The sequence below is a fragment of the Harpia harpyja genome, chromosome Z (genome assembly GCF_026419915.1).
Source record: "Harpia harpyja isolate bHarHar1 chromosome Z, bHarHar1 primary haplotype, whole genome shotgun sequence".
In the NCBI taxonomy this organism is placed as follows: Eukaryota; Metazoa; Chordata; class Aves; order Accipitriformes; family Accipitridae; genus Harpia; species Harpia harpyja.
This window is the reverse complement of record NC_068969.1, coordinates 103468596-103697319: the sequence shown is the minus strand read 5'-3', so window position 1 is coordinate 103697319 and position 228724 is coordinate 103468596. Positions and strand designations below refer to the sequence as shown.

Below are 228724 nucleotides of genomic sequence, written 5' to 3'. Positions count from 1 at the left end.
GTCCAAGTCTCATCCCCAGACTCTGACAATGACACATCCAGGTACGGAAGCTTCTTTTCAGTCTCCCTTTTTAATCTGCTTTAAAGAAGATGCAAAAAGATGACCAAAACAAGGTTGGACTGTCTTCTAAAGAAAACTTAATTTCTACCTGGAAAAAAGAAATGCGTCAAATTGCTCCAAAAGATCACTACCAAAAACACTTCAGAGAAGTATGAGTATCTAAAATACACCAGTGATAACGTATTGCAGAAACGATTTATTTCATGCCAACTTAACCCTTTGACTAGGTATTTTAACACGCATTTCAAAAATATATCCAGTACAACAGTAATTTAGAACACTACAGAGAAAAATTTATAACTCAGTGAATTCCAAACAAGGTATTATGCACACATACTTGTATCATAAGGCAAAAAAAGATAGTCTATCCATAAGCAGCACTCCTACAGCCTATCCTTGATATACACTGGAGAATGAAGATCTATTACTAAACCTATACTTACAAATGAATTCCCTTATCTTCCAGATACCTCTATAGAAATATAAGGTATTTCTATAGAAAATAATTAATTTCTACAGTGATAGCTGAGCTATCACTCTGAAACTATTATAATTCACAGGAATATATAAAATATAACAACATTATCCTCAAGAAGTAACTGAAGTTGCATATTATTGCCTGCCAATTACAACTAAACCACACATACACAAAAGCATGCTGAGGAATACATTCCAGTGCTTTTAATAGAAACAAAGAGTAAACCTGATTGGGCTCAGCATATGACTGAAACAGAAGATACCAAATGTAATGCAACATAATCAATAACAGCAATTAATGTATTAGAAAGGGATCTAGTTCAAGGTGCTTTTTTTGCTAGGAATGCTGGGTTTCTGTTAACATAATCCAATGATGTAGGAGTGTCTCAGCTTCAGATTAGACTACTTAATTAGAGGCACAGCTAGTGTTAGAGAACTGCCATGAAGCAGTACATATTCCTGCAGAGTCCATTAGGGAAAAGGAATGTAAAAGTTTCAGAAAGTTTACAAGATTCACAAATAAGTTGCTCTGAAAAAATTAACCATACTCAGTATTTTAAAGAAAAATTAAAAGCTAGGAGACAATATATACCCTAAGTAGTGTTTTTGTTAATAATTAAGATGCACATATTTGTCTGTAATGAATAGGTCAGATTTCTTTTAAAAGTCTCATTAAAAGTTTACCTGCATGAAGTGATCTCTAGTATTGTAAATGCCCCTCAGATTGCAAGTAATTACAGCAATAATGAAAACTGGAACAAAATATTGTGTTTTTCACATAACATTACAGTATTCCAAGATAAATTTAATAAAATATGAATTATGATAATTACAGAAAATCAGAGTAATCACTTTTTTAATACTTCATAAGTAAAAATCATCATGGTTATGTTTTAAAATAGCAAGAATAAATATTGAAAAGATAGCAGCTTTCCTCCATTCCCATTAATAACTGTTAATGACTACTTTACAAGTGCTTGTCTGCAAATAAAGGCAGATTATATACCATGGTTTTTCCAGTAGTGTAAGTTACAGTAGTATAAAGTTTGTTGTTTCTTAACATGTTATCATACCTAAATAATAAAATATATCATAGTTTGCCCAAAGTATCACTATTAGCACAGACTAGAAGTTGCATATCTTTTACCTTCCCTCATAAAAAGACTCCCTCACTTCACTTCACTGCTAGGAGCTGCACCTGTCTTAAGTGGAGTGCAGAAGACTCATTTCCCAATACAGGTATCAGAATATGCATATTTTTAAACACCTGAAAAAACAGAACTACAAATCTAGTAGCAGTATTAATTTTGATTAGAGCTTTTTACTATCCATACTTTCTAAGAAATCCAGCACTGACACAGTATTAAAGTAGCTACTGTTTTTACTCCCCCTTTTCAAAGTTCATTACAACTTGCATGGATTCTTTTCACTGGTTTAAACCTGACATATAGATATTCAAACATTTGTACTTGGGTGGTTTTTTGGTGTTTTGGGGTTTTTTTGGTGTTCACGGAACATGGCGGAAATGATGATGAAATGGAAGTATACCCTAACTGCTCAGTAATTCAGAAAGAGAAAAAATAAATACTTAACTCACATTCTTTAGCTGCAAATAAATACAACTATATACTGACAGAATAAATATGCTGACATTCAGTTCCCAAAAGCACAGTTTGCAAGGCAGTTATATTTTAAATCACCTAAACTGGAGCATCAAATGTAATGCAAGAACACCATTAGCCTACAGTACAGTCACTGCTTAAATACATCAAAGCTAGTTTAACTTTTTTTAGCTGTGGTACTGTTAGGACTAGAGCTATACTAGCAAAGAACTCAACGAGAATTGCTGCAATCTGGCTGGGAATCATCATAGAATGGGTTGGGTTGGAAGGGACCTTGAAAGGTCATCTAGTCCAGCCCCCCCCCTGCAATGAGCAGGGACATATTCAACTAGATCAGGTTGCTCAGAGCCCCATCTAACCTGACCTTCAATGTTTCCAGGGATGGGGCATCTACCACCCCTCTGGAGCATGGTAAATCCTTAGGCATGTAGCCCCCAGGCAAGTTCTGCATTATTTGTACTAGCAGTAACCAAACTAGTTTAAAACTAGCTCAAGCACACAGCAAATGCTGTGCAGGCATACCCCTTATTTCTCTAATGTTCTTTTACAGCTGTACTCTGTATTTCTTTGTTGAAAGTCTTCCAGATTTAGTCATATGAACTCATAATTACTTTTCAAAACAAACTTTAGATTAATTGGCCTACAAATCACACATAATTAGAGTAAGAGTAACTGTTGGTCAGCAATGAAAATTATGGATGAAACCTGACTTCATTTATCAACTCCTTAAACACCCAGCATCCAGGGAGCATGTGACACCATGGATCTCCAAGGGCAATTCAGAGTAGAACTCTTTAGAGATTTTGAGAGCTCTAATTCCCATGCTTTCAAAAAGCCGCCACTGGTTACTCCACCACTCCACTGCAACATCAAAAAAAAGGTCAGTGGATTCCCACCTCAATGAGCTCAGAATTTCTGTTACCAGCTGAAATCCCACTGCCATTAATTTATAGTCAACTCCTCAAATTATTGTGTCCCAATGAAAACTGCACAGAGGCCTTACGCCAGGGACTAGTTAGCTTTTTTATATAAAATCCTGACCAAGTTTCCATTGAAAATTCTGTTTGCAGCCATTCCACTGATTTCTGAGAGGGGAAAAACCAGGCCCCAAGAAGGCTAAATCCAACTCTCTGAACTCAGCAAGGGCTAGGTAAGGATAATTCACAAGCATTCAGAAAAACAAACGTTCCTACTATAGTAGGAACTACAGTTTATCCATTAGCACTGAATTAGATCCCTTTGTAGTGACATTTCAAGAGTTAAAACAAAGAACTTGAACCTTATTTCATCCAAAGATTTTTACAAATAAACTTTTGGGCAATTAAATGAGATACAAATTTTAAAAATAGAAATACCAAGTCTAAGAACATTCATGTGAATGGATGTCCAAGAACATATACAACCCCTTTCATATAAGGCTGAATTCAGGGTAACATTTCTAAGTAGATCCACAATAAATTAAACAGGTGCTAACATAAAGTTCCTACAGCACAATCTGAATAAAAGGAGTCTCATTTTCTCAACTTCCAGTCCCTGATACAGCCATAAGATTTTGATCAAGCTTTTAGAATACACAAAATACTCAAACTAAAAAAGTGCCCTCTTACAGGTAATCTGGAAATTGTATGAGTTTGAGTACATGTGGACATGCCTGTCGTTCAGTGTATTCACCTAAGAACAGAACTGACGATTATTTTATGTCTACCAATTTATTAATATAATTATTTCTATACAGAGTATTTTTTCTCCTTCATAGTAACAAGTCAGTGTTTTAAAACAGGCAGATTGATATATTACAAATACCACTACTGTTAGAACACATGATGTACTAAATCACAGGAGGTAGTTAGATTCCCATTAACAATTACTTCAGAAAACAAAGACTATTTTTAAAAATTAGTAGAACACCTCATTCATGAAAATTTACTTTTACGTTCCCCAGCTGCTTTAAGGGAAGTCCGTTTTTTAAGCATGATAAAGAATTTATGAGAGCAACATGTTCTCTTTCAGTTTTCAACAAACTCTGCAATAAGCACATAAGAAAACTCCCAAGTGGTAAAGACTTAAGACAAACTGCTATAAAGCCACATTTTAAATTCATCAAATTTCCAAAGATATCATGAATTTGACCACATCTTTTACCTTATGATTACATTTGAAAATTCATTCAACTAACTATGGTTTAAAAATATGTCTACACCAATGAAATTAATGTGAAGCTTTTTTTACATTGTTAATAATTGGCATTTTTGAATGGCATTCAAATGAATAAGCATTATTCTTTTTGCAACAACTTATTGCAAAATACAGGCACCTTAAAAACAGATACATAATGCAACCAGGGCATTTGGGACATTAAAAGTGTTTACTGTTATCTAGTCATGCTATTTATTTCCCTTCTTTTAAAGAAATACTCTACAATTTGAAGCCGTGCCTGAGATGTGTGCAAATTATAATGTTTCAGCATTTAACTCAATTTTCACATTGTATTTCTTTTACAGCTACAAAGACACTAGTGTGCCAAGATTTTCAACCGTTACACCTGTAAAAATCTTAAGCAGACATCGTATCTTCGATAATGTATTCTTGCTATTGCACATATGCTCATATGACAGTGAAACTGTGGTCCATATTCATTTTCAACTATTTACACATGCTAAAATCATTTATCTGCATATAATATTGAAAAAGAAAAAATACAGCCTTTCTTGATCAATAAACCTTGCTCAAAATTTATGCCACCAAATTTCATAGAATCACAGAATACCAGGTTGGAAGGGACCTCAAGGATCATCTGGTCCAATCTTTCTTGGCAAAACCATGGTCTAGACGAGATGGCCCAGCACCCTGTCCAGCTGAATCTTAAAAGTGTCCAATGTTGGGGAATCCACCAGTTCCCTGGGGAGATTATTCCAATGGCTGATTGTTCTCCTTGTGAAAAATTTTCCTCTTGTGTCCAACTGGAACCTCCCCAGGAGTAATTTGTATGCATTACCCCTTGTCTTCTCCATGTGACTCCTTGTAAAAAGGGAGTCTCCATCTTCTTTGTAGCCACTCTTTAAATACTGGAACATGTATTATATGATTTTATGAAGAACAGCCTGCCATTCAATCTTTCTGCTTATACAGGGTCTGATTCAAAGACCACTGAAGCCAAAAGAAGCCTTAATTTAATTCAGTAGATTTTGGACTAGGCATGAAGTTCAAATAGAAAATTATAGAAAGTGTTTACTATAGTAACTGATATAACTGCACTTTGGATGCATCAAGATGCTCTCACAGCATCTTTTAAAATACAAAAAAATTCCTTCCAAAAATCCTCTTCCTAAAACTTACAATGTTACAGTTCAAGTTGAGCCCTAGGTATATTTATGAAGTTTACCCTCTATTAACTTAATTAATAGTTTTCTCCTTTTGGTCATGACACACAAGCCCACACTGATGCACAACAATATCTACAATAGAAGAAGCATATTCTTGTCATAAGTAGCAAAGTTATCATACAGGTCCATTTCCAAAATAGTTGTTCCTTCATATTCTTTTTTTAAACAAAAATGGTCTTTTCTGGTTCAGTGATATAAATACAGTATTTTCCAAGCAATGAGTAGGAAATAGATTTCCACCAAATTTTCTTTAGCTTTGAGGAGTTTAGACATCATCAAATACTTTGCTTCGAGACATTGACAGGTATCTTCCACCAGGCTGGTACCTGCAGAATCAATTTTAAATATGAAAGAGTATCATAGGAAATATAAAGACCCATGAAATCATATAACTCTCACTGCACTCTTACTCCTTAACTCTCAATGAATTACAGATCTGAAGTTCTACTGAATTACTGCTTCCATGGGAATTTGATAGGCAGTCATTAAATTAAATCTCCTGTGACCAAGAAAAACAGTGCTATGAATACTGGGAGTCTTGAAGAACTTTGTTTCCTGATACAAAGGAAAGACGTGTAATGTTTTTGTTGAGCAGAACTTCCTTCTCTCTTTTTTTTTCAAAAACAAACAAACAAACAAACAACAGCATCCAAAAATAATTTGGGTGATTAACAGAACATCTCATTGGGTATTCCTAGAAGAAATACAGTATCAAAGATAATGAAAACAAATGGCTGCACACTTAGTAGGAAAAAAGAAGCTTCACAAATTGTTGGTCAATTATATTTTATACACATTTTCAAAGCACAAATAAATTCCAATGCAAGCACAATGTACTTCCTCTCTGCAGTACTTACCAAAACCTAAACAGGCACAAAGCCAGAACCTAGTGTCCCCCGTGCTCTTACTGTCATAGAATGCTTGTAACTATTGCAGGAGCTATAGTTTTAAAAATCAATGTTACACAAGCTATTTTTAAGTGCATTGAAATTTCATATGCAATTATTGTTGATTTATTACCTCTATGAAACTAAATGAACATTACTAGAGGAAAGCTCATCTAAGCTCTGTGGCTCCAGATTTTCATTTTAAAGAAAGAGTTCAGGATGTTCCACTCTGCAAAGTCCATACAGGTGCCAGAAGACTTCAAACACTGCAGTTGAAAAGTATTTGCTCCGAAAGAATTATATATGCATATTCCTATTTTTGTAGACTATTATGCCTTTCACACTGTATAGAAGTCAACAGCTGACAGAACTGCAAGGTTAGTTCCCCTTTAAACTCTTGTGCTTAAAAAGAACCAACTTTTGAAATGTGGTGACATTAGACTAGACAAGTTAGCTGTTGATACAAACTAACATTGCTGAATCAATCTGTAAAACTTGGCAGTGTCATTTAACAGCACTGTTTGCATGTTTTTCAGCTGGCATTTATTTGTTGACATTATAGATATAAATCAACTGAAAACATTTATGATTTTTTATTGGATTGGGTATGCTAGTTTTAGCTGAAAAATAATGTAAACCATAACTTTTTATAAGGGAATTTGAAATTATTTATCATTAAATGTTTCTACATCATAACTACCTAGATAAAAAAAGCACCCATGAAATGTATTACTTGTTTCTTAAATATGAGCAGAACTTAGCAGTTATGTAAGATACTCTATTTCAAAACTAAGGAAATTTGATATTGCAGTCACACCCACAGAATCACAGAATTCTCTACTATAGACAGAGCTACACTGTGCAGTCTGGGACTTTTTGTTCAGTAAGTTCAGATTTTAATTTAGTCCAGTAGTTCCAAGTTCTGATCCCCAGGTGTATTCCTGCAACTACCAGTCCTCTAGTACTCAGTTTTCTTTCTTGCAGCCCTTTATGATCGTTTTTATACAGGGAAATCAAGTGAGCTTTCTAAAGTCTTGCAGGAAATTAGAGAAAACCTTATATTGTATGTATGCAGGTCATTCTCCAGTTTTCTATTTTTATATGCAGTATTTTTCAGATTATGCCAATATACAAAATTGAATTAAAATCAAATCTTACTCAGACATTTCTAAAAAACTGAAAACCCTTCAGATTTCAATTGGTTTTAAAACAATTCCCATATCATGGGGGAGAAGGAAGAAATGAAAAGAGCTAAGTGAGATGATAAATACTTTTTACAAAACTATTATTACAAAACCATCTGATACAGCTGTCATAGGTCAGAAAACAGAAGACATTAGTATCTTTTAATTGTAAATAACACAGAAGATTCCTCACCTTCCTGAGTCCAATTCAAGAGGGTCATCATTAATTGAGTCTGCATTAAAATCCAAAGGTTCTGCATCCTGGAGGAGTTCTATTCTATCTCTTTCAGTCCTACCATTTGATCGGGTGTATTTTGATAGTGCTGAATAGGTAAAAGGAAGGAAAGACACTCATTTGCTTTATGAACACCACAGAGTGTGTGGAGACATCAAGCTTAAAAGACCCTGCTATCTCATCCAAAGTATAAGTGTGATGATTTAGAGTAGATTGAATATTAAAGCATATCTGGCTACATGCTCAAATTTGTAGTATTTCATTTTTGTATCTCCATAGCAATGTAACTACAACTTTTCCTTTGCCCCTCATGTAGGATGAGATCTATTTTGCAAAGAATCAAAGAAAATGGGAGGTTATATGTAAACTTTACTTTTCAATCAACCAACCACCCATTCACCTTCCCAACTTCCCACTTTAACTAAGCTAGCTGGAGGGTGTTTTTGGTTTGGTTTGGTTTGTTTTTAAAGAGGCAATCTCATGAATTAATGAGATATAGTTGTTTTGCAGTTCACTCTGCCACTTCACTACGCCAGTACCTACGGTTTGTTTTGGTGTTGGAATGCTACATATTCATATGGTTAACATTAAAATATGATTTCATATCATTTCAGTTAGTCTACCAAAGAAAATCTGGGTTTCCAGCTTTGTAAAGAGGAGGGGGAAATCTACCAGAGTTGTCCCAAAAGCGTGTTCAAACCTTCCCTCCTCCTGCCCCTTTTTCCTTCTTTTTTGCAGTTTCATTTCTTAGTTGTTGTTAGCTTACAAGAGCACTTAAAATACATAAAAAACATTAACACTGTGACAAATAAGCTTTTTGGAAGTTTAGAGCATCCACAAAAAAGTTTTTTTGCTAACAGACATTATTAAATGAACATGTATACACCCATGTGATATGTTATTGGCTTTACATTTGTTGGTCATCTATCTGATTATTCTGTTTTTCTACCCTGAGAGTTCATTTGCAACTAGAAGAGGTAAATTTTAAGAATTAAAACTCCCAACTTCAAGACATATCCTAAATGCAGTCTCTTTGTTGACAACTGCTACTCTAATTGCAATCATTATATGTCCTACAAGAAAACCAAGTAATTGAGACTAGCCAGAATCTCCTACCTCAACTAGTTCAAAGGTTGAAGATGGGAAGAAACACAGGACTCTTTTCAAGTGTCTTTAATGGGCAAGATGGCACTGTGCCACAGAAGGGAATATATCAGCACACCACCTATGACAAAAAGGAGCTACTCACACAGCCAGTGTTGTGCAGACAAGGTATTAAAAAAACCAAGCCAAAACAAAACAAACTCCCCCCAAAACCCACAAAGCTTACGTCTATTGGTATTTGTCTCTGAGAAGCTGGATTCTTTTTGGTCTGTGTGGGCAACTCTGTTCCTAGTGGAATCGTCTCTATTTCCGTACCGTTCCTTCCATTCCTGGAAAAAGACAGAAAAGGAAACATAAGCTGTGAGGAAAAAGCAACACAACAAAAGCATATGTAGGATCAAGAAATACTCCAGATCCACAATTTAGAGCTAATTGGTCAATCACATCAGACTATGAAAGTAATACTTTGAAAATGTTCCTGTTCAGTATCTTGATACAGGAAAAATTTTTGTTTTGTTTTAAACTCAAGATATGTTCCTTCACTAAACCGGTCACCATAACTGTTCTTCAGAAAAAAGACTTGCAGAAAACAAACTACATATTAAATCTGCACTCAAAGTTCACACAACTGCTCTATGTTATGGTGGGAACGTTGCTTTTTTTGATTTCTACTTCCATCTAGTGGCAGAACAGAAAAACAGCCAGATGCAGATAGCACAAAAAAACATTTGGACAGGCCATGTTTACTAAACTTGCTGTTCTGTTGTGTTTCCATTCCATCAAGTTTTAGTATGTAAACATTTTAGCATGAACTATAATGAAATATTAAAGAAGAAAACGTCTCATGCTTTTATTAGGAGAGAACTTTATGTCTCAATAGAAACTTTTCCAATTGCTCCAGTAACTTTAATATGTTTCAGACTCCCAGATTATGGACTGGTAGGAACTGGTATACTCAAAGTTACTGTGCTAATTTATGCCATACATTACAGTTCTAAGCTGCAGAAGGATCAAACATTTAATCATGATCCAGTAAAAGATACCACTCTCAAAGGCCCCAAAAGTTTCCAGAATGAATGTGCTACAGTATTTAATGGAAACTCAAAACCACGCAACATCAGAAATTGAGTTTGTTGAACTAAAATTGTTGCTTAATGTCAGATCATTTCGGTGTATACTAAATGCATCATGCATTTGCTACTATTTTGTTTCACAACAAGTTCAAGTTTGAAAATTATGAGATGAGGGGCAGAGGATCAGAAGAGAGGTCTATGCCATATTAGCTGTCATCCAGAATTAAAGTATCCCTGAGCTTGAAATGTCAAGAGGCTTTAGTCCCAGTATTATCTTGCCTTTCTGCAGATAATATTTTTCCCTTCCTTTAGTCAGTTCATTTTTTGCATGCATCCTTTTGATTTATCTCTTTGATTGTGACTTTCTATACTATATTCTAAGTGTTATAAATTAATGAAAAACTAAACCTATAGTTAACTGAAGCTCCTTAAAATGAAGCTGCCTGCATTATTTTTTATTCAGATTGACTGCCTTCACAAATCTTTCTATTCAGTATGCACTCAAAGTATAATGTGAATCAAACATTCTGTTTGTTACTCAGTGGTAACACTGTTAATTCTGTCTTAAATGTACTTCCCGCCTCTGAAAAAAGGAAAAAAAAAAAATTAAAAATCTGTGCCAAGTACTTTCCAATGAGCACATAAAGCAATGGGTAAGTTTGGGAAGAGCATACAGTCCCCATTCCAGCGAAAATTATGACCCTGCATCTTCAGTTATTTCAAGCAGAGCAGTATCAACATAAGAGACTGATAATAAACCATTTCAGATTATCCTGCATCCTAGAAATCAGGACCCTTTTTAATGTTTGTTACACCAATTGGCATACACCATTCTCACAGCACACTGAGTAAAAAAAGTGTCCAAGTAGTGTGACCACAATCACTCTCTTAGCCTTTAAAATTAAAATGTAAATTATTTTTTTACCCCCAGCCAAGACTATTCTGCAAGATTAAACTGATTCCATCAATTATTGGGGACTTACTTTTTTGTGAAATAGATCATGCTTAATTAAATAGCAATGGCAAAGCCTATCAGATATTGTTAGCTAAAATTGTCTCATACCCTTCTTCTGTTTTCACCTTCTTCCTGCCTTTGTCGTTTTCTTTTCTCTAGAAATAAAACCAAAATTGTCTGAGCTCCATACAAGAAAAATCAATACCAATATTTTTTTTTAAACAAGCAGTGAAAATCTGAAGTTAACTAGCAAAGATTCTTATTGAAATAGATGGTTCATACAATTAAAGAAAAACAAAAGGCAAAGCTGCTTGTCTATCATTATGGAATTTCCCATTAAAATGAATTAATCATGATTGTATCTTGGGTCAAGGCATAACATTTGGATACCAGCTGGCAAAGCGAAAAAAAGGTCTTAGAAATAGTTGGAAAAAGTATGACGTTAAGAAGAAACTTGAGCATTATTGAACCAAAATCTTGCTGAAGTTCTGTAAGGCCTGAAGCACGACGCAAATACTTTGTGCCCATATCTGCTATTAAGCTGGAAGTGTAACATCACAGTACCAAAGAAATAGTAACCTCTTGTTTAAGGGAATGAGAGACATTCCTCTTTGCCCCAAAAAAGAAATACTACTACTGTAAGTACACCTAGGTTTTGTTTTTCATAAACTATGAAAGGAGAGTAAAAGTATTCCATAATGCAACATTGTATCCAGAGACTTTAATTTCTAACCATTTACTCAAGAACCACAACAGCTTTTAACAACTTTCAAGAAATACTTTCAATAAAACTTAACATAAAAAAAAATTTAAAAGCGCTCCAAACCAGCAGATAATTACAGCTCTAAGTAACAACATGCCTTCTGTGATAGAACAGTTAGTTGAAACAGCAAAAAATCCTAAAGGACGTGACAGAGTTTGGGCAGCTCAATCAACACATATACACAAAGAAAGATTAAAATGAGTTAATATGATAAAGACAAGTTAAGTCCAAACTATCCTTTATGACAGATTATACAAGCACCTGCTCAGGTATTATTACATCAGTAATGACTTCAGAAGAGTACCACTTAAATGAACTGTAAAATATTTAGAAATATCTAAAATTCAGATACTAGATGAGTAAAACCGATACTTAAGATGTCAATGAAGTCCAGCATTGTTTATATAGCAACCACAATGCTGTAAGTCTATTGCATTTTGTGCAGCAGACTGCCTCAGTACAGTTCTCAAAATATTGACAAGCTATATGCTTTTTTTTTTTTGTGCAACATTTCAGACAAGTTTAATGCAACAACGTATTATATTTTGTAGTAAGACTAGGATAGAGGACGTAACTTACCTCTTCTGATTAGCTCTTTTCCTTCATCAATCAAATCAGAAGTCATTTCGCTATCCCCCATGAACTGCTGGAATCCCAAAAGATTCAAACAACGAGTTCCTAAACTGGTAAAAGCAGAAGGAGAAGCAATTTCCTTTGCTAATTTACAATGAATAGTTTAGATATATTACAATGCAAAGTGTAAACCAAATTATTCAGAAATTTATGGACAATTCAAGTAAAAAAGCAATATAGAAGAAAAGACAGATTTTTATACTACCTGAGAAAGCAGAAAATTCAGAACAGTGACAAGGTCCTAAATCCAATTGAAAGTGATGGGATAATCTTAGTCAAATAGAGAGATAAAACTGTTTATAGTCTGAGAGAAGTGCAAATGATTTAAGATAAGACAACTGCTTGAAATGTTCTCAGATATAACAGAATGTATACCTATGATATTTCATTGATTCTTCTTTGCCAGAAGACAATTACTATAAAAATTCTCCCTATTATGATTTCTGTGTTTTTGAAACAGTAGTAACATAGGAAAGCCGCCTTCATCTCAGGTTTCACTTAGGAAAAATGCGTGGCATGCTTTTAAGCTGTAGGGATGCTGGCTGCCATTTTGGATACCCATTTGGCAGCAGTCAGATAGTAAGCTTGCTCCATCTTTTTTAAACTAGTCCTGGAACTAGACAGCATGAAACCACTTTCACCTTTTCAACTTCACACCAGAGAACACAACTGCTGGTTTTTGTTATTGTTTTCCTCTCTCCAAACTGGAGCATCAATATCATGTTCAAAGTTTGCTTCATTGTATATTCATGCTGAGAAGTTTTTTTCCCATACTATCTGAACTTTAAGACTGCTGGATTAAACAAGGGAGACAGCTTTCCTTGATAGATTTTAATTAAACATTCTGTTTTGCATGTAGCTGAATTATTAGAGGGCATTAAAGTTCATGCAAAGCAACTTCCTCTCCTTTAGTTTCTTTTCTTCCTTTTCACTGTGGCATTCAAGACCCAGGATCATCATGGACAGGAAGTCACACAAACTATTTTTTTGTCATTGGCTTTCCTGTTTAGTTGGTTTTTTGCCTCCACCACCACTTTTGTGACCTGACCTACAGGTAAGCAGGGAAAACCTAAGACTAGATCCTTGCTGTCTTACTATCTATGGATGCACATAGGGTATTAGTGGACATTCAAGGCATTTAACTACAGTATACATGACTCTAAACATATACATTGCTTCCGACTGAATGGTAATGCAAAACTGAAGAAGTGAACATCAATGTAGCCAGCCAAGGTCAGACCAAAAGTATCTCATCTCTTACAGTGGTCAAAAGCAGACATTTTGAAATGTAAGGATACACCAAGCATGTAACAGTATTTTCTGCAATTACCTTTGCAGCCTCCAACAAATTGTGGCTTAGGGAAACAAGATTGAATGATTTAAACCACTATGCTTTCAAACTGAAGTCTGGTAATGGATCAGAAATTTGTTATGAGCCTGTTAGAAAGTTCATTATCTAAAGTTTCTGCTAATGCTTTTAGTTTATTAGAAAACCTTGCTAAAAACATAGCTTCCTCATGGTAATTTTAAACTCAAAAGCAGAATCTAAATGTTTGTGGGCTCCAAAGTTTGAACAGATCAGACCTCGAAACCTAGGAATGAAGTTTAATGGTGAAAAAAACCCACAACTCAGTTATGAGTTACTACAATTGACACTCTTAAAATGTACACATTTCACATAGATAAACAGCAATTTATTGTTTCAGTTTGGGCATTTTTATTAATATGTCACAACTCAACTCCTGGAAAAGGAGAAATGAATCTCTTCCTCATTGCTGAAACTAGTATTATTAGTGTAAAGAAACATGGAGGATCTGTCTCGCAAATCACTTACCTAAAGTATGTGGCAATACAGAGAATGACGACAAGCATTGGGTAATATATATAGAATCCATCTGCAATGAAGGACAGCACTCTCATGGATCCCATTATCTGCAAAAAAAATCCACAAGAACAAGCTCTATATATTCTACATATATCCTTGTAGATTGTGCCATCTCACTGTTTTCACACACACACACAACACACAAACGCACAATACATTACTGAATAATTACTGAAACATCGGTAAGTATTATCATCACAGATCTGATTCAGACAGTTGAACCACAATAACCAGATATAAAGGCCACCTCTAACAGCATATTCAGTTTTGAGGTTTCCAAGATGCCAGATCTTGTTGTCTCACCTAATCCAGAACCAGTTCAAATCTGGTGGATCTCTTCATCTTCTGTGAAAGGAGTGTCTGGACAACACTAACAATCTAGTTGCTAACAACAAAGACGTGACATGTAACTTGCTGTCCTACAGAAATTGGTTGTTCAGTAAAACCAAACTTACTGGTTTTCAGCGGCACGTTAGGTTTGCTCCCAATCTATAAAGATGTCCCATACACAGGACAAGCCAGTGGAGGCTAAACCTATTAGGAAGTGAAGAACAGCCTGAACTCTTCAACATAATACTTTACTTTCTTAGGATAAAGAGACCAAAAGAGAAAAACTGAGCTATTGATGACTCCTAGCAATCCTTACCAAACTCCTGGTCTGTAAGCAAGTATTTCTACCTGTTTAATACTAGTGAAAAGATTTCAATATCTTAATCTTACTAGAAGAAGTATTTTAAAATATTTTGCCTATTGTCCAAGCCATATAGAAGGCTCAAACCCACATTTTCTGTACTTACAGATGTATAAGCAGTTGGCTGAGTGTTTTTGTGAGAGATTGTTGCATCCATATGGGTCAAGCCCAAAAAGTTCAAGCATAATGGTGGAGTAAGACGGCAAAATAACCTGCACAAATGCAAGAGGCAACAGCATTTAAAACAATTTCTTGCACTAAAAATTTTAAGAAATCATAACAGGATATATCACAGACTAATGATGTACAGCTCGTTAGGATTTATACCCATATGATTATAAATGAAAGGATATAAATGAAAGGTTCATGGACATTTTCTATTATTTGACAGAAAATCTGCAAAATACAAAATATTTGCTACATACTCACATGCCACTGAAAAGAAGACTGTACGCATCTGTCTGATGATGTGAAGCTAAGTAGTAATAGTTAAATACACGGATCCTGAAGACAGTAGAGTAGACACAGATACTTAGGAAAAAGATGGTAAGAAAACACGCCATCTGGGGGGGGGGAAAGAAAGTTGTTTGAATGTAGAACTCTTACTAAAGGTTTTAATGCATTCAGCACATAGTCTGTGTATGCAAAAGGTTGGCTGCAGCCTTATTTTTCATTCTGAGATGGGACAATAACACCAGCTCTGAGAAGAGTTTCAGGAGGTTTTTTGACTAATTTAAATTGAGAATGATACTTGTAACATTCTGCACTTCATATAAGCTAACACAACTGACCCTAGGAACATTTATTCTACTTCTTGTTATGTAAATGAAATTGCTGTAATTGCCTCGATAATTGCTATGGCTGATTTGACATTTCTTCCCACAAAAAGTGATAAAAACAAGTGTTTTCAGTTTAATCTATTTTGTTAGTACACTGGAATTTTTCAGCTCAGTTCCTCTACTGATAAATTTGTGCATGCATATGCTAGCCACATCTGTGACTGGATTTCTGGTCAGCAGCAAATTCCTATTTAGGGAAGAGAGGTCACACACATGGCTGATCAGACACAGTCTAAACACCTAAGCTCCAAGCTAATGTTTCACAAATTACTCTACACATGATATTCAGCTCAACTGGGTCACACCTTCACTCCATATTGGACAGCTGTAAAAAGTGGCAAAAGGCAGACTCCATCCACAGAAACAAAGTTTGGTATTATGTATTTTAGACACCATCTGAAAGCTGACAGATTATTTAGAGACTTATTTTTAAATCAGTCTGGTCTACTATTGTTGTAATAACAATCTATCTGAAAAGATTTTTGTTGAGTGATTATGCCAAACTTACCTCTATGTATATGTAATTGTATGTCTTTTCTGCCAGCTGTATGAAAACTGCAAAGAGTGATAAAACTGGTTGTGTGCTGAAAAATGTGCACTCTGACCACACAACAATTACAGAGAAAGTGGCCAGAACAACTGCAAGCACCCTGTAAAACCATGGTCGTAGAAGACATTCCCAGTACCACTCTGGAAAAAACAAACACGCACACATTCGGAATGGGTTAATGAAAATTACACAATCAGAAATGCAACTCCCTCAGAAAAACTGTTATGAACTTCTTGCATGCATGCCCTTAAAATCAAGGCTGGAATCTGTGGGGTCACACACTTAATTTCAGGGCTTTTCCAATGCCAAGAGATCTGGCTCAGCCCTAAGGAATCATATGTTCAATTGGGGAGAAAAGGGTGGGACTTGGGATGCAAATTTTGCAAATGGAGTGGGGGGTGTGGAGGGTGTAGAATAGAACTCCTCACTTTTGGCCCAGATAATATGAGTGATGATGCACTTTTTGTTTGTTCATCTGTTACTCTCTGACAAACAAAGCTTAGGCTGTAAAATTATATTGTCCTACCCTGGAAATAACTCACTGCTAGTGCACAACAAATCAGAATTTAAAACATGATTAGGAGAAGACACTTTCTGAAAAGATGCACAAGCAGCCGCATGTTTGGTACATGACAGACAAAGAGTCCTTTCCTCTTTGCTTTACAGGAAGAGCAGTGCCAACTCAATAATATCCCACAAATGTAGAAGGTAGCCATGATCCAATAATTTAAAATTGCTATTTTGCTTTCTTCTTCTAAGGCTTCAAAGTTTGCTATTGCTATTACAACATGTAACTGCAATTACATTTGTAAAAAAATTTAAGCTCATGGTCAAGAGCATAAATCAATATCTGATGGCTATTCCATTACATAAACGTGTTAAGGTGCACATTTGCTTCCCTCTACTGTAACTGAACATTTTACATAAAACAATCAGTTCTTCTTACAAAATTGTACCAGTTAATCCTTTACATACTCAAAACCTGCATGACAGCACTTACCAACAGTTGGTGTGTAGAAATACTGAATAATTTTATTCTCTGGTTCCTGGGAATGAAAGGTATGAACAAACTGTCGAGTTGCACTGGTTTCATTTTTTGCCACATCTTCTAGGTAAAATGCTTGTTCTAAAAGAATTTGCCACTGGACCTGTGTACGACGATGTCTCTGCACTGAATAGATTACCTACAATAAATTCCAAGAAATTATGGTTACAACATACTTGGTTCAAGAAGTGAGAGAAAAGCCTTGCAAAATCCCTTAAAAATGTCTACATTACAGAATTGCAAAGATTAATTCTGTATACTTACAAAAGCAGGCAGTTAATTCTCTAAATATATAAATTGTAAGAGGACTACATATATGACTCCTGAGTTTTGCAGTTCTTTTGTCACAATTTATCTGTAGCAATAACAGCCTACTTTTTCCAACGTATCACTTTATTTTTGCATCTTAGTGAATACCAAGCTTTTACTAAAATTTCTTATTTAGAATGCACTGTCAATCAATCATTACAAGGCTTACTCACAGTTAAAACACTGTCAAGATATAACGCAGCAAGAACACTATTTACACATCCAGAAATTTGATCTGGACTTCACTTGGGATATTAAATGTCTATGTTTTCTTTCACTGAGAAAAGTTTCTGTTAAGTAGCAATCCCAAAACCCACTATACTCAGCAATTCAGGTAAAGTGCCTTGAAAATCTTTGTTTGATTAGCATTTATACTCATTACATTAGCATAAGATAGGCATTCTTTCACTCATTAATATACCTGTTTGTGAAGTTTGACCAAACTTTTTTCACTTGGATAACTGTTCTGTCTTTCATCAAAATCTTCATAATCATCCATGTTCCTACCCATTCTTTCCTGGTACTCAGTAGGACACTGGAGGGAAAAGGGAAAATTAACTGGCAGGTGAAGGAGTAGCAAGTGCTCTTTTGCTTTTTGTTAATTATTTGTAAATGTTTGGGGCATTTCCTGCAACTGAAAAGCTCACTCTAAGTGTAGATTTTTCTGTTTCTAAAATACTACATATTTCAAAATACAGCAGATAATTACATACATCATAAGAAAACATTCCACAAAGAATTTCAAGTCAAAGTCTGGTCAGAAACTCACAAGATGCCAATGAGAGATTTTATGTTAAGGGGAAAAGAAAGTAATGTACAAGTACTCAGTAGGTGCAGGAACCACTCCCTCCCAGTTGAACAATTATCGCTGAAGATGAGCAATGTGTTACCTTTTTCAGTATTGTATCAACACATTTTCTCAGAGGGTGGTTATACTTGATACTCTCACTTACTTTACGGACTTCCTGTTGAGGAAAAAAAATACAGAGTTATTTCATTATGTTAAAGAGATTAAAAAATCTTACAGGGTCAGATAAGAGTTCCAGCCCTCCCAATGGAAAAGATAACCATCAGAGCTTAAAAACAACAGAACTTCCTAAAAGCCACAGTTTACTAGACATCTAATGAAAGATAATTGAAGGAGTATTTATAAAGAATATATGTATTTTTTAAAATAACAATGTCAGTGTGCAAACATTACTCTGTGAATGTGTGGACTGGTTTCTATGCATGAATGTTGAAATGGAAAATACTTTCTTGTTTTAGTTGTAGGTAAAGAGGCTAAGTTTCTATCTTACCTGGTTTAGTTTCACATTTATTAATTTAAGCAGCTTGATGAATGTAATTTTACACTACTTCATTTTATATCTTCCTCACATTTATCTCCACATAGCTCACTTCCAAGACCATTTGGCATTTATCAGTAATGAAAAGATGGTACCTAACAGCTAGGTAAGTTGAGTCCAAACTGGCTCTAGCAGTTTATCAGGCTTAGTGAGAACCAGATTTTATTCTTCATCCTAGCGGCAATCCAGAGATAACCTTTTGATGTTTGCTGCTGTTGTTGCAAACAGCACTTCAAAAAAAACCAGAGGTAAGTTCTAGAGTCTGGAGGACAGAAATAATTGTAAAGGCTTAGAAACCTTGTCAAACAGGATGATTTAGCAGACAGAAGAATTGCCTTTGTTTAGTGTGACAAGGGAGGTTAAATGGATATAGACAGTCCTTCGACATTGTTCTAGCAGGTGACTGTCAATAATTCTGGATTCCCTCTGAATCTGCTGAGGGGATGATCACAAGAGATCTGATTAGTCTGTGGCAAGGAATTTTTCATTATGTAGTGGGATTATGAAAAACAAACTAACAAAATCCTGCAAGAAATTCTGTAAGGGTCAACCCTAACATATTCAGCCCTGTCAAGCCCAGCACTGGACTGGGAAAAAAAAAAAAAAAAAAATTGGAAGTATCCTCCAGTACTACAGTTTCTTGTGTTTTCAGAATCTCTGATAAAGGAAGAAAACAAAAGCCTAAACTGAACTGGGTGAGAGCTAAAATTTTGTGATTTATTCGACGCAACAGCAATTCATAATATTTACAGTCAAGTTCTCAGAGTCAGCACTGGCATTAAGAATTTTTAAATATTTTCACACACTTCAGTGGTCCTGTGAAGGCTGAAAATAAAATATTGGCCAAGATTTCTACGGTACGGTGCAATTGTTTCTAGACTGAAAGAAGAAAAAGTGGAAAAAAAAGTAAGTGACAAACCTTGAAGCAAGGTTTTATCATGCGTTAACAATGTATTTTATGCTGTGTATGGCATAACCTCAGAATCTGTCAGTCACCCTACCTGACTTAAAGGACAATCTAGTGCAAGACAGCAATCTAGTAGAAGGCCCTCTTTTCAGGGAAGTTTGCTGCCTCGCCGGGGCCCAAATTAGGGACATCACAAGACTGAAGGGCTTAGTACAACCTTGAGACTACTATCCATTCCTGCTCTTTCACATGGGTACTAATGATGTTGCAATAAAAAGTCTGAGGTCGATTAAAAGGTATTTCAGAGCCCTGGGAAGAATGCTAAAAAATTCAGGAGCACAGGCAGTGTTTTTCTCAACCTTCCCAGTGATTGGGGGAGACTTTGGAAGAAACAGGCGAGCCCACAGTATCAATACCTGGCTCCAGAACTGGTGCCTCCACCAAAACTTTGGGTTTTTAAACCATGGAAGAACATTCCTCGAGGCACAGGGTATGCTGTGTTTAAGGGAACAGCATAGAACAGAACAGAATAGAATATTTTCAGTTAGAAGGGACCTACAACAACCATCTAGTCCAACTGCCTGATCACTTCAGGGCTGATCAAAAGTTAAAGCATGTTATTAAGGGCATTGTCCAAATGCCTCTTAAACACTGACAGGCTTGGGGCATCGACCACCTCTCTAGGAAGTCTGTTACAATGTGTGACCACCTTCTTGGTAAAGAAACGCTTCCTAATGTCCACTCTAAACCTCTCCTGGCGTGGCTTTGAACCATTCCCTTGTATCCTGTCAGGGCATACCAGGGAGAAGAGATCAGCACCGCCTTCTCCAGGCATTTGGACAATGCTCTTAATAATTTGCTTTCACTTTTGGTCAGCCCTGAATTGGTCAGGCAGTTTGACTAGATGATCGTTGTAGATTCCTTCCAACTGAAATATTCTATTCCATTCTGTTCTATTCTAAGTGCTATCCTAGTAAACGAAGTTTTTGTTGCTCATTTTCTACTAAGTTTTGTAGTTACGTCCCACTTAGGTGTTTTTGGCAACTTGTTCAAAATGCTATTACTGAAGAATGAAGATTCTACTATTATTTTATGTTGACATATTACAGAAGAAGTTACCAACCTACCCTACAACTCTTCAGAAGTATTATTTTCAAGCCACGGTATCAGAGCAGTAGAGCAGGGAATAGCTATTCAGTGGGTTGCATTTCCATTCCATTCTTGAACTACATTAGAGCCTACTGCTCACTCACAAATAACAACAAATACAGTCTCAAAAGAAACTCTGAAAAAACCCAACAATCTATATATTCTCTTCTCAAAAGGCACACAGCATGGTCCCACAAATCCAACTTGGAAACTCTTCTCAAGATTCCAGAAATATATTGGGAGCAGAGCATAAAAGCAGACATACAGAATTCGCACGAACAATAGGGAAACATTTGTACACTGTATTTTCAAATTCATCTGGAATGTTATTCATTAGTGACCAATATTACTCCAAAAACGCCAATAAAAGAAAAAACCAACAAATAATGGCTATCAAGTTGCCCAGTTCTTGACATCAGGGACTATTTTGATTTTTACACAGGACTGAGTGTCATCAAGTGGCACACTGTGATGATTTTTTTAATTTACTGATATTTCACAATAAGTTCATGCTACTTATGTTTTCTTGCCACCGGTGCAAAACACTGGGAAATTCAGAGTTGTTTAACAGCAGTCTTCATTTACTTCATAGCAAAAGCTAGTTACTTACCTCCATAATATCCTCTAAATTCTCCTCTGCATCTGCTTTTTCAGTCATCAGTTTGGCAGCTTTGAAATAGGTCTTCATAAGTAGATAACCCCTCTTGGCCCCATTCCAGTGAGAACGGGGAATTTCCACCAAACCATAACCCAAAAGTAACACAAGAAGAAAGAGACCCCATGTGTTTGCAGCAGCTATCCCAATAGTCTGAAGTTGGTTCCTAAGGAAAAAACCAATAGCAAAACCAAAAAAGAGACAAACAAACGTACAACATCCTCCTACCCCACCTGCAAGAAAGCAACCTTGTAGTATCTATGCACCAATATGGCTTTCAAGTTTACAGGAACAGACTTGGTATCATCTGTAATTCTTGCCTAGGGCCAGCCTGCTACTTGGCTATATTTAAAGCTGCCACGATTCTTCTGTATCTCCCATGTTTCTGCCCTCTCTGGAGATAAGACAAAAATGTTTGTTCTCAAAGGAGCATGTTTCTTTAGGAAACAACATGAACTTAGCAAACTTATTGAAAATGAGGTCAAAACACCATAATGGCAGTCACTGTAAGAAACAGCCTCAGAACCCACGATTTCTATTCAGAAGTGGAAGTTGAAAGCAACTAGGCATTACATGACAATGCTTACTACTGTATCTAGTATGGAAGACAATTACCAATGCTATAAAGACCTATTATTTTAACTTACCTTCTCACCTCTAAATAGAATCTACAGTAGACAGAAGCACAACACAGGAAATACTGACACAGACCTTCTGGAAGATGTTATTCTGAGAATACTGAGGAAAGTTTCTGCACTAACTTTGCAAATGCATTTGTAGGGAGGAAAAAAACCCCACTGGAAATATAAGAGGATTCCTCTGCTGTACATATCAAAATCAGAAAACCAAAAGACAAATTTCTATAGTAAAAAAACTCCTTTCCATAAAAAAAGTTAACAAAACTTCCCAACTGCCTAGCAAAATTCAGATGAACTAAAATTGTTTTTTAAAAAAGACCCATTTCATTTACAGAAGAGATCACCCGTGAGAATTCCATAAGAATTCATGCAAGTGCTTACAACGTTATTCTTACCATTGTAAATTGAAGTTTGGGTTTACAGCCACATATATTAAAAATGCTCCAAAAATCAGCAAGTAAGTGCCATAATAGATTGCATTCTCAATCAATGCAGTTTTAATCTTTCCAGTAATGGAGAACCCTCCTGATCTAGCATATGACTGCATGAAAGGTAGCAGAATCCTAGGAGGAAAGCAAACAAAACCAAACCACATCAGCCAACCAAAAAAAAAAAAAAAGTACTTTAGCATTGGCAGGATACTAAGACGGGGTGTTTAAGCTAAGACTTGCTTCTAACAAATTAGCTAGTTATATGTTTTTATTCTAGATGTACTGGTCTGATTGCAAACTTTAAACAAGCTGCAGATAAAAAGAATAGTTAGCTTTACTGTGAAAAATCGAGAACTCACTACCAACCCTGATATTCTTGACTGAGCCACAAAAATAATTATTTGACGATAGCTTGATAAGAAACCACACATCGGTCTAACCCAAAAGGACAGACAATCTGTTTGCTGTAGCTGTAGTTATAGCTTTACATAGTATTTCCAATAAAACCAAATAATTTACAATATTACTCAAAAACTACCCAACTTATTCATGGAATTATTTCATTGTCCAGTTGCCTAAACCCCATTTTTTCAAACAATCTATCCATAAACATCTCTATGTGTAAATTGCTCAGTTTCAACTATAAAAGTGAACCAAGGGTAAATGGCTGCCACCTGAAAAGGAGAGGAAAAAAAAAAAGTATGCCCAATTTAGTACAAATATTATTAGAGAAATTTCACTGCTAGCGAATAATATATGATTAGATAGCCCTCTGGAATAGTGATATATATTGTTAAAGAGTATGCTATGACTCTTAAGATGTTGCACTTAGAAATTATACCTGTATCATAGTCTCTGTCATATTCTTTTGCCTTACTTACCATGTTAAAAACTGTGACGTCCAATATACAACACGCCAGAAAATCGGCATAATTCCATTAGGAATATAACTCCATGGTTTGAAACATTTTTGCTTGCTGTAACCATGTAAAGAGGCTTATTGTTAGTTGTAGGGCCAAGAGTATAAAAACATTTTCTATAAATTCCCCTATCTAGAAAGGTCTTTGAAAATAGCACAGAAGTAATACACTACTATTTGAGTATGCAGTCAACCACCAACCATCTCAGAAGAAAATAAACTGAAACACCACTTAAAAATATTTATCATTCTCCTCCCCACAAATAACTTATCTGGACAAGACAGCTTTCTTAGAGAAAGAAAGAGTAGCTTAAAGACTAAAGAGAAATAAGCAATTAAGCATTTTAAGGCTATAATTTTTTTTTGGGGCATGAAGTACTTTCTTCATGCAAAGAAAAAACATTTCTGTAGACAGAAGACCATTCAACTTTACTTAGTGCAACAGTTTTTTAAAAAATATCTAGGGTCCCCACCACCTAGAGCATTGAGTGGTAAAAAAAGTGTGTTAGTTTCTTCTGTCACCCAGCTGGATTTAGTCAGGCCTATAGAAACTGATTTGTTGAGCCAATACTTTTCTGACAGGTAGTGTTTGCTTTGGAAGACCAGAAAAGCCATGAAAGCCTTTTTAGTAAAAAAAGAGCAAAAGACAAAGTGCCCATCCACACTAAGACACTGTTTTTTTCCCCTCCACTATCTGGATAATGAAGCAACGGTGAGTCAAGGGGCAATACAGTCAATTTAATAGGATTATCTATTGAGAAATAATTGGTGTTTTCCAGGGTCAAACTAGTTAAGCCTGAGTTGTGAGCTTTTATGTACACAGCATAAATATTTTCAAAACTATGAAATGACCATAGCACGACAGGTAGTGTGACTAAAGATTTCAAACAAAGTTTTAAGATGTGAGTTGCACCAACACAGTATCTGCTCAGTTACTACTTAAGTTGATATTTCTACTTGATATACTCAAGTCATATGCTATAGTATAACATCCATCAGCATGTTCTGAAACTACAGGTAAATTGAAAGGCTATTGAATAGTGTGGGATACTTGGAAAGTAATGGGCACATAGTGAACAATCCAGACTCGATAGAATTGATCAATTTGTGAGCCAAGGATGTTTTGTAGGCAGCAGACTTCAAGGATGCTTTGCTTGTGGACACATATTTAGCTAACGGTAGTAAGAGCATTCCAGATGCCTTTAGAAGGCCTTGAACAGAATAAACAAGAAGACAAAAAAAGAAAGATGCCAATTAGAAGAACACAGGTGCGCATTCCACGATAAAGGGAACTTGGCAAAAACCTCAATTCCACAGCTTATCTTGACCAATTAGACTGAGACAAGTTTTGCATGTTTTAGTTAATACAACCAATTATGCCTTATGTTTATGCGCGTGTACAGTTTTGTTATAACCAATCACTAGGTGTAACTAGGCACGTGGACAGCTCATGCTAACCAATCTCTAATTTGCTTATGCGTGAACAGTAACTAGAATGAACATATAAACCGAGCTATCTTGGCAATAAAGTGGCATCTGCTTGATCATATTGATTGTGTGCAGTGTCCGTGACTTCCGCGTCAACAGAATAGTTTTCAAATTATGTATTTACCTAACTAGTTTAATTATCATACACCGGGTGGTCTTAAATAAAGATTATATTATATATATTATAATATATTATATTAAGCTGTGTCACTAAGTCTGGCATTTTACTGTTCTCCCATGGATATACAACATCCAGATAGCCTCCCCTTTGGGGCAACAGAACTGGCAATACTTTGCGTGGACTTATCAACTGACATTTAAATGCTCTAATAATCTTACAGATAACTACACTGCACACATCTACAAGATGTGGAAATAGCCAATGGAGGCTAAACAATGAGCATCCATGGAAGAGTTCACATTTGCCTACATTCACCATGTTTTAGGGATTACTTCCCTCCTGCCAGAAATCAGTGAGCAGGCTATCATTACTTTAGTAGAATACAGTACATTTCAGATAACTCCAATTACTGTATGTATGCAATTATAATAAGCAATTAGATGTGCTGCTTACATATAATACAAGCCTACTAATTTCATTCATAAGGTATAAAACTGTATTTTCAGGTCTAAATTCTTCAAGATTGTGAAGGAAAGATAAGCATTCACCAAGGCCTCTCCTCAGATACCCAAGATTGCTCAAAAAGCTTAGTTCTACCACTTCAACAACAAAATAGAAGAAATCTAGTGTGACATTTAAAAAAAAAAAAAAAAGAGGAATACTTAGGTAATCAGTTAGAACTACTGTGTAATTACTATATGGGTCTATGGGTCAGGATTAAAAGGACGGCAGAGTCAGGTGACATTATAGTGGGGGTCTACTACCAGCCAGCCACGGAGGAAGACTGAGAGGACGAGGCCCTCTACAGACAGATAGGAGCAGCCTTACGTTCAAAAGCCCTGGTCCTCATGGGGGACTTCAACCACCCTAACATCTGTTGGAGGGACAACATGGCAGGGCACAAGCAATCCAGGAGGTTCATGGACTGCACTGATGACAACTTCCTTCTCCAAGTGACAGGGGAGACAAGGACAGGTGCTAGGCTGGACCTTGATCTCACCAACAAGGAGGGGCTGGTGGGGAATGTGAAGCTCAAGGGTAGCAGCAACCATGCAATGGTGGAGTTCAAGATCCTCAGGGCAGCGGGGAGAATGCACAGCAAGCTCGCTACCCTGGACTTCAGGAGAGCAGACTTTGGCCTCTTCAGGGATCTGCTTGGTAGATACCATGGGATTCAGCCCTGGAGGGAAGAGGGGCCCAAGAAAGCTAGTTAATACTCAAGCGTCACCTCCTCCTCCAAGCTCAGGAGTGATGCATCCCAACAAAGAGGAAGTCAGGCAAAAATGTCAGGAGGCCTGCGTGGATGAACAAGGAGGTCCTGGACAAACTCAAACACAAAAAGGAGGCCTCCTACACAGGGTGGAAGCAAGGACAGGTAGCCTGGGAGGAATACAGAGAAATTGTCCGAGCAGCCAGGGATCAGGTTACGAAAGCTAAAGCCCTGACAGAATTAAATCTGGCCAAGGACCTCGAAGGCATTAAGAAAAACTTCTATAGGTATGTCGGTGATAAAAGGAAGACTAGGGAAATGTTGGCCCTCTCCAGAAGGAAACAGGAGACCTGGTTACCCAGGACATGGAAAAGGCCGAGGTACTCAGCAACTTTTTTGCCTCAGTCTTCACCAGCAAGTGCTCCAGCCACACTGCCCAAGTCAGAGAAGGCAAAGGCAGGGACTGGGAGAATGAAGAACTGCCCACTCTAAGAGGAGATCAGGTTTGAGGCCATCTAAGCAACCTGAAGGTGCACAAGTCCATGGGACCAGGTGAGATGCAGCCATGGGTCCTGAGGGAACTGGCGGATGAAGTGGCTAGGCCACTATATATCGTATATGAGAAGTTGTAGCAGTCCAGGGAAGTTCCCACTGACCGGAAAAGAGGAAACATAACCCTCATATTTAAAAAGGGAAAAAAGACCTGGGGAACTACAGCCCAGTCAGTCTCACGTCTCTGCCTCACAAGATCATGGAGGAGATCCTCCTGGAAGCTATGCCCAGGCACATGGAAAATAAGGAGGTGGCTGGTGACAGCCAACATGGCTTCACTAAGGGCAAATCGTGCCTGAAATAATTTGGTGGCCTTCTACGATGGGGTTACAGCATTGGTAGATAAGGGAGGAGGAACTGAAATCATCTACCTGGACTTGTGCAAAGCATTTGACACTGTCCCACATGACGTCCTTGTCTCTAAATTGGAGAGACATGGATTTGATGGATGGACCACTCAGTGGATAAGGAATTGGCTGGGTGGTCGCACTCAAAGAGTTGCAGTCAATGGCTCGATGTCCAAGTGGAAAGCAGTGACAAGCTGTGTTCCTCAGGGGTCGGTATTGGGGATGGTGCTGTTTAACATCTTTGTTGGCGACATGGACAGCGGGATTGAGTGCACCCTCAGCAAGTTTGCCAATGACACCAAGCTGTGTGGTGCAGCTGACACGCTGGAGGGAAGGGATGCCATCCAGGGGGACCTTGACAGGCTTGAGAAGTGGGCCTGTGTGAACCTCACAAAGTTCAACAAGGCCAACTGCAAGGTCTTGCATATGGGTCGGGGCAGTCCCAAGCACAAATACAGGCTGGGGGATGAGTGGATTGAGAGCAGTCCTGCAGAGAAGGACTTGGGGGTGTTGGTTGACAAGAAGCTCAACGTGACCTGGCAATGTGCACTCATGGCCCAGAAAGCCAATTGTATCCTGGGCTGCATCAAAAGAAGCGTGACCAGCAGGTCAAGGGAGGTGATTCTGCCCCTCTGCTCCACTCTGGTGAGACCCCACCTGCAGTACTTGCGTTCAGCTCTGGGGCCCCCAACATTAGAAGCACATGGACCTGTTGGAAAAGGTCCAGAGGGCAGCCACAAAGATCATCGGGGGCTGGAGCACCTCCCCTATGAGGACAGGCTGAGACAGTTGGGGTTTTTCAGCCTGGAGAAGAGAAGGCTCTGGGGAGATCTTATAGCAGCCTTCCAGTACTTAAAGGGAGCCTACAGAAAAGATGGGGAGGGACTCTTTTAACAGGGAATGTAGTGATAGGACGAGGGGTAACGGTTTTAAACTGGAAGAGGGTAGAAGGTAGATTTAGATTAGATATTAGGAAAAAAATTCTTTACTGTGAGGCTGGTGAGACACTGGAACAGGTTGCCCAGATGCCCTGGTTTCAGCTGGGATAAAGTTAATTTTCTTCTTAGTAGCTGGTACAGTGTGTTTTGGATTTAGTGTGAGAATAATGTTGATAACAAACTGATGTTTTAGCTTTTGCTAAGTAGCACTTATCCTAAGTTAAGGATTTTTCAGTTTCCCATGCTCTGCCAACTAAGCAGGTATACCAGAAGCTGGGAGGGAGCATAGCCAGGACAGCTGACCTGAACTAGCCAAAGGGATATTCCATACCATCAAATGTCATACTCAGTATATAAACTGGGAAGAGTTGGCCAGGAGTGACGGATTGCTGCTTGGTCAGGTGGTGAGCAACTGCATTGTGCATCACTTGGCTTTTTCTCGGGTTTTATTTATTTTTATTTTATTTTATTAATTTTCATTATAATTATTATTTAATTATTATTATTGTTGCTATTATTATTTATTATCATTGTTGTTAGTATCATATTTTATTTTACTTTAGTTATTAACTCATTCTTACCTCAACCCACGAGTTTACTTTTTTTTCCAGCTCTCCTCTGCATCCCACTGCAAGGTGGGGGAGTGCGCGAGCAGCTGCTTGGTGCCTAGTTGCTGGCTGGGTCTAAACCACGACACCAGCAAAGCTGTGGATGCCCCATCCCTGGAAGTGTTCAAGGCCAGGTTGGATGGGGCTTTGAGCAACCTGGTCTAGTGGAAGGTGTCCCTGCCCATGGCAGGGGAGTGGAACTAGATGATCTTTAAGGTCCCTTCCAACCCAAACCATTCTATGATTCTATACTACCAATAGATGCAGATGCACTTTTCCCCACCTCTTCCCTCACCTTCCTGTATGCTTACAATCTTCAAATGTTGTATTGCACAGACAACACTTGTTTATTAGAATTAAAAACACAGTACACTCCTATCATTTAAAAAAATCATAAAATACTTCTTTACATTAAACAGTCTAATAAAGAAAACATACAGCTCTTACCTTGGAGCAAGAGTAACATAAGAGCCATTACTTTCTGCAGGGCTGGAGTTAGCAGCAAGTTTGCACCGATTATAAATAGTCTAAAAGACAATTAATTTTATGTCAGTGACCAAAAAAGGTATAACATTTATTTAAAAATAGGAAGTCCCATTTTTAAAGACATTTCCTGTACTCCAGATTTACATTTGGGAGCAAATATATTAATAAACCCTCAAAACAATATGCAAACTGCAGGACAAGTAAGTAAAAAACTGGAAGTGTTTTTACATTGCCTAAACAGATTAAAAAAATTGTTATAAACAAGTGATGAAATTTTAAAACATTTTAAATAGATTTATCTGATGAGATAAATCAACAAAAAGCAAAATTAATTGTAAACACATTGTCATGCAAAGAGGTAACAAGTGCTTAGTTTAATAAGATATTATTTAGAAAATTTATTTGCTGTTTAAGATATTGTCTTTGAAATTATGATTTTAAAAAAAAACTATACACATATTATGCAACTAAGCTTTCTGCTTAGAGAAATCTCGCAGATTTCTTACCGTACTGACATCCAGAGGCAGTATAAATACAATAAGAAAGCAGAGATACCAAGCCAATAATGTTGCTATGATCACAAGCCTGTGCTGTTTCTTGAAGTCTCCATACCGATGAAGTAGGAATAAGGCCAGAAAAAAGACAAATACTATCTCAAGGCCCAACGCTGCACCACTCATTCTTGAATGTTCACTCCAGCCACACAGCACAGCTCACTTAAGAAAGCAGATCCGAACTGTAAGACAAAAAGGCATTTAGTTACATTAAAATCTGTGGAAGATATTTACGCAGAAAAGAGTTAACAGACATTTTTAAACATATTAATAGACTTTTCTTATTTCACAGGAGAAGAACTCTGATCAGATGAAGAACAAGATTTTCAGCATGGTGCTCTAAAGTCCTCTGTAGAAATCAAAATATCATGTCAACCCAATTTTGTCATGTCTAGCAACATATTAGGCCAACTCCTCTTCATCTTCTTGATATACAAGAGATCCAGAAGTCAAATCTTTGTCCTTGAGTAAGACTATAAGCCTAACTTTTAAGTCCAGTACAAATTTCAAAAGAAAATCTATTCTGCTCTTTTTTTTTCCTTTTAGAAGAAATCAACTGATTTGGACAAAGGGTTAAATGTTTAAATTAAATGTTTCTGGAAAGCTAATGAGCAACTTTTTTAATGGACTGTTCCTCAACTATGCACTTAAACTCTGTACTAAGAGTTAACAGAGCATAAAAATACAGCAAAGTATATGTTAGTCTACTTGCGATGTAGCTCTTAGCTTTGAAATTTCATGTATGAAGAGGCAACATGCTAGCTAATTCACTTTCCTACTCCTCTTCTGTTCTTCTTCAGAAAAACAAAGGTCTCGATTCATTCATTATTAGTCTTGCTACGATATATTTTTGCTTTGCTCATTCTTCTGGGTTTAGTTACTCTGTTATAGTCAGGACTGCTGCAGTGCCTAGAAGGTGCATACATCTTCACACAGGCATGCTATTATGCAAAGGGCAAGTGAGCTGCACAAATCTATTAGAGAAAATTTCACTGACTTGTTACATCGTTAGTTAAACCGCTTCTAACCTTTTTAATAAGCATCATTTTACCACAGGCACTTCACACATTTTAAAAAAAAAAAAAGTTTATTACACTGGTCAGGCTGACTTGCTTCTCCATTAAGATTACCATTTTAGCTGGTTTGATTTAACTGTAATAGTTTTTGCTATGGCTTCCCCACCGTTCTATTTTCAGTGCTTTCACTTTTTACTGGAACTTTAGAGAATGAAATGCTACTAAATGCTACTAAAAGAAGCTACTAAATAGAAGAAATGCTACTAAAATTTCCCTCGATTTACTTTTAAATCCCTTCAGAATTTGTTAAACTGAACCATTTCTTTTACTAATCCCTCAGTATACTGCTTAAGCAGATATGTTATGGATGAGGGCATGAAGCAGTGAAAACTGTCTTATTTCCACTAAAAAATTCCAAAGTTTGTGGTGCCAGTACTTCCTTGAGGACACACAGGACAATTATTCTGTGATTCTTCCCTGAAGATTTGTCTCCCCCCATTTTGCTACTTTCACATTTAGTAAGAGTAGTCTGTTTACTCCATATTGGCTGTTATACACAGAGCATCCCATATTCTAAAAACAGCTCAAGTTACTTTCCTGCTTCTTATCAAAGATGCACACACTTCCTTTTTATCTTCTGCTTTTCATCTACTGTGTTTATCAAATTATTAGCATTTCTGTTAGGTCAAAGCATCCCCTTACTATCTGTCTCTACTACATTTTGGCTAGATCATCTGTAAATCATGAATCCAGGATATCTAACCTATTCCTCAATCACTTACTCTAAGCAAGTCCTTGTCTATTCTATTGTACCGTTCTTGTTTTCTCAGAAAACAGTGTCTTTTGTATTTATAGTATAGTAGAATGGATATGATAGAAATGAATGGAAAAGAAATACTAGGTATCGACTTCATTAAAGCAGTGCTATCCGACATAAGTAGCTTTGCGTGTCCCTTATAGCCATACCTTCTGCTATGTAAACAAAAAAAATTGTACAGCATACCCTCCATTAGTCACACCTATAAAATTTTTTACTACAGTTACACCCAAAAAGCTGCTATCAAAACAGAAGGTGAAAAGTTTTTGTGCAAGATGCTGCACACTGTTACTACCATGAGGGAACTTCTAAAAAGATTACAAAAATGTACTGAATATGCTAAAATAGCGAAGGAATTGAGTCCTACCACAACTTAAGTCACTTTCAAAGGCAAAGACAAGTTTGCAGTCATCTAAGTAAACTACACGTTTCTGTTCTCCGCCTGGTTCCTATTTTAATCTCAAAATACGAAATAAAAGGCCTAATTTTTACCAGACTGCAACTGATGACAAGTAAGAGTTGTTTTGAAATAATGTATACACATTTTCAAAATTACAGCTCAAATTTTTTAGATAGAAACCACTTAAAACTAGCTCTCCACACAAATAGCTTAAATGGAAAAAAATCAACAAGGTGAGAAATGCAATGCTTGAAAGGAGCTCTCGCTGTGAACCAAATCCTGCCTAACAGGACAGCCATATTTGCAACCTATGCTACTAGAATCAGACCTTAAAAAACATTACTGCAGGCTATAAAGCCATGCGTTCCTGTGGCAAGCAGCATTTGCCTCTCAACCTGGCTGTTAGTTCAAAGAAAGGTAAGTTCCTTACCCATAATTCTGTTTTCTTCATTTTATTTAGACAGGCTTCTCACTATTAGCACATGGCTCCCTAGTATAAGCTAGCTGAAATTCCTAAACCCCTGAAGGATGTTCTCCTGAGATCAATTAACTACTTCAGAAGAGATCTCTCATACTGCACAACCTTAAACTGCTTAGAAGATGCTCCTATTAAGCATGGACAAAAAGTAACAAAATTCCTCACTCTGAAGGGAAGAGCATCTATTGGCATACTCTGTTTCTGGAGAGTAAGGCAGCTATGGATTATTAATACAAATAAGATCAAAAGCTGAAATACTGGCACTGGAAGTGCAATTTAACCAATAAAAGACAAGAACATGCTCTTGTGTAGGCTTAGGATTTTCTTGCTTTGTTTCAGACATAGATAAAATCAGTAAGTTTTTAATTTTGTGAATGGAAGAGTGTGGTTACCCCCATATAGGAGATACATTTCAAAATTCTGACATGAAACCCTCTAGAGTCAAAACCCAGCTAATAACTCTTTGCAAGCACCATGAAGGGTTCAGTTCACACTTAATTCCCTTGGAGACTTCCTACTATCGACAGTATTAAATTACGTTCCCAACCTCAAGACTAACCTCATGACCATCTACATTACAAATGAACTAACTACTCTGCCTGGTACAGAAATACTCAAGTTATGAAATGAAACAGCAGAGAATGAAAAAACCACACTTCCTTAGAGCTTTTATATAGCACCAAATTCAACAACAAAGACATTCCAATATTATATTCTTAAAAAAGGGCTAAAAAGAGTAAAGCATAACTGTGAAGAAAGGACATTGGTCTCACTAAAGTCAACTCCAATACCCCTTTAATTAGAAATCCCAGATCAGACTGTATCACAGTTCTATTCTTTTCAAACTTTGCAGGAAAGCATTTTACCAGCAGATTGTTCATTTTGCAGACTAATGTAATTGGTGCTTCAATCCTTCCCAGTCAGTCTAATATCACACTTTCTGCAGATTCTCACTGCTGCCCTTGACACTCTCCCCAGCTTACCCACTTCCTTCTACAATGAGCTGGAACCCATGCAGTATCCCAGCCAATGCCTGAGAAGGCCTGAACTGAGAGTAAACATTGCTTCACATGCCTTACTGAAATGTATAAATAGAAGTATAACCTGTATGTTGTCCCCTTCACATATTCAGCTTAATATGCACTCCAAATTCTTTCCTTCTAAGAAACACAACACTGTCCTCTATCCTGTATTTATGCAGTTGATTGCTCCTGCTTAAGCGCAGGCACAAAACTCTACTCATTTGTACCCTTTCCCATCCCACAGGTTTCTGAATCTTCAAAGCATTTTGATTTCCACTACCACACCCAAAAAGATCTGCAATCCCTCCTAGCTTTATGCCTTCTTAAGTTTTAATAATCACATTATTTCATTACGGAAACTCTGTGAAAATCACGAAGAGTAGTTGACAAGGGACTGGCCTCCTCAATCACAGCAGTAGCTGTTCCCAACTGTTCTTCCCCAGCAAAAACATCCTGAGAAACAGAAAACAGAAGTCCTATTAAAGACCAAATATAAGACATCAACTGATCCTCTCATATATAGTAGGCCTATCAGAGAAGTAAGTTAGATTACTTAAACAATTTGTCCTTGACAAACTGATGCTGTCTTTTACTCAGCTATTGTATTCTAGATGCTTACAAATATCTTTTGTTCCAAATTTTTTTTCATGAATTCAAAAGGAAGCAGACTAGTCTGCCAATCTGTAGTTCTCCCTGTCCTTCAAAAATTAGTAATAAAGACAGCCACCATGCTTCTGGGTTTTGTATCTTTGGTACCTCAGCCATTTCTAGAATACTACAGCCTTTTTTTTTTTTTTGTTGAAGTACGCTCAGGTAAAGATCATCAAACAGATTTGGAAAAGTTACACTTCTAGAAATCTTGGGTATTTCAGTTAAAACACTTGAATAACAAAGCATCTAGGTATTTCCTTGCCTTACTCTGTATTTTGAACACCATAATTACATCTGAAAAAAAATTGTCCCCAAGGAAGTTACCAAGCTATGAAAGAGATATCAAAGACAGTAACAGACAAAACTGAGCAAGAGCCATAGCATACCAAAAGGAACATCTGTGCGACAGCATCTCCCACCTCAAGCTGCATTCACAACTCAGTGGCAAGTTATAAACTGAAAGATGCCGTCTCCAGCAAAATATCAACTGCCAGTTCAGTAATGACCTTTTGCCTTTCTGTCAGAGAATAATCTGCTAGTTCCTCTCGAGTTTCTTCCACCACATTCCACTTGGCAGAAGAAAAACGGTATGCCACAACACCTGTGACAGGTTTCTGAAGCCTGCCCTACTCTGCAAAACTATGCTGTTAAGAATCCTAAAGTACGACTTCACTTTACAGACATGATTAAACCTTCCGAACTGACAGAACCGCCCCATATGATAAGCCCTTGACACTTCCACCTTCAAACAACAAAATGGGATAACTTCACATTTTAGAAATCTTAGAGAAGAACAAGAGGCCAAGCAACAATAAAAATAAACCCTTCAGCCATTTTCATATCCAGGTCTGTTTAACGTGTTGTTGGGGTTTCTTATTTGTTTGGTTTTGGGTTTGGGGGGTGCGTGGGTGGTTTTTTTACTTCCTTATCACACATTGACCCTTGCAGCTCAGGAAAATAGTAAGTATTTATAAGCAGACGAGAGACAGACGAAGAGCTGCTTTATCTCAGCACAGTGAGAAAACTATCTAAAGAAAGAAAATAGCTATGAACTGCCCGAGAAAACCGACCAGAAAAGTTATCCAATTGTACTATTTGGGAGAAATAACCTCTGAGATTAATCAAGAAAATGTAATTTGCGTAGCTTTGTTCTCCAAAGAAACACTAGTCAGTCTATGTACTGGTTAATATTTCATTAGTACCTGTAATTTCAACTATCTTGCAATGAAGAAAAGATTTTAAATTGACTAAATATTTAATTGATCGTGTATCAATATTTAGGGAAACAAGTTTTGTATCTGCTAATGACAAGAAAAAAATAATAAAATGCTGCACTGACTCCACCCAAAATAGCAGTATTCTTTGATTTGGTGGGAGACTACGTTCTCCACAGAAGCACTAAATAAAAGACAAATGCTTGACCAAGGAACATGGAGATTTTTGTGTTCAAAAGCAAGCAGGAACCATCAGTACGAAACCACGGGAAATTTATTTGCTTTACATGGCGCTGTCTTGTCCTCTAATAAAGGATATGAAGTACCACAGAGGTTGATGCTTTCATAAGGTTTAGGGGAGTGCTCTGGAAATAACATATTGAAGAAAACAACGTGCCTGGAGGAACTAAAATAGAATCCGATATGAAAGCTGCACACTTGCAACAAGAATCTAAAAAAAGAATAGAAATTGCTACCTGGGCTGCCGGACTAATGCACTCACACAAAACAGGTGTCAGTAAGGCAGTCAATCACATGATTACAACCCTAACATTGCATTAAGGCAAACTTAAGGCTATTTGGTAATTCAGAGCTTTTTAAAAAATAATTGGATTTTATCCCTTTCAGCAAATTCTTCTTTCAATTTCCCACACATTAATAGAGAAAAGTGAAAAGATTGACAAAGAAAAGAGGCTGCAGAACAGGTTAAATATAATCAGCTTATTTTTTTTAAACTAAAAACCCACCTCTCTCTCATTTGATTATCCACTTAAAGAACCTTTAAACAACTGCTCCATGACTTCAGTTAAAACTGGAAATGGTTAACACAAATTCTTTTTTAAGATTACATGAATGCTAGCTTGAGACACATCACTGTCTATATCTGACTTAGCAGCTGTGTACGATTTGCCACGTGTTCCATTACCATCTTCAATTTTATAGGCACGTCTCTCCATTGTTATGCAGTAAACAAAGGACAGTATTTACAAGCAAGTGGCTGACTAAGAGCGGAACTGTAGGTGTGTTCACAATTAGTTTTCCATCCCCACCAATTTCAAAACAAGTCGTTTGGAGAAAAAGCATGAAGAGCTGCATTGCTGAAAGAAAGCCTGGCATAACTCTCAAGCACGGAGTGAAAAGATTGCAGAGTTTAAACTAGCGCGGTTAGGGACAGAACCAGAATACATTGGCAGTCCCTCAATCTCAGGCCTTCGCAGTGAAGGCGTTTCCAAAACACAGGAAAACCTTTCACGGTAAAATGTCGCTGTCAGCGCCATTCTGGTCTTCCAAACCAGACACTGTCCCTGCACATTAAAGCCGTTAAAGCTGATGACTGTACGTCCGTCGGTCTGCAAGGCGCACGGAACCGATGCGCACAGTCGCTTAAACAAACATCAACATGCGTGCCTTAAAGGTACGTGCCCGGGGTCCCTGCAGGAAGGAAAAAATTAGGGGCCAACAGCAGATAAACGGAACACGCCGATTCCTCCCGCCCCCCTCGCCCCTCCCAGACACTGCCCCCCGCCCAGCCCTCCCCTCCACTTACCACTCAAAATGAGCCCGGGGCGCGCCGGGGGGGGTCTCCCCGCTTCCCATCCGGGTCACGGACCCCCCTCGGCGCGCCCCGGGGATGCGGGGGGGGGGGGGGGGGGGCGAGCGGGACACGGCTGCACCCGCCCCTCCCGACGGCGCCGCGCCCGGCCCGGCCCGGCCCGGCCCCGCGCAGGCCGCCGCCGCCCCCACCCCCCCGTGAGTCGGCGCCGCGGTACCCCCGGCGGGCGCGGCGCCCCGCCGACCTCCTCTCCCTCCTTCTCTCTCGCCCGCCCCGGGGCCCGCGCCGCCGCCTGCCGGTGCCCTGGGCCGTGCCCCTCCCTCACCACAGCCAGAGCCCCCCGCTCAGCAGCCGGTCCCTCGCGGGGCACCGCCGCCCTCCATCCTCGCTGCCGCCGGCCTCCACGCGAGGGTTCAGATCGCCAGCCAGAGAGCGGCGGCCGCGCCCGGCTCCTTCCGCGTCAGGGCGACGGGGGCCGCCGCCGCCGACATTTGCCCCTCGCCAACCGCCCTCCGTCCCCAGCGGCGGCGCCGACGTCGTCATCGCCCCCGCCCCGCAGGCGGGCGCAAGGTACTGTGGGTACGGCCCCTCCGCGCGCGGGCGGCGGCTGGCGGGGGAAATGAGGGCGGCGAACTACAATTCCCGACAGGCTTTGCAGCGGGCGCCCACCGGCTTCCGGCCGGCGCGGGGATGCCCGCGCGCGCGCGCGCGCAGCGGGACGGCGCAGTGGCGGAAAGCGGGGAGCGCGCGGCGGCCCGGCGGTGCGTGGGGCTCCCACCGATGCACCCGCCGCCATGCACAGGTACGGGGAGGGGGCGGGGGAAAGCGCTGGCCGCCTAAAACGCCGTCCCCGCGGGTGGGGTGGGGTGGGAGAGGGCGCGCTTGGTGCCCGGGCTGTGCGTGAGCCCTCGCGCGGGGGCGGCCGCGGCTGTCCCGCCTGTCGTCCCCCCACGCCCGGGGGTGGAGGGGTGTGCGTGGGAACGCCGGGGAGTCAGGAGCGTGCACGGGTCCCGGGGGAGCAGGCATGGGTTCTGGAGGTCCCCCGGCTGTTCCGGGTGGGGGGTGGGTGTGCGCGGGTGGGTCCACGAGGTGCCCGCGCAGGGCCGGCGGGCGGGGCGGTCCCACGCGCGGAAGCGCGCTGCTGCCTCCCTCCCGCCGCGCCGCCCCGCGCCCCTCCGGTGCGAGCGGCTCCCGCCGTGCCGCATCCCCCCCGCCCCCCCCCCCCCGCGGCCTTCCCGCCGTCCCGCCCGGTCCCTGCCGGCCGGGTGCCGGCCGCCGGCCCCTTCCGCGGCCGCGCTGGGATCCCCGGCGCTGGGGCAGGCCGCCCGCGGCACGCCTCCTCGACCGGCTTCGTTCGCCGGTGTCCCGGTCCCCTCCACCCGGGAACGGGGCGCGCTTAATCCCCGCAGGGTTGTGGGCGTGAGTCTGCCCGGCGGAGCGCGCGTGCTTCCAGCGCCCGCGGTTTTAATTCCAGTTACAGGCCCTGCGTGGGGATGCGGATTACGCGTGACTGCGAGGTGCTTCCATGCGAGGAGCCCCGCGTTGTGGTGGGTGCCAGTCTGGTGGTACCTTCAGAGCCTGTGGGTTTTGTCGGGTTCGCAGAAAACACCTCCGGGAGATCCCGTCCTCCAGCAGCAACGTTTCCACCAGCTTCACCTGGGACTGGGACTCCAGCAAGACCTCGGAGTTTCTCTCGAGCGTGGGAGTGTCAGTCCTTAAGAAGGACAAGCTGGGCAATGAAAACACGCCCCAGGACCTGCTGGTGTCGTCGCCTTGTCCTCCTCAGAAACGGCCGAAGGTGAAGGAGAAGGAAAAGGACTTTGTCATTGTGCGCCGGTCTCGGCTGCTTCAAGAGGCAGAGTCAGGTACCGTTACCCTGGTCCAGGTTTCGTTCACCCTTCAGTAGAGATGGAGAGTGGGCATCACAAGTCTTTAGTACTGTATTCTTTGCCTTTTTTGCTCTTTTCCAGCAGAGTATCACTTCTAGATCTAGTGGCTTTCAGGCTTGGGCTGGTAAGTCCTGTTTTATGTAAGCCTTTAAGCAGAGGTGGTGTGTCTGGCTCCAGAACTGTGGCCCACGTAAGCCACGGTTGGCTCCTGCCTAGCCCCGCCAGCCCCCATCTGTGTGCTGGGGGTTTGTGCTGCATGTCCCTGTGTCTGTCTGCTCTTGCTGCTTGGGACTCAGGTGGCACCTTGGCCCAGCTGGGCCCTGAGCTGCATCTGTTGCTCTGCCTGATGGACCCGTTCCAGGAGGTGTTTCACCACATACCAAGCGGGGCCAGGCTTCTCACAAAATACAGCTGTGGCTGCGAGATGAATATGGACTATTGGCGCTGCTGTCCCCAATATAATTTTGAAACCCAGGGGGGCTTGATTTTTTTTTTTTTTCTTGATTTTTTTTTTTTTTTTTTTTTTTCTCCCACTTAAGCATCTAAGCATCAAGATACTTGGTCCTCGAGACCAAAGGGATCTAGATCCACATCTCTCGCAGTGCTGGCTGAGGTATGCCGGAGGGGCAGCATCTCTGCTCTTGTTGGAGCTGAGCTGCCAGCAATGCAAGGGAGCTTGCCAGAGAGCTACAGGGAAGGTGCAGCAAAGGGCATCAGGCTCCTGGGCTAGAAAGGGACTGGCAGGGAAAGAGCAGGGCTGTAACCTGAAGACCTGGGGCACTTGAAGAAGGGGTTACAGGGTGCTGGGTTCCTTTGCCTGGTATCAATATGTATTTTCAGTGTGCAGCGACTACAGAATGCAAAATAAAGAACTGGCTCTCTCCGGTTACTAGGCTGTCATATGAAAGGTGGGAATGGCCTCAGACAACCCTGCTTTTAAATAAGACAGAGTACTGGGTTATAGGCAGCTGTTGAGCACCACCACCCCGAAATCTCCCATGTGAATGGCAACACCTTCTGGAGCCCTGTATCTGCTTGTGAGAAGTTGAGATCACACCACATCCTTTCAGACAGTTCTTGGGGGGTGGTAGTTAGCATGCATGTTTTAAGGAGCAGTTTGCAGTACCAGGTTTTCTCCATGCGCCATGCAAAAGCATAGCTCACCTTGGACTCCCTTCTGGGAGCCTAACATGCACAGGAAGGATGGATGTTTCAGCTGGGGGGTGGGAGGGAAAGGACCGTACAAGCTTCAGAATACAAAGGAAGTAACTGAGATGCTCTTGTTTCCAAAATGAGCATGTGAATAAAGATTATTGTAAATTTTTTCAGGGAAATTGTTTTTCCATAGCTTTAGCATGTATACTAAGTTCAAGTTTGTTGTGGTTTAACCCCAGCCAGCAACTAAGCACCACGCAGCTGCTCACTCACTCCCCCCACCCAGTGGGATGGGGGAGAGAATCAGAAAAAAAAGTAAAACTCGTGGGTTGAAATAAGAACAGTTTAATAGAACAGAAAAGAAGAAACTAACAATGATAATGATAACACTAATAAAATGATAATAATGATAATAAAAGGATTGGAATATACAAGTGATGCACAATGCAATTGCTTACCACTTGCTGACTGATGCCCAGTTAGTCCCCAAGTGGTGATTCCCCCCAGCCCCACTCCCCCCAGTTTATATACTGGACATGATGTTACATGGTATGGAATATCCCTTTGGCCAGTTTGGGTCAGGTGTCCTGGCTGTGCCCTGTCCCAACTTCTTGTGCCCCTCCAGCCTTCTCACTGGCTGGGCGTGAGAAGCTGAAAAATCCTTGACTTTAGTCTAAATATTACTTAGCAACGACTGAAAACATCAGTGTGTTACCATCATTCTTCTCACGCTGAAGTCAAAACATAGCACTATACCAGCTACTAGGAAGACAGTTAACTCTGTGCCAGCTGAAACCAGGACAATGTTACAGAAAGTTTTGGATTTGCCAGTCATACTTAGGTAAATATGGTAATAATGTCTTCCTACAAGGAAGAGCTGAAAGGGGGATGAGTAGTGGGCTGATGTCTGTATAGCCTAGAGCGAGACTGTAGAGGTGCTTTTAACAACCGAGCCAAACAAGGCATCTGATCAGCAGGCAAAAATGAACCAGCTTTAACTAGAACACGTTTGCTCTTTCCCTAAAGGTGTTTTTTGGGATACACTTCCAGATGAATTGCTTTTGGCAATCTTTGCATATTTGCCCCTAAATGACTTGCTAAAAGTTTCCCTGGTTTGCAAGAGATGGCATTGTCTTTCGTAAGTATTACTTCTCATCATTTAGTACTAAGAAAACCTTTGCTTCCATAGACTGTTAAATGATCTGGTTCTTATCTTGTTTATTCATGTATAATTCAATTTATGCTGTATGTGGGTTATATGTATGTATAACCAAAAGACGGTTCACATATTTTAACTTTAGTAAATTCTACTAAATAGCTTTGCCTCCTCTCAGTCTTTCATGACACTTAAAACTTTCTGTGGTTGTACTCATAGTTCTGACCCTTTCTAACTCACTAACAAGTAAAATTCTGTGCCTTAGGTTTGATGAATCTCTCTGGCAGAGTCTCGATCTGACTGGTAGAAGTCTGCTGCCAGGAGTGATTGGACAGTTGCTGCCTGCAGGTGTTACTGTATTCCGCTGCCCAAGATCTTGTATTGGGAATCCGTTGTTTAAAACAAGCAAGTAAGGTTTTTTCTGCATGTTCTGGATCCTGAAACAATGTCTCAAATATTCACAGTTTCTCTGTGTATTTTTTGTTTTAAGGTCTCCACTGGTAGTAGCATTTGTACTGTCTCTGGAGTGTGGAAGAGCTGATCAATGGTTAGGCATGTGTTGAAATAAGAGGATCTGCATTCACCTGTCAGTTACTTAAACTAAGTTAATAGGATTCTTGGAAGTATCAAGCACCATCATTGATTGCAATTTATATCTGTAGAACCAAGAATTGTCATCATCTCCAGCATTTTTAATATGGGAAGCTCAAAAAAATTATTTAACTCCAGCAGGATAGACTTTCAGGTGTTATGATGAATCCTGTAAATGCCTTGAAGATAAGAGTTCTGCAGTTTTGGCTGGTAGCTTAGCAGTAGGCCCAGTAAGCTTAGTAGAATGTCCAGTGTGCAGCTGAATACAACAGTATAATTATTTTCTGCAAGCTTTTCACGGTTTCAGTGTATGGGGTATATTTATGGTATGGGCATTTTGTGGAGCAGGTTTCAATGCAATTTTAGTAACCTGCCTTTCTCCTTTTTTAGACCTCTCAGAGTTCAACATATGGATTTATCAAACTGCACGGTGTCTGCTGCAGATCTCCAGAGTATTCTTTGTCGGTGTGAAAGGCTGCAGAACCTCAGCTTGGAGGGACTAGTGCTTTCTGATGACATCACCAAGTGAGTGACACATTTGGGAATATTCAGTAAATACCTCCTGTTTGGTGCTATCATTTTGCGTAGGCTAGCAAAAGGATGCAGCTGGGAGTTGTTCTTTGTGGGAGTCTTTTGAAATGACCAGTTTTAGGCACATAACAGAGCTAGCTGGCAGGCTAGATGAGCTGCCTGTTTCCTCTTTATCCTCTGGGAGTTGAGGTGAGGAGGAAACACCCCTCTGGAAGAGTGTTTGTTGGTGGCTTTTTTTTCATTCTCCAGAGTAGGGTGAGCCTGGAGAAACTGCTCATCTCTCTAGAGTTTGTGTCCATTGTCTGTTCCTGCAGCCAAGCCGTACAGCAAAGCTACTTTTATTTTCCCCTTTCTGTGCTCCCAAGATAACTTTGTGTTTGGCATACAGGTTCTTTTCTATTTTATGGGGTCTCAACAGCTCTCCTGCCAGATGCTCATTGTGCTTCTGCACTATTTCTCACTTCTTTGTTGAACTTCACTCGTAAGTGTCTGGAGAACTATGGATTCTGTCAAACAAGTGAACTGGTGTTTGGTTAAACTGGAAAGACACTAATGGGTGTGCATTCCATCTCCTCTTCAATCACATCAGGTGATGTGGAGGTGCCAGGGACTAATAACAGGTCAGATGGCAGAGACTCCAGGTGTCCTGCTTTCTACTTTTGAGCTTTCTGATGCCTTCCTCACACCTGAGGGAAGAAAAAAAAAAAAAAAACAGAGCATGAATAAACCAATATAGTTTAGCTTTTGATACGAGATAAAAAGTATCTGAAAATTGGGTACTAATTAGGCACCAGTGATGGAATTTTACTGCCTCGTGTACAAATGTAGATACTGGGTGTAAGGGTTGTTCCAGGTTTTGCGAACTGCATGTCTGCTCTAGTCTTGCAAACAGATGCATTCAGGGGGATGCTATTTGGACATGTGTTTTGTTCTGGAATAACTTCCATCTTGCAGAGGGGTGACTTCAGAAATGGGATGATTGCTTTGTCGTTTGTAGAGGTATAGTCATCTGTAATAAGCCATGGTGTGTGTTTAACGGCATACAACAGGAGAGGGTGAAAAGAAAATGTTTCCTTTTAAACTTAGCAGTTCATACATATGCAGACTTGTCAGGAAGGTCAGGTAAATAGGCAAGTAACCCTTTGGAAGTTGTGCCTTGATGCAGCAAGTACAGAATTGAGATCCTTAGTGACTCCTAGGTTGGTCAGTTTACTAAAGATGCAGTGCTGCATGTTTAATGAATAGTACAATCACACACCCTAGCAACACAAGCAATGTTCCAACATTTAAATTTTATCAGACTTTTCTTTTTTCTTCTCTACAGGAGCATTGCTAAGAATCCCAGTTTGATGCGACTAAATCTCTGTGGGTGCTCAGGGTTTTCTGCAGCAGCCTTGAAGCTGATGTTGAACAGCTGTTCTACGTAAGACAAAAATAGTTTTTGCTCTTCCTGCTTACTGCTATTCCTGAGAAAAAGGATCCTTTTTATTTTTTTCCGTAGGCATCCCAATTGTACTTGTGTCCTAATACCTTTTTTTATGAGCCTGTTTCTGTTCCTAAATGCCTAACGGTTGATTATTAGCTTAATAGTCAGTTTCTTTCCATCACTGTATTTTCTTCTTTGATAGCAAAGATGTACTTCAGTAGTTTTTCATGAATTTCCTTAATTATCCTTAAAGGAAGTCTTGTTGGTAGGTAAACCCCATTTATATTTCTTTGATTATCACGTAAATTTGATTTTCTTAATGAAAGCAGTGGAAGTGTGTGTTTTGAAACTGAAAAGTGGAGTCCCAGAGCTCCCTTTGCAATCAGAGTACAGCATGAATGTGCCTTTCCATCCATGATAGAATAATCCTTCAGTAACCACCTACTTTATGAAGCACTGTGTTCAGATTGACAGCTCCAGTGATTAAACCATCTGCTGGCAGGAAGTCACTCAACTGAGCCCCAGTCAATCTGGGATTTATATCCTGATCTTTCTGCTGACTTCCTGTGAGATGCTGGGCAATCTGCTTAATCTTTGCTTCTGCAAAAGCATGCTTTTAATCAAACTGCAAGTTCTGGACAGACAGCCTTAATCTTTCTCTGCCTCTCATGGGTAGATAATGCTTTCTATTGCTTGCTTTGATTACTTGGATCATGAGCTCTTTAGAGAATGGCAGTCTGCACAGTGAATAGCAGATGGCAAACCTGATCCTAGGAATGCTAGTGGCAATTTAACTGTTTTTTTCTTTTACATAGAGATTGCCAGCTAAATGCTGTCGTTGTGTTGTTCACTGTGTCTTTGTCCTCTGGTTACATCTACAACACCTGCACACAAAACTAAACGCTTTGTCCCAGCCCCGAATGGTGAGAGGCTATAGGTAATCAAGCATGTGAACAGAGTTAAGGTCACAGTGTGGCCAATGCTTACATAAAACTATGAAGTATTTTTTACTAATTGGGATTAATTCATCATCTGACCAATGCTAATAATGGATAGCCTTTTTTTCTCTCAATGTGAACATCTGTTCAGTAGTAACAGATTCAGGTCACAAACCCAGAAGCAAGATGAAAAGACAGTGTCTCCCTGCGGCAGTCCCCAGAGAGAACCATTTCACTTCCTAAGTTGATTCCAATTGAATCGTTCCAATTGGAAGTGGCCTTGGGAAGTCACTTCAACCCCTTGCCCAGAGCAGGGTCTAAAGTCAGCACTGGCCAGGTTGATGAGGACTTTCTCTGGTTGCATCTTGAAAACTTTCAAAGACAGATTCCACAGCCTTGCTGGACGATCTGCTCTGGTGCTTAATTATTGTCATAGCGAAATTTGTAGTCATGAATACAGGAAGTAGGTGTGTTACAAGTTTTTGTCTTAAAAGTATCAACTGTAATAGATAATATCAGAACTCAGACTGTTTCAGTCATTCTTCCAAACAACTCTTTGTTTATTTGTGTGTAGGCTGGAGGAGCTGAACTTGTCCTGGTGTGACTTCACCGCCACCCATGTCAAAGCAGCAGTCAATCATATTACTTCAAAAGTAACCCATTTAAATTTAAGTGGATACAGACAGAATCTACAAATACCAGGTAAATAGCAGCAATGCAAATCTTTATCCCGCTATGGGATAAAGCAACAGGCTTTATATTTTCTTCTGGTTGGCATCTGCTGCGTGTATAGAAAAATCATGCACTAACACTGATTTTGTGCTCTGTATAGCTTGATGTTCTTGCTGTCAGAGAATCTTACTCGTGTCTCTGGCTCAGTCATGAGGGCTGAGATGATTTGTCTTCTGATTTTAAAAACAGTCAGGTGAAAGCTTATTTCATCTCCAGTTGAAAGGTACAGCCCTTACTTCTGAAGTAAGTCCTGGAAGCAGGATACACTGGATCCCATAATTCCACCGTGAACTGTGAATTAGCCTTCCAGGTACTGTTCTTGGACCCTTCTTAAGCTTCTGTTATTGTTGCTGCTAAAGGCATCTTCCAAAAGAGAACAGTCATAGAGACTACTTGAGTTTCAGCCTGACTTGATGTCCTATAGATACCAGTTAATTTGGAAGGGAAATAATCTCAGTAATCAACATTAACTATTTACTTGCTAATAGTTCTAGGAGGAAAACTACAGTAAAGTTGCAGGCTAACAGAAAATGCAGAGAAATCTAGATTTGGAGAGAGGGCACAAAAAAATGGACAAGAGCATAGAGAAAGGGTGAAACAGCTTTGGTGGTAAAGAGAAATTAATTTTCTCAGTGAGCAAATGTGATGATGACAAGCCGGTAGGTGACACACAGGCTGTGACCTCTTTTTTTTTTCTGTTTAGATGTCACATAGACCTCAGCATGCATTCCCTTGTGGGGAAATATACTAGTCATCTTTTTATCTCAGCCCAAAACCCATAAACAAACATGCTACATAATCTCCTTCAAATCAGGAATTTGAACCTTCTGTTGATCTGACCATTAGAGACAATGTGCGGAGCTCTTCTGCTTGCAAAACACTTCCTATGAGTAATTTTTCTCTGTTTCCGTGCAATTTATAAGGCATAAGATTTGAGTAGTTCACTAATCATCATAATCTAGGAATTGTTTTCTTTAGTTTTTGCATGTGAATTCTGAAATAACAAAATCCTCTTGCATGTTGATTAGCACCTTGCTAATAATAGTGGCCTTTTAGGTGATATCTGAGCCACAGGTGATTCTATGCTATTTGCAGACAATGAAAAGAGCATCTCAAGAATTTACAGTCTAATTCAGGAGAATCATACCTTTGTCATGAGGAAGGAACTTTCTGTGGGTAAAAATGGAGAAGCCTAAAGAACTTGATGCTCTGAAAGGGTATTTGATGTGTGGAAAACTTTTTTTTTTTTTCACTACATGTCAGAATTTCAGGCATCTCACTATTACTGTGCCTCAGTAGATTCCTACAGCAATATCATTTGAATTATTCACTTGCGAAGTTGCTGGCACAATTGACTTTTAGGGACACTTCTTTGGGCTAAATGAATCTGTTTTGCTGAGGATTAAAAAAAGTCCCTGTAAGGTATCTTGATAGACAAACTATATGCTGTAAGTCTCAAGTGTGTATCTTTTTAACAAAAAGTTGTGTTTCAGTTGTGGGGTTCCAGTAGAGAAGATACAAATGAACATGTACGGAAGTGAGTAGGCTGTATAAAGCACGTTTGTTACTGAAAGATGGACTGACTCTGTGTGACCTCTTTTCAGACATTAAAACACTGGTGGAAAGATGTCCTTTTCTCGTCCATTTAGATCTGAGGTAAGAAGACCTGTGCAGCTAGCCCTTAAATCTTTATGGTTCAGGGGATTGCCAATTCTATTGCAGTGCAATAATTATACAGCAATAATGCATGATTGTGTAGGATTGCACAACCAGAAAATACTTTCTATGCTAAACCTACATAAGATTTGCTATCTAGCATGACCTAATCCGGAGCAGGTAACTAACTTGAAGATTTCTTTGTCACCTCAGCATAAATATTACAGATGTACAGGATTTGTTAACTAACAAGTGATCGTAGTCAATATGCGGAGTGGAAGGAGGCATTTAGATGCATACAGTTTATGAGCATAGCATCCTAGAGAGGGTTTAGTTCAGCTCTGATAAAAATTTGTTACTTGGCCATAGAACTGTAAAAAAAAAAAAAAAGTGTATTTTGGCTTTGACCTAGTCAATTAAAATATTTTGAAATCTCGATGTGTAAAGTAAATGCCTTTTCATGGCATGAGTTCTGCTGTGGAATATCTGCCTGCAGAGAAGCTTCTGCTTCACTTGTTCTTCAGTGAAAATCAAAATCCCTCCCTTACAACACAAACACACTAAAAATGGGTTACTTCCATACTGAGAAAAAAAATACTTCAGTGACAGAAAAAGTTGATACTCATTAAATTTCTCAGCCTGAATTTTGGAAATACTAAATTTACTGCTGCTTTATCCTTAAACCTCTATTTCATGTGCTGTCATGTACAGTGACAGTGTGATGTTAAAGCCTGAGTGCTTCCAGTATTTTCATCGACTCATCTTTCTGCAACATCTGTGTCTTAGCCGATGTTATCAGATATCACCTGCTGCCTTAGTGTAAGTAATCTCTAAATGGCTTTGGTTTGATATTTGTACAGAGAATAAGTTAATTTAACTTGCTTTATTTTAGGTTTAGTATTGCAAGTACTGTTTTGAAAATGTAGTGATATAAGGAATTAGGAATAAAGAACTGAGATAAAATAACCTGACTGCTAGAGCATGTACCTTTGAGAATCCAGACTGGAACCAAAGGTATCTGAGATAATCTTTCCAAGATGTCAGTCTGCACTCAGGGAACTTGCTGCACACTGCATGCATAGTGTTGTCCCTTAATGGCATTGTACTACTCATACTCATTACTGTGAGGTACAGCTGGAGGTTCCAGTCCTGCCAGTGACAAGTATTGGTGTCAATATTAGGCTTTCAGTTATGCAGCAAGGAAGGTATAGTCCTTTGGAAAAGTTAACAGTTGACAGTACTTGCTGACTAGCTAATCTGTTTATATTCCTTTGCTTTTGTGTGCATGTGTATCAGTTATTGGTTGCCACTGAAACACAGCTTAGAGTTACTTGTAAGTGGGGGTTTTCTGCCTTTTATTAGTATAGCAGCTATCCATCTTAATCCCCTCAGGAAGGATGTCAGTCCTAAGGAAACGATCAACAATAAGAAAAAGGTTGTGAGAGGAATAGGACTATCAAAATGGGAATCTGAAGAACCTTTTTTGTAGCAGTGTGTGCTGTCATGATGATAGCTTGTATGTCTCTGCCTTTGGATTTTGTCTAATACTTGCTTATGGATAGACAGTTCATATCATGACTGGGCAAAAGTGAAGCAATCAAGAAGCCAGGGCTGGCTACTCACCAAAATGTCATAACACATTGGAGACTGATAGTACCTAGGGGCTTGTGTCCTCTGAGCCACATCCTGAAACTTCATCTGGGGCAATTCCTTCCACTTGTTCTAAATACTTAAGTCCAGGGAAATGAAAGGGGAGGAACCAGTTTGTTTTCACTCTGTGTGTGAGAGAATAGCAAGAAGCAATTTATTCAGTTTCCTGAATTACCAGTACAGAGAACTCATTTTGATTAAATATGTGCTTTTAAAAAGTAGGAAGTGGAATTTAGCTTAAGTAGTCACTTCTAAAAAAATTAGTAGAAATGCAGTTATACTGACTGCAAAGAAAAGCTTTCAGGTTCATGATTAATTTCTTATTTTTCTCTTTCTAGAGAACTTGGCGAAATTCCAACATTAAAGACTCTTCAGGTATTTGGAATAGTGACTCATCGTTCCCTACAGCTCCTCAGGGAAACACTTCCTAACATGAAAATCAATTGTTCACACTTCACAAGTATCGCAAGGCCAACTGTTGGCAGTAAAAAGAACCATGAGATTTGGGGCATCAAATGCAGATTGACACTGAGCAATCCTAATGGCTTATGATCATTTACAATGCACTGGATGCGACGGACACACTGTGTGTAGTGAAGCTCCTTAAGCAGCAGAGTGCTGGAGCACCTTTAATCATAGTACTGTTATTGTAAAAAGCATTCTAACTTGGTCTTACGCCTTAATGTAGTTTCATAAATATTTTTACAGTTTTTCACTTAAAGCTTTTAGAAATCTCATGACCTGTGAGCAATTGTAGAATTTTTAAGTCTTTTTTTTTTTTTTTTTCCCCAGAGGAGGTTTTTGTTAAAAATACTGTCATTGTAATTAAACAGTATCAGCCTCTAGCACCTGTTGTAGGTTCTGATGGAGCTTTTGTTGCTCTAAGGTGTTATAAAAGTGCTTTTGGTTAGCTCTTCCAGCTCTACAACTCCTGAAACGGCTTGTAGAGGTGCTAGGTATCTTGATAAGGCTTGTTAAGGAATTGTCTTCGTCTGAGTTTGCAAATTAAACCTATTCAAATCCTTAATCAAACAAGATGTATAGTAAGATGAGAAGCTACCCATTGTTTGTGAGAGCGACAGAGAAACGAGTCTGAATTCACCAAACCTGAAAACAGTGGATAGGGGAAGAGATGTCTACACAAAAGCAGCTAAAGGACAGCTCAGTACTGTTTAAGAAGCAGTATAAAGCAGCTACAGTGAAGTTGCTCTTTAGTAGGCCACAAAGGTAGCATCTTGGTTTTAGCATTCTTCATTGTTAGCAAAATATAGTCTGAAAAGCCCATTCAGAATCTGTAAAAGTAGATGCTGGTTATCATTGCTTCATGTTGTGGTGTGAAATTTTCCAAGTATCACAGAACCTTAATGTAGCTTCTGTGAGCTTCATCTCAGATAAAACTTCTTTAAAATGTTCTCTTACTTCCTTTAAAGAAGAAGATATTTCAACTGCAACTGATAAATTGGCAGAAATCTTACAGGAGGAGGGTGCAAATGGTTCTAGATCTCAGACCAAAACCAAAACCTGGGACTGCAGCATAAAAGTGCCGATAGATGAGATGCTTTGGTGCAGTTAAAATACATCAGTTTCTCCTTTATAACAGCTTATGTTTGTAGCATCATTTCACTTCTTGTACCTGTAACACTAACCACTACTGTCTAGTGTTGGTTTTTTTAAAGATATATGAAAAGCTGAGTAACTGTCAAAAAAATCCAAAACCAAACTAAGGATAGGGACAAGTAGTGACTTTAAGTAAAACTTTGATCTAGCTTTATCATCAGGGTCCTCATGCATAAGCCTGGAAAGCTGCAGCAGGTATAAGTTAGTTGAGAAGTCCTAGGGGTAGAACTTGCACCCTGTGTAGGGCATGAATATGCTGCTGCTGTTCCCATGAATGCAGTAAGCAAGCAGGTGGTTACTCATGGATGTTTGAGGTTAGCCTACAGCATTGCTGTGGGGCTGTTGTATAGGTACCATGTTTTCCGTCTCAATCTGGAGAAGAGTTCAGGAATAAGTACCTGGTAGTACAGAACAGATTAAATACTGTGGAAAGATTGTAGGAGTACTACAATTTGATATTTAACTTGAGTTTCTATAGTATAATAAATACAGCATTGTCTTGTTAATCTGTTGTATGTTGTCTTTTATTACATTTAACCAAGCGTAAGTAACACTTGAGTCACTAATGGGCTTGTGCACCTTCAAAGAGTTAATGGGCAACATACCTTGTGAAAGTTGGAGTGGAGAAGTGATGGGAGGTTGGAAGATACTGGATATTCTACTGCTTTGCAGTTTGCAGCCTTACGTTTATGCCTTAAATTACTTGAAGAAAAAAAGTAAGTCTTTGCAGCACAGCACTATTGTAAATGCTTCTTCCTATGCACAATGTAACTCCATACAACTTCTCTTGCATTTAGTAAATATCTAAGGAATTGCTATATTGTACAAAATGACTGATGGATGGACAACACTTTCCCTAACCTGCCACCAGCTTTGTGTTATGGGTGAAAAAATGACATTTGTCCAAGCAATGTCTGAACAATGGTGGTTTAGTGGACAGGGTGTTATCACCAATACATTTAGCATTTAATAGACTGTGCTTTAAAACCCTGTACAGAATTGGGACAGTAGCATGTCTTTAGCTAGAAGTAATAGTCCTGAACTTGGTTTAAGTACCAGGTTCAGTGTTGGAAGAGGACAAATGTTTCTGTCTGTTGGTTATGATGGCAGCTGTACTGGACACACCACTGACCTTTTCCTAAGTAAAAAAAGTTACTTGGTAGCTCCAAGCAATCCATACCAAAACCAGCTACATAGGTAAGTCTCTGCATTTTGCCTAAAGCATGAAGGCTTAGAAACCATTATTTAAAATAAACTGCACAGTAAGTGAGAAGAAGCTGAGCATGTGAAACACTTGAAAGTTGAAATAAAGCACAGGACAGCTGAAGCTATCTGTTAAGTTTTTTTATTTTTATTACATAATGTATAAACACCACTTTGGAAAAAAAAGAAGAAAAAAAAAAAAACCAAAGAATGACAGGCGTAGTTTAGCAGAACACAGTGTGGACTGGCCTCAATGAAAAGACCATGGATTTGATTCAGCAGGTAGAAGAGGTGCAGAGTTCGCTGCCAGTCCAGGCAGATGAAATCAGTGTTAAACCAATACTCAGTCCTGTCACAAAATACTGTCTACCAGTTAAGTTGTCTGTATGGCAATCCTTTGTGATAAAGGATCCTTAAAAAGGATTCTACAATTCTTTGCTTACTGTTTATCTATTATAGATCTCTGATTCATCCTAGTTATTTAAATCAAGCATTCACCAGTAAATGCTTCAATAGAAGTGCAATTAAATATAGACAAAACCAGTAGAGGCCACTCATGAGTAGGTCAGGTTTCTAGTTTGCTAAGTAAGTTAGGAATTTGACTGTGAAATCTCTTACTAAGCCCTAAACCAGATCGTACTTTGGGTCTGTAGGGCCTGAAAACATTGCCTTTTAGTCTCAGCATTCATAATAAGGAATGACAGGCATCTTTACAAGGTATGCACCCTGATCAGACTAATCAGTCTCCATTAAAACACTGCAGCACACAAATGTCTCTAAGTAAGTCAGGGACAGGGTTTCTGCTGTAAATTTGTCTATGCAGGTATTCAAGGACCCTTTCAATACCTAAACCTCTCATCTAATACAGTAGCAAAGTCCTAGGAAGTCATAAATTAGTGTTAATGGTGTTGCTGGGTTGTTTGGGTTTTTTTGAATCTTAACAGCATATTGACTAGTGTACTAGACAGAGACACATAAACCATCCTTAGCTGGTTACAGATGGATTAGGAATAACTAAAACACCCTAGTCTCTGTGCAGCCAACTTTCTAAAGAAAGATTAGTCTTTTGCATCCTTACCTTTAGACCACTTTTGCAGATTATTTTAGACATTAAGAGCTTTATTCTGATAGTTCCTGAACTTACCAAGTTTTGAAAGAGTACTTGGCTACTTTCATTTTCCCCTTCTGGTCTATAATCATGATAACTCAAGCAGATAGTGTAAATAACTCAATCTGCAGCACACTTAAAAGGTGAAATGTACACAAACAGTGCTAGCTTATTCAAAAAGCTCCATCAGTATCACATTTTCCTAGAATTGAACAGTCTGGTCAAATAAATTTCCTCTAAATTCTGGTTTAGAGTGAATACAAACACTTAAGTAGTAGAAGGAAAAAATCCTTTATCCACTTCCTCCACCTATAAAGATCAGTTTACATTTTGTGGTTGGCAATAAATACACTGATTGGCCACACTGGAGAACATTTCCATTAGACCTGAGAACATCTGTTTCAGAAGTCTCTTCATTCAAAAGTAGTTTGAAGAAAACTCACTTTTGGAAATAGATCTGTAGTAGACAGGACAAAACCCATTTGTTTCAAGTCATGTAGCAGAAAAGTTCCTGCTGTAGCAATCTTCATTTTGCCAAATTCTGCCCTCCCATCTACGCAATTATCAGCAGAGACTTTCAAGGGCAGTCATAGTTCACAGTTTCTCTAAAACATTATCTAAAAAGTAACTTCCTCTTCTATAATCAGAGCTTTTTTCCTATTATTGACTTGCTTACCTAACACATGATCAGAGGCATGTAAAATTAAAATTAATTTGTTGCCAATTAAATATCAGTAGAATTCAGCATAGGACTTCATGATTGCTGGGGAAGTTAAAAACACATACTTGGAAAATTGCAAGAGACAGAGGTATTAACTTGTGCTCCAATTACTAGCACCCAGCACATCTCATTCTTCTTCAATTATAAAGAAATTCAGAACATAAAATTCCAAACCATTCAACTTAATAATGCCAAATACCTTTCTTAATGATAGCCACCTACGTGCACTGCTGTGACTGAACACCTGCTAGCCAGCTAATCCATCCAGTGAAGAAGTATATCATACTTAAGCATGTTTTCTATAGTTTGTATAGTCCTATTAAAGGGCTCAAGAAAACCCTTGGGTTTCAAGTCCCCCTCTAGCCAAAGAGAAAAGGTAGGAGCTACCTCATTCAAGATGTGATTAAACCAGACTTTTACTTCTGATGTAAATTTACAAAGTAGAAAAAATACTGGAAGAGCAAAAAAAAAAAAAAATTGTCACAAGTTGTATGAAACTACAAAGTTGTAAAATTTTTGAAAAGCATACAAAAGTTTTGTATTTCCATTTCTATTACGTCAACATCAGGATTTACGAAAATCTATATATCCTTTCATCAAATTGCTGGATTGACAGTCAACTTTTCTACAAAAGTATATGTATGAAGGTGTTTAGTTTCATCAGTCCCAGACTGTTACTAAAAAAACTGTACATCTGAATATTTAATGCTACTGACTTAATAATTGAACCCATCTACCTGTTCTTCCATGCTTGCCTTACAGGTTAAAATGTCAATTTTCACTGAAGTTAGAGGTAAGACTTCAGATACATTTCTTTTACAGCAGACGCAAAAAGAGCTTAAATATCAGGCTAAGGTTTCCCCAACCCAAAGGAATGAAAAGCATCTCAAGCTTCCTCCGAATGCTTTTGCATACAAAAAGGCCAACTTCCAACATAATGCAGCATTGTGATGTGCTGTCTATCTCCAGGAGTTCCCTCTCTGGATCCAGAATTGTGTCAGCAGAAGACGCTAGGGTCCTTCATTCTTCCAGCAGAACAGTGCACAGTGCATCCTCTGTATCGATCATTATTGAAGCTATCGCCCCATCATTGAACTCAAAAGATGTTCCTCCATCTACAACCATACATGCGTCCCAACAGCGGGAACGGACACAGACTCTGCAAAAACCCAAAAAATAAGTTTTCACAAAATAGCTTAAAAAAATTAAGTATTTCATTTATCTGAACAGTAAGACTGGTTCTTGGACATTCCTTTGTGTGAGTCAGTAAATGCTTAATCACACAGGAGCATACCTGGAGAAGAATTTAGTGTACTACTAAGCACTAGAATCCCCCAACCTATCAGTACTTTGTATAGACTTAGCAGTGAGTCCAGAGAAGACTTAAGGACTTGTTCAAATGGACACGATTGCTCCAAGAGTCTGAGAACAGCCTATAACATAACACTTGATACCAAAAGCTGCAGTTTAGGTGTATTTGTCAAAGAAAGCTACTGATGATCCCATTTAATAGTGATTTACTTAATCTTTCACAGAAAAGTTCTCGATTAACTTATGATTCTAATGTATGGTCTTCACGTTAAGTAGAACATGCGGTTTCAACTATTAATGCTTAAGATTCAAATAATTTAGATATTAATACAGTCTATTTTGTTACATGAGTCATTCACAGAGAGAAGGGAATGTAATTTCAAACAAAGTTGAAGGTCAGAATGCTTGTCAGGCAACATCATAAATGGATATTGCAGCATATTACTGTCAATATTAGGGTTTGACTACTATATCTTTAAGCTAATAAATATAAATTTAAGCTTATAAAATTTAAGGAAGGTCTTCTAGAGCTGGACAAGACAGAATAGAGCTACTAACCATATTCCTCTTCGCTTACCTTTAAAAGGAAAATTGACTCAACCATTTGAATTCGTCCTTTCACATATGTAGAAAGCAAGAACACTATTAAATAAAGAGTTCTTCAAACTTTTTTCATATTGCTAGATAGGAACCAATAGTTACACCAAAGCAGCTGCAAGACTGCAGTCTCATATGGATATGCTTGATTGCTTCTGACTTAGGCTTTGATCTAGACAATATTTCGATCTCCAAAATTTAATCAACAATTATCTAGTGACTTAAATTTTCAGGAAGACACATCTTTCACAAATATGAAAAGCTTGGAAGCACAGCCACAGTGTCAAAGCTTAATTGGCCTGTGCATGACTAAAACACAGCCAAGTCTGGACACTGCAGAAGAACATGGAGGCATGTTCTACTCCTCAATTTCATTCTGGGTAGCTACTATGTCAGATACAGAACAGCAATGGGGAGGTGTCTAGTATCAAGACCTAAAGATCAACTGTGACAGGCAGCAAATTCTACCTAAAAGAGGAAAAATGGGCAGATATCCCTCATAAGTATGCAGACGTTTGTAGTTCCAGTATAGTTTTTTATAGTATATCCCATGCTGAGGACTCCAAATAAGACAAGACTTGGTCCTGTAGAATCCATGGATGAAAATGCAGTTATTTGCTCCTATTTTAACCTCTCCTCATTACTATCTCTTAAGATTTACTCAAGAACTCCCAGATTCAAATGACTATGAAGCAGTAAACATTTAAAGACATGACACATCCACAGTGGGCATCAAACATGTAATATTTAGTCCCAGTAGCCAGAGATGTCCTTTATTACTAGGTCATAAAATGTTGTAACACTGATGTGGCTCAAAAGGAGCAGAACTTGGGTCTCCTTTGAGTCAGAGCTCCTTTAGACATTTGTTTTGATATAAAAGGTTGAATTAACATTTAATTAATACTGAGATACTGTATTGTTCTCAGCATAGCTATTCTGAACATATAACTAACAGTAGCATGTGTTTATATTTAATTGTGGCAAGCTCCAGAAAAATCACAAAATCACAGAATCATTGAGGTTGGAAAAGACCTTTAAGATCATCAAGTCCAACCGCTAACCTAACACTGCCAAGTCCACCACTAAACCACGCCGCTAAGCACCATGTCTACACATCTTTTAAATACCTCAAGGCATGGTGACTCAACCACTTCCCTGGGCAGCCTGTTCCAATGCCTGACAACCCTTTTGGTGAAGAAATTTTTCCTAATATCTAATCTAAACCTCCCCTGGAGCAAGTGCCCTAAGTTAAAATGACTGAATTACCAAATAATTTAGTTTGGAAGGGCATCTAGTCCAACCTTCCACTCAAAGCAGGCCTTACTTCAAAGACAGATTAGGTTGCTTAGGGTCTTGCCCAGACAAGTTTTGAGTACCTCCAAGGACAGTGATAGCAGTCTCTGGGTAACCTGTTATACTGCCTGACCATTCTTGCTGTGAAAAAAATTTCCCTTTTTTTACCAGAATCTTACATCCTATAAACATCACGGCTGTTGCCTCTGCTCTGAAAAGACTTTAACTCAGTCTCCTGAGTTAACTGGATCCACCTTGCTTAGTCTTGTCTCCTCCAGGCTAAACAAAAGCACCATTTGAGCCTCTCCTTTATACACCATGTTTTTTGGCCCCCTAATCATTTCAGTGGCCCTTTCCTGAATTCACTCCAGTTTGTCAATGCCTGTGTCTCATACTGAGGGAAATGGCACACACCCAAAACTGGGCACAGTGAGATTCTTTTATTCTGTAAGATTATGCATGGATCAAACATTAAAAAGGCGTAACACAACTTGGAAACTTTTTCTTCCTGTTGTTATGAGAACGATACTTGAGCCCCTCAAAACACAAACTGGATGTTGAAACACTTCAAGGGAAACTCCTGGATTACTTGTACTTTGACAAATACACAGAATTAAATCAGTGACTGCTACAGCCAACACTTACTTTGAAGAGAAGCCACGCTGCCTGCTACTTGAGAAAACTCTGTTTACAATAGGTTCTCGAATACTGAAAAACATCTTTGGTTCTTCTGGACTGTAGAGCAGGGACTCATTGTAATCATTTGTTACTGTAAATAGAGAAATCAGCCATTAGTTTTTCCAGAGAAAATTAGTTATTCTGAGAAAGACGCATTCCTCCGGGAAAGAGCAGCTTCCCTACCAAGAGGGAATATTGAGTCTTCCCAGATGTTTAATAGCCTTCACCTGCAAAAAAAATTAATTTTACAGAAGATTCCCTTCAGTTCTATTGCATGACAAACACTCAACAGCTCTCTTCAGGTGATTAAGTGTCTCCAATCTTAGAACTGAAACTCTCCTGTAGATCTATACATACTAAAGTCTAAGTAAGTGCCTTCATATCAGGTCAGACATCTTTCACCAAAAGTGCCTAAATAATGTTTGTAAGAAAGACTAATATTGCAAGAGTGCTAAAATACCAAAAGCAGTGCTGAGTATGAGTACAAACAAAATGAACTAGTCGAAGTTAAGATACCTTGAAGAAATCTTGCTTTTTTCACTAACCTTTTTGTACTAGTTCCATGTTCAATGGCATAGTCAAACTTCCATGCTTTTTAGCTGTTGAGCAAAGAGAAAGAGCCCCAATTAGATAGGTGTATCTTTCCATAAACTTGGCCAGTAATGCCACACTGTTCACTCACCGATCTTAAGGATCTCTTCAACAGCTTGATGTGCTACCTTGTTAATATTATAGGACCTAGACAGAGAAGTAGAAGTCTCATTTGCTAATCAATACAACTTGGGAGCAAAACAAAACCAAAACAAAACCAAAACAAAAAATCTTGCATACAGATGAAGAACTATGTTTAACATCAGGAAGAAAAAAAAAATAAAGAATGCTATTAAGTGTGACATGACATCAGTTTCTTCAAAATAATGCCTTAAATTAACTCTTGGTTTGACATCTACCTGTGGCTTGCAAACCTTAATAATCCATTAAGTGAAGTCTTCAGGAAAGAAGAGCATGTAGTCTCCTTATCAATAATTCTCCTGCCTTAAAACACCAATAATTGCTGATTTAAGCCTGCATTAAAAAAACTGAAGCATGACATTTCTACAGATTGAGTGTGTTCTTATCCCTTCTGTCCACCTCTTTCTAATTAATTCCTTCTGTTAGTTCTCATTGATGGGACCCAACACTTTTTTACAAATATTATGCCTCTTTGTCTGTACCCTAAGGTGTGGGCTTGAATCTCACAAGAATCGGTGTATATAGAAAAGAAACAGTCAGATCAGACACTTTTGCATTTGCCACACTTGGATGCGCAAGAAGTCAGCATAAAGCCTCAGTCTGAACCAAGTCTAAACTCCAAAAAAAGTCTCCCTCCTGTGCCCAGGCTCAAAAGGCATTAGGTACTAATCACAGCTTCTGTGCAGCAGTACCATGAACATCTCAGTTGCCCAGCTCTCAATACAGCTTTAAAATCCTCAGTCCAGCACTTCTGTCATGGCAGTAAAACACCTCAGACTGCAACAGACATCCACTGTACATCTAACAGACTACAGAGCTGCTGAGGGTGGTTGTCCAAGGCTCTTTGTCTTACGCTTACTGCTTACCTGCAAGCCTGAGCAGATGCTAGCAAGAAACTGAGATGCAGTTTGAAATTGTTCTCCCTCTCAAATAGATAGCCTTTTATGCAAGTTTTGGCAGCTGAAGGAGGCACTTGAACATTTAAATGCCTCTCAGTCCCAGGAGGTCTGAAATCCCAGGAAAGCCCCTAAACCACAGGCTAAGAAAGATCACTCCACTGAGGCTTGGCCTCAGTTTAGAGAAGTCCAGCAGTACACACTGATTACAGCAATGGAGATGGGCAATCCTGGAGTTCGGTCCCTGGTTCTGAGATTGCTCAGTACAGAGTGTATAAGCAAATGAAATGCGTAAGAACAGCTTTGAACTAAGACTGTACATTCCCAAGGTACTGAACACTAGAAAAGTTCCCCTAGCAGTCTGCCAATTTCATCCTTGGCAGCCTCCAGGACTAAGTTATGCTGACTGAATACAAAATTCTGAATTACAATGAAGAGTAAAACCCAGTAACAATGGTTACAGCATGAATATTCATTTCTGAATTTCATTAAAAGCTTCAGTTTTAGTTCATCTTAGCCTGCCATGTAAATCCTGGGCCTGTTGTACAACTTGAAACTATAAGCACAGCCAGATTTCCAAATGAAAGAGGCTCTGACTGTACACATCTTTCACATCTCAAAACTAAATCGATTAGACTTACATGCAGTACTGCAGCTTGTTTAAACTGAATTTAAGATAATTTACCCCTTTGATTAAGCTAGCACAGCTCTCCTTAGATATGCCCGTCTTTGTTTAATGGGAATATTTTGGCAAAGAGACTGGTGCCCTTTCAACTAAGTCTGAAAGAGGCAAGAGGCTTGGAAGGAGAATGGACAGTAAATGAGCCAGAGAACACAACGCTGTTTCCAAGTACATGTTTTCCCATTCTTCTTAGAGCTTAGATTTTTATAAGTTTTCCCAGCTACTTCATGTAAGCATTTTAATTTTAGCACACAAGAGCAGTTCAGAGATCCCCCCAATATGCTCTGCAAGTCCGAGCAGAATCTCGTTCCCTCACCACCCCCAACCATGCATCTCCATGTGCAGCATGCATCACCAAAATCACACCTAGGATGAACTTCTGTCTCAACGCCTCAGCTCCTCACCCTTTCAACTCCTCTCTCCATACCTACAAGTGAGGGGTGCTCTGCTCTTCTCACACACCTGAGAGAGCTTTGAACCATACCAACAGCGAGAGTATTTGGACATAACTGACATGCATTGACTTACCCATGGCACAAGAGAGTCTCAGTATGGACAAGACGCTTAAGCAAAATAGGTCCATCTAGCTTATCTGAAGTGATATTTTATATCAAAGCAGGAACATGTACTTACCATGCTTTTGATCCTGTTCCAGTACACACATTAAGCCCTGAACTCTTCTGTTTTTCCCAAGGACCATCATCAACTGATATCTCATAATAGGAGGCCCTATGAAGCGAGAATTTAAAACTGGGTTTGCAGGACTTAAAGTTCTCCCTGAATAAGACAGAACACACAGCCTTATCAGGCACATAAAAATTTAGAGGGGCTAGTTTCAAATCTGGATGACAATTTCACAGGCTTTGCACAGTGTTTCTTATTTGGCAGCCGCTTTTGATTCACTGTTTCATAGCAGGTTTTATAATGGACAAAAGAGATTTGCAGCATGAACTTTTAGGCAGTTTTTCTGCAGCCACTTTTCTTATTAAATTATGCACAATTCACCTGGGAATAGCTTTGTATACAGGCAGGGTTTGCTGGACTTAAAAATGAAACTACAAATACATTACCTTACTTGCATAATTGTTGAACTACCGAAAAACTGTGTTTATGCTGTAATTGGGTCTCATAAAATTACATCAGGGAATACTAAGAGGTAAGGCACTCCAACGTCAGTAAGTAATAGCATGGCTTCAAGCTGAATTCTTGATCACTTCAGTAATTAAAAATCCACTGTGATTCTTCATGAACAGTTTTAGTTTACAACAGTCAGCAGGCTTACTTTTCTCTCCAGGGCAAATTCTTCCTAAAACTCCAATGTAGTAAGTCTTGGGGCACAATCATCATTCTGCATGGTATTATTCATATATCAGGGGATTCCTAATGTTAGGCCTAGCGAGACTGGACAGTCTCACTCTGTAAGCTTCAGAACATCCAGGGGTACATTTATGAACTAAAGTAGTTGATGTTCATAGTGCCTAATTCAAGCAGTATATAACAGAGTCTTCAGACTAACAGATACCCTCTTAGAAAAACACCACATTTACTGTGTTCAACATGACTTAGTTTCACCTTTCTTAGTAAAAGCAGCTGAGCTGTTTTAGGTGATGAATGTTTAAGTCTGGATCAACTAGAAAAATACCTCCTGAATATTTGGTGTCAAACAGTTTAGACTCTTAGTAACTGAGGGCATTTTGTGTACTCACTCTTGAGAAGATGGGAAGATGAAAGAACTTCAAGCAAATTAAGAACACAGGTGCACAGCTTGATTCAGTTTAAGATAATTTTTGCAAGCTGGGTATGAAAGGTGGGGGTTTTTTCCTTCAATTTCCTTGTTTTCTTAACTGACATGCAGAATAATACCTTGGAAGAAGCACTTAGAGTCATTTTGTCTTAATATACAGCAGACTTGTGTATTTGAACCTTACAGAAGATTAATCTGTGTGACATCATTATTTAAGTCTTCAAGTGTAAGGTCCTATTAACGCAATATTTATTACTAGAGATTTGTTCCTACAGGCATTGTGTTCCTCAATGCTTCTCCAATATAGTGGAATCAAAGAGCACACTGTATTTGTGACACTCAGAAGTAGAGAGCTATTATAAAGTGTTGGAAAGCAGCTTTGTGTTCCTCTATCACTGTATGTTAAAGAAACTTTTTAGAATCTTGAAAAAACTAGGTTTGATTTAGTAGAGAGCAAAATTTGTATCTCTTTGAGACTAATTCCTTCTGCCAGTCTGAGGCTGCAGTCCAGATGGAAGATAAAGCGCTCATGGAACATTTATACTGTTTCCAGCAGCAATCACAGTGTCCCAGGCACTGTACAAACACAAGAAGATGTTACACTCTAAAGTTAAAAAAAAAAAAAAAAGATACAGAATAAAGGGAAAAGGGATATAAAATACAAGTAAAAGTTTGGCCAAATCCTGACCAAGGATCGGGTTTTAACTCCTTTCCCACAGCCCCAGTCACACTCCCCACATCCTTCTTGTTACTGTTTGGCTGGCAGAAATGCATTGATCTTCAGGACAGAAAGGACAGTTAAGTGTATCCTGGATAATGCAGTACCAGGATTTGATACAAACTCATTTCTTAAAACAAGGAGATAAGTGTTTTCCCACAATAACAAAGCTTCTGCCAAAGGCAGGCTGATACCTTTGCATCTAATGACAGAGAGGCAGGGAAACAAGTACTTGGTCATGCTAAAAGCTATTTCTGCTTGGTCATGCTAAAAGCTTATGAAAAAATACTTCAGAAGAGATGCAAGAGAGGAGGAAGTTTAATGACAGATATTTAAATCTGCAATCCACTATAACATTAGTAACTGAAGGCATTTGGTTACACAAGAACTAAACACGAAAAGAGAAAAACAATGAAGAGGAAAGAAAACCGCCAGGAATAATGAAAGATGAAAGAATGGCCAGACAGAAAGGTGGAAAACCAGAAATTAACATCACTACACTTACATCTCTGAAAATACACTTTGTAATCAGCAACAATACAGTGTTATATATTCATGCACTAGAACTAAAACTGACAGCAAAGACATCCCATCACTGATTGTCCATTGCAATGTCACAAAAAGAAATCAAGTCAATTGTGCCTTGCTGCAACAACAAATAATTAAACATACCTGGATGAAAGAGATTCCCCAATGAAGACTTCATTGAGTGCTCTCACTGGTAAAAGATGTGGACCAGAAATGTCAGATCCTGCAGATATTGAATATAACAAGTTTTGAATCATGGTTCTAAATCCCAAATTTTCAAAAACAATCCACAACTCATTGAAGGACACACTCTGCTGCCTGGGTTTGTATTCTAGACCTAGTGCTCCATTTTCTTCAAGGACTCTATTTTTCACTGATTCAGTCTGTAGCCAGTCACTGTTCTTTACTGGAGACTACAAATATTTGAACCAAGGTCAATAAGGCAATGACACTTACGTTCAGACATTGCTTTCCCTGAAAACTCATGGGCAACCAGGCAGACTGAAGTCTTCTCTTCTGTCAGTCACTCTTCCACCCTAGTTAAATTCACTGACAGTGACTTAACAGACATTTCTGATAAAGTTCAAAGAATTAGACTTTATACCACAGGGTAATGAAGGGGGATTAACAAATTGTTCATGTTGACTAAGGATGGCTCAGTGAGGAAATGCAGTGCTAGACACAGGTTAAGGATAGAATCATGCATCCTCAATCCATCATAAAGAAAACAGTCAAAGGTGTCTGATGACGGAACAATTACCCAGGGAGAGATTCTCACTTCTAATTTTTCATTTGATGGCTGGCAGTCTGTGACCAGGTTTTTCAATTGTGAAGTAACCTACCTCAAATTTAGCAGAAGTTAAGAGTGCGCAGACACGCACACACGCTTTTAGTGTGGAACAGCTGAACGCACGGTAAAATGTTCATGTGGTAACCCCCAACCTACAGTAACCTTAAGAGACAGCATTTTAAAAAAGCTCAGGTATTTTGCCAGCAGATAACACTATTTAAAAACCTCTAAATTAACTGTTAATACTAAAAACTGGTTCTAAGCGTACAGTCCAGAATAAACATAAAATACTCTTTTCTAAAAAACCTTAATCTGGGTCTTCAGCTAACAAAAGCAGTCTCTCCCTGCCTCTCAAATACAGCAACCAGACTTCAAAGACTTCAACTCTTACAAATCTTTATTTCCTATTCCGAGTTATCATAGCAAAGTGATTATATTCTTGTCAGATTTTAACCTACTTTGATCCTGGAATCTTTCACTTATGTGAGCCCTGCTGTGTTGCTCTTGGCTTAGCTGCTGTTCATGTAAATCTACAGGGGTTGGGTTAATACCAGTTCCTTCAAGATACAGTCGGATTCTTTGCCGCCACTGCCACCTTAGAGAGGAGAAAGAAGTTGGTATCAGTAGCTGAAATATTCATTACAGAATTAGATAGGATCAGAGTGTCTTCACTCTCAAAGCAGAGCATCTTAAGATTAAAAGTTAAATATATTCAAAGTCACATTTCACACTTCCACTATAATTTCAGAATTTAGAAAGTTAATCATACTAAATTGTAAATACACTTACCAATTTGCTACCTAATGTTTTTTGAATGTGTAAACTAAGAGGACACTGGCCAGAAGTAGTCTACAAACAGTATAGATAACTCATCTTTTTAGGCATGTGATCCTAAATTGGGAATTCATGACTGATGCTATAATTTTGAGAACAAGCTCTCAGGAATTTATACAGCAATACATGCTGTATTTTTACCATCTTTTGTTTGTATTTGTACATGTCCAGAAAAGCAACTCTACCCACCCCTTTACACAAAAGGGCCACAAGTATCCTCTCATTTTAAGAATCTCTCCTAGGCTAGGAAGTTTAGGATGCTTAAGAGGAATTCAAATGAAGAAAGAGAAGGATGTAAAAGCCATTCTTCCTTAAGCTGTTACAGCATTCAGATTTTTTATTTTTTCCTAGAGGAGGTATCAATTCCTTTTTCCTCTTACAATTTAGAGATTGTATAAAACAAAATAGTAATAGCAGTTTTGATTAAGAAAGCAAATCACAAGGGAGTGTTATGAGCACATCTTTTCCCAGTTCATACTGTTGATATCTGGGGGACAGTAACCAGCTTACCTGGTTCCTGATATTACAGCAAGGAAGACTTACGCTTTATATGACTACTAGTTTTTCCTCCTTGTCATCCTTGTACAGCCTCATTCAACACATCCTTAGTATAACTACCTATCTGCCCTTAAATTCCAAGTATGGTTTTAGGTAGTCAGACAGACAGCACACAATGAGTATCATTATGCTAGCCTCCTTACAATACTCCTGCTAGGACATGTCAAAAGCCCTACAACATTAGAAAATGGGACTGTACCCCTATTATACCCCTATTTGGAGATCCTGTTACACCATTGACCATCAAACAAAGAAACATGGGTAGCCTGCTATAGTTTGCCCTTTATAAATCAATAATGTTGGTTGTTTCACAGGACTACAAGGTAAGTGCTTACACAGATTGTTGCACTGACTGACACTTCAAGGATAAGGAGAAAAGACAAACCCCCTTTTCCAGCCTCTGGCACCTCACCATACTTAGGCAAATCTGAGCCACCAGAAGCTCTTCCAGACAGGCTGATCCAGTTACCCACCTATTTTAAAGTTTCCTTAGGGCCAAATAAATCTGAGAACTGCCAAGTGAAACACCCACTCAGGTCCTTGCTTAGGAATATCAATTCCTATTATTCAGGAAAAATAACCAGGGAGATCCTTTCTGTTTTACTCTGGTGAGGTTTCAAGTCCACAATGAGCAACAACAGGAGTGTCAGCAACAAAAATACAACATGGCATCCAGCAAAACATTGGCAGTGCCTAGGTTATCAAGGGAGGCTCCCTGTATTAGCACTACCAGCTTTACCTAAGCAACTTAGCATGATGGGTAGTTAAAAGCTTCTGTTTTCGAAGTCTCAGAACATGTGAGTTGAAAGTACCTTTTCATTTAGCAATACCTATTGAAACCCCTTCAGTTATTTGTAATCAATCCTGATGACTCTATTCACCTCATTTCAGAACTTTTCTATGGCACAAATACAGTTAGACTTCAAGCTACAAATTAAATATGCTAGAAGTATAAACAGAACCCAACTGCAATATATTTTCACATGAACGACTTATTTCTGTTTGATGGTTTGCCATTGTAGAAGTATTCTGGAATGTTAATACACCACAGAACAATGTCTCTCTTTAAATAGTTATTAAAAAACTCTTCCCTAGTCTGTCCTTTAAAATTCAGCTTGCTTCCTTCTAAATTCAAGAGAGGTTTTTCTATTTTAAGAATAGCCAGTATTGAAAACATCAAGCTATCTTCAGCATAAAGACAAGCTTTGCCTTACACTAATCTGTTCACAAAAATTGAAGCCACTTTACCTTAATCACCAAAACCCCAGATGCAACACACTGACCACTTCCTAACTGTATAGGCTTCATTAGCTTCTATTAGTATGGCCCATCACATTACTACATATGCTTTCGAGTGTTAAAATATGTAAACCAATACAGCCTTTACAAGAACGCAGTTGCTCATTTATGAATTTGCTAAGTCAGAAAAGAAAAGCAATTACTGAAGGCCATGACAAAAGTCTTTTTGCTGGAACTGGCAATTTTATCCTTTGCATTCCAATCTCACTCTTGACCACAAACCCATATTTCAACATGGTGAACATCTACGAAGGATTCATGATTTGAGACATTAAGATTTTACTAAGCATCATCTACTCCTTAGGAATTGCACATCATTAAGTATTTTCCAATCATAATATGTTTTGGAAAACCAAAGATCAGTGAATCCTACCTGAACTCACCACGATAAAGCTTCTGTAGTGCTTCAGGGAACGAGTGCGTGTATCTCACAGGCAAGCATAAGTGACCTTCCGATCTGGTAGCAAAAAAGGACAATGAAAATGACACGGTACTATTAAGATTTGGTACGTTTAAAAAACAAAACAAACCAAAACAAACATCTCTTTCTGTTACACAAAGCAAAGCTACACTTTGACCTTTATGAACCTACATAATATCACATCAGCAATGGGGTGTATGTGTGAGATATAGGATATTTCTCCCACATTTCCCCTAAAAACTGGCTGTTCAGCTAATAATCCTGTGTAGGTACTAATATAGTTCCTGTCACCATAGTTCTAGGCCAGGAATTCAAGCTTAATAAACCCTGCAGGTTAGAAAGAAAATTTCCTCCATTTACACACAAGTTAGTGCTACGAAACAGGTAAGCAACATGCCTGAGATCAAAAGAATCTCATGTCAAAACCAGAAGACTAAGCACTGCTCCCCTTTCATAAGTGATATTTGATAACTTGAAGGCACTTGTTATTTGAACCCTGTTATTCAGGCTTGATGCTGTAGAATATCTATTCACAGCATCTGAAAAGTTTTGGAAGAGGAGTAAGGTATGGAAGGAATTAAAACTTTTGGCCACCACTTTCTTATCTACTAAGATTATATTAACTGGTAACATCAAAAGCAGAAACCTAAATCTGGATATCTCAGCAGACAGAGCCTTGGTGAACTCTGAGTTTTACTTGCCAACTGTTTGAAGGTTATACCAACCAGGCAGTACTAATACACTTCATCCACCTGCCCAAATCAATCTTATGGCTAGGTGGATGAAATTTGTGTGGAGTTTATAATAGGACAACTAAATGCCATTAATTGGCTGAGGAGACTGCGTTCTCTGAGGTATGACATGGTTTACATGAAGAAACCAGAACAAACTTCTTCATCTGAGGCCCTACTGGATTTCCAATAGGATTCGCCTTCTTCATAAAGAAACCAAGTTTCTGTGTGTTCAGGCACCACACTTAGCTGCTTTTGTTAAGTCCCTTTTCCTGTCTCTGTTCTATACTGCCATCTCTAGCCTCAAACTTCTGGTTAGTAATACAAGCTAACTAGCTGCAAGTGCTGTTACACTGGTGTGTGAAAACAGCTGTGGCAGTTTAACACAGTCACGCTTATCCAATACTACTTAATGTCCTCTCAGATGAGACAGGATAACTCATTGCGTAAACTTTTCTAATAAAACAACAGGTTCACTCAATATCTACAATCCACTAAACAGACATTTATGCTGCCAAATGCCACCGCCATGCCCCATGTATCATGAAAACAGATGCATATTGTGACGGATATTAAATAAAGCACTGCTTTCCCAAATGTGTTCTTACCTTTCAGGATCAGTATTTACTCCAATAACTGGTTTAAATTTATCAAAGACCTTACTGGCTGCCAACAACATTGTACCATCACCTACAGAAAAAGCAAAACAAAAGTTAGTTTCACTTCACATTCTAGTATGCCAAACAAAATAGTCTCACATGCACTGCAGCATTACCACTACATGCTTTTGTATTGACAACTGATCAGGTAAGCTGCACAAAAATAAAATGGGACCACAAAACTACTGACACCTTTCAACGCAGAGTAGTGACAACTGAATTCAAGATGGCAAATGTGACTGGAAAAAGTATGACTTATCTGACAGCTATACAGGCCCAGACAATTGAATTTGGCAGAAGCAAGTTTGAAAAGAAATTTATGAAAATTTCTGTACATTTATCAGCTGGTAAGAGTAGTTCTTTAAGAAAATAAATTTAGAAAGTATCGCTAATCAAAGCCACAAGAGACAGGAAACAATACCAAATTTTACTGTGAATCACACGACAACAATGACTTCAGTTCCATCTCAGTTTTCTCCTAGAAGGCACAATTTAAAGGTCTTATTTAGCCCCAGATAGGCACACTTGGAAAAGAAGTCTTAGATAAAACTACTGAAGCAGAAATCTTTAAGTGTCAATGGTTTCTTCAGATATGGATATTCTTTCCTGTCTGTTAAACAGAATGACAACTATAACCTGAATCAGTCTTTGCACCAAGATGATAAGCTCTGAAAAGTTCGGATGATGTATCACTTCCCAGCTGCTTGCCTCATAGCCATGTCAAATGCTGCTACAGCCAAACTGGCACTTTAATCTCCAGTTTGGAGGAGTTCTTTGAAATCTACAGGAGTATATTAGCATGCTTCAGGAATCTACACATATCCCTTTCTACCCATTCTGCGTGGTAACCAGTAGCTAAGGGCAAAACGGACCAGTGGGGAGGAGAGAAAGGCAGAGCAGTGGTCAAGTCAAACTGCCACAGATGATTGAACATGATGTCAGAGCCCAGCAACACACTGCAGTATTTGCAGCAAATCACAAAAAGTAACACTGAATGAACTGCTGCAATCCAATGTTAAAAAGAAACAACCAGGTTAGTTGCTCTGTTGGTTCATTTAAAAAGCTCTAATCAGTGGTACAGGCTGCTCAGAAGTTGCATACTTTTACCTGTACCACCCAAGTAGATACTCCAGTCACTGGAATTAAGTGTGAAAGCGAGAAAGAGAGTTTGACCGAGGAGAGGAAAAGGTAGCATCTTAGTCTCCAGCTCACATACCAAAAACCAAAGAGGAGGGTTTAGGGCTATGTATAATCATGACAGCAAGCATTTTATTCTCTTCAGTTGAAAACTATAGTAAATTCCACAGCTTATACTGTTTTACACAAGACAAACATTTCCAAAGTGGCCATGCACTGGGATTCACTTCCTAGTGCTACAATTTTAGATACCAGAGGTAGAGAGGATGGTCACAACCACTGCGTTTTGTCATATTTTCTGACAATTAGATAAGCAATTTGTTTTCAAAATGTGCATACCTCCAGATGCTTCACACATTGCAAAATATTTTTTAAAAATATATCTACGAGAACATACTGAAACAAGTACTTCCCTTCTGTAAAGTCGTACCTCCTGCTGATATAACAGCATCTGCCCACCGAACTGTCTCTTCATTATATTCTCGACGTTTAACAAGACGAACTTCTATCTTCTCGTTCCTATAAAGTGTAGAAAAAGCCTGAGTGTGTCCTACACTGTTCTTTGTCACATCCTTCTGAAAAACTGACATGTAATTAAGGACGAATTACAATGGTATTTGGTTTATAAGCATTTGACACACACACAAATCCTTTACATCTTTTCATTTGTTTTCAAGATAATAACGCAGATGTGTTAGTTAACTGAACTGAGCTAGTTCACCTTATGATTGTTTCAGGAATGACTGTTTATCTGCATCATCCTGTTTTCAGTATTCCTATTTTAATAGAGCTTGTAACACAAAGCTTCCTTTTGTTGTTTTACACAATCCATGGATATTTGCACTGTGTCTGAAATTCTCAACATCCATACATTCTTACCGTAAACTATCTACAACATGCTCCACGTTTTTTGTATGAATGCGGTGCCGCTCCAGCAGACCAGCATAGTTAGATCCCTTCAAGGCAAGCTGTAAGACATAAATTGATTTTGTAGAAGTTAATCACTACAGTAAGTGCTCTTGAGTAATACAAATAGAAGCTACAAAAAAGCATGTATTTTATCTCAGTAGAGAAACCTGCTTTTATAAGCATTCCATTAATTACCTCTCTATATACATACAAGTCAGCTTACATTTAGTTACATGAGTTACATGGCCACAGCAGCTGAGAACCACAGACTTTTAAAGGCTCTACACAAATATGCTACACTGACTTCTGTGCCACTTCACAAACTTTGCTTTCCCTCAATCTGCTAAGTAGTTTAAATTCTAGGTAAATCTACACAAAATAGTTATATTAACTATACTCCTGTCATGTGCTAAAAGCACCCAGACACTTAGATAATTACCTTAAGAATCGTAAACATAGTGCTGTAGAGAAAGGGGTCAAAAGAAAAAGCAACAGGAATGATAATTAAGAAAACAGGAATCTTTGAAATACCTAGAGCATTGACCTTCAAATTGTATTTGAGCTAAAATGGAAGACTGCCAAGTGCTGACAAAGGTGACATTTCCCCTGTGTCAAAAAAAGCTTAAGGACAATCTACCTACTACCTTTGATACTGTCCCCTGGATTATAGACCAGATTTTTCAAACAACTTCACATCAGTAACAAGACAAACAGTATTTAGTAGTTGCATGCCAGCATCGTTCTTCTTGGAAGCTGGAGAATTTAAATACTTAATCTTGACACACTCTTTAGACCATGAAAACATTTTGTAGTTCATAGAGAGAGACTCTTCTGAGCAGGCAGGTGAGACTGCTGGCTGAAAGTAAGATTTTTTTTTTTTGCAACAGGTTCTGTGCAAGTAATTCAGTCACCACCTATATGCATCCATTCTTCACCTCACTTAGTGTGCTCATCTGGGGCTGGTACTGCCAAATACATGTTTGCGTGGAGATTAAGCAAGTAGAAGAAAGACAGTGAAAAGGATGTTAAGCAAAAGGAGTTTGTAAATACCTTCGTAGCCTGCTTCCAGCAGCAGGCTAGAATAGATGACCTCCTGAGGCTCCTTCTAGCCTGAATTCTACAATTATACTGTCATTGCTTCCTTCTCCCCGACCAGTTAAAACCAATTTACCAGCACAGAAACAGAACTCCTGGAATTTGTGTAGAGAAATTAATCTGTGCCAGTAGCTTTGAACAAGCACTTCCAGCAATTTATTTAAGTGCCTTTACTCAAAGTTGCACACACTTACAAGACAAAGTGGTGCCTGACAGCCACACCTAATCTGATTTCCACAGAGATTCCCACACCACAAAACTCCACAGCGAAGGGGAGAGGACTGGCAGGATATGACAATTACAGTTAACTGCAATCCAATACCCAACAAATGCAATCAATCTTTCTTCATCTGACACCTATTGATGTCAAGAATTCCAACCATGAGCTGAGCACAAAGACAGACTCAACGCTGAAGAACTTACAGGAAAGAATTGAATCAGCCGCTCTGGAACTGCATCACTGCCCTGCTCAGTGTGTTTACAATCAGTGATTAACTTGCAGGAACGAGTCTTCAGGTGGTCTTACAGCTAGGACCAGGAAGCCACCTCCAACAGAGGAACTCTCCTAGACATTGCCTGGATGCCACCAACAGCACTACACGCAGACAGTGGGAACAGCTGCCAGCTGTGCTTGGTCACACACACAGATGAGCATGTGGGTGATCAGAGAAGATACAGACAAAGCTTTCAGGTCATCTTTACAAAGCTTGCTCCTCCAGAGCCCATGGTGATGCACTGGGAACTTGAATTGTGCTACTGTGCTGCTGTGGGGAGGGAAAGAGTATGAAAGGCTATGGCTAGTTACAGCACTGCCCAATGCTGGGTCTGCTGTCAGTCTCTCATGATCCATTTGGAGCAGAAAGGAGAAAGTGGAAAGGAGAAAAGAAGGTAGTCACCTCCCAGAGACGACACCTGCTGCTGAGCACCACACGTCTAATTTGCTAGAAGAGGGATTTTCAATTGCACGTTTGAAGCACAAATTGACTTTGCTTTACTACCAGAAAGAACAAGAAATCCACAGCAAATAACCTCAAAAAACTGTTACTAAAAACGGTTCCCATTCATGCTCCCTCCAGAAATACCTGCTGTGAATGAAACACGAGCACCTGACAAGCAGACTGCTGCTGCAGCGTATGTTTTTCGGGCTGCTATTTCCACAGGCTATTACTTCCACACACAACAGAAACTGCAAACTCCATCTTGCCATTTTATGTACCTCATTTATTTGGCTGAGTTGTCAGCATGCCATCTTTCAACCTGGTCAAAGAGAGGTTTTGTCTCAGAACAATGACAGTGTAATGAATCTCTCTATGGTCATTTGCAAGCTTTTGAGCCACCAACATCAGTGCTGAGCCTACTGCTAACATTTCATTGGCACTGCAAGCAAGGATAGGTACGGGTACTGTCACTGCTGTGGAACAGAGTCTGTTCTGTAACTTACATTTGCCTTAGGTTAAATGTGTTTAATTATTTTAAATGTGTTAAATTATTTCATCAACAGCTTCAGAAAGCAGAAGAGGATGCTCCGCAAATAAGCTGTCAATATCCTGACAACTAGCTGAACAATTTCCGTGGATAATTCTACTCTTGCTAAGAGCAGCATGGCAGAACAGGTATCTAATGCGTAGAGGTTTCCTCTTTGAATTTTGCTCTAGAACAACTACGCGGGTATCATTAAGCAACAAGATAAATGAAAAGTTAGGGCCTTGAGTTTAAATGGCTAACCTACATCTACGGAGTTAATGAACCATCCTAATTTGCAAAAGGCTCCAGAGGCTAAAACAGTCTGCTGATACCTAGCCTCATCCCTCTAGCTCAGAGATAAATAACTCGCAAGTTCATTAATCTAAGAACTCAGAAAGAGACAGCCTGCCTGAGCCTGACCACAGTCAAGTATATCAAACCGGAATGCTAATCATCAGCTGCTTTTCATGTAACTGCTCGGAAGAACCAGAGAAGTGCCTACAGCCCTTGTGGTCAGAAGCCACAGAATCACAGAGTGGTTGAGGTGGGAAGGGACCTCTCTGGAGGTCATCTGGTCCAACTCCCCTGCTCAAGCAGGGCCACCTGGAGCCACCTGCCCAGGACCACGTCCAGATGGCTTTAGATGATCTTCACAGATGGAGCCTCTCTGGGCAACCTGTCCCTGTGCTCAGTCACTCTCACAACGAAAAAGTGTCTCCCGATATTCAGACAGACCTTTCTGTATTTCCATTTGTGCCTGCTGCCTCTGGTCCTGCCTCATATCCAGGACTTGAATGCCATACTAAAACTATGACAAATGCTGCTTCTTAAAAGAGCTCTGTACTGAGGATAAAGAATAAGACAAACTGAGACCACGACCTCCTTTCTACTTTAAAAGAGCTGAAGGCAAAGATCAGACAGTCCAGTTGCTGTGTGCATGACCACCTCCTCAAAGAGCCTGGGAGGAACTTGTGATGTACAGAAAACCCCAGACTGCAGGACAGCCTGGCTCCTGAGCCCGCTGATCAGACAGGCCTGCGAACCCATACCAGGGTTGGGTCTTACCAACCAAACCCTCAAAAAGGCCCATACGTTTTAGCTTCTGCATGATGACAACTTGCAAATTCTTCCTTCAGAGGAAGCTCTGATTTACAATTCTTGCAGCTGTTCCAAAAGGAAAGGGTTTGACAGGCCACTCTCCACTTCCAAAATCTGAGAGCAAGTCTGACAGTCTTACAGAGCAGGTATCTTTATACCAAGTATTGACATTCTTGGCTAAAATGAGAAAAAACAACTATTATGACAGACCCATGTTGAGTTTATTTGGTATTTCATGCTGTACAGAGTAGCAGTTTGATCTGAGTATCAAGTCTACTGGAAGAAAAATGGAGTTATACCAAACACCGGATAACATTTATGTAAGTGACTTTATACAAAGTAGTTTCTTCACGTTTTCTTTTTTAAAATCCTCATTAAGACTTAATTGAAGTAAACAGAGCTCTGATGTTTTACACGAAAACGTTATCATCCAAAGTAATCCTTCTACTTCATTTTACCACTAACCTTTTTATGAAAAGTCACTTCCTTCCACAGAATAAGCAGCTATGTTTGGCCCATGAAACCAAAGAAAACCTCATAAAATTGAAAAAAACCTAAATTAAGTGTCATGGGGTAATAGTACATACCCCTGCAAAACTTACCCATACTAACACAGAAAACCTAAAAAATTACAATGAATGTTAAGAAGCCTGCCAGTACAGTACAAGGAGTATACTGCAAAACACAAAACATTTAAACTTAGCGCTATTCTTCCAGAAATTGTCAGACTGCACACTGACTTCCCAGACATGGGCTAGAAAATAAAAACACTATTCCTACAGAGCTCAAGATCTTCAAACTACAGTATGCTTGGCATTTCTTGGTGTTGAAGTTGTAAAAGCCTACATGAGGGGCCACACACAGGTCTGGAGCCCCGCACTGCAGGTTAAGTAATTTCTTCCAGCGGCTATCTGGAAAGATCAGTAAGAGCAAAGGAAACTGAGAAGTACTGATGAATGGAAGCTATGGGTCTATGAACACAGTGGAAACATGGCGTTTGCTGAGTCCCACTTGCTGAGGCTCCTAGAACAGGAAAAAATAAGGGTAAAATGTACAGGAAATATCGCATCAGAGCACAAGGGTAGTCAGCTACAGGTCGCATTAGTGGAAGTACCCAAAAGCAGTATTCATGGAGAGTGGTAATAAACAAAAAGTACACCTGTAGGCCTATTAATCTGACCTCAATAGTATGCAAGACTGTTAAATAAAATGCAGGAATATATACATGAGAGCTCTTCTAGCTAGAAGTGCATTAGCATATGAACACAGGGACAAACTGGCCAAAAATACATTCAGGCATAGCTTCAATAGTGTTCTTAAACCTCGCAGCAGAGATGCAATGCAAAGCAGGCTTCCAGAAGAGCTTGCATTGGAAAACACACTCAAGTGAGCAGAACATGTTCTATGATGGAGTTGTTTTTCCTTAAGAGCCTGAAGGAGAAAAGATCTAGACCAAACGCCTAAAAAAGCTTATTTTCTAGCCTGATCCTTTTTTAATGAAAGGATAATTTTTCACAGAGCTCCTTTAACAGTGATTTAGGCAAGAGACATTTGCTTGAATGCCTTCCTTCTGGAGTCTTAGCCCTCACCTCTGGCAAGTCTCACCCCACCAGTCTGAACTGTGGGTCTGCTGTCCTTGATTAATGTTGGCCCTCCAGGAACAACGCTGCACAACAAGGACACGGCTTGTAGCCACAAATACAGAAGTAATACGAAGCCAAGCAACATCCGAATACCCGCTGTTGTCTACATATGTGGATTATGAACCTTGATTTAGTGAATGGGGAAAAGATAAGCTGTAGCCAAGTCTTACTGACATTGCTAACTGAAGCATTAGGACAAAATAGTATGCTCTCTCAAAACAGTAATGTGAATGTTGTCCAGAGTAAAATTGTGAATTGAGCACCTTCTACACCTCATCCTACTACACTAAGATTAACAGGAACTTTTCAGATGCATTTTGGCTATATATCTATATTATATATATAAAAAACATATATATTCATATTCTGATTACTAGGCTTATCTTGAATTTACAGCACTAACCTTCACTTTGCCTTAAACTGCCACTGCACCAGGGTGGAGTTAATGCCTCTGTGTATCAATCAGTTGTTTTATGACTGCTGCTTATTCAGGAGTGAAACTAAATGTCTGACTAGAAGGAAAAAAAAAAAAAGCATACAGCCAGAAATGATTACTCTGTCAAATTTCCACAATGAACTTGCCCACACATGCACCCCGACAGAACAAGAACAGGTCACTGCTTTCCAGTCTACCTAATTTCTACACAAAGAACCACCAAACAAATGGATTTAAAGAGCAACAGCTAAACACAGAAGTTTGAATTTTAACCTGAAGAAGAAAATACTATGACCACTATAGGTATACTCATCTAACCATTTCTAAGCAGAGAACAGCACTATTAAAAGTCCTATATTTTCAGAAATTGTGTCTCTAGACTAACCACATCTCCCAAGTATAGACAAAGGTAGTGCTCTCAGTTTTGCTCTCAGTTTTAAAAGAAACAAGCACTTATTGTGACAGGAATATGGAAAAAACTATTTTTCCAGAAGAACAGCTTTGACTATAGCATGTGCCTCACATAATACATTCATCTCAGCTTCCCTGATAAATAATAAACACTGACTCAAAATTTGTGTAAGTACCAAAGTCAAAGATTGGCAATCTACAGTTGCATGCAAGTAATTTTCCTACATTCTTTTCCTATGTTGTGGTAGTGTTAACTACTAGTTCACTTAAATCTTCATTATCATACTAAACACAAATCCAGTTTTCCTCACAGGCCAGGCAGACACTGAACTTTCTGATTTCTTAAGAGCTCCAATCACATATTAAGCTTTCCTATTTCGTAATGTAAAAATAATCTGCACACAAATAAGTTGGATTAAAGCATGATTCAGCTTCTGAATCTTGGATAATAAAGTGCAGCAAACAAAAGAGATAAAAATAAACCAAGCAGTTAGCCATGGCAGAACCTCCCCAGTAGAAATCTGCACCTTGGAGACACATTTCAAGCGCTCCACAGAAGAGGGTCTGCTAGAAGGACAGCCACAGCAACCTTGAACCACAACCCTGAACCTTCAGTGGGTTTTCCAGCATCAGCTGGAACTGATAGGGGAGTTGAATTTGGTGGTTCTGTACAACAGATGTCCAGGTTTGGATGTAACACCAACTTTCACAGCAAGTATATAGGACACCATGCCCACCCTCAAGTTCTTCTAATTAGAGAAGAATTATCAAGACAAGTATCATTTATACTTCAACTTCTGTATTTATACTCATGACAGCAAGTCTGCAGATGACACCAAGCTGAGTGGTGCACTTGATATTCTAGAGGAAAAGGACACCATTCAGAGGTACCTGGACAGGCTTGAGAATGAAGAACTGCCCACTCTAAGAGGAGATCAGGTTTGAGGCCATCTAAGCAACCTGAAGGTGCACAAGTCCAAGGGACCAGGTGAGATGCAGCCATGGGTCCTGAGGAAACTGGCGGATGAAGTGGCTTAGCCACTATCCATCATATTTGAGAAGTCGTGACAGTTTGGGCAAGTTCCCACTGACTGGAATGGGGAAACATAACCCTCATTTTTAAAAAGGGAAAAAAGGAAGACCCAGGGAACTACAGCCCAGTCAGTCTCACGTCTCTGCCTGACAAGATCATGGAGGAGATCCTCCTGGAAGCTATGCCCAGGCACATGGAAAATAAGGAGGTGGCTGGTGACAGCCAACATGGCTTCACTAAGGGCAAATCGTGCCTGAAATAATTTGGTGGCCTTCTACGATGGGGTTACAGCATTGGTAGATAAGGGAGGAGGAACTGAAATCATCTACCTGGACTTGTGCAAAGCATTTGACACTGTCCCACATGACATCCTTGTCTCTAAATTGGAGAGACATGGATTTGATGGATGGACCACTCAGTGGATAAGGAATTGGCTGGGTGGTCGCACTCAAAGAGTTGCAGTCAATGGCTCGATGTCCAAGTGGAAAGCAGTGACAAGCTGTGTTCCTCAGGGGTCGGTATTGGGGATGGTGCTGTTTAACATCTTTGTTGGCGACATGGACAGCGGGATTGAGTGCACCCTCAGCAAGTTTGCCAATGACACCAAGCTGTGTGGTGCGGCTGACACGCTGGAGGGAAGGGATGCCATCCAGAGGGACCTTGACAGGCTTGAGAAGTGGGCCTGTGCGAACCTCACGAAGTTCAACAAGGCCAACTGCAAGGTCTTGCATATGGGTCGGGGCAGTCCCAAGCACAAATACAGGCTGGGCAATGAAGGGATTGAGAGCAGCCCTGCAGAGAAGGACTTGGGGTGTTGGTTGATGAGAAGCTCAGCATGACCCAACAATGTGTGCTCGCAGCCCAGAAAGCCAACCATATTCTGGGCTGCATCAAAAGAAGCGTGACCAGCAGGTCCAGGGAGGTGACTCTGCCCCTCTGCTCCACTCTGGTGAGACCCCACCTGGAGTACTGCATTCAGCTCTGGGGCCCCCAACATAAGGAGGACATGGACCTGTTGGAGTGAGTCCAGAGGAGGGCCATGAAGATGATCAGAGGGCTGGAATATGTCTCCTGTGAAGACTGGCTGTGAGAGTTAAGGTTTTTCACCCTGGAGAAGAAAAGGCTCTAGGGAGACCTTACAGCAGCCTTCCAGTACCTAAAGGTGGCCTACAAGAAAGCCCAAAAGGGACTTTTTACAACGGCATGTAGTGATAGGACAAGGGGCAATGGCTTTAAAGTGAAAGAGGGTAGATTTAGATTAGATATTGTGAAGAAATTCTTTACTGTAAGGGTGGCGAGACACTGGAACAGGTTGCCCAGCGAAGTTTTGGAATTTTGGGGGGAAGTTTTGGATTTTTGGTTTCAGATAATATAGTAGCTAAAAAATGCAATCCATAAACTCAATGTATTATTACAAGATGGCTTTAATAATGAGCATTTGCCTTAGCTGAAGTAGCAGAGAAACCATGCAGCTTCCCAAAATAAAGTGCTACTGAGAATCAGCATTACCCAGGCTCAGGTTTAAGCTCTCTACAAAGCTTTAAACATTAATCAAGTCTTCAGTTTCAAACTACTGATGAGTTGCAAGCAACATTAAGCCCAGTTCCTCGCCCCTTCCCAGTTTGGGTTTTTAGATACTATACAGGCCATTAATTGCTTGCTTATAAAAAACTGTAGTAGGTTAACCCATGCAATAGGTCGGTACCTACCAGAAGAGAAAGGTAGTATTCTGGCCCTACCCAACCAGCACACTTACCTGTCTACTGTTGATTGATGTACAAACCAGCTGTCAATTGCTCAGAATTGTTCCTGATATTGTCCCTGACCACTTGCTAGGTTTCTACCAGTTTGTTGAATTTTTTTTGCTTATGCTTTCCTCACTGTTTTCTTCAGCAACTTAGACCTCTCACTTTCATTACATAGTTGTGGAAGCCTTTCAGATGCTGCCTTCATATCTGCTATAGAGTAATGATTATGCAGTGTTTTGCATGTTGTAGCATTTTGTTTGCCATTACTTCTGTAGTAGCTGACTTCAGTAATTTCTTCACTTGGTAAGTCAAACTGGCAACATGATGCTCCTGAAGCTTTACAGAAATGCTGCTTTGGGGCAAGAGTTTGATTTACACATGAAGAAAAGTAAAAATGCCATAACCTGTTTTCTAATTCTTCATCTACCACATTAAAGTATTGTCATTTTAACCACAACTGAAGAATACACATAGTGGTTTGTAATTCAAAGAGCAAATTGTTAGCTATAAACAGAGCAGTAACTACTTTCTGTACTAACAGGTTTCTAGAAACCCAGTGCAATCCAGGCAATTCAATCATTCAGTTCTCATTAATTCAGCAGGACACCAACATACTGTCACAAATCACAACTAGCTAAGTACTTAAAAACAATATTAAAGTCACTTCCAAAAAGCAGGTTTTTTTCAGCTGTATAAAGTATCAGATGCTTGGTGAGACAGTACATGAAGTTTAATTTAGGTACACTGAAATGCCCTACTTTTGCACGCACTTGCTATATATGACTAAGTATGTGCTCAGAAAGAAATGCTATGGAAAAAGGAATTCCTGCATCCCATTTATTTGTTTACATAATTTTCCAGACTCCTCTTATGACAGAATGACAACACAGAATGAACTTTTTAATAAAGCAGATGTAAATGAAGTTACTTAACATTGATGCAAGTACATCAAATTTCAAAGGTAAACAAACACACACTGTGGTTGTGCAACATAAAAAACATTTACACCTATCTCAGTTTCCAGTGGACTAGCTGAAAAATTTTATTTCTGAAAAAAAGTGTCTTTAGCTTTGTATAATCTTGGTGTACTATAACCTGTGTCTTGAGTTCTGTATGCTTCAAATTCAGTAGATTGAGATGGTATTTTTTCCCCTCTTTTCAGGGTGAGGCAGAGACAAGCACCATCCTACCAGTTTTTAAACACTTTATGTGCTCCCTAGGAGAACATCTACTGAAATAATTCACATTACAAAATAAGCAGAGATGGGAAGTCTGAATTCAACAGAACAATGAAAAGCTTCACAGTAGCAGTTCATTCATTAAATGTTTCTATTTAAAGACACTACCTTCAACTGTACCACTGTACATCTGGATCCACATGAGAACACAGGGGTGAATACCCTAATATTTACTGCTTTTTAGAATAGCTCAACTTTTTTCAAGAAAATAATTGAAACATGACTTTTGAAGAAAAAACACTCTGCTGAATTATATGATTTCATTTTAGAATTATAATTCAGTTGAACTTTGAAGTTTGCATATTACTTTTTCCTTCTGCTACCTTCCTTGAACCTGTAAAAATCCTAGTGTTTTAAAAATATTTGAGTCACATTTTCTAAACAGAGTTCTGGTGGATCCCAGGTATCTGGATCTAAGTGCAGCTCTCTAAACCAGAAATCTAAAAATTAAATACCTGGCTAGTTTCCAAAAGCCTACCCTGAGGTGACATTCACAAACCTAAAACACTAGTACTTAGGAAAGGTAATTCAAAAGTGATACTAAAAATGTGTCTTTCACCATTCAATGTAAAAGAAGGTAAAGATCCTTTTTTCTGTAAATAGTAATAATTAAAATAAAATCAATCACCTATCAAATTACAGATAAAATAGAACATTTCCCCCAAGAGAGAATTTTCTAAGAAACATGAAAACTTTAATGTGCAGATTAGTAACAGCTGGTGCTGTAAGCATCTAAATTAGGAATTCAGGAGGGGTGGTGTTCTACACATACACTCCCCACCACCCTCCACAGTTCTGTAGGTTTTGGTTTGGAGCACAAGAACATACAAACTCCAACTGAAGCTCTCCTACCTGCTAAGAGACACTCCTTCCTTCCTGACCAGCCCTGCCCAGTATGCTGTTGGTGCCTTATGCTGAAGATGAGTCCACATTGTGCCTCTTTTAGGGGAGGCAATATCCTGCTAACAGGTTATCTGTTCTCTACCCAGGTACCAGTTTTCAAGAAAGTTGTATGAACTTCATTTCTGAGATGACCACCCCTGCCAATTTGCTGCAGTAGTCCAAAAGAGCCAAAACTTGTTCTAAACCTCCAACTCCTTGCTCTCCCTCCCTGCTCCAAAGACACATAAACCAGCCACAACAGAGTATCAGCTGTGGTCCACACTGAATCATTTTCCTCCAGTTAAGACCAAAACAAACATAACTTTTCATCTGACAAGACATTTTCAAAGGTAATTAAAACGGCATATGAAGTGTGTTTGGACAGCTAAATTGTTGATCATCCCTAAATACCTTCCAGCAGCGAGAAGTCGGCAGCTGCATCTCAACGGTGCTACCACACAAAAAAACAGGACTCAGGAAATTAACTTTATGTACTACTGGGATATTAAGTTCTCTTAGTTTACGTAAGGACAACAGCAATGCTTGCTCTACATGGGTTTGCTGAGAGTGAAATAAACAGTCAGGACATACAGTAGCCTTCAGTATTGGTTGACTTGATCATTCATTTTTGTAACCAGCCATATTTAGATGCCAATCCCAATAACCAGGTCACAAGAAATTCAAATTGCTGTCATTTCTGGTAAGCAAACTGTAGGGACTTAGGAAGATAATTACTATTTTTATTTAACTTAAAAGCTGGTGACTGCAAGTATTAGAAATCCAATAGTCTCTTTAAATCTCATGAAGGCAAACAAAATTATTCGTTGTGTGATTTAATACTCCCAATTTACTGATACAACACTTTTTTTTTTTTTTTTTTTTTAAAGTGCTGGGTCATTTGGGGGCATTTTTCTTTCCTGGTATTAGAAGAGAAATCTCTCATTTTTACAGGTCTCTAATCTCCCTTCTGAACTAGACTCTGAAAACCTCCCCTGTACAACAATGTTCAGAGCACTTAATTATGCTGTTCAGAATTAGAATACTAATTACGATAGTCAGATGTGTTTAGGTACAGTTATAAACAGATTTAAAAGACTTATTTGTAAGTGTGTAAGAGCTCTGCCACAACATCTGTAAAAACAACCACCTGGAGCAAATATGCATAGGATGTATGTAGAGGTGCAACGCAAGACTTAATCTTCCACAGATCTACTAAACACTCTTTCAAGTGTTTGCCCTTGCTCTCCACCTCTCCCCCATCTGTTCTACTCTTCTGTCTAGACTGCTTCTTTACCTCTCCTGTCTGTTTGCACACAGAAAGAATTCAGGAATCGTGACCTTGCAGCTTTCACTTTACGACATTTAATAGTGTTTGTATAGTACAACTCAGTTAGTGTGTCCAAAAGAAAGGCCACAGAAGTATTTAGGCCACTGCTGCTCAGGGCCTCTATTGCCTATTAGAGGTGTCAGCCAGCCAGCTTCAATACTGAGATATTCTGCTTCTTGGAGTATACTGTGATTTATACAGTATATCATATATATGATCATGCTATGATCTGTATCATATTTTAATATCTATTGGTGTATGCCAACAATTTATCTTCAGTCTCCCTAAATACGGACCACACCCCAGCTAATTAGGACGTGCGCCCAAAGGCACACATGCAGTGTCACTTCTGCATTAAGTGACTTAACAGCATTTTCTGTCTTAATACATAAACACACTGATTGTAACAGCTAAGTTCAGGTCTGCTCTCCTGCCTCAGGCACAACTCTCTGGTGATCAGGCATAACTGCTTAAGCCCACAATGATCATTATTTGTGCTACACTAAAATCTGAAGCTTCCAAGTAGAGACATCAATTATCTTCTAGGAGCTTGCAAGCATCTCCTCTGCCCACAACTGGTAGGCAAACAAGCCCAGGTAGGGCTTCTCAAATCTAAGCCTCCAACATTGCCTTGAAATTCAATTTCTGTATTTCAGATAGCCACCCTCTGGCTCTCTGAAGATCCATGACAGATAACAGCACCGTGCTCCTCCACTGGTACGGGCTCCCTCATGCCGCAACAACGCTGCCACACCACAAGCCAGCTCTATGCTCACCTGAGCTTCAGCCCCTGCAACGTAACACAGTCCCCACCACTACCACCCGTCTGTGTTAGCTAACAGCTTTCAGCATCAGGTGAGCCAAACCTTTCCTGTGCACTTTTGCTTTTACTCTTCACCGCTATGCCAAGAGCAGGCTTTCATGTGAGCCTCGACTCACACCCTGCCCTCTGTGTGACCGTTCGGTGTGACTGAGCTCCCATGCCAGATTCATGGCCACTTCCAATTCACAAACTTCAGGATAAACTGAGCATCACCCTGGGTAGCTGCAGTAGGGACCCAATGCACATCCAAGGGCAGCACCTTGGGACCAGCTTCTGACATCTCCCCAGGAGGAGCAAGGACACAGGGAGCAGAGAGTGCCCCTAACCTCAGGAAGCAAAATCCATCATGTTCCCAAGCTGCCCTCAAAGGACACAGCACAAAGGGGGAAGGAAACTTTGATGCGATCGCTTTGCTAAGAAGTAATCCCTGTCCACAGCAGAAGGCGCAAGAGCCTCCTGAACCTTCACCTAACATGTTTACTGAGGCTGCTATTAGCTCAGAAAGGTTGAGGGGGAAAAAAAAAAAAAAAAAAAAAGAGACCAGAGTCACAACAGAATGTAAATACAGAAATCTTTACACGTCACCTAAAAAATCTGAGAAACAGGCAGTAAGGAGAATTCCTTCATTCTCTTATTTCCTATTTCAAAAATATAATTCTGGAAGAGCTTTTCAGTGTGTTCTTGCACAAATCTTTGTATTCCCACCCATACGGCAAGAGCCTAACCTAATATTGCTACACACATAGGCAAGTTAGGCTTTGTCTGCCTGGCAACACCACGAGTTTTATTGCTGCAGTTCCTCACATGGAGGTATTTTCAGGGGAAAGATAAGATTTAAAAAAGGACCAGTCATAGAATAAAAATTTTAGAATTCTCCCAAATATAGAGAATTATCTTACACCTTTAAGCTTCTCCAAAAGGACAAAGTCTAAGGTGTTTCTGCAACTACTACAACCAGACACTGTGCCCTCAAAGTTACTTTTTCTAAAATGCTTCTTGAGATTGATACAGGTTACCGACCTTGCAAACCATGCATTCTTGACAGAGGAGAAACTGCAGCTATTGCCGCATTCAGTTGAGAGCACCTTTAGGGATGTGCAACACTAACACCACTGCTCACTAACCGATTCACTGTCCCAGTCCTGCCTGCACACAAGCAGTTAGGGAAAGGTGACCAAACACGCCATTTTGTTTTTCTTGGCTTTAGCTGCACACTGAGGACAACCTGATTATACTTAACAGCAAGAAATGTTTCCTCAAGAGAAGCTTAAACGAAGACAAAAAAGCAGTCTTACAGCTGAGCTGTGAGAGACATTGCTTTTCCATAGCCACCATATGAGAGGAAGTACAGGGACCGCTCAGCAACAGGAACCTACACGTAGGTGAGAACAGGAACACAAGCTTATGTTTCCACATTAAACTTGTTGCCATATGAAATTTGACTAGAAAGCTTTACAAAATATGTAAAAACGTTTAGACAGGAATTCCACAGGAGGTGGATGACCAACTGAAGTATGCAGAGAAATGTAAGCACCACCTGCTTTAGATATTGTACTTTGTATCCTGGTGTTTTACAAAGCAAGGCTATGCAACCACAGCATTTGTCCCTGCTACATAAATTAAGCACATTTGCAAGTTTAATGCAAATGTTGCAAACAAATACAGGTCTAAAATATTTCCAGTTGTAAGAGACCAAAGACTAGACAGACCCAAATTAACGGTCTTATTCAGAATAAAGACAATAATATGAGCTCATGACCTGGTCTGCACAGACTGCTGGCGACCAAAGTAACTCCAGCAGGTACCATCCTTTACCCCACCAGTGGCAGACGAGCACTGGAAGGGGACAGCCACAGCCTATATGGAGGACAGGATGGGGTCACTGTGCTTGGTGGAAATGAAGACACTAGATGCTGGGCGCACGTATCAACTCTTGGAAATACCTGCTTTCCTTAGTATACCTTCATTAACAGAACAGCCACCTGGTTTTGTACTGAATGTTTCCTAAACACCAAAGAAAAAGGTTTTCTAAAAACTGTAGCAAGGCAGATGGATGCGAACGAGAGATTTGGCTGTTTAGCTGGAGGAGTTATTAGAAAAATACCTGAAGGATGAAGTGAGGAAGCGAGGCAAGGATACGGAGCAAAGGAGCAGGAGGAAACGAGAACGAGTCCTCTCCAAGCCTCAGAGAGGATTTTCAGAACATAGTGCTTTCCTCAGCATGCGCTCCTCTAAATATAGTCTTTGTACGACACACTGCACGAAAAAACCTGCAGCTTGGTGAAGGCTGCTGGGGCCACTCCGAGGATAAAACCCGAACACGCTTACTACACAAGTCCCTCGGTAATCTGCAACAGATGAACGAAGGGCGGTTAAGCGGCGCTGCTCGCTCCCCCTCTCCCAGCTCCGAGTCGGGCTCCCGGGCCCGGGGAGGGGGCGGGACGGGGACAGCCGCCCGGCAGCGGCCGACCGCGGGGGCAGCGGCCGCGCCCCCGCCCGCCGGCACCGGCCCACGGCGCCGCCCCGCGCGCCCCCCCTCCCCCCCCAGGGCGAGGGGGAGTCCCAGGCCCACTCCGGACACGCCGGCCCGGCGGGCCCCTCCGCAGCCCGCGCATCGCCTTGGTAACTCCTCAAGCCTCCCCACAGCCCGGCCCCGGCTCCACAGCCCGGCCGCGCCCGGGGAGGCCGGATCGCCGCCCCCTCCCGCCGCTCACCAGCTGCTTGAGGTCCTCCTCGGAGAGCCCGGCGTAGCGGTACCGCTGCTGCTCGAACTCGTACCGCGTCGTCTTCACCACCACCGCCACCCGCGACGGCCGGAACCCGCCGCCCGCCGCCTCCAACCCGCCGCAGCCCCGCCGCAGCGGCGCGCACGGCCCGGCCCCCGCCACCGCCGCCCCGGGGCTCAGCCCGCGGAGGGCGAGGAGGCGCCGGCGGGCGCAACCGAGCAGCGGCAGCCCCGGCAGGGCGGAGGAAGCCCCCGCCGCCCGCTGACAGAGCAGCGGCGAACGGCGGCCGGCCGCCCGGCCGGCGAGGCAGAAGTAGCCGCCGAGGAAGCCCCGCGCGGAGGACATCGCCCGGGCTCGCTCCCCGCGCCGGGGCGGCAGCCTGCGGCCGGCGGGTGGGAGAGAGGGCGCGGCGCTGCGCTGCCCGGCGGCGGCCGCCCCCGCTCTGAGGCTGCCTCCCCGCCCGGGCAGCGCTCGGCCCACATGGCACGGCCGCGCCGCGGCGCCCCGCCCCTCCCCGCGCGCAGGCGCGCCACCCGCCAATAGGGAAGCGCGCCGCTAGACTCCCACCCTCCGGGGGGGCGGGGCAGGAGGAGTGGAGAAAGCTCCCGGGCCGGCCCAGGCGCCGCGTGCGCATGCGCCCGTCCCGACCAACCGCGCCGGCCGCAGGAAGGGAAGGCGGGGACAGCTCCCCCTCCCGCGCCTTGGGAAGCACGAGTTGCGCATGCGCCTGGCTCATAAAGTCGCCTGCTCCCACCCACCCGTCGTCTCACAGTCTTGCTTCCCCCGCCGCGCGGGCCCGGCGGGCGGGAGGCGGGGCTCAAGGCACGCAGGTGGGGGCGCGTGCTAGCGGGCTGCGTTAGCGGCCGTTGTGAGGGGCTGGGTCCCCTCAGCCGGGCTGCCTCGGGTCCCCCTGCCCCAGAGGGACACCTCCCGTGTCCCCTCACGGCCTTCCGCCCAGCCTCCTCCTGTGCCGACGGCTCGTCAAATAAAGCCAGTTGCGTCCTCTGTGGTATCTGGTGGAGGCGAGAGTTGGTAGCTAAGCGGCCTGTGGAAATGCTGAGGTGGCAGCTCCCTGAGGTGCCTCGCGGGGAAGCGGGCTTGCCACCTTGTTTGAGGAAGCACACTTGTCTGAGGAAAAGGATTTTGAAAGAAAAAAACACAACAGGTTCTTTGTTTTAAAAGCACTAAATACTGCATCTTGGGAGGACCTGATGAGAAACATGTAATTTGAGAGGTCCATCTCTTATTCATGACTGTTCTAGTCTTTATTACATTTATCGCACTGTCTGAGGAAGCGCAGAAAAAGGCAACATGGTGAAAGCAGCAGGCTTGGGAAAAGACCTGTGAAACAGCACTGTGAGTGTGCGTGTCTGCATTTTGCAAGTCCAGGTTAAAAAAAAAAAATCGATCCTGTGTTACTTTTTAGTATTGTAAGCAAACTAAAAAAAGGGGGGATGGTTACATCATTATTAATAACTGCCTTTTCAGGTATTGACTTTCACAGACAGTACTTCTGCACTGAAAGCCTCGTTTACGCACGTTTTTCTCATTACTCACCTTGTGCTCGTTCTTTCGCTGGTGGAAGTCACGGCCTCTCCTTGTGAGGAGGGATTGAAGCAGCAGCTTTTACCTGTCAGTGCAGCACCCTTCTACACTGCTCTGCTAGGAGAGCCTTAAGAAATGAGAATAGCTAAAGCCATTCAGCCCTTCCCTACTCTTGTATAACAATACAAAAGCTCCATCCAGTCTTTACTGACAGGTAGGAGGATTTTCTACCTACTGATTAGCTTAGCCTTGAGGGAAACTACCACAAATCAGATTACCAGGAGAGTAATTAAACATAACTAATTCCCTTGCTAACCAGCAAATGCCTCATTCTGTATAACTATTAACTTTTGGATTGTACAAAGCAGTAGATAATACGAGATCCTGGAGACCAAAAGGATAAGAAGAGGTTTTGAAAATTTACAGCTCTGTTCCAAATGGTATCTGTTTGATAGTTTATTTGACCATTGAGCTGCTCCTCTAGGATTCTGTGCTTCGTGTATTACCTATTTATATTGAACTGTTTTGATCCTTGAAAGGCAAACTTGAATATGGAACAGTATTTTACTCTGAGGCCATGCAATTATTATGTTATGGTCTTTTGAATTGATGCCCACAGCAAGCATTATAAGCATAAAATATGAAATACATATTTTAAAATGTAAATTCAAAACAGTAGATGATATCTTAAATGTTCTGGAAGTAGAGCTGAGGCACAGAGCAAGAAGTGATTCATCCAGGGTTCCCAGAAGGAAGTGTCTGACAGACTAGCTGAAGGGTGCACAGATCACCATGCGACACCCCATTATCTATGTGGAAAAAGTTCTAAACTTTCCATAACACATAAAATAGAGTTTGTGAAATGTCACTTACAGATCACATCTTACTTGTGAATAGGCCTACTTACTCTCCCTTACTACACCTTTTGATTTGAACATACAACTGGTACACAGGAACAAGGTACAAGTATCTGTCAAATGACACGTATTTTGAAATATATTCACAGTTTGTGACATGACATGTCTTCACGCCCCATCTTCAGTGACTTCAGACCAATCTACCCAGTGCATTAAGGGATAGATTTGTTCATACAGAATTAAATTAATAAGCACAGGCATTTTAGCCTGGTATTCCTACAGGATACAAGTATGGAGCACAGGTGAATTCCCACTGTAGTAACTCTTTAGGCCCTTGGCTAACCATGACCAACTTCATTCTGGGCAGAGAGTACTTAAAAATTCCTTATGGAAATGGACACCTCAATACTGCCTGCAGTAAGGAAAACTCTTCAGAGCAATGCACATTTTAGATACCAAGGAGTTATAATACATGAGGTAAATTTCAAGACACAAATCCGTAGAAAACCGGGCATCCTTAGCTCTACATTCTTCAAATTATACAGTGGACTTAAAAAAAACCCCTGTGTAATAAAATAATTTATTCTGTGTTAGAAAACAATGTAACTGGAAAGTTTTGTATGTAAACACTAAATTAGGAAATTTCTAAGTTATTACACTAGCTGCAAAACTGGCAATGCATGACTGTACCAGCCAGCAGTTTTACATAAGAAGGTCTCCAAATGTAGCCTTTTTTCATCCAAAGGAATTTACGTATGGCTTCTAGAGCAGTTACAGTGTGGGACAGCTGTTCATTTCTACTCCTTATTGAAGTCTGTGAGTAATGCCTTCTTGTGATCATTTAATTAATCACCATTTATATAATTAATCCAATCATTCACATTCTCTAAACTTTCTTTATATGCCCCTACGCACTACTGATACCTGAAAATGACAGTGCTGTCTTTCTGTTGAAAATGTTAATGCTGTCAGTGTTGGCTGCATTCACAGAGGAGATTAACAGACCATCACGGTAACATTTCACAAAACTGAGCCCTCAGATTTTGAGCGCAGCTGACCACAGCTGTCAATTCTGATTATCCAGAGGAAAACTCCAGACTAATGCTTAGAGAACACGTCACTCATGCAGCACGTCAGAATCTTACAAGGCAGGTAGATGAACACATTAGCAGGTGTAGTCTGATTGAATTTCTGATCCCAGATTCTACCCATGTGTGCTTCCATTTTGCTTGCAACGTATGTACCCTCATCAGTGATTACATAGTTGGGTCATACAATTGCTTCATAAATTCCAAAACAGAGGAGAATACTTCAGAAAAAGCAAAATAAATGCAGTTATTCTTACAAATGCAAACTGCTGAAAATTTTTCACACAAAACCAATGGGAAGGGTCAAGCTTTCTTGTCTACACGTTCATTAGAATATGTTTCAATTAACAGAAATTTACTTTTCTACTTTTCTTCCCACTCTTTGCTTATGCAAAGCAAACTACACTGTCCTGAAGTGGACTAACACAACTGACTTCACCATTTCAGAAGCAATTTGAATATGCTTAAACAGCTGCAGACACATTGTTTTGTAAGAGTAACTTCAGTGTTTGTGCAAGATGACTCAGGAATCTGAACCCCACTTCCCAGACAGACAACTGCTGTAGAACAGGCAATGTATGCTTATTCTAGATTCTCCTGCCAGCATGCCCCAGTGGTAGGTTCTCTAAAACCCAGGTAGGGAAAAGAGGATGCTCTTTCCTTCCCTGACCATGTCATACTGGCTGTCAGCAGCATTGAAAGCGGTATCAACTGTGCTAAAGGTTTTCCCTGTATTCATTCATTCAACAGAGACATTACCAAACTCTTAACTTCATACAGTCTGCCAAAACTAATTCAGAGGTCACTAAAGATCATGATGTAAAAACCTGAGTGACAAGATTTAGGCAGACACAAACACCTCCAGAACATAAGCCACTTTTAGGCTATTCCATCCAAGTACATTTTGCTAGAAACTCATAATCTTAGTGGCAGATACCTGCATATGTATCCTTATAAGAGGAATTGTTAGTTTTCCCTCCTTTTGAAAATTATTACTGTACTAGTATGTAAGAGCTTCCAGCTCTGCAGCCCTTGCGTATATCAATTAATCACTGGGATTTGTTAGAAATAAGTAAGTAACACTCATCTGAAAAAAAACATGGAAGAACAGTTTGCTCCACAAACAGCAAAATTAATGATGTCTACTTTCATATGGATTTGGATCATATCCCTACACCCATCTTCAGGACACAGTAATCCCAGGTATCCATCCTGCCATGGTTTCTTTCTCCTCCCTCCCAGCAAATGCTGCAGCTTGTTCAGAAGCAGGAACGCACCACTCAGCCCCACAAGCTTCACAGAAAATACCAAGCTTACTCCGAAACTTTTTCCTCAAAGGATACCTTCCTCCAAGTTCTGTCACTTAACAGTTGCCAATTTGCACGAAGAACTTAAATCGTCTTTGAGCTTTCTACCTCCCATGCAATTTTTCTGAAACTGAACAGTGGGCTGTAAGTGGGCCTGACAGATGGACAGAGTACGCAACAGTTTAAATCTTGTTTCCTTAGGAAAACAGGGTTGGAAGGAACTGTCTGTAGGAAGCTCTAACTCGGACACAAAATAAGACTAGTTAGATGGAAATTAAAGCTGTAAGGAAGTTGTTTATTGCTCAGGCATAGCAATCATTGCTCTGGCTGTCATAAAATGACAATCTTCACATTTTTAAAACCAAGTTAATATATTACATATTAGCATACTTTCAGTCTTGAGAAACAATGAATTTTAGTGCAATGAGACTGAGTAGAATAAATAACTAGGATCTCAGGAGTAAAAAATCATATCATAAATATATCTGGACAGACACCTATTTATACGTCATCTATTACCACAGTATCCAAACTCTTCAAAACAGTTAAACATCTCTTCCTCCTCAGCTTTTAGGAGATGTAGCTTCATGTTTGAGAGTGTGTGTGTGTGTGTGTGTGTGCATGAGCATGTGTGTTTGCGTGTGTACTTGTGTATACATGTAACAATCCTAGGAAGAGGCAGATCAAAGGAGAGTTTATTTGTGAATGATCATAAGCCTTGTTCCTTATGCTGTGGGAGCAAATGGCAAAATTTAAGTCCTGTGTCTGCAGAAGTTCTGTTGCACCTGCCCTGGAACGCTCCTTCATCTGACAAGGATTTTACAGCTGTAGTAGAATTTAGAGGGATATCGTGACACTCAGGTGCTTAAATCCTGTTTCATGGAAGGCTTTGATTATCAGGACAGACTTTGAAATCAAACTCTGCATTCAGTGCATAGCCAGCTGAACTCCAGGGCAAAGTTATCACCATGACCTGTTGCTAAATACAGAGGGCTGCTGTGTTCTACAACTGCTGAAGTTGCTATAACATGGAGCTTTGTTCCCGAGTATGAGTTGCAGCAATGAAATATGAAGGTCAGTGATGCAAATACTGTTGTGGTCAGGAGCAAGGCCGATAGAAAAGGACACAATGTACAGGTAGTTATGGAAAGACATTACTGGCAGACTGAAGAGTCCAATCAGTGCTTCAGTATTTGACACAGATGCTCTCTTGTGAAGCCGTCCCCTTTTCCTGAAGGCAAAAACCCAGTCCCACTTAAGCTTACTGTCATCCAGATGCTAAATCAATGTCAGACAAGTGCTAATTTTGGCAGGCTATTTAGGATTCAGCATAATCCAGATGCTAGTCCAGTTTCACCTGGATGCTAATCTTGACAGGGCACTGAGAATTCAGGAAGAAGCTGGTATTCTTCCAACTTCATACTTATGTTCAGACGGGAAAAATAAATTGTAATTTGACTCCTCAGGTGTGATGCAGCTTTTAAGATTGAAAAATTGTTACAAATACCTTAATTAAAAGGACTTCAGGTATTTCAGAACATTGTTTCAGCTCTGAGGATGACAAAGAAATAGTATTTGGTAATCAACAATATACAAGGCAACAGAGAGTTGCAGCAGAATGATTACAGGCATATTTTCTTTCTCTTTTGACAGAATGAATAGAAAATACAGAGCATAAATGGTGTCTGTACTGTGCACGGGCTTATGAATGATCCAGTAACTCTTAATTCATAGGTGGCATTAGAGAGAATTGATTTTTCTAATTCCTCATGAGAATGGTTAGGTCAAAGGCAGTAGTTTGTGGAATCACTTTTACAGAGTGAGTGGGTCTTTGGCACTGCTGGGATTATTGCACACATTAGGATGTGTAACATATTAATCTATTTCAAGGAATGATGCTGTTCAGGGATAGCTACAGCTAAGGCAGAAGTAATCTCAGATAATCTCACACATTTAAGAGAAATTTTTATGCAGATATCCAGCTATACTGTGCGTTTATTTGCGTATATTGAATGGACAATTAATAGTGCAGGTGCTTGTTTTGTGCAACTGAAGAGGTGTTCATGAGTGCAAGTGGATATACTTATAGATTTTAAAGCTCATATGCCCCTAGAACAGCCTTGCAGTTCCTCATGGTGAATTCTCCTGGTGCTTATGGCTGTAAAGGCGGATCATGGTTCTTTGCCCTTTAACAGAATTCTATAACCAGTATGCAACTCCAGATATTTTCAAAACAAAGAGAAAAAAAAACCTTGTTATGAATGCTGGTTTCATAGGCCTTGGTCACGCTAAACTGCCACCCCCAATTCTGCTTGTATGTACTTAAAAACAGGGTACTGAATGTTACCACACAATTTTAAATAAATGTTTTTTCAGTGAAGCCTGATTTAAAGCTTTCCAAATGTATCTTTTAAAAAACAGATGAAAAGTAACAAGTATCTCTTCACATACATTATTAGTTCATGGTTATGTGCTTTTATCCATCAATATGATGAATAAACATCTATTCCCTATAAAATTCCTTACTTCAATAATGCATCTAAATATATTTAATTCTAAAATCTGAAGCCTTGGTAACACTTCTTGAATATTGGAAGCCATTGTGTCATTGCCATCCCAGTGCAAAGCAGGCTGACTAGAATCCTCAAAAGTGCATCTGAAGTTCTTTCTCAATGTATTAAACTTAAGCTGTCCTTAAAATTAATCTTTGCTTAAAACTCATAAAGCAAAATGCATCTGATTTCCTCCCTCCTGGGACTAATGCGTCAGCTTAGACATTTTGGGAAGATGAGTTCCCAGCCATGCTGTTGTAACCTCTGGTAGGTGTCAGGAGCAAACTATGGACTGCCTGTGGTTCCATCTAGAATGATCTGAAAAAGAATTTGAAAAAATCCTGCTTATTTGAGCATATTCATGTTTTGAAACAATCCGGCATTTCATAATACCAAAGCACTAGGTTAGAGTTTGCATATGATCAGTTCCTGGTTTAGGTAAATATCTAACTAGATAACACAGGATTATTCACAAATATTTGAGCATGTGAATAGTGAATGAAGCCGGTGACCCCTCATGTCAATAAAGACAAGCACATAAGCACTAAGGATTCAGATGTCTAGATAGGACAATGTGTCTGGGATGCAAATCATCTCACTCTATACGGGGAACACTGTCTTAACACTTCGTAATAGATGCTCAGTAAACTGTGAGAAAACCAGCATATCTTTAAACAGCTCATTGGTCATGATAAAGTACCCAGGGGTGTTTTTGGTGTGTAATCCCTATGACTTTGACTCATCTGCAAAAAAGCAGATATAGCTGACTAATGCCAGACATGTAACTCAGTATCTGTTTAAAAATTGCTGCTACCATCTGGCCCCAGCTAAATACTTACTAAAAGTTTCAAACCTCTTACAGGTGAAATGAAAGGTCTATCTTGTCAGAACACTAATCTGATTCCCCCCCCCCCCTTTCCTAATATGTCAGCATTTAAAGCCAATCAGAGAGTTGTCTCTTCTTCTCTGCTTTAGATGTTACTGATATCTGCTGCAAAGAATACAGAAACTTGGACTCCAACAAAGAAGTTAATTCTTAACTTTTCCTCAGTTTTAATCACTATCAGGTATGGGAGTGTGTGTTTGAGATTTATGATTTGGAATCCTTAACAATTGGAAAGAATTTAAATTAAACTGACAAGAAACATCAAGCAAAGATAGCAGTTCTTCAGGAGTTCCTGTGGTGTTGCTGAACAGTAGTTCCTTTAAGAACTTTAGAAGTATTTTACTTAAAAATAAAAAAAGCTCTTGTAACATTTTAAATGTTAACACCAACAGATGACAGTCCTAATGAGGCCAACATGGGAGGTATGTGTATAGTGGACCAGAAAAGGTCTGTAAAGTAGAACAAAGGCTGCACTTCTGTGATATACTGTCTAGCTCTCAACACCAGTAGTCTCCAAAATCCATGCAATTCTTGGTGGACCCATACAGGACACACTACATCTTCGCACACTATGGTTTTCTCTTAAGGTCTATGGCTACATACAAGAGAGACTTCTTGGGACTTACCTAGTCCTAGACTCCAACATCTTTGAATTCACCCTAACAGCTTCTAAAAGAAAATTCCATGCCAGGAAAGAGAGGACACCTCGATCAAAAGAGAGGATCCCTCAATCAGGATGAAGTTAGAAGATTTAAGAGAATTATTGGTGAGGTGTGGTGTAAGAAACAATGCATAAAACATTTCTTTGCCTAGTGACACCATCGTCCTTGTCCCTCACATGTACTTTTCCAGCTTCTCTGTTCTCCCTTAGGGATACAAATAAATAAATTCCTGCAAAATCAGGAAAGGGAAAAGGATGGAAATCATAGGAACCATGCTACCTGTAGCCCCATGCTGTTCTACTACTACAACTGGCATTTCATACTCCCCTGTGAAAGAAATGCCTCATGTCTCTCGAGGCATAACAGTTCTTTCTATATACTAATGGGGTTACGCACTTTAAGAACCTTCCACTATTTCTGATGACCATGATGGACCCATTTCTAAATGTAAACAAAATGCATTCCTTTGGAGCAAGGACAGAATCTCCTTATGGCTATGAAGAAGACACGGAAAAACTCTCTTAGAAGTGTCAGAAACAAGAGTAACATTTTCAGAGACATCTTGGTCACTTATGGGTCTAAGCAGTGACTTCCAATCACCTGCTACCACTGGCAAGCTTAGGTGTTGGGGCTCTAACAGATCCATGTTGTGGCAGGATGGTTTTTTGAAGCTGACACGGGTACCTTGTTTGTTTGTGCTGCCAAGTGGAAAGAGATGGGCACCCTGCAAGAGTTGCACAGTGTCTACGTTAGAGAACTGTCTATCCAATAACTACACATGGAATTTATGCATATTAGCAGTGCAACTCAATAATCCCATGTGCTGAATTTGTAACTGCCTGTAGTCAAGGTCCTTAAAAAACAGGAGTCAGAGGACTTTGCACAGACACCTGGCACAGGTCTGCGAACACACTGGAAAGCCCCAAATTGATGGTTGAGATCTATTAGCAAAGCAGGAGGAGGTAGTGGCAACAGTCTGACATTATGATACTCATTGCAGAACAAGACCCGGACACAGACTGATAGGGTGCTAAGTCCTCTTTATCCACAGGGGTCAGGAACAATTCATTGTCTACCAGAAGTCGGTGCTCCCATACTAGGCTATTCTATATGTCTGGCTAAGGGTAATTCTCTGTTCTGTTTGTTGAAGCAGATCTACCACACAGCAAAGAATGTAAGGTTTCCAAGTCCAAGGAGAGGGAAAACTAAAGGGGAGAGTCATGGAACTGTCTCGGGCCAGTGGCATTTCCCTCAGAAGGGAGCACTCTTGGTCCAATCACTCACACATTGTCATATCAGCATTTTTCATTGTTTTATTTGTTAGAGTATTTAGTGAGAAAATTTTTCATACATGTACTAAAGAATTCTGCTGATATGTCCTCACCTAAATATAACAGACAACTGGAGGCAAACACAGTTACAATACTTAGCAGAGAAATGAACTAGCAATGAAAGAAATGGAAGAAGAGATTTGCTTGACTTTGGTCAGCCTAGAAGTTTGCTGTCTAGTCTAAATTCATCTCCTCAGCTCACTCTGTATTCAGTGGGAAAAGATAAATACTTCCCAGAGTTATTGATCTTACCCACTCTCAAAATCTGCTTAAAGATGAATTGTTCTGTTTCTCTGCACTTAGATTTACAGAGCAACTTGTTGGTAAAAATATCCAAGCTGTAACTGGTAAAATATTATCTGATAATAGGAGCAGGTGCAACAACTTATTCTTTATGGACTTTATGAAAATAGTATGCCTGCTTGAAAGTAAAGCAATTAAGAATTTAAAAAATGCTGGAGTAAATGTCTATACTGAATTTGCAAAATGGTAGAAATACCTCTACTACCTTATACAGCGTCCTTATTCTTCATTAACATCCTGTTAATGAAGAATTCTGTGTAAAAAATTCTTACAAAAATGTCTTGCAAACATAGGATCACTTTAGTGTTCATAACACTTTACTTACTGCATATATCATTTGCTTTCTTCCTCAGTCTCTAGCACTAAAGATAATTCTTATCAATTTTTTCATGTCTTTTACAGTGTCATGAAATATATATCATAATCTAGGGAACTGTGTTATTTCAGTTTAACAAGAAGGAAATTGCCTGTATTAAGAAAAGAAAGAACTATCATTGATTTTTTTTTAGACAAAACAGGTAGAATGGAAGGAAATAAAATGCAGGCATACTTTCTAACTATTTATTGTAATGAAGCAGTCACTGAGAACTTAGCTTCTTAACATGTATGTGGTCTTAAGGAGAGGTAATCTCTGAAACAGAGTTACACCAATAAAAAGAAGACGACTTATTCATGCACATCCTTCAAAGAAAATGAACACATGAAAATGAAAGATTTAAACAAATGCTCTTAAATATGCAGGATCTAATCTCTTGCATCCAAATGGATGTTTCTATGCTGATATTTAAAACTGACCTCACCCTGTTCTAAACCCATGAGGTATATTTTTCTTTCTGTTTTGGAAATGGGAGTTTCAGGGATAGGCATGTGTAAGAGGTGAATGTCTGCATGTAAAGTGGGACTTGAATACCAATAACTGACATGTATGCAAAATTAAAACCTCGTGGCTCTAAGAATAATAGAAGAGATTAAGATAAGCAGGAAATGCTAGAAGTCATCGAAAAAGCAGTTGAAAGGGATTGTTAGGATTGCTGTCAGTAACTGGACATAAATGAAGGACAGACGCTTAAACTAAAAGGTCAAGAAAAAACAGCACCTGACACTCATATCTCAGAATCTGTTTGCTGGCTGCCATCTGAATATTTGTATCAGAAGTCTCTGCAAATCAAAATAAATATTTAACTTGTAAATCTGTGCTCCTACACTGCTTTGACATTCCCTTTCCCCTCTTTTTCTTTTTCCCTAAAAGAACAAAGAATTCTTATCAATAATTCTGGAAAGGAATCAAGCTCCATCCAGAGTTTCCAAGTTACCAGTAACTCTTTGTAAAGTCAACAGAGACTATTTAGGAATTACAGAGGGAATTTTTTATTATCTGGGAGCAATCCAGGGAGTTCTCACAGCTAACAATTTTCCCATTTCCTAAACAGAAAAAAGGTATTTGTGAGAAAATGCTGTGTAAGAGCATCATGCTTTGCTTGTAGCACTGAATGCTACTGAAATGCAGTTAAACAACACTTAATAATGGGAACAAGCATTGTAAACTGCAATCTATTTGCCTAAAGGGGAAAAAAAGACTTGTTTCCTTAAGGAAACAGTCACTTGTAGCTGTTACTCATACATGACTTAATTCTTGTTGAATAGTTGTTAAAAGGAAGAGTTTACAATATAAGGACAGTATGTTGCTCAGTTGCAGAGGGAAACTAATGCCATGAGCAACAACTCAAACATGCCCGCTGCAGTCCTTCTATTAGAAAATTGAATGTAATTGGCAGCTCCTGTATCCACTGTAGCAGTTTGGCACAAGCAAGTGAATTCGCCCAGGAAATGTGACTTGTCTTTTGCTAAGATAGAAGAGCTTTTAAGTCTGACAGCTGTTTCTACCTTGCTTTCTGCAAATGTGATCCCAGCCTTGTTGTGAGCTATATTAACAGCTTCTAGAGAAGGATTAAGTCAGCAGCTTGCCCCTTATATCTTGTTTTAGTTGCATTCTTCCCTTTGAGGAGCCTACATTTTTGTGATGTTGAAGAAGGCTGGCAAACCCGGTGCATAAATCTTGACCTTCAAATTTCCTAATGAGGTAGTTGTTATAGCTGATCAAGAATCAGTCTTTTAAATGAAGTTAACCACTGCATAATAAATATCTTAGTAAACACATTACAATTCAAGCCATTAGTAACTACGTAAGCGCTGATGTGAATGGACTCAACTTTCACTTACTCAAGGAACACCTAGTATCTCAATACCTCTAGTCATTTCTACTGAAATATACTGAAGAAACCTTTAGGTAAAGCTTGACAATATTAAAATTTCTTAACCCTCAGCCTTTTGTCAAAAGAGTATTCCACTGCTATAAAGATGTGTAGAAGCTTGATCTGGCAAAACCTTGCATTTTAACAGTAGTAAGTCAAAATACTAAAAGGAATTACCATCTCCTACGTGAAAAGGGGTATCTGTAACAGATGGAAGTTATAGTCAGCGCAAAAAAAAAAAGTAGTACAATTTTCATTGCTTGCAAGAAAATACCTTGAAAGGATTACAGCATTCCCACGAAAATTTCTGCTTACCATATCCACTGCTGCTCACTTGAGTTATTTTTTCATCATCTTCATCATCACTATCACAGTTTAATGGCTCAAAAGCTATTTCTGACTCTGCATCTACTTGATTGGCATCTGGCTCTTGCTCAGCAAAGCTTCGCAATGCCACAAGGCGGTGATGTATTGCTGCATACAGGTATTCAGTGTCTTTTGAGCTTGCCTGCAGAACATAAAATGCATACAGTCCAAACTAACCAAGAAAAACCTCTGTTTTTCATAGAGAAGCTGACTGAGAAATTTTCAAAAGTAATGAAAGAGCTGTATTTTGTCCTTTTTAATCAAAGCAATCCATTTAAGAGTCACACTTAATAATCCATTTCAGAAAATAAATTTAAATACAAATAAGGTCACGTTTCTTTAAGTGGTCTGAGTTTTACAATATGTAGCTGTTGATTATTTTCCCTATAGTTACAAGAAACATAAGCTTAAAAATAATTTCCCTTGAAGAATGGCTCAGTTTGTACTGAGTACTTGATATTCCAGACAATCCCTGAGTATGATTCAAGAAGTAAGAAAGCACTGAAATGTTAATATATGTATTACATTTTGGTTTACAGAATAAATAAGAATTTTAAAACCTAACTACAAAAAATTATTTGTGATTATAAAATTTAAAGATACTACAAATTCTGCTGCTATTTTTTAACAGAAGATGAGTATCATCAAGAAGAGTATTGAGAACTAGACAAGGCAGCATTTTGCCAGTACATAAAAACTTCAAGCAGCCATGTCCTGAGTACTGTGTTCCGTTCTGGTCATCACATCTCAAGGATATAGCACAATTAAAGAAGGTAAAGAGAAGGCCACCAAAAATGATCAAGGGTGTGGTGCAGCTCCTATGAAGAGTTGAGACACTTCAAGTTTGAAGAGAAGGATAAGAAGGGGGTATAACTAAGGTTTTCAAAATTATAAAAGTGGTGGATAAACTGAATATGGTACGGCTGTTCATCAAACCACACAATAAATGCACTAGCATACGCTTAATGAAAGCAGTAGAGGATCAGCGTAAAAGAAAGTGCTTCTTCACAGAGTTGAGTAAGAACTTCTACATTTACTGTTTCAGGAGAGAGGGGGGATAGACAATATAAGCTAAAAACAGCAGGTCAGAAATATAGTAATAAAAGTTTAAAAAAAGGAATTAGAAAAATTCAGGGGCAATCATCTCACAAAATAGATAGCAAAGGAAACAAGTAGGGGTGCATGTTCTTACATCTCTAATACAACACTTATGCATGCTGGGGGTCAATGAGGTGAACAGACCATACGAAGTGGCCATGCTTGCCTGGGCTTCCTAAAAGCACTGCATTTGGGCATTGCCAGAAGTGCCAGTAGAGTACTTCTTACATTCTTATGAAGCAGATCATCTACCAGAGGGTAACTGCATATGGTCTTCTGTAGCCCAGCTCTCCACTTCTGTGCATCATGTAGAGTAATTTCTATCTGTATCGCTTGGCAATAGGAATAAATACGTGTTGTTTGGATTGGAATGACACCTTTCAATGTGTACAGGTGGAAAAGCATGCGAATTGGGAAGCAGCAGCATATCAGGGTTGCCTTCTGTGCCACCCAGACTTGCAGAAGCAAACCATTCTCTCCCTACAGCCGGGCAGAGAAGAAAGCAATTCAGAGTTGTTGAGATGTCTCAACTGCAAACTGCAGTTCTCAGTGGACAAATCTGAGTTCTGAAGATAACAGGGCTTTTCAGGAAATGCAGGGTCATAAATATGAAAAAGGCAGCTATTCAGTCTGATCATTTCTATCTGTAGCTTTTTACTTATTCATTCAAGAGCCAGAGTTCCTTTGTCACTTTAATCTAGTATGAACTCTGGCTTCTGCCAAGAGGGGTGGACTCGCCTCCATACATCCTCTGACCCTTCATTTCTACCCTCTCCATTGTGCCAGTACCACCATTAGGGCAATCACAGGGTGAATAGAATCAAGCTGAAAAACAAAATTAGCAAAAACAAAAAAACCCCACCCAGATCAGTTCTCTGATCTGCCTCACTCATAGCTGTATGAATTCCAATGCCACCAAAAGCGAGGAGGGAGAAACAAGCATGGGGGAGCAGGCAGGGTCAGCCCTCTGCGCAAACCTGGGTGAGTACTGTAGGACCAACCTAATGGAGTCTTGTGGACTGCCTACTTTGTAGTCAGCATCATATGACTCTTCTCCCTTACTCATGAGAAGCCCTTTGGATAACATCGCTGAACCAAATGTATCAATCATTCGTGTGACATGGGAAAACCAAATTTAAATGGCAGTTAAAAATATCTGCTGGTGCCTTGGAGGAGTGGGCTCCACTGACTACTAGACCAGCCTAGTCTTACATGCCAAGGCTCTGGCGATGCCTGCTGGGTGTCTCACTCATTGACCCATCTGCCTTCCACACTCAAGAGTCTCAGTGTTAGTTTGGCTGGATACTAGCTATAGGGAAGGATACCAGCCGCTTCAGTGACGACTGTAGAAGTAGCTTCCTGCAACCCTTGCCACACACATACAGCTGTCATGTACCTTGGTTTCCTAATACATGTCTTTTTTTACTGTCCAGAAGTGCCATGACAGAATTTAAGGAATGTTTACATTTACATACACTAGAAAAACTGTGCAGCATATCTGGCAATCTAGAACATTTCTAATTCTCACAGGCAGACCAGCTGTGCAGCACAGCCATAGATAGGTCAATAACTGTTTGCAAGTGACAGACTTACAGTGCTTGCATATAAGGTGCATGGTGCTTTGCTTGTGTATGACATGTGACAGTTCCTGGAAGTGGTGAGTTATTTTTCTTGCCCAGGAGGCTGAACGCTTCCCAGAAAGGTCTACTGGGGAAACCGGAGACATCCTTAAACTCAGGTGGATGCTCTCACTTCCTAACCTAGGACATATGTGCTATTTATTTGCAAGTTAAGTCCACCACACTTCCATCTTCAACTTACCAGCCCTTGCTAGAGAAAACCTGGCTTCCCAAGACTATTGTCTTACATAAGGTGACATTGCAAAATCTATGTTCTCCTCAACTGAGAAATGGAGGTCCTACACTGGATGGATTCCTGCAAGCACTGTGTCGAGAACCATGGCAGAAAGCTGCTGCCTTGTACCAAAGTAATTTACGAATATGTAACTACCTGTGTAGAAAATACAGTGTTGCTTCTGTAAGAAACAGCAGTTGCTGCATATGACTGGAATGATATCCGTTCCATCAGTGGTAGGTGAACCACAGTCTGGAAATGTCTGCCCTAAGGCCATATCCCATCTTCACACCTTTTTTTTGAAATACCAAGGGATGGCACTTTCTAACTCATTTCATAATAAAAGCCATGTAACAGCTAAGCTAAGCATAGCCTGACAGAGCATAAAAGGCCATTTGCTAAAACCAAAGCCTCAGCAAGTCTTCACAATCCTAGATGAAATGGGGATTTGGTTGGGGTTTTTCTCTCTTGCTTACCTGAATTAGAAATACCTGAACAGAGTGGTCCTCTTGGTCTGTTGCAGTAAAGCACAGGCTCTTCCTGTTTGCTCTTTTTATAACCATTTGATCCCAGAGTCGGGTGTTGAGAATCAGTCTCAAGCTGCCTTGATTTCGCATAACTAAAATAAGAAGGTTTATATAAGGCATTGGAACCATCTCCATTTTTACTGCAGCAGTTTTCTCTAGCACTTGTACACAACTAATATTTTCATGAGTTATTCTTTTTAATTAGGTCTAAAACCTGACATGATGAGATAACTATTTTTTAAAATACCAAAATATATTAGTTTCTTTCAATACATCTGGCATACAAAGCAAATCATCTGCTGAAACTGTGCAATACAGTACAAAAATGACAGCACAGTAAAAACAACATTTTAGAAGTGACTTGAAACAGTCACTTGGAAAATCCTGGAAAAGCAGAACCAAAAAAGAGGAAACTGTCAGACTGGTGACTGAGCTAAAGATACACTGCAGCAGAATTACACAGAACCTAACAACATATGCAAGCGTGAGTGTACAAACAGTGAAAAATGCCCAGTGCCTCAGTCCGTAACACAGCTAACTTTATCAGGCAATGTTAAAAAGATGGTCAGCAACTTGACTTAAATAAAACTAGCTACTCAGTTTTAAATGTTCTGAAATAAACTTATTCTGGCCAGCAATAGTACAAGTTATTTAGTGTTTTGTGTATGTGTTACTTCGTTATTTAATTCTTACTTAGCCTTGACTGCAACATTCCACATTTATTGCTGGAAGTGTCATTAAGCCTCAGGGATCCTCTGCCTCTTTCAATCCAGGTTAAAGAAAGCTTGTCAAATACAAAGAGCTTGCAGTTGATCTGAAAGAGAAATACATGATGGAAATTGCCAGCCAATGTTAATATTATTGGTTCTAAAACTATGTTTTCAAACCTTTTGATACAGCTTTTAATACATCCATATGCACGTATAGAAAGATATATAGATCTATCACCATTATTACTTAAAATGAAATGGCTCCCAGATGTGTGCTAAACTTTCTGCTAGTTATGGAAAACATTCAGCATGAATCCCAGTTTACTTTTTCAATTATTTCATCTTCATTAACTCTTCACCTGTGATATCCACTACCACAGCTGAATTTGTTGCAAGTGTTCTACAATCATTCCCTCACTCATTAGAAACATTAGGCAGACCAGGATACCAGTAGTACCACTACTAGGAGAGTACTAAGTAAAACTTTCATGTTCTGACAAGACAGAAGATTGAATCAATGATAAAATAATGTAACTTTCAATGTTAAGATTTTTAAAAACATATACATCATTGATATTTTCTGAGAAAATAACATTTTGAAGGTGAAGAATAGCAAGATACGTCCTGGCAGGCCAGAAAGATAATTGATATTTTAGATGAACTATAAAACTAACTACTTTGACAACACATTGCTTTTTTCCAAAAAAAGTTTTGTCAAAAGAAAAATCATTACCCAAATCAGTTCAAATTTTGAAGTTTTAGTTACTGCTGGTGCACTGTGTAGATGATTATAAAATACAACTGTAGAATGAAGTTCTGAAGCAGTCACTTACTAAAAGGCACTATAAAATGAACAAATATAATATGAAAAAGAAAATATCAGCCTATAGAAATAATGGGTTAGCAGTCATATCTTAAAGAAGTGAAAATTTAAAATATAAACTGAAGTTATTTTCAGATCTGTAATAGATCTAGATGATCTTTTCAACCACAAAACTGCTCACCATCAAGGCTTTATGAAATACACACCTGTAATACATTGTGTTCTGCTTCTTCTCCAGTTATAACTTCAACTTTATCTAACAGAATTTTCTCTACTGGCTTGGAAATAGAAGCAGCTGCTGATTCATTTAGTGTTGCATTCCTCAACAAAGCTGTTTCTGTAGGGGGCGGGGAAAAAAAAAAGGAAATCCTTTCTGTACGGGGAGTATTTTCAGAACAACAAAACTAGGACATAGGATGGCCTGTGACTTCAGTAAACCCTGTGGTATCTGATATTATTTAGTGCTTTTAATAAGTTTTTGGCCAAAGCAGTAAATAGAAGAGAAAAAAAAAGGCTGGAATAATGCAAAATGTCTCACCTGTTCAGACTCATTTTGAATTGAACAGGGCTCTCTGCAGTTGCAGAGGTTTGCCCCAAGGGACAACTTGCAGAAACAAGCCCTAAATAATTAGCAGTTGATTTTCAAAATGAAACTTGTCTGTCATATTGCTGTGCAGATTAATAAATAATGAAAGACACACGTCCCAGTATTCAGAATAGTAATACATATACAATGAATATTTGACAGGAACACGAAAGAACAAGATTTGAAAGGAACATTGTTACAAAATTTTGTATTTTGCATGATCTAGATAGGTTTTCCATAGGCTTTAATTTTTTTTTTTTTACTTGTAAGAATGTTCATACAAAGCAAGAGGATCCAATACATCCATTAGTAAAGAGGGCACAAAATTTGGCAAGAGGGCTCAAGATATGGGCCTACTTGGGATTCCCTCACAGCCTAGGCTTACATGGCTTGCCTAGTAGAAAAGCTCATGTTGACGCGGAAGTCACGGACACTGCACACAATCAATATGATCAAGCAGATGCCACTTTATTGCCAAGATAGCTCGGTTTATATGTTCATTCTAGTTACTGTTCATGCATAAGCAAATTAGAGATTGGTTAGCATGAGCTGTTACACCTAGTTACACCTAATGATTGGTTATAACAACACCATACACGTGCATAAACATAAGGCATAATTGGTTGTATTAACTAAAACATGAGAACTTGTCTCAGTCTAATTGGTCAAGATAAGCTGTGGAATTGAGGTTCTTTGCCAAGTTCCCTTTATCGTGGAATGCGCACCTGTGTTCTTCTAATTGGCATCTTTCTTTTTTTGTCTTCTTGTTTATTCTGTTCAAGGCCTTCTAAAGGCATCTGGAATGCTCTTACTACCGTTAGCTAAATATGTGTCCACAAGCAAAGCATCCTTGAAGTCTGCTGCCTACAAAACATCCTTGGCTCACAAATTGATCAATTCTATCGAGTCTGGATTGTTCACTATGTGCCCATTACTTTCCAAGTATCCCACAAGCTCACACCAGAGTCACAAACAACCCCCAAAATCTGTCTGTCTGGAAGTTTCAGTCCTACAATTAGGATACAAATATGGCAAAGTAATTTATATGAACAGTCACAAAATACAAGCAGCAGACAGCTTAAAACTGTAGTTCAAAAATGCGGTCCAAAAGGCATTCACAAAGTTCACCACATTTTTTTTCACGTAATAAAAAATAATAATCTGTAATAAATAATAATAATCTGTAAAACTCCATCCTTTCCTGAGTAACTTAGATCATTCATTCTGAAGTTAGTCCAGTTCAAATGTCATAAATCAAACTGTAGCTGCTTTCTGAACACGGATTTTGGCACATACTGCCAGCGTACTAGTGACTGGATGACTTGAGAATAGATGAAAATTATTGACCACCACTCATTTGACATCCTCTAAAATACAGTGAAACATAGTAACAAAGCTAACTGTACTTGTTTGCTAAGTATACTTACTTGTTTGTGGACTGACATGAAAAGGTTCTATGTACATGGATGTTATTTCTCCATTGTATGAATCAGCTCCATTACACGGCTTGGGATGCTTTTCAGGACTCTAGAAAAAAACGGGGGAAATAAGAATTCCTATTTAAATAAAATTGCTATGTTACTTCATATCAGATAGAACATTGAATCATTTAATGCATGCTAGGCTGAAGATTAGAAAATGTGGTATCTTCAGAGTAAAAACTGACCCAGATGATACAATTTCAGTCTCTAGTGGAAGTAACTTTATTATCATAAAATCAGTACATCATTCTCCCACCAGGAATAATGGCCTCTTTGTATGGATCCTGGACTAGGATTTAAATCCACTGAAGGACTTAGAGGTTTAAGTACCAGCTAATTTCCAGTTTAAGCACTTAAGCCCCAGAAGAATAGTTTAAAACTTTCAGAAACCACAAACTTAACCTCAGAAGAATTAAGAATTTCCATGACCTTCAGTTTTTGCAGATAAAGTTCCTTAGGCATATCTAAATAAATGCTTCTGGCTCCTGACAATGCTCAGTGGCCCAACTCCTACCTTATACCTAAACCCTGGTCAGAAGTCATAACCCAGACCTATGGTTGCCAAGTTTTTTCACTGGCAGATACGCATACTGTTTTCATTCTACTTCTACTAGAAACTGAATTTTAATTCCATTTTAAATGGTGCAGTCCTCAGCTTGGGAACCACCTTTTTGTCTGAGTTTCCTTCAGGACTTGACATTAAGCTGTCTCACAGCACACACAACATAGTTTAACATGGACACTATCTAGGATGGATGTTTGATTTTCCCCTCATACTAATTTCTCCCATCTCTTAACAGTTATGATGGAAATTATTAGAGCAGTATGGAGCACATTCTTTTATCTTGTATTTTAGCTGTCCCACTTTACATGGAATATAAAAAAAACCTTTTTGAGGTCAAAAAACGAGCAAAAGAGAAGTGCATACTGGTACAGGCTAGTAATTAGAGTACTTCTCTAGGATGGGGAAGATAGAGATGCCTACCCCTTCTACAGCAAATATTTAGTTATTTTCTCCTCAACAGTCATTGGAATCATATTTACTCACATCTTTAAAAGAACAGGATGACCTAAAAAGAATCAATCTCTGAAATAAATTATACTCATAAGTACATTAACTTTGATAAAAAGTCTGCCAGCATTTACTGATCTTACCAAAACTCTCTCAACCATGTTTTCTCCAAACACAAAATCAGAATTGCTGCTGTTTTGTACACTTCCATCTTCAAACAACTGACTTCTGTGGGAACAAAATAACACAAGAACGTGAGTTAGAACTATTTAGAACTTTGTAAAGAATACAAATAAGTTCACGCATTTACTTTACCACACCTTACATTAAAGACTAACAAAAAATGACCACTTAAGTAATCAGACAAAATCTTTCAAGAGCATCTGAGAATATTCTCCATGTAACATTTCACTAAAGGAACAGAGTATCACACTGTATTTCATGAAGGTTACTGAGGATGTTCCTTAAAAGTGAAGAATAAGAAGAGAAACAACATGCCAACACCTCCTTATGGAAGTGTCTTACTCCAGAAACTTTAATGCGTTACATTTCTTTCCCTGTTTCCTTTCGCTCCACCAAAAGACTACCAATGATTAACAATTATCCCTTCATGTTTGCACAGCTCTGGTGCCCTTCGGAATAATGTCCTCCCCAATGCCTTACAGGCACTCCTCGGTCATCCACCTAATGTCTTGGAAAGGCAGAGAAGCAGTGTATTCTAATGCACACACTTTCAATTCACATAAATACTGCAAAAATGTAAAGGCATGATAGCAGGTGGCTTATGATAAGGTATAACTAAAACAAGAAGAAAGATCTTCTTTCCATTTTTCAATGACCTGTTCTATAGATATACTTAAAATAAGAAGTGAAGAAAACTAAATACTTGCCATCCTTTGGTACTGGCCAGCTATAGATTGGGGATACAGATTGAGGAGAAAATTTCATACAGTAGATAAATCACTTTACATTTAGGATCTGGAGTGTGACTGGTTCTGGCAGAAGCTACATTAAAACAACACTTGTCCTTCTCCTCCTCTGTCCCTTTTTCCTTCTTAGTGTCTCAGGTTTTCCAGATAAAAAGCATCAATTTTTTTTTGCATTGCCACCCTGAGTTTAACTACTCTCAGTTAGCCTCTTACCTCTCAGGTTTTAAGAGAAGGTAGCGAATGCATTTTTAAATAGTAACACACAACTTGTAAAAAGTGTATTACTTGTGGATTACATTCAAGGACATTCTAATGTAAGTACAGTTGTGATTTGACCTGCTAATTACACAGCCACTTTAAATTTGACAGGATCCACTTTTTATAAAAGTCACTAGGAAGTCCTTGTAAACTTCTTTGTGTGGAAGTTGTTCTTGCTGCTGGTTTGCGGGGGGGTGGAGGGGTGGTTGTTAGTTTTGGGGTTTTTTTTACAAAAGGCTTATAGGTTGTTCATGCAGTGTGCCCAGGTGGCCAAGAAGGCCAATAGCGTCCTGGCCTGCATCAGAAACAGTGTGGCCAGCAGGAGCAGGGAGGTGATCGTTCCCCTGTACTTGGCACTGGTGAGGCCGCACCTCGAGTACTGTGTTCAGTTTCGGGCCCCTCACTACGGGAAAGACATGGAGGTGCTGGAGTGTGTCCAGAGAAGGGCAACCAAGTTGGTGAGGGGCCTGGAGCACAAGTCTTGTGAGGAGCGGCTGAGGGAGCTGGGTCTGTTTAGTCTGGAGAAAAGGAGGCTGAGGGGAGACCTTATCGCTCTCTACAACTACCTGAAAGGGGGTTGTAGTGAGGTGGGTGTTGGTCTCTTCTGTCAGGTGTCTGGAGATAGGACGAGAGGAAATGGCCTCAAGCTGAGGCAAGGGAGATTTAGGTTAGATATTAGGAAAAATTTCTTTACTGAAAGGGTTGTCAGACATTGGAATAGGCTGCCCAGGGAAGTGGTTGAGTCACCATCCCTGGAGGTGTTCAAAAAGCGAGTAGATGGGGTACTTCAGGACATGGTTTAGTGGGCAGGGTTGACGGTTGGACTCGATGATCTTGAAGGTCTTTTCCAACCTAAATGATTCTATGATTCTGTGCTTTCTGTAGAGCTTAATCACTGCATCTCTTGCTGGCCACAAGGCAAAACCATCCAAGTTCTTGTCTCTTCCTCTTCCAGAACGATGATTTGGCAGGAAGACAATCTGATGTTCTATCACAAACTGCATACTTCAGCACCACTTATCTGCTCTTCCAGATCATTTATCACCCTTGGGGGGGCTTAATAGCACATATGTCATGCAGAGGATATTCCTGTTAAGAAGCTGGGTTTGTTGCCAGAACTTTGGTGATTGCCTCTAAAACTTAGTTTCTGTGTTCACAACTACAGTGTGCTTGAAATCTCTTCACACAGGATGAAGGAATTCTCAAGGACAAGCTATCTCCATTTTACACTTAAAGAAAAAAATATTCCTTAACATTCTCATGCTCGATGTGTTGCTAAGACTGAGAGCAAATAAGAAAGAGAAATCAGAAAATCCATCCCTTTTCAGCCTGGAAGCCTTCCATACATGTTTTGGGCCATGAACAGGGAATCTAAAGTGTGTTTAAACTAATGAGTTTCTTATCCTTAAGAAAACTGCCCACTAAAATTGACTGAATTGTGATCAATTTGCATCCTGAAATTTTGTCTGCTGCTTCTAGGCTGCTCCGGTAGCAACTTGGGAAGGATAGCACTCTGGGAGAGCTAAAAACCAGAAACTAGAGGTTTGTCTCAAAAGAAATAATGTGGGAAATGGATTTTGATTATTTTTGGAAATGTAAGGAAAAAGTAATTGGTGCAGGATCTTTCTTCTTCCGGACAGTTAATTGGAAGTGCCAGCCTTAAAGTTGTATTAAAACCTCAATACCCTTATGTTGCTGCAGGGCAAGAACAAAGTGTGCCCGGCATGACATTGCCATGGAGATTCAAAACAGAGGCACTGAATTCAGGGAATGACCACTAACAAGGAAGAACAGGAGAAGGAGAAATGAGGATAAGATACTGGAAAGGGACTACGGAAAGGGAGTAGATCCAGGTACTGTCCTCAGAATGTCCAGAAGGGTCTGAGTAGCTGCCAGTTCCAGTGCCGGCCTTGAACCCTGGCAGTTTTCCAAGCAAATCCTTGTGCAGAGCTGAATACATGACCAGAAGCCTGAGTTTTCCCAGCATTACGTTTCTGTCACTTACGACACAATCTTCTTTCCAAGTTTTTAATCAGACTTAAGAAACTGCAAATTTCTTCTTTTCCGTTCATTACGACAGCCCGTTCAGGAAACGGAACTGTTGGTGGTTTCCTGGGACGTGGACAACTGCAGCAACTGCAGAGGGCTAACAAACCATTTTCATTCATCTCTCTACAGAATCGTGTCACATAGAGAAGAGGTGGAAGAGGAGGGAAAGCAAGAGGGACATTTGCAGGCAGCAGCAATCCCTGCTGTTGAGTGTGTCTGCATTTTATTTTGTAAATAAACACTAGTTACATCTCGACTGATAATTAAAAACAAACTTAAAAAATTCTTTTCTTAGCAATATGAGCAGGTCTGGCTGCAATGTTCACTACTGTTTAGCATGTATACAGAGTTTTTAATAAAGTTGTTTGTTTGAATACTTACTGTCAAGTTATCTATGAGAAAACAGCTATGCCCAAAACACTCTACTGAAGTATTTTAAAGCATCAGTCACTTAATACAGATCAGAATAACGGCACTTACACCCCTGCAATCTCAGAAGAGCAGTAAGCACCTGGTTGTATTTAAATTAGTTTTCAACTTGTCAAATAAACCAACATTTACCACGACTGCGATATGCAGAATTAATGAGGCATGAACACCCCAAGCAGATTAGCAATTTCCTTTTTAAAACAAAAAAGAAATACCATAAGCACTTTTAAGTCTTGTAACTTGTCAGCACTCAAACACTGCATTGCATTTCTGTGTCCATCTACTTCACAAGAGAAAGCCACTCACCCATCTTTTCCTAGATATTGTGCAGCTGACAGAAGGTAAATAGATTTGAGTTCCGATAGCAACTGATTTTGAAGTCAGTACCACCTTCCCTTTAGCTTTTCCGGTATATGCATTACCATCATTTTGAATCTGCTAAAATTCCAGCATGCTCTGTAGGCTCCATGTTGTTCTCACAGGGCATCATCACTGTGATAGACAGCATTAACTGTGACAGAAAAGGACAGGCTGGCTCTTCCAAAATCACAGTGAGCATCTGCCCTCTAATGATGCTCTTCTTATTGATAAAGATTAAGAATCTAAGTTCTCTGTGCATCTGAAAATCTCTCACTTCCTCAGAACCCCAGCACTGTGCATCCCAAATGTTGTGTGCAGGAAGATTTATCTGTGGCCCATCCAGCCCTGAAGGAGACTGGACTGGACTCCTTTGCAGTTAACACGTTCTCTGCCCTCTTTGGGTGGGAGGGGGAAAGGAGGCAACGTCACAGATGTGCTATCTGTGGCCCTAGCAATTTTAAAATGTCATTCTCTCATCACAACTGATCTCAGGTGTATTCCTGATGCTCACAACTTCCAGGCAAACAACCCTCATCAACCATCAGCAAGCAGTATTAATACCCACAAGATAACCTGCTGGCTAACCACAGACCTAACATTCTCATGAGCCAGTCTCCAGAGAGAGGCAATAGCCCACTTCTGCACTGGTATGGGCTCTTTCAGTCAGAGGCAAGGGCATGGGGCAACGTCCTAGCCCAAGGAAGCCAGCTTCCTCATGCAGAAATTCAAGTCTGTTCTGGTCAACCCATGTCTGCACAAAGATGCCACCCTATCACAATCATCACAGCCAGCTGTTCATCCCAGAAACTCTGGCGTGTGCACAGAAGTAGAAGATCAGTTGCAGCATTCACCTTGTCTTCCAGATCAGTCCTGTATGGTCGTCTTCATGTCTTCTGTGTCCAATATGCTCACATATTTTTGTAATTACTGAGTTTCTCTGCATCTGTTTATGAGATGCAGCAGCTATGCAATCAGAATAGAGCTCGCCAAAGGGACACAAAGATGACTGTAAACATTCAAAACTGGGACATATTTTGAACCGCCAAAGCTGCATGACATGGCAAACCAAAACAGTTTCTGGCTTGGGCGTTGCTAATGAGAAACAAACTGTCCCACAGAGATTAATTTCCAGCAGGAGTCCATTTCTTACAGCGTACGGAGCTCAAGTCAGTACCCACAAATCCTGGCACTACACAAACACCAGTGAGCACTGTGTGGGTGTAGATATCATGGGCTTAGTACCATGTTAGACATGTAGGACAAAAGGGCATGCCATAGGCCAAGTGACAAAATGGTGTAGGAATATAATAAATAAAAACTTACCGTGTTGTTTTAGAGCTAGAAAGATTCATGGTAGTAGATGACCTCACTGCTGTTTTGGAACTTACTGAATTCTCAGCTGACGAATAAGACCTGTCTTCAGATAGCTAGGAATGATAAAACCAGATGAATTAATTAGACCAAGCTTATTTTCTGCTATAAACAGGTCTGCTAGAAGTCCAGAGTCACTGAGGTGTATATATATATGCGGTAGTTGGCTGAGCTTCCTCCAGCTGTGTACTAAGCCAGTGCCCTTAATCAAAATGCTAAAATGTTACTTTCTAAATAAACAAAATACAAAAAATCCCCAAAGCTGATTAGCCCACAGAACCCTGATATCTGAAAGTTGAGACAGCCTGCAAAGAAGAGATGTTTTTTCAAACACAGTCAGCACGAGTTTAACAGTTCACACCATGTCACTGATCCATCGATTCCACTGAAACTGATATGGGAACTTTCTTGAAAATCAGGCAGTGGAATAATTAACTGCTTTAAGACAGCACTGGTTTTTTTTTATTTGAGCTGCAAACATACATTAGCCAGTAAAACTACTTTTCTTTTTACCTGAACATATGCTTCTTTCTTAGTCACTAGAGATACTACAGGATTTTCAGGACAGGTCAGGGCTTGTGGGGGTTGTAAAATGGCAGGTCTAATGACATTCCGCAATTGACTTTGTAACAAGGATCCTTGCAAAATACAAAGACAAAATATTTAAACAGAGACTTTTTCTTCACATCTAATTCATACCTATGTGTCTTGCCTCTTTCAACTGAAAGCTTCAAAGCATATTTAAATTGCATTTATTGTTGTTTACTTGCTACATATTCTGAAAAATTGTAATCCATTCTAAAATGCACAACTCTGCAGTGACACCAACCCCATTATCCTATCAGAATAAAAAGATGTGTTATATAAAAAATATAGTTGTTTATATGTATAAAATATATTTGTATTTATGTATTTAAATACGTATTTATATTTATACTTATATTTACTGCTTTCTATTAGATCTGTCTTCTGGTATTTCAAATTTAATCCTGCACCTGCAGACGCCAAGACAGTTCTTCACTACCTTCTCCAGGAGCAGAGTTATTGAGCTAGGAATGTGGAATTTCACTATTCAAGGTTATATTCAGTCCACTCGGGAACTGAGTAGTCAGAGCAGAGGCTCAGAACAGAGCTCACAGGATATTTACACTGTCAAACAAATAACTTATGAATGTCACAATGATTCTTAGCCTATCACTCAGCATAGAGAAGAGTTGTCATTTTTATGTCTTCTTGATCTGTTAAGAATGTCTTTGTGGAAGTACAGTGAATAAATATTGCAATGACAGTTACCTTCTTTTGTACTTCTGATCAAGTCAGGGTTTCTTTGAAGAAGAGTTGAGGTCATGAATATGTTATTCTTCTTTACTACAGAACAAGGAATTTAAACTTTAATAGTGAGTAGTAACAAACTTTAATTATTAATTCACATTTCTGTAACCCCTTCCTATTTTGGTAGTACCTGAGCAATATTCAAACCTATTAACCTACACAAGATCTCTGAGATAACTGTTACTGTCTCCATTTTACAGGTCAGTAGACTTAGTCACAGAAAGCACCATCGGTTTTCTGGCTATGTCAGAGACAGAAATCTTTGGATACTAATGGATGTTTTAAATTCATAAAATCCTTCTTCAGCTTTGAAAACCAGGTGCTGCTGGTTTGCAAAAGCTATTGAAATGGCAATGCTATCTGGTTCAGTCTTAGGCATTTTTAAGATAAGTAAATGATGCCCCAAGAACATGGGAATAAATAAATATGCCCTGCCCTGTTCTGCTAAAAAGGCTTTCGTAACCTACTATAATGATGGTGGTGCACTACTGATACTTTCACCATTTTAATAAAGATAGCAAACACCAGCCAGAAAGTGATGGCAACCATGTACCACATCCTGTAAAATGACACAAGATACTCTACACATAAGCACTACTTTTTCATTGCAGAAAGAGCACGGTTTGCTGCTAAAACAATCTTGTGTCCTCTTAAGATTGTTTAGAAATCCTTTATGCCAATGTCTGCCAAGGACCTGTAAAACATTTTGGAAACGCAAAAAACATTTCTTCTATTGAACTGCCAGTCCTCCTCCTAAAACATTCCTTTCTCCTGTCCAAATACCAGACTAGTCCAATGCACCCCAGCTCTGTCCTGCAGAAAAAGCATTTCCGTACACCTTTTTATTTTAGCTAATACCTGCTTTTCTACATAAATATTTATTGGTTTTGTTTGGGTTTTTTTCAGTTACCTGGCTGGGAGGGAGGGAAAGTAGGAAGGATGGTAAAGGAAGATGATCTCCCCCTTTTCTGAGCGACAGTTGTATCTGAAAGGATAAAAGACTGAAATTATCATTTGTTCAGAGAAAAACAAAGATTAATTTTAAGGTTAGCCAATTTGATGTCATGCCTTCATTGGCAGTAGAATAAATTATTATCTGCTAACTACCAGCTTTCTGAAGTACACTGTTAGGTTATGCCTGTGCTGCTGAATCAGAGAGGTCTCTGAGGCCAAGCAGCACAGCCTGGCTCAGGCATGCTGCTTACAGCTAGTCCACTCTGTAACAGCTCTGTCTTGGAGACTGCCAGTTCGGGAGGTTCAAAACAGAAGCAGAGAGTTAGGTATCAGTTAAGCAGTGTGGACAATCAAGAGGTCAATCACTCAAGCTTCCTCCTATACCCTGCTTTGTTTTTTGGTATAGGCATACCCTAACATTTCTACCATATCTATGATTTTTTGTGTATGATCTCAGTATAATTTTCAGAATAAACCAAACTTAGGTTCTCTCAAATCCTCATAGCTACATTCAGGTGTGTCACAGGACTACATAAAACAAAATACAGTGTACACATACTAATGCCTGAATTCAGAAATAACTTTCTGGTCCCATCCATATGTTAAATAAACACTGTAAAAACCAGATCAGCCCTTCTGCACAGTAGCCTCAGTGACTTGTGTGCATTTCCCATGGAAGCACTACACAGTCCTTAAAGGGCCTTCCAGGTAAGCTGTTGGCTGAATGAAAGGAGGGGGCCTTCTGGAAACTGCTTTACATTTTCAGGGATTGCCCAAGGAACACTGATCTCTTCCACAAACCAGGGAATCTCATTCCTTTCCTGCCCTCCTCCTCCCTTGACTGTGTGAGCAATTCAAGGAAACAATATGAAACGTACAAATTTTTCACTACTTTATGTACTATTATGTTAGTATGGAAAATTAATATATTTTTACTTAAAAAGGGATTTATTGGAAATTACCAGCAAGTTTATATCAATGTTTAAGTTTTCATGACTTGCAGCATTTCTACAGTGCAGAAGCTTTTCTTAGACAGTAAAATTCCTTCTCTTCTTTACCAGATGAGAATACAGAACTACAGTAATTAAAACATGACTGGAGCTAAACATCATACCTGTGTTAGACTGAGAGTCAGACTTCTGGAAAGTAAAAGATGATGATCTTGCACGCTTTCTGGAATAACTAATGAAATCTAGAGAAAAGTACATATAACGTTCTGCAGGGACAGACTGGCAGGAGATTTCAGCACAATGTTATGATATGAAATTAAAACCTGAACACAATAAATTCTAGGAATGACTTACAGGAACAGCTTTAAGGCAGTACCTAAGAGCACGAGGGCTTTGGAATCTCAGTCAACACCTGGCACAAAGGCCTAGGGAGTCTTCTTCATTTCCACTAGGTTCAGGGAACTTAAATCAAGGACTTAGAATCAGTTCATAGCCCACAGGCTCAGAAGACATTAAGAATGTTAAGTTACATTATAATGTAGCCTAAACAAATAGAAAAGGGCAGATAGGAACCCACACAGCTGATGAATATACTTGGCCACTTTTCAGGGCTTCTGGATTTTGGCTTTCTGGTAAACATGAGAGGTAAGATGGAAGAATTCTTGAGGTAAGACAGGGACATATATATTAGGACACAGCAGGTGACTCTACAACCCACATAGTCTTAGTCTACTAACAGCGATTTGTCCCTGCTCAAGCGATCTGTCCCTGCTCATACAAAGTAAGGGTCCAAACACTATATTCACAGGCAACAGTCAGACCTATGTATAACCCAGTGCATTATAATACTGTTTCAATAAGGTGGTTATTACCATTTTCAGCTTTGCAAACTGGGTCTTCTGCAGGCCGCTGGAAAAAAAATACAAGCATGGAAAGGTCAAGGAGAACAGAACAGTCACTTTCTAGACCAGGACACAAAGTATATCAATCCAGCACACATGCATTGAAAGCAGTCTTGTTTCTAGTTTCTACTCTTCCTTGTTCTATTTTGAGACCATTTATTACAAGTCTTAACCTGGGCTAAAATCTTTTATTACTGCTAGGATTGTTGTCTATAGAATTCCCATTTCTCAGGATTTTTTCTCAGTTATGAAAAAAAAAAAGCTTTTTACCTTCAAAGGACGGTCCTTCTTTTCAAAAACAAATGTTGGCTGGGCAAGCACTGATCTCTCTGGAAAAGAGAAGAGATCATTTGTAATAACAGTTCTGTAATAGCACTTCTCAAACAGTTCTCAAAGTGCTGTGCAATAACAAACAGGACTTTATCCTTTTCAACAAAGGAAGAAAATATAGATCTGCAATGATGAACAGCATGGTCCGTAAATAAAAATAAAGATGAGTCCTCAAATTCCAGCGTGAGTTTTGCCTCACTAGATGCCACAGAATTTGGCCTCGTACTATTTCGCACTTCTTTTAGTTAAAAAGAACAAAAAAGTACTTTTAGCCTTTACAAACAACATCTGCCATCCCTTAAGTACAAGGGTGAACTGCAGCTTTTGCTCTCAGAAAACTGCAAGGATGTGAAATGCAAAATGATCCCCAAAGGAAAGCATGGAAAGGTGTTACACTTGGTCATGCACACACTTGCCATTCTTTAGGCTTCACGTAAGTGAATGCCTAGTGTCAGTTTTAATGTGTCAGTATGATACATAAACATGAAGTTCTATAGAGCAAATTCTGCTCTCAGGCATACCTCTGCATTTCTTAGGTATGACTGAAAACAACTTTGGATCCATGTTTTGGGGTTTTTTTTTATGAAACATATTTCAGCATACAGTTGCCTCACATCAAATTTTATGTTGATTTAGGGTTCACTACTTCTACATCTTACATGACTTCCTTGGGCTACTTACTTCGCTAAGAATGAGACCTTCACAGCCTCTGCAACTCTAATGGACTAACTTCGGTTGTCAGTGTGAAAGCAGAAGTTGTTTTCAGCAGTACCACCAATTAATGACACATTTATTATGCCAATAAATGGCACAATTAATGAGCAAAGCAGCAGACACAAATAATTTTTTTAGACCACCACATACAGGATTCACCTCATGCTAGCTTGAGATGTCTGTAATGTGTAGTCAATAGAAACAATCAGCTTCTGAGCACGAGCATATTTTAGCTGTGTATGTTGAGAGATGAACGGAGAATGAAATGCATTTATTTCTCTCTATGGGTGATAAGGACAGACTAGGGTGACTACTGAGCTATATGACTGGCCTTTGGCCACAGAAATCCCACACTTGATATCTTGTTAACTGACATTTGACAGAATATTTATCACATACACACCATCTTTTTCCTCTGTTTATTTACCTGTTCAACAAAAATGTCCGTGGGAAAATACATGGATTGACATTTTTATCTTGGCTTCCACACCCATCTGTGACCAAACCACTCCAGCATTGGTATCAATTACTTAAAGGTTTAATAAAGCAAATATCAACCTGTCACGGAAGTTTTAAAATTACTGTATAAATATATATTCAACAATCAAGAAAAAAGGAAACATTATTAAAATAAATGCGTGTATGTAACCTGGGGCAAGAAGCATGAAACTGTTACTCAAATCCAGTGATATACAGACACAGCAGTAAAAACTAATATAGTTTTGCTGTTGTTGAGGTTCATTTTGTATTTATTTGGGCATTATGTGTGCGCAAATGACTGATTTTAGCAAACTTGGCATGCTTTGCAATGAAGATCTGGTTTGTCCTTAATAGAAAAAGCAGAAAAAAGTTAATATTGTTCAACGCCAAAAAAGATAACTCTCTGTGACTGAAAGTTGAAGAAAATTTCCATAATCTGGTTGCAGCTGGGGGACCATGGCATCGCATGAGATGGGGTAATTCCGTTTCTATTCACTAGAGGGGAGTGGCACACATAAACAATAGTATTTCACTGAAATATGTTTTATTCAATACAATAGCCTTTTTTCCGGTCTCCTTTAAAAAAAAAAAAAAAGTCTTGTATTCTATTGAATAAAGGAAAAATGCAAAAATTAAAGCATGACTACAGAAACCTCCATATTCTCCACAGTACCTCTGAAAGCTCAAAAGTTAGCACTATTTTTAAAAGTACATTTACTACTCCAAAGCACGGAATTAGCAAAGAGTGAATTGCTGTGAAAAAGGAACTGCCTTTCCACCACAGAGTGAACTTTTGCTGGAGCTAAAAGGCTGTAGGGAGTTTGAAGGAATTAGGAAAGCTCACTACAATTTAAACAACAACAGAATTCCAGTAATAGTTTAAAACCCAGAAGCTCCTCTAGAAAAATTGGTAACTGGTTGATTACCAACAGAAACATGTGAAGCTAGGGGATAATGGTACCTCTTAAAGAGAAATAGTCATATTTTGATATTGCAGTAGATATAAAAGACGTACCACATCAACTGCTTTTGAGCCAAAGGGAAAACTTTCTTACCGTCTGTAGATTTAGTCAGAGGCTGCTGATGCTGCCACGGTTATTTATCGTTTTTACGGTTCTGTATTGCTTCCACCCAAACCAAGAAAACCTTTTTGTAATTCCTGAGAAGTATTCCCTGTAGCTCATCAGTAAGATCTTCACTCCTCAATCAGGCCACTCACAAGACGACTTTCAAAGATGTATTTGTGTTAACTATGTATGTATCCTATGCATCGATTTCCAACTACATTTTAAACTTCCCAGGAATTCAGGCACAAGACACCTGCAGCCGGCGGCCACAGAAGCAGCAATGCGGGATTACTCGCGGGCATCACACGAGGCCGGCCACCAAGGAGTTACCACCGCCGTGCCAACGCGCTGGTTTTAACACCGGGGAGCAACTCCGCCTTTCTCGCCTTCCTTTTCCCGCAGGAAGGCTGCCGCCGACAGGCCGCACGGCTGCCTGCGGCCAGCAGCAGAAGCCTCTCCGCACCCTCCTCCCGCGGCGGCGGCAGCGGCCCCCGCGGCAGGGGGACCGGGTGGGCTGGAGCCGCCCGCCCCTCCTCCTCCTCCTCCTCACCGGCGGGACACGGGCGGGCACAGGCTGGCTAGCGCCCGGTTGAGGCTGGGCCGCTCCAGTCCCCAGCAGCTCGGTACTTGTGGGTAAGAGGGGCTGTTGGAAAAGCGACCAGAAAAACCTGCCAAGTGGGCTGGCTGCCTCTGGCTGCAGAGGCTGCACTCGCCCGCCAGCGTCAGCCAAGAGTCCGGGCACAGGACCCGTCTGTCTGCCCGTCAGCAATCACCAGGACCCGTCTGTCTGTCCGCCCGTGAGCAACCACCACGGATGGGGCGCTCTGTTCCTCACTAGGGTTCCCCTGACGCTGCTGAATTAGAAGGGTCCTGGCCTAAGGTTTGCTGCGTTTGGAGACACATCAGAAGTGTCGGGTTCCCTCGTTTGAGACCTTGTCTGCACGGCCTCCTTGGCTCCAGCCTGCCGCCCTGGGCAGAAGCACTACCAAACGTGCTCTGACCTCGGCTCCCCGACGCGCAGGGCACCCGGCGCTCAGGCCTGCTGCCTGCGCGGCTTGGCTCAGCTCGGATCTGCTCAGCTCGGATCGGCTCAGCTCGGATCGGCTCTGCTCGGATCGGCTCAGCCCGCGTGGGCTCCGTCACTCTGCCTCGCGCTGTACGTGCAAGGCAACTGGCAAATGATGGTATGCCCCGATGGAGACTGCATTTACCGAGTTCCGTCTGAAAGAAAATACAGATGTGCATTTGGGGAAAAATAATTGCTGGCTGCCGCCCAAGCCCAGGAAGCACTAGTCAGAATGACACGCGAGAAATTATGTAAAATTGCTTTCACCAACTTGGCTCGCGTCCCAAAAGCCAGCACTGTCCATGAGGTGTGGGGGTCCTTCAGCCTTTGCTGCGACACACCACTCTTCACTTTTATTGCTATTGCTTCTCCTAAAGCTGTAGAAACTTCACAAAATATATACGTTAAAAAATAAGCGGGACACTGATGGTTTTGAAAATTTTAGAGTTGTTGTTATTATTATTGCTCCATCTTGCCCAGAGAACAGAGAACGATCCTGTGAGGGCTAAGGACCCAGTGGAGAAAATACGAGCCCAAATCTCTCTCCAATTTTCAGGCAGTCATATGCCTGAAGTTGTATGTCAAGAGTGGCTGACAGTGCAAAGCAAAACAAACTCAAACCTTTAAGAGGATAAGACGGGAATTTGTGACCTCAATAAAAGTTTTTTTACTTCTGACTTTTAAACAGTTAATTTTGACATTTTCAGATTCAAAAGAAAATAAATTCTGTTGCATCTTCACCACTACCAAACTTGCCAGAAGTCAGAAAACATTTTAATTCATATTCATAGCAAATACTTTCACATTTTTCTATCTAAAGTTAGGAACCTACAACTATAAAAAATAACAGTAGAAGGCTTCACATCACTCAGGATGGCTGACTCCAGTGAGAGCTGTGAGCGCCCATCAAATCTAAAAATCAAACTGATTTTTATACGCATTAAAGTGCCAAAATGCAGGCATCGGTGTTTGACAGCAATTACAGTTCTTACACATCAATCATATTTTTCTCTTCCAGTCTTAGCAATGTATACTATTATAGAAAGGAAGTACAGAAACTCATTTTCTCATTCAAATTTGTGTTCTGTTCAAATTGATTTCATTGATTAGTGATCCCTTTTAGCTAATTACAAAACTGAGTAACTATTTAAGGAATTAGGCTTTCTGTGGTGTCAGAGGTATGCAACATCACCCGGATTTTTAAATTCCTGCTCAGTGACTAGACAATACCTTCTTCAGGGACTAGCCAGTCAGTGTTGAAGCAAGCTGTAACTACTTTTCCAGTAAATTAACCTAGTACCTACCAAATGTAAGGTTATACACTTTACATGGTGTTCTGCTTTTCTACTTTGTATTAAATTTTAAAACTAGGGTCCACTGAAAGTCATACGAAAAACTGTAATTTAAATATTTCACCACAGAGCTGGCAATAGGCATTTTTTATTCTATTTGTCAATTGAGTGCCACTGACAAGTTAGGCGGCAGGATTCTCATGTCTCTGTTGTTTCTTTCAACAGTTTCATCCAGAGAATTTCCATAAAGGCCTAATGCCAATCCAATGGATTTTGCCTGAGTTTCTACTGTTCACACAACTTTATATATTATTTGTATAGCTCTTTACAAGTAACTACCAATCCTGCAATCAGGTATTTCAGATTGGCTTAGCTACTAAACTGAATCCTTCACACAAAACCTGAAAAAAACCCCACCTGGTAGTTCATAGCTGCCAACAAAGATCTAACACTGATAACAAAAGCTGACTTGTAAAAAATGACATTTTTCTCATAATTCCTTAAATTAAAGTAACAACTTGAACCTCTTTGGGTTTTGTAGCAATCCCATTTGCACCTCACAGGAAAACTTTTAATTCTGAAACAGAAACTACAATTTTTTACTTTTACATAGTAAAAAAATTTAAAAAAAAAAGAAAATACCTTCTTAATCAAAGATCATTTTCTCAAATAGAATAAGATCCTGGAAAATTATATCATCTCCAGGCAATGTCACTGACTTACAAAACCTTTAACTGCATCCAGCTTTCCCTCACAACATCCTCGTAAGTGTTACACAACACAAAAACTACTACATGAAATTTTATAATCAGATTATAATTTTATCCTGTCAAAAGATAAGGCTACGACATAGTATTAGCAAGTTTCTGCACTCTAATACCCTACAGCATGAATTTTACTAGCTTTGTATATTACTGCTATAATTTGCAAAAATAAAAGCAGAAACACTTCTGCATTTTTATGTTACTGCTTAGATTGCTGGCTCCCAAGTCACAGAACTCACACAAAATAAAGTTAAGAAATAACAACAAATTCTTGCACATAACATTGCCGTTTTGTTTGTTTCGCATACAAATTGGCTCAACGGGAACATGTAATTGGGGAAGATGTTGAGAAGAAAAGTAGGTTTACTGTGACTTTAGTTCCAACATCCCCAGAGGTAGTTTTACATTACTAAAATACTAAGAAAAAAAAACCAAGGGAGAGCGTTGCCTCTGCTATTTATGAATATATGCTGTTTACAGCTATTACTTGAAAAAAACACTAAGACAAAATATTGTGCCTGGTATTTTGTGGCAATATATGTGAAGAAAAAGAAAGCAACAATGGACTAGCATGTAAGTGGAAGACATGGATCCAGAAATTTGTATCGTCACATTAAAAAAAAAAGGAATTATTTTGACTATGCTAGCTGATGATCTGTCCCTTAACATGTTGCCTCAAGGAGCATCAGAGATAAACTATGTACTAATATGACCAATTTTTGTTCAATATGCTGCAAAAACACAGAAAACTACTCATGGTAAGATAAACTGCAATAACAGGCAGAAGAGAAATACATACAGTGAAAATATGCAGTAGGATAAATTAACAAAATACTTTGCTATCCAAGCTCAGGCTCATGTTTAAATATTGTGTCTGGGTTTTGATACAAAAAAGACATCTGTCAGTATTTCCAGAGATGCACCATTTTCATCTAAAAAGAGGTGAAAAAATAGTAAAAACCTTCTGGCTAAGAACAGGATTTGCCAAACCTGCAGTAGAACCGCGGTTTCTGTTTCCTAAATACTGAACTCTGCAACATAAAATAGAGTCAGTTCACAGCCAAGCGAGAGTGCAACAAGGCTGCCAGCCAACATCTCATGTCCCTCAGTGACCTCACTACGTAAGCCAGGCTTTCCTCTGCCAAAACTTAAATAATGAAGGTGACATAAGGCAAAATGGGGATGTCCTAGAACAGTACTTTAGGCACCCAACTTAATAAAATTGGCCAACTTTAAGACATACAGAAAAAGCCTTTTAAAAATTTTGAATTGCTGACCCCGAGTAACAGGTCTGTTTCTGGAAGTGCTGAGCAGTTGAGAACTCAGGTGGAATTCACATGCATGGCTGGCTGCTCAGCATCTTTGGAAAATCAGGTCACTTATTTAAGGCTCTAAATTTGGACCTGGCAACCTACTTTCAGATTCTCGTTTATTACCCTTCACACTTTTGATTTCTGCTTATGAAGCATATTCAATACTTTCTAGGACAACTCCATTAAAAATTAATATAAGTTTTAATGCCAAGATGGCAGGATTTTCCAAGCAAATCTATGGTTCGGGGGGGGGGGGGGGGTTGTGAAGACACTGTGAAACAAGATTGATTAGTTAATTTGCATCTAAATCCAGTATACGTACACATGGTGGGTTTTTTAAATCAATAACCACTAAAAACAAAATGGGAAAATAAACAGGGTCATAAATCAAATTAAATTCTAATCTGGTCAAATCTTCAATGCTAATCAGAAGAGTTCTCCATACGCAGAGGTTCCAGAGACGCATGTTACTATACAGGCAACAATTTTTTAAGTTCAGTATCTTAGTCATATTTCCAGACTTGTAAGCTAATTGAATTTTTTCTTTTAGAATACTCTTCTATTGAAGAGTGTCATTGAATCAATAAATTTGCAACAAGTTGTCATGAATCCTGATTTTCCAAAAATGTTCAATGGAAATTGTTCTGAATAATTGGTCTAAAACCACGCTGAAGTGTTTTATGAGAAGAAATAGTTTCAGCATTATTAAAATAAAGTACTTCAAACATATTGAGATGAAATTTTGGACAAAGCCTTTCATTTTTTGAAAAACAACATTCTTGAGAATTTTATTTCTAGAGAACTTAAACATACACAACAGACATTTGCCACCTGGTTGTGCTTGCTGCAGAAGTGACTGTACTTCAGTGGCCCATGAAGAGACTACTGAACACAGCACTGCATGCTGTTCAAACACTGTATTAAATACAAAGTGTATGTTGCTTATCTTGGGTTCGGATGGCATCTTGTAAATACTGTTTGGGGAACTGATAAATAACTTCACATATCCCTGTTTGGATCAACAGAGGGTGCATCATCAAAGAAGTTTCATCGTACTCGGAAAGAGGAAAGGAAAAGTTCACCCAACTGACTATTGCAAAATAAAACTCCTGGAAGAATTTCTCCTAGGAAAGCTTAACTGTACTGCTAAGGCTCCACTCTTGCACATTCTTTGTCATACAAATAGTTCATAACCCACATAAATAATTTCACTGTCCTTAGTGAGACCAGTTATGGGAGCAAGGATTCTTCATCCAGGCACAGCTGTGCAGAATCAGCCTTAACTTTTTAAGGCATGTTCACCCTCTCTTCAGTCACTCTTTGCTATGCTACAGATTCTAAATACAGTTTTCTTATCAGGGTGGAAAGGGCTCTTTTACCCAAAAATTCCATTTACTACTCCTAGCTTCCACTGCGGGTTTACAGCATGCCATAAGAGATTTAAAAATGAACACACTTCTCTTTAGCCATGGAAACTCAGCTGACAGCCTGCAAAAGTGTTTATAAATACAGCATATATCACACCCATTTATCTCTGTAAAGCACAGTCCTCATCTTTATACAGGCAAGACATAAATAGGCATTACAACAAAAAATCCCTAACCCAGCCAACACTTTAACACAATTTCTGAGAGAAATGAAACCTACTTGGCTTTATTTCAAACATTAAGAGTGAAGAAAGTATTTTTGGGAGTCTCATCACTACAATGTAATTCTAGCAGTGATGCAATGACAGAAGTAACCGTGTCACTAGATCAGCAGGACTGTGCCAAAGTATGAAACCAAAAATTGTTTTATAAACACTGAAACTTCCAACAACCCAGCACTCAGCATTTTTAATATATCAGAAAAGCCTGTAAAATACTCAATGGAACAGCAATAAAATTCATAGGCATATAAAGCTTTACCATTTTCAGGGCATTGTACCAATACTAAATTTCATAAATCCCTACAAAGTAGCATGGAAGTAACACTCAGGGGGTTTGTGCAGAGATTGAACTATACAGGTAATCAAGCCGTGATCCAACAACACTCACACCCTTAAATTTTAGGCATGTAAGTTGGACTACGTGTGCTCAACACTAAGCACAAACTGAAAGGCTGGTTGACTCATAAATTAGCCCAAGCACTCTAAACTGTATCAGTCATAGCATCAGGTTTAGGCCTTGAAAGCGCATGCCTCCTTTTGCTGTTTTGGGTTCATTCATCAACTTGCGTGGTAAAAAAATGGTTGGTGGCATCACCTGCAAAATATCCTTGATATTAGCCCTTGTTTCTTTATGCATCCTCTTAAAAAATGTTACTATTACAATCTCACATAAATCATTCTCATTTCTTGGCCCTCCTCGCTACCGAGATGATAAAGGATTTTGCTGGCCGCCTCTGTAGTCAGGCACCTCGCTGGGGAGCCAGACTGGGCCCGTTTTGCTCTCCCTGCCCAGGTGTGATGGGCAGGGAGGAACGGCCAGGGAAGCGAGAGCTGTTCCCACCCGCTGCTAGGGCCAGCATTTTGGAAGGCTGCAGAAAGTTGAAACAGCAGGGGGGTCAGAGATGGAGAGACCACTCTAGGGTGCTCTACAAATAAAACCCCAAGCATACACTATCTGGTAGTGTCTTTTCTTCAACTAAAATACAAATTGGAGATTCCTGGCAGATTACCACTAAAAACCTGCAGTAAAGAACCTACAGCCAGCCGAGCTCTTGTTTTGCATCACCCACAACGCTGTTACCAAACGGGCACGTTCTTTGTGTTTATCCCGTTCTCCAGAAACCTCCTTGCAGGGGGAAGAGAGGAGACACTCCAAAAACGTTACCCAGCAAAACCTACCTGTACAGCATTCCTCCTTGGGATTTAACCTTCCGCTGCAGGAGCCGGACCTGTGGGCAGTCTGTTCTTGCGGGCGAGCAGCTTGGTGCAGAGCCCAGCGGTCACTGGGCCAGTCTCCTCTTTCGGGGAGGCCAGGCTGAGCTTTCGCATTGTGCCGGGATCTGACGGAAATGTCGTAGCCTGCACAGGAGCGCCGTGTACCTGTATGTAAAACATTCCCATTGCAAGCAGGAACTGGCTGGTTTCTCATTATGAGGTTCTCAGAAGTACCTTTATATATATATATATATATATATGCAGTTATATAGGTATATAGTATATGTATTTAAGCCGCAGCTGAGTCTGGAACTTTGGATTTGGTCTTATTAGCTGCTCCCTAGGCCACCCCCCCCCCCCGACTAGTCAGGCGAGGCCCCGCGACGAGCAGCCCTCGCAGCCGCCACCAGAGGGAAACGGCCGGCGGCGCGGCGGGACACTGCCCGCCGGGCAGCGCGGCGGCGGCGGCGGCGGCGGAGCCGGAGCCGGAGCGGGAGCGGGAGCCGGAGCCGCCAGAGCCCGAGCCGGAGCCGGCGGGGGAGTGAGGGCGCGCCGCTGCTACGCTGACAGCTCGGGACAAGCTCTTGGCGGGGGCCGGGCGTTGGGAGGGGATATGTAAAGCCCGGCAGATTAACATAAGAGGGCGGGCGGGGAAGCGGCCGTGCGCGGTGTTTACCCCCGACGGCTGTGAATAGGCGGGGGGCGGGAGTTCAGTCGCGGGCGACCCCCTCTGCGGAGAGGGGCGTGAGGAGGCTCCCGCCGAGCGGGGTCCGCGGGGGGCGGGCTGGCGGCTGTCGCGGCTGAGGGGGTGATTCGTGGGTGCCCGCTGGCGGCAGAGGCAGCCGGCAGGGCAGGGGTGGGCCGGGCCGCCCGCGAGCGCAGCCGTGGCGACGGAGGGGAAGCGCTGCCGGGGCTGGCTCGGTTCCCGTCGCGGTGAACTACCCCCCGAGGGCTGCTGCAGCCGCTGTCCCGCGGCTCCGCAGACCGCCGGGATCACGAACGCTTGTCCATGATCCCACCAGCCGCCCGGCGGCACTGAGAGGAGGGACGCTACAGGGCTTTCACCAGGCAGTGAGGGCTGGACGGCGTCGTCCGCCGCCGCCTCCAGCCCGGGAAAGGGCGGCGGACGGTCGGCAGCTGCCTCCGGTGGCCTGTCGCGGCGTGGGCTGCAGCAGTTGGGGGCGGCAGCCCGCGGGCTCGAAGGACGGGGCCCCGCGGGCAGCTTTGCCGCGCGGCGCCGGAGCCGGGGGCGGCGGGAGCGGCTGCCCGCGGACGCCTCCGGCCCGCCGCCGCGACCTGAGCCGCTGTGCGGCCGGTGGAAACACAGCGTGTGGTAAAAATGCACCCCGCGAAGCCGAACCCCTCAAAAACGGCGGTGGTGCTGCCCTAATCGGTGGTTTCACCGCGAAGGACCTCTGTTTTCCCCTCCAGTAGAACTGTAGATTTTGCTTAGCAGCAGTCTCCTTTGATAACTGCGCTTGGTATTGATTTTTGAGGCTTTTTGTTTTCAAAAGGAAGACGAAACATCGAGCAAAAGAGCCAAGCGCTGTGATTATTCCCATGCTGACATGAACCAAATGCAGCGTCAGCAAAAAAAGGTGCTACAGTCCCTTCCTTCCAGATGCACTGTGCAGCAAGCTTATAAAGCCTGGCCTGTGTCTCCTGTTGTTCGCTTAAATGATAACAGGCCCAAATTCTTCAGTTCAAGTGGGAGCAATTTCAGGCCATTATATTGCAGGCCTGGTGTTAAACTGCCTCTAATCCTAATAGTTCAAGACAAAAAGGAAGGAATTTGCTAGAAGTTCATCAGAACCATACATCTAGTCTAATGCAGTTTCTCTGTACAGCCAGTATCAGATGTTTCACAGAAAAAAAATGAAGGAAGTCCAAGAGCGGGCAGATGTTGAGTAATTTTCCCTCAACAGAGCCCCAGTGTGTGTTGGCATAAATCCTGAAGTGTGCTGTCTTACCCCTACTGCAGTAGAATCATAGAATCATAGAAACACTTAGGCTGGAAAAGACCTTTAAGATCACTAAGTGCAACTGTTAACCTAACACTGCCAAGTCCACCACTAAACCATGTCCGTGAGTGCCACATCTATACGTCTTTTAAATACCTCCAGGGATGGTGACTCAACCACTTCCCTGGGCAGCCTGTTTCAATGCTTGACAGCCCTTTTGGTGAAAAAATTTTTCCTAATATCCAACCTAAATCTCCCCTGGCACATCTTGAGGCCATTTCCTCTCATCTTATCTTCAGCCACCTGACAGAAGAGACCAACACCCACCTCACTACAACCCCCTTTCAGGTAGTTGTAGAGAGCGATAAGGTCTCCCCTCAGCCTCCTCTTTTCTAGACTGAACAACCCCAGATCCCTCAGCCGCTCCTCACAAGACTTGTGCTCCAGGCCCCTCACCAGCTTGGTTGCCCTTGTCTGGACGCGCTCCAGCAACTCAATGTCTTTCCTGTAGTGAGGGGCCCAAAACTGAACACAGAATTTGAGGTGCGGTACCCTCAGCCTTAACTGTTACTACCAGGTATTTTTGTGAATCCCAATTAAATGCGCAGCCTCTGTCTAAACCTTACTAAACCCTTGACTTCGCGGGTGCATTATGTCAGCAAGTTCCACAGTCACTGTATTGCGTGAAGAATCGTTTGCCATTGTTGATGCTGCAAATTTACAGTTTAAGTTGAATATGGCCTTGTTACTGGTATGTGCAACAGTCCTGTTCTAGCTTCAGAACAATGTTTTATACTTTTATCATATATTCTATTAATCTTCTGAGATAAACTGTTCAAAACTTTTCAGTCGTTATTCCTCTGAGAATTGCTTCTGATTCCATTGCAGCTCTCAATTCCAGAACACCCTTCTTTGGACTGAGGTAGCCTATGGTCAACGTTGCAGAAAAGGCAACGGCACAGAGCTATGCCTGTTTTTTCCAGAATTATTTTTCAGTCTCTCCCACATGTTTCCTACTATCTCAGTAATTTTTCTGTCATATTGCAGATTGAACAGAGCTGTTATCACACTGTTTGGGGTAACGTCCAATTCCATTTTTCTTTTGAGATTATCAGAAAGTTAATTTAGAATCCCATAACATGTATTTATAAAGGATTTTTTCTTCAAGACAGTAATTTGTCATTAGTATTATGTCATTAATCATAGTATTTGCCATTTTAGTGACTATTCGCTTAGTAGGGTGGAAGACTTCTTAACTTCTTCAATGTCTTCGCTCAGCTGACTGACTTAGATAACCCATTTTCAAATGCTGCTGCTGGATTGTTGGTCCCTTTCCAATTCATTTACACTAGAGGGCTTAATATGAAATCTGTTTTTCATCCCTGCTCAATAAAACTGATCATTTCTTTCTAGTATGTGTCCCTATCTCTTAGGTAGCTTTTGAGTTATGTCAATACTTGGTCTGATCCCAAGAATATTTAGTTGTGGGCTAACTTTAGACTTAAAAATGTCTAAATAATTGACATAACTGCCTTTTTTTAATCTACTACATATTGATACCTGCCAAATAAATGAATTCTTAGAAATTGAATACTAATAAATTGGTGATACGTTTTGTTCTGTGTATTCATACATTGTGATCTACAGATTTTCTAAGTACTTAAGAGTTTTTAATTATGCTTACATATATGCATACTGTACCATATAATCTTACTGTGTGCTCTACTACAGGATCAAAACCCTTATGCTTTCGGTGAACAATGAATAATACGGTGAATAAAGACATAAACCAACAGACTGTTTGCATGTTGGAAGATGCTGAGCACTTTCTGTTCCTGATAGATGTGTCTAATATAGCTTAAAAAGAAAGGGTTTTATATGTTGTCTTGCTAACTTGGCTGAGTTGAAAATCTTAATCCTATGGGCCAATTTTAGAAGGTCAATTCTAAACAATGGTAAACTAATTTATGTTGAACGCAGTGATTATAAGGGCATCTTTCTTGCTCTTTTTGAGCAAGCTTTTTCCAAATTCTGCTTGAGTTGCAGTTGCTTAGTACATCTGAAAATTAGGACATTGTCATTTGACATCCAAATTATTGTCTTTTAAAAAACTAGTGTGAAACCCTGTTTTTACTCTTAAGGTACTGATACGTTAAAAAATCTGTAAAGGTCATAGAGGTTAGCAACAACTTGCAGGAGTCTGAGAATGGACTGAGACCAATCTAATGGTTCTGAACGTTCTGTTCTTGCTGGCCATTGTTTTGGGTTCTGTTGTGATCAGTGTGTAATCACCCTTCCCCTCAGCAACTTATTATTGTAAAATCCATTTAAAAGACCGTAAATAACTGTATTTAAACACCAAGTGTGGCCAAGTAAAATGAAAGTCTGAGTTTAGAGGTGTATGAAATTAAATGTGATTGTTTTTATCAAACATGAGCTTGATTTGTAATCTAAAGCCCTAGTATCCCAGAACATTTGGAAAACTTGGATCCAGAGGTAGATCGTTGTCTCAGCTTTGCAGATGGGGCCCATTCCTAATTGAGAGAATGTTTTCTTCATATATCATCTACGTTGGATCACATTAATTTTTTATATTTAAATCTGAAAAATCTAAACAATTTAATGGCTGAATTTACAGACATTTTCCTGTCTTCCACTTTACTGACTTAAATTAGAAATTATGCATTGCTGCAGCTTAGCTTAACTTTTGGCCCACACTTGTTCAAAACAATTACAGATATTAGGATGCAATTAAAAATGTTAGAATTAGTTGAACTTAGGTGAGTTTAAAATGTTGTAAAACTGCAGAAGAGGCAAGATTTACATGGTGTTACATTTAATTGTCAGTACGTCGGTTTATGTATATCCAGGCAGTGATCCCCAAAAGCTCAGGATATTTCAAAATGTAAAATAACACAACTTAAATAGTAGTAAAAAAAAAAACAACCCCAACAAATCTAATGCTTAAGTTTCTTCCGTAGAATCACAGAAACAACAAACATGCAACCATAAAATTATAAGAGCAAATGAAATGAGAAATACTCCAGCTCCTCCACAAACAAGCTCTCAGTATTTCCACTTCATTTGTTTTTCATGTTTCCATCAGTTTGATGTGAATTATGCTTTGATGCTTTTCACAATGTGAAGAGTTGTAATTAATTTTTCCTCACACTGTAGCTTTTCTTCTTTACTCAGTAATGCTCAGTTTGGCCATGCCTTTCAAACACCTACATTTTGTTTGAAAATGCAACAATTGTTTATCTATCTGCATGTTTCACTCTCTGATTCTGAATGTCTCATTCCACTGTAGCAGAAGAAATGCTTTATTTCTAGAGGTCTTATTTTTGTCAGCTGAATTGAACATTCAGAAAAAAAATGCTAAGGGCCAGAGTCCTTCTCCCTGCCAAGTGATACGGTAGGTGTAGAGAAAGGAAGCAGAGCAAAGCGCGGACAGCCGGCGCTGCTGTCCCGGTCTGCACGCTGCTATGGCTGCGACACCTTCCCTGGCATTGCCTGGTGGGCTAACGTGGAACCTGCGGCCTATTTTCTATCAGTGACAGGAGTCCCTCCAAAATGGGTGAGTTTGAATGGTCACAAAGAACACATGATTCTTTATCTGTTTTGTGCATGCAAAAATTACTATGTAGGGACACCTTTGAAATAAAACATTGAAAGAATGGCTGCCTCAGCCATGTGATAGTTGAGCACGCTGAAATCAGCCTGCGGAAACACCAGCCCTGAGAGCAACAGAAAGTCTGCAGTGAAACCAGCTGTACCGGCTGGCAATCAACAGATACAGATGTTTGAAATGAATCCCTGTGACTCCCTATGACAGATTTTATAGAATCCTTTGGGATCATTAGATGTCCCTAACTACAACTGCCAGAGAAGGAGAGAGTATTCTGGGGAAGCATCACATCGGCTCGTCCTCTTCTTGGCCTCAGCATCAATTGCTGGCCACTGCTGAAGACAGGATACCGTGGTCCAACCCAGCATCGCTATTCTCATATCCGTGTGCTAATACCTTATCCATTTTCCTCACAGAACTCCTTCCAATAATAAAATCTTTAATACACTGTGACAGCCAAATGAGTGCAGAACATCATCTGAAACTCTAAACTGAAAGTAAAAAAAAGGCAAAATAATTTGTTTGGAAGTCATAAGGCACACATATCCTGTACTTTTGACGTTTTGTTTATAAAAATGTGAATTAACCAACAGTTAGCTTCTCCACAAGTAGTTTTTCTCACGTCATGATGAAATTCATTTTGGATTAAGAGAGAAAAAAGTAAAAACAGAGAAGTTAGCTGTGCTATAGTGTTAGCTAGGTCACAAGATAACTTCAAACCTCCAAACGGTGCCAGGTTCTTTTACAGGCAAAGTAACTATGAACTCTAGACCAAAGACATTATAACCTAATTATGAGTCTAACACTTTTGTGAACACTCAATTATAACAAACAAAACCAAGTGTTTGCAGTTGGTGTTCAGTCACAGTCCTGAAAATGCCTGCCTGTGTCCTGCTGTCATTGGCAGGGCTGGCACTGTCCTCTGCAGGTCAGTTCCTCTGATTAAACAGAACCTCCAAGGATAGCACAGATTTTGTGAATGTCAGCATGATGCACTCACATGACTCCTGTTTACCCAAAGATAACCTCGGAGAGTTCCTTATTTAACATGAATAAAGCAAGCACAACACATTAATTTTAATTTTCAGATATATTAATCACTCAACCAAAAGGCACCTATCCCGTACTCTGAGCACTCTCCACTTATTAAAATTTTAGGAGGGAATATCATTCATATCACAGTATTGGTCACCTTGCCCCCCACCCTCATGAACAAATACAGTCTATAATGGTACCCTGCAGCTGCAACATTTCTGTTCTCCACATCTGAACAACGAAAGAATAGACATGAGATTTTGATAACAGCTGACACCTAGTTTCAAGGAATAAATACTTAAAAGCAGTTTTCTTAGTACGTTACTCATTGACTTTACTAATTTCCCATAACACAGAGTTTACGGTCTGTTCACTTTGGCCTAATGCAGCGGCGCATTTAATTGATTTTTAACACCTTCCCACATTTCTTTTCTCAGACCTGTTCCAGTGCTGTATTTGAGAGGGGTCTGTGTGCTGGAATTTCTGGCCTGCCTGTCCGCTCAGCTGCGTGGTGAAACAGCTGAACAGCGGGGAGCTCAGCGAGGTAACTGAGTACGTGCCTGTTACGCTGTGAGTGCTCACAGCGTGTTCTCCCTTCACCTGCCCCAAAGGCAGGGACAGCCAGAGCCAGGGTTGCAACATGCTTGGCCTCTGAATGGAAGGAGGCATGAAGGTAGTGAGAGAGCATGTGTGGCTGCCAGCTCTAGTTACTGCTTACGCAGATGGGGAGAGCTACTAAGTGGATGTTTACGGCAGCCGCAGGGCTGGTAAGTGAGATCTAGCTCCTAACTTGGCCAGAGTCATGCAGGAGGAAAAGGAAAAGGCTCTGAGCCCTGCTGGGTCACTTAGCACAGCTGCCTGCCAAGGGATTAGGAGATACAAAGCTTGGTGAAGACTGTTGAAACTAGAGAGGGCTGTGTTTGGCAGTAAGTTGCTACTTAAATTTCCACTATAGTATTCCAAACAAACATGCAGTGCAAAACAAGAGTATTTTTAACGTTTTGGGGCCATATGGTGTTCTGCTAACCAACAGCTCAGGAAAATGAACTGACTTCCCGGGCATGTTGCTCATTCAGGACATATGTATTCATTTTTTATCCCCAGAGCTGCCAAATAGAACTCATTAAAGACTAAGAGCCATCAGCCAGTTCACAATCAACTCTATGTCTGTTATCCTCCAAATACTTTGAAGTCCAGGAATGAAAGACATTATAAAAATAAAATGTATTATTACTAGTAGTACTATGTAAGATTTGGGGGAATGCGCTTTATTAAAAGGGCACATTTTCCACAGATGTATGTGCATGTGCAGTGCTTCCTGTGTACTAATTTGTGAAAACAATGTATGCACTACAGAATCTATTTGTAGTACATATTTTGCACTAAAGAACTGGAATTATATATATGCCTAGATAAGTAATCTTTTTCAGTTTTTAAATCATTAGCTTGGATTTTTTAATTTTTTTTGTTTTTCCACGTCAAAAATTATGTATCAAAGTCATGGAATAACAGAATGATTCCTATTAGAAAGGGACCTCATGGAATCATCTACACCAACCTCCTGCTCAAAGCAGGGTGGATGCTGAAATCAGACCAGATTGCTCAGGGCTCTATTCAGCTGGGTCTTGAAAACCTCCATGAATAGAGATTCCACAACTTCTCTGGACAACCTGTTCTTTTTTCTTTATATTCAGTATGATCCTCCCCCATTTCAATTTATGACCACTCTTGTCTTGTTCTCTTGCTGTGCACCTCAAGTAAAGAGTCTGGCTCCATCTTCTTAATAAGCTCCTCTAAGTTTTTGAAAGACTGCTACAAGATCCCCTTGAAGCTGTTTCTCCAGGCTGAACAAGCCCAGCTCCCTCAGCCCCTCACCACAGAGCAAGTGCTCCAGGCCCCTGATCACCTTCATGGCCCTGTGCTGAACTGGCTCCATTTTATCAATGCCTGTCTTGTACTGTGGGGCCTCAAACTGAATGCAATAATCTACATACAGTGTTGCAAGTGCGGAGTAAGGGGCAGTAATCACCTATGTTGCCTATACCAATCACCTTCTCCTCCTTCATATATTATGAATATATTAAAAAATGTAGTATGAAATAATATGTACTATCCAGTATCTGGTCATCCATATTTCATAAAGAAATAAAACTACCTCTTTAGCCTGCAACACCGATTAGCTTGTTTTACAATGTCTTGTAAAACAACCTGCAGGTTTACCAACTGTTTCCTAAGCAGTTCTGCTGTTACATTTGTGTTGTGGTACCAAGAGCGTTTACCAGCTCTTGAGTTGCTGTGTGTGTGTTCTGGCTGCATGCTGACTTCCTGTCTTGATAAAACCTGGAAAATTACTGTTGTCCTGACTTTTTTTCCCTTATTCTTAGAATGGAATGGAATGGAATGGAATAGACTATTTCAGTTGGAAGGGACCTACAACGATCATCTAGTCCAACTGCCTGACCACTTCAGGGCTGACCAAAAGTTAAAGATTGTTATTGAGGGCATTGCCTCAATAAAAAAAAATTGAGGGCCTCTGAAACACTGACAGGCTTGGGGCATCGACCACCTCTCTAGGAAGCCTCTTCCAGTGCCTGACCACCCTCTCCGTAAAGAAATGCTTCCTCATGTCCAGTCTGAACCTCCCCTGATGCAGCTTTGAACCATTCCCACGCATCCTGTCACTGGATCCCAGGGAGAAGAGCTCAGCACCTCCTTCTCCACATCCCCTCCTCAGGAAGCTGCAGAGAGCAATGAGGTCACCCCTCAGCCTCCTTTTCTCCAAACTAGATGAACCCAAAGTCCTCAGCTGCTCCTTATAGGACATTCCCTCCAGCCCTCTCACGAGCCTTGTTGCCCTCCTCTGGACGCGCTTGAGGACATTCACATCCTTCTTAAATTGTGGGGCCCAGAACTGCATGCACAGCACTCAAGGTGAGGCAGCACCAATGCTGAATACAGCAGGATAATCACCTCTTTTGACCGGCTGGTGATACCGTGTTTGATGCACCCCAGGATGGGGTTTGCCTTCTGGGCTGCCAGGGCACACTGCTGACTCGCATCGAGCCTGCTGTCGACCAGCACCCCCAGATCCCTTTCTGCAGGCTGTTCTCCAGCCACTCCTCTTCCAATCTATCCTTGCGCCCAGTGTTACTCCATCCTAGGTGCAGAATTTGGCATTTGGACTTGTTAATTTTCATCCCATTGATCATTGCCCAGTGCTCAGATCTATCTCGATCCCTCTGCAAGGCCTCCTGTCCCTCAAGAGAATCAACAGCACCTCCCAGTTTGGTATCATCAGCAAACTTGGTAATGCTGCATCCAACTCCTGTATCCAGATCATTGAGAAATATATTGAACAGCACTGGCCCTAGAACTGAACCCTGAGGAACACCGCTGGTGACCGGTCACCAGCCAGATGTAGCCCCATTCACTACATTGAGCCCTGCTGTTCAGCCAGTTCTTCACCCAGCATACCGTGAACCTGCCCATCCCACAGTTGGGCAACTTGGCCAGAAGGGTGCTGTGAGGGGCAGTATCAAAAGCCTTACTAAAATCCAGGAAAACTACACACACTCCCTTCATCCACTAGGTAGGTGACCTTATCACAGAAGGATATCAAATTAATTGAACAGGACTTTTCCTTTGTGAACCCATGTTGACTGTGCCTGATGATCACATTGTTCTTTAAATGGCTTGACTAAGCAGATACAGACCTGTAGCTAGCTCCAGCACATCCTCTGAACATGCAGGGCAGGAGAGCAGGACTGCTTAAACACCACATTACAAGTGCACCCTGTATGACCTCTAGTCCTTCCGAAGTTAGGACTCTTCACAATACATTTCCCCACCCTTTGCAAATGCACACATTCCCACTGCTAGACTTTCAAGTTTTTATTTTGCCATATTAAAGCATTCTTTATTTAAATGGGCCTGAGTTACAAAGCCATCTAGACAACCTCCTCCAAAATTGTTATGCCATCCATACACTGTTGGTGTAAATGTAGAACAGCTGCAGGCTTCCACTCTCTAGAAAAACACACACATGTTCACTGGTCATTCCCTAAAGACAGCTACTTTTTGAGCAACACCAGTCAATTTTTAATTCATTCTACATGTGCTCTATTTATATTGTAGAGTACAGCTTTTTAGTCAGGATAAGATGCAGTACTAAATCAAAAGTCTTTAAAAACTTTAGTTGAAAATATATAAGGGCCTTATCATTAATCTAAACACAGATGTACCAAACTTTTACTGCAGAGCCTAATTTTATGATTAAAGTCTAAATATTTAGACCTTTATTTTAAATCACTCATGATAATTTGCAGGACAATACTCACCTTGATCTAACATTTTAGATTACATCATGAGTAAATATCTGTGAAATGTGTTCACCTGATTCGTGTCAATATAAAACAATGCTAGAGTCGCATAGTAAAATGTGACCCTCGCTGAATTTATAATCTTTAACCACTTTGTCGGTCCTTGTATAACCGCAGACCGAGGGGAAACAGATAGCATGTATATAGTTCTTTTTTTGCTAGCTCAAAACTGGTTTTGAGCTGATTAACTACAAAGTGTTAAGCAAGAGATCTTAAGGGAGAACTGAGGCATTTGTCATGGTGTTGAACGGTGTTGTGAACGGGGTGACCCTTGGTATGTGTGAGCATGGGGTGTATTGAGATAACTGTGTATAAGCAATTTGTTATATGCATTTGTTAAAAGGGAAGTGCCTGTTATGTCTTGCTGTTGAACTTGTTTGGGTTTTGGCAGCCACAGCTGGTGTTGTGCAGGGTGTCGGCTGTTACACAAGATGTCTGCTGTTGTGCCTGAGCAGTGGGGAGCCTGGTCGGAGATGCATTGCCTGGAGGACCCCTGGTTGCTGGGGGGAGTTTGAAAAGATACAAAAAGAACTACTGCACCTGCGCAGCCAGGAGGTGGAAAGTTTTTTAGGGAGAACATGCCTATTATGAATATGTAACTAATGCTAGACTATAAAAGAAGCTGTGTTGTTTTTCACAGTGCGTGTCTTGGTAGAGCACAGGCTCCCGGCATGCGCAGCGCTGTTTGCTTGCCTTTATTCACTTAATAAATTGTAAACTTTAATTAAAATCCTGTTTGGGACTAAATCATTTATCACAGTATCCACGAAAACATTCAGTACAGTAGAAAACCTAGCAAAATACTCCTGACATTTCTGGGTTTCAAACAGGAATCAAGAAAAGAATTGTTAACAAATATTGTGAGAGCTGTTAATGCATTGTAGTTACTCAAGGAAGACACATTCCACTTCTCTGTGTCCAAAGCACTATTGCCTGAAATGACACCCATCTAATTTTAGGCACTTAAGCAAGGCATCTAAATTAAGAGCCTCATTGCTCTACTTCTACATTGTACCTCAGAAAGGGTGATTTATTCCTGTGATCTGAACTTCCTTTGGACAGACACTGTCCCTCCACTGACAGCAAAAGGAGCCTAGACTCTCAAGGTTTTCCTTCAGACACCTCCAAAGTGAGATAGATGAAATCACATCTATGAAAAGATAGAAAGAAAAGGAAGCTTAGTTAAAAGCAATTCAGTTGATATACCCTGCAAAGTCTGGGAAGGGAAGCTTTGTTACCTTTCTCTCTCCATTGACTCTCCTCCTCTCCAGCAAATCATCTGTGAGAATCTCTCCTGTGAACACCTCTCCTGTGAGCCAAATGTCAGGTGTTGAAAGCAGAGCATGTGCAGCGCTTTATTCTTACACGTAACAATAATAGATATAAAGAAAATTCCATTGCTTCTATGAGTGGACATTACTGTGCTGCTAACTGCATTGCTAGCTAGGATTTTGTCTCATACTTTGAAATGAGTTTGTGTGGCAATTTTGTGTTTTACCACCACCCAGCTGTTCACCCATCAGAGTTTACTGTCCTGCAATAGAAGGAAATTTGTACTTGTGTGGCAGTCAATAGGCTAGTGTGTGTTGGTTTAAGTGGCCAGTGACAGTGAGTTTCATGCCAGACTCTGAACTGTGATGAGTGAAAACATAAAAGTATACTTATGGGGTTAGTAATTCTACTGGGAGCAGGGCATTCTTATGCCATAATATAAAGACTCACCAAAGCCCTGCTGTGGTACCTCTCACTCAAAAAATAAGAAAAGGCAGCACTGTATCTATAGTCATTTAAAGAGAGAGGTTTGAAAAGGGTCAGATGACTCATGCCCTAGAGATGTAAATTTGCCTGTAGTGACTGTAAAAGAAACCAAGGGTCATTGCCCCAGAAGTAGATGCCCTCCAACTGCAGTTAGGTTGAATGGATCCCATCCTCAACATGAAAATTTCACTACGTAGAACAGATTTCAGAATCAGTTTAGGAAACTGATTACCAAGCGAAATCACCAGGGCTCGTTAATGAAAACCAGGCCAATGTCTTCTGTTTCCAAACTTCAGAAAGCTTCATTGTAGTGTCATGAAGAACAACCAGCTCACTTGGAAAAGTATTTTAATTAAGGTACAAGGAGAATGTGTGCATTACATTTCTTTAAAAAGAATTCTGAGGCTAGCAAGTGACTTTCTCTGTAAAGATTGTCCTCTTTGTGTTCTCTTTGGCTGGCATTTAGTAAACTATGCAAATCCTGAAAGTCATTACAGTCTTGAATAATCCACACTTAGGGAACTGTCCCTCTGAAGTCTGTGGAACATTTTGCTATAGCTTATGCATAAACATAAATACATGAAAAGCCAAGAGTTTTAAGTATTTGTAGAATCATACCTACTTTTTATATGCATTAAAATGCTTACCGTCACTTTGTATTATAAAATGAGGTCGATTACAACAGACAGGCCTTCTTCTTAGGGTTTTATTTTATTTGTTAGTCATTATCACTGGAATACCTTTGTGTGTAAAGATAAGGTATAAAGATTAATTTCTTGTTATTCTTCATCTATCTACCTCATCCAACTAATTTATTTTACACTATATTAACAGCATCACGGCATTACAAAGTGTGAAATCAGACTGCCTGATACTATGCTGCATTGTCACTGTTACGATCCTGTATGTTCTGTTCTAGGTCACGTGACAAAATTAGCTCCATTCAATACCCTGGCAACTTTCTGGTGTTTCTGTAATAGATATTCTAGGACATTGTTAACATTACTTAGTCCTATGTACAACAGGCTTGGTTTTAATTAACCTGCCTCCAGTAATTGCAAGAAAACTGAAGGAGAAATGGCAGAAAAAACTGCTGTGCTCAGTGGGACAGGATCACAGCATGGGCTGTCTTGTTTGCTCTTCCAGGGAAGGAGAGGACTTGAAAAGGTCCTCTGTCTGCTCTATCAGCTGACCTCAAGCCATGTTAACAGCGACCTTAAAGATGTCTGTAGGAGCTAGTCCAGAGATGGAACTAAAAGAGTGAAAAGCAATGAAGAAGAAACATTTAGAAAACCAGGAGAAAACTGATTAAAACGGAAGTTAAATTAATATGTCATATGTCTAGTAATGAACAGAAGCTTAAATCCTGGAAACTGATTATAGAAGACAGTACTTTTAGTTAGGAATATCTGTTTTTTGCCTTACTGTTAACAACTACTGTGTTGTCTGTTGGTATCTGAGTCTGCTTAATACACCCCTCTTTGACTGAGTTTTCATTCTCTTCTCTGTGTTGCGCTCCTTCCTCCTGGGATAGGAAATGGGCTCGTTACCATCAGACCTCTAATCAAATAAGGCTGCACAATGAGCTACAAGACTCACGTGTAAGTCTCTTTTATGCTGTAATTTATATAACATTTGAGATCTCTGTAATGTTTTGAATTTTATTTAAAGTTGCTTTTGAGTAGCAGAAACTTCACTAATTTAACAGGCCACTTATGTTTCATAAAGACTGTTATGAAAAATGTGTCTTAAAGTGAAACCATAACACTGTATGCAGTAGGTTTGTGTCTTCTCTTCTCCTACTGGCACTGTTTAATGTCTTTGTTGGCAACATGGACAGTGGGATTGAGTGCACCCTCAGCAAGTTTGCCAACAACACCAAACTGTGTGGTGCGGTCAACAGGCTGGAGGGAAGGGATGCCATCCAGAGGGACCTTGACAGGCTTGAGAGGTGGGCCCTGCAAACCTCATGAAGTTCAACAAAGCCAAGTACAAGGTCCTGCACATGGGTCGGGGCAATCCCAAGCACAAATACAGGCTGGGCAAAGAATGGATTGAGAACAGCCCTGCAGAGAAGGACTTGGGGTGTTGGTTGACAAGAAGCTCAGCATGATCCTGCAATGTGTGCTCGCAGCTCAGAAAGCCAACCATATTCTGGGCTGCATCAAAAGAAGCGTGACCAGCAGGTCCAGGGAGGTGACTCTGCCCCTCTGCTCCACTCTGGTGAGACCCCACCTGGAGTACTGCATTCAGCTCTGGGCCCCCCAACATAAGGAGGACATGGACCTGTTGGAGTGAGTCCAGAGGAGGGCCACGAAGATGATCAGAGGGCTGGAATATGTCTCCTGTGAAGACAGGCTGTGAGAGTTGAGGTTTTTCAGCCTGGAGAAGAGAAGGCCCGGGGGAGACCTTACAGCAGCCTTCCAGTAGCTAAAGGGGGCCTACAGGAAAGCTGGAGATGGACTTCTTACAAGGGCAAGTAGTGATAGGACAAGTGGTAGTGGCTTTAAAGTGAAAGAGGGTAGATTTAGATTAGATGTAAGGAAGAAATTCTTCACAGTGAGGGTGATGAGACACTGAACAGGTTGCCCAGAGAAGCTGTGGATGTCCCATCCCTGGAAGTGTTCAAGGCCAGGTTGGATGGGGCTTTGAGCACCATGGTCTGTTGGAAGGTGTCCCTGCCCATGGCAGGGGGGTTGTAACTAGATGGTCTTTAAGGTCCCTTCCAACCCAAACCATTCTCTGATTCCATGATTCTCTTCTTGTCCAGACAATAATTTTGGAGGCTTTTGCAGATGATTTGCAAATGAAACAATACTAAATGCCAGGGGTGAAAACTTAACCCTTTGGACAAGCTATGCTATTTTTTTTTAAATTTTGAATTAAAATAAAATTTTCCCTATGAAAAACAAATCATTTATGTCCCCTTACTCTAGTCGAGAAAATCTGAACTGCTTTAGAGTGAAAATTCCTGTACCTTCTCCTGCAATGCCCTTTCACACCTGATTTGAACTGTTTAAATACTATCGTTATTAACCACATAATTTCAATCCCATTTACCTAAGCAGCCTTTGCCTTCAAAATGGTGTAGATATTAAATGCAGAAGCTATTTTAGCATAGCCTTAATGTTGTAGAGTTTATGTTATAAAAAGAAGATCTGTGCTTGATCAGTAAGTAAAAGTGGCTATTATTAGCCACATTAAACACTATATTAAGTGTTTAGTGCATTTATTAAATAAGGCATACCAAGGTAGTAATCTGTATTTAGCCAGAGAAACAGGAACAGAAAGTACAGATCAGTTGTAGTAGTGGTGGTGTTAGAAACATCATGTTTTAATTTCCTGGCTTTTGTGATTTGAACTTTGCAACCTTTATCTTGAGTGAATGTAGGGTCTTTTTGTTTATCAACTGAGCTCCAGAAATGCTTCCACTCTACAAGTGTTCATCTCCCAGAACATCCCTGGAACTCTTAAGCTGTTCATCACCATATCCCAGTTCCCACACCCTATCAAGATTCAAGGACACTCTTCCAAATCTGACTGTTGTGAATATAATAGCAGTTTTACTAGTTGTTGGACAACAGTGGTAAATGTGATAGATATTGAGAAGACAAAACAAAGCACGAGTTTTCATATTAGACAGCTTCTATTTTCAGAGATCTATCTTGTTCAGCTACCTACCTTTTTAAAGCCAAAAACCGCCAAAGAAATTGAGTTCTGAAACAAAGCATTCCCTCCAGGTTATCCACCTTCCTTAGACATCCTAGAAAACAGAAATGAGAGGCTCAGCAAACAAGCCTTTAGTTTTATTAACGGTGGAATTTTCCATCTTCCAAGAGTCATAGAATGATTTGGGCTGGAAGTGACCTTTAAAGCTCATCTAGTCCAACCCCCCTGCAATGAGCAGGGACATCTTCAACTAGATCAGGTTGCTCAGAGCCCTGCCTAAGCTGAACTTGAATGTTTCCAGTGATGGGGCACCCACAACTTATCTGGACAACCTGTTCCAGTGTTTCACCATCCTCATTGTAAAAAATTTCTTCCTTATATCTAGTCTGAGTCTACCCTCTTTTGGTTTAAAACCATTACCCCTTGTTCTATCACTACAGGCCCTATTAAAAAATCTGTCCCCTTATAAGCCCCATGTAAGTACTGAAAGGCCGCAGTAAGGTCTCTGGAGCCTTCTCCAGGCTGAACAGCTCCAACTCCCTCAGCCTGTCCTCACAGGAGAGGTGTTCCATCCCTCTGATCGTCTTCGTGGCCCTCCTCTGGACGTGCTCCAACAGGTCCATGTCTTTCCTGTGCTGAGGACCCCAGAGCTGAACACAGTACTGCAGGTGGGGTCTCACCAGAGCAGAGCAGAGGGGCAGAGTCACCTCCTTCAGCCTGCTGGTCATGCTTCTTTTGATGCAGCCCAGGATTTGGTTGGCTTTCTGGGCTATGGGCACACATTGCTGGCTCACATTCAGTTTTTCATCCACCAGTACCCCCAAGTCCTTCTCCGCAGGGCTGCTCTCAATCCCTTCATCTCCCAGCCAGTATTGATACCAGCGTTTGCCCCGATCCAGGTTGCAGGACTTTACACTTGGCCTTGTTGAACTTCATGATGTTCACATGGGCCCACTTCCTGCGCTTGTCCAGGTCCCTCTGGATGGCACCCCTTCAGCAGCACTGCTCAGCTTGGCATCATCTGCACACTTGCTGAGGGTGCACTCGATCCCACTATGTCATTGACGATTAAACAGTACTGGTCCCAATACAGACCCCTGAGGGACACCTTTTGTCACCAGTCTCCATCCGGACATGGAGCCATTGACCACTACTCTCTGGATGCGACCATCCAGCCAATTTCTTATTCAATGAATAGTCCATCCATCAAATCCATCTCTCTCCAATTTAGAGACAGGGAGGTTGTGGGGGACCATGTAAGATGTGTGAGTCATATTTCTCTGCAAATGAGAGGTTTCATAGATAATCCATATCTAACAGTTACTGCTTCTGAAAATCAATTATAAATGTACTGTTTCATTTTTTAATGAAGTACAATGCCTGTCCTAAGGTTTACTGATCTAAAGAACACATTCAGATCATGTGTACTGCAGAGGTTTTAATACTGACAATGAGTATCAGATGCATTGTATTCTGTAGCATAGCGCCAAACAACAGAACTAGCTCCTAATAGCTCAGGTGTGGGCAAGTATTACAGTTCCAGGAACACATATTTCTGCATAGGCAGATATATTCTACTTCTCTACACGTTAAAGGTTCTTGGGTATTTTTGTACACTTCACAGAACTGGGAGATGTTTCCTTAAAGCTCAGTGAGTAGTTGAATTACTACTTACATAACCTAACTCTAGAAAAAAATTGTTTCTAGAGCTGACTGACAGAATTCAAGAGGAAAGTGAAAGGCAGCAGGGTGCCTGACTTCCACGAGCGTCTTAGAACTATAAATGCCCATTTGAGTAAAAGTAGTGGGCAACATGGCTTAGTTTAGCTTCAAATAAAATAATCCTGATTAATAATGGAGGTAGTTATGCTACTAATATAATTATGCCTTGAAAATGAAAACATTTAAAGGACAAGAGTATGCGGAGTAGGAGCCCTATTACCTCAGTTATCTGTCACGACAGGAGCAAATGGATGAATTTGATAGAAAAAATAATTTTCTATTTCACCATTTTGTTATGTCAGAGGAGCAATTTCCCAAGCCAACCCCACCCATCAACTGAAAGACAATTAAACCCTTCATATTTTCTGAAAAAAAGAAAGGCTAGAGCCCTCTGTGGTGCGGGAGGGGTTTCCGTATGGCAACTTGGCTACCAAGAGCCGTCAGCAGATTATCATGCAGTAGAACAGAGACTTTTGATGATTACTTCACACTTCAGGCAAAACTGGGTTTTATTATCACTTGGTTTCTCTTTCAAACATTTGCAAATTAAATGACTGAATTGTAAGAATCATTCAATTTCTTTGTGGTGCCATACTACTGCATTTTTATGTGCTTTCTTTTGATTCTTTGCAAGTACAAAGTGACTTCCTGGATCCCCAAGCAAGAATAACTGAAATTCTTTGCCTGCACTATGCAGGAGGTCATGAAATGTTCAGAATGATCCCTTTTAGCAATATAACCTATTAGTCTGTAAATCAATGAATACCAAAAGCTGCTCCAGCTGTCAGGACTTCTTAGTTTTTTAGCACATGCAGAGCAATCCCTTCTGACTTCTTTTGCTTCTGGAAACATTCAGAGGAAATTCCTTAGTCCTTCCTGAGTACAAAAGTTGTATTACTTTAAGTATTCAAATATGCTAAAAGTAGTACCGCTCCCCTGGTGGGAAGACAACAATATATAGTGCCCTTGACCAAATCCGATGCTATGTTTCAAAACCTGGTATAAACAAAGCCTTCATTCTACAATACTACAAAATGGCCAAGTAAATGAAACAGTATTTCTCTAAGGGTGTTGGCAAAACACCTCCACACTTCAAAGGTGATTCCTTAGTAATTTTTTAAAAGCAAAAGAATCGTCTGTCAGTAACACACTACATGAAATCAGCTAGCTAGCCATGGTCAACAGGTGATGCTTCACATAAATTTAAACTCGGACCTGAGGCATCTAAGAGCCAGAACCATATAAGGTCAATTAAAGTCAGGGGAACACTTTTGATTTCAACAAGAGCCAGTTCAAATACCTGTTAAATTCTATTAAACTTATTAAACTCTACTTCCTTACAGCAGTCAACCAGCCTGCTTTGTGACATGAAACATGACTGTTTATTTATATCCCTTTTTTACCTTGCTTAGATAGAGATTAATTACCTAGTCTTTTAAAAATAAAATATACATACACACACAATCCGGACACTTTTTTTTGATGACTTCCTGTGGCATTAAATTCCCCAGGCTTATCCTGTGGACTAGATTTCCTTATATGGAATTCATATTTCCATGTTTTTGGAGTCTGAACCGTTTGGAGTTCATTTAAAGCTGATACCCAAAGCAAAACTTGGGCTGTTTAAGCCTACGTCAAGTGAAAGTCTAAAAAGAGCTTGAACAAGTCCTGTGAAATGCAAGTGCCATATTTCACACATCTCTGATAAATACTGAAATCCCCTCCATTTGCTTCCTGTTTTGGGGTAATTTCAAGAGTGTGTTTTATGCTAAGGTATTGGGTACAGTGAACAAATGGACAGGTCCCAGAACAAGGCAACTGAATTTTAGCCACTGCCATATCTCATTGGCAGGCACAAAACATGAGAAGGCTTCCTTCCTTTGCAGACCCTATCATGCAAGTGCCAGGTGTACTGCAGGACTGGCACGTCTTAAACCCAGCTCCTCTGCCTGTCTGTGAAGGATTTCTTCAATGTTCAGCACAAAGGAGAGAAAGAAGGTCACTTCCCACATCCTACAGCAGCTGGTGGACCTTGCTGAAACGGACGTGGAAGGCTGCATTTTGCTGCTCTGAACTTCCTCTTAATAAACTTTTACTGGGCAGCGAAACTTCGTCAAGTCCCACACAAGCTACTGTGCTGATATAATTTCCACATCAATGAGTAATTTGTTTTGGTTTTGGTTTTAGTTTCAACATCTTTGTATTACTTTACCTTTGTTTGTACTAGTACATAGTTGATCAAGTAGCTAACTACTCAGAGTTGCCAGTTTATAGTATTTTAGAGTAAACAAGACCATAAAGGAAATAGCTCTGCATGAATATGTTTTTATGTAATAGCTTGTCATACAGTATATTAAAATTACTATAACTAACATTGCTACGGTGGAAACTATTAAGTTATTAACAGGTGAGGTTTTTGTCATTAGACAAACACAAACAGGAACTAAGTTACAAATGCTGGCTTTTCATTATCCTTTATTCCAGGAAAATCAGAGAGCCGAGCAGGCTAATGCACAAAGTAAGGACTGGAGACAAAAGCTACTGCTAAAGGCTGGAGTAAATACATATCAGAAAGCCTGAAGTGAGTCACTGGGACTGATGGCAAATGTGGGGATTGAGAGATTGTTTGGGATTTTGTGTAAGAGATCAGTAAGCAAAAAGAAAATCAAGGAGAAAGAGAGAAGCATTTATGTTCTTTTGAGAGGAAATGAGGCAGAACAATTTCAGCATGGAAAGGCAAGTAGTTTCCTCTCTCCTAATCACAGATGCTTTATCAGTTTCCTCCTTGGTTAAATGGAGATAATAATAACAAGAGTAGTGGATAATGACAGATTTCACTATAGTCCAGAAAGGTTTAATTCATCAATAGTGTTCATAGAGCTCCTCAGTATGATCGGACATAAGTTGTCAGAGAAATGCAAATTATAAAAAACACAGTTCCTGTGGATAAATAAAAAAGGTGGAAGACGGCATTGTAAAATATATAATTGTGGTTTTTTTCCCAAGAAATGTAATAACAGACATCTCCCTTTGTGTTTGGCCTATAAAATAAAATGTGTTTTCATACTGTCAAAGCACAAGTAATTACATGCCTTTGCTTCCCTGTAACGGGACTTAACATCATTGAAAACAAACTGGCCAGTGTTATACACTGTTGTGCAACTATATTAAAGCAGTTCAACCAATCAATGGACTATTCAACCAAATGGGAAAATGTGCTGAGTCAAAAGAATAGCTTCCTCTATGTATAATACAGAGCTGAGTGTTCCTGCACCAAGTCTTTAGGTCAGGTAACGGCTCCTTATCCTGAAACTGCACAATAAAAAACTTAAAACTGAGAAAAACTGTTCTTTACAGAATGGACAAACAGAACTTTGAACTCTCTGCCGCAAGGCATACTTTTAGCAAGATAGTAGTACAAGTGTAAAAGGTACTATATATAGGAATAACACATTATATAGACTGATAAAAGACTAAGGTATAAATTCTCATGACCCAAGGCATAAACCACCCATGCATTTACAAGAGGTGGGAAGAAATTCTCCACTGAGGTGTTACAGGATTGCACCTTCCTCTGAAGTTCACTCAAACCACTTCCATGGGCAGAATACAAACCATTGATCTCATATGTGTCTGAAAATAACAGCCTTAAAACAGGATCTGGTTTCTTTAAAGTCCTACATTTAGACTTGTGTGAACCATTTTGTGAAACATCAGACTTCTTTTGATTTGGAAAGCGGTGTAACTTCCCTCCGGGATGTTAAGAACCGTAACATGTTAGTCACACAATGTCTTTCCTCAGAGAAACTATTTCTGCTTCCTATCAAAACATGGATTCTCTGATACTGTGATTTTGTTAATATTTATTTCCTGACTTTATTTATCAGGTGACTTTTACTAGACAACTGAGCATACTCTGATAATAATTAGGTAAAAGGATAAAATAACAAGGTGGATTGGGAGGAGGTGGGGAAGACAAAACAGCTGATGAAACCATCTGCACAAACATTCCTCCTCAAAAGTGATTCATCCATAAGGGTGGGGGAGAAGCAAGAAGGTGCTGAAATAAATAAGGGATTTGGAGGAAGAAAGAAAAACAATTCAAGAAATAACAAATAAAGCAAAGGAGCCAGGTCAGGGGCAGGGATGGAAGTCCAACTACTAGGGACCACTGCTTCAGCCTGCTTTCAATCCAATGGAGAGCAATGTCACATAATGTAAAAGCCCTGAATTGGTACTCCATCAACTGGCAAGACTTCCACAGAAACAAATGGGACTTAGGATTCCCAAAGGTTTATCTGGCAATGATATATAACCCTTTGAAAAGAGTACATGCAGAATGCTAGTAAGAACACAGGCAGGTACTTTCTTTATCTCCCTAGATCAAAAAAATTGTACCCTTTTCCTATGTCTCTTTAGGTGTGCATCCTCTTCCTCTTTTGTGGTTAGAAGCTCTAGTTCCTCACTGGGAGTGGAATATGAACTTGTTCTTGCCAGAACTCAAAGGCTTACTTCTTCAAAGGAAGTAAGCTTGACATCAATTTCACATCTGGACACAGGATTACAAACCCAAGTTAAATAAAGAGCTTGATCTAGGACTGTGCACCTGCTATAAATATGTGCTGTCTGTTCACAGCTACATTATGGAAAAGTCACAACAGTTAGTCTGGAAGACTGTACAAAACAAATACCACACATGCTATGCAGCAGTAAGGTGTACAAGGGTGAGCCTGTGAAAATACTTATCAGCAGAAGACTAAAGTAAGCAGTGTAATGAATTCTAAGAAAAACAAGGATTTGGTATCTCACAATCTGCCATATTATTAGTCAAAAGCTGGCAAATACCTGAAGGCAGTCTGAGGAAATGCTAACCAAAGGTAACATGAGCAAAGTCACAGATAACTGAAGCAGAACTGGCTACGTGATGGAAAGTACAATAGCTTATAATACTAACAGACATGGAATCATCCAAGCCACCTTCTTTAGGATACTAAAAACCTTAATTATATTCACTTTCCACTTAGCTGTTAAACACTTGTATTCCAAAAGGATTCTTTGTACTGTTCTTCATGCCACATCTATATGAGTGCTTTCACCGCTATAGGAGAAGCTACTTTTTTTTTTTCTCTGCTGACTACCTTTTCAAGATCATAATTTGTGTTCAGGATTTCTAAAGTAGAAGAAAATAACTGTTGCTACTGTTTTAGGAATCTTCATTACCCTCTGACAGTCAGTGCAAGATTAATCTTCTTCAAGGGTAGTAGCCAACCACTGGCTTTGTGAACCTGTTGTGAGAGCATCTATACAGAATTTTGCAGTGTATTGCCAGTATATTTGCAGTGAGATGGCAACAACAGCAAAGATTTATGATACAGCTGAACTACTTTTATTACACAAATGTGCTTGTTTAGAATTTGCTTGGGTATCTCTAGAGTGTAGTAGTTCATCCAGATAAAACCTATATCTGTATTTCCTTTCCTATCAATGTTAATGATACAAAAAATTCCCATAGCAAGAGAAGTGTTTCCTTTCAAATACATTCTCATTCAAAATTGCCTACTTCATCCATGCTGCAATCTCATCAACCACTATCTTCTTTCCATTGAAAAGGAATTGCCTATGAATGCAAATGATACAGTTTTTATCCTAACACAAATACCTGGACAGTCAAGAGCACAAGAAAATGCAACAAGAATTGGCAATTTCCCGGACAGGCAATAAATTAGCCCCTATCTTTCTTCCAGTTGGTGTGAGCTAGAGAAGTCAAACTAGTATTGCCAGCTCCCACTGCCTAAAAAAGTGACTCTTCAAATATTCTGAGGCTTTAAAAAGTATATTCAGGATCCTTTCTCTTTAAAATTTGATTTTTAGCTTTAAAGACATTTGCATGCCTCTGTAGATCAAAAGGGGAAGCAGAAAAGTAAATCTGGAAAGGTGGTCTATCTAGACTTATGGTGTGATAGAAGTGTACTGCAGCCTCCCACAAGTGCATAGAGTCTTTTCAGGAGAATATTCAGCACTGCACAACAGCAGAGTGCTGTTCACAGGAGACCAGAGATTCTGCCATACAACCTAGCCAAAGCAGAATTTCAGCAGAAGAAACAAAAGGTTTAAACTCTATTGAATCTTTGGTTTAAAGTTTTGTCTGGCTTTGCTGTTTTCTGAATTAATTTATTTTAGTTCAAGTTAAGGAGCTTTGATAAGCAGAGAAAAAAATACTTAGTTTTATTCTGTATTTTATAATCTCTGTTGGCCTTGTTGCTGAAAGGCCAGAAAAGATTTACTTGAATTTTGAGTACTATTGTGCATTTTGTTTTATTAATTTATTGTGTTAAAAGATTTCAAACTTTTCACATGGATGTTTTTAAGGGTAGCCAGGAGAGCTCCTTGCTGTCTTCAAGTATCTTCTTAGCTCCCCAGTAAAATATTAAAAGAATCAGATTCATTACCCTTGCAGTTTTAACAGGAAACTTGCTGCTGGTGAACAATAAATATTTTGTGTTTGTAAATCTGCCTGGAACAACAGTCTTCTTATTTCTACTGTAACAAAAAGGACTACTGTTTCTACTTTTCAAGAGATACTCATGTTCCCTTTAGGAATCCTTAAGGGATTTAAGATGCTTTGACATCCAGTGGGTGATGAGCACTTAACTTGGTTAGGCTCCTTTGAAATCCTAGCCCTACATTCTGAAATGCTGACTAGAACTGCTTTTTGCAGAAATAATTAACTATCTAGTGCTCAGTCTTGGTGTTTACAGTGAGCTGATGCACAAAAGCCTAAGGAGACCTAAGATGAAAAGGTGCTTATTGGTAATTAAAACATGAGCTGCATGATTTCTATTCTTCTCAGGCATTCCCTAGTATTGAATTCAGACACACTTACTTAATTTTAGAATAACTTGGCTTATACTTGGCTTGTATTTCACTTTTAGGAATTGGAAGTGAGATTATGCTTATCACGTTAAAGGATATACATGTATGACACATTTTCTCTAGAGCTTTTAAAGCAATCAGTAGTCTGTACTTCTTAAAGTCTACAGAAAGCTGTTCATTTTCATGTAAACTTCATAAAATAATATCTAAAAAATACATTTCTTGAAGTCTTGGTCCTGAATCAAGATCTATTACCTAATCAAATGACATGAATTTCTGCTGAATGTCCAGCAGATTTGTTTTGGGAGTTTACCTCAGAAAAACAAAAGATGAGTAAAAACTGGGCAAAGACTTCAGAAATTTGCAAAGGATTTGTTTACCTAGACAACAGACTGGTAGACCCAGTTAAAAAAAAAAAGCCCACTGAGACACAATGTATGTAGAAATACATTTTAAAAAATATCTCAGTGATCCAGAGCTGAATGTGTTTTATATCCTCTAAAAACTGAAAAAGCTGTTCAGATTCTTTTCTGATTATTTACATAAATAATAAATATGAAATATTTATTTATATGAATAAAGAAATACGAAATATAAAAAGCTATACATGCTTCATAATGCAGTGTCTATATCCATACCATTTATAATTACACATTATGTGAGTTCTTAATATATGGCAATTATTTGTGTTTGACAGACCAACCATATTTTACCAAAGTTAGATAGAATGAAGGAATGATAATAGGGAAGCAGCTAAAAAGATAAATAAAGAAGACAGTATAAAAGGAATAAAAGTAATAAAGGGATGAAGTAATGAAAAGCTGGCAGTCAGCAGGAGTGTAAAACCCTCTTACATGTTCATTCAAACACATTTAGGTGAAAGTATCCTCTATTTTCCAGGGTGCCCTGGAACCAGCCACGTCGTGTCTGACAGTGAAGCAAGAGGAGGGATAATAAACTAAGGCAGAAGATGCTCTGTGAATACCCTTTCATTCTCCTGTTCGTATTACATGCCAGGTCACTGCTCCTCTTTGGTACTCTCAGAAGTAACACTTCAGCCTTGCAGCCAGTGTTTTCAGGATGTATGGATTCGCTACAGATGCCTCCCTCCTTGGGTGCTTATAAGATTAACAAACCTCCACCTCTCTTCACGCCCAGGCTCCTTTCTCTACCTATTGTCTTTTATTCATAAACAGTCGGCCAGACCGTCACTGAGTTTTCCCTTCACCCCATACATGGACTCCATTACTTAGGCTGTCTTTTTGGAGAGACTCTTGCCTGTGTCTCAGTGGCCTGTAACTTCCCAAAGCACGGCACAAAAGAATTGAGAATGCCACAATGCTGAGAGATTTTGGTGGTCCTGTGAGGAATCTGGGAGCTGTGTCTCTCTTAAACAAAGTCAGCTATAATGTGAAGGCTTGAGGGTGACTGAAATGAATGATGGAAAACTCCTCTGTAGACCCTATTTGACAGTCTCTAAAGACTTTTAATCTGTTGACCAATTATGGAGATGGAGCATGAGTTCTGGGTAAGAGAGGAAGCCAAGCAAAAGTCCCTGGTCTAGTAGGCAATTTTTTTTCTTTATAATTTTTCTTACAGAGACTGATCGCACTGTTTTCTCAAAACTGGGCTGCTTTCAGACAGCTTTTTATCTTGCTCTGGAGGCCAACTTCAAGTGAGAGAATTGGAAATGTTCATCTTTGGTACCTATTTTACATACTTTTGGGCTCTGTTTGGCTCTCACAGTAGCCACTGATGGGAGAAAAACAAAGATTCTTTGTCCTTTGTAACAATATCACCTTTTGGGTCTCACCAATAAAGTGTGTGTTCTTAGATAACAGAAGTTTTCTCTCCTGATGTTCTGTCTTACCCTATGTGGGCTGCCATGACAGACAAGATTGGGATGGGGGCAGAATGTAGAAGGCTGATTTCTTGGACAAGCCAGCACCTCTGCTTTTTGCTACACTACTCTGGTAGATTAATAGAGTGGGGGAGCATCCTTTATATATGATGACAGGGTGCATCACCTTTCAAATATACACATGAAGTGGGATCAAGATGAGTATTTAAGGGCCTTGCTGAGAAGGTGCAATAGCTTTTGGATGAGATATGACACCCGAGGGCATTCAGGGCAGTATGTTGTGTGGATGAGACTAGGGCAATTGGAAGAGCTTTATACCTCTGGAGCAGTCCTTGGAAGTGATCCAATACATTAGTTTGGATGTAGCCAAAAATATCCCAATTATTTTACAATAGAGTAGAAAAGCTTTGACCATTGTGATAAAAGGAAGACTAGGGGAAAATGTGGGGCCTCTCCAGAAGGAAATGGGAGAGCTGGTTACCTGGGATATGGAGAAGGCTGAAGTACTCAATGTCTTTTTTGCCTCAGTCTTCACCAGCAAGTACTCCAGCCACACTGCCCAAGTCAGAGAAGGCAAAGGCAGGGACTGGGAGAATGAAGAACTGCCCACTCTAAGAGGAGATCAGGTTTGAGGCCATCTAAGCAACCTGAAGGTGCACAAGTCCATGGGACCAGGTGAGATGCAGCCATGGGTCCTGAGGAAACTGGCGGATGAAGTGGCTAAGCCACTATCCATCATATTTGAGAAGTCGTGACAGTTTGGGCAAGTTCCCACTGACTGGAAATGGGGAAACATAACCCTCATTTTTAAAAAGGGAAAAAAGGAAGACCCAGGGAACTACAGCCCAGTCAGTCTCACGTCTCTGCCTGACAAGATCATGGAGGAGATCCTCCTGGAAGCTATGCCAAGGCACATGGAAAATAAGGAGGTGGTTGGTGACAGCCAACATGGCTTCACTAAGGGCAAATCGTGCCTGAAAATAATTTGGTGGCCTTCTATGATGGGGTTACAGCATTGGTAGATAAGGGAGGAGGAACTGAAATCATCTACCTGGACTTGTGCAAAGCATTTGACACTGTCCCACATGACATCCTTGTCTCTAAATTGGAGAGACATGGATTTGATGGATGAACCACTCAGTGGATAAGGAATTGGCTGGGTGGTCGCACTCAAAGAGTTGCAGTCAATGGCTCGATGTCCAAGTGGAAAGCAGTGACAAGCCGTGTTCCTCAAGGGTCGGTATTGGGGCTGGTGCTGTTTAACATCTTTGTTGGTGACATGGACAGCGGGATTGAGTGCACCCTCAGCAAGTTTGCCAATGACACCAAGCTGTGTGGTGCAGCTGACACACTGGAGGGAAGGGATGCCATCCAGAGGGACCTGGACAAGCTTGAGAGGTAGGCCTGTGCAAACTTCATGAAGTTCAACAAAGCCAAGTACAAGGTCCTGCACATGGGTCGGGGCAATCCCAAGCACAAATACAGGCTGGGCAAAGAATGGATTGAGAACAGCCCTGCAGAGAAGGACTTGGGGTGTTGGTTGACAAGAAGCTCAGCATGATCCTGCAATGTGTGCTCGCAGCTCAGAAAGCCAACCATATTCTGGGCTGCATCAAAAGAAGCGTGACCAGCAGGTCCAGGGAGGTGACTCTGCCCCTCTGCTCCACTCTGGTGAGACCCCACCTGGAGTACTGCATTCAGCTCTGGGCCCCCCAACATAAGGAGGACATGGACCTTTTGGAGTGAGTCCAGAGGAGGGCCACGAAGATGATCAGAGGGCTGGAATATGTCTCCTGTGAAGACAGGCTGTGAGAGTTGAGGTTTTTCAGCCTGGAGAAGAGAAGGCCCGGGGGAGACCTTACAGCAGCCTTCCAGTAGCTAAAGGGGGCCTACAGGAAAGCTGGAGATGGACTTCTTACAAGGGCAAGTAGTGATAGGACAAGTGGCAGTGGCTTTAAAGTGAAAGAGGGTAGATTTAGATTAGATGTAAGGAAGAAATTCTTCACAGTGAGGGTGATGAGACACTGAACAGGTTGCCCAGAGAAGCTGTGGATGTCCCATCCCTGGAAGTGTTCAAGGCCAGGTTGGATGGGGCTTTGAGCGCCATGGTCTGTTGGAAGGTGTCCCTGCCCATGGCAGGGGGGTTGTAACTAGATGGTCTTTAAGGTCCCTTCCAACCCAAACCATTCTCTGATTCTGTGATTGTGGGTTGATTGCTTGCCAGTATTTGACTTTTAAATGACAATCAGAAACTGCAGAATCGTACTTTGAGTCATTCATACTATTTTGCTTGCCAGAAGTTAGGTAACCTCTTTTGCTCCTTAACAGCTTTTCCAGCTAGAGTATGGCATACAGCCACATCTTCCCCTCCTTACTGAATCTTCGTGTGGTCAGTGTTCTCATTCAACCCAACAGTTGTTCTTCCTGGATAGAAGTTGAAAAGGTGAGCAGCCTTACAGGAAAAATTAGTATGGAGTAGGAAGGAAAGACAGAAAATTGAAGAGGCACGAAGGAGGGATGTTTTTGCTTGTTTGCTCACTCCTGTGGAGTGAGGTCTCTGCACAGAATTAAACAATTTTATGCTCCTCTCCGACATTTGTTCTTGGCCTTCACTCATGAATCAGCTTCCTGTCTCAGTATCTCATATATAAAATTGAAAGAATGTTCAGTTGTCTCCACAACCACCAGAATAATTAATAAATTAATTAGTACTTGTAAAACAGTTTGATATTACTCAAACCATTAATCATTAGGAAAAAATTATAGAACACCTACTCCAAGTTAATAACTGCTAAACTATGTTTAATTCGTTAAAAAGATTGTTACCAGACTCAATCCGTTATGATCTGCCATTCACTAATATGCACCATCCATTTTATTTGGCAGTCTTAGGTGTTAGGGAGCAATCCAAGTATCCCTGATGTCAGTGAAAAAATCCCCTCTGACATCAACAGGCACCACAATTTATCAGTTAATTGTAAAATACCACTATTTAGGTTCTCTGATAAAACTCTAGAACCTTAGTTTATAGAAATGTTTGGAAAATCTGTGTCATTAAACTTAAATAATTCCCTCCATTTTTTCCTTTTATTGTTTTTTAATGTGAAAGATGCGAATAGATTTCATATACACCTTCCCTACTATTACTGTTTCACTAGTTTTACATTTGTGGTGCCTTTACTGTACTAATTTTTTCCAATCCATTTAATCATTCCTCTATCATATACATTTAAATAGATTTATCAGTGTGGGAAAATAATGGAAGATTGGCAAGGAGGATTATAAACACACTCAAATGACCTGCAGCTGAGGTGTAGAAAAACACATATATCATACTAATTGTTGTTTAGCCTTGTGTGTGGGACAAGTAGAACATCTGTATTTTAGTGACGTAGGCCTGTGATAGAGGCACCCTACCAAACATGCTTGAGATTCCTGCCCTGCTGTGGGAAAGAGCAAAGCACAGTGGTATACTACGCCTGTGCAAATGCCTGAAATACAGGCAAAAAGAGCAGGTTTGGTGATCCTCTGGCATGGACCAGGCTCTGTGGTGCCTGTGTCCCTGCTTCTGTGCTTCTGCTCGGGTGCTGCTTTGGGGATCCCCTGGTTGGCGAGATAACAATAATAAATTTACTCTTTGCATTTCATCCATGGTTTTGTGGTTGTTCCTGCATCCTGCCTGTGCCAGCTGACACAATCAGGTTCTAAATGTTACCTGTCTGTTTAGGTTCTTCAGTAGCAACTATCAGAGACATACCCAATCACTTTCAGATACATCTCCTTCTCTCTTACGCTTCCTTTATAAAGGGAGTCAATGTTACCTGTGAGTATTGCCCAAGTTTAACTAGAAGGCTGAATGTACATTCTCATTGTCAATCATAAATATATCAGGAATATCTCACGCTTTTTTGATGAAACAGATTTCAGTTCTGGAGTGCTTAATAAATGTGAATAATATATATTCCTTAATCATATCAGTAGTTCCAGTGTCTTTGTATATTCCAGAGAATGTCAGTCATAAAGAGAGCCAAAGTAAGATCTTTAGTGTTTTCCTGTTTCCTTCTGGGCTACTGCTCATTTTTCACATATAAATGTTTGAATGACAGAGAGAAACTGGTGCCAGATTTACTTTCTTCTGCTTTTTGTAAGTCTTGTACTTTGGGTATGTGATCTCCCTGTAAATTTAACTCAAAAAGCATCCTTTTTAATAACATTCTTTTACTACTTTTGAATTGCTAAGAACAGGGAATTTGCAGCCTGAGTACTCATTCTAGCTGCTACTGGGTTAATGTATTGATTTGTGGCCTTCCACTGCCCAGAGTCCCAGGTATCTGTAAGACCATGTTTTCCGTTAATAAATTGTGTTCTCAAGTGAAAGACAGAGAAGCAAAGAAATACAAGACTGTTGATACAGCTATATTGTGGCAGAATATACATTACTAGGAACAATGGATTATTTGTGCTGCTTCAAATATTGAAAAATCTAGATTCATGTGATTAAAAATAGCAAGGCACAACACAAATTACACCCAGTGGACTCATTCAAAGTAAAAGTCCTATGACAGTTGTTATTGTTCAAACATACTCAAATCCAATCTGTTAACAAAGAGCTCACAAAAAAACATTGCTTTGTAAGGGACCATGGGATTGTCGTTATAGAACTGAAGCGATCCCCCACGTAACCCATCTGTTTTAGTGGTCAAACCTTTGAAGACAGGTAGATACTTTTTTCCAGTCAGAAAAGTTAGGTTACAAATCTTTTGGAGCATATTGACACTTCTGATTTGAGCGGTTATAAAATGGTGCAAGACATTGCTTTCCAGAAGCTGATGAGAAAGTGCATTTTGCTTCCTGTGAGATAAATGTATATTAAGCTAGGAAACTTGAAGGACAGCCCTCACACAAAGGAAAAATGATACTTCATTGCAATGACACTTTGCTGAAGGATCTGACACTCCAAATTTAAGATCCCCCTCTGCAAATCCCAGAAAGAATTCTGCAATCTGAAAGACAGAGTTTTTCATAGAAGAAATTTTATATAAATATTTCCTTTTTTAAAATTCATTTTACTACAGAGGCTCTAAAGTGCAATTAGAATTGTATAAAACCCTGTCACATGGAACATATGACTATTTATATGAAGCCAGTAATTCTGTCTAGTAGAAAGAACATTATATTTAATTCACACAATTGTTTCTGACTGTGTTTACTGTGTAACATAGTCAGTCTATATTTAGAAGTGTGCAGGAATACCTGACTGAGAATTGCTAAGCAGATCAGTTGAGCAATATGCAATTTACATTGATTTGCTGATTGCTTGTCTTCCTGACTATGGAGATCAGAAGGTGCGAACTATTAGCTTATTCAACTTACCGGTGAAGCCAGCATATGTATCAAATGGCTAGTACGTATTATTACAGCACCTAGATAAATATTCAGCTTAATGAATTCGCAGCTGCAAATCAGGAATTTGATCTGCTTAATATTATTCCAAAATCAATTATTAAAGTTTAAGTAACTACACTAGTTTTATCTGACCTGACCTATTTCGTGCATTTCTAATAGGCTTATGATTGTGTTACCTGCATGCCATGCTGAAGACATCATGGTAGGCTGTGTGTGTTTGGCACTCCCATGTGAAATCTTAGCATCTTGCAAACTGCTCAATGTCATGATCTTTGAGGAATTTTTGCTCATTTGGTTTCTTTAGAAAAATAGTATCTGTTTCAGCACTTCATTCCGCGCATTAGAAGTCTTCATCTGTCTCCAGAGCTAAAAGAACAAAAGCCGGCACTAAGTGGAAATAGAGTCTTAAAATACTATTTACAGTTACAAACAATGTTTCCATGGAGGTTTCTGCAAAGGATAAATTAACTAAGAGGATGTGTATGATGCAGACACAAAATAATTCACATATTTAAAATAGCAACAGATAGCTTAAAATGCAATCTTTGCTGATGTACCTTCTTTACATAATCTCATAGTCAAGCTGCCCTATTAAGAAAGGGTGGAAAGTCTTTGTTAGCTTCATGGAATGATAATATTTACAGTATGATTATAAGATATAGCCAGCCATGCTGTTTAATGGCCATAAAAATTATTACGGCACCTGCTAATTTCTGCACCAAAGCTTTCACATTTGCATAAACTATACAAAAGCAATAGAAATGTGCCCAGTTCTGACTAAAAGTTAAGAGCAATTAAAAAAATCTATGATTAATTCTGTAACAATTTTATTATTTATGTATTCAAGCTTCTGATGTGCAATGGTTCTATTATTCTTCAACCCTTCTTAGACATGTTTCCCATGTCATAACAGTCATTATTTGTGAATAATACAGAAAGCGCTTGTGGTTCCAGCATACATAGATAATTCAAATGTATGCCATTCGATTGTGTACTGTTAAACTGACAAAGCATTTTTAAAGCCACTCTTTTTCTATATGACTTCTGTATGGCTTCTTTTTATATAGGACCTCTCTGTGGATTGTGCCTGAGAAACTTGGGATACTTTTGCTTGCTACAAAATAGCAGGCTTCTCTGTTTATGGGATCTACTGCATAACGTTCATCAGAAGAAGAGAAAGTGAAAGGTGTGAAGCCTCTCTTGTGCTCATTTATTTACACTCTGCCATTAACTAATTAAATAGTCATACCATCCGTAAGGCTAAATTGACCGAGGTGCTAGGAAGCTGGGAAGGAAATTTCATATGATAAATGACTTACAAATGGCTAAGAGCAACTTCTGATAACAAGTCAGGCTTACTGATAGTTCCCCTTTTTCCATACTGCACCTGCGTAACATATAATGGGACAGGTTTATCTGGAAAGCACCTACTCAGTACCAACTTAATGACTTTGATTTTCAAATGGCTTTATCCTAACTGTACCCATGTGTATGCAAAACTTGAAATGCCACAAGTGTAAATCCCAGCAGTTCTTTAGCTCTTACATTGTCTTCAGGATAGCAGTCAAGTCTGCAAATTCATGCAGCTAATAGGGGCCATATTTTGAAAAGGTCAGTCACTGTGTCTGTCTTATTAAGTGGGATTAAATAATGAGATTATCTTCTCATGTTAACTCATCTACATTGGGGCCCCAATCAGTGAAAAAAGACAGCTGACAAAGTTATCTCCACCTTTGGTTTGGCCCATTCCTGATACAATGGTGGCTGAACTGTTCACAAAACAGCTATTTCACAAACAGCTGACTTAAATGTCAGCACAGTGCTCTACAACAAACTAAAATCAGTGATGGCTTTATCTTAAGTGTGCTGCAGATAACGGTAGAGGGATTTAGCAGCTATGGTTAACAGCCCCTTCTAGCTGCCCAGGCCTTGTGCAGGAAGCCACCAACTGGTACTTGAACACAGCAACCACAGTCTAGAGGTCATGTATTAATGCAAAATTGAGTTGGTGATAGTCGGTGATAATACGGTGGCCTATGGACTGATGCAGCTAAGAAACAAATAAAACAGTTCCCTTCAGCAACAACAGCCCTGCTACAGAGGCAGTGATTTCTGGCGGACCAGTGGAGCAGAAGACTGGCAACTCCAATCACTTCAGCTGCTAGATCTGAGTTTGGCTGTGACTGTTGTTGGAGCCTTGAGCTGCTCTGTCTGTGCTGGTACTACCTTCCCTTGTATAGAAATTACCCTTCCGGAAACAAATCCCCAAGTTCTCGGCACTACAGCTAACCAAACCACTCAACACATTCCTTCCTAGTGAACCGTGGAAGATCTCATGTACCCTTACTGATGAAGGCCTAGCGATGGTAAATGGAATGAGCCTTCCACACTAACTCTTCTACAGAATGGTTGTGTTAGCTGCTAGTGAATTGTACTGGTTTGAGCTCTGAGCCAGTTCATGCCACAGTAAACAGCCAACCTAGTTGAAAGAAGAGTTAGGATTTCTGGGTGAATGGATTTAAGGCAGGAACAACACTCAGATTATGATTCCAATGAACTCTGCAGTGAAGATAAACTCAGTGAGGCAAAATGTCACTCAAGAAAATACATATTGGGATTTAATTCTGGAAATAATGGAGACCATGATGATATGAAAAACTTACCCTCAAGGATCCCCTTTTGTTCAATATTATCTTTTTTCTCCTAGAGCATAGAGACTAATAGATCTGAGGTATCTCACCAGCTGGGAACTGCACATTTGGGAACATGGGGCAGGTACTTGTATGACATATGGGTCTTTTAAGTATTTAGACTACATAGTTACAGTAATGTACCACAGAGGTCAGCCATGCCCTGACCTTACCGTGTGATGTTTGTCCAAAATTTTTTTTCTATGTCTCAACTGTTTCAGAGGGCCCAAAGACTACATCACAAAGGGGAATGAAAGGTGAATGCACGACAACCTCGTCATTCCCCTCCTTGCACAAAAATTAACACAAGCTTTTTTGTTGAGGTCTACAATGTACTTGCACTGTAGCTATGAGCTTTTATGAAAAGCAATCTCATTTATAATCTGTTTCATGTGTTTCTGATCCTTTTCCACACTTGAATTCTGTAACAGGGGACTGGAATACCTGGAAAGCTGGTGCTAGTTACAGGCACACATGGTGACAGGTAAATGATTACTTTTTCTCTATCCCCACCTCTGAGCTGGGGATTTTCCACTACAGTGTCTTTGCTTAGGGAAAATTTTAAAATGGCAGCAGAATCTCAAGCTGTCTGATTTTAGTGCTGATAGAATGGTACTTGATTTGCTTGACTAAGGAAGCTGCTGGCAAAAAATGTTACAACTGGCAATTTACTTGTCTCCATGCATATTTTGGCTCCATATCAACTTTCTGAAGTTTTTTTCCAGACAAGTGCAGAATAATCAGCACATCTGCCATGCAGGCAAATGTAAAGTTGATGAAAATATTTTATTTATACAGTCTAATGCAAAAATGTAGTTTGATATGTTATAAATGTCAATTCTAATACTACTAATTAAAGCTATAATCTCATTGTGGAATGAAAAGGTTTTTCTCATTTACTGGTACTATTCTTTTTTTTAAATCCAGGTTTAGGGTTTAACAGATCAGAAACCTTTCTTACACAAATAATAGTAAGCACAGGACATCTTATAGGAGTAAATATTTGAGGCTTACTCCCCTTCTTACCCTCAAATATATAACTTTACGTTATCTATTAACATCATAAAAAGTCATAGCTCTAACCAAGATTTTTCAATGCCCTCATGAAATGCCTTCTCAACACAAATCATGAAAATGAAAGGTGGAAGTAGTCTACATTACTAAATTACTGTGGTTCAGTTGCCAAATATTTATGCTTTTATGGGCATTCTCTTTTTTTTTTTCTAATAAAGAAAAAAAAAATTTTACTCTGTGTGCAACAGGTTTATATTACATATCATTTTGTATAAGTTGTACAGGATTTTTTGAAAGACAGTCATAGAATGCATTTCGATAAATATACAACAGTCTTAAACTATACAAAAATATTTCTAGCCTAGCCAGACTTTTTATCTTTCATCTGAAATACATAAAATAAATAACACAGAAAAGATACTATTCAGTGCATGTAAAGACATCAGATTCTAACTCTTATTGCTAGCAGACTGCTAGAAAAATTAACCCATCCTAAAAATAATTTCTAAAGAGTAAATCAGAAAAAATATAATCTAAATTAAAACACTAGAAAAGAATGCTGATTTAGTTCTAGTTCAATAAATCATCCCTATGTGACAAAGCTTTTAAATGCATATGTATCTATATATACAGCATAAGCTCATGCTTAAATCTCATTTATTTCAATAAGACCTAAGCATATCCTTAAGTTCTTTGCTGAATTACAGCCCTAATATACCTGATTTGTGAAGCCAAAATCTAGGATGATGTGAAGTAACTGACATTATAATTGCAGCTTTCCTTGTCAATTTGAGCTTCCAAAGTTCATCTTTAAAGGTGGCTCAGGAATTTCTCATTTTGTGCTGACATTTGTGACTAAGTTGTAACCGGGTATATTGCTAACAGCAATATAAAGAATAATGACATAAGGAATAAAAGGTTAACATCTCTAACTGATTAAAGAGCTTCATAAAATGACAAACTGTGAGATCCTGAGTGACTTGATAGAAATCTAATTTCTTTCTGTCAAATCCCCAGTATTAGATTAAAATCAAAGTTTCTTTGGAGTACTTATTTTCTGCTACAATGTGCAAGACAGACAGTAATGGTTTGCAGGTTTTTTGGATCCAGCTAAATTTTCAAGTTTTTATGCCTCACATATGCTGTATGTTGCTAGGAGAATTCCCCTGGAAATTAGTGAAGTCACACCCATTTATACAGTGAAAAATTGAGCTTCTTGTTTATTATAATAACCAGTGAAATTCACCTATGCAGAAAGTTCAAAGGTAATAATACAAATGCCTATTTATTTTCTAAATGTCTTCTTTATGTGTAACTGTTAAGTGCATTTTTTTTACTTTGATTTTTCAGGACTGTGATTTTACTTCAACATGTTTTTAAGGCTTTTTATTCCATTGCTTTAGTTCACCTAAGTTCTTGCATGAGAGGATCTGAAAGTAAATGAGACAAAGAAGCAAGAACCATTACATCCCCTGAAGCAGGGAAGAATCCAAAATAGAGTCAAATTTACATCATCACATTCACATGGAACATTTAAGAAAAGATCTTCCAAAAATTTACTTGCTAAAAATCAAATGCCACAATGTGGTCAAGCCATTTATTTTGATCTTCTGCATCCTGTTGTATTTGATATTTAAAATTCAAAAGTGAGGTTGTATTTGTTAGCTCTCTCCTCTTTAATTAGATTCATTTTAAATGGATTTTTTTAAAACCACATGAATATTCAGACTGCCACTGTGAAGTATTCACTCTTGAAGTCAGTGTTTGCACCAGGAGTATGCTGCATGTGGTTCAGTCCAGTCTGGCAGTACCATCTCTTAAAATCAGAAGGAATGGGTTAAAGCCTGCCTGAGAGTGTCAGGCTCTACTGGATTCCCATCATAAGGGCTTTCTTCCAGATGAGATGATATTTCTGGGACAATATAACTCCTGGTTCCTGCCTCCGTTTATATGTAATGTAGCTAACCACCTACATGTACTGCTTCTATGGGGCTTCAAATATGTTAGCTTTAGAGTCTATAACAGTTTTGAGAGGTTCAGTTTAACTCTTTGCTGTGTTTCAGGCACATTTTAAACAACTTGCTTTAGTTTTCTTGACTCTGTTTGAAGTACATTTTATGTCTAATTTTTCAACATCAAAAGGTGAAAGTCATACCATAAAGGAAAATCAGTTATCAAAGGTACTACTATATATTAATAAGCTTTAGCACATACGAAAAAAGCTTAACTGCCTATGTTTTAATTGTTGGTGAATTTTTCCTTGTAAAATATTCATAAAAGACATCTAGATAAGGAGACAATCTTTGATCTTTCAATCCTTAAATAAGTTTCTCCACTTCCAATACATTTATGTCAGAAGTTTCAACTTCAGCTCATGACTAACACTGCCAGCTGTCAGAAATAAGTATGTGCAGTTTTCTTTTTGTACAGTTTGTCATTTGCACAAATTTCAAAACACAGTATTGGCTCCAACAATAGTTGTGAAGTAATTTTCTTTGTCTACACAATTTAAAATAGCAGCTTTATAATTAGTTGTTTTTAAGTATTTGCTAAAAGTCCCACTCATACTGAAATAACATTTGAAAAGTTTGGTCTCTGCTTAGATGAAAGTCAGCTGCTTCTTTCCTAACCCTGAATGAAGAATATGCAGCTTAACTGCTTGGATTGATACCACCTGTACTTAACCACATACACAAATGAGCAGAAAGACAACTTCGAGTTTAAAAACCAGCTTGAATCAGCTAAAGTGGTATGGAAAATGAACCATCCACTGATGTCAGAAAAAGAGAAGAAAAGGGACTTGAATACTCTAGATGGAGGAAAGGGTGGTTTTGGATAGACTGAAGGAGTGGAAAGGAGAAGAGAAAGTTAAGAGCATTTGGGCAGCCACCACAACATAGATAATTAAGCAAAGGGAGGACAATGGCAATGTAACCTAGAGCCCCAGCTACAGGGAGTCCAAGGTTGCTGAACAGCGGACAAGAGAATTACAGCAGGTCAAACAAAAGACTTCGGGATGCAATCGTGGTTGCTAGAACTCCGGAACCACAGATAGACAGACACAGTGAGAGGGTACAACTGAGCACACAGCCAAGGTGGACAACAGATCTAATTGGGGGATGATGCCAGAAGCAAGAAGAATGTGACGAAGATCAGCTGCACACTTATGGAGAAGGGAAGGGAGAGTCTTTCTAAAGTAATTATAAACACAGAAATCTCAACATGGCTTTGTAAAAAAAATTTTATTCACTGCCTTTTTCCTTTAGAGTTCAGAAAGGAGAAAAGCAGATAATATATGGCTGATATTCACAAGACAACCATCACCTGATACCTGTAAGGACAATTTCTAATAAATTTAAAGTAAGAAGCAACAAGAATAAAGAATGAAGCCAACTCCGCATCAGTATCACAGTTTTTAAGTACATACCTCCTAATTGAGCACCTCCAGATGAAGCCATAATTCCTGAAATTTGGCACACTGAATATTGTGCCATTTTACAGATTTTTCACCTGGCAATCCTGTAAATATTACAAGAGTTTTAGGATGCTTATGTTTTTTAAGTTTTTTTTCCTGATGACTTAAAACTTTTAAAACGGGTTTTGGTTTACTATCTTTCTGAAATGGCATAGAGTCAGTAATTCTAGATGTATTTTGTTTTAATAGACATGTTGAGAAGATGGGCCTTCTAAAATTCCCTTGCAAGAAGGAAGTTTTATTTTATTGAATGTCATAATATCTATTTATAAATTACTCTTACGCTTCTGTCACTTTTGCAGTCTTTGTCTCACTAAGAGACTAAATCTATCAATATAAACGTACCGATGTGATGTAATGACTTATATACAATTTTAATATATACATTTAAATACAGTGACAGCCATCCATTTTGTTTTAAAAACTTAAAAATAATAAAGTTCGAGACCAGCTATAGAACATTTCCCTTATAAATGATTTTTTAAAGCCTTAAAAAAATTACACTCTCTTGTAGTTATTACAGGATTCTTAGCAGCCTTTCTAATTATAATCATTTACTCCATTTGATTTTCCTTGTTCATCTCACCATAATCTTGTCCCTTAAAATCTGAAAATGTTTTTAAAAATCAAATAAAAAGCTGCTAGACAACTGTAAACTTCTCTCTTTAGAGAAAGATCAGTTTTCACAATATTCTTTTAATCAGGTGTTTTCTAACTTCCACATATATCTTTTAAAATTTACAGACAAATTCCAGATTAGTTAGAGAATGTCAACTGGGCAGGAAAATCATAAGTGAAGTAAGGAACTGACTGGATTTTTAAATGTTCAATGACAGAAACTGGTTTGTTTTAATGTTAACAGTTTCCAGAAAGGACAAAGTATTTCTAGGCTTCACTGAAACATGATGTCATACACCTTTTATGTGACATTAAGAAGTAGCGTGCTCTTGTGTGAAACATGTCCCGGCTTTCCCATTCAGTTTTCCTTCAGGAAGTTGAGGATGCAGTGGTTTATAAATGGAACACTATATTTTATCTCTAATTTATGGGCATTTTACTAATTTACATGAAAACTTTTTTAATCATGAACAATTTATCTGCTATACTGCAAGGGACATTTTGCTACTGTATTGCCACATTGGAGCTTTCCTAATCAGCCTTAACAGTAATTTAATTGCAAAACCCAAAAGAGATTGGCATCCACACAACCACCCTCCCCAGCATCCAGAGACCTCCAACCTGAAAAAAAGGCATCACAAGCACTCTGTAACTGCTACTTAAATTCTTTAAAAAGTTTCTTTCTACTGGTATAAGGGAAAGAAGAAAACATTCAGATATGTAAGCAGTAGATTTTGTATCTGATGATTAATTGCTCCAACTGCATGGACGGGAACATGTTATAAAAAGTCTGAGCAGTGGAAAGTTGTGCTGAAAGATGCCAAGATAATATACTTATTTTTTAGCTTAAAGACATATATTATGCTCACACAAGTCAGTGGCAATTTTGACTGTGACATCAACTGGAGCAGGCAGGGCAGGTATTCTGTATTGTTCCTACATCTGTCGTTATGAAGGTGATAATGATTATTCTGACATTCTGAAATACATAGCTTTTTTATGGCTCTAGTTTACTGAACCCAAAGAAGCCTGTAGAAGGAAGCTGTATGCAATATATGCCTCCCAATTTCCATATTGTTTCATCCCCAGCAGATGTCAATTTGTATTTGAGAGTGCAAGAAAGCACATGACAAAGAACCTTGTACTGCTCCAAGAACTGACAAAAAGCTTCAATTAATTTTATTTCAGAGATTACTGAATTCAGTGATTTTATATTCACCACATTTACTGTAATAAATAAAACTCTTTGGGCTGAAATCTAAAGACACATACTTTAACTTTACCTCTTTACCAAATTAAAGCTGTTGTATCGAGGAGTTAAAGGAAGCTGGTATTCCCTTCTCTATTCTTTTGCACAGCCAGATGAAATCACTCTTAGAAGAATTTAATACTATGATTCTGTTTCCTACAGATCAAACTAAGGGCTGATATGAGACTGAAAAATCTCCACAATGGTACTATGAGGGTGGCTGGGGAGTCCCAGTTTTCAAAGGAAACGGCAGCAATATTTTCAGAGCTGTCAAATTTTCTACATTAATACAATTTGATAGGATTCATCTGTTTTCCTTACAACCTGAATTTTGGCCTTACATCTGTGACAAGGAAAACACAACTCTAAACTTTCTGACAAACCTGGACCAAGGTGTGAGTAATTTTTATGCCAAAATTGAATTTTTAGTGAAAGTCATCAAGAATATTTGCTTTGAGGTTTCTATCAAAAACATGATGCTTTTAGCTGAGTTTCCTCTTACATTTTTGTATGAATTCTCAGTGTATGCAAACCTTATGCAAACTGCAGCCAGAACAAAGTCAGAACTCTTGCCAACAAAAACTGCTGAGTTTCACACAGCTTTAAATATTTTACAAGGTCTGAAGCTTTGTTTGCTCTCATTTGAAAGAACTGTTAGGATACTGCTCACAGTTTGCCTGACCTCAGTCTGTAATTTGGAAGGTTTACTCTCAGGCATACCTGTAACTTTCCACTTCACATTCAGTCTCAACTATTTAGGAAGAATCAAGTGTGCAAAAAACGGAAGGAGAATCTCAGTCTATGTCAAAAATGGCATTACCCGTTTCCAAGTCACTGAGAAGTTAGAAAAAAAGTTCTTGAATGCTTACAAATCAATGTCCTAAAGGATAAACAAAGCAATATACTGTGTGGGGCTTGATACCTAACACAATAGTAAACATGATGATCATCACCGTAAGAACCAGTCTGTAATGTGTAGGCTAGAGAGCTGTATTATCACAAGTGACTTCAATCTGAGAAACATATAAATAACATCATGAAGTCTAAATGCAGGTAATGGAGTATACCTACTCCTAGTGTGAACAGAATGTATCCATGTTTATTTTTCCAACTTTTTAATTTCTAAGTATCACTAACGAAATAGTGGTAACAATAATTATTAATAACAATGATTATCAGTAACAATTCTGTAACTCTGAAGACACCACACAGATAAAGAAGACCTGGACAATTAAAGAAAAAGTAGCAGTAGTTAAGTGGCAAGGAACTCTAATTTGGGCAGATTTTCATAGGTGTACGGAAGAAAAATGAATCTACTAATATACATGCATGTATTTATACATCTATCAGCATTTTAAAAAGGCTAATTTTATATTGCTAAAAATCAGTGAATCAGCTGCCTGGGAGAAAAATGCGAGTGGTAGTAGAAAACATTTTAAGGATATCAAGAAAAATTTGGAAGACAAAGACATTTTCAGATAAATGTGACAGCAGCAAGGACCTGTATGTACATCTGTATTTATATAAAAAAATATATACACAAATGGAAGAAGCAGGAAATTTTTCTTCTGTGAGCAAGAAAAATAAACTAAAATCTGGAAACTTTAGAAAACTGGTAAAGAAACGAACATCTCTAAGGAGAAATCTATGGTCTGTAGAGATAAGGACAATAACAAGATTTTCCATACATTAAGAATAATGAATAGGTTCCTAATATTGGATATAGATCATGGCCACAGTGATATAGTAGAATGTTAGTAAAAGGCAGCATAGAGTTATTATTTCTTGGCTATATCTGCAGAAGAAAAAAGCAGATGATTTATATATTCTGGGAAGATAATTATACAATTTCCATGCAAAAATTAAGCGAAGATATCATACAAATACTGGGGGGGGAGGGGGGGCGGCGCGAAGTCAGCAGGTCAATGTAATTTGCATTTAAAAGTTTTAAAGAGCTAGAGAGTTCAGAGTTATCTGAACCATAGCTGTTGATTTTCAGTAACTATTAGAACACTGGAAAAGTTCCAGAAGACTGGAAACTAGAGCTAGTGTTGAACATGTATTTAAAAGGTGAGCGGTCCAGGTAATTACATATTTATCAGCTTGAGATTGATTCTAACAAAATCAATCACTGATACAGCTTAATTAACATAGAATTTTTAAAAGGTACTAAAAATATGGCCCATCAATAGAGACATAATGAAAATAGAGCCTGACAACCCAACTGACCATTGCTTTGCTAAGACTCTAAGATTGGAGTACTCTTTCTGACACTCTGGTATGACAACTGACTCTGTACTGCACCGTGTTTTGACTAACACAAAACTCGGAGTATTGCAAAGGTTAAGAACTGATTAATTTGAACAATGTGATGTTTAATATGAATAAGATAATTTCTTTCCCTGATGACTGTTTACTGCGATTATCAGTTATCTGGAAGAAAAGGTAAAATTATCATTGCTAAAACCATAGATGACAGTTCGAAGGACTGATAAGCAATGATAGACATGGGTCACTGGTACAGAATGGGGTCCCTTAATAAAATGGATATACTCAAACAGCATGCAATTTAAGACAGCCAGTGATGAAGCTCCATATCAACCTACATTACCACAATGGGCACTTTCTCATCTTATAAATTAAACCATCTAGTGAAAATCATCCTTTCAACTGCTAGGCATGGGAAAGCTAATCAGCACAAGTCAGATTCCAGCCACAGCCTTGGATTCCAATTTTGGTATTATGCCATCTGACAGTTAATAAAAAAAGCTGCAAAGAGTAACACAGACTTGCAACTCTATTGTAATGTGACAGTAACAACAATACACAGATAGCCCCCTTATCCTCAGTATTCTCCAAAACGATAGGAACAATCTGCCTAGGTTCAGAGTCTTTGCGAGATTTGAGAGGCAAATACACAGGCCTTACAATTCCTTGTGCCTGAAAGTTGTTCCTGACATGGGGAAATAGGGAAATCTCTTCATGCTAGAAAAAAATGATGAATTTTAAGAAGTTATGAAGGACAAGAAGCTTGAATCTAATGAGGTGGCAGATGGAAACTGCAAATATGGGAAGACCATGGTCAATTAGAGAGATGGGAACATGGCTTTCAGAGACATCATTTTTAAAGGATCAGCTCAAGAAAAAGATGTTGCAGTAGGAAACTCACAGTCTAACTGAGGCTTGCTCTAAAGATATACAACTGAGAATGGTAAGAAAAGGGATGCTAAAGGACTAGAAGTAGCAATGAACTGCTTAAACACGTGAGGCAAGAAAGAAGAAATACAAATCTCCCAGTTCGCACAAAAATGGAAAGGCTGAAATGTAGAAGGCTTACAAAGGTCAGTCAAAATTGAGATCATATTTCCAGCAAAACTGCAGATGTTTTCAAATACTAAGCACTGAATGCATAACACTGGGCAGAGACATAATACCATCACTAGTGTTCAGATGAAAGGAAGACAGATTGGTTACGTCTGAGGAGCAGGCAGCTTACAGTTCTTTGTTAAGACTTCATACCTCAGATCTGAACTAAATTAATCCTGCTATCAAAAACTCCCAGGGAAAAAGACTCTTGTCTGGGAACAGTAAGTCCCTGCATTACTACCCTTGCGACCTTCTCATTTCTCCCTTACTATGCTTTGTGTTCACGCAGCACAGTAAAGGAAGGCAGCAAGAGGAGTCACAGTACAGACACAGTCAAGACCACCACATGAAAGCTTTTCAAAATGGGATGGGAGGTGAGCTTAGGTGGCCCAGGAGTTTTCTTAGCAAAATAGTGGGGGGAAAAAAACAAACAAATGTGAAGGAATCATTGGAAACTTTATCATCTGGCCATTGTATCTCAAAAACAAGCACTCCTTCCTTTTCCCTTGTCTCATATGTCCAAACCATATATAATTTTTTCTTCCTTCTTAGCAACTCCAGGACACTCTTGTTTTCTTTACCATTCTCATTTCTAGTTCTTCTATTTTCTTCTTTCTCAAAATATCACCTTAAAAAACATTTTCCTAGAAATTATTTTTGCTCTTTTGTTTTCCTGATTATTTCTCCTTATGTCTTCTGTGCCCATCTGCTATGTTATTTTAATCCAAGCTGCTTTAAATAATAACCCTTTTAGGATAAGAAAATGATCATATTCGGTGGTTCATAAATGCACATTTAGGCTTATGGGGATGCATTTAGGTGGCAGTACTGAGCTGCACAGGCTTAAAAAGCTCTGCCTATCAAACACGGCAATGGAGCTGCCTTCTGTTCACAAAGTGTCCTGCTAATCAGCATGCTCAGAATGGAAATGATTTGCTGTGAATAAAACAAACAACTCATTACATATTAACAACTATTAGTTAAAACCTAAAAATACTCATATCTGCCATACATATAACTACCAATTTTATCTATAAAAATGCTGACCTATATAAAATTATTTCAATTTAAAACAAATATTTATGATTTTGGTACGATGGCTGCTCATCACTCTATTGTATCTACATATAGAAGTGTAAAAAAGTATTTTTTTATTAAACAAGAAAGATTAGATTAGATTAGATTTTAAAAGCAGATTAGTTATCTTTAGTAAAGTAAAGGTTATACATTTCAACTACCATAAAGAATTGCAAAACTTCAGTATGTGTAGGGTTAAAGGGTGGAAATGTGCTATAACTTGCAGTGGAAATTTCCACTGCGTGCTTTATTGTCAGAGGAATGAGCCATACCCATGGTAAGGGGGGGTTGTGTGTGTGGTCTCTTCATAAACACATTGGAATGCTGTGTCACATTATTTTTCCTTCCAGCCTTCTGACCAGTTTATAGTTTTGGTCTTCCTGAGTTTTCTGGGGTCACGATGCACACAGATCCACTAAAACCTGTGGGACTTTTGCCTAAAAACAAACTGCAGGATCATATTTTAGCCTGCTCTACTGTTTTCTCACAGACACATTGCACTGTCTGTAGTATTCTCCAATCTTTGTCACCCATTCACTCAGTCTTCCTTTTTTATTATTAAATGTAACTGTTTGCCTTTTTTTAATTCTGTACAGCCAACACTTCATTATGGATATGGGAAAAACTGTAAGGTTTTGGGGACAAGAATTGTTCTTCTGTCTGTAAAACAGCAGTTCCTGTGCTTCTAAACTAGTAATTGGTTAGAGGATACAAGAGGAAAGTTAGGAATACTTGGAGACGAGTTACTTAGAAAGTCCCAAGAAGTTCAGTACTGAAACCTGAGGTGTTCAGTTTATTTGTCAGTGATTTGGAAAAGGCCTTGCATAGTGAAGCAACAAAGTGAGCAGCGTTGTTATCCACAACAGTCAAGAGTAAAGCCGGCTGCAAAGGAAATGCAAAACCACACATTTGGGTGGTGGAAGGACAACCACGAGATAGGAAATGGTTAACAGGTAAAAGAAGTCACTAAGTTTATACACAAATATGAGCTTAATTGAGCTTTTAGCACTCGGGGAATAAAATCTTAGTCAGTGTGGATAGTTTTCTGAAAGCATTAGTTCAGTGGGAATCAGAACATTACAAAATGCTCTGCATTATTAGGAAAGGAATAAAGAAAATGTCGATGGTTATACCTCTTTATAAATCCATTTTGTTAATGAATCCTGAATACTGCTCACAGTTCCTTTCTCACTGCTAAAGAGAATATGCTGGAAACAGAAAAGGTATAAAGAAATGAGTGACAAAGATGGAGGGAGATACAGTTTCCACATGAAGAGAGCCTGAGCAGAGTGGGACTTTTCATCTTAACAAAGAAGTATCTCAAAGCTGACAAAAGATCATGGTTTGACTGAAAATAGAATCATAGAATTATACAATGGTTTGGGTTGGAAGGGACCTTTAAAGGTCATCTAGTCCAACACCGCTGCAAAGAGCAGGGACATCTTCAACTAGACCAGGTTGCTCAGAGCCCCATCTAACCTGACCTTGAATGTTTCCAGGGATGGGGCATCTACCACCTCTCTGGGCAACCTGTTCCTGTGTTTCACCACCCTTGTTATAAAAAATTTCTTCCTTCTATCTAGTCTGAATGTAGCCTCCTCTAGTTTAAAGCCATTACCCCTTGTCCTATCATTACAGGCCCTATTAAAAAGTCTGTCCTTGTCTTTCTTATAAGCCCCATTTAAGTATTGAAAGGCCACAAAAAGGTCTCTCTGGAGCCTTCTCTTCTCCAGGCTGAACAACCCTAACTCTCTCAGCCTTTCCTCACAGGAGAGGTGTTCCATCCCTCTGACCATTTTTGTGGTCCTCCTCTGGACCCGCTCCAACAGGTCCATGTCTTTCCTGTGCTGAGGACTCCAGAGCTGAACGCAGTACTGCAGGTGGGGTCTCACCAGAGCGGAGCAGAGGGGCAGAATCACCTCCCTCAACCTGCTGGTCATGCTTCTTTTGATGCAGCCCAGGATTTGGTTGGCTTTCTGGGCTGTGGGTGCACATTGCTGGCTCATATTCAGTTTTTCATCCACCAGTACCCCCAAGTCCTTCTCCACAGGGTTGCTCTCAATCCCGTCATCTCCCAGCCTGTATTAATACTGGGAGTTGCCCTGACCCAGGTGCAGGACCTTGCACTTGGCCTTGTTGAACCTCCTGAGGTTCACGTGGGCCCAATTCTTGAGCTTGTCCAGGTCCCTCTGAATGGCATCCTGTCCCTCAGCTTGGTATCATTGCAAATTTGCTGAGGGTGCACTTGATCCCACTGCCTATGTCATTGATGAAGATATTAAACAGTACTGGTCCCAACACAGACCCCTGAGGGACACCACTCATCACTGGTCTCCATCTGGACATTGAGCCATTGACCACTACTCTCTGGATGCAACCATCCAGCCAATTCCTTATTCAACAAATAGTCCATCCATCAAATCTATCTCTCGCCAATTTAGAGAGGAGGATGTTGTGGGGGACCACATCAAAGGCCTTGCAGAAGTCCAGATAGATGACATTCGTAGCTCTTCCCCTGTCCACTGATGTAGCCACTCCATCAGAGAGGGCCACTAGGTTGGTCAGGCAGGACTTTCCCTTGCTGAAGCCATGCTGCCTGTCTTGATTCACCTCCCTGTCCTCCATGTGCCTTAGCATAGCTTCTGGGAGGACCTGTTCCATGGTCTTCCCAGGCTCAGTGAGGAGGCTGACAGGTCGGTACTTCCCAGGGTCCTCCTTTCTAACCTGTGTAAAAATGGGTGCAACGTTTCCCTTTTTCTAGTCACCAGGGTCTTCACCTGACTGCTGTGACTTTTCAAATATCACAGTGAGTGGCTTGGCAAACACATGAGCCAGTTCCCTCAGGACTCTGGGCTGCATCTTGTCAGGTCCCATAGATTTATGGATTCAGGTTTCTCAGGTGGTCTTGAATCTGATCTTCTCTTACAGTGGGAGGGACTTTGCTCCTCCAGTCCCTGCCTTAAGGTCCATCTACCTGAGAGGTGTAGGAGGAGAGATTGCCAGTGAACACTGAGGTAAAAAAGTTGTTGAGTACCTCAGCCTTCTCCTCATCCATTGTTACCGTTTTGCCAGTTGTGTTCATCGGGGGGTACACTTTCTTTGACCTTCCTTTTCTGGCTGACATACCTGTAGAAGGTCTTCTTATTATTCTTTGCATCTCTTGCCAGGTTCAGCTCCAGCTGTGCCTTGGCCTTCCTGACCCCATCCCAACACAACATCCCCATACTTTTCAAGGACACCTGTCCCTGCTTCCACTGCCTCTGCATTTCCTTCTTGCCCTTTAGTTTGACCAGCAGGTCCTGCCTCAGCCATGCCAGTGTCTTGCCTTCCTTTCCTGATTTCTTACACCTGAGGATTGAGAGCTCTTGCACTTTATGGAAAGTGCCCTTAAAGATCTGCCATCTCTGTTTTGCTCCCTTGTCCCTGAAGGCAGTTTCCCAGGGGGTCCTATTGACTAACTCCTTGAAGAGCTGGAAGTTTGCTTTCCTAAAATTCAGGGTCCTGACTTTACTCTTCATCTGTCCCATATCCCTGAGGACTGTGAACCCTACCAATGCATGATCACTGCAACCCAGGCTGCCTCCAATCTGGATGTTTTTCATTAGCTCTCTTGCATTGGTGACCAACAGGTCCAGTAACTCATCCCCCTCTGGTATGGCTGTCTATTACCTGGCTTAAGAAAATACTTACTAAATATTTTTCTCAATTTAAACACTAGAGGGCACCAATGAAATCAACCATCAGCAGATTCGATAATCTCAAGAGAAAGTATTTTTTCAGCATAACATAGTTCACTAAGGTATTTCTTGCTGTAAAGTGTTGTAGTAGTCAGTATTCTAAGGGATTAAAAAGAAAAGTGACAAAATGCAGTGAATCCAATGAGCAGCAGTGAACCTCTGCAGCTTCTGACTCAGGAAATACTTAGAAGAGCACAAGGTATGTTTTCTCTCACTGAGTCTTCCCCAAGCGGCTGCTGTGGAGCCACTGTAGGAGGCAGACTCTGAGGTGAGACAAACACTTGGGATGAGCTAGCATGACAAATAAATGTTCCTGACAATAGCATACAACACCACATTTAACAATAACCTGATAACAACACATAAAAACTGTGAAACCAAGACATTTGTAACATAAGTGGCTGGACAAAAGGGCTCAAAGAGTTGTAGTGAATGGGGCTACATCTGGCTGGGAACCAGTCACCAGTGGTTTCCTCAGGGCTCAATCCTAGGGCTAGTTCTGTTCAATGTATTTATCAACAATCTGGATACAGGAGTTGGATGCAGCATTACCAAGTTTGCTGATGATACCAAACTGGGAGGTGCTGTTGATTCTCTTGAGGGACAGGAGGCCTTGCAGAGGGATCGAGATAGATCTGAGCACTGGGCAATGATCAATGGGATGAAATTTAACAAGTCCAAATGCCAAATTCTGCACCTAGGATGCAGTAACACTGGGCGCAAGGATAGATTGGAAGAGGAGTGGCTGGAGAACAGCCTGCAGAAAGGGATCTGGGGGTGCTGGTTGACAGCAGGCTCGATGCGAGTCAGCAGTGTGCCCTGGCAGCCCAGAGGGCAAACCCCATCCTGGGGTGCATCAAACACGGTATCACCAGCCGGTCAAAAGAGGTGATTATCCTGCTGTATTCAGCATTGGTGCTGCCTCACCTTGAGTGCTGTGCGTGCAGTTCTGGGCCCCACAATTTAAGAAGGATGTGAATGTCCTCAAGTGCGTCACCAACAAGGCTGGTGAGAGGGCTGGAGGGAATGTCCTATAAGGAGCAGCTGAGGACTTTGGGTTCATCTAGTTTGGAGAAAAGGAGGCTGAGGGGTGACCTCATTGCTCTCTGCAGCTTCCTGAGGAGGGGATGTGGAGAAGGAGGTGCTGAGCTCTTCTCCCTGGGATCCAGTGACAGGATGCGTGGGAATGGTTCAAAGCTGCATCAGGGGAGGTTCAGACTGGACATGAGGAAGCATTTCTTTACGGAGAGGGTGGTCAGGCACTGGAAGAGGCTTCCTAGAGAGGTGGTCGATGCCCCAAGCCTGTCAGTGACTAGAGGCATTTGGACAATGCCCATAATAACAATCTTTAATTTTTAGTCAGTCCTGCAGTGGTCAGGCAGTTGGACTAGATGGTCACTGTAGGTCCCTTCCAACTGGAACTATTCTATTCAATTCTATGCCATGCTATGCTATGCTATTTTATTCTATTTGTTGCATACTGACAAGTCCCAAAGAAATGCTAATAGTGTAAAACATGCAAAAGGAGAGAGATTTTAAAAACATTTAGCTCTATTCATCTTGCAACAAAAGAATTTTACCAATGGTATCGGTAAGAGCACAGTTAAATGAATCCTGAGTGACTGATTTTAAATCTCCCATCTGAGATGTCTGTATCTTATGCTTAGTAATGGTTAATAATTATCTTTGGTGATTTCTATGTCTAACCAGATCTACAGGAGTGTATAAAGAACCATGTCTGTGTATTCTGAAAGGAAACATGAATGAAAGTATCATTACAGGTCGAGGAGTGCAAAAGATAAAGTAAGCTCAGACAAAATATCATTTAAATGTAATATGTTTCTATTTTTTGAAGTTTGTTTTTTCTCTTTGTAATATTTCATTTCACATAATTTTTAGGGACTCTAATTTAATAAAATCAGTCTACAGGATTGAGAATCCAAGAAATTAATCTGGCGGGGTCATAGCGAGAGCATGTACCTTAAAATTCAACAGTTAACTAGTGCCGTAGATTGTTTCTTGTTACTGCTGGTAAGCTTTCAAAAGCTCTTTGAAAACCAACCTTTTTCATCTATGAAAAAAAAAATTATACTGATTTTGAGTTCAGGCTGAATGGCCAAGTAGCAAAGCAACAACTTATATAACTAAAATTGTGCAATTTATGAATATGGTAACCATTATGCAAACTGACATTCTTGTTCCTCTACCTTGAAAATAACATAATAGAACTAGACAATTTTGGCATATTGAACACAGATGATGAGACAGCTACCACAGAACTGGAGATTAAATAGGTGATGAAACTTGGAAAAATGACAGCTAAGATAAGAGGGGTATGATTAAGGGCTATGAAATTATGAATGGTACATGGAAGATGAATAAGGAATGACTGCTCAAAATTTCTTCTATTAAAAAAAAATGCAAGGGATCAAATTAAATTATCAGGCAGAAATCTTTACACAGACAAAATTTTCCATACAGTGAATAATTAAATGATGGAACTGACTGCCACAGGATTCTCTGAACATAAACACTATAAATGGAATTTAAAAATTAGACAAAATAATTGAAGAAAAAAAATCAAGTAAAAGCCTCTAAACACAAAGACACATTTATAAATTCCATTCACAAGTCACATATGGCCTGAAGCTAGAAGGGCGCATAAAAGGAAACACCACTATATTCCTGTCTTGCTTGCAAACTCTTCCCCTAAGCAGTGCTTTTGGCAATTATAAGGACAGGATTCTGGGCTAGATGGACTTTTGGACTGACCTAGTACAATATAAAGATAATTATTTTAGGTTTTCATGCAACATTTGGTCATGCAGTTTATAGAATGAACATCAACTCAATATGAGTAAACTCATTTCTGAAGATGAAAGAGGAAAAACAAAAATGGGTAACCATACATGCATCTCTACTTAGCTCTCAGGATATATATTTACACATTTTAATAATTTTAGGCAAAAGAAATTACAAAATGTAAGCAGGAAATGTGGCTTGCTTTAATAAAAAAATAAGGTTTGATTTTTTTCTTACGAAGCTTTTCAATAGTCTTTAAACTTGAGACTTAATGTGTGCCAATGAAAACTTTTTTTGCTTCTTTAAGGAGGTAAGTCAAGCAGAATGCAGTAATCCAGGCAACTTTTTCTTGTGATTTCTTCTCCAATGTCAGAATTTCTTGCATGTTTGATAACTTACGATAAATCACAAGTGGTTCCAACTTAACACTTCTGATTTTTCTGTTTTCTCATATCTTGGGATGTATTTTGAATAAAAAGTGTTCTAAAATTAAAGAAAGCACTTAGATGTATTTGCTGGCACTGTGTGGTAAGCCTGCTGTGAATTAATCACCATCTGTTCCAAAGAGAGTTGCATCTTTCCTTAGGACTGACCACCAATCCCTGTTACTGACTATTGTAATTTGTAAGTCCATTTTCTATCACAGATTTACAAAGCTTATGTGTCACAGCTATCCTTCAGAAAGGGAAGTAGTGGTTGATGTGCACTGCTTCAGTTTGGACATCTCTGCTGAAACTTACCTCAGAGTATTTACAGCAATTTGCAACTCTAAGGACCTGTGGTATGAAGTTGTTATTACTGTAAGTATGAATTTATTGTTACTACTGTATACTTTACTATGAAGTGTGTGAATTACTCATTCCTTTCTATGATGATCAAGTATTTTTAGGTGAAGATATAAAGACAAAGTAAAGTTTCATTACTATCTGTTTCAGCCAGTGCCTACCTTCATTTGTTTTGCTGTTTTGTGAACTCTTCATCTTCATAGATTGTAGAGGTCATTAAGCTGAAGCCACACAGAGCTCAGAAACTCTATTTCACAGGAAATTTTAAATTTGCCCAAATGTATGGTAACTATTTTTACATCTACCTTTAAAAAAGTTAATTTGGAAAAAGTGTTCTGAACAGAGATTTTAAAAAAGAGATTTTACCCTGTAACTTTAAACACAGCTGAAATAAACTGTCAAACTTCTCAAATTAATTCTGCAAATTGCCAGAAATCAGGTCAAGAATACCAGACCTTCCAAACACCTTTCTAATGGAAAAGGGAACTACGGCTATAACCATGCTTCACAACAGCTGGTGCCCTTAGAACACTGACTTGAGACAGGATTCACAGGACAGGACATAAACAGACCAAATGAACTCTCTGCTGTAATCAAATTTCAAAGCAAATTGGCCAGATAACTATCTAACTTGAAAAAGGTGTAAATATTCTGCTTGGCTTTAGTTCTGTTAATAGGAGATAGGGGAGCGTATTTCTATTCTGTAACAGAATTGGTAGTAAACTTGGTTAGCCACATGGTAAGGAATAAATCACCATAATGTAGAAATAAAGCAGCAGGTAAAGGGGAGGTTCTAGGTGCTCGTACTCCATGGGTCACGCAAGTCCTTCCCCTTAGAAGTGCTGCGTCATACAGTACCACACTACATGCTTTTGCAAACGGAACTATCCAGGCACAGCAGGGTTTCTGCTGAGAGACAACAATGCCACCATCAGATTTCTTAAGAAAACTGTGTACCTGTGGCTTATCAAAAGTTTAGTAAGAATTTCCTAAAATAACACATTAAGCCTTCTGCTTCTACTGATGAGATTTCAACCCTTCTTCAGGTCACTTAAAATTCAGTTATGTCAAGAAAAATAAGGCAGAAATGTGGCCAGAAATAAGAAATAAATTTTAATGATGAATGCTACTACTGAATCATAAAAACTTTTCTAAACTGATGAAAACAGAGGTCAGAAGATAACACTGGATTTCACATCATATTTCTGACATCAGAAGAATTGGAATTATTTTGAAAAGTAATATTGTTGATATAATCAGTTACATTTACTTAAAACTGACACTTCAATGTTTTGGAAATTGACACAAGAACAAAGAATTTGTTATGAGTTGCTGGTGTTCAGAAGCTTTAGACACATTGCACCTTTCACCTTGAATATGAAAGGTGTTTGGTCCTTTACAGTATCTTCTTCTGAACTGATAAGATTTTTTAAAAACAGCTCCTACTATAATAAATATAGCTAAGATCATGGCAAATACTTTTAAGGGAAGATGCAATTAACAGTTGGGGAAAAAAAGCCCCTCTCAGAAACAAAGTTTTGAATTAATTGTAAAAATGCAGATCTTAACAGATGCACAGTGACAGATTCCAGTTCACACTGACCTTTTTATCAAAAGGCCAGAGGCAGACAGGATATCTGGAGCTAGGGCACATTAGAAGCACTACGCTGCTTGTGGTAATGAGAAAGAGTAATATCCAGTGGATACACCTGGAGATGACAAATATGGCTACTTTGGATTAGCTATTTTGAATCTTTTAGCGACTACAGTTATTACAAAAATGCCTTCAAAGATTACACCTGAGACTCACTGTTTTTAAAAGGAGGGAAGCATCTGATTTACTTGAAACAATTACAAAAGGTGCTTAAATACCTTAGAATCTGACCCTGTCCTCACTGTAGTGATTGTTCAAGATTTGTGTCACTAGCACTGATATTCATTTCTGATCAGATCACATGTCCTCAAATCAAACATGTTCTAACTCTTTCTATAAAAGAAAGGCAGCCAGACAGTTTCATCTTTTTATTAATTCAATACATGCTGTAACTATAACCATCTCTCACATATTACTCACTTTGCATGTTCTGTTGTTTACTACACAGCTGGAGGGCTTGGTGGATGAGGCGAGAGCAGTGGGTGGTGTTTATTTCAGTTTCAGTAAGGCTTTTGACATTGTCTCCCAAAACATCCTTACAGACAAACTGATGAAGTACAGACAAGATAAGTAGACAGAGAGATGGGCAGAAAACTGGCTGAACTGCCAGGCTCAAACCGATGTCCTAAGTGGCACAAATCCAGCTGGCAGCCAGTCACTTGACCCTGGGGATCAGTACTGGCACCAGTACTGGAGCAAGTCCACCGAGGGGCCACAAAGACAAATAAGGGATTGGAGTCTGTGAACACAAGGAGAGGCTGAGGGAGCTGGGACGGTTCAGCCTGGAGAAGAAGAGAAAGCTCAGGGGGATGTTATCCATGTGTATAAATACTGGGGGTGGGGTGATGGACTAAAGAAGATGGAAATCAGACTCTTCTCAGTGGTGCCCAGTGACAGACAAGAGGCAATGGGAAGAAACCGAAATACAGGAAATACTGTTTATACAGAAGAAAAAACTTTTTTACTGTAAGTGTGATTGAACACCAAAACAGGTTGCCCAGAGAGGTTGTAGAGTCTCCATCCTTGGCAATATTCAGAACCTGAATGTCCCAGTCCTGGGCAGCCTGCCCTAGCTGACCCTGCTCTGAGCAGAGAGGTTGGACTAGACAATCTCTAGAGGTCCCTTCCAACCTCAACTATTCAATGATTCTATCATTTAATTCACATCATAAATTCCTCTAAACAGGCACCTTACTGTTTTGTATATTAATAAAGCATAATGTGACAATCTACAGAAAATTCCAATGATTGATTCAATTACACTTTGAACTTATCTAGAGGCTTTCTGTCATGTTTCCCTAGTGGGACACTTGGAAAAAGAGGGTCTTCTACTTTCTCTGATACACTTTTTTTCAAAGGCTGAAGAATTATTACCACCTGCAAAACATTAACTGAATAAACAACACATAATAATTTAAAACATCTGCTTTTTGTGAGCAAATCTGAAAAAACAAACTGAAAGCTTCTAATAAAAATGCTGTCTATCAGTATAATCTTGAAGCAGTCTGACAAGTTGCCCAATTCTTTCATGGCTGGTGCCTTTTAAAACTACTCCCTGTTGTGCAGCTGTTTGCTGAAGTTCCTGAAGTCTGTTTTGTCTTGCCAGCGTTACTTTCCTTGCTCACAGTTCAAAGACATGCCATGCAAAGCACAGCATTTTTATGACTTAAACAATTATCATTGTTTATTATTTTATCTTGCTCTGAGCGTGCCAGATATTTCTCAGAAAACGTATCACAGAAACAGATGGGCCTGCCTTTATCTCATTGATAGTCTTCATGCCTAATATGGCACATTTCCTTTTTGCTATGTTGGTTATTTGGTGGTACAGAAACAGCAGCTTCTTATGTTCCTGAAGTCACTTGTCATCTAGAAAACTCAGGACCAGTGCAGCCCTTTCCCATAAGGAATTGCCATCTGTACGCAGAGCTATAGACTGGAACAATACAATGAACAGTCATTTTGCCCCTTCCCTGAAATGGAACGAGAGAAGAAATTGAAAAGCCCTTTCTATTCCTCCCTCTCTAGCCCCTGGCTGGTGGCAAGTTCAGCACACCCAAATTACTGTATCACCTGGGCATCGCCTTGGACTCGGACTTTGTTCGAGAAGGTTCCACAGTCTTACACTGAGGCTATGCTTGATAGCCACGATAATTCAGTTTGTGGTTTGCTTATCATACTGACCAACAGTATCTCAATGTCCCTTTGTACTTTGTATAATAGTAACTAATGTCACTCGTTTTACGTTGTTAGACGTTTTGGCAAAAAAAAAATCACGCAGTGGACTCATGGCCCATGAATGAGGCTTATTGGCATTAAAGTAATGCTGTTGTTACTCTATGAGATAATGTGACTAATTAGGTAACAATAGTTATTACAACTATTATTATTATTAATATCAAGACATTTCTTTAAGCTATTTATCTTGCTACAGTGTAAAAACTGACAATATCATAGAGGAATAAATTCAAATACAGACTTTCATTAATAAACAAATGGGATCGCCTCTATCCCTATAATCACTGAGAAATACTAGCTTTTACCAGAAGGTGGTGCTTATGTGCCACTAAATAAAAACGACGCAGTCCTCCAATTTCAATCACGTTTGCCGCACAGTAGAACAGAGAAGAAAATAATCATTTATTATTTCTGTGCTTCGTTTTGAAAAGATTGACTGAACTGTCAAGATAAGGAACCAATATCTTTCTTCCACAGGAGATGACTTTTCCAAGTTTTTGAAACTGGGCTTTCATCTCATTTTACATGCAGACTGACAGTGAAAATGTTTTTAGTGCTGTCAAGTATTAGTCCATGTGCAAAACAATGAGAAATTATTTATAATTTTTTTTTTTTTTACAAAAAGAGAGCATGTAAGGTGTTGTAAACATGGATTATTTAAGTTTGTATTACTAACTACCTGACGAGAAGCTGCTGTTTTGATAACTGATTTTTACTATTTTGGATTAATAAAATGTTTTTTAAAGCCAAAAAGTGAAGATAAAAATATATTCTCAAAAATCAGCTCAAAAGGGATTCTTTGAAATTAAACTGTGAGGTGCCTGGGTGTAACAAGAATCTATAAAAAACCAATTTCTTTTAAAGAACAACATTTTCCTTTATGCAGTATATTTCATCGCACAGGAACACAGAAATTCCTTTACAGGCTTTGGTATCTAATATTTAGAATTTCAGAAGTTCTATTTAGAATGCTGATTTGGAGAGGTGAGGATTTTACCCTCTCCTTCTGTTATCAGTTGCTTTTAAGTTCTTGAAAACAACCTGTCCCAGCCTGAAACTTTGCTTAGTCTGCCTTAAACAAATGGTCTCATTCACTGATTTCAAACACAGGACTGAAGGGACAAGAGACCAGAATTTGCTATTCTGTCATGTCTGTGCCTCCACAGATTCACTGCTAGCCCAGAGAAATAGCATCTCCAGAGATACCCAAACCATTCTGGTTTCTAAAATGGCAGGATGCATAGCAGTGCTATGGTCACCACAGTTTTTCTTGGCCTTGTGCCCTGGTTCTTGTGCTGTAAGCATGTAGCCTTTACTGCAGACCTCTGTGTCTTGCTCAAGTTCTCTACTGGGTAAGGGCATTTAGTTGAGTTTATAGATTGGATGGTAACTCTGTGATGAATCAGGCAGATACCTCTCCAGTCTTGGTAAGGTAGTGTCTGTCTGTATCTTTTGCTCCATGATGTGACCATTATTCTGTGAACCCGAATTAATCTAAAGCTTTAGGAAAAAAAAAAAAAAAAAAATCAGAATTACAACTGAAGGGAAACAGGCAATCTAGTATGGCTGAATAATTTCAGTATTCAAATTTGGCTGTTCATTACACTATCTGCTTTCTTGACAGAGCCTATCACTTCTTCACACCACTACATATTGTCACACCACTGGGCTGCAAAGTTAGCCAAATTCAGGGCCCTGATGGGTTGTTTCCATTAGGATCAGGAAGGGGGAATCTGAGTCAGGTAGTCTCCAGACCTATTTACAGAAAAATGCAGTCAAGGTTCTGTTTTCTTGAAGATACTAAAACCAGCTATAGGTAGACTCTTCAGTTAGAAACTGCCCAATGCATTACCCTGGCAAGTTTTGTGTTCAGGAACCTCTATCTCTCTTCTCAAGTTCACATTTGCAATTATTTTGCCTCCAATTTAAGTACATTCTATGTTTATTCTGAAAGTTTTGCCATTAGAAGCTACTTTGACTTGCTGCTGAAGGTGACCAATAGCCAGAGATAGTAAATCCTGCCCTAGGCCCAGGAAAAAGCAGGACCATTTCCTTTACATACACATGCAATGAGTGTGGATACAGTACTTTCACCCAGGGTGCTGGCAGCTGGACCACATTTGGTCATTTACAGGAAAAAATAAGAAAGGAAAATATCCTCAAACAACTCAAATGTGCTATGGCAATCTGTGGTAGGGCAGCAGGAAACTACAGAGATAGACAGCACTGTTTTGCTTCTTATCCCCACTGCTTGGTTACCAACTGAGAGGGCATCAATCCCATTGAGAGGAATTGGGCATTATGTGGCAGTGGACTCAGATCTCCAAGCTGTAAAAGAAGTGAGTGTCTGCAAAATAAACGGCATTTCCAGCCCTGTATTATTTGTTGTATATGCATGAGCAATGAAAGGAGTTATTTTCAATCCAGGTTTCACAGAAGGCGAAAGGACAAAAGGAATATGCTGTATGAGGAAGAAAATGACATCTACCAGAGTTGTCCTCACTTTAGTTTGTTTCCTGGAACTAACTCTACCTCTTTTGTTAGAGCTTAAATGACTTAAAGTCTGAATTACATCTACCCAGACCTTGCCCCTTCCTTGTTAGGAGGTTCTTTTCCTTCTCTTTCACCTTTTCTCTATGAAGCTCAGAAACAGTGCCTTGCACAGTTGCAACTCTGGAATGTTGGCCCCCTTGTAAGAATGACATGAGGCTCCCCACAGAAGGAGCCAGTCTCAACAGCTGCTCCAAACTTTTTGTCCTGATTTCCTGAGGAAGCAAGGTTCGAAAGAGATAACACTCTTTATACAAGTCTTTGTAAGCCAAGGATTCTCCTCTGTTTAGGCTTTCTAGTATCTCACACAATACAAATTTCAGTTGAACCTTTTCCCACAGCATAGACTTTCCTAGTATTTTTCTCTCATTTTCTGATGTCTGGTAAGGGCTGAGCTGAAAGCATAACCTCAGCATGAATCAGTTGAACAGTTAATCAACCAATGCATACAGGAAACCAGGCTTCACTAGGTCCAGCACTCACTGCAATACTTCTTGTTTCACAGAGTCACTCCAGTATCTCTGGCAGCTATATACCACTGCTTCTCATCCCACCCCTCCACCTGGTGCCTGCAAGTTGTTTAATAACAGACTGTAGGAATTTCTTTCCCAGAGTTTCCCAGGAAGTGTGGTCTGCATGGTCACTATCCTTTCCTCACAGCTACTTGATCTACCAACGTAATGGGATAGTGGCATTTGTTCCTCTTTAAAAACTTGGACTTGCAGAAATGCACTTTTTATTCAAGGCTTCTAAGGGTAGCTAGCCTCTGCTCAGCCACACCTCAGCCAGCAGAACTGAAACCTCTGGCCAAGAAGTTGGCATAAGGCACTGTGGGACGGTTATTGCAGAATTGTTAAATGCAACAAGAGCAAAGGCATGTCTATACTGGATGTAGAGTTACTCAGCTCAAACAGAGCTAAGGATTTGCTGCCTCATATGTGGAGGCATATTGGGGTCCTTTCTAAGGAAGGATCTGAACCACAGATATTGCTTTTTGCAAGTGTACACACAGACTGCTGACTAAACCAAAATCACAACCTCCCCCTTAAAAAAATGCAGTATTTTACAAAATAAGGGCTTTTCCATCCTAATGTACCCTCAGTAGACAAAATAGATTAAAAACTTAACATACATCCTGTTCTTTCTTCAGCTGTAAATCTTTAGCAGGATTCTTTCATCAGTAGTTCTGAGAGGCTTGATAGTGTTATACATCCATGCAGCAGCAGCACGAAGATTACAAGACTACCCTGTGTTGGACAGTTCTGGATCCCAGTTTGCCAAACACCTACTTTGTATGTTTATGTGGTGTTTTATATATTTTTGACTGATTTTTAACCTCTACTAACACTACATTTGCCTAGTACTCTTATGGTTCTTTTTCATCTTCAAGCACTCTGCATACATTAACTAACATAATCCTCTTAATTAATTACTTCAGTACTTCTTGTTATTTCTCCCCCCTCCAGAAATGTTAAGGACCAAGCTGAAGAGTTGCTGCTACAGCATTAACTCCATGTCTTAAAGAAATCAGCACACACCTCACTAACGTCTATGTCAAACACTTGATTCCACTGCAGAAACACTTGAGGGTTTGCATGAAAGCAGTGGAAATTTACAGTACACTGATATGAAATTTGATAAGACTTTCTTCATACATACAAAATAATGAAAGAGTTTTTGAGAAAAGGTTGTAATTGCAAAGGAGTTAGAGGAATTATAAAAAAAATCTCTAAGAAGAAGCCTAATACTTATGAAACACTGGTGACATATGCATACATATATTCAAGGATTTCTTTTAAAAGATCACTGTTGTATGTGCATCATCTTTTACACAATACTTCAGTATTGAAAAGCACTGCATATTGAATAAATAGGTTCATTCTCTAACCTAATACATAAGATGTTTTCTTCAGAGGTAACAAAGACAAACATGCAGTTAAAAGAGAGAAAGGACTGGTTAATCAGGACAGGCAAGGTTACGGGTTTTTCTGAAATACAACTCGAGCTCAGACAAAATGGACTAACCTTTTAAAAACAAACAGAAGGTTTGATGAGGGATACTTCTTGGAGGAGAAAAGGGTTTTCAAAGAAGTCATGTGCTTGGGAAGACAATGAAACAAAGTTAATTCTAAGAAAAGTTTGAAAGCTGGGAAAAGAAAACCTGCCTATTCTAATAATGTTAAGTGCTGTCAGTGGGAATGTTATTCTTTTGGTTATAAAATTTGGATCAGACTGGAAAATTAAGTGCTTGAATTTTAAGGACTGAGTCAATCTTTAGAATATTTTCTGCAATTATGTTCTCCACATAATTCTTTCTTAAACTTTATCCTGGGTAATCTTCACATGCATGCACTGCATTCTAAGTCATTAAGGGTTTTTTTCCACCTAGTTTTGAATGGACCAAGGACCTGCTCCAATAGAGCAACTGCTGTACTCTAAATCAGTAGTTCTGAAACTATTGTCTGCAGTCATCCACAGAGAGCTGGCTTGTCACGTGGTGCTGGCAGTAACCTTGTAAACAGAACTAAAAGACACTAAAAGATGTATTAAATACTTTCCCATGACACAGTCTCAGCAAATAAAACTGAAGTGACCATGAAGTTCTCTAAGAGAATTGGGAGTGTTCTTTGACAAATCTTTGATGCTGGATGTGATTTTGTGCACTTCTAAACATTCAGAAGACTTCCACTGCTTCCCTGGAGTATCAGAACTGCTTACCACAGAGAAATCTGTTATGAGAATAACACTAAAGAGCAGTGAAACCAAAGAGAGGAAGGCAAAATAAAAATAATAAACTTCAGGAAGGTAGATTCCAGTAAACTCAGGGAAACATTAGTTGAGAATTTATGGCAGGCAAGTTTGTGAGGAAAAGGAGTTAAAGAGACCTGGCAATTCCTCAAAGAAATGGTATTGAGGCACAAGTACAAACTGGCCTAATGCAGAGGAAGGATGGAAAACGTAGAAAGAGACCAATCTGGCGAAGTCATGAGCTTGTTATTAGCCCCAAACACAGGAAGAGAACACAAAGTGGAAATTAGGTTAGACTGCTAGGGACAAGTATTTTCAGAAGACACAAATCTCAGGCCAAGGTACAAACAGCTGCAATTAGCAAGGAAGACCAAGAGTAATAAGAAAGAAATATATAAGTAATAACTACATCAGTAACAGTAAGAAGAGCAAGGATAATAGAGCTTTGCTCCATAGCAGAGATGAAAAGTTACAGGACTTCAGAATTCACTAAAGAGATCATTTGTGAACAGGAAGTTAACACAATTCATTAGGTGAAAAAACATATGGCTTTAGCTTAAAATAAGGAAAGAAAAAGCTAGGCAATTTTAAATATGTTATAAATGAAAGCAGCTTAAAATAATTTTCATATCAGTTTGATCCACTATCAAAATTTACTTAGCAAAATGCGAAAGAAAACTGAGAGACAAGAAGACTCTGCAGAGGGAAAATGCAGTACATAACTTTAATGGTAAAGGAAGGAGCAGGAAAGAATTAAATGTTCAATTACTGGAAAAATCCCACTAAAAAATAAACAACTTGCAAACATTGTCAAGAATAATGTTTTAGGTAGTCCTGCAAGGAGCAGGGAGTTGGACTCGATGATCCTTATGGATCCCTTCCAACTCAAGATATTCTATGATTCTCTGATTCTATGAATCAAGTCAAGTCTTTTACTATAAAGTAACAGGACTTGCAACTGAGGACGCAGTAGATAATGCCGTCTTTCCAGACACTAGTAAGGCTTTTGACAACTGTCCCATATGACATCTGTATGAACAGCTTAGGGAAACTTTTTCTTGGCTCCTCTGACATAGAGTGGGTGCATAATTTGTGGGAAAATTATACCCAGAATGTACTTATTTATTTCTAGCTATCAAAATGGAAGGAAGTATTGAGTGATGCCATGATCTGAATGAAGCTTAGCAGGCAGGAATACAAGTACTATATGAAAGCTGGAGTAATCAACCAACTGTACAAATACTGTACATGGAACAGCTGTCTAAGGAGGAACTAGGGGTAAATCACACGATGAACGTGACCCAGGATTGGCTTGCTGTTACAGAAGAAGTAAAGCTCAGACTAGGTCATATAAACAGAATATATATCACAAAACAAATGAAGTAATCTGTCTAGTCTGATCAGCACTGACAAAACCATAGCGTATGCAGAACAGGGTATCCAGTTTGGGGCACTGCCCTTCAAGAAAGACTTAGATCCACTGGGCAGCTCTAATAGAGAGCAACAGGATTTTCAGACATCTAGAAAACATAACCTAAATAAAACATAACCTAAAGACTGAAGAGGAATGTGATAATGCTCAAGAATATAAACATTACTGTAAAGAGAAAGAGAATGTTTTTCTCTATATGTGCATGCGACTGCCATCAGCTGATGGACCCATTTTTCTATGGACCAATGCACTATAATTCCAAAAGCTTAGACACATTCCTATGGTTCCCATCAGGCATTAAAAAAGTGTTGTAGAAGACAAATTGAAGTTGTGTTTATGCTTTGATTGCTGTAATGAAAATATCATACTATACATCATTCATATCTTCATACTCAGCTCCAACTCAGAACTGTCATGTTCCTCAGATGAAGCAAAGTGTAATACATACACAAATATTGGTCCCAAATTCTTCATATTTATTTAATGCTTCTTCACTTTCCTTTTAAGGCAATGCATCCCAAATCTTAGTTACGCTATTCTTTCTAGCTTTCTTTCCTGTTACTCTCCCCTATACAGTAGCCACAAAAACCGCCAGCTAGGTACCTTTAATAACCTCTCTTACACATATTTGGAAAGCTCTCTTGAAACATCTCAGAAAAAAATAAGAGTGCTGGTTTCCTGATCACTCTGCAAGATCCGCTTCCACAATTAAGCCTGTGCAACTAAAATGGAAATGAAATATGGGGAGAATTCACAGCAGACCAACTATGAAAATTCTCATGCTTAAATTTCACCTTGGAATGTCACTGATTGTGATAATGGAAAATTTGTGGCTATCTCAATAATTTTTTGAAGTCAGGTTTATCCACTGGCCAAAGACACTGAACACTCAGGTTTCATGCAAATACAAGGTGAGCTGCTTTTACAACATACTTTTCTTTAGTTCTTCTCAAGGTGTTTTACAAGGCATTAAAATAACTCCAACAAAACACCTAGTGAAGTAGTTCACCTGTGCAAAACAAAACACATCTTAAGGTTGAAGACTAACCCCCCTTTTGTATCTCAGTGTGCAAATCTCACTGAATCTCTTGTTGGGAAGAATTTTTAGTATTGGGTTGGGGTTTTTTCATAAGGGAATGACAGAGAAATCCAGATCCGAGAGACATCACTCTTGTAACCATGAGAATTGAATTAGTTTCCAAACCAGCTAGACTGACAAAGACACAGTCATTGATACATTACACAGTGGATGCACAGAAAGAATTCTTGGAAAGAAACTGAGATTCATTACTGCTTTGAAAACCTATGGTCAGAAATGGTTTGTATTTCATAAAGTCAGCAAGAGAATTAATACAGAATAACTCATACTGTGTTTTGCCTACTCAGGCTAAAATCTTTCCTCCTTAAAATGCCAATCCTAGAATCTGAAATGGGTTTGGAAACTTTTTTTTTTTTTTAAATTGTTACTCATTTATTGTCCTCATAAGAAACCAAGATTCTCAGATCTCCTCTGCTGCCACATTTTGAAGGGTTAGTTAACAGATGTCCAACCAGGCGATACAGAAGAATTTGAGATTTCAAATATTATATAAACTACTACTTTTTCTGCTGTCACCAGTAGATAGTAAAAATTCAGCCTCTCACAATATATAAGTGCAAAGCACATATAAGGGCAGGTACATGAGTGCAATCAATTGGCACAAGAGCACGATAGAGCCCTGTTTATTGCATGAGTGCATATTGTCATGTTCTTGAGGACAAGGGGCTTTAAATAATTACAGACAATACCTAAACAGCAAGCTAATGGGTTAGATGCTGTAGTTCCATATTTAGGAAAGAGCTATGAAAACTTGATTAATGTTGCAAAACTGAAGCACTGAAGAATTAGGAAATCCCCTCTGCAACCTTAGATTTTACAAGTTCACAGTATTTTGACACTGAATATCTTCGCAGATATCCTGCTCCAACAAATGGCACATTCCTGACCCCAAAAGTGTTTGAGTTTTTGTAATATGATGTGAGGAAAAGACAGCTTCTTCTAGTGTAATTTTGGCAACAGCTAAGCTGACACTCCTACAAGAAATTCCAGCCCAAGACACTTAAAGTTGGGAAAAATTCTGAGCATTGAAAAAGAAGATTTTATAAAGTTTTATAAAAAGAAATGCGAGGTAAATTTATTAATAACAATTATGTAACATACACACAGCTGCAGGCACAGACAGACATACACAACTTTTCCAGACTGGCAAAAGTAGTAGAGAAACTTTGTGCCATTCTGGCAGTTACAATACTACTAATAATAGGCAAAGGTATCATTTGTAATTTTAAAAATATTCCTGAAGTATCCCTAACATAAACTTGTTCTGTAGGTGACATCTAGGCAACTTGATTGCTCTGGTAACACTTAAATTCTGATTAGATATGATATAATCTATTTTTTTTTTCAGTTTAGACCAGGTGCTTTTATCATGCAGTGATCTGCATAATGCAGTGTTGACATTTTATGTGATGGATTGTACAGTCTTTTCTTCTTCATTTCAGTATGCTTCGTTTCTCATAGTTCTGCTCTGTCTTTTGTAGTGAATCACTTGCAAGTACCCTAGCAATGCTACATCTTGCAACTAACCGAAGGCTTGTGCTCTTTTCCTTGTTTGGGGGATCTCCAGTTTGCATTTGGTGTAAAAGAGATGGCAGTTACTGTATGCTAAACTGACTTTTTTAAGGACACATTTACTGATTGCATAAGAAAAGGGTGAAATCACATACCTGCTACTAAGTAGGTCCTGATAAAATAAGATCTTGTTCTCCTTCAGTCATGAGAACAAGCTGTAGCCATTTCTAGTCAACAGTAATTGAAGACAATAGCAGGGCTCATTTGAAGTTTAATCCAGGAGGATCACAGTACCAGCACTAGTTCCAGTGTGCTCGTTATGTTTCTGTCCTCAGGGTGACCCTGAGGGGCTCCTGTTCCCTGTCTCAGCATCAATGCAGGCAGTCTCCTGAGGATGGACACTCCCTAATCCACCTTCAGGAAGCTAGAAGGATTAAATAATAGATGTAAGATTTATTTACAAATAACTGGGATGCTGCAGTGTTACATTTCTGTGCCACATGGTTCAAAAGGTCTTACAAAATACCAGCTGATAAGGCTGGCAATGAAAGGAGGCAATTTCAGTAATTTATCTAAAAAGGAAGGAAACAGGTTTTTTGAGGTTGAATCACAGTTCTGGCGAAACCAATTGATTCAGTGAGACCAGCTATTCACTCCGGTAAGGTAACTTTAGTTGTTTGTAGAGGTAGCTCTAGTGTGCATTTACAGATTGAATAAGTATAATTGAAGTTCATATTCTATTATTCATAATATTACCCATTTTGGTGAATGAATACACACTATCCCTTTACATCACAAGTCTTACTTCACCCACTAAGCACATTTTTTAAGAAAAAAACCCACTTCATTTTATCAATAGAATTCTTATACACAAATATTTCTCTTCAGCTGTACCCATAACGCCACAACAGGCATAGCAAGTCTCTGAGCTGAAAAGAACTGAGTGGTGGTAGAGAGCACATTGGCCAGCTCCTTCCATTCTCCTGGCTTTCATTTATGAACACTGCTGGAGACAAGAGTTTGATGGACACTTTTGGTGTGGCCATTCTCATATTCTGATGTGGTAATCCTTCCTGTTTAGGAACAAAGAATGATTGATGTGATTAGGTGCAGTTTAGCAGATGGAAACTATGCTGCAATATGCTAATCTTTGATTCAGCTCAGACATTTGATGTTGCCTTAGCTGTGTTAACTTACACTACTCTCAAATCCTGGTCTGTAAAAATGTAGATTATATATGTGGGAGGCTTAAATCAATTCATGACATTATCATAAAAACAGAGGTCCAGCTAGTGGTTGCTTCTAGTGTAATTCCACATGTCAAATCTAACTTGTTATGGGAACATGACTTTATGTCTGTCTACACAACTTAGAAGTAAAAAAGTCTGTACTACACAGAGGAGTGTTGATTTATTTTTTCTGCTCCTTGTGGTGTCATTTTAGCAATGTAATTTTGCTGCACAAGAGAGCATAAGGTAGAAAAATAGCTATAATTAAAGAAGGGAGAACTACAAATTAATCTTAAGTAAAAAGATCTGAAAAGTTCCCAAACACATGGCTTACATACCCACCTTTTTTTAAAGAGACTTCTGAGATATTTGCTCCGTTCATCTACATAGTCATTGGTATAAAGTTAAGATGCATCTGTAGACGTACAAAGTTATCTGCAGTAACATATTAAACACTGTCCAAATCAGAGATGTTTAACAAAAGTAAATTAAAGAGCATAACATTGGAAACAGAAGACTATTGGAAGCTTTAGAAAGGTAAGTATTGTGAAAGGAATATGTTCACAATGCCTGGATTACTGGTGGGTTTAGGAAAACATTTTCTAGTGCAAAAGGAGCATAGTGTTCCATCTCCTGAGTAGCACGCCTAAAACTTCCAGCCTGCAATCAATTAGAGGAAATATCTGAAGAGTCCTACAGTAGCACAGATACTCACTCTTTGTTTGTCTTGCATCACTAGTGTGAGACTTTCATCATTTGTTTGAATGATGTATTTAAATTGCTTTTATTGCAAGCATTTGCTGCCCCCAAGAGTCAACAGCTCAGTTCCCATGGTGCTGTGTACTTTCTTAAAAGATGTTTCATACATACAGTATCACATGTTTCTGTGGTTGTTATAGTAATGAGAGTACTTGTCTTTTACAAAACTGCGGAGTAAAAAACAGGGATACAAAACATGAAGACTAAACAGCAGAGTTTTAAGTTAATTTCTGAGACGGTTTTGGCTAATATGGTAACTGATGTATCAGTGGACTGTACTTGCTTTCTGTTCCATATTAACATGAAACTGAAGTAATATAATCAAAATAACACCTTTATCTAGAAAATAGAAGTTCTGCCTATTTGATTTGTGCATTATTTGCACAAATGCATACTTCAATGTGTACATTTGTTAAAAATGTGTCCATAACTGATCAAAAACAAGCATCTCATTATTTCTGCATTTTCCTGTGCAGTATACTCACCCCATTACTTTCTAATGCATATCTTTATTAGTGTTTTTACTGAACAATGGCAATGTGGCTATTTGTGTCCAAAGCTAGAATAGAAAGCAATCCCTGCACTATAAAACTAATATTTTGAAGCTTAAATGCCCCACCCGGTCTCATGCAAAGAGGGGAGCAGAGTGCCCTTCACCAAAGATTACTAACCTACAGCGGAACAGAACCAACTGGGATACTGTGTTTTGCAAGAAATCCAAATATCAAAGGGCAAGGAAACAAAGGACAGGGATACTGACAAAACAGAGGTATAAACACAAAATAAGAAAACAAGATCTATTTGGGGAAAATAAAAGCTAAACCACTGTGGAAGTGATTCAGCACCTCACACACATGCATTATTATATACCTTCTATACAAACATGCAGAAACACATGTAAACAGAGTCCTATACACACAAAGTATAAATGCAGCATACACCTAAAGAGGAATGAGAAAAAGTGACAACACAGCCAAATCAGATAACAGATAGGAAATAAGCTATGAGTGTGCAAAGAGATATGTCTAAAAACCCAATACTTTTTGAAGTGCTAATACCCAAGTGAGCTGACATTTAGCAAAAAAGGACTATATACACTCTGTACAGTTCTGTTGCAACCATGCCTGTAATAATGGATTTGCCACATTCGTCTGAGTAGCACATTAAGTCCTTTTTCATCTGTTGGAATCAGCTTTTTCCAACTGTTAAGCTCCTAGAAATATTTTCAATGATCTAGAAATACATCACCTTACACTTCACACTATCACATTTCTATTAGTCCAGTCTCAAGGCCATTCAAATCTTTCTGTATGACCACAATTAACATCAGGTGCCTCCCAATCTTATGGAAGTGCATACAGGCATTGCAGAGGTTCTTACCTTGAGTTTATGGTCTGAAATTATTATGTAAAAGAGAAATTATATGAGAAACTAGATGAGAACTAAGGCCACAGAGTCCATGTTAGTTAAATATAGTGTCATACAGCATGTCTGTAACTAAGCCAAGACATGATCCCAGATCACCAGTGTCTCAAGCCAATGCCTAAACTGCAAAACAGTGCTTTGTGGGTGGGAATAATGCTAGGCCAACCAGTCTCTAACACCATCACTGACATGACAAACTTGGTATTTTTTTTCTTCCTCTTAGTGATATCAATGGTAACAATTTTATTTGCAATAAACATTTGTCACATATAAGCATTATCTGGCATTTTTTACATATCACAAATATTTTTTCTGCTTGTTCAAATAATAACAGGAATGTTGCGCACTAAGTAGTAGTTCCAGAAATTATTTAGCACATGCTATTAAAATCTTGTCTGACAACAAGAATTATTACTTTCCTTGTGTGTTTTTCTCTGGCATTTATTAATATAATATCTAAGTTGTTCATTCTTGTTAATTTAACTTCTATAACACTCATATGAAATGAAGGGGAGACATACCACTTTACAGGTACAATAATGTGGTTAAGTAGATACTTACTAATTCTAGGCAATTACTCTCAGGCGTGCATTATTTCCTAGGCTTTCCCTGAAAGCAAATGAGAAACAACAAAAAAACAACAAAAAGCCCCCAAGTTTCATTATGGGGTTTCCCTGTTGTTTTTTTTTCCTTTCTTCCTTTTTTCTTTGTTAGTTTGTTCTTGTTTGTTCTTTTATGTTTTTTAAACCAAGAGAACAAAAATTTTAGACTTATGGCACAGCAATTGTGCTAAAGCAGTAACCCACATCATTAGCAGTTGCTGTCCTTAATAAGGCCCTGAGAGGTACCAAGACAAACTGCTACTTGGCCAGATGCATAGATACTTGTTGAGAGAGGAACAGTGAAACACAGAAAACCTGGACATGAATGTTTTTTAAGGTACTCTTTTTCACATTATCTCCTGTTTTTTCCATACTGCATTGTGCTAAAGGGTGTTAACTGGATGCTGTGAAGAATGTGTCATGTATTGACACTCGCAGGTATTCCAAAAATTGTTAATCAATCTATACTGCATCCACCCTTTAAGGGGAAACATATATCTAAAGATATACTGGTATCTTCTTAACTGCAGTCCCATTCCCCTTGCCTACCCAGTCTACCACAAATTGAATGGGGTTATCTTTTGTTCTCCCCTTTTCATGTTCTCCACATTTTGGCTTATAGTTCCTAAGTATGGAGTGATAAAAACAAAAAGGAAGTAAATTCACCCTCTTGGTTTACTGTTCACTTTACCATTAACAGCAAAATTCCTAAGGATGGGTCAAATCTAATCGCCTCTTCAGACCTTATCACTTGTCTTTTTGTTCCAGTCAAACCCATCTTGCTTCCATACTAAATCTTGTCAGATTTCTCTCCCTTGAGCTGCAGCCCATGCCCCCACCACTACCTGTACCTTTGGTCAGCCACTTTTAGACCCCCATCAATTTCCTCAGTTCCACGAAATACACTGAACAAACTGCCACAAAAAAGGAGACTTTCTCAATGACTGCACTTTATTCTCCTCCCCTCTGTGCTATGGGCTACATCCTCCTTCCACTTACTTCATGTTGGAATTGGCATTTGTTGGACCTCTTGAGTCATCACTTTAGTCTCCTAATGTTGCTTAAGACAAACTGAGTAGAAAAAGCTGGTAGGTTTCTGCTGAATATAGTGCATTAAGGTAGCTAAGGGTAGCATTACCAGTGTCAAGGCAAGGAATAGGATAACGTACCTAATGCAAGAAGGGGAAGGGGTAGGAGCAGGAAGGGAGTGGGGATGAAGAGATATGTCACAGAGGATCTCCGTCTTGGTTTGCTCACTCTCGTAAGGAACTGCAGCCTAAATCTTGTTTGTACCTGTTTACCTCAGCATTTTCCAGCCTCATTTCCTATCAGTTCCCTGCCCATAATGTTGTGTTGTGTGTGTGTCCCACCCTCTGCCCCCAATTTAGTACTCCCTTCCCCTTGCCCGCCTAGCCCTCTCGAGTCAACACCCAGCTCACCATACTGCCTGTGGTTCAACCCCTGTCTCACTGCACTCCAGTCAGGTGTCTCCTGCTGCTGCACAACTGACCGCAGAAGGGACCCCGCTGCTCCTAGCATTTGCTTGTCTGGAACTGACCTGGCCCACAAGCAGCTGGGAGTAACTATGCTGAGAGAGGTTTTGAGCCTTGGCTACTACACAGCATGCACAGCTATGTTTTCAGAGTGATGTGTACAAGCTGGCCAGCATCGAGAACTGAGAAAAGCCATCTCCATCAACCTTCAGATTAAGGTGCTGAACTCTTAAGAAGTCTTGGAGCATATTCTAAAAGTGACATAATTCAAGGCATAACTTGGCTATGTGTGGGTAGAGCTCCATGGGAATAGTTATAAGCACACTCTGCCAAACTGCAAATACCATCGTAAAGAGATGGCAGGGTTTTTCAAAGAAAAGGTTGATAGATATCTTTTTTAATTTGAAAAAGAAAAGGTTTCTTCCACTTGAATGGAAGTATTACATACAGAAACATTCCTCCAAATATTCAATTTATGACAAACATTCAGTCTGAAATGTGAGTAAAAGCTTGAAAAAGTTATAAGCAAACAAAAGTAGATTCTTAATAAAAATGTCAGGCAGCTTTCATAAAAGAAAGTGCTACCAGCCCTAACTATAATTATTTTTGTATGCGTTACAGCTACAAGGTTCTGTGTTCCTGCAAGTTTATACAAGTTACAGCCTATTTCTTGTAAGTTCAAGGAAGTGGGTGTCACAGACTTATCTGATAGGAAAAAATAATTCCACAGGAATTAGTTTAGGTAGCACATTAACACAAATTAAAAAAAAACCCAAACAACCATGATGTTTTAAGAAACAGTCAAATTCACAGTAGAAGTCAAGATTTCTTATCAACATTTGTAATGGGACAATATGATATAAGTCTGTGCAGACAAACAGGGAGTTTTCATAATTATGAAATTATGAAATGGCCTGAAATGCAAGGACAAGAAGTGTAGATAATGGGCAGAAGTTAGCTAATGATGTTATTCCAAAAGGTAAGTAATGTGGTCAGACGCTGAACTAGAAAGATTTCATTAATTGCTCTGAAAGCTGTAAAGGATTACACTGTGTGTACACAAAAGGCTTGTTTTACTATTAAAGAAATCTAGCTTCAAGCTATTTATATAGTATACTTAAGACGGCAAGAATTTTACATTTAGATCTCCTTAAAACCAGACCACCCTCCAATTTTTAATAGCTGATTTCAATGTGATCTGGGAAACCAACTAAGCTATGTGAAAGGTTACCTCTCTTTTGGCCTCATTCCTAATAAAGTTTGTTCACCCTCATAGATTGAGTTTATGGAAATCAAATACCAATGACTATTTTTTGTATAGGCTTAATCGAAGGGAGGATTCCACTGACAGATCTCTAAAGCTTTGGATGACATGATGGAAACAAATTAAGGTAAGGCCAATATTGACTGATTTTGAAAATCTTTGCCAAATTGTTTTCACTCCTGGATTTTTTTTTTCCTTTACCAGTCTGGCAGAGCTTTACACCAGAATGGCATAAAGTTAATCTGTGGAACTGAGTGAAAAACTAATCCTTTTTTCCCCTGGACAAACAGAAAAGACACAATTTTGGATGGATCAAAATGATTTGTTGGCTGAAATAAAATGTTATCCCTTGCTTTCAGGTATTTTACCTTTCTTTCAATTAAATGTAGATAAGTGAGGCATTTCAAAACAATAACAAAAATATGAAATACACTTATGAAAATCTGTATTTTGTTTTCAAAATCCCTGAAATGACTTGCTGAGTTGGACAAATTTCACCTGATATTATTTTTTCAGATGACGCCTTATTTTCTGATTTTTCCCTACTTATACCAATTTGTTCACTTGTGTTTTAAGTCTTGGTTAAGCTGATTGATTGTGATTATTTGAAAATTTACAGATTTAAATGAAGTCTTTTGGGAAAAATGTTAAGCAGTAATTTCTTTTGCAGCTTTAAGAATTTTGTTCACCTGGAAGCAGCGATAAATGTAGTAGATGCAGTCCAAAACAGCAAAAGAAGACCAGAAAATCCCCAAATATAGCAAATTACTGTTAAAACTTTAGTTGCATTGATTACCTTGGTTCTGCATATCTCTAGTGAAACGTGTGATGAATGAAGAAAGACCAACGGCAGTAGGCATTGGTTCTGAAAAGTAGCCAGCACTATATGGCTGAACTAGATTTTTTGTGACAAAACCAAAAACTGTATCCTTGTAATGCTGTTGGTCATAAACCTGATCAAAAAATAAAATGGGATATAAGCTAGTCCAATCTTCTTCCTGTGAAAGTGACAGAAGTATTCATGTGCCCTACACTCCACTAACAGAGAAAATACTATTATCCATTGTGGCCAGAGTATAAACACTGTCCAGATTCTTTTGCATTCCTGTTGAAAAAAAAAACCAACATGATGGAATAAGACACTTCTAATGTTGCTGGCTTTTTTATTTTTTAAACAGAGCTCATAAAAAATCTCATTTTGTTGAACGTGGTACTATCAAACTACATCAGGCAATTCCTTGCTCACAAGCCCAAGATTGTCTTTCCAGCCAGTACGCAGAAAAAAATCTCTTATGCTCTCTGCTTGCTTGTATCACAGTATATGTGTGTTTCCACCTTCCCTCTGCTCTTTAGATATTTTTAATACATACACAAACCTTTGTCCTCACCTTCCCTTTCGTAGATATTGTACAAGATACAGCAAGTACCCAAAATCTCAGATAGTGATCTACAAACAACTCAGCCTTTAGATACTAAAAGGGCAGTCAGTCATCATCCTTCATCTGCCCAATAAATAGCTCACATTGCAAAGCTCAGCATCACTGAGAAACAGCACGGGAAGCTGGAGTCCATATCGTATGTTAGCAGCATTTATGCTTCAAAAATTTCTGGCAAACTTTTCTTTCCTAATTGCGGAAACCAGAGTGGCCTTGTTTACAGATGAACCCAAATCATTCCCCAGCTTTTGTATTTGGATGATGTCTCACTCTGTTTTAGCCATCAGTCAAAGAACAATAAATGTACTTGTTTCCACATTTTGACTGACTGAGCGGCAGCTAACATACATATCAGCTTAAGCGAAGTCTGAAACTTCCCTAGATCAAAGATACACTTACTAGCAACCATTCAACATCCAGCATAACATATTATACTTTTTCACTAATGAGCTACAAGCAAAATCCCATCTGCATAGTTGACTGTGTTAGAAAAGATAAAAGTCACAGGAAATGCCTGACAGAAATGCAGACTCAAGCTGATCTAAGTAATTAAATTGCTTGCCCAGCTAAAAGAACTTGCTGCGAGACAGGGAGAGACAGAGGGCCACAGAACATCTGGAGACAAAACGAGTGACCACTGAAACAGAAGCACCAGTCTATTCCGAGTCTGTTTGAGACCAAACTGACATTTGAGACTGAACTGACATTGTGAAGACTAAATAAATGGGCTCGGATACCACAGCACGTTCAGCCACAGACATGTTGTTGAATGTTAACAAGTGCCAGAACCTGCCTGTTGGGCAGCAGCCACGGCACAGAAGAGCCGGGAGAGAACCTGGGCTGGTCAGCATAATGGTTTCTCACACGGCCTCCCTGTCCTTCAGCAGGGCACGGTGTGATCCAGAAGAAAAGTCCAGGCAGGCCAGCGCCGTGGTCCCAGCTGGCAGTGCGCACAAAGGGGACGGGCCTGCAGTGTCCCCCTGCTTGCCATTAGCCCTGGGCCTCTCTCTGCTGGGTCACCGTGGCAACCCCAGACAGGGTGGAGAATGCCTGGTTCTGATTGGCTCAAATTCCGGCATCGCCTGCCGATTGGCTGTTGCCGTCTTCACAGCCTGCCCTTCTGGAAGGTTCTCCAAATGTTGGCAAGGTGTCAGCCGAGGGCAGCCTAGTTAGAGGGGGCAATTCGAGTGATGGCGGGGGGATGGGGTTTTGTAATTCTTTGCTCACAGGCTTCGTTAAAGAGTGTGGACCCTCTGTGACAAGGAGGGTACATTCATGGGTGTCGTGGTTTAACCCCAGCCAGCAACTAAGCACCACGCAACCGCTCACTCACTCCCCCCCACCCAGTGGGATGGGGGAGAAAATCGGGAAAAGAAGTAAAACTCGTGGGTTGAGATAAGAACGGTTTAATAGAATATAAAAGAAGAAACTAATAATGATAATGATAACACTAATAAAATGACAACAGTAATAATGAAAGGATTGGAATATACAAATGATGCACAGTGCAATTGCTCACCACCCGTTGATCAACACCCAGTTAGTCCCCGAGTGGCAATCCCCCTGCCCCCACTCCCCCCAGTGTATATACTAGATGTGACGTCACACGGTATGGAATACCCCGCTGGCCACTTTGGGTCAGCTGCCCTGGCTGTGTCCTGTGCCAACTTCTTGTGCCCCTCCAGCTTTCTCGCTGGCTGGGCATGTGAAGCTGAAAAATCCTTGATTTTAGACTAAACACTACTTAGCAACAACTGAAAACATCAGTGTTATCAACATTCTTCTCATACTGAACTCAAAACATAGCACTTTACCAGCTACTAGGAAGACAATTAATTCTATCCCAGCTGAAACCAGGACAATGGGTTTGGGTTACGTTAGCAAATTACTGCCTATTGTCTGACCCCCGTGGTGACTGACTGCTACATTTCAAGCTGGTTTATAGCTGGTTTAGTAATATGTACCACAGTTTAAAAAACAGAATAACTGCATTAAGGTATGCAGTGTATTATGGATGAGGTGGCCTGAGATCCACCTGAACACTCACCCACCTGAACTTTTTTTTTCTATATTTGAGTCATATTCAATAACGCTGTTACACTTTTTAGACAATATTCTGTATTTAATATATATTATGAACAGCTTTATTTTCAGCCGTAGAAAATACAACATACAAACAGAGTCTGAACTGTATTCATGGTTTTCACTTGCTATATTACTATATAATGTATGAAAATGTTTCAAAGCAAGCTACAAAATATTGGGTAATAAATTGCAATTCCTGCCATAGGAAGGTGAACAGAAAGCTCTTGGACCAAGACTCAAAGCCAGACACTGTACTTCCTGTCTTTTAGATCTTCTAACATGTAAATCGACCGTTACAAAGAGGATTAACTACTAGAAGTGTACAACTGAAGCCCAACATTCAGCCCTGCTCTTTATTCACTGCCGGAGCAGACCAGGTGTCCAGAATCCTAATGCTCAGCTCTGCAGTTGGGGTTTATATGATCTGCATACTAAGCACAAGTCACCATTGTTTTCTGGCTTTAATTTATTGGTGGCCTTAACAACTGCCTATTTTTACTCTTAATTGTACTTTAAATTGCTAGTACAAAATCAAACAGCAATTGGGACTCTAAACACGCACTTTCATGAAGTACAGTTATTTTAAAAAACTGTTTATTTTACCAGAGAATTAGATTTATGCTCAGAACTTTCAGGCTTTCTCACAGAAAATTACCTTGTGGAATTTTTTTTATGTTAATTCCTAATGTTAATAAGAAAGCTTTATAGTATGTACTAGAAATGGGATGATGGTGTAAGAAAGCATTTTCAAAAATTGGGATAATTTAATCACAGGCGTGTCTGTGTCATTGCAAAATGAAGCCCTGGGTATTTGAGAATATCCCCCTTTAGCACTTGGTGCAAAAACAGGCCCAAGTATTCCAACAAATTCCATTTTGGATAATCTTATTTACCAAAAGTCACCACATGGCTTCAGTTTGTAGTTTAAAGTGTTATTTTGTCCTGGAGGCTGGGTGACAGAATTGAAGGCTGGCAGGGAACATGGAGTCCACCATGCCTGACCACAGATCTGGATGTTATTCTAGTTCAGTCTAGTCCTTACATTCTTAAGAAGTAATATCCACTTGGAGGAAGTGAATTTAAACTACATAGCTTGCCAAGTATTTTGGGATCTGTCTTGCTGAAAGACACTGTGAAATAATAGCAGCTAGCTTCTTTCCATGGAGCTCAGAGCATTTTACAGATCTAGAAAGAGATGTCTCTTTTTAGCCCATTTTTGTAGATGAAAAAACCCTCAGGTTTAAAGATTGTAAGTAACTTACCCTGGGTCACACTAAGCACTCCTTGCAAAGCTGGAGGCAGACACTCGATCTCTCATTTCTATCCTGTGCTCCAATAATAAGACCATCATTTTTCAGTGAAAACTGAGGGTCATCTTGACCTACACAAAATACAGGAATTGGCACATAACTCGGAAACAAGATCCACTCTACAGAGTGCAAGACTGCATGCCTATGCTTCCAGAGTCTGGCTCCCTTTTCCCACTTCAAAATACGGTCCAGACAGAGTTGACAGAGTTTTTGTGTTTCTCTATATTTACCAGATGTGCAGTTGCCTGTGATGAAATTATAATTTCTAATATTATGGGACTGCAAGGTCAGAAAAATGTAGAGAACTATGGCAGCCATATAGTCAACTCTTGGTTATGTATGAGTAGTTATTTGGGTTGCTCTTTACTCAAACTTGCCAAGGAAACTTGAGTCCTTCTGCTATCACAATCTCAAACAGTTGTTTCCGTCCTGTGAAATATGGTCCTCATGTTGCCAGCCACAGAACAGTCTGTGATGCTTCTAACAGCAGTGAAGTGGTTTAAAGTGCTTGGAATAAAAGAATGAACAAAATGAAAATATAAACATAAAATTTAATGCCGAGAAAAAAAATGCTAAACCCAAACTGCATCTCAAACTCACATCATAATAGTAAAATCCTGGTTACAAGTGCTACTTGTAAAATTATAAATCCATTACAAAATACTTTAGAAGGATATTTTAATTTAATTCTTAAGAACATTAAACCTGGATTGAAACCTGTAAACATTTGATGGGGCTTAATATGTGATAAGCAGTAGATTTAAAATTCTTCAGGGGATATGTAAGCTTAAGTATACTCTGCTTTTTAACTCCCAGAACTTAAGTCCTCCCCAAATGCACTGAAATGTCTGTAATTTACTGGAATGAATGCACCCACTGCTGAAATGCAGACCTCCTCCCACAGCCCCCTGCCCTGTGAAGAGACATGCAATAGTTGTTGCATGCCATGCAGCAGCTCTGTGAGGAGTGGGAAAAAATTGCAGGGTTACTTCAACAGATAGTAACCAGGCTGGATTTTCTTCTCTTTTTTTCCTTTTAACCTTGGCAAAGACACAAAGGTAAATAACCCTACTTCTAAGAACAGTGCTGTAAATATTTTCACTATTCAGTTGAGGGCAAGGGCTTGATGTCATACTTCATTCAAATGGTACCAGCAGCTATTGTGCTATAACATTGCTGAAACAGTATGTAAGATAATACCTAGCACAGAGAAACTACCATGAGCTGAAATGCTAACATGGTAGCAACAGCAGCAACACTTTTTCCAAGATATGACATACAACTATTGAACATACCAGAATAATTTGCGAGACCTGTTTAGACTACAGACTGACATAGGATTTGGTTAGTCTATGTAACACCTACAGCAGTTTCTCCAATGAGAAAGGGTTGAGCAGCTGCAAGGGGACACTTTAAACTGTGTTATTGGAAAATCAGTGTTAGGCTTGAAAAAAGTTATTAATCATTTTTGCTGCTACTCCTCTTTCAAAGCAAGAAGAATTAGCCATCATTATTTACAAACCCTGACAAATGTAAGCAGAGTACTGAAAACTTTACTGAACTTTACGTTCTCAAGAGTCTTGGTTATTTGTCTTTAGAAATTCAACACTGTATGTGACAAAGGATTGGCAGAGCTCTATTTATTGCACAGTCATTCTTTTGTTGGTATATAGAGCTGAATTAAGTTGTAAACACCAACCTATGATTCCTTCACATATGTTTAAAGAGTATTGTGTGTAAATAGAAATGAGGAAAAAAGTCTGGAACAGGGATACAGCGATTCAACCTGCTAAGACTAAAAGATACATTTATTTTATGAGTGCTTAATTTTAAAGATTGTATCCATATATCATATGCGTACATCATATGTCAAGAATTGTACCTTTTGTCAGTCTATTCTACAGATTTGGGAAAACAGGTTAGATTGTGACTCTGGCAGATATACATATAAATATTTATATTTTGACAGCATTGCCACTTCTCCTGTTCTGTGTTCCCTACTTTCACTCTGCAAACTTTAGAGGAAACTCAGCTAGTGTTTGGGTTACTTGCTAATAATTCATGTGTCTAAGTTATGTGGAAGAGATTTCTGTCTTCATAATCTAGAGTAATGTATGTTTATGTGGCACTTCCTATTGGAGTAAACTAAGTACTTTTCAAAGATTCGTAAGCTAGGGTGAGGAAGAACTTCTAGTTTTATTTTGTTAAAGAATAAGGCACAGAAAGGCTGTATTTTCACAACTTTCCCAAATAGCTGTGAATGGTTCATTTTTCAGAAAACTCACTTGAAATATTTATAGTGAGAACCTGATGCGGAGGTTCTATCTACTGGCTTTGAGTGGTAACTGTAGATGCTTAGTCCTTTTGAAAATGAAAAAAACCCAGCTTTCTCAAATGTTCTATAAAAATGGTGGGCACTTTTGAAAATTTTGAGCTACATGGTATCTCAAAAACCACACAGGAGCTCTGTGAAATATTCAGGATCAGAACATAACTCTTCTGAGTGTGATTCCGGCCCCAGAATTCTCCTAGACTGCCTGTTTATTGCTCTCAAAGAGCTTTTAAGTTTGATCTGTGGTAGTCAGCAGAATGCACTTGACATATGCAGCCCAGCTGCTTTAGCAGGAGTCACTCCTTTCTATTATGACTTTGGCATTTTACTGCTGAACAGATTGAGTGAAGGGGCTTTTCATGAAAAGCTATTTAGTTTAAGGAGTCAAACAAAAGAACAGAAAGTATATTTTTCTGAATCTATAAACCCAGTTTTGAAGTTCTAGTTCTTACCATTCATTTACTAAAGGATAATCTTTCACATCTCCTTTTTCAAGCCCAGCGATAAAGGCAAGTCTGTGAATATGGTAAGTTTAATAGTGCATTTGAAAGTGGTCTGAAACAACTTTAACAGGAAAGCACCTGGCTCCTATTTATGTTAGTGAGACCCATACGTATGCAGTTTAGGTCAAAATATGCCCCAAGTGATTTATATGGTTGGGGTTGGTCCATATCCCATAGAAAGAAATAAAAAGATTATTACTGAGTAAGAGAATTTACAATGGAAAATTTACTGTCTAGTTTACCCAACCAACACTGGTAGATTTCAGTAGGAATCATGCATTCATCCACACATGGAAGAGTAAGAAATAGAGAAGAAACCCCAGAAACATAAACACTGACTCTATCTGTCTCTGCCTATTTAAGTATAAAGAATTATACTAGATACTAGTCATCTAAATAGAACATTAGAGTGAGGAATAACTTTATATAATTGCTAAACAGAGGAGAAATAAATAAAATTAAGACTGCAGAGGTGAAATCTAAGTTTTCTAGGGTCATGTTGGATCCTAAGCTATATACTTGTATTATAGCTGTAGCTTCTATTTCAGAACAAAGCTGCTTATAGACATGCAAGAATGTTATCTTTTAAAAGTTATGAAATACTCAGTTTCTTGTATTTAAATCCTGTACCTGAGTACTAGAACTCTGAAATTCTGTACAGGTGTCTTTACTCAGGGGGAAAAACTCAGGAAGATTCATTCAAAAATGTCCATTAAGTTCTGGGTTACGACAGCTGTAGGTGCTAAAAATGCCACAGATATCTAGTATCTTCTATATCTGGGTGTCTTTGATTATTCTGTTTAAACTGGTGCAATTCAAGCAAACCATCTTTATTTAACAAAAATTTAAATTTTTTATTTTAGTTAGACCACATATTCAAAATCTTTGCTGCTATGGGATTTAACTTCTGTTCATTATCAGTTTAGAGATCCCCCAAATCTTTGCAGTGTAACTCAGATAAATACAGTTTACAAGGAAACAAGAAGGGAGCTAAGCTCTCTAGAGATCTCTGTTTCAGTCCCACCCATTCACTACCCTATCTATACATCTAACTTTTTACTCAATTTAGCACCAAAGTTAGCTTATCAGCACTGTAATTGTAGCACCCCCTGTTACTCTATTTACTGAAGTCGTAATTTTGAAAGGGGAATGCCTCATTTCGGTAATTCTTCCCTCCGTGTAAATACTATTTGTGATAGGTTATTAGCTAAGTTGAAACTTGTTCTTCTGTTTACACAGCAAAAAGTCTTCATGACATAAAATAAATGAAGCCCTCCAAGCTAGAGAACATAAAGAAATGCTAAGAAATAATCAACCCCAAGTCCTTTCTCCTCCCCTCACTGTAGTTTCTCCTTCTATAAAATGAATAAAAGGTACTGAGTTACTTTGTGAAATACTTTCAAAACTGCAGATGTGAAGCACTACATGACAACTAATAACTAATATTAGTAATACTGAGTAAAATCTACATGTTGGGACACTAGCTTACACACAGAAGTTTTGCTAATTTAGACACCCTACAGAGATGCAGATAAATGTATACATACATTTATATCTCCTTTCACATCATAAATTGTCCAAGCAGCTATACAGTAAGTGAGTATTTGACATACTGAGCTTACAGCAGCATTCTTTCAAACTCTAATAGGACACGGGATTCTGGATTTGTGATGAAAGACGTTAGACAGTCTGAAAAGACATGCCTGAAAATTTGAAACCTTAGGAAAATGTTTACAATAATTTGAATAATAAGTGCAACACACATACACTTTTTCACACATCTACAGGTGTCCCCTGACATTACTCTTTGCCTTAAGAATTGAAAATGAAGGCCTAATAAAAGTTTGCAGATTTCCATAGGTAATGCAGCCTTCCAGTAGACTTGGGTTTAACTGTACGTGCAACCTTCCAGGAAAACTCTTTTTATGCCTTTTCCCTTTGTTCAGATACCAAAACTCTTTATTTAGTCCAACCTACCTTTCAGTAGAAGCAATCCGTGTTTTCATGTCTGATCTACAGAATAAAATACTACATGCTATAGCAGTGAAATGACCTCTACAGCAGAATATAAAACAAAACTATAGTATCTCTTCATATGAGTGTTAATTTGTGAATATTAATTAATTTTAAAATATTTTCATTCTTCAAGTTGTGAACATGTTCCGTAATACGTTTTCTTAGGGGTTTTGGTTTTTCACTTTGCTGTCTTGCTTTTACATATTTGGACAAAAGAAATGTAGTAATCACTTGGGTCATAAGTAATTTGCAGTCCATTCTCTTGGCTAATTATTTCCACCAGGTTGGCACTAATCCATGGACAGTGCACATGGAAGTGTAGTCTATCAAGTTAGTGAATAAAACAGAAACCAATCCATACTGTTTACTGGAACTGGAAGCTATAAATTCTGTGAAGACTCAACTGTGACTTTGTTACAAGTTTCAAGTAGTCAGCTACTGTGCAGGTATGCTGCCTCAGGATCACATCTGAAACCAAAATATAGATCAAAATATTGTAATTCAATCACTAGTTTTCCTCCATTCCATCTCTTTACAGATGTCAAAACCACTACCCTTGCCTTAAGCATTTTTTGTACCATCCTATAATTTTGCTGAACATACTTTTGTCTGAATGCACATAAACTGTTCTCTCTAAATTAAATGTGAAACTATAAATAACATACACCTCACCCCAGATTCAGACTTAATTGCAGATTCAGATTGCAGTTAAATTTAGTTTCATTTCATGAAAAGCTTTTGATTAACACAACAGTTCATGCTTTCTTCTTTCCAAAGACCAAGATTTTTTTTTCTATTTGAGAAGGCAATATTTCTGACTAGCTAGGTGAAGAACCTGCAGCAAAAACCATAATGCAATTCAAACATTTCCTGCTAAGAATTATCTGTGAGTGATAAGATATTAACAGATTTCTTTGTTGTTTCTGATATTAACTGCTCAGTTATTAATAAAATTACAGATTTCAAACTGATTTTCTGCATGCTTCTAATATTTCTTCACTGGAATGATTTTTATTATGGGCTGGTACACAAACTCATGTTGAATCATTTCTGGATGGATATCTATTCTACAGAAATGCTTTTAGCAAGCTTCATCAATATTCTGGGACATATACTGGGGAAAAATTAAACTGATATGAATCTTCTTATTACTGTCTTTTTTTCAGAAATTTTCTCATGAACAAAGTAAAAATATATTTTATGTGCCTGTCCAAGTAAACAGTACTTCATGACAGATATCAAAAACTACGTCAAATATATTATCTGCTGCATATTTTGTGATATTTGCTTCATGCTAGGCTTCGTAGAAATATAGGACTTCCCTGCCATCTAGTTTACTAGTAGGCTGTGCTAGTAAAGGATGGAAACAAACCTAAACAGAGCACAGCGACATACTGTCTGAAGCTGCCCTATGGCAGACCAACACATATTATATATAATTACTTCAGGAATTCAGCCAATGAAGCTGGGTTGCCTGCAGCTTCTAAACATGCCTGAAAAACCATAAAAGGTAGGCAGAATTAAAGAGGAACTTGAGATAGGTATGTAACTTCCTTATGTGTTCTGAAGTACCACAAATACCAACAGAAAGTTGGGGACGTCCTCCAGTAAATTTTGCTGCACTAACATTTTAGTAAATGAATAATAGTGACAAGTGTTAGCAGAATTTGTGTCCTCCAGCAATACAAAATCAATAATTTACACCTACTGCCTGTTAGTTATCCAAGTAGTCAGAGATTACATTTTTATGCATTATATTAAGTGTAAGTCACATGTGTGGGTTTTGGGCATCTCTCTGATGAAAAGTTTTACAAAATTTTATATTCTTGTAGGAGGTCTTGAAACTGTGGATACAAATGGATGCAAAACTGGGCAAGCAAGGTATATAGGAAGAGAAAATTGGTCTTTATTAGACCAGCTGGCAAAGTTGGAAAAAAACAGACAAGTGTTATCCTTTGTTACTTTATGTTTACTTATTTTGAAATTATTTTTATAGAACTATATCTGTTTCAACCTACTAAATTTGATGATTTTGCCCTTGCAGTTTCTATTTTAAATAATGGGGCTTTTTCTGAGATCTTAATTTCAAAATTAAATTCATTAAGGTTCCAAAAGTCTCTCAGATAGAATAAGTCATGGAAAGTTTTGCCCATGTTTGAATCTTCCAGATTTCTCTTTATATAACCATTAGTACTAGCAAGTCAGAGCATGTCTCCCATTTATGTCCTGACTTTTTCAATTGTAATTTCCCTGCAATGTCAGCCTTATGATTGATTTCTTTAGTAATTTTGTATGTAAGATTTTCATTTCAGCGGCAGGAAAAAAAACTGGGACAGAACCAATCTCCATAAGTAGCACTAGCACTCAATATTAATATTGAAATTAGTGGAAAAGATAGGGTCAGCTTCCCTTTTTTTCAATGGAGTTTAATTCTGAGAGTGGTAGCTCTTGTTCCTGGCATACTATAATGATTTGTTGTTCCTTTTAAAATACACTTCCATGCAGACATACTTGTCTGCATTTTGCTGGTAAAGCGAGCACAAGAATCCACAAAGAGCAATTAAGGTGCCTGGCTCACACATCTCTTCCATTCCACAGAGGCTATCCAAACGGAGCATCTACACAGCTCTCCTCCAACCCCAGCAAGTCAGGAAGATGAGGGAGGATGCATTGTGTCATAATGTTTTCAGGTGCAGTTGTGATCCCTTGTAATTGATGGGATTTTTTTCTTTCAGATTCAGCTGAACCCTAGTTCGTACTGAAGGCTATTATACCACACTACGTCTTTGATATAATAAAACCCTGGGCGTGAAATGCAGGTAAATTACCAAGAAAATGCTAGACCTTTTTAGTTGGTTTTTGTGTTGATAAAAATTGCAACTTCTGAATGTGGACTTCAGAATCTCTCGGGCAAGATAAAAATGGAAGAATCATTCATGGAAGCATATGGACCTATGCTACCTTGTCACACAGCAAAAATGAAGAGCAAAATCATGAAGCAGGTTCTAATAACTGTTATTTTTCTCTGTGCACTGGTACATTACAAACATGCCTGAACAGTAATTCCAGAAAAATGCAGTAGCAGAAAGTGTGATTTGTTTTGTACAATTACTGCAGTTTTGACTATACTGCAATGAAGTGAGACCCATCACCTGTAACTGAATCCTGTTACTCACGATGCCCCAGGGAACCTCTATTCATTTTTATGTGCCACTTAAGGATGGTGAGTACTCATCTTTTTTAAAAAAACATTTCCTTCACTCTCCGGTGGTGACAGGAACTGCCCACAGGGCTGCTGTTTGTGTGCTCTACCAGTTCCAACTTTTGGTCACATAATTCATTTGTTTACAATTACTATGGCAACGATGACTGCTATGGCAACTCAGACTACTGCAAGAAAAGAAAAGAAAGGAAAAGGGGAAGGGAAGGGAAGAAGGGAAGGGAAGGGAAGGGAAGGGAAGGGAAGGGAAGGGAAGGGAAGGGAAGGGAAGGGAAGGGAAGGGAAGGGAAGGGAAGGGAAGGGAAGGGAAGGGAAGGGAAGGGAAGGGAAGGGAAGGGAAGGGAAGGGAAGGGAAGGGAAGAAGAAAGGAAGGGAAGAAAGGAAGGGAAGGGAAGGGAGAAGGGAAAAGACAACTAGAGAAGGGAAAAGACAATTAGAGAAGAAAAGAGACAAAAAGAGAAGAGAAAGAAAAAGAAAAAAGAAAAGAAAAGAGAAAAAGAAAAGAGAAAAGGAATCAAAGAAAACACATCTTGCACTAAATCGCAGGCAGATAAAACATTTTTATCTTCAGCTCACTTGCTGCAGGACCAGATTCCATTCCCCTTTCTCACTCATTGAGTTAAGGCACAGGACTGATTATGGAGAAAAAAGCTATCATCAGAAAGAATCAGACTATCCGAATTTACCCCATAAGCTTAAGTTTCCCACTGTCACAGAGCTCTTTTCTGCTCTCACTATACAGCTGACTAAAAAAACTTCCTGTAGTAGACCTTAGTTTAAACCCAGCCATTATCACCATTTTTACAAGTTACATGGATCATACAAGTACAGAGGTACCAGACAATTCTTAGTGTATTTAGTTTCAAAAACCTCCTGTACAAACACTCCAGTGAGCTGGACAAGCATTTTGCAGAGGGAAGACGGAGATACAGATAAAATATCAGACACTTGGCTGAGTGCATACAGTGTAATGAATCACAGTCAACAGCAAAGGCACAATACCACTTTATGCATGCTCCTAGCCATGGCAAACGTAAATTAAATACATTACCTTATAGCTCAGAAATGCCTTATGGGAGACATCATGGTATCTTAAAGCCTAAGTTAAAAGTCATGGAACCCAAATCTATTACAGGAATACTTCATCACTACCATGTTCAGTCTCAGAAGGCTTAAAACAACATGTATGTGTTATTTTTGTTCATATAATAAACAGTTACTAGCATGGCCATATTTATAAAAGTTCTAAGTTTCAACTTAAACTTTAAGTCTCAAATTAAACTCCAGCTCACAGGGCAGAAAAGACTATTCTTCTCATTAAAAAAATTGCTGGTTCTTAGCAGGTTATGTCTGTTGCTTGCACAGAAGACTTTTCAACCTAAATAGGCACTGCTGTCTTTAGGCTTTTTATACATCACATAGAAGTGGTAAACCCTCCCCCAAAGGGTCAACATCCTTATAAAGTTATGCTCAGAGAAAGCCTATGAGAAGGGTGCAGATTAAGTCTAAATAAGAAGGCAGTATGAGGGCAAGGCACCATATTCTTATGAGCTTTGAAAAGTGGAAGGCAAGACCCTTCTGAGAGCATCCAGTATCTCACTGAAAATCTTAAGGGCGTCCAGGAGGTAACAGGATACTTCAGCTACCTGCATGGGCAAGTCTAGAGGCTGTATTACGTGAAAGGGAGATCTTTAGCTGGGTAGACTAGAGGTTCTTTGACATCAATGTGACAGCAGGGAAAGTACCTAAACTCCAAAAGTCTCTTCCAGAGAGTTTGCAATGTATGATTTCTCTTGGCTACAAAACCAGTGGAGTTTTTAATCTGCCAAACAGCAAACCAAGAAATGGCAACTTTTTTTCTTCTCATAACCATATTCAGGAAATCTTCATCTGGCTTGCAGAATAAGCAGCACAAGAGTATCACACAAAGCTATTTCTAGAAGTAGCATATGGAACTATTAAGAATACCTGTTTTGTTAGTGTATTATTTAGTAAGTCTCAGTCATCAGTCTTGGAAAGAAGATACAAAAGCTTATAAACTAAACAAAGAAATCAATTTTACAACTCACAACCACAATTAGCAATGGAATTATAAAATATTAGGAGTCACAAAACCAGAATTGCTTTCAAATGCAGTACTCTCTGAGTTCCCCACTATTTCTCCAGGATGTCAAATTGCACCGCCCATACAGACATTTTCTTCATGTTTTTTTTATGTAAAGGAGCTAATGTTGCAAGGATAAGATGCCATACAGAAGTCTAAAGAGAAGCTTTCTTTCTGCAGCATTTTAGATCCCTCAGTATAGATTGTCATTACACATAAACCATGTAAATTAAAAGCTGTGTGAACGTGAAACAATTTTACTGTCGCTAATACCTGCTCAATGCTCAAAAGCTAGTGGAATCTAGTCAGACAAGATCAACGGAAGGATAAAGATGTTCGTGTGAGAGCTGGGATGAAGTCTACAGCCTAAGGTACGATGGCTAAGTAACAGCTGGATGGTGATATAGGAGAGATTTAAGGCACAATTATGAAGGAGAGCAACATTATTTTATGGTTGTGAAATGACATTACAGTGAAAAAGCTTCATGAATGTAACTTTGCTACAGTCACGGTCTCTTGCAGAAAACATCTGAAAGTAGTTGAAACAAAATAATAAGTAATACACTGTAGGAGACTGACCTAGGTCCTTCCTTCTGCCTCCTCAATATATATGAGAAAGCAGTAAAAGAGCGGAATAAAGAAAAAGCAATAACTAAAATCCACATCATCTCTTTCCATCTTGTAGAGAATTTCTAAAGCTGTAAAAATGGGAGTCTTTTGTGGAGCAAACCTATCAGCCAGAATGATTTCTGCACCTGTTGTGCTTTATGGAGCTCAGCTGCAGGTGTGGGGGGCACAGAGTCGTGCAATCTCCATTGAGTCTTCTGTCTGTCCTTGGATATCTGCCATGTTTGGGGAATAGGCACTGTTCTCACTTCTTTCTGCTAGGAAGCATCCCTCCCCTACAGTCCCAAAAGAAGGAAGGTTCACCTGTGCACATGCTTGCTCAGACTCTCCTATTCTGCCACTTTCTTTTGTAAAGGGATCATTTAGGCAAAAAGTCTCTATCCTGCATCTCATCTTTTAGAGTTATTTCTAGCTGTTCTCCCCAGCTTGCACATTGTGCCTCATTCATAGCTGGTTCCTATAAAATTCTTTAAATGCTTTACATTCATCACTTTCTTAAACAAAAACATACTGCTTGCATATATCCTAGCTGCATTAGTAGGATAACCACTACTGCTAAAGACATACACTCCAACATTCTTGAAGGAAAGCTTGTGTCTTTCCAGCATAATGTCAACTATTTCTGCCTTTTAGAAGCTCTTATAAAATAGAAAGGACATGTTATTAGGTAATACTTAAACTCCATATGCTCCAGGAAGGCAACACATCAGAGGTCAAAACAATAACTGAAATTGGGAAAGTACCAGTGGCAGAACTGATTCCAAGACAATGTAAGAGGCAGAAAGAGAAGACAGTTGTTATTCTGCACCTTCTGCCTCTGAACAGCTGTTATATCATTTCATATCAATAACTGGCACATATCAGTGGAAAATACAGTAGCAAATCTTTCATCTTCACCTCAAAAAGAGATCTTTCCAAGGAGTACTGGTACGAAAGGGAAAATCTAGCTCTTTATACCCAGGTTTTGAGAATGCTTAATTTACATACAATGCAGGTGCAAGTTAATTAATTACATAAAATTAACATTTTTTTTCAAAGTGTTGTGACCAAGAGGGTAGTTCTTATATTAGTATCTTTGTAAACAGGAGTCTAAACTCAGGTTTTATGTATAAGACTCATGGAAGCCATTTATTCCACATACATTTATAATATGCTGTTAGCAAACAAACAAACAAACAAACAATGAAAACCTAGTTCAGAAAGTAATATATTCAGTAAGGAAAATTAGGTGACGTTATAGTTTTTATATATTATATATAATTACTGTATTATATCAGATGATGCCACATAATGGTATGCGTTGGCATTGTTCCAAACCATAGGTTTATTTCAAGAACTATTGTCTGAAAAACAGCTTTAAGTGATGTCAGGTCTGAGCTGGCATGATACAGATTACCTGAACTTCTTTACAGACAAAAGTAATAACACAGACCTATTCCATTCCTTTTCTCCACCCCCCTTCCCCCAACAAAATGATTCACTAAAGCTTTGGAATGCTTTTTATAATCTTTCCTTAGCTGTCTTCTATTCTCATTCGCTGGGTGAGATCCAAAAAATGAGTTTCATATTGAGATACTTAATGCTTCGTGCCTAAAAGTTAAAATCCTAGGTGATGATAAGGTCCCTATATAGTGACTGGGAGGGAGTTAGTTATCTAGACAGCAGCCAGTGTAGGGAGGAGACAATACCTAATCCAGGTGGCAGGAAATGCTAAGGAAAAAAGTGGTCTGGAATGCTGTCCCTTGCCTGTCTGAAAGCTACAGTTGTGAAACTTCAGTTCAGAACTCAGAGCCCTTGGGCACATGTTAACGCTGGCATTTACAAATCAAGGAGGTGATTGAGCTGAAAACTTGCAATTTTATTATTGATGACACAAAGTTAATTCTCAGCCAAATCAGTCACCAAAACTGGCCAACTGTTTAGCTTGGCTAGTATTCATTCTGGCAAATGAGACTGGGCAGCAGCTTGAGCAAAGGCTTAAAGAAACCAAGAAACTGCAGCTTAAGGATATGGTATAATGGTACAGCTAAGTGCGTCTAATAGCTGAATACTGCTAACGGGCAGAACAGTTCTCCCCTTGGTCCCTGTTCATATGTCAAGTCCTTCCTTTGCATTAGCAATGGTGCTTCTTTGACACTTAAGTAAGCTGGATCAGGAAGCAAAACTGACTTAAACTAACTTGGGGGGGGGGGGGGGGGAGTTGCATTCCCATCAGATCTCACCACTGTCTCCACATTTACTTAGATACTATGTAAAACACTGAGGAGTGCGATGGGGGTCAGAGAGGTGAGATGAGGGCAGGACATTCAGGGAACAAAATGGATACAGTCTGGACTAACTGTTAGAGCAGTCAGAATGGTTTGATGTAGATGTTAGATCACTTCAAAAAGCAAAGTCATGCATTTGAGTACTGGCACACAGATCATTGTTTTCTCCTAACAGTGTAAAAAAATGTAAGTGGGGACTGGTAGTTTTACCTTTAACATGGCAGTCTGGTGATTTCAGCATTTTCCTTGTCATTAGAAAATGTTGGTTGTGTTCAATCTCCCCCTGTGAGATTTGCAGTGATTGCAGGGTTTTTTTGTTTTGGTCTTACATCACACATGAAAGACAAATGTGAAACAACAGCACATGAAATGTTTATTTTGGAATATTTTGGTCTTTGTAGAGTCAGTAAAGATATCTGAGTAAAGCATTCCACTGTTCATCAGAAGGTAAATGAGGTAACTATAGAATCACATGGGAACCAGAAATAAGTTTTTTTAAATGTATATGCAGTTAATTCTGTAAAGATCAACATTCCCTCTATAAAATGAATTCACTTTGCATTGTGCTTTCTATAATGTTTTAATGTTTGTTCTGTCTAGAAGTACGGCCTGTCCCAATACAAGAACAGATATATTTAAGCAGATTTTTTTGGATTCTGTCCACTCCATGCAGTACAGCTATGACCTTATCTTCCTGTTCTTTGGGCTCTTGCTTTAGTTTGGGTACACAAATCCCTGAATAGTGAGTACAAAATAGCATCTCTCTTTTCACTTTCCCTCAGTTTTGCAACTTAATATGCAACATTAGTTAGCCCTAAAAACGTTTCTCCAGGTTTTAAGGCATTCAGCCCATTGCCTACGTATTGTTAGGAGTCTTTATAGACATCCAAGTGCTAACAAATGCAAAATAAAAGAACCTGTTTTTCGTGTTGCCAGAGGAAAACTTCACACCAAAGGAAAAGCAGGAAAAGAAATATTTGTTCATGATTCTCTAAACTTCATTGAGAACGTGAGTTCTAGTAATTGAGTTCTAGTAATAGCATTTCCTGCATTTTCACACACATCCCTCAACTGAAACAATTTATGTGTAAGTAAAATTACAGTGTGTAGTCATTGCTAATGCTTTAATCTTGTTATGCAGATACCAAAGTCACAGCTTCTATGATTTCTCATTTTACCCCTTCAGAAGAAGAAGCAGAGTAGGAATACATTTCAAACATTAATTAAATAAGCCCATGTTTCTTTTTTGCATCTCTCATGACTCTAAGTGTGGTTGCAGGAAAAGAATTATATCCTTAACAATATTGGGGAGGGCTAGTAAAATATATTTAAACCTCTTCTCTTTTTAGTCCCCATCTTTGGCAAAATCAAAAGTAGAATTTAGGGACTCAAAGTGTAATTTGTGCAGAATTTAAGAGAGGTTTGTGACAATCAACATCTGCAGTATCAAATGTTTTAAGCCAAAACATTTTACCTGTCTAAACCTGACATATTCTGCATTCCAGATGCACTCTCAGCTATCCAGCTCTCACCTGATGCCACCTGGAACCCACAGCAAGACATCCCTGTGTCTATGTCCTCAGAAAGAAAAAAAGAAAAAAAGAAAAAAGAAAATAAAAAAGTGTGCTCTGCAGTAGAGAGAATGAAGCTAATATCTGCCCTGAAGTGGAAATTCTGAGTAAAGGGAAGAATTTGTCCTGAGGGTTTATGCAGCACAGAAGTAGGTGTAAATTATCTCATTCTTATCTTCTCCAAGTTTGCCCCAGTATTTGAATTCCATCTAGACCACTGAATTAGGACATCTTAACACTAAATTATTCCTGTAGCAGGCATGACTAGTTTCCTAGCCTCTTTTATTAACAAGATCAGACTTCTCACAAATTGTTCCATGATAAAACGTAAGTTTACAAAAATACAAAGACAGAATAGAATACTCTCCCCTAAAGACTAATATTCTCCAGGAACCTTAAAGGAAGTACAGTGGTAAAAGTTTTCTGATTAAATCCTGTTGAAACTTGACTTGTTCAGAGCATCAGTTTTGTATATATTTAGATTTGTCTCTGTACAAATTTTTAAATTTGATTTCTTTAAATTATGCAAACCCAATTCTTATGTGTATGACTTATATGTACTACTCCAAACCTTCATGCACAAATGGCTGAAAAGGACCCAGCCTCCTAACACTCTGAAAGAAGTTACTAACCAACCAAAGAAGTTGCTACCATTTAATAGTTATGATCTGATAGATGTGTCTAACATGGAAGAACAGAGCAAAGAACCAAGATGTTCATAGTAGTTTTAAAAACTGGGATCTAAAAGTTTGAGAAGAAAGGGACATGCCACCTGGAAAAAAAGAAAATTTTTAGACTGCCTTACCAGTTGACAGTGAAAGGAAATATGCACAAATAACAAAACCCCCCCACTATAATCTAAGGAAGAAGCCTGAAGCAAGGGATGAAGTCTTTGTGAATATTAAACACTGAACGGACATTTTCCCAAATCCCAAAAGTGGTAAAGAAACAGAGACACAAAACTGGATATAGATATTTCACATATTACACAGTTTCCTCTCTTTCACATGACAGCTGAAAAATCCCCCTCTCCTCTAAATCTAATTCATTGTTAGAATATAACAGTGGCTGTGCTGGGTCAGACTGAAGATCTCTCTAGCGCAGTATTTTGTTTCCAGTAGTGTCCAAAAAGAGGATCCCTAGGGAAGAGTATAAGAACGGAACAAACATGAAAGAACAGAGCAGGCACACAGTGACTTCCCCATATACTCACCCAGTGTTACTGCCTTGTACTTGCTCAAAGTATGTCTTAGAGGATTATACTAAAACCAGAATACCCTAAGGCTGCACCATGAGCAGGGTTTGTTTTTTAAGCAAGCCAGGGAATTTTCAGGGAGTTCAACCCTACATGGCAAATATTAGTGGTGAAATGTAGGACTCTCGGGGAGGTGTCATCCAGAGAATCTGTGCTTAAATTATGAGACTAGTAACAAGAAAAGCTCTTCCAGGCCTTTGGTCATTCAGACCAAGAAATTATGTGCATTTCCTCTCAAGAGGAACACTTAGCCCATGTTCTAGGAGGAGGAGCCAGATGAAATCGGTAATTTCCCTTGAGTTTTCCAAGTCCTAGGCTTAGTCACAGACCTGCCTTTGGGGAGGAAATCTTACACAGCTGCTTGGCCAAAGTTGTTATTTACAGCTTGAAACTGAAGAGGTAACCTGTTGAATATGAATTTTATTAAACAACACCTAGCTGCGCAGTTTTATATGAAAAGATGGGAGAATATAGATTTTATACTTGTACAGAACTTATTAGTGTACAGACAGCTAGCAGAAGTCCGTAGCTTATTCTGTAGGAGGGAAGTAGCCAGCACACCCCCTTACTCCAGGCTCTGCAAAAATCTTTTGTAAACTGCCAACAGAAGAGACATAAAGAGACAGAATCTAATTTGCTGTATAGTGGCAGACCCAGTAAAGGCCAATGTTATCTAACAGCTCTCTCCATTGACTCACTACTTTGACCAGTGCAGTTTTTCATTACAATCCCAAAATTCTACCCTGATTTTATTTCATTTTTCAAGAGCTTATGATAATTGAAAAAGCTCTGAAAGAATGCATGAAACCTAGGGAAGAGGAAGAAGGAGAAAATATGTCATAAAGGCCATATAGTGCCACAGCACAATTCTCATCTACATGACTAAATGTCCATCCCCCCTAAAACAGGGCAGTATAACAGTCCCTGGCAAGTTTTGCATCCTGACCTGTGCCCAGCCACAATATATGGAAAAGCATTAGCTGGTCCATAGCCAAAACAACACCAGGTAGCATGTTTCAGTTAAGCAGAATGAACAGCTACAGATCAGTACTGCAACTCATGCCATGGTCCTGCTCCTTTTATTAATACAGATGTTGTGATATCAATGCAATAATTTATATTAGTAAGTTCTAGGCAAAAATAGAAATCCAAATTTGGGGGAGATGCTCCTAGCACTTAAAGACTGTATTTATGTTGTATTGACTTAGTGTAACAATGATGAAAACTTGTCACTGCATCATTTTATGGAGGTAAATTTAAGCAGCCTCTGTTGCACTAGGACAATAAACATATAAAGATGCAGAACAGCATTTTACTTTTTTCTTTTGAGAAAAAACCCAGAAATTTATAAAATAATTTCTAATATCATTCATGATGGCATCACAGCCAGTACCAGGGAACTTTTCTTGCACATGTGATGCTCCTCTAATATTCTCTACAAGTAAATAGAAACCTCTATAACTACCCACTTCAATTCTCACCTTGTACTTCAGTTTAATTTTGTACAAGCTTTCATTGAGAAAAACCTTTCCAGGTCAATTTAAATCTATGCAGCTGGGATGATCACTAAAGGCAGGTTTCACTGGATATATTGTATGTCTGCTATTAAATCTTTTTTGTTATTTCAGAACAAAACTGATTCACTTTTTTTTCTTCATCACATACTTGCATTGGTTTAAGTTTGAACTGTGAATAGATACCGTTTCAGTGACTGAGATACAGTTACACTGATGGAGGAATGAACACCTGGAATGCAAGAAGCAAAACACCAGTGCCCTGTAAAACCTGAGTATTTTTTCTTCCTGTGTTAATAATGAAGGCTTTGCTTTGTGTATTCCTTGTATGTCATTCTTTACATTCTCCAAAAGGACTGTGTGGCAGTGTGAGAAACTCAGTTCCAGCACAAACACATCCCCTGTGGTCTACACCCTGATGCCTCAGTCTGCCCTGCTGGAATTCAAGAGCAAAAGAATGAAAGGAGACTCTGAGTCTGGTTTATGGCAATGCACATCTCAGGCCAAGTTCAAATGACATTACATTCACTTCAGCAAAATATAAATAAATTCAGTAGCTCAAGACAGTTTTGATCCCTGTTACTCTTTTGAGCTGGCTTATGGTCTTTATCTGTAGCATGCTTCTGCCCAAATTACATCCTACTATGACTTTCAGGGTAATACACTCAACACAATGACACTGCAAGGTCAACAGTATGCCAACAGAAAGACGGATTTGTGTGATTTAAGGTCTTGCTGCTCAGGGCCTTGTCCATTCGGATTTTGAATATCTCCCCTGATGGAGAGTCCACAATCTCTCTGGTCCCCTGTTTCAAAGTCTATCAATCACCTTTGCAGCAAAAAACCCCCTCTCATATGAAGTCAGAATGTAGCTTGTTCCAACTTGTATCTGTTGCCTTCTTGTCCTTCCGCTGTGCACCTCTGAGAAGAGTCTGCATCCATCCTCTCTATATCCTCCCATATTTGAAATGTTTGAAGACAGCACTAAGATCTGCCCCCTTTTGTCTTCTCTTTTAAAGGCAGAACAATCCCAGTTCTCTCCTTGTATGTCATGTGCTCCAACCCCATGACCAGCTTCACAGCTCTTTGGTGGACTCACTCCAGCATGACTTCATGCAGTAGTCTGATTGAGGTGTCACTTGTGCCAAGTAGAGGGGAAAAACAAGTTCCCTTGACATACTGGCTAAACTCTAAAAGTTATCTTGCTAATGTGGTTGGCCTTCTGCAAGGGCACACTAACATACCTGTGAAAATACATTACTCCTAACAGAGGTGAAGATATATATACACCAGCACTGAGTTACAAGGCCAGTAAAAACAAAGGTTCTGTTTTGATTGGATGCTTAAATGTATCATCAGGCATTTCTTATTCAAATTTCAAACAAAACAATTATGCATCTCTTATACTTTACTATCCAGCTTAGGAGACATTCTCCATTCAAGATGGCAATTTACCCCTTAGCCCCTAAGGGAAAAATAATGCAAATGGTATTTGATCCCAATGACTTAAAGAGTACAATAGGAAGTAACGGCTCAAGGGAAGAGATGTAATGAGAAGAAGCGAGGAGAAGTAATGGCATGGGAAGAAAGGAAGAGGGACTAATGAAAGGGCAAAATGGGAAAAGGTAGGGTAAAGGGCAAGAGAATTATTACAGAGGTGAAAGGTAGTGAAGATACAGTCTTTAGTCTTTATAAGCCTCTGGAAAGCCTGACAACACTAGTAAAGGCCTCTTCTCAAGCTCTAGAGCCTACTGCAGAAAAACAGACCCTGCTGACCTCCTCTTTCAAACCCTTTTAAAGTTCTAAATGCTATAAAATCTATCCTAGTGTTTCAAATACACTTAGTAACAGCTTGCAGCGTGTGAATCCTTGATCGTTTTTTTGGCTCTGCATAATCAACTTTCTGCAGTACACTGAGACTCTGGCATTGCTCCTCAGTGGCCAGTGCCAGCAGCAACCTGAGTTTTGACCATTTTAAATTTGGAAGGATTAAGAATTTAAATCTAAATCCAGTGACTTGTTCGGCCTAAAAGGACATTTTATGCTTCAATTTTATTTTTTAACAAAAACACTCAACAAGTCTAGCAGTTGTCCCTAACCCAGCTGATTTTCTCTTAATTTCACTTTTCAGCTTTCAAACTTTGTGTTCAAACTACCCCTCCTATTTTTTAGCCATTTGCCCCAACAGGATCAAACAGGGCATTTTTGTGTAATGAACTCTTTTCTCCATGACCACAGCTTTCACTGTGGACAGCAAGAACGTTGCAAATAGGGCTTTATTTATTTATTGTATTTGTTATATAACACCCATCCCCATGTATCTGGCTGCCCTACAAAAGTTAAAGACAAGAATAAATAAAATAAGGCTATACCCAGTGGCGAGAGAGAAGCAGCTGTTCTGCCAAGAGAAGAGCCAAGAAAAAACAACTCAGAGCAAAAAAGCTGTTGAGAAAAATCAAGATAAAATGATCAAAGATGCACTGTCCAGAAAAGTCAGCAGAGTTTATTATCAAAGCTTTTGCATGCCCTGTTCACTTGATTGCCGTACATTTTACGGTCAGCCCTGGAGGCTAATGCAAGTGGAGATGCTGTGCAAACCTATCAATGGAACCAAAAAATGATCTGCAGCTGTCCAAAAGTCACAGCAGTGTGAAAAAAGAGAGAATCATGACACTCAACTGTAACTGCTTAACAAAGAAGAGGACAGATTTCATTCACTTGTTAGGAGTTACCGCCATAAACAGTCATGTAAAAGTTACTGTGATTGCATAGCAGGAACCAAACAAAAGGAAATTAAATTATCTTTGCTACTAAAAATAGAAGTCAATATCAAAAGTGCTATAGAAAAGTAAGTTTTCCATAGCACAAAAAAGACATCAAAATTCCAGATAATTCAAAAAAATTATTAGCACTCCATTTATTTCCAACCCTGTTGAGTGTCTTACACAGCCATTAGTAAACTGTATTTCAAATGTGTCACTCCACAAAACAGTGGGGGGGGTGTTCATTATTCTATTTGTTTAACATAGCAGAATCCAGAAAATGGATTAAATTTGAACCCCAGCAGTACAACCACATGATCTCAAATTCTCAAACAGTACAAATGCCAGCCAGACCCTCCAAGCTTTTTAGTCAGTATGATTATATGATGTCGAACCCTGCCTGAAAGATATACAGATAGGATCAGTGTACATCTGAGCTGAATTATGTCATTTGTACTGACGGGGCAGGCAATGAGACTGTTCTTCTCTTTTGCTGTTGTGTTTTCCTCATGTTTCCTGTTGACCTGGCATGTTCCACTGGAGGTACCCACTTGTACAGCAGTAGAATATGAGTATTTTTGGTCACACATAGGGTATGCGTCCTTTCTGGCTGCAGCTGTGCCAGCTCCAAAAGCTACAAATCCTATTCATCCCTGCCTACTCACTGGTGCACCCCTTGCAGTGTTTACCATGCTTTCTGTCCTGCCAGCAGAGCTTCTCTGCAAGCACCTCCTAAAACATTTCAGTCAAACTGAGTCAAATTCACAGGATTCAGTGGGAATCTTACATGTATGTCTAGTTCCTAAATAAATCCTAATAGTTCAAAGGAGCATGGGTCCAGGCTAATTTATAGTAAATAAAATACACGAAGTCCTGACACCATAAATAATACCTGTTTTTATAATAACCTTACATTCTCTTCTTTTTCCCTTTTATCACCAAAATTGTAAGCACAATTAAAATTCCTTCTATCATGATATTGTGGTTTGGAAAACCTTCCTCTTAAAATTCCAATAAATAATTGGAACTTTCTTCATCTTCCACCAAATCCCGCTGTAAGGCCTCAAGCTCCTGGCAAATTTCCAGCTATAAAGATTTTGTGGCTGTTTCCCATCCCCCTATTCCTTTTAATGCTACTTCCTTCCCGATCTCCAGACTCAGAAGAAAAGCAAAAGAAACAGAGTGCATTCCATACAACTCTGACAGCAGGGCCAATTCCCCAACAAATTGATTTGTTTGGTATAACCTGCCCTTATTCTGTGTCTTCAGACAGAAAGCCCTTCAGGGCACAGTCTGTCTCTGCTGTGCTTAAAGGACACAAAAGGCCCAACCCTCGCTGGGAACCTGGATGCTATCTGGATTCTAACAGATGCTTTGATCTCCCTCCATTATCAGGCCATCCCTACAAGACATCGGGCTCAGACTGCTGAGGCTCTTCTACATTTGTCATCAGACAGTAAATCCATATACAAATGAATGTACATTTCTTCTTCTCCTTGTAAAAAGACTCCTTGTCCTTACTGTCCTTGTATGTCAACCTAAGCACAATGAATCCATCCCTTACAATCTCTGAATCTGTGCTCACAATTTACTGCACACGGGACTCTGTAGTTGCATGCAGCCTAATATGAGCTGGCCCGATACTCAGAAACCAAACCTCCCAATATACACATTCAAATATGGATTTTTGAACATGCAAAAATTGCAGATACAATAGTCATAGTGGTGTAAGTACATGGAACACAAATCCCTGCGAGCGTTTTGACTCTCCTGTCCGTAAAGAGTTACTAAATCACCATGCAAATACAAAGGGTGTTTTCTAAACTGCCTATCACAGTAGGCCCAAACTGAACAAGCTCAGAGACTGAATTATCTCTTGTCCGTAAAGAAAATATTGCTTTTGATCGCAGGGTTGAGGTTTTTGGCAGGGTACCAGGGAGCTCCCAGTGTGGCTGCCTGTATCACACAGGCAAGTGATACGGCTAGAGGGCAAACATAAGATTCCCACTGTGCCAACATATCAACCTTTGTAAACACAAATATTGAATGAAAAATAATGAGCAGCAAGACTATATCATGCCAGTGGTACATGCCATACTTATTATTCTAGTGCATATACTCTGAATAGTAAGATCTTTGCAGGAGTTCCGCTGCCATACTCCTTCAAAATTAGGCATTTCTAAATCCACAACAGCTGATGAGAATACTTTTCAGGTTGAAAAAGATCCTAAGTGGAGAAATCTAGTTTAAGAATGTCTATTTTTTTCTTACTGCCTTTTCAGTTTTTATTTTCTCACTGTGGTGTATCTCAGATCACTGTCAGTTATTGAAGTGTATCCGAAGGGTACTCTTGTAATGCAGTGTTTAAGGACAACAGCTCTCCCATCCTCTCCAGTCACCACCTCCCTGTCAATGAACGAGTTACAGAGAAGGTGCATACTGTACGAATAGAATTTCACATAAACCATCTGTGATGAAAGAAATTCTAATAATTTGAATTGTCTCTTTTCACAGTAATAATTTAATTAGAACTTTTAATTGAAACAGATCTGAGGAAAAGAAATAGATACTAAAGTTGTTTTAATTGTTCCATTTTTAAATTTTGATAGAAGATATCATAATGATGGGAAATAATGGGACAACCGTTTCAGTCCAGTTTCACTCTTTCACTTAACTTACATCTAAGTTCTATATGAAATTTCTTCACAGTAGCCCTGGGGAAGGAATTCATAGCTCTTATTGTAAGCTATGTGAAATGCACTTTTTTTCCTCTGAGTTGGCCCAGAGACTGCACATTTTTCTGAAAACAAAACAGCAGATTTCTATACTTCATCTGAATCACAACTCTCACATTCTCATGTGCTTGGAGACTCGACTTTTTACTCTTCATTCACAAAGACTCCACAGGCGCCACTGGAACAAGAGCTGTGCCAGGGGTAAGGCAGCTTCAAGATCAAAGTGCAGATTTATCAAGAAAACAATGAAGAATAGGAAAAAAACCCCCACTTTAACTATACAAAGTCATTGTACATTCATACCAAGAAGATTTCACTCATTACCAGATTTGTGAACAAAAGGGAGAGGCGGGCATAAAGAGGAAGGGCAGAATGACGTTAATAATGTTGCAAAAATGTAGCTCAGAGATTTGTCCCTCAAGTTTCATATGTGTGTAATATAATCAGTGATGGATTAACATGCTGGAAGTGAGATGTATGGGAGCTTTTCTGAACCCAGAAGAACGTCTGGTTTAAAAGCTGTGCTGTAGCTATTTGGAACAGTCTCCCCCAAAATTTTCTGAGAGTACCTATGGCAAAAATATTGCAATATTACACATTTCTAATAAGATTCTTGTTTTAATCTTGGTAGAATTTACAATGAGAAAATGCAGAAGTACCTACAGGGAGAAAGCAGTTAATGTTTTCCTGTCTGCAAGACTCTTGTTCAAAAATTCTGGAGAGTGCTGTACTGATGGCCCCAAAATACTGTAAAAAACATTTTCCAAATGACATGATCAAGTCAGTTTAACAGAATAAGCTACAGTGGCAGTAAAACTAGAGGAATAGAATATAAAGGTGGTCCTAATGCATTTATTCTTCTAAGACTTTTCTGTCCCAAATCCACCAGTCCACAACTTTTCTATTTGCGTATTTGCTGATCAGTTGTGCAGTTTGCACAGAGCTTGTGTGATTAAAATGTCAGTGCATGTACTGACTTTCACCAGTAAAAGTACATTAAAAAGCCAGGGAATTATCTTACATATCTTGTTAGAGAAGGAGAAAGCATTATTGGTAAGGGGGAGGATATTTTTACTTCTTTGTTTAGGAAAGGGCAGGCTGTTTGTGATCAAATTCAGGAAGAGAAGGATATCATTACGATAGCAAGGTAGGCAGGATGTAAACTACTCAGGTCTGGCTGCTCTCATTAATTCCTCTTTAGGAAGG

At 39.5% G+C, this 228724-nt stretch overlaps 4 protein-coding genes and 1 long non-coding RNA gene across 12 annotated transcripts; 2 read left to right on the top strand and 3 right to left on the bottom strand.

The window, feature by feature from the left end:
- Positions 1-236: 236 nt before the first annotated feature.
- Positions 237-37743, bottom strand: LMBRD2 (LMBR1 domain containing 2). The gene is made up of 18 exons (XM_052776317.1): positions 37520-37743; positions 29997-30226; positions 29452-29531; positions 23703-23798; positions 22786-22953; positions 21708-21918; positions 18586-18660; positions 18117-18230; positions 17342-17525; positions 16300-16481; positions 15382-15515; positions 15059-15164; positions 14211-14308; positions 12323-12426; positions 11089-11135; positions 9179-9281; positions 7807-7936; positions 237-5868 (listed from the first exon to the last, which is right to left on the bottom strand). Exons 2-18 carry the CDS (start codon positions 30168-30170, stop codon positions 5808-5810), a joined length of 2067 nt encoding a protein of 688 aa, XP_052632277.1. The 5' UTR covers positions 30171-30226; positions 37520-37743; the 3' UTR covers positions 237-5807.
- A 149-nt stretch (positions 37744-37892) lies between these two features.
- On the top strand, positions 37893-51041 carry SKP2 (S-phase kinase associated protein 2). 6 transcript variants are annotated; one of them, XM_052777909.1, is made up of 10 exons: positions 37893-37996; positions 38797-39059; positions 41265-41376; positions 41660-41803; positions 42376-42510; positions 43841-43939; positions 45455-45582; positions 47217-47268; positions 47980-48087; positions 49257-51041. In XM_052777909.1, the coding sequence occupies exons 1-10, from the start codon at positions 37989-37991 to the stop codon at positions 49468-49470; spliced, it is 1263 nt and encodes a 420-aa protein (XP_052633869.1). In that variant the 5' UTR covers positions 37893-37988; the 3' UTR covers positions 49471-51041. The 6 variants fall into 6 exon arrangements, with proteins under 6 accessions (XP_052633869.1, XP_052633870.1, XP_052633868.1 ...); XM_052777913.1 differs by lacking the exon at positions 37893-37996 and adding an exon at positions 39168-39207 and having other exon boundaries at positions 39010-39059; XM_052777912.1 differs by lacking the exon at positions 37893-37996 and adding an exon at positions 39165-39207 and having other exon boundaries at positions 39010-39059.
- Positions 51042-51864: 823 nt separating this feature from the next.
- NADK2 (NAD kinase 2, mitochondrial) lies at positions 51865-86455 on the bottom strand. Of its 2 annotated transcripts, none has more exons than XM_052777223.1 (12): positions 85997-86455; positions 70055-70143; positions 69606-69694; positions 67988-68069; positions 66601-66684; positions 63995-64131; positions 62891-62969; positions 60390-60533; positions 58129-58184; positions 57992-58045; positions 57414-57537; positions 51865-54726 (listed from the first exon to the last, which is right to left on the bottom strand). In XM_052777223.1, the coding sequence occupies exons 1-12, from the start codon at positions 86351-86353 to the stop codon at positions 54588-54590; spliced, it is 1434 nt and encodes a 477-aa protein (XP_052633183.1). In that variant the 5' UTR covers positions 86354-86455; the 3' UTR covers positions 51865-54587. The 2 variants fall into 2 exon arrangements, with proteins under 2 accessions (XP_052633183.1, XP_052633184.1); XM_052777224.1 differs by having other exon boundaries at positions 60390-60485; positions 85997-86449.
- An 833-nt stretch (positions 86456-87288) lies between these two features.
- Positions 87289-107757, top strand: LOC128137248 (uncharacterized). 2 transcript variants are annotated; one of them, XR_008233637.1, is made up of 3 exons: positions 87289-87364; positions 94333-94424; positions 107666-107757. It is a non-coding gene; the product is annotated as an uncharacterized LOC128137248 (long non-coding RNA). The 2 variants fall into 2 exon arrangements; XR_008233638.1 differs by lacking the exon at positions 107666-107757 and adding an exon at positions 96059-96120.
- RANBP3L (RAN binding protein 3 like) lies at positions 91080-127089 on the bottom strand. Its single transcript, XM_052778004.1, has 15 exons — positions 126636-127089; positions 117053-117111; positions 116753-116789; positions 116045-116122; positions 114887-114961; positions 113938-114012; positions 113158-113282; positions 112597-112700; positions 107392-107476; positions 106183-106282; positions 104376-104506; positions 103330-103450; positions 102586-102728; positions 99107-99299; positions 91080-93675 (listed from the first exon to the last, which is right to left on the bottom strand). Exons 1-15 carry the CDS (start codon positions 126883-126885, stop codon positions 93632-93634), a joined length of 1620 nt encoding a protein of 539 aa, XP_052633964.1. The 5' UTR covers positions 126886-127089; the 3' UTR covers positions 91080-93631.
- Between the last annotated feature and the right edge of the window lie 101635 nt (positions 127090-228724).

What these genes read in the sequence shown, in the direction of transcription:
- RANBP3L (XM_052778004.1), bottom strand. Translation starts at nt 126,885, where the DNA reads ATGAGAAACCAGCCAGTTCCTGCTTGCAATGGGAATGTTTTACATACA. An exon ending in ACATGGTTGAGAGAGTTTTG is followed by an intron (nt 106,283 to 107,391) that starts GTAAGATCAGTA and finishes GTTTTTTTCTAG; the next exon opens with AGTCCTGAAAAGCATCCCAA. An exon ending in CAGAACACAATGTATTACAG is followed by an intron (nt 103,451 to 104,375) that starts GTGTGTATTTCA and finishes TTTCTCTTTCAG; the next exon opens with ATCAACTGCAAGCTCTTTGT.
- LMBRD2 (XM_052776317.1), bottom strand. Translation starts at nt 30,170, where the DNA reads ATGAGTGGTGCAGCGTTGGGCCTTGAGATAGTATTTGTCTTTTTTCTG. An exon ending in ACGTCACAGTTTTTAACATG is followed by an intron (nt 22,954 to 23,702) that starts GTAAGTAAGGCA and finishes CTTTCCTCCTAG; the next exon opens with GATTCTGCTACCTTTCATGC. An exon ending in TTGATACAATACTGAAAAAG is followed by an intron (nt 18,231 to 18,585) that starts GTAACACATTGC and finishes TTTTCCCTCCAG; the next exon opens with TGTCCTACTGAGTACCAGGA.
- SKP2 (XM_052777908.1), top strand. Translation starts at nt 38,720, where the DNA reads ATGCGAGGAGCCCCGCGTTGTGGTGGGTGCCAGTCTGGTGGTACCTTC. An exon ending in ACAGAATCTACAAATACCAG is followed by an intron (nt 45,583 to 47,216) that starts GTAAATAGCAGC and finishes ACCTCTTTTCAG; the next exon opens with ACATTAAAACACTGGTGGAA. An exon ending in ATATCACCTGCTGCCTTAGT is followed by an intron (nt 48,088 to 49,256) that starts GTAAGTAATCTC and finishes TTCTCTTTCTAG; the next exon opens with AGAACTTGGCGAAATTCCAA.
- NADK2 (XM_052777223.1), bottom strand. Translation starts at nt 86,353, where the DNA reads ATGTCCTCCGCGCGGGGCTTCCTCGGCGGCTACTTCTGCCTCGCCGGC. An exon ending in CATGTTGTAGATAGTTTACG is followed by an intron (nt 69,695 to 70,054) that starts GTAAGAATGTAT and finishes TACACTTTATAG; the next exon opens with GAACGAGAAGATAGAAGTTC. An exon ending in CTTTATCGTGGTGAGTTCAG is followed by an intron (nt 64,132 to 66,600) that starts GTAGGATTCACT and finishes CTCCTCTCTAAG; the next exon opens with GTGGCAGTGGCGGCAAAGAA.